Below are 249,869 nucleotides of genomic sequence, written 5' to 3' on the forward strand. Positions count from 1 at the left end.
TGATTGAACACTCCAAATTGTCCCTCGGTCTCAGTGTGAGCGCGGATGGTTGTTCGTCTCTGTGTGCCCTGCGATTGGCTGGCAACCGGTTCAGGGTGTCCCCCGCCTACTGCCCGAAGACGGCTGGGATAGGCTCCAGCACCCCCCGCGACCCTAGTGAGGATCAAGCGGTTCGGAAAATGGATGGATGGATGATATGACCTGCATGAAAATTGTGGTATTTTCTAAACATAATAATAAACACCAATCATGACACCAGGAACGTCCTATCCGGACGCAATACTTTCTGGTTGTTATGGTAACATTTACACTTGCCTTCAAAATAAGATACACCGCAAATACAAAGTGCATGAAATATACGACTCACCATCGCCGCATATTATGCAGAGTGGGCTTGCTGCATGGGAATCTCCCGTTGAGATCAATCCGTATTTTAAGTAGGACTCCTGATGCTGTCTATTAAATGTACCCTTCTCTCTCTTGAAAGTCGTAGCCTCCTCGTCTGTCTCCTAGCTGGGCTTTTTTTTCCCCCCTTCCCAAAGACGTTTGTTTTTTTTACTCCTTTTGCTAGCTCCTGGGTTTCATTTTAGCGGTAACCTATCACGCGACCGAGAAGCGCCCTTTGACCTGCATAAAGAGCAACTAACATACTGTATGGATGGATGTAAAAGAGAATTCGGTCATTTTTCAAAATAAAACGTCTTTCAGATTCCGAAATGAATAAAACGGAAGTAATAAAAGTTATTTATTGTTTCTGTGCGGCCCGGTACCGGTCCGCGGATCGGTTGGGACCGCTGGTGTCCAATATGGAGGAGAAATCAAAGTAAAAACTTTTGATCTCACAGTCCCACGCAATACAATACAATACATTCTAATTTATACAGTATAGCACTTTCACAACAGCTGCAGCTGTAACAAAGTGCATCACAAAACAGTTAACATCAAATCAAATAAACACAAAACATAATAGAAAACTCGTGAGGGCCTTTGAATGTTTTCTGTCAATTCCCTCTTGATTTTTGTGTCGATTTTTAGGGCCAAATTGGTCGGTCAGTGGTTTAAAATTCCAAAATCTCATACGAATATTTTCCCTCCTCCCAAGCGCACAAACGTCTTGATAAATCCAGCGACCGTCAGAAAAATAGCCGTGTGATAAATGTAAAAAGTCTGCATTTGATTTTCCTACTAAATCCTCACGAGAATACAGAAACATGTCACGGTTGCCACTTGGAAGCTTATTTAAATATTTTCCCTCCCTGTGTCAACTATCCGTCATCCATTTTTAATGTGTGTATCGCGGCATCACCTCCAGGGAGGCTTTACCTCGCGTCTAATACGTCACGATGCAGTTCATTATAACGTGGAGCGTACGTTCAAACATTAAAAAAAAAAAAACATCGGGGATTTTCTTTTTCTTTTACTTTGTACACATGTTAGCGAGTTGCCCGCTTTCCAAGGGTCGTCTTCATCAAAGATTGCATTCGTGGCATCAAAGCGCAATGATAAATAAATATAAATAAAACTATCTTCTGCATACAAGTTGTTTCTGCAAGCCTTCAAAAATGAGTCAAAGGGTCAAAATGGCTGCCACCGACTCACCCGATTTAAGAAGAAAAAAAAAACCACACACCGCAATTTTCACGCTTGATTGACACCGACCATTCGTAAACAAACCATAAACATTTCCATGACCTTTTTTTCTTTCAAAAGAAGCTTTACACTAAAACGTTTTGTCCTGTGTTAGCGACTGGCACCGGTTGCCATCGGAGGTCAAACAGGCAGCACCTCACCCGATATCACTATTCTCATCGTCATACCTGTTTTACAGTCAAGACAGAATAGCGCAAATGTTTCGTTCTGCCACCTCTGGCACTATGATTCACAAATTCCGCCCAGCATCAATTGACAACGGCAAACACGTTCTATGAAAAACAAAAATTAGAATCCGAGCATTTTGCTCCACTTCTAGGAAGCGAACAAATAGATTTCAGCCGTGGGGGTTTTACGGGGAACTTAATTTGTTTTGGTTTGGCAATTTACAACATTGTCATTGGTGGATAAATTTGCTGTAATATGTTGTTTTTTTATTTTTATTTTTTTGCTCTTATGCAGCCGACTTTTTTGTTTGTTTTGTTTGTTGCCCCGTGGTGTTATTTTTAAATCTCAAACCTCCATTGATGACAACCAGTTCTGCTCACATGAGTGTCCTGTACCGGTAAAATTCCTCCTGACTGGTCATCGGCAATTATGTGTAAGGCATGAACCGAGTTTTGTTGCCTTTTAAGTGCGAACGAAAATTCACTCTGGTTAATCAATTCCGACACTCGGTTTGAAGTGAGGCACTGAGTCGTTTAGATCAAATGACTCAGCGGGACTCGAATGCGGGCTAGCGTGTGGACCCCACCGGGTGATTTTCAGCACCCCAAAAGAAAGACTGGCGAGTGCGCACCTTTTGCCTGAGGGAGGCGTGACCTCTTGCTCCTTGACAGTGGAAATAAATATGGAAGATGATCGACTCGCATCCGCGGTCCAAATTAGCGAGACGAGGGGTGAGCTACGGGCCAGGGGAGGGGAGGGGAGGGGGGGGGGCGACCAAGCGCATTCCAGTGGACTAAATATAAACCTGTACGCGTGTCAAGAGGTCGAATTAATTCCTTCATTACAATACTTGAGCAAAGCTGATTTGGGGAAGGAGTGACACTTCCCCTCAAAAATATCCAGAAAATAAAAGCGAACCCTCGATCTAATGGTCTGGATTCAAATAAGCGCAAATGATGTTTGCACAGCACGCTAACGGCAGCCACCCACAGGAATTTTTTTTTTCATCCCGCCCAATCCAATTTGCACTTTTGTTCCTCAGCACTCTCCTTTTTTTTTTTTTTTTATATTATTTGATGCATGCTTCACCACCACCCCCACCCCCCTCCCTCCACACACCACCACCACCACCTCTCCCAAACTAAGACCCGCAATCCCCTCAGATCTCGAGAGGCTTAATCAGTGTCTGTGTCAGACTACTTCATGGCAGCCTTCGGCCGCGGCGGATATTATCCATCTTTTCCTGCTAACAAATCTGTCAATCCACTCGACAGGAAATGAAAGTTTTCCTTTTTGCAGACGAGCAAACTGTTTGCATCACGGCGAGAGATCAATCCCAGCATTGAAAATAGGCCTTGGCGACACGGGCCGAGTTTTGAGGTGAAGGCGAAAAGAGGTAACAACAACAACAAAAAGCAATATGAGGAATGAGCTATTCGAACATATGCAATATAAAAGTGGGGGGGGGGGGTCGCGCTTGCTTTGATTTGGCCCCATTTGCATAAACCCTCCCAACTATGCTTTTAATAAGTGATCCTCACCCAGGGAGTTGCTGGTCTATGGCTGATTAGCATATTCCACACAACACAGAGTGGCAAAGACAAGGGAAAGGGATGTGGGGGGGAAAAGTGGTACAAGGGCAAATTGGAAAAAGACGGCGAGGAAAAGGAGGAGATGCGCGCGCGTGTGTGTGTGTGTGTGTGTGTGTGTGTGTGTGTGTGAATGTGTGCACTAAACAGGCGCGTTTGTTTTCAATGTTGTTGAGACTCAAAATACAATCTTTTCTGCTGCGTTGCTTTATAGCGCCCCCTTGTGTATTTTATGATGTAGGAAGTGGTAGGCGAGGGAGAATGGGGGGGGGGGGGGGGGGGGCGGTGACAAAAAGCAGCAGAGCAAGAACCACACCACGGGAGGTTAATGATTCCTCAGGGCTCTGATGGACTCAGATGAAATGTGTGCCATAATCCAATATTGCTTCAAAAAATATATTTGATTCCTCATGATGGTTGGGTTATTTTCTCCGCCCCCCTCCCCCCAACTCCTCCTGGGTGCAAAATTTCAATAAAACCACCGAAAGCTGTCACATGAGAATGCATTGTAGACGTCGTCATATCTTCTCACGCTAGAGGGCGCTAAATCATTGTCTGAAGCCGATTCCATTCGCTCAGCACACACACACACACACACACGCACGCACACGCACGCACGCACACGCACGCACACACACAGAAAACAGGATTGACGGAATCAAACCCGCATCACCTTTCGAAGGTAGTACTCCAGAGAATGAAGTGACTCTGACTGTGTGACTGAATTAGTCCAACAAAAAAAAGATACAGTTCTGCAGGTCCACACCTTTTGGGGCCTGCGTGGCGTAAGGGGGTTGGGGGAAGGGCGGGGGGGGGGGGGGCAGCTAATTTGCCACTACCTTCATTTGCATGCATTTCAAAAGGCACTATGTAAAAAGGAAGAAACTAATTGCTGCTTCTCTGAGTGCGCGTGTGCACATGTGGAACGAAGGCAAGTGCCTGCTGAATATTGGCAGGAAAAGGAGCACAGGGTCTATTGTTTAATTGCCTTCAAGGGGAGAGTTGGGGGAGGGGGGGTGGAAAAAAATCTCATTAGTCAGAAGAGCAGAATTGGATTTCAGAGTAAAACACACCTGAAAATCAACACCTGAGTGACCATTTTCACATTTTGCCAGAAGGGATAAAAAAAAACATTGGGATTGTGAAGTTTCAGCGTCGCCCACACTAAACAACACCGCACGGCTCATTCTTAACACTTTCACAGCACCATCTTAGATGATCTTGGCTATTTGTCTCGTTTCTTCATCCTACTGCAGATTATTTTTCATGATACAGTCGAGCCACAAAGCTTTCAAGTCCCTGTTCAGCGAAAATAAATACATAGAAAATTTGACACACCCCAGAAAATTAAAAATGTCAAGTATATGAAATGAAGTGTTAAAAATCATAGGAAATCAAGCCCTTCTCTCTGCTCTCAAACATTGTGAGTCTGCAGAATGTGTTGAAAGCACACCTGTCAATCAAATACTACTCCTCCCACCGACAAAAATGGTTGCAAACGGCCCTGGAATTACAAAGCCCCTCGACACTTGCTGGTCATCACGTCTGATTATTCTTTTTTTTTTTCTTTTTTTTTACCTCACTCTTTTTTTCCCTCAGCGAAAAAAAATAAATTCATAACGTGTGCACACTCATAGCCGACAATGAGGCGCTCTAAAACCACAGTGCCAACAGAGTATACATAGATGACAGGAAGACGCATTTTCGAGGTGGCATAGCTAGTTTGCTAAGCACAATTGACTGGTTTATGATACTTGTATTGATTTATTTTCCACCCCGTTTTGAGCAATTTGTTCAACAGAAGAACCCGATTTGTTTGGAGTGAAACCCAACAAAATATGCTTGAGCTCGCGTCGAATCTTATTTCAATGTGCTTTCAACATTTGCCCTCTATTTTTCTCACGTATGTACGCAAGTACATGAGTGGCATTAAATACAATGAAATTCCTCTACAACAAAACCTACATGTGCGAAAATACCCCCTAGTGTGAAAACATCTTCATGCATTAAAACCGTTCCCTCTTTTCTGCTTCCCCCTCCAACGAAAAGCCCCCGTTGTGTAATACGAAATCCTTGTCTCCATCCTTGCCTCGCAATGAGGTTCACTACAATGAAAACAAGCCTTCCGCAAAAGTCTAATCCAACCTCAGCCTGACCAGGTTCATTTTTAACCAGCTATTCAAAGTTAGTTCAGGTCTACATTCATCATAAAAACAAAACGGGGGGGGGGGGGGGGGGGGTGATAAAAAACACATCCAAAGTAACCGAGGTCAACGTAAAATGTTCTTTCGCTTCATTCCCAAAACCCCGTGGGGTTGTTTCGCTGAATGTGGTGAAGTGAACACTGTTGATTTTCGATGACATCATGCGAAACATCCACACACATTGTTCCACTTTCGCCGTGTGTTTCCCCCTTTAACTGAGCGAGACATTGAATCTGTTGCAATGTACATTTGCAGTGATTCATATCTTTCCGCACACATCTTATCTTTTAAACTGGTCATATAAAGTACACGACATTCATTTTCTAAAATAAATAGATCGTCTGGGTGCAACTAGAAAGGGTCGCGCGGGATGTTGTTCAATCCGGTGCGCTCCACAGTCACGACGATGTCCGCCTTCGACACATCTGTCTTCACTCCAACCGTGAAAAAAAAAAAATGACTTCATCTTCACATGTAAACACACACTCGGATTAAATCAATTCAAATCAACAAGAGGCATGCGGTTAAAACCAAGTGACTGGCGGCAGAAGGGAACCTGGAGCAGATACAGCGAATTGTTTTTTCTTCTTGTTCCTCATAAATCACGCTAACAAGAATGCAGCTTAATCACCAGCAACGCAGATAAGGAAATGACGACGGTGTCACACTCTGTTGTCATGGAAACCGGCCCAGCAACCAAATGGAGTTGAAACCACCAAATCTGCCTTCTTTATTGGCTACTTTTACGGGCTGGATATTTACGTCTACACACAAGACAGCTGTTCATATGTAGTGTGTGTATGTATGCACATACAGTATACACCGTAGTTAACGTATATATACAGCATGAAGTACGCGGGGCAAATATTGTAGAAGGAGCCCGTCAGGAATCGGACTTGGTTGCTTAAGTGGATGTTAAAAAATGGACCAAACATCTGTTAGCTATGACAAACTACAGACATTGTTAAATAAATACAAACAAAAAATAATAATAATGCTAGTGCTCCATGCGTCACATCAAGTCGGATCTGTATTTCTATTTATGTTTTTATTTTGGTCCTGTAAAAGGTTCTCTCGGCAATGACAGCCCTCGGGGTTTTTTTTTCTTTACTGAATTTCTTGCACACTTTTTACCCAATAAATTTTCATTCATTGGATTTGGAAGGAATTTAAAAAAAAACGCACAATCGAGAAATGATGATTTCAATTAGTACCTTCTAAAGTGAAGGTGTCCAAACTACGGCCCGGGGCCATTTTGCGTCCTGTCATCCATTTTTCAGCGGACCACAACTTGGCAAAAAAAAAATTATTATTAAAATTATAATAAACAATATGAGTTAATAATGGAGAAGGTGGGCAAAGTCGGAAGGAAGGGTGCACCTTAGAACTTTTCTCTATATTTGAAGATACAAATAAACCACTTACAATTAAAAGAATAAGAATATTTATCTTCAAAAAACACTGTAGTGAACAACGATAATTTTAGAAGCAAATATTTTTCTTCCACTTTGTATGATATGGCTGATTTATGAAAACATTGCATTAAGGATCTTCAAGTAACTTAAAAATGGTCCCTTTAATGACTTTTTTCTTTTCTTGTTTCTGAATTTGAAGATGGAATTCGGCTGTTTTTAAGTGCAGGGCTGGATCTATTCTGTGACAGAGGGCTGTTGGCCACCCCCCCAAAAAAAAACCAAAACAACTATAGGCCTTAACACCTTTAACAGAAAGCTGATAAAATTAACGAGACAATACAAACAATATAGAATTGCTTTCTTGACGGACATTAGCGCGTTTCAAAAAGTGGAAGAAGTTTAACCCTTTCAGGGACGGCGGCTACGACAGTAGACAGCAAAAATTCCAACTTTTCCAAGCGGTTTGTTGACACACGAACAAAAACACACACAAACACACACACACACGTCACACACACTCAAGAAGGCCTCGCGGTGACAGTGACAGCTTATATATTTGGCCGGCTTTCGTACTCGCTCAGCCGAGCACGCGGGCGTTTTGATGGAGCATCTGTTTGACACAACCAATGGAAAAAGAAAGAAGAAAAGAATTGTGAACGAGACGCTCTGCACAGCCTCGTCCCAAATCGAACGGATAATGGATACGGCGCGTGGAAAAGGCCCGAGCGAGCCTGACTATCAACATTCATTCCACAGAAGCGCGTTTAACTAACAGTGATGTGCGTGCAGCAGGCGTCGTCGTCACAGTAGAAGCGGGCGAGGCAACAGGAGGATGCCGAGGAAACTCATTTGCGTCGGGCGGAAGCGAGCTGTCAGCCAGCTGTGTCACGGCTCGGCCTTCACCTTGCTGACAGCTCGCTATGACCGCCGCTCGCATCCGCCGACGCCACATCTGCTTCCGCGACACACCGATCGATACTCTGCAGCCGAGTGTCATTAATGCTGAATGTCACGAGGGAAGTATGACACTCGCTGGACAAAACATGTGGTACACCCGCACAATCCGAGGACAAAAAAAAAAACGGCAGGCGCCAGAGATGAGATTTTAACCCTTTCATGCACCCTGAAACCTGATAATATGCTGTTGTGACCGCTGTCCATCAAAGGGTTAAAGCTTCATGCACAAGAGTGATACAAAATGCTGTATGCATGTGAGGCCCACATATATTTTTTTTTTGTCCCCTTGAGGTTGTCATCCTCACGTTCTACTCTGTAGTATCCGTGACGTTGAATGTGTGCAGCTTTAAAAGGCGGAGCCCGGGTTGGTGAGTGACATGGGAGTCAATTGAAATGGCACTGCGGCGGGATTACAATTTGTCCTAGGCTACATGAAATTAGCAAACGATTGTTTTGTTTTTTTATCATAGACGAGCGGTTGCGCAAATCCAGTTTTGCAAAACCCAGCTAGAGCGAAAAATCTGCAATATAAAATTGGATCTTAATGAGTTCAAAGATCAGCAATACAGTGCAGTGACTTTCTTTAAACGCTCTTTTTTTTCTGTGGGGTTTTTTTGCGCCCGAACGTATTTAATCGAACCTGCAAATTTTTAAATGTACTACTCCATGTTTCAGTTGGCCACTTTTGGCACAACTTGCTGTTCTCCAACACAGACCCGAACGGCAAAATTTCACAACTATTTCTCGGTAGTGTATACAATTTGTAACTATTTTATTCTAAAAAAACAAAAAACAAACATGTTTGGATACATTTGCTGTTAAGAACCACTGCTCTAATAATATTAGAATTGATGTCATCTGTAATATCGCACGCGATGAAATCTTTCTTTTTGGGTCATGGTGACAGTTGCGAGGCCCAAGTGAGCAGCGTCTTTGTGTGACGGACGTTGTCATCAGCGTCTCCTCTGCTGCAGCAGTGGTCATTATCGAGATAGAGAGGGTGTGTCCCTCAACAATCGCTCCGAGGTCCTGTCGAGGCTCTTAATCAATGATGAAAAACATCCTGACCTTGACGTGTCCTTGCATGCTTGTAATAAACACAAGGACACCTCCCCTATACTTAACAATCAGTGAAGACAAAAATGGTCACATTTTTGTCTTCACTGATTGTCGGTCGGTGAAAAAGCTACACGTGCGTGACGTTGTCTAAACCAAATCATTTGATCTTGGTCTCATCAGACCACAGGCTATGGTTCAAATAATCTATGTCCCAATTCTGCTTTTTTTAAAAACTATTTTTGGGAGCTTTCCTATCAGTCATCTTCTATCCGGCAGGCTTTCGACATGTTTTGGATGTTTCCCTCCTCCAACACACTTGATTCAGTAGATAAGATCATCATCCGCGAGCTTTGCGGATATCTGATAACTATCCTGATTTGGACACACACCCCCCCCCCTTCCCCTGATGTAGAGCAAGCAAAATGAACTTCCAGTGAACAGTAAAGAGTGTGTTAACAACAGAATTAGCACACCTGGGCTCTTGTAACACGAACGAGTCACAATCGTGTAACACTGATGAGGCAAAATGGCTAATTGGGCCCAATTTGGATCGTGTTCACTTTTGTTGCCAGTGGTTGAACATTAGTTGCTGTGCGTTGAGTTGTTTTAACGGTAAATTATCCAAGTTGCAAACTAACTGCTTTACATTGTAGTTGAAGTGTCATTTTGTACAGTATTTACAAAAAATTTGAAAGGTATCCTCCATAATAAACCAGGATCTCTTGGATCGGATCATAACGTGTACCTAATGTTGTGACCCCAGTGAGGGGATATACAACGATAAATCTGCTGATCTTCGAAGGATACTTTCCAGGTGCATTTGCCAGTAGTTACACAGCGTACCAAAATTTACCGTTTGTATACTGAAATGTCTTGTAAACTTGTCGTTGTGGGGACTTTTTGGCCTTGTGGTTCTCGTGATTTGTGTTTGAGTGGAACGACGCCAATGAGGGATATGAAGTAACATCTAAGCACTGAGACTTTAGTTTAAAAAAAAATCACATAAAAATAAAACGATGGAAGACAGCAGTGAGAGAACAAATCATTTCCCGATAGGGAATTAAAAACCAATCAAGTCAGAGATGGCTCACAAAAGGAAAGGACGAACTGCGTGTGAAATAAGCAACGTGTCCAGCAGTATATCGTAATCGCGACGCGCTACGTTGATGAAGCGAGACAGGAAGCGTCTGTGTTGTCATCGCGTCCTAATAAATTTACGCCGAGCGCTTTAATTATGCATCTCAGCCGAGCTTAATGGCCGCGCTTAAACGGTTACTGACGATAAACGTCGCGTTTCATTATAAACACGCTTTGTCCGTGCTTTGTTTACGCCCTGCGCCGGCGCACATTCCGACTCGGTCTCGCCAGCGCGCTTCGCAGGCTCGAGGTTGCTCTAAACAGTTTAGAATAGCGCACTAACAATGGGTAAGACTGCAAACAGCTGTCCGACGCCGTAACGCGCCGCGCAAAAGTGTTGTCATGTTTGTGGTATGCACCATCGAAAGGTTTTGAGTCACTGTCATGGAATGCACTAGCGATTGGCATTTATGCCTGAGAGTTTAAAAAAAATCTGGATTTGAAGTTTAGCAAATTATTTGGTGGGGGGGAGTGGGGGGGGGGGGCAAAACTGACTCTAAATTCCACATAGGTGAACGTGAGTGTGAGTGGGGCGAGACACTGACGGCCGAAGTGGAAGGATTTTCGACCCCAAACATAAGCGCTAATCGGCAGTCGGTATGCTAATGACCTCAGTCATAGAATACGATACATTCATCGATCTATCGGTCCATTTTCTGTGGCCTTTGTCCTCATCGAGGGTCACGGACTCGACGTGTTTTTGTTGTTGTTGTTGTCTCGGACTCCTTGGCTTTAAGCTAGGGCTAAAATTAGCTCTACAAGGCACACTAGCAAGGCGGCTATTTTGTTTTTATCAATGTACCTATTTAAAGGGAAAATCTATATTTTGATCTCATGTTTTAAATCAGGGGTGTCAAACTCATTTTATGTCACAGGCCACTTTGAAGTCAAGTCTCCTCGCAGGGCCGTTACGACAGTGAAAGCAAATAAATGTTTGATCGTCTCATTGTCGCATTACTTCAACACAACAAATTGATGGCTAACAAGTCAAATATATCTTTTATTCAAGTCAGAGTAAACAGGGTAACAAAATTACCGCAAGATCTCAACATTATTTATCACATGTGACAGTTTGACATTTCGATAAAGATTTTAGCAAGCATCATGGAAGTTAACACGCATGATTTGCTTTCACGGGCCACATAAAAAGATGTGGCGGGCCGAATCTGCCCCGCGGGCCTTGAGTTTGACACTTGTGTTTTAAATAGACAGGGTGTGAAAAATCGTTCTTTTGATCGAAACACGGTGCAACATGACGACCCATGTCGCTTTTCCCTAAATGTGATCAAACAATTCAACCATTGCATCGGGAAAAACAACGGTGATATTTGTCGATTGCCTGCTGCTTTTCACACAGTACGCGCTTAATTGTTCTTATCCTTGCCAGGGTGCACACAAAAGAGTGACCTGTCTTGAAAGGCATGCTGTTCGAGCAGTGAGGTGTTACAGTTTCATTTCCTGAATGTTATAACATACAGACTTAAAAAACACACACACACACAAAAAACAACACAGTCATCATTTTTAAATTAAAGCACGAAGTGATGATCTTGGACTGTTTCGCACTTCCTGACAGTAAAATCAACGTCACCATTGAAACACGCGCCTCAAAAATACAATATTGTACAAATAAATATAATCTGGATGAAGATTTTTCAGTTCCTCTTATGGCACATGGAACATTCTCATAAATCAAAATGTCTTCCGCCCTTAAATTTCTGTCTAATTAAATCTCTGACCTCAAGTAACCCTTGACGTAAACATGTTAATCCTTCTGAGCAAACGTGAATCAAAAGTGAAACTGGTTGGGTATGATATCTTAATACACTGACAGGCTACACCACTGGTTGCAAGTCTCACATGGAGGCCCTGACAAAAAATATTTGGGATTGAATCGCCTTTTCTGGGAGCTTCACCACGCCTGAAAACTCAAATTTTGACAAATATGTATCCTGGTGAAAGTAGACTCATTAACACGTCAGCTTGCTGGTGCCACTCTTGTGCCCATACGGGGTCGGTGTCTTGCTGGGGCACCCTAGGTGAGGCTCCTCTGATGCTCATGTGTTGCTTTGTGACTTTTAAAGCAGCTCAGTGGTGTTTTTCCTTTTTTTTTTTTTTGGATGGGGTGGGGTTGGGGGGGACAATAAAATACAGAGCATACATACAGTACGTTATGGCCAGCTGTCGCGATTGGTGCCACATGAACCCCCCCCCAAATCATCTCCCAGCACAAGACAGCTGCTGCAGCGCCAGGCGCCCTTGCTAGAAATAATCCACAGTTGCGGCATGTTCAAATTTATGAGTGAGAGGTCGGAGGCTTGACAAATATGGAAATCGACTTGAAATATGAGCCTCGTGTCTGGAAAAGTAATTCCTGGAAATTATTGACACGCCCGGCGGGGTGGTGGTTTCATTTCACGATACCTGTTGTTGTAGAATTGGTGCCCATTCTGATACCCACCATACGGATTAGCTGCACATTTTTCAATTTTAGAGCTGCTTTGACGGCTTATTTTTAAAAAAGATTTGATTCTGGTATGCACGACTGTGTTACCGTCAGTGCTCATAGTGCCACCTGTGAAACTTGAAGTTTCTTGTCGAGCATGAAAAGGTTTTTAAATGTTAAACGCGAGTACTGTGACGCATTCGGGAAAACTTGGAAATTGGAACTTTTGACAAGATGGGGCTTTTGAGGTCCGACAGAAAAGGATTTTAGTCAACCACGCATGGCTAAATCTGAACTAGCAACCGCTGTCATTTTTTAAAAATTATTAAATAAGTCAATAAATGTCAGGATATAGGTGGGATTTTATTTTAGTTTTTCTGAGTGTAATCATGCCGCTTCAGAATGCATCGTCTTGTGTTTGAATTTGGGTGTAGGAACTTTTGCTGGTTCGGAATCGTTCAGGCAATTTTTTTTCTCTCAGTTACGGCATCATTTCCACTTGAGTCGGTCGTTTCAGTCATTTTAAGACGCGCTCGCTTGTAAATGGATCTTCCCGCCAGGCTCCACCTCCACTCGCACCTTTTATGCAAATGATGTATGCGGGGAGCATGTGTGCACTCCTCCTTGTGAGGCTCTTTAAGCTTTTTCAGTGTGCGTGTATGACGAGCGAGCAGACTTCACGCAGCAGTATCTCGAGCACGCGTCGTCCGCCCGCGTCGAAAAGACGGTCTCGCGCGTGGGTGGAATGAAGCATTCAAGGACGCGCGTTGGAAAGCCATTGTCGTGGATGCGCCGCTAAATTCCCAGTGGAGAGGACCGTGAACGCACCTTGCATCCAGCAGCAGCCATGGGGGGGCAAATCACCAGACACAATTGTAAGTCCAAAACATGAGACTTAAAAAAAAAAAAAATCCAATTTATTGCTATTTTATAAGTATTATTGTTCTTATCTGTCCCGTGGTGTCTTTGTGGCGAGTTTTAACCTCTTCTAGGTTACGTTGGAATATCACATGACGGTTGCTTTGCAAATAAAACTTTCCTGAAATGCAAGTTCGTGCATTTCCTCCAAAAGATCAACATTCCGAAATGGTTTCAGCATACACTTGTTTTTTTCTTCGCATGTCATGACTTTTGTTTTTATTGAAGGGAGTGCTTGTAAACTTGTCTTTGTTGTTTTACACTTAGTCAGATTTTTTATGTTTGCTTCTTGGCTTTCTATGAGGCTTTATAGTTGTTGTTAATGTGATGTAATCAAACAGGTTCGGCGTACTGGTTGTCGTGACCTACTAATTGCGATATCCTAAGCGACATGGTATTTTTTAAAGTGCTTAACGTCGCCCGTGCTGACTTTTTTAAGTTGAGATGTCGAAACATTACATAAACATTTTTTTCTTTCTTTTTCAATTTCAGTTACAAAAGAGATTATTTTTTTAAATAGCTTTTTCCCTTTCAAATAAGATTCTCATTTGTAATAACGACCTGGATGATGACAGCAGAGTGAAACGTAGCCAATAGAATAGACAACAAACGGCACAGCATGGCAGTGACATATTTACACTATACGAAATGCTGGTCAAACATCAGAGGGTTTTCTTAAAGGGGCATTCAAGCTCTCATGACAGGGTGGACAGCAGTTTCTGGGACCCATGAAAAGTTTTCAATATGATTACGAACATAGATGAGACATGATCACAATGAAGTGGTGGACCAAATGAACAGAAGTTAGCTTGATTAAGCTGCACTGTGAATCAGATCTGTGAGCAGACAAACAGACGGACTCCATCCTCGCCAAATGTCACCTCAAAGGCGTATTTGCGTTGACTTGCGATAAATGGTTCTGTGTTGGAAATTTGTGGCCGACCGACGGCGCCCTCTCGTCCCGCTGGAACCCGAAAACCGCACGTATCAGTAATCCCTCTCTGGTTTTTTTTGATCCTCTTGTCCCACTCTCGGGTTCATCAATCACTTTGGGTCCAACCTCACCGTGCGTGTTTGTCATTTTTAAGTCCACCGCCGGCTCAGTGTGATGTACACAAGGGGAGTGATTATGCGCCACTTGAAGGTGAACTGAAAAGTTACAGCTGATGTCATCACACTGGAAGGAAATGTCATTGGGTTCGCCGCCACTCTCTAATCACATGCAATACAAGTTTGTTTTTTTTAAAGCAGCAAATTTAAGTCCTGCTCAATTTTGATAAGTACGATCAAATTTGATATTTTAGCATCAGACTGATGGCTACAGCGCCAATTGAGCTCATAAGATTGGGTAGGTGGGTGGTGCTTTTTACTTCAATAGCTCCATAATCAAGATTTAATGATGTGCTTAACCAAGAGTGTCGCATAAAACCAAAACTAAATGATGGAAGACATTCTGAACAAAACAGTCTTTGGCTGTAATGGCACGTCGGCATCTTTCAAAGACTCCGCCCACTCAAACACACACCCGAATGGCAACCAGTCAGGCACTGTTCACGCTAGTTATTCGCTATCGTGGCCAACGGTGCCTTTGGGCTCACACGTTCCGGATTAAACTTTCTCACTACGAGTTTAACACCGGTCTGTGGAGTGTTGACACTTGATCTGACGTGAAATCACACTTGAATCACTTTTAACCACGTGGAAGTTGTGAATGAGGAAGTCTATGCACATGAGCATTTGCATAATCAATGTTTAAGCTGCACACACACACACACTAAAGAAATGCCGGCGGATGTGCTAAGCTAACCGTGACGCCTGCGTCAATATTTTTCACGGATGCCACTTTCCACTCAGGCTCAAACTAGAAGTGCAAAGAAGCGTGTTGGAGTGTTTAAAAAAAAAAAAAAGAATCGGCGGACCCGATCTGTATTTTACGATTTAATTTCAGTTTGTCTTCATTCTTTTGACTTCCACTCGACATGACGTACGACGGTGGAAGTATTCGTCGTGGCTATGACCAGGAACAATGGAGCCTTGTTCCTCAGAGAAGCAAAAAAAAAAAAAAAAAAGCGCAATAAGAGAGCTCCGAAATGCGCCGAAGATTGTGATTCTCGGCCGAAAAGTCTAACAGAGATGAAATGTTGACTCTTGAAAATGCACCGGCTAATCTGCCGCGTGACACTCTTGGAATAGAAACAGCGGCAACCAGGCGGCATTTACCGATCCCGGCTGTCTTGGGTTGATTGACAATTTCTCTCCAGGGGGGAAGGGGGGCGGGGGGGGGGGGGGGGGGGGCGAGACCTCTCGAAAAATAGCGTGCTCAAGTGCGGTCGTCAAAACGTTAGCTTGACGTAAAACATTTGCCGTCCTGCTTCGGGGTTCTCCTGAATGTGCGTTAGGCTAGCCGGTGATTGCTGCTGCTGATGATGATGATGATGATGTCAGCGTTGGCACGTTCATGAGAACTTGTGGCCATGTGACCATGTCAACAACACAAAAGAAACCGTAAAAGCGATGCGTCATCGTCATTGTAATTTTAAAGACCTGTGGCTCATCTCGGATAGTTCTACAGATTTGCTGACCAATGAAAAGCAAGTCAGGAATGTGCCCCCCCCCCCCACCCTCCCGGCGATTAAAGGGGGTCACCGTATCGCCAAGCAGATGTTGAAATAACAACAATTGTGTGTTCCAGATAACTTCCATGGTCCGGTTCCAATCGCGGCTCTTCCGTCCACCGTGCTTCACCGCAAGCATGCCCCTGACTGCGCGGTTCCCATCCTGGCTCTGTCATCCGCCTCGCAGCACCACCACCACCACCACCACCAGCAGCAGCAGCAGCACCACCACTACCGCCCCCACCACCAGCCGATAAACTGGCATCCCAGCAAGCACGTCCGGCCGACGGCCTCTCAGCCACCTCTGCTCTTCCACCCGACGGCCAGGGGCTCGCAGATCATCATCGATGAGTCGCAGAGGGCGGTCAGAAGGAAAGGCAGCTTCTGCAACGCCGTCGCTTTCAGCAACAGAAGCGTGGCGGTCAACGAGGTGGTCCGGCTGAAGGTGAGCCAGATTTTGCTTTGTGTTTCTATGGCGACGCACGTCCGCTAATCGGGTTTGCCGCGACGAGGAGCTTCGTCGTCTTTGGCCGGCGTCGTCCGTTTATGAGCCTGTCCGTTAACAGCCATCATCTCGGCATTTCTCCATCCATCCGTCATCAGTCCCTTTGGCTTTCCATCCATTTATAAGCAACCCGCCATCGTGTCCTATCGATGTATCCGCCATCCGACCATCTCTCCAGCGTCAACCACTTGCTCCTCCCATCATCCCTCCATTCTTCCATCCATCCGTCGTCGTCCATTCATCAGATCAACTCCCGCATTCCATCAATTGATTTGTCCATGTATCCGTCATCCTTCCATCCGTCACCCACTCTTGGCATTTTCCCCATCCATCAAGCATCTGTAGTCCATCCATCCATCCAATTGTTCCATCATCTTATGATCTCCCACTCGTCTTCTCACCTCTTTTCTCTCCTCTTGCGTTTTCTCACTTTTGTATTTGCGTTGGCCAAAGAGGCGGCTCGGCACGAGCTGTCAGGCCGGCGGCTCTGTCTCGAAAAGCCAGTTGAATGCTGTCACCTTGAACAGCAAACGCAGTACAATCGGAAAACATTTGTGCGGCGGCTGATTCGATGAAGGAGAAATTCCCGGCTTACGTTTGCTGAGAATTCATACGCCGAGTTGAGATTGAAGCGCATACATTAAAATTAGCTTAGCACACTAACTGACTTCATTTTAATTGTTGTTCCATTTCATCCTTTCTGACCGTCAAACTTTAATCTACACCCCCCCCCCCACCCCCTGAACTAGATCACAGAAAACTACCAGGACTGGCAGGGTGCTCTCCGCATCGGTTTTACTTCCCAAGACCCGTCCTGCATGGACCCCAAAAAATTACCCAGATATTCATGTCCGGATCTGGCTTCGAGGAGCGGATTCTGGGCGAAACCCTTGCCCGAGGAGCTTCTCATGAGAGACACCGTCATCTCGTTCTGGGTCACCAAAAAGGGCCGGGTGCACTACCGGATCAACGGAAGCACCCCTAGACGGCTATTCAAGAAGGTTAGCGCTTATCTGCCGTTGTGGGTTCTCGTCGACGTCTACGGAAAGACCAAAGGAGTCCAGTTTCTCGGTGAGTTACCTTGTTTTTTTGTCTCTCCACGAGAAACACATGTACGCCTGAATTTTGGTGGCTCGTAACAGCTGTTCCTACCTTCCTCGCGCCCACCAAAAATAGCTCTGTGGAAAAAGATGCTGGGGTTCGATTGTAAACGCCACCCTTGTGAGTCACAAGAAAATCTCCCCGAAGGGATTTTTTTTTTTTTCCAAACTTTAAAGGGGTTGCTGGATGAAAGAAAACCAGCGATCGGCTCATCTGCAGTCGGCATCTTCTCACCGATACACTTCTCGTAAGTTGGTTTTTAGAAGCGTTTATGAAGGAGCAGCTGTGTCCAATTTTTAAAAACGATGCCCCCCCCACCTTTAAAAAAAAAAACGAACAATGCAACTGTTGCATTGTCGAACTCTTCCAGTACGTATTTATAACCCTTTCCGAGAACATTTCTGCTTCTCATCTCAGAATTCGAGGCTGTCGCCACTGCATTTTAAAAATAGAAAGAGGCTGCTGTATGGTGGAGTTCAAACCATTTCACCTTATTTCTCGCCGCGCGCTTGAAAGCGAGTGGCACGTGCTATCTGGCGCCGGAGTGCGACTATCTTGAGGTTCACTGGCCCTTGCGGTGCTGCTCGGCTCGCAGCTCTTGTCCGAGAACAAGTCAAGTGTGTTGGTACTGCTGAGAGGACCGATGATGTCAGTCAGGTCTGCGAGGGTTTTTTTTTTTTTTTACCTTCAAAGACAATCCAGTCTGTGGAATGTCTCACTCTAGGGATCTAAATACGACTTCATGTAAGCGCCTCAGGTCTAATGCGAACGTGCAGCCACACGGTCAGTTTTGCAAACGGCGTCCGTGTCAATGATGTCGCTTTTACATCATACGCCGACTACGCTAGGATGCGTTTCAAGCTCGTCCCAAGAGCACCTTGAAGTCTCGGAGTTGGTGTGCATGAGAGTTGGTTTCTTGTTATTTCCAATTGAAAACAAACGGTTCAATTAACTCATTCAGTACCAACCAATTCTGGACCAAGTCTGAAAAGACGTTTAAAAACGTCTTTGGAAGTGAATGAGTTAAGAGAAGCTAAAGGGCCATTAAACTCGATCGAATCTATTGATGAACTTTATCTCCTCAGTGCTTGCTACATTTTTTTTTTTAAATGTACAAGACGGTTTTTAATTGAAATGAATAAGTAGGCGGGGGACACCCTGAACCGGTTGCCAGCCGATCGCAGGGCACACAAAAACGAACAACCATCAGCGCTCACACTACCACCTACGGGACAATTCAGAGAGTTCAATCAGCCTGCCGTGCATGTTTTTGGAATGTGGGAGGAAATATGTCGTACCCGGAGAAATCCCACGATGGCACGGGGGGAGAACATGCAAACTCCACACAGGGAGGCCGGAGCTGGAATCTAACCCGGTACCTCTGCACTGCGAGGTCGATGCGCTAACCACTCGGCCACCGGGCCGCCCCTCTTACATATACAATTCCTTAAACAAATCTAGGAGACCTGGATAAGGTCAGACGATTTAACACTCACAAGAACGACCATACAGCAAAAGCAGCGTCCACCTTAGCGTTTAAAGAAGTCACAGCCCAGCATCTTCACTAAACATGGACTACGCTCCATTGGACGATCATTGTTTTCTCCCAGCCCAGAAAGATGGTCTTGTCTGACTTTATCATCCTCTGATTTAATCAAACAGCACTTTCCTCCAATCGCAAACACACTCAACGGGACTCAGCAGTCATAAGTCAGTCATAGTCAAGTCGCAAATGCCAGACTTAACCCTTTTCATGCACCCTGTAACCTGATAACATGACAAGCTGTCCACTGTAGTGACTGCTGTCCCTGAAAGGGTTAACCCTTTCATCATTATGGTTGTATCCGTTTTCCATCAGCGTCTCCCAAAGACTGACTGACTATTGTCCTGGCAGCAAACAAGTAGCAGTTGCCAAAGGGTTCCAAACTTGCATGTGAGCAGGTTTTCTCCAGAAGTGCGGTGTCGCTTTTGGCGTCCACGCAAACGCTACACCAGCCGCGAGAACGGGCCCGCTTTTCCACCTGCTGCGGGCAACGCGATCTGACAATCGGCCCACGTCTGCGGCAGTTGTTTTCAGGGGGGGATACAAATGGAGCGCGGCCCTGTGAGTGAACTCTGCCGAGTACGGAGAATGGCCCTGCTTGGATGACCTTGGTTTTGCTTGAGATGGGAGATGAATGCGGCCGATTGTGGTGAATTAGTTTTGGGCGGGCTTCATGGACTGCGGCCATCAAGGAAAAAAACACACACACACACACACACACACAAAAGGAAAGCATTTGAAGTGTGTGTCATTAAAGGTGCAACAATTGGAGATGAAATAAGGTTGGGATCTAAATCTGTTGACTTAAGCACTGGGTTCGTGAGACAAACATAATTATTCACAAGTATGCTGAAAGTTTTCTTAAAAATGACAAGCAGATGTAAAGGTCAAACGTATCGTCGTGGTCGGGGGAAAAGCAAAGCATCTAAAAAAAAATTAAAAAATTTTTTAATTCCTTTATCTCAAAGGAACGTTGCGGTCCAATGATTTTTACAAAAGACGAATAAAATTAATTTTGCTGATTTAAAATAAAAACTTTACTGACATGATTTTTGGCAGCTACAAAAGTCAAATATATTGCGGTGGTTCAAAGAAAAGCAAATGTGTTTTTTTTTTAATCTATTAAAAAGATAAAAAAAGATTTAGCAATACATGCTTTTAATTGGACCAACATAATTGGATAGGCAAATCTTAATGAATCCGCGAACAGTTATGGCATAATAAAATTAATTCACCGTGTGTAATGTCCTTGCAGAATATTTTAGCAGCGTTATAATCACTTACACGCAGCAGTGACACATCTGTCTCATCAGTCAGCATTTACCATGAGGGAAAGCGTTTATTTGCACGTTAGCTATTATTGGTGAAAATGCATTTAGCGGGGCTAATGGCAAAATAATATGTCGTCTATCCCCCCGCCCCCCTTTACCCTATTTATGCTCTAATTAAGCTAGCAGACTACAGTGGTAGTGTTCAAGGAAAGCCGGGTGGCTGCTCCCACATGAGTCAAGAGTCAACCTGTGGGCTGGCCTGAAAGCGAATATGTCATTGCGTAATGAAGGAAGCCGAGGAGAATTCAAACTTGATCCTCGGGGAGATAGAAATCTCTTACATCATCACCTACTCGCTCATGTCAATTAATAGCGAGAATCCCTTGTATGCCTTTTGTGCAGAACCAACCGCCCCGTGCGAGCATCGAGGCGGAATCACAAAAGCGAACGCCAAAGCCTCCCTTTAAAGTATGCTCTTGGGCGCACTTCGGCAAAAATCCCTCGCCGCCATATTTAGTGAGTCGACTAGCGCAACGTTGTCGGGCCACCACTGCTTTTCCGCCACCATAAAAGTGCCCAGATTTTTCAGTTTGAGTCACCGTTTTAGCCACGTAAGCTAGCATGGTAGCCTAGCGGTTAGCACATACAGTATTTTCTGTACATTTCATGCTTGTTGAAATGTGTTTAAAGTGTCTGAGAGGGCTAAAACATATCAAAAAATATATATGAGCCCTGAATATTGTGGCTTTTCACCCAAAGCGTGTGGGTCTGGAACTTGTCCCCCGCAATGAGTGGGTTTTCACGATCTATTGAAAAACACTTTTGTTAGTTAGAGATTGCAAAGGTTCAGTAAATTAGGTCGCATTCTACTTTCAGTTTCATTCCCCTAAAGTGGCACACTTGTGGGAATGTTATACATTCCTGTTGTCACACAAAAAAAAATGTAATCCCTTTAAGTCGGGCTGCGAGTGTTTGTCTAGCGGTCCCGGAAGACCACAATGTTTCGTACACGCATGATGGATTCCTGCCAAGTTACGTAAGGCCCCAAAGTCAACCGCATCTTTTGATGGATGCAAGAAACTCCGCTGGGGGTTTGTTGACTCGAGGTGGATGAGTCACTTGATCACTGAGACAGTGCCCAGTGGTCCGCGAGGCTGAAATCAACTCGTCTCGCTTGAACTGCGGAGAAGAATGCAAATGTGTCTTTCTTAGCTCTCTGGTGATGACGGTGAAGGTGATGACATCTGTCAGTATATTGAAACTAGAGAGGAAATAACCTGCTGTGTGCTTTTATTTGCATTTATCGTACAGTAAACCTCCAATGGTTACTCAGTTTGCTACATTGCTATGAGCTAGCATAGCAATTGTTAGCATTTCCTGAATACAGGGCTTCGGTTTCTCAGGGTGCTGTTGTTAAGTTGGAATAGCAACTATTAGCATTTTAGGATTTAATCAATTCTCATTTGAAATGGTAATTGAAATAGTATTTACAGGGCACGGTGTAAAATCCTGATTGATCCGTTTTGATGTTTTCCATTGCTACTGTGAGTGTGTTAGCATTTTGTTGCTTTTTGTTTCAATGGGGCAAGATCTATGAACCCTATCAGGTGCTCGGAAAAGTGTCATTTCATGACGGATTTGTGTTGGGCACTCAGTTTTGCTATCTTGCTATAAGCATAGCATCTGTTAGCATGACAGCTGTTAGCAATTGTCATCGTATTCGTAGCTGCTGCATCTCCGATTCTACAGTGTACTGTAACATTTCAGATTTTGATTGACACTCTACGTGTGTACTCTGTTTCCCTTATTTAAGCCACACATGAGAGGGACAAACTGGACTAACCTGTAATTGTGATGCAGTGAAGGTCTCCAACCGCAACAATAAACGCATTGTTAAATTTATATCACTTTTAAATGTTTGATGGATGGAAGGGTTAATGCTGTTATAAAACTTTGTCCATAAATCTGTCCCGGTCTCCCATTATAATGGACAGGTCTAAACATACAAGTTTACGAGAGCAGCAAATCAGACGTTGCCCATGAAACACAACGCTTCATCCGAGCCCAGCTCCAATATTTTTGCGCATTCATTTATGTTAGCGTCGGTGTAACCTCGGAATTACAAGCCGGATCAAAGGGACAGATGAGAGTGATACATGACAGCTTTGCGTGGCACACAAACAGAAACAAGGTCAAACCAACAACATTGTGTTCTTGGATTCTATTTCCGTTCACTGGCGTCAGCTTGCTTATTGTTTCACGTGTCAATAAGGGATTACTTGGCATGTCACGTGTTTGTTTGGGGGGATAACAAGGTTTTACGTATAGAAAGGTCGAGTACAAGGTACTGAATACAACCTCGGGTCATTTTGTTGGCAGGTTAGGAGAATACTCTCGTCACTTGCAGACCACCGCCTCTCAATCCATCCACCCCTTCCATCCACTTTCATTACTGCTAGTCCTCATTAGGGTTGCTGGTGAACGGGAGAACCATCGCTGAGGCGGGGGACACCCACGGGCTGGTTGCCAAGCAATCGCGGGACACTTAGACAATCACCAGGATATGGGAAACAGAAACACTATAACGCAAACAGGTTTTTAATCGATCCAGACCTTTGTCTGCATTGAGAACTTTACTACCCTTGATTTCTCCGGCGCAGGCTCGCCTTGCTGTCAGATGTCAACCGGAAGCTTCTATTGCGCTCCTCTTTTTACTGTCAAGCCGCCTGGCTATTAGCTAATGACCAAAGCGAGCCACTCCTTTGCAAATGGCACTCCCGACATTTATTTCTAAGTGTCTTTAGGTCACTTGAAATGTGCCGTGTACAGTAAAGCTAAGTTTTATTGTCGTCAATGCAAAGTGTAACATTTTATTAATGCAAAGGGTCCTCTTTTTTTAGCAGGCCGTTGTTGAGTACAGAAAAATACTAAAATCTCTCCCATTTTGCTGCATCCCAAGCCTCCCAACAACAACAAAGCAAAGTGAACATCCCGCGACATGCCAAGTCATCGATCATGAGTGTGTTTCCAGCCAAAGGCTAACTACTATCGGCGAGACCGAAAGACAAAATATGGTGCAATCAGGAAGCCCTTCTCCTCAGATCTCATCCAATGATACAAAATAATGAAGCATTGTTCTTTTCTTCTGTCGTGTAAACATTCAGCGTCTGATCACGGCAATTACTCGTTGGAAGAAAGGGGGGCGGAAAATCTTTCTTTTCAAGGGAGTGGACATTTCAACCTGATTAGATCTGCCAGATTTTTTTTTAAATGAGCCTTTCCCGTGTTCTCCACTTAAGGAAATCACCGAAGCTTGTAAGCTCTCCTCGGGTCCGGAGAGGGCACTTACTGTCCACGTTGATAGCCTTTTTGGGTAAAAATCAGGCAAGGCTGGGCTAAACCTTCCTGGTTCTGACTCGATGCATTGTCTCCTAAGCTTACAGCAAGTTTTCCCACCACAACGTAGCTTTACACGCTAAACCCACTCTCAAAGAATTTCTCTCATAGCTTACCTACTGCTCCCACGTGTCTCTAATAGTGCACAGAGCATCAAATATTACATAATGATGTATGAAATGGTTAGATTAGAAGAGTTTGTTCAATCTGGAGCATTTTTTAGACCTTTGAAAAGACAACGATGTGTCTTGCAAAAATTGACTGAAAACTGAATATGCTGTAATAACGCCTGCCAGGCCAGTAGTTGGCGCTATCACTCTGCCTAGCCCGTTGTGGCGTGACTACAAACAGGGTGAAGTAGACTCGTTGGTGCGAAACACCTGGTCACGCGACTCCGAACATTTAGCTATTTCCCTCCAACCTCGTTGCAGCGTACCTCGAGGGACATAACGAATCTGTACGTTATAACGGTAGTTTGTCGTCACCATTTCCAATAAAATGGCCGCCAACGACAATGTATAAAACACTATGAGCATTTATAGATGTAAAAACATGAACCTGTAATACAGTATAAACGTGTCAAGTACAAATCCGTGTCGATGATGAAAAAAAATGTTTTTATAAGACATGAAACAAACAACCGTAGCGTTCCTACGTCAAGAGAGACGTTCCCTCAGAGTACAGAGTCGATCAGTAGCGTCGCTAAGCAATGGAAGGTAATCTTGCGCCGTACATTTTGTTCAAAAGCAAGGTTGCGGCGGCAGTTAGCTTCCCGCGGTTTGCTGAAACAAAGGCCTATTCACGATTTTGTGGGGGAAATCTGGTCGTGATACTGAAGTTTACGTTATAAAAATGTTCGTTGTAAGCAAAAATCGTCAAATGGAAAATGAATGACGTGAAACGTTATAGCGGTGAAATCGTCAACGGGGTACGTTGAAAATGTTAGCAACTGCGCTAGCATCGATGACCATGTTGCGTTCCGACTAAACGTTAGATTGCCAACATCGGAACAGAACTCCATCATAAACCACGGTTTCCAGCCCCGTATGTATTTACGAGACTTTTGTTTCAAGCGACGTCAGGCTTTGGCCTCGAGTCTCCGGAGCAAAATAAACGCTGCTGGTGACGCAGCTGCTCGGATTTGACGGGTCCTGGCGGCCTGTCGGTGAGCCGGCCTTGAAATTGTAATGAAGCTTGTCACTTTTGGATCGGAGGGGCTTTGCTGTCCAGGGAAGATGCTAATCACTTTCTCATGACCACAGACGATTGTGTTTACCGACTTCTGACCACAATATGTGGCACCACCCCACAACTCTACCGGAGGGACCACCGCACTTCAGTCCGTGTGCAATCATTTCCATCCTCAAAAGCTCATCGCATGTTTTTCCCCAGCGCCTCCTCTCGCTCTCTTCCATTATAAGCCCCCTTCCCTTTTTAGGCAACACCCCTCTGCTCCACCCTGCTCTGCTTTCTCATGACAGATGACATCACTCAAAATCTCAACGAGATGTTGTCCTGGATCGCCCCCCCCCCCCCCCCCCCCAAGCATGCATACTTAGCGCAAATCCCCACATGGACGCTGTTTAAAGGCAGACGGCCTTGGTGAGTTCTTCTCTCAACCGGCCCACCTACCGCTCTGTCCGTTGAGCTCCTAAATCCCGCGGCACCGGGCCAAAGAACAAAGTGTACCCGGACACATTTGGCGCTTCTCAAACTTTCCAAATCATATTTGGTATAAGAAGGTTGAAATTGGCTTGACAGGCCCCCCAACATTGGGCTCAAGTCGAAATCTTACAAACAGCGGTCAAATTGTGAGCGCATTATTACCTCCGCCAAGGAGACTGCAGCCGAGCCCATAAATGTTGGGACATTGACACAATTCATCTTTTTGGCTCTCAACACCAGCAGAATGGATTTGAAATGATACCAGCGAGATGCGCTTTAGCCGCGAGTGTATCTATAAGCTACAAACAACATTTGCATTTGCAATTTCAAATAAATTCATTTGGATGTTGCTCGATTTTTAAAAAACATAATTTTATGCTGTGTAGGCGCTTCTGCTCCCGTGCCGGTTTTTCGCATTGTCCCGACGGCACTTTGTCGTTTGGCTGCCTGCTTGGCATCTTTTACCTTCATTTTTTTTCCCTCCCCTTGAAACTGGTTCTTCCCGTTTGTGGTTGTTAACGTTCGGCAAGGGTGGAGCGAGTCACTCATTGTTTATTTATTTTTTGCCTTTTCCGTCAGATGAAAAGCTCAACGAAAGTGGAACGTTGACCTTGTCTGGTATGCATTCTCCTCCTTGAAACGAGCTTTTCTCACCAGATCGAGAAGCTCCAAGACCACTTTATCATCTTTGTTGCAGTCGTGCACTTCATCACCTATCCACCCCCCGCCCTCCTTTATCCGGTCAATAGCTTGAGGCGGCCTAGAATATAATTTGCCATTATGTTTCGTACTTGAACCTCTGAACAGGGCCGACAGTTAAGTGTTTCACCTGCCGTGGCTTTTTTTCTTTCCTTTCTTTTTTTTTTTAAATGCGTGGGGACCGCTCTTGAAGGCACAGCTGCTATGCCTTCATTCATGTGCCAACACTTCCCATTCAACTTCCTTTCAATGCGTCATGGGATCATGTTGTAGAATTAAGTGGACACTCAATGGAACTCTTTGTCGAAATACAAAAAGTGTTTTTACAAATAGAAAGCAGAATGTGTTTTTGCAGCGCTACGTTCCGGGTGCAGGTGTGCCTAATGAATGGGACCGTGACCTACCTCACCACAACTGAGCAGAACTATCGGTGTTCGGTTATCTTAGCGGACCGGAGGGACGGATTGTAGAGGTCCATCAATGACCTTCAATATTATACTCATCCGACTCATGTTTGCGCGTATCCTCAAAATTCAAATGGGGTTACACCTCTTCGGTGGCTGCGAGAGTTTTTCACTGGCGGGTGTGTCAGAAAACAAGAAAGGAGGAAAGAAATTGACTGAAGCACAAATGCACGTTAATCAAATTACAGTCGATGAATTGGATGACTCCCGACGTGCGGTCACGTCGGCAATTTTCGAAGTAACGGCGACAACTTGTCATCATGCGGCGAATCGAAAACAAATATCGTCCACAAAATATGATCTCGATCCGAAGCCTGTTTTGCAACCCTCGCTCATCTGGATCTGATCCAGATTATCCGTTTGACAGCGTGGAACATTCCATTCATTTTGACGAGGGCAAACTGTTGTGACGCTTCCAACGGCAATTTTCCCCAAATGTCAAGCAGGGGCGTCACTTTCGCCATGTGGCTCATCGGAATTTCGCGCCAGGTGAGCGTGAGGAAGAAAATTGCCGTGATTCATTTTGTGAATATTTATCTTCCGCTTCCCTGTTGACCGGCAGCTGCAGATTTGAGCGGGTGGACTCTTAATCGAAAGTCTGCGTGGGTCACATCAGAACGACGCATCGCGCACGCCGCCGCGCCGGTGTCGAAGACGCTAAATGCCACGCGGCCCGAAACATTTCACATTTCCTTTATTTGCTTTGCCTCTTTTGCGGGACTTAACAAGACGTAAAAATGCCCAAGTCTAATGGCGAGGATAGAAGTTATCTCGTTGCTGTCAAGATGATAAGCGTGCTAATAATAAAGACGCCCAGGCTTGGTTGTGGACACTCTTTGCGGAGGAAGTAATTGAGTTCAAGCAGTTTTATCAGCGGCTGGCCGGAGATGTGCTGCCTCTTTATGATAAAAGTGACGGGTGGGGGTCGGGTGGGGAGGGGGGGGGGGGGGTTGTATGGACAGGTTGAGTAGCCAAAAATTGTACTCAAGTCAAAGCACGGTTACTTCAGAACAGTGGTGTCAAACGTCGTGTGAACCCATAAAAATGTCGAATCACATCGACACGAGAAATTGAAATCTGAAGCCAGTAAATTATTATTCAACTGGTTTTTTATTTTAAAAGTGGGATTGGGAACAAAACATGCTCGCAATATCTTGGTTTTGCTAAAAGTGAAGAAAGTTTGTTTGAAACACAAACTTACCGCACGAGATTTGCCCTCATGGGTCACGTAAAATGATATTGCGGTTCAGATCTGGCCACCGGGCCTTGATTTTGACACAAGTGAAAGTAAAAAAAAAAAAAAAAAAAAAAGCCTGATTGGGGCCGAGAGCCGCCAACATGCCACTCATCTCTTGGCCTTAATATCCAATCGGGCTAATTTTAGTTTGAGGATTTTTTTTGGAATCGCACAACGTGTCGGCCCAGCATGCCAGCGCGCGCCTGCCCTCGCTTTTGGAGCGACGCTCTCGTGCAGTTGCTACTTTGAAGTGGTCACAATTAGACCGGGGGAATGTCTCTTCGTGAAGATGGATTCCCAAGCCAAATAGTCACACACAAAGAGGAACACACAAACCCCTGACGTGAAGTCGCGTTTGTTTTGTGAACACCAAGAGCACCAGCGACTCTTTCTAAGAGTGATTACACAACATCTGAAGGCTGAATGTAAACACCTTCGTTTAAACGAGGGATCCTTTTCATGGCCTCTTTCTGCTTTGGGCACCCACGTCCCCTGTTGCGGTTTTTGTCAAGTCAAGTCAAGTCAACAGTATTTATAGAGCACTTTCAAACAGCCATCGCTGCATACAAAGTGCTGTACATGGAGCAATTTAACATGCACAATAAACAGTAAGACAAATCGGTAATAAAGGCGGTAGAAAGCACCAAACAGTAAAACCAAGAACAAATCTAAGTCATGCTGAGTCGAATGCCAAAGAATACAAGTGAGTTTTGAGGAGGGTTTTGAAGATGGGCAGCGAGGAGGCTTGCCGAATGTTCAGTGGGAGGTCATTCCAGATTTGTGATTGAAGAGCACACTTTTGTTATTTTATTCTACTGTACATGTCATGTTTTTATTTTATATTAGAACAATATTTGAAGTACTCATAAATTAGTCACCCTAATAAATAATTATACATATATGTATATTTAATATCTTGATGTCGTACATAAGATTTAGACTGTCCATTGATGACTTGATGATAATTATTTTAATTTACACATAAAATTCCAAAATGAGTATTTGGTCATTATATCATATATAGTGTGGCTTTGATTTTAATTTGTACATATACTTTCATTATTTTAAATTATGTCAGTAATGTTTATTGAGGCACACAGCAGGTAATAAAGTAAGCATACAACAAAAAATTATGTACTTATCTTCATGCATCACAATGTAATCAATGGAAATAACAGTCATGAATTCATTATCTTAATACCTTCATCTTAACAATAATTTTATCAAGCATAATATTATCAATCATGACTTACATCCCAACCCATTGATCTTAGCATGATGTATTATCATTGTCATCATTATTTCTTGTAATGTTTTCAATGTCATCAAAATGATTTAAAATGTCGATTCATAGTCGAAACATGGTGAGAAACCACACAAGTGGAACCGAACAAAACAGGACTACACATCCCAGCGCTCAAACCCGAAAAGGACTACAAATCCCAGCGCTCAAACCCAGAAGCAAAACGCCGGCACGGCTCACTCGACCCGTAACGCAAAAATCATCATTCAAACTTTCCAATGCAGTCCGACAACCATGATATGACAACACTCCCAACAAAACACAACTAAGCATGCAATTTCAAGTCTTAACTTTATAACTTTTGCCACGTCGTTTAAACGCTCCTGCCTTGCGAACAGCAAGTAACGTTAATTAAGCGATGCAGCCAACATAAAGCCACGGACACAAAGCAAAGCAGACAAACAAAGCAAGCAAGCAAGCACGATTGAATATTCAAGATAATTCAAAGGATTTGACAAAGACAAGCGGACAAAACAAACGAAGCTTACCATTGGGGTTATGCTGGACGACATGAGTGATTTCCTGTTGAACGAAACTTTTTTTTTTTTTACGTCAAATGAATGGTCACCTGTCAGTGGTAGCCCCGCCCCTTTTAAAGCCCCAGGTATATCCAACAGAAATTCAATTAGGAGTCTTTTATTTTATTTACAATGTACGCTGGGTAAGAGAGTGTTTGGGGCAAATGGGCTCTGAAAATAGAAGCCAATCTGTTGCTGGTCAGAAAATGTGCCGCCAGCTCTAATCCATTGACAAGCCTTAAGACAACCACGCTGGAGACCGAGTGGGAGGCTCGTTCGCTGACTTTGTACATATTTTCTTTTCTCCCGCGTGTTACATAAACCCCTTCTGCATCTTTTTCTTTTCTTCTTCTTTTGCGTTGTTACGTAGCTGCTGACCCGAGGCTACCGAGGGCCCATTCGAATGGATTCGCTTCCTTGTACGCGGAGTTATGCTTCAAACTGTGTCATGATTCTCATTTCATATTTTTGCCTGATGAAAGTTGCAAAACATGTATAACACTAGAATCGGTCTGAAAAAAAAAGTGATATCAAGCATCCCGTCTTCCCAGAATGTTTCAAGCCCAAAGAAAAACACAATAGTAACGTACTTCTGTGTCCCCCGCAGACAGTGAGGCACTCACGCCGGAGGTCTCGAAGATCACTTCCAGCGACCCCCAAGTGAAGATCCAGAAAAAGAGTCGGCACCGCCAACTTCCCGTGAATATGTGGGATATGGATGAAGACGGCTCGGAGGAAGACGATCACGACGGGCACCGGCCCGTTGACCACATGCCCCAAAACTCTCATAACTTACGGTTGTCCGTAAGGGGGTCCGAGCTCCCAGAACCCCTGGACAACCAGCTTCGGGTTCACTATGTGCACGGCGAACACGTGGGCCTGAAAGACCCTCACACGGCGGTGATGCGGAAGCATCAGGGTCCGGACAGGACGCTGGTCTTCACCAGTCGGCCTCTGGATCACGGCGAAAGCGTCTTCGTGATGTTGCAGACAACGGGGTCGGCCGAGCTGAGTTACGGCGTGACGGCCTGCGATCCGGCCGCGCTGCGACCCCAGGACCTGCCGGCCGATCTGGTGCGGCTGCTGGACCGCTCGGAGTTCTGGGCCTTCGACGACTTGTCCACGCAGCTGTTGGACGAAGACATCCTTGGCTTCGAGGTGAACGCCGCCGGCGAGATCGTCGTGAACCGCAACGGCGTCAGCCTGGGGGCGCAACTGTGCGTGGACAACTCCACACCGCTGTGGATGTTCTTCGCGCCCCACAAAAACATTACGCAGCTCAAGATTTTCGGTACGTTTGCTACATCTTCGAGTTTCTATCCATCTATTTTCCGTGACGCTTTTCCGTGGTACGGTTGCAAAGTGGTGGAACATTCGGTAAGATTTCCGAAAACTGTAACAAATTATTTGACAGCTGCAGCCATTGTAATTTATAGCAAAAAAAAAAAAAAAAAGGATTTGAATTGCTAAAAGCGTTAGCATAAGCATTAGCATAGTACACTGTCGTAAAAAGACTCCTGGAGAGCGCAACGCATGTATTGCTTTTCCCTGAAGATTATTCAGCTACATCACAATAGCGTCTCCATGTGCAATATGCAGACAACATTGTGTAAGGGGGTGGGGGGGGGGGGGGGGGGGGGGGTTCTTGCTGTAGTCATTCATCAGCGTTTAGGAGGTAATTCCTGTCATCTCAGGCTCCCCCGCTGCCACCAGTGTTTTTTATCAGGAGGGGGTTAGCTCATAATAGCTCCTTACGATGCCCACCATATGCATTATTAAATGTAATTGCAACACGCTTGGTGATGCTGGGCGTCCACCCACCGAGCGTCCCCTCGGCGGGACGTCGCCTCCTCTCCACTTCCTCCGCCTTGGCTCGTCCGCCTCCGCTCTCTTCAGGCTCATCCCTGCGAGACGTTTTCCCACTCCGGCTGTGGGAAGGAGAGCGGCGGGTCGGTCGGGCGGGACGCGTCGCCACTCGCCCACACGCCGGGGGGAGCCTGGCAACCGGCGGTTGCCGTGGAAACGGGCCGCCAAACGAAGCGAGTGACAGTTATGTCATGGCCGGGTGTCGCCGAGTCTGTCAAAACGGAACAGATGGGACCCCGTCGGCTCCCACGCGCTCCATCTCGCCGCCATTGGGTCTGTTTTATGAGAGATATTTCTTCGCAGCTTGATATTTTTGGGATATTGTTGTCTGTCGCGCACATTCGCCATTCGGAAATGTATCATTTCAGTCTTCAGGCCGAAGCCATGTCTAATATAAAGGTGGTGCTTTGGTGCCGTCTGGTGGCATCTTAGTGCCAAGGAAGTATGCTGAGGTGAGGGGAGGAGTTTATTTTAGTCAGGCCATGCCCCGCCTCTTAAAGGTACATACACAACACACATTTTCTAAACATGTTATACTATCAATTTTTATTTTATTTTTATTTTTTTCTTCAAATATGTTGACCATTGTTGATCGCTAAAGCATACGGGAGGGATCTTCAGGCCGAAGCCATGTCTAATATAAAGGTAGTGCTTTGGTGCCGTCTGGTGGCATCTTAGTGCCAAGGAAGTATGCTGAGGTGAGGGGAGGAGTTTATTTTAGTCAGGCTATGCCCCGCCTCTTAAAGGTACATACACAACACACATTTTCTAAACATGTTATACTATCAATTTTTATTTTATTTTATTTTTTTCTTCAAATATGTTGACCATTGTTGATCGCTAAAGGATACGGGAGGCATCCAACTCCATTTCGCCTACCCTATTGTGATCCTCGCCCGTTGCTTGTTGTCAGGCTTGTCTTCGCACTCGGATGTCCAACCCCCTCGAAGATCACCGTTGTCCATGAACAACACCGCCGCATCCAACGCCAACATTCCGTCCAATGGACCCCCCAACTCCAGTCATTCGTCTTCCGCCACAGGTTTGTCCAAACCCTCCTGCACTTCTCTCCCTCCCATTTTCGGCAGCGCCACAGTCTCCCTCCACTTCAAGCAGTCATAATTACAGTCAATATTTATAGACGGAAATCACTTGCCGGCAATAAATATTCTATGAATGAGAGACAAAAGTACGGTGGTAACGGATAGCGCCTTCCCGCGCCACCCAATGACATTAACGCCGCCGCGCGAAATAGTTCCTTTGATGCGTCAATAGTGACAGTGTAGTCACTCTTTTAAAGAAAAAAAAATTCTTGAAAAGTCGCTCCGTGCACTGAATGGGCTAAAATCTTGTGAAATAGTGACCCAGTTTTCCACGTGACGATAATAGCGGCACGACCGGGCGGCCAGGCACAAACCAGACCCCCCGCCCGCCGACTTGTTTGCACATCAAGTCAAATATTTACCGAGCTCGTAGCAAGAAGTGATGTGATGTTGAGCTGGAGCACAAATAAGAGACGGCGAAGCCAAGTGTAAACATGAAACCTCATTGTCTGCTACGTTTGTTTGTGAGGGGGGTGGGGGGGGGTACTGCACTTCAGTTTCAGAAAGAGTCGATTTTGAATCAAGTGCCCGTGTGTCCCGATTTCTGTCGCTTCATGCATGATGACCATATATGGGCATAAGGACAATAGAAATGACAATGCCGGCAGTGAATCCAGCGCTGAAATAGAATGTTCCTCTTTGTATTTTTCTTCACGAGCACTTCCTGGTTTGCTAAGTATGACAGAAACCCAAGCGGCGACGTCAAAAACCAAAGCGATCAATCTTTTTTTTTTTTGATGGTGACTTTGACTTTGTTGTGATCCAAATGCCTGTTGTGCATCGTCAGGCTCATCCATCGCCACAAACCAACTAGTTCAGTTGATCCTGAGTCCACGCTCGCCCGCCCTCACCAAGCCTAACGTCGTTTTGCCGCCAACAAGGAACAACAAATTCAGTACTCCTCCTCTTACAGGTTTGGCGCATCAAATTCTACTGTCGATTTGAATTTAATCAATCGGTCAATGAACGCCATTTTTATCGTCTTCTCGTTCAGAAATGGAGCAGAGCGCCCCGCCGTCGAGCCCGATCTCCCCTGTGCTTCACGGCTACCCCGGCCCCCCGCAAGTCTTAGACGACTGCGCCATTTGCTGCGACGGCGCGGCGGACACGGCGCTGTACGACTGCGGCCACCTGTGTCTGTGCTACACGTGCGCCCTCAAGCTCAAGCAGGATCAAGCGTCCTGTCCCATGTGCAGGAAGCCCATCCGAGACATCATCAAGACCTACCGCAATTCGTAGGATCGCCGACCGTGTCGTCACGCCTTTGGATTATCATGATCAACTCAGGTTTTTCTTCCAAGCAGTTTGGACTTGTTTTTTGTGTAAGGACACGAGTTGCTTTTCGGAACAATTCAGTTCCCATCAAGACTGGACAAAATCCGCAATCTCACAGTAGAATATATCGCAGTTCATAATCAATATTTCTCTAATTATAATTTGATGTATCACGCTCACCAGAGATGTCCAGATGAGTTTTCTGGCGCTGGTCTTGTTCTGAGCGGCCAATCAGAGGTCGGAAGAGTGCCGATGTCACCGGTGCTCTGGCCCTGTGAGGGGGGAATTTCAAAATCGCATGAGTTATAAAAGAGCAATGCCATCGCTAACACGGTTGAAGTTACATCGGCCAGCAATGCCAATTCTGAAGGCCCTGGGCAGATTACATTAACGTGGTAACGCACTGAAGCTCAAATTTGATTGGACCAAAAAAAAATAAATCTAACATCCACATACACTTCCTGGTGGCCACAAGAAATGCTATGAATTGAAATGAATGGACAGTTGGGAACGTCCATCCATCCATTTTCTCATCCGCTTATCCTCACAAGAGTCACGGAGTGTGCTGGAGCCTATCCCGTCTCTGGCCACTAGGCGGGGGACACCCTGAACTGGTTGCCAGCCAATCGCAGGGCACACAGAGACGAACAAACATCCGCGCTCACACTCACACTGAGTGACAATTCGGACTGTTCCTTAACCTGCCATGCATGTTTGGAATGTGGGAGGAAACCAGAGTACCCGGAGAAAACCCACCCGGGCTCGGGAGAACATGCAAACCCAACACAGGAAGGCTGGGGCCGGAATCAAACCCCGTACCTTTGCACTGTGAGGCCGACGCGCTGACCAGTCGACCACCAGGCCTGCCCAGTTGGGAAAAAAAATTAATACAAATTCATACAAACACATTTTGGAATTTAGGTTGTAAATTCATGAAGAAATTCACAGGCAATAATCAAAGAGACAATCAACATATAGACAGCAGCAAGACTCAGAGAGTGGAATGCAAGTACAGCAAAGGGGCAAAGGAACGTTGGAGTTTTTGCTTCCTGTAGAAGTTTGAAATGTCAGTAATGCGGGTGTGTGTGTGTGTTAGTGTGAGGTTACATGGAGACTTCGATGTTCCTCGTCAAAATGTAGGTTCGTGTGTCCAATCGTGTTTAGGCCTACCACGCTCGCTGCTGCTGTTTGGCTAGCATCTAGCACCAAAAAAAAGGGGGGGGGGGGGGGAGATATTGCCACGTGCCAAAAAAGGGACGCCAAATGTCAAATGTCCTCTATTGTTCTTTGTTTACCGTGTTTAGTTCCAGTGCTTTCTTTGCGAGTGAAGCATTGCTCTGGAATGGACGCCATGTTATTAGCGTACCGTGGCTAGCTGAGCCAAATTTGGTGGTAAAATGTCCACCACGGGATTCGATTTTAGGCTGGGGTGTTTTGGGAGGTGGATGGGGTGTCTAATTTCGATGGCATGGGACCTCTAAAATTCAGTTTTAGAATTTGTAAAAATGTCAAAAATGATTTTAATGATTTGTTAAGGCTAACTATGAATTCTGTTGAACATTTTTGTCACTTTAGTTGAAACCGGCGCTGAATGACTTTTCTTTTTGTATTTTTAGAAAAAATATTAACTGCTCAGATAATGAATGCTGCCACTGCACTAATACGCAGTAAAAGGGTTAAAAAATGGTGTGAAGTATGTAGCTACCTGCTTTGTGTGCACTTGAGATGGTACGAGAAGGATGCTGTGGGCTCAAGGAGGATGCAAATGAGCCAGGAAGTGGAGGAAGGTCACCTTGCCGGCGTTTAAAAACAAGCTGTGAAAGCACGACATGTACGACTTTTTTTTTAATTGAGTCACAAAAATAAAGAATACCGTCTGGCTTTTGTTAAGTAGCTTTTAAAGACTGACAAGTGGACTTTTTCCCCTCACTGTCAAGAGGAGAAGGCGGGCAGACACAAAAAGTGGCAGGTGGCTTTGTTTTCGCCATTACATCGAGGATATTTGAAATTTGGGGCTGGGAAGGTGTCCAAGGACAGCTTTTTGAGATTTTCATTTTTGGGGGTTTTAGATTTGACTTAATACAGCTGAGTCCATTCAGAAATCCATGCATTTCTTTTTAAACACTCGGTGCACTCCTAAACTGGAATGAGACTGTGCAGATTTGTATTTTGCTTCATCCAAGAAATCAACAGAAAAAAAATAACAATTATGATATGTAAGATGTGTAGTAGTTTGAGGTTTATTTATTATTGTCAAAGCTTCTATGAAGAATTCCTATAATGTTGATATACGGCCACAAAACTGCTCCAAAAAGTATTACCTATCACGTATTAAAGCTGATTTGCTGGACAAAAATGGGGAAAATTGATTGAAAATGTTACATGCTAGGTTAGCTTCAAGCTAAGACAACATGTTTTTCACTAAATTTTTCACGTTTGGTTGACAAATAAATGTAAATGGCGACATTTGTGGGAAAATTGAAACTGCCACATGCTAGGTTAGCTACAAGCTAAGCTAAACCAGCATTTTGTTGTTCTTTTTTTCTTTTTTATTTAACATTTGGTGGCAAATAATTTAAATTGTTGCCATACTAAATGTAAATTATGACACTTTAGGGAAAATGGATTGAAAGTGAAAATGTTAAATGGCTAGGTTAGCTACAAACTAAGCTAAGCTAGCATATCGTCACTGTCCTGCAAAAAAATGTTTTGGACATCACATTAACGTAAATATTTTTTGAACTGACAAAAATGGACAGCAATTATATATTTCTGTTTTTCTTTTTAATTTGGTGAACACTTGCTTTCCAAATAAGTCAAATTGTTATCATATTTAATATCAGTGTAAAAAATAATGTCAAAAAATGTGTTTTAGCTTGGCAGCTTAGCTTAGTTAGCTTATTTTAAAATATGTGAAATGGCTACAGCTCTCTTTTTTGTTTATGTCACTTAATTTTTCCAGTCAAAATTACACTTGTAAAATAATTGAATTTGCATTTGTATTTTTATTATTTTGTTCATAAGCTGTTTGGCGTTGGGGGCTGTGGTTTTGCAATGTATGTGAGTGTAGTCTGTCAAATCAACCAATGACGTTTTATTATTTGTTGAATAAAGTTTACACAACCAAGCACATGTCTCACTTTTGGGTTTTTTTGTAATTGAATTGTGTTAAACTTCGAATATAACAATCTCATTCTATCTTTCTAATTTGCTGACTTTATTTTTCCTATTGATCTTATCGAACCTTTTTTTCTGATAAAAGTTCAAATGTGTTCTTTTTTTTTTTTACTTCACCCTCTTAAAAAGGATCATTTTTAAAAAACTTCTCAGATTAAAATGTAGGTGTTATTCTTGTGTTTTCTTTGTAATTGTTTGAATTTTACTTTATTGTTTTTTTTACACTTGATATATTTTTTTTCCTTGTATTCTCCTTCACAATAAGTTCCACTTCCTATTGTTCCTGTTGTACAGTATTTCCATTTAGCCATCACTTGTAAAGAAAAGCAGATAAAACTGAAAGAGTTTTGGGATCTTCAATTTCAAAAGTTCGTTGAAGGCAATAAAGCAGATAAGGCGGCACAATGGCAACCTGCACGCCGTATCTGCAGTACATCAAGCCCAATCACTCAGTATGAGGACTTGCGGAACGCCGAATTTGCGTACAGTATATCCGTAGAATGTGACTAAAAGAGACGGGGAGCAGCAGGGGGGAGCTCAGAGTAAACAGCTGTAATTCACAGAGCGACTGTTTATAGATTTGTCCGATGTATGTAGAGCAGGCCCTGCTTTGTTATTTACGAGCCTGCAGGCCACAAGAATGAAGCGACATGAATCAAGTGGCCGAGTGTCCTCTTAGGGTGACACAAACATGCTTTTGTGTGAAAATGGCAAAACTACTTTTTCACACACACACACACACACATACACGAAAACATATTGTGTGAGGACCCTTGGGTAAAGCTGACTATTGGACTCCGAATGACATCTGAGTGTTTGGATAATCTCTTCTTGACACGCAATTTAAGTTCCCATTGCTATTCCAAAAATAATGCACACAGGGTGTATTGATTTGGGAAACGACACTGACTTGAGATCTGAGAAAGAGGCTGCTATTTGTTGAAGCTTTTGAGCTTTCACCTGAGTAATATCCGACGGACTGAAAAGTAATTGTAATCAAACTTCACCTTTGAGTGCAAAATGCCAATCGCCTCTTGTCACTGTTAAGCTTTTTAATCACCGTCAGTGTTGAAGGAGCAGGGGGTTCATTCGGGGATGCTTTTCCGCTTTGAGCTCTGCTGCCCTCCAGTGGATAGAGAGTGTACTGGGGGGATAACCAACTGTGACTGGCACTTTTCGATTTATTATGGCTGTGCCAATTTAAAATTATATACAGTATATGCTCCAAAAAAATATTTCTAATATTAAACATTATTGCAAGAACTCTGTAACAAAACTATAGCAGCATATTGCATTCAGTTGAAAAAAAAATTCTGAGTAATATTGCAGGGCTTTGTTGTTTCTGGGTTGTTGTTTTTTTTGGTTTTGTTTTTATGGATTTTTTTCAAGTGTATGCAATCCCCATCCATAGTCACATTTCTTGTGATACTCGTACTAAACTTTTTGAATCACTGGACTGTATTTAACGCTAATGTTCAGGTATGCTACTTCCATCCATTGAGCATATAGGAACAAAATTTCAAAGTGAATGATGAGTTAAAAAAAAACAAAAAAAAAACAAAGAGCCGTTTAAAAAGTGCATTTATTTTCATTTTCTGGCACTTGAGTTATTGTTGCTTGTCACACCGTAAACAGTACAAAAAAAGAAAAACGAGCATCGTTAAGACTACAAGTAAAAATGTCAAATTTACTGCCCAGCAGAAATTTTTTTTCAACGTCAGGATGGATTGGAGCAGATGTGTGAAGTGGTTGTGAACAATTGTGTCAATCATCATGGAACCAAAAAAAAAAAAAAAAAAAAGAATAAATACAGATTTTGGTGGCCTCTGTTTTCTGATAAACCATCAAGGGATTCATTTATTATTACGAGCAAATGTTATTATTAACGATGCTCACAAAATGACATTTAAATGCTTAGAATATTTTACATAATGGTGACATACAGTACAACAAAATAAAGCTATAAAAACATGCAATGAAGCCAGCACCAAGATGTGACTAACATTTTAGCAGCAAAAAAAAAAAAAAAAAAAAAAAGTTACGTTTGAACAGCTCAAGGCTTTGTCAGTATAATGAAATCAAACATGCAGTAAGCTTTAAATGCTTAGAAAGTTTTACAAAAATGACGACAGTAATCCCTCGCATATTCACGGTTCACGAATTCACTTTGTAGTTACGTTTTTTTGGAGGAACTCTACCCCCAGCTATTCATGCTATTTTTAGGATTCCACAAGATGGCGCTAAATCCCTAAAATAGTACATTTGGTCTCAAGGAACTATGTTGTAGTAATACATCTCCACTGAGAGATTAACTTTATATGTTGGGGAGGAGCTATGTTTAGCCAGGGTCGTTAGCTGAAGTCACAAAGACTGTGCGCCAGGAGGGCAACAAAAGCACAAACATAATTAGCGCACTAAAGCGGAAGCTACCGTCTTCCACAGTCCTCCTGGGCAGTAGTTGGCGCTGTACTTTGTCAGATTAACATATCGGCGAATCATCATCTGCGATTTTTTTTACCATCGTGTAAATAGAATTTTAGATATTAAAAGTATTCGAAGTATCGGTGAATTCTCAAAGAGAGGATGAATACTCATACTGGTATTGGTAAAAAAAAAAAAAAAAAAAAAAAGGAATATTGTAACAGCCCTTGTTTGTTGTAGTAGTATCGCGATTGGTCATTATATTTAAAAAAAAAAAAAATCAGTTAGCGTACATTAGACATTTTATTTGGGGCACGGCTCAGTCTCTGTCCCGTGTGAATAGCGAGGGATTACTGTACCTCCGGTAGGTTGGACACTGATGAAGCATCAAGATCCTCTTTTAGGTTGTTCCTTGGCTTTGCTCCTCTTGCTTCATCACGAACTTCCTGGGCTTCTCGTACAAAATCAAATTGTCCGTGTAAGTAGTCTTTCCAAAATGCGGTCAGAGTTCCGCCAGCTCCGTGCGCGCTAAGGCTTCCTCTCGAGGTAATTGGAAGGAACCCACCCTTTTCGGGGCTTGCCACTGTCCAGCACCTTGCAGTACCACCAGCCGTTGGGGTTCCGTTCCAGAACCTCCAGACTGGTTCCCTCTGGGAAGCCCATCGTCTCCTCATCGCCATGGTAGTCGGCGATGGAGACGTAGACCTCTCTGAGGTTGTTGTGGATGATGTGGGGCTTGGGCCTCACGGTGGACACCGGGAGAGCATTCTTCTGGGGGCCGCCGCTCAGGAACTCCGAGCTGCTGGTGCCAGACGGATTCCGGTTGGGCAGGGCGATGTTGTTGGGCGCCAGACTGCGGGGCACGGTGCCGAATGAGGCGTTGCGACGCACCGTGGGGCTGACGCGAGGGTGGTTGCTGGAGTTGAGTGACTCGTTTCTCCTGAGGGAACCGACAGGGCTCACGTTATCCCTAATGGGGGCTGAGATGAAGACCGACTGGGGTCTGACTACCTGCTGCTGCTTGCCGCTGTTCTGCTTACGTGACCCGAACAAGCCGGTGGGTTTGGAGAGACCACCGGGGGGTTTGGAGGGGATCGGCGGCATGACCTTCTTTAGGTTCTGATTGAGGTTGTTCATGGCCTGCACCCTTTGCTCGTTCTTCTCCAGACTATTGGACTTGCTGAGGCTCCCGGGTTTGGATGGCGTTCCATCAGATTCCGAACCAGCTACGTCGTCCTGCTGCCGCGCGGGCTCCAAGAAGTATGTCGGGGCCCAGCCCTCGGAGTCGTTCCAGCGGACGTACCACCAGCCGCTCTCCTGTTTCTCCAGGACCAGCACCTCTACCCCGGCAGGAAAGCTCAGCTCCGACTCTTGGACTTTCTCGTAAGGGTCGGTGGTCCGATAGAGGACGCAGCCTTCCGCGTCCGAGTCACCGCGGCTGCCTTTGGAGTAGATGGAGGAGAACTCGGACGATGTGCTCTGAGACGAGAAGGAGTCTTCGGAGGAGATGACGGAGGCGGTTTCGGAGTCCTCGCCTTTGCTTTTGCTTCCGTTCTTCAGCTGCCCCGTGGGTCGCAGCTGTCTTCTCAATGTGCTGATGTCCATCTTTTCACCGCTGGATGCCTTAGACAGCTGTGGTTTAGGTCTCACCACCGGCTTAGGTTTGGAGGAGGACTTGGCGTTGGGGGATGCTTTGCTTTCCTCCTGGTCTTTCTTGGGTCTGGACATATCCGGAGTTGACTCGTTGGAGGCTGATTTAGATCCGGACCCTTCCTCTCTTTTGGCTGACGTTTGGCTTCCGTTCAAGTTGATCTTGAACTTGTTGGCTGCAGACCTCCATCCTCCTGATTTTGGGTTGGCGGTCTTGCCAGTTTCGGATGAAACGCTGGCCTTGGAGGAACTGGAGTCGCGGCTGCATTGCCTCTCCGGTGTTTCCTTGACAGGTCGGAAGCCGTCGTTCTCGTAGATGGACTCTTCCTCGCCCTCTGCCTCTTGACCGTCTTCAAATGACTCGCACATCCTAAAAGAGGCACTGTGGAGCGATGACGCCGGAGAGGGTTTGGAGGACCGCTGGGATCCCTTCTCGGAGGATGTCTCCTCATTCTTCGCATCCACTAAGGAAGCTTCGCCTCTCAGGAACTCAAACTCAGACTCCAGATCCAGGTCGCCAATGGCCGGGACGTCATATTCTGGCTCTTCGTACACGGGCTTTCCGGGAGACACAGGAGACTCTGGAGCCTCGCATCCGGGGCTGCTGGGTGGCGCCGTATCCGCCGAGTCCTGCTTCTTGACAGGCGGCGCTGGTGGAGGCACTTTGGGGCGGCACAGCGTGCTCGTTCTACGATTGAGGTTGGGTTTTTTGCGTTTGTCGATGTAGGAACACGGAGCCCAGCCCTCCCGCTCGCCGATCTGGACATACCACCAGCCTCCAGAATTTTTCTCAATCACCTAAAATGAAACATGTGACAAATGTTTTGTTACTGAAGAGAAACAATATGGAAGTCATATTGTGTATGACAGTTACCTCTGCTTTTTGGCCTCCGTTGAAACTGATCCCATCAGATATGCAAGACTGGAATTCGGCAATGGTGTAATACTCAGCTTCAACTGTAGGGGGCTCCGGTGGAGAGGGCAAAGGAAATCCCTGGGGATAAAGGAAATACAGTACTGTTTTAACGTAAAATACCTTTGGTCATTGATTGGGGAACAATAAATAATAAGACACCGGCACACATGATCCAAAATTATCTTACGTAGATATCCATCCATTTGCTACAGCATATCACAATTTTTTTTTTAAATCATATTTGATTTTATGTAGCATTTGTCCAACCATTGACAAACAACTATTCACATCAATGCTAGCAATATATTTTAGGATTATAATAATTTTGGATTATTTTCTTATAATTGTTTTTTATTTGGTTTGACTTTTGGATTTATATTCAGTTTTAATTCAGTTTAAGAGTAGGATTGTATCTGGATTTTCTTTTTTATTTTTCGAAAGTGCTTCTTTTTTCAGTTTTTTTCAATTACTATTAATATTAGATTTCATTTTTTAAATATATGGAGCAACTTTCAAGTGTGAGTGTTAAAAAAATGAAAAAAAAAACCAACAAAAACAGAAATACTAAAATAATTACATGTAAAATTAACCCCAAAAGTTTATGCAGGATTATAATTGACAAAACTAGGGACTTTTTTTTGCTCTAAATAAAGTCAGTTTTAGCTCGTTTCATACGGATGTAGATTCAGTTCATGACTTGTTTCTTTTCAAAGCACTCTTGTTTTTATTTTATTTCATTAACAAACATTTTCAGAGAATCTCATTTGTATTTTTCATGATCAGACTGTATCATACCAAATTCGCCGTGTTTATGAACACATAACTTTACTTTATGAATGAGTATTATGTTATAAAAGCACTCCCACCAGGGTTGCATCTCTTCGAGGAGGAGGTTTTTGCCTGAGAACCGGGGAACCTGTGAAAAAGAGAAAGAACAAATACTGTAAAAAGCACAGTATGAAAAAAAATACTGTATACAAATAGTGAATACATAAGTGCAATCCACAAAGCAGAATGGAATTAAACAACAGTTTGCAGTAATCACACTCCAACGGCATTTAGTTAACTATAAATTATATTGCGTGTAATTCCACTATCAATAGTGGTTAGTTGGTGACGGTGAAACGGAACATTTTGGGGGCTGATTATTGAGGTACAGTATATTGTCAGATGATAAATTTAATTTACTCAATTGGAGGGGCTGCGGGGGGAGACGAATTTGTTAACAGGAAACACAAAGGGATCGGTGCGGGGACGCTGTGTGTACAATTTTGTTGTGTTATCTATTTCTCTTACTCTCCCCCAATATGTAATATGTGTTTGAATGTGGTTCTCTGATTTTGAAAGTATGTTAAAAGACCTTTCAAAATCTGATCGCATAGGAAACAGGGTATTTGTCCATCACAGGCTGGTCGGGAATGAAACCCATGGAATGAAGAAAGGATTACTGTAGTATAAAATTGGCAAATACATTTCAGAATACTTTGGAAGGCTAAAAATGTTTACACACTTGAAATCTAAATGTATGAATGTCCCAGAGATAAACAGTTTCAAAATGAATGATTGCTGACCGATTTCCACCCGGTGAGGTGCAACGCGAGCCACGGCTGGCGAGGCCTGCTCCGTTCTGCCTTTGCCGTCCTGAGGCGTGCCAACGGGGCCCGAGTCCGAACACAGAACCGGTAAGCTGATCTCCGTGTGAGCCACATGGGGACTCTCCGTGACCTCATCGCCGCCGACGTCTTTGTCGCCCGGGGCCTTCTTGTTGAGCAGATTACTGATCTCCATGATATTTCCGATGATCTCCACCGGGCCGGTCACCGTCTTTTTTCTGGGGGAAAGGTCCTCCTTCATCTTCTTGAGATAGGAAGCTGGAGCCCAGCCCTCCTTATCTTGGTACCTGGTAGTCAATCACACACAAGTCCAACTCCACACGACATATTTTTTGTCTTTTCAGGCGTGTGAAGTGAGACTCACCTGATGAACCACCAACCTTCCAAGTTCTTCTGGATCACTTCCACAACTGCTCCTTTCTCAAAGGCTATTTCATCTTTGCCCTGACTGGTGTATGGCTGCACTGTGACGTACTTCTCCTCTGCCAAAGGCACAGCAAAACATTTTAGGGTTTTATATGGGGGGGGGGGGAAATGGTGGTCCAAAAATACTCAGATGTTTTATCTCCATCTTAAATTGCAAATTTGTGAAAGGTTGTTATAGTTACAGAAAACGAGGGAAATAACTAAATAGGGCAAAAAAAGTCAAATTTTTAAAATGTACAGTGGCCCTGCGGGGCACGGGGATCAGGCTAGCCTGCAACAGAAAATCCGTGTGTCATTGACCCCCATTGAAATGCATTGAAAAAAATATAATTTAACCCTAAAAATTCTTCAGAAAACGCTGATAAACATTCACATTGTGTTTTGCAAAGAAAACGGGGGGAATGGGCAAAAGAAATCTTCCCCTCCAATTTTTTTTATATTTCAGTCCGCCAACATGACTCCTTATTTCTGTATTGGATACTCCTGTAAAGTGCATTTTAAAGTCAGCGTGAACAGAGCAGTGCTCCTAAAGGGCCACACAGGATAACATTATGGGCAACACATCTTGAAAGTCGACTATTATGCAGCATGCAGAGCTATCCGAAAGATATAAACGTCGCACACAGGCTGCCATTCATTTGCTTTTGTTTACATGAAGTGCACCTTTGGCGAGCCGGCGTCCTATGAAGTGTCCTTGGCCTCTTACCTCAGCACATAATAGCCAGCCAGGAGGCTCAGTGCTGATTTACGTATTCCTGCAAGGCCAGCGGGCCGTTGCGAGACACCATTTCCTGTCATTAGGGTAATTCCTGACCGAATCTTGCCTGACAGAGTCCCAAAAGCGCACAGTGACAAAAGTTCGAAAAAGAAGATGAAGTAGCGTTTTGGGATGCGGTTTACAAATATTTTTCCCCCTTTCTCAAGGTTGTCTCATCGCACACAGGAAGTGGGAAAGTGATTCCCCTCACTGTTTAGATCTCGGATTTTTAGGCAATCGTATTTTAGTTTTTAATATTTTTATTTTTGATTTGAGAGCATATAAGATGAATTTAGAGTTGTCTTCAATGCAGTACCACATTCTGCCACAACATGCCTGGCAGCACTGAGGTCTACAGGAAGAGATGCAATGCAAGAAGAAGAGATAAAGCCGTTTTTTTATGTTGCCGCACTGTGTGATGTCGCAGTTGTTTGAAGAATTATTCTTGAGACACTGATGCTAATTTCCGTCAGGCTACGGGGGACGAGCTAACAACTGCAATGAGTATATTGCCCTATGGAAGGATGTATAAGCGCCTATATGCTTTTGGTCTTTCTCTCTGGTACCAAATGGCCCATGAACCAGTACCGGGGTGCAGACCAGTGGGGGGTTCACTGTAATTCCTGTGACCCTTTCCCAAGGTTGTCCAGGAGCAGACGGGAAGCGATATAGCAATCCCCCTTCTTTTCAATGCGAGACGAAGATCCAAAGAAAGAGGATATTTACGTATTTTTGACCTTGTGCACTGTTTATTGTATAAGCGGCCCAAAAAAACCTTTCCCATCTCAAACAATATCCAGCCGAGCTATGAGGGGAAATTCTGAATCAGATGTTTTGTTAACCACAACATGCCTCGCCTCCATCACTGTTCGAGATGATTCGAGTGGAGTCAGCAAAATCTTTCGAGTCCTCGGGTGGAAACAACGCTCTCGCTCGCCCTACTCCAGCGTGGTGCGCCAAGCTTAAATTTGGTCTGAACCCAAACGGCCTCACTGCTCCTCTAATTGTGACTGACCATCTTGGCCTTGCCTGTGATTGCCTTAAACGCCATTTTTGATGCGTCAAGATTGTTCGCAATTTGCGCCGGAGACGAGTCAATATCTGGCTCTAACTCGGCACTTAAATGCAGCGTCAGGCCGATCCCGCTGTGTGTTGTGCAACAGCTTCTCAGTGCGTGGGCGAGAGCTGTTTGGGGAAAATTTGGCAGGCTTGGAATACAACAAAAACACTTCAACAAAAAAAAACATTTTGTAACATCATTTCAGTTAATTGTTTGTTTGGCATAAAGCTCCTGAGTTCAATGCAGCTTCCCTGCAGACATAATTGCTAGAATAAACCTGAGCCGAGACCACAAAATAGCCGCATAGCACTGCTTTTGTTGAAATAAAACACCTCACTTCAACACAGTTCGGCACAATATAGTTCCTTTAATTTACAATATATTTTATCCGCCTGTCAAATAAACAGCTTGTTGCAAGCAAGTGTTGCCTCTTTTTTGAAGGGGGGAAAAAAAAACTTGTCCGCGATTGCCTTTTCATTGAGTCAAAGTGATGTTATATGATCCCATTTCTTGAGCAAGAGAGTGAAAACAGCCACAAAGGAATATTTTTTAAATGTGTCATTTAATATGTGTGGTTTTGTTTAAAGCATGTGGGAAGGATAAAATTAATTATGGTCCCTTTCTTTCGCAGATTTTCCTTTGGCTAAAGAGCAATATTGTCATTTTACTTTTTGTTAACAATAAAGGGCTATTTCATTTATTTTTATTTATTTTATTTAAGTTTATACATGTACTGTATGTCATGACAAACTAATGATTCTTCTTTTGGGTGTTTTTTTGGGGTGGGGGGGGTGGCTGGGACAGATGAATGGCATTCCAATGAATTTCAATAAGGGGACATGATTTGAAGAAGTTACTTTATCTCAACGGGTGGCTTATAAAGTGCTGATTTGAAGGTCAGTTAGTGGTTAGTCATGGTGGATTGACGTCAACACAGGATGCAGCATGAGACAAACAGCGACATCAGGAGCACACACACACACACAAACAAAGGCATTGAAGTTGCAGCATCTGTCTCACTTCACCTCGGCTCTGCTGCCGGCTGATGACACCCCCCAGCGTCCATCTCCGGTCCAGCCTCTTCAGGTGGGCCTTGTGGCGCTTAGTGACTGACGGACACAAATGTTGACCAGACAGCGGTGAACACGCACATACATGGAAAGCGAGTGCGAAGCGGCACGTGTTAAAAACACACAACACGCTATGAGCTGCACATGGAAGACGGTGGGTGGACGGTTAAGGGTGGAATGATGGGAGGGTTACGGAGGACGTGTTGAAAAAAAAAAAAAAGACATCTTCTCTGCAGCTTTTAATTAGGACGTTGTTAGCATGGTTTCTTCATCCTGTCATACTGCAGCATCTGGGCCACACATTGCTGCCCCCGGGAAATGCATCAGATTACTGGAACAGCTGACTACGCCTCATAAGCCTCAAAGAGCCCGAAGATTCCACTTGTAGGGCTCACTGTGCATTAAATGTACAGGTGTACCCAATGAAGTGGCCCGCTGGTTTATATTTCATAAAAGTCATATAAGTCCTTCTTGTGTATAGAGCAAATGTGAACCAAAGTCCAATCCAGTGTCACATTTTTGCACAGTAAGGCAATTGTGTGGCAAAAACATCTTTTGGCCACACTCTTACAAAATCTCCGTATGTGTTTGGAAGACTAATAATCATTTCCATACTCCTGTTTGTTGTTGGTTCCAACAAAACGCTGCGTAAGACTTTTTTGCAAATCTGCTGCAATTGCTTCACTTTCATTTCAAAAGAGTCCAAAAGGGAGAATTTTCCACTTATTATGTGGATGGAAGGCCACACGAGCGGCATTCTTGAGCGAGGCCATCCAAAGGTGTTTTTGGGCAAGACTGCTGCTACGTGGGCAAAAGTATTACAGCACCTGAAGCGTGTCTATGGGAATTTCGTGCCTTATTGTTGGGCCTGAGTGAGGCCTTACTCGCGGTTTTCCTTGCAGTTAGCAATATAGAAACACTCTATTGTGACCAATCGCAGAAGTGGCTTACATTGCCTTGTTTGGAATGCTAGCCCAACGCTAGATTGTTAGCACTGACATTTTTTAGAAGCTTGACAGTATTTTACTGTCAACTGTACTGTTTATCACAATGAACCACTTTCATTATGGGTGGGGGAGGGGGATTATTGAAGCGAGGATACATTCAAATCCTGCATTCAGTTTTAAAACAGCAACATTGCCTTGTTTGTAGTGCTAGGCTAATGCTAGCTTAGTATCGCTAGCGCTGGTATTTTGTAGAAACTGGACAGCATTCCGTGTCATTCCGTGACATTTTAAATATGGCCAGAGTTTGTTACGGAGTCACACCAAACGCTAATTTTTACACCGCCAGCCCCTCCGAAAAGGCAAAATGTGTGTTTTATGTAATAATTTTATGTCAATGAGCATTTGCGTTTGTAAATATTTCGCGTTGAAGGTGAACTATGTTTGCTCATTATCTGTATGTGTTGTGAAATATGTTTCAGCTCTTACGGTGATTAGGCCACGGTTATGGATATATATGATCAAAATAAATGGCATAAATCATCAGCAAAGTTTCGTCCTCGTTCGCTAGGGCATGCTACATGATATGGAAACGTACAGGAATTCGAGATGACTTCAGTCGTGATTCAGTGTTACCTGAAAATGGAAACACTCCCTATCATGTAAAGAGTGAGTAACATCCTGGTGTGTACAATGCACGACTGTACAGCTCATCAGTGGGCTGTGGTCTGCTCTCTCCTGGAACCCCTCCTCGCCACTGACGCAGACTTGAATCTGCGCTCTGTTCAAGCGTGCTTACGATGGCAAGTGGGCATGGAAAGCAGCCGTGAAGAGACGCCAGTGTCAGAGGCCCGGTTTTCTTGTCACCAATCAAAGGTGGAGAGGTTTGTGGCTATAAAGCGCCGAGTGTTCGCGTGTTCAGGTGGGCGTGCGTGCGGTGGCAATGACTTACCTTCCCCGCTTTTTGAGGCGGCGAGCTCCAAGTCATCTCGTGTGCCGCTGTGAGAGTTGAGATAGGTAGCGGGGACCCACCCTTGCTCCTCTGAGGTGCTGACAAACCACCAGCCTGTGAAAATAAATCAACGCAGCAGATGACTGACGTGGACAGACATTTACAATGTTTTTTTTTTTCCCCACCGGGTACCTTTGCGTACGATCTGGAGATCTGGAAAATACATTTCAATAAATTATTGCTGTTTTTGTGCATTTAATCAAAATAAGAGCAGCACTCTATAATACTGCACTTTATAAAAACATTGCCTGTTTTTTGTGTGCTCGCCTTGGCCACCGGGAGGCAGTATAACACAGTCAGAGTCACGCAGAAGAAGAGTACTGTACTACTGTAAGTGACTCAGTAAGATAGTATAATATTACAATGTTTAATATATATAACATTATGAATATATGCCTAAGAGTACTGTCAAAATGATCTGTTTACTGTACACGTCTTGCTCTGCAATTTTCAAAAATCCGTTGCCGCTAAAACACCAACTATGGATGTTAACTGTGAGCGGTTCATTGGCGTATTTTTTTTTAAAGCTAATCGGACTTTCCTGTGTGGATGTTTTGAATGCACAATGTACAATTCGTCTTTGTTTAATTTTTAGTCTGACAGTAAACTCGAAGTGGGAGTGGCAATAAACAGACTTCGGCCTTTATTTTATTTTGTTTATTTTTTTTTTAGATTAATTTCTCAATATTTGCCAAACAGCCGCTTATTGCGAAGTGCGTTGAATCGAGTTCACGGATACCACACAGCGCTTGTCCCTAAAATCCCCACATGCAACATTCCTAGCTCTCACATTCTTTTCTCGTGTAGAGTTATATAGGTGAAGCAAGGCGACTACAGCAAAGTATTTTGACCTCGGGTCAAAAGATTTTAACAAGTTGATAAATGACCGCTTTTGCAATGTACAAATGGTTCCAATGTCTTTGGCAATGGGAAAATGATTCCACTCATGTTGTCTGTTTCTTAACAGGAATGAAACTTAGCTGTCACTTTTTTTTTCCAGTCGTCACGGGAGCAGTCGGAAAAGTCGCTGAATATAGCAACCAAGTTGGCAACACTGGCTGCTTGTGTAAACAAACGGCTGGGTCAGTATTACTGTAAAGTGTCTTTCATGTCCTCAAAATCGCACTCAGCCATGCAAATGTAACAGCGTCATGAAAATCTTATTATTGACCAAACCTGACACACACCGGTATGAGTCTCTTCATTATACAGTATGTATGGGATTCTGTACTATATACTGGTAGTGTGTGTAAAAAGTGGCTAAAGGATAGTTAACCATTTTTTACATGGTCTTATCCCACAAATTATTATTTTATTTTCTTAATCATACTGAACATTTTGCACATGCCCCTAAAATTGCTCAGTTGCTAACTGAATCCTCTTGCTGAGTCAACTGTGTGCTCATTAATGACCAAATTAACAAGCTCATAACTTTTAATTTGAACAGCAAAACATCTATTTAAATCAATGAAACTCGATGGAAAATCTCAACTTTTTCTCGGGTGAAATGAGGAAGTCTTAAAAGCACCTTATGACAATATTGACTCTCCTCTCTGTTCACGGCAATCTTGTCAGTGTAAGAAGTGCACATCTGCCAGGGACGATTGATAAATATGCACATCAATTTGGTTAAGATTCTTTCCATTGCACAGCTAATAGCAATTACTGTATGCTTAATTGATGTTTGGTGTAGGGAAGGGTTGATGGAAAGAATTTCGCTGAACCCCAAAACTTTGCGACACCCTTTGCCACATGCGTGACCGCCCTCTGCATGAGCTCCCGCAGCTGGCACCAAAAGCATCCTATACCTATGCGGTAGGCCACCCCAGTCTCTTGTTTGTTGTGGTAACGGAGACACAACGCACCTGACAGCTGCTCGGAGAACCATAAAGAGAATAAGAAGCGCGCCATCACAGCTGGCCCAAACCTCTAGCGCACGTGTTCCTGACAAAATGTTGTGTTTCGAGGGCCTTTATTTCTACCATGGGAAGAATTGGGAAAACCCCCAATGTAACGGGTTGTTGCCATCTCTCTTATGCATGTGGATGTGATCAACGGACATGCACGCTACGCTAGCAGGAAAGCCGTTTGAGCATTTATTCCGTGTCATTGCTATCCATCTTAAGGGTCCATGCGCTAGTACGGGCTTTGTCCTAACTCATAGTAAGACAATTTAGTGCACTAGTAAAATGGCAAGTGTTCACTAGTCGAACAATTGTGTCTTACTAATGATGTTTTTTCCATGACGGTATGACATTTCTGCACACTAGTAGAATAACTGGCATACTCTTGACAACTCGTTATTCGGTTACCTATTTGGCAGACAAAATTTGTTAAACTCGGTAGCTGTGAGTCCCACTCTTCCCCTCTGTCTTACGGTGGTCCACAGGGTTCGTTTTTGGGGCCCCTGCTGTTTCTTTCTGTAACCTGAGGACAACATTTGTTGTCCTCTGGTTATATCTTAAGAAAAAAAACATTTTTTTCCCGACTGATATGTAAATGACAGTCAGATCTGTGTGCCGCTGACCAGTTTTTATTTATTTATTTATTTTCATTAAGGCCATGTTTGTCCTGTCTGGAGGTAAGAGACAGTTGTTCTACTTAATTGTCTTAATATTCAGGATAAAGCAAGCACTAGTACATGGAGTCCATCAATAAAAGTCAAAAGTGGCACTAGCAATGGAAAAATATTACTAGTAGACACTGGAATTGTACTGGTGCGCCCTAAGGTTCTTTCTACTTGTGCTCTGAATGGTGTCATAAGTGAGGGCAAAGAACATACTAGTCCATGGCCCTTATTGTAAATACAAAGGCTATTGAATAAATAGTCAAACAGCGTCATGGAAAGTCGTTACCAAACCTTATCATTAACATTAGAAGTAATTTTGGGAGTACATCCCAAAGTGTCATTCGCACAGACTTAAACTCGCGCACAATTTCCTTTCACTACTAACATGCAGTTGCCCTGTTAGTCTGCCAAAGTTGTCCGACTAGCAGCTGAAGAGCGTACTAGTACATTACCCTCAACGTGTATATGAAGGATATGGAAGATATACTCGGCAGGCTTTCCATGAGCTACAACTTCAAGGCACAGCTGACTCAACGTACATACAAATGAATCGCAGCAAGCTGTTGAGGGGTGCAGTAGCAAAGAAGCAGATCCATATGGCAAAAAAAAATTAAATAAAATTGCACTACACATGTGGGATGACGCACATGTCATCTTTGGCAAACGCACATGGACTGTTTTGCAAAAGATCACAACACAAGTCAATCACTAGTGGGCCCTCCTATATTTTTCGATGGGTGTTTTCCACTACCAGCCGCTCCCTGTGTTGCTAACAAGTTGGAGGGGGGGGGATAATAAATAATCTGAATGCAGCCAACTGCTGACCGGCACCAATCATTTCTGTGCAGTACGATAGCGCTTAAGTCAGCATGTTGAATGCATCAAAATACTTTGTATTGTTTTGGTAGAGCATGCGCCCTTCATCTGCACTTTTATAGGACCAGAATGTCTTTGAAGGAGAAGCCTGTCACAGCATTTTCTGCATTCACTGGAGTTATTTCTATTAAATGCATTGTAGCTATGAGAAAGAGGTCGTAAAAAGGATATTGACAAAGAACTCAACTCTATTTGTGTTCCATACGATTCCTGAAATCTGGAAACTCCACGCGAGCTTCATTTTCACTGTAATCCACACCAGATTGCCGCGACGGGGAAAAACAAATACACACAAATTGTTTTTTTTTCACCATAAAGGACTAGATGATATGTAAAAAGGAGACGGTGTTCCCAAACACAACTAATCAAGTGTGCCAACAGCGTAGAAATTGGACATGATGAGACCCGTAAGGAATGAAAACTTTCACGAGCAAATAACAATAAAACAAAGCTCAACACTTCTCACTGATTCAGCAACAAACCAAAGTTTTTCTGGACGTGGAATGATGAGGAATGCATCGGCGCAGCAGTCCTGCAAGATATCTGACACCACTGTCAAGTAGAGCAGCAGAGAACCTCATTCAGTTCCAGCTTCTGTATTTATTAACAGTAGATCCAGTATCCACACACAAGAGAGGGAGGTATCAACACACACGCACACACACTTTCAGTTTTCATAAAACACTGGGTTTCAATGACCTGGGCGCCTCTGGTCTACCGAAAAGTCGGCGGGGGGGGGGTTGCTGGAAAATGGCACAACAAGACTTTCAAGAACGAATGTTGACCTAAGAAGCTGCGTTCTCTCCCTCAAGAACCATGAAAGGTTCGCTTCATGGTCCGAAAACGAAGCGTCGCTTGTACCAGGGGGGGCCCCCGCCGATGTCAAGACACAGCAGCCCTTCAAGGTGTGAAGGAAATGTTGGTTTAACTGACCGGCCGGGCGCAGACTCGCCGTCTTGCTCCCTAATCTGTGAGAATTAAGACTACTTGCGCACCACTCTGACAACCCCGCGAGCAAAATGGATCTTAAAAGCAATACGACAGGAGCTTTCGAAAACACGGGATGAGGTTAATGCCTCACAATTGGTCCCCGAAGACTTCCGATGGAAATCTCAAGGAATGCGCAGGAAAGGAACGACAATGGGAGACTGATGCATCTTCCATCTGGAACTGCAGCTTTGAAAAAAAAAAAAAACACATGAAAATGTTGATTGTCTGTCATGGAGGTTCACAGCGAGATTTTAATCCCGCTGGAACAAAAAAAGAAACTGAAGCTCCAAAAACCAAGACTGAAAGCATGCGCATGAAAGACACAAGCAGCTTTTGGTGACATTTGCCAGTGTCTTGATTATCACTGACAAATTCTGCAATGCATGTGCTCGACCCGAGTCCACCGTCTTTCTGACAAGGTTGGAATTTGCGCCAGATAATTGAAAAGTGGGACGGTTCTTCCGTGCGACACAATGTGAAAGCCTCCAAGAGCACTGCACGTTCTTATCGTCATCCAAACCGTGTCTCAGTTCTGCCTGAAACAAAAGAGCGGACAGAAGAGAGACAACTCCTCGGAGGACGATGGCTATTCGGGCACATATCAATGGCGATCCATCAGAGCGGTGATAAATGGGTTGCGGGGGAGGGGGAGTCTTGGAACACATCTTTGAATGAATTAATCCCTGATCCTGACTGGCAAATTGTCCATTGTGTACCTGTTCTTCTTTATGTCAGAGGATGCATTGGACTTGTTACCCCTAAGCCATCGTGGACAGTTCAATGCTTCCGTCCTTATGGGAACAATTTAAACGAGGCCCTGGATGAGTTTGGAGGCAGGGAAGGAGGTGGGGGGTGAAAACCCTTACAGACCCTAAACCTCTTTAGACACACTTGGATCTGAACTCGAATGGCTTGCAAGCCAAGCCTCCTTTAGCCAGTGACCCTTAGGGATGCTCTCCTGGAAGAACGAACAGAGATTCCCATGCACAGACACTTCAAAATACGGCAGAAATTCATCCCAGAAGAGTGAACTGAAATATTTTCTTCCATTTCCAGTTCCTGTAGTAACGGTCAGGTAACCTAAAACCCGGACCCCATGGTTGCGCCAGTAAACTTGACTGACCATCCGCTGCTGGTGAAGCTAAGTGCGCGCTAATTTTCAGGGACAGGTTAAGAAACATAAGGAATACAGATGCTGCAAGGGAGGCCTTGAACTTTTCTTGCCTGGTCTTCGAAGGGATGTGCTTGCTCAACACCACCAACCATTGTCGCGATACCAAATAAGGGAATACAATCAACATCAACTCTCCCAAGTCAAGTTCCGGAGAATTTAGGCCAGGCTTCGTTGTAAAGCTTGAGGCGGCCCAAACACCTTCCAAACGCACTCCACTTGCATGCGCCTTTTCCTTTCACTGGACACCCCATCTGTACGTGCAAATGGTGTGGGATCGCAGAGGATAAATCAAAAGACTTTCCAAACATGCGCTTGTTGAGCCGAGCGTTAAAGCTCATCTTGCCCTCTGCCCGCAGACAGACGCCGGGAGACTACAGTAGGGATATATTTTTACCATGTGAGAGTAGAACAGACATCCAGCACATCCATCATGTCGTTTCAAGGGCCGACGCGGCTTAATCTTGCAGAATTTCCTGCAGGTTCACTCGGCGGTGAGCCAGCCAGTTGAACATCAAAAGCAGGTGAAGAAAGCCTTTTTACCTTCCAGGTTTTCTGCAGTTCCGATCTGCCAAAACCTTTGAGTGGGATGCAGAGGAACGTAAAGTCAAGGACTTCTGTCCTGAGTGACCTTTAGGTTCCTCATATGTTTTTACTTACGCTACTCCACCCTCTTTATTAAAGCGGGTGGGGAAGGCACAATGCATACAAAACAAGGGCGGTGCCAGCGGGTCTTGGGGCATTCCTTGAGTTGATTTGTAATTTATGAGGGCTGATCTAGACTTGGAATGGAGACAATTTAAACACCGGCTTGTCCAGAGAGAGAGATTTGCTCCACCGGACCGGGCACAGCACGCCTCGGGGTGCCCTTGAGGGCATTGTCAAACTGGCTGTAGTAAGTACAACATTTCCAGGAAGTTTTCAATAAAGCACTCCATGGTGAGCTTTTTTTAACTCGCCGACGAGGTTGGTAGCTTGGTTTTGTTGAACATCTCTCACGGAGTGTAAACTGAGGAGAGGCATCCTGGAGGATCCATTAAGCCACCATAATGAACCGACCTCTCTGAACCACTAACTTTGGCAGGAAACGACTTTTTCCATTTCTCGACGCGTTTCTCCTGCGCTACTCTCAACAAGCAACCCCCTAGCAGCCCCCAGCCCCATCCCCACCTCCACCAAACTCCCACCAACGAGACAAATAAAACAAAGTATGCGTAATCATGCGAAGGGAGTGAGGACAGAATTATTATAAAACACAGTTTTATAATGGCCCATAATGCCGCTGCGATAAAGCCTGTTCCTTTCTTTGCAAACAGGCACTGTGTTTTTATAAGGGGTTATCAGCCCTGATTTACGGGGTTTGGATTTTGGTATAACAATTTATCAAAAAAGGATTACAAAGCGCCCCAGTGGCCTAATGGATAAGGCACTGACCTCCTAAGCCAGGGATTGTGGGTTCGAGTCCCATCTGGGGTGGAAACTTGCTTTTTTTTTTTAATGAGGCGGCCTCCCAACAGTACCACCGACTCCAAACGCATCATTTCAAAATTGGATTTGTCTCCATCTTCAACACTGTCAGCACTGAAACAAGGGCTACGGAGCAAACTGCAGCATCCAGCCTTTCCAGCGGAAAATACCGCCTTGGCCGGCGAGAAGTGGAGAAAACTGGGCTCCCTTACAGCTCTGACCTAGATTCCCTGCCTCTCCAATGACATATATTATTTAATCCAAGGCGAGTGACGTGTGAACACCCAGTCAGCGACAGAATAATAAATAGCTTGGTGAACTCAACAGCAAGACCAAATTTGGCCCGGACGCATCGGAAAACACTGCAAATATCTACCGATCGGCAGATTCTTGGCTTGCATCTGGAATTAAGAGATCAATATGTCAGAAGACGTTAAATTATTTTTTTTTAACTTATCCCGCTTGGGGGAATCAACAAATAAATTAAATGAGCTCGAAATTCCTCTCCGCCACGTGCTTGTGTTAGTTTTGGCAAAACCATATGGAGTGATGTCACGTAGCCCAATGAAGCGGCGTCAGCCTTCTTCCATCGCAGGAGCTGTTGATATTTCACGAGCTGGAAATCAAATCTAGAGGCGAGGCATGAACCTGGGAGCTTGGCGAACATGTCCAATCAGTGAAATAAGATGGAAACGTACGGTGGGGCATTTTTGGAGCATCTGGTCCACACCATCAAAGGTTCTGGGTTTTGTTTGGATTGGTTTTCTCGAGGTACTTCATTTTCCTACCGCATTCCGATAAACGAAAGGTTAATTATAGATTCTAAGTTGCCTTTAGGTGTGAATGGGTCTTTATGGGGCCCTGCTATGGAACGACGACCATTCCAGGAAGTACCCCGCCTCAGCTGTAACGAGCCTCCTGCTCCATCGTGAACCTGAACAGGGTAAGTGCCGCAGACTGGATGAACAAATCTCAAAAGTTGGCAAATCATAAGGAGAGTTAAGTGCAGTCAGTCGTCCGTCACATTCGACATGGCTCATTGGCACACGGCGGTCAACTGAAAGGCACGGAATTTGACTTCCTCCGAGGCCCTGGATGAAAGGGCTTGTAGATGTTAGCGCATACGTCTCGCTGCGGCTCCCCCATCGGGCTCAGATCCTACCGGAGCAGCGAGTGAAAACAAATATGTGAACCTGAGGCTCCCACACGTGACACTTCAAAGCCATCCCAGGCCACGTTCTCCTCGCTTAAGGCCAGCGCGGCGCGGCGTTTCAATCACACCCGTGGTGAAACCCAAGTCCCGTTCCCTTCCCGGTCACTGTTTTCTTCCTCCATCTCTCTTTCCGTGGCATGCCTCTGAAGAACACATGAGTCCCATTAATGTTTTACTGTCTCAGCACACCATTAAAGCTCAGCGTCAAACCCTTGCGGGCCTAAACCTCCCGGGCTCATCTTGCCATTCACGCTTTAAAACCGCTTTAGTTGTAATTGAGAGCTTTGACTAAAAACATATGGTTGGGTACTGCTGGTGTTCATTACAAATAATCACCACTTGATGACATTTTTGCTATTCTGCTGTCTCGAAAGTCTTATTCTGTGATTGAATTTAATTTGCTGTAAGATCATCCTGGACAATGTTTGTGATTCTATCAAAAAGGAAAAAAAACTAACTCTTGGCCCTGTCCACTAACATTTTCCAAGGCATAAACTGCTGACTAAGGACTCGTTGCAGCTGGCATTTGTACATCAGGCATGTCTTGCTGGCTTTCCATTAAAGTGCGCCGGAATAATTAATACAAGTCTGGGAGAGATTCCTCTTGCCAGAGGCAGAATGCTGGCCTCTCGCCTGAACCAACAGTGGGACAAAAACAGAGCTGACTGCAGGCCAGAATGAGCCTCCAGATGGAGCTAAAACAGGGTGGACGTGGGACAAAAGGAGCCAGGAAGCTCGAGGATTGTGGAAGAGTGGAAATGTTTGAGGAAGCAGTGGAAAGAGTGCATCGCAAAAGCTGTCTTGAGTCTTGCTGAGCACAGCTAATATGTTGCGTGTTTGTCCGGATCACTCACCGCTCTCGCTCTTCTCGATGACGTCCACCACCTCACCCGCTTGGAGGCTGATTTCCGCAGGCTCCTGCTTCTCGTAACTGGCCACCACCACATACTGTTCCAGGACCATCGGGTCCGAGGCGTCCAGACCTGGAGTTGACGGGAAGAAACAGGCTGTCAGCCAGCTGCCAGCCATAGGTCCCCTGGAGCGACCGCTGGGCACCCGTTGTGCCATAGGCCACTTTGTCACTTGAGCTCAGCCAATCACAATATTCACAGGGCTCAGTGCATCTTCCTGAGAGTCTAGCCATAGAGGTGCATCCCCCTCCAGCCCAACATGAGGGGCAGCGGAGATGCTGAAACTCTAGACGGAGATCATCATCCCGAAAACGGGAACGCTCAGGCGGAAAAAAGTTGAGAATCCATTGTGTGTCGCAGAAACCGCCTCATCCACAGTGTCCAACAATGCTGAAACCGGGTCAGGAGACGCAGGTACAAATATGAACATAGTTGGAAGGGGAGCCCCGATCGGATGCCGCGCGAGTCATTGAAGTGTTTAAGGACCGGGACAGTTGAGAGAAGGAGAAAGAAATGGCTTCCCTCGAAAAATAAACCATCTGCTAAAAAGCCTCCTTCTCCTCAGTCGGGGTTGGAACTTGGAGGAAGAGTTGGGGGGGTGCGAGGGGGGGTTGTGTACGCCAATCATAAGAGTCGGCACCAGAAGCCTTAAATAGAACCAGATGAAGGGGCTGGAACAGCACTCAGAGGGATGGCCCTCTGTCTCCATGAAACACTAGACCTCGGCCTACGGCGTGCAACGCAGCCAATGGAAATGTTCCTTTCTCTACCTCGCCGAGTTAACCATGTCAACACCGGCGGTGACTTAGTTTGGGCTTGTTTTCATAACTTGAGCACATTCATCTCTTTGCCGGCACCAGGTTCACTCTGAGTATCGGAATGCCCACTTGTGAGGCAGACCGCAGATGGGTCTTATTTGCGAGGATGCGGCGGAAATGTGAGCCACGACCGCTGCCCATGAAGGGCTGCGCATGCGCTAGGAAACGAAGGCTTCATCGCGAAAAGTCTTGCAAATAGGTATAGTGGAACGAAATGATGCAGGGGTGAACAAGAGTCAAATGCCGCAATCACTTCAATCCAAAAACAAATGCTTCTGCTGAGCGCATTTTAATGTTTTTGACTTGACTTGAATGGGCTTTTAAAAATTTGTTTACACAGCAACAAAAGAAGTAGGTCTTTTCATAAAAGGGAGAGAAATACTGCAAGGCGTGTTAACTGACTGGGACCAGTAAACTTCAACTGCGAGTAGTATCAAACAACTTCAAGACTGTTTTTGAAGAATTCTTTACCATCTGCTAAACTGCTGCATATCTCAGTCATATCAATACAGTGTTCTCCTGCGATCCGCGTAGGACAGGGCCCAAGTCCTGTTGAAACGAATAAAAAAAACTCCTCCAAAGGTTTTTGAAAAAGCCTCTACTTTGTTTGAAATTAAGCTCTGCAACTCACCTGAACATAGTTCCTTGATACCACGATGCCACAAGATGGCGGTAAAGCACAATTATTATTTTTTTGTATGAATGAAACTCCTCAAATCAGTCCAACAGAGTTCTATGGCACCCAGATGCCACAAAATGATGCCAAACCTGCCAATACTTCAGATTGTTTTGGCATCGGCACCAAACGTTTTTCCAAGTCAGTTTCCCAAAAAATTTGCAGGGGAACTGGGGAGCAAATGAAGCATTTCTTTTTCAAGCGTGACAAAGTGTTCCCGGAAAGAGGAAGCCTGTTTCAGCATGAGGATGAAAAATAGAAACATATCAATCCAAATGAGGCTTAGCGGGAGAAGACAGGTTGGATTTTACTGCCATTTTTACCAAAGAAATCACAACAAGAGTGCTGAAACACACCGGAGAGTAATACTTCACTCTGGATGGGTTTTTTTCTTCCCCAGATTACAAATTGACATATAACCTAATCATTTCTGAAGGTCAGGTCAACACTATCCGTCTTTCAAATCCTAGCGGAGAGTCTGACGCAGGATTACTGCGGTATCACAAACGTCATGCTGTATTGTGTCGGACTTCTGCCGAAAACCACACTACTGGAGACAGAAACACGACTTCCATTTGAGGTATTGTCTCCAACTCTTCCAAGTATAATACGGCAGTGGTTATCATTCAGTGGACGCGAGTAAAAGCATCCATTTTGCTAGCAGTCCAGAAGTGTTTTTACAATTCACTGATGACTTATTACGGCGGCTCAATGAGGACGCCAACGTCACAATGCTTTTCACGGCTCATAAAACGAAACGCATTCATGCAAGTGTTGGCTTTCCTGTGGAACGACTCACTTAAAATGCAGTCGGTTCACATATATAGTTGCGTGCATTTGTGCAAAATAAAACGACAGCTGTTGAATATTTTTAGAATCGATTATTGTACCATTTGACTCATATTTGTGACATTTTTCTCGACTCATCGAGTAATCCGATAAAAATGGGTTTCGCGGTATTAAGTAGTAAAAAGTGCATATGAGGTAGAGGTATTGTTATTATTATTGTCTACATGGGGTCACCATTCTCATGTTCCACACGGTATTGTGACTGAGTGTGTATGGCTTTAAAAGGTAAGATAAGATAAGATAAGATAAGAAACCCTCTAGCCAATCAGACACTGTCGAGACAGTCGTGACCGCGGGAAATGTCAATTATTTGCTCATGCTCACCGGTGCCAAAAAGGCTAATGGAGAGACACAGGGCTCTGGCACGGGAAATTATTTCTTGGTTAATTAACTCGGGTTAGCAACAAAAGTTTGGAAATTGAGCTCTCTATTTCATGACAAGCGATATAAAAGTAGCGTTCGAGGTGAGGACGACTGCATATGGACAGCTGGACGTGGCTGCAACCACGGGCTACGACGAGGCTGCCCCCACTGGGTCAACCTGATCACTTCTCCTGTGTTTTAATTGATTGTACGTTGCAAAAAATAAATAAATAAATAAATAAGACAAACCGGTAACATTTCGTTTTTGGCAAGACTCCATCATGTGTGCGTTAGTGAGATGGGGCTGTTTCTTTGGCCAGAAATGTTGGGGCAGGATGGTTGGTTGGAAAGAAGTGAGGCTACATTGAGATCTTGCTAGCGCGCATTAGGTGAAATACATTTGAGGGAAGTCATTATTTAAGTACCATTACTTATTGCTAAAATGAGCTAAAAAAAATCACCCGACAACAACCGCGTGTTAAATATGCATGCCCTGTGAGTATTCTTTTAATAGGACTCGAAAAGAAAAGTATTTACTTCTTGGCTTGCATCAGATGGCTCGATTAACTTCTCGCTGTGTTTATGCCTCACTCGTTCCGCATGCTTCCTGCGCTCCACCCTCGCACTCCCAGACGACCAAACGCAATCCAACCCGTGCATGCTCACCCACAATCAACGCCGCAAAAAGACCGCTAAAAACTGCAATAATTACTCGCAGTACTTCACCAACGGAGCAACTTTTCTTTGCGAGGAGACAAATTTGGCAAGGCCTTTGTTTGGCTTATCAGCGGCAGATTAGCAAAGGTCGCCGCGCTGCTGTTCGGTGTAGCGCAGATAGATGTACTCATGTCACGGCATCACTATGTGGCCCTCGGTGGGGGAAAAGGTCAGACCCGCCAAGCACTGACATTTTCGAAGAACAATTCTTTAGTTAAGAACATCTTCACAAGATTGTAAATCGAGAGATTTGTTTTGTTCGATTAATCTGTAATTCGGTCATGTAACCTTTGATTTAAAAAAAAAAAAAAACTCAATAGTAAGAAAACTTTTACTGTTTCTCAATAAAACCAGTTGTACTAGAAGTCTCTATGGAGCTACTTATATCACTTAGCGCCAGTTAGCGGCAATGGACGGGGGCGGCGGGGTGGAGGAACAATACATTAACACCACTTTGTCAATAGCCCCTTTTGGAAAAGCCAGACTGTTTCCTGCCATTTTCCAAGTATTGTTGTTTGTATAAAGGCCTAACAAGCAATGAAAGGATGAAGCCGGCCTGCTATTTCCGCTTTTACAGTAATCCCCAGCAGTCGGAACTCCTCAATAAGCTGCAGTAATATTTGTTGTGTTTTTTTGTGGGGGAGCCAACAACTGTTTTTCATGGAAAATGCATATGTGATGTTTTGGAAGATTTAGTGGGTTGTTAATTTTTTTTTAATGCACTTCAGTGGGCATCAATTATACACAGGTATTTGCTATTCGTGTACTGACCCAGGACCTATCTACCATGAATAGTGGGAGTGCAATGTATTAGCAGTTTGACAGTCGACATGTGTTGCTCCACGTTTTGTGGCCAAATATATGTTGCCTCAAGACTTATAACACCGTAACACCGATTACCATTTGTTAGCCTGCCTATGGTGTTTTGCATGGTTTGTTAGCATTTGTTTGATACGCTGCCCACCATTGATTCATAGGGTGTAGAACGGCCAGCTCACTTAGCCGAATTACATATTAAACATTTAGGCTTCCTTTTTGATGGAACAGAGTACAGTACATTTAAATGGGAGGCATCGTTTATGCCTCAAGTTGCATGCGCACTGAACTTGAACCTGCTTTGACCCCTACAGTGGGTCGTTCTTGTTCTGTGAATCTCATCATTGTGTATGAAAAAGTTTTAAAAAGGGGTCGGGGGGTCTGTTTAAATGCACACTGCTCAATGGCTTTTCATTGAGAAAGAAACTGGCGAAACACTGCACTGTTGTCCTACCAGATTTGCCCTTAACGATTTCCTGCGCCAATTTCGAGTCATATCCATCTGCAAACACAAAACACCTCCTGACCGGCCCAACAGAGCACCCGTGCATCAGTTAACCCTTTTGCCCCCGCCTGAAACATGGCCCAAACACACACGTGTACACACATAAACACTGACAGAAGTGCAACTACACACACGCACACACACACACACACGCACACACACACAAACAGGCCACATAGCCCTCCGGGGGCCTGCAGCTCAAATAAAGACAGCAAGGCTGCACACATAAACACACTCCCTTAGGTTCAGGCGCAACAGTGAAATGGTTTCCACTTGCCACGTAAACCTCCCCTCCATCTGCTTTTCACATGCACTACACCCCCCCAGCCCTGCGCCGCTTTTTCTTCTCGTACTCATTTTGTGCTGTCTTCTGACTTCTCACTTTTTTAATATGCACCAAATGTGTCAAATGCTCCGAAAATATCAGAAACCGCTGATGCGGGATAATGTTCACAAAGGTGGCAAGGAAAACTGGGCGTTTGTGAAAAAAAATCTCACTTTTTCATTATTTGGGCAGTAGGCAGGGGACACCCTGAACCGGTTGCCAGCCAATCGCAGGGCACACAGAGACGAACAACCATCCGCGCTCACACTCACGCCTAGGGACATTTTTGAGTGTTCAATCAGCCTGCCATGCATGTTTTTTGGTTTTTTTTGGAATGTGGGAGGAAACCGGAGTACCCAGAGAAAACGCACGCAAGCCCGGGTAAAACACGCAAACTGCACACAGGAAGGCCAGAGCCGCGATCGAACCCACGACCTCTGCCCTGTGAGGTCGACGCGCTAACCACTCAACCACCGGGCCGCCCCTTTTCATTATAGTGGATCTAAAATGGACTATAAATTGGATTACTTTTTAAATTTGCAGGTATCAGTCGATTTTTCCTCCGAGAAAAAAAATGAAATGAAATAAATGCATGTACAGAATCAAACCTCAAAGGTTGACACAATGGTCCCCGTTTTGAAATAACACAATAAGAAAGTTCCTGGCGGATTATATGATCATTGCGTTAATTTACTTTGAGCATGGCTGACATAAAACGTCATCAACTGAAATCGAGATGGGGAATTGTAATCTTTTCTTCTTTTTTTTTAATGGGAATAGGCGGAGGATTGCATTGGCCACATCTGCTGTCATTGTCAAACTGGAGGAAGTAAAAAATAAATAAATAAAAATAAAAAAAACAACTATGGCCTGCAGATGGTAGCATGGGGGTGTTTTTTTGATGTGAGATCACTGTGTAGCAAAGGAATTTGGAACCACATGAACATGTTCGCTAGCTCCCTCTGCTAGACGCCATAGACAGGCTAACATCTAATAGTATTGCAGTTGACTAAGGAATTGTGAATTCAGAAGTCCCATTGCATTTCTATGCTATGGCGGTTGTGCGATTACGCGAGAAAAGTACCACGGTGCCATTTTGCAGCACCTTTTCTCTCTCATCTCAGAGGGATCGATTGTGCATTAACCGCAGATGTTTAGAATTCTCACGCTTGCCAGGTATGCACACACGTGTACACACACACACACACACACACGCACGCACGTACACACACATGCGCTCGTCCGCAACCTCCCAACCGCTCGCATTCTTTGCAAAGTCTAGTGGGATACTGGCACCATGTAATTATGGAAACCGTAAAAGATGCTAGCTCCAGCACAAAATTTCACCACAGTCTGGTAGAGGAGCGAGGTCAACCGTTTCATCTGCGCTAACCGCCAAAGTCCAGCGGAGATTTACAGATCAGTGAACGCATAAACACGTGGAGATCTTAGAAGCGGCAAAGCTCACTATACGCTAATTAGGACGAGATGATGAACTTTCCAGGGGCTGCCGCTTTGCTTAGAGTGAATATAGGTTATTTTTACACACACACACAAACACACACGCACACACACACAGTGCATTGATGTTTCCATTTTGCAATGGCGCTGGAATTCCTTGTTGCGCAAAGCATAATGCAATGGAACATATGATAAATTTAGGTTAGGAGAGTTGGTTTTTTTTCCCTTTTTGTTGGCAAATCTGGTTAAGCGGCGCAAATGTGCACGATTGCAAAAAGAAACGTCATTTAGCAAAGCGTGTGTCGGTATTGCTTGGCGACACACTCGTTACAATAAACTGACACAAATACACTCGCGCAGCTGCTAGCCAAAGGCTTTTGCATACTTTCATTGCTGCCTCCTACGCCTGTATCCCTATGGTCAGCTGAGTCACTCACACGTTCTTCCCTTGCACTCTCCTTTCTCTTTCTCACACGCACACACACGCACGCACGCACACACGCACACGCACACACCTCTCCCATTGCCAGCCTGGGCATAAAAAATATCGAGGCACAAACAGGTGGTCTATTCAGCGTCCACCCATCGTTAGCTTATAGAGGGTCAGTCGGTTAAAAAAGGAATCACTTAAGCAAAATACAGTGAAGCCTAAACTAGTCAAAGATCACGATTCACAAATTCCCACATTTTTTGTTCCTGTGAAAACCTATCCTCACCTATGGGCTGTAAAAGATTTTTGTGCTCTTCTTGGAATGGATGGTGTAAAATCTCGGGCTGGTAGGAAAGTAGTAAATAAACCTCAGGGTGTTTTTCTTCTTTTTTTTTTTGTTTTATTGGTGTTGCTTTATTTCCTTGCATTTTTTTCTGCATAGTATAATTGGAAGTGTCAAACTGTGGAAAAATATAACGGTGGAAATTTTCTTTTAGTGCAGCTGTGCTGGTACCCGTAAATAACTTCCAATAAATAAAGTTACGCAGTTTTTTTTTGTTTGTTTGTTTTTTTGCAAAAAAAGATAAGTAGTAATTGGTGTCAATAAAGTATGTTGAAGTGATACATCTCGATGAAGGGACCAAGATCTTTGTATGTGGGGTTGGAGTCAAGTTCAGTCTGGGATGTTCGCAGAATTGAAGGAGAGTGTGTACATGTTTGTTTTTTTGTGTTTTGCTGTTCTCTGGGGGGAAAAGTAAACCGCTGAAAAGTGCAAATAATGAACCACAATCTCGGGGAATATTGTTTTAGGATTGTCGTTTTTGGTAAATTTACGGTTTGAATGATTTATATCGAAGGCTATAAACTTTTTATCATCAATTTCACATGTCTAGTATTCAGAGAAGAGCTCAACTGTGGCCTCCCCCCCAAAATACCACGGTGAATAAATGATATAACATTTAAAAGAGGCGTACACTGTGAAATCCGAGACGATTGACTACACTGGTTGAATTTCTAAAAACAGATCCTTACCCGATTTGCGTCTGCCAGAGCCCCCGCAATCCCTGGGAAAAAAGCAACACAAGAGAGGCAAGGTCATTTTCAGGCTGGAGCTCTCAAAGTAACACCAAGCATTGACACAGCTTGATTAATCCAGTATGGGAATACGGTTCGATCTATTTGTGGGACGCTCCCAACGTGGTTGGCACAAGCACAGTGGACCAAACCCTCACTGGGAATGCATGTAGAACTTGTTGCGATATCAAAGGGGCTGGGGGCGACCACACAGTGCGTAGAGGGTCTCAACAGTCAACAAGGTGTCAAGAATCCTATTCTCTAATCCTAACAGGTCAGTGGAATATATTTTATGCTTTCATAAGATGTGAGTGTCTGTGTCAATGCACCGTCTGACCACTGTATGACTTTTGTCCCTCATGTTTATTTTTACCACGCAACCTGCAAAGTAGCAACCAAAATATGTTTTTCCTTTATATTTATTTTAAAGCCACATTCATATACAGTACAGTAACATCGAAATATATGCATGTGAGATGCAGGTAGTATTATGTCTGTCCACCTGGGGTCGCTACCCTCACAATCTACACCATGAGATCATGTAACGTTGAATATGAGTGTGGCGAAATGTTAGCCACTCTGGTGTTCAGTGATGTTATCAGTTGAGGCCATCGAAAGTCGGTTTAAGAATGTGCTAGTGTTGACTGTATTCCGTCACAATTAGTTCAGTAAAGCCATTGAAATGACACTAGTGGGTGTGTCTACTCAGGGATTCAAATTTGTTCTAACTAGCTGTGGGAGGCTATATTGTAATCCCATCGAAAATCGATGATGCAGTGAAGCCGCATAAAGTGAACCACGATAAAGCGCGGGACAACTATATTTTCATTGTGTATTTTGGGTCGCTTCAGGAAATGTCAGGCAATTTCAAGGTGTAAGAATGACATGTAGGGTATTTTATTTTGTTGTGAAATGTCAAAACATGTTATATTTGAACCGAATGGTACGGAAGGGGTTAGCTTTCAATACAAAACATAATGAACAGATTTAAGACTGAGAGGGGGTGGTGGAAATTGTCATGGTTCGATATGAGCAACACTTATTGTTTGAGTTACATCCAAACACGAACTGGATTCACGTGTTAGTTAAGATAAAGTCACTCTTGGCCGACTCCCGCTCTGGTTCTGGCCATGTAGACTAATCCCCGGAGAGACATTCCAAATGACGAGCATTAGATAATGGCCCAGTCCGGCTTCATTAAAAATAATTCTTGAATATTAGGACAGGACCGCAGCAAAATATTGAATTGGCTTGTGGGATAGAAATGTTTCCATTGGCTCGCTGCATAGATGAGAATTGGAAATGACGCATGAGAGGTGAAAACATGAAATGATGGACGTAGAGTAGATGACCTCTGAAGCGAGCAAGTGATCTCTAGCACAGAGCGGGGAGGATATTCTTCCCGAGAGAAGGACAAAAAAAATGCAAACTCTGGCTCGCCGCACGTCGTTGGAATCAACACTTTGATTTCATAAGCGTGCCAAATCATTAGCCATGTGGAGATTACACATGAAAAAAAGTTTTAGCTCAAAGCAACGTTGATTAGTCTCAGGTTGAGGTTGTTTGGAGTATCAGTCAATCAACTGTTGTTTCAACTTGTAGTGCAAATCAACAAGTCTGTCAAGCTATCATCTTTATGGCAGGAGGACTGTAACAGGATTAAACTGCACGAGGGGTTATCTCAGTTTTTGCTGGCATGTGATTTTACAGCAGAAAGCCATTAAACACTCTGAAACTTGCCGTTTGTTTAGTCAGGTAGGGAGGTAGCTGGCTAGCTAGCTAGCTAACTAGGTAGTTACGTAGGTAGGTCTAATGGTCGGTAGGTAGTTAGCTAGGTAGTTCGCTAGCTAGCTAGCAAGCAAGGTAGATGGGTCAATAGGTAGGTAGGTAGGTACCGTATTTTCACGACTATAAGGCGCCATTAAAAGTCTAAAATTTTCTCCAAAATGGACAGGACGCCTTATGATGCGGAGCGTCTTGTCTATGCGCTGAGTTCCAAAACCTGACTGACAGCCGACACGCTGTTTATATAGAGAAAAGGCGGAAGTGACTGTGGACAGGCATGCGGCAAAGAAGTCGGCCAATCAGTGAAGGGTGGGCGTGTATATATATATATACACATATGGAGAGCGAGAGAGAGAAAAGGCAGATGTGAGTGAGGACAGTCATGCGGGGAAGAAGTCCGCCAATGAGTGAAGGGTGGGCGTGTAAGTGGACGCTAAAGGTACGCCCCAAGCAGGTACCAACACCTGTATAGAGTGTGGCTATGTGCAATGTTGCAAGACAACTTCGGTTTTGGTTTCTAAGAACCCCCGAAAATAAATTCTACAAAGAGACACGCCTACGAAGCTCAGTTCAAACTTCAAGCCATCGGTTATGCTTTTGGCATGCGTGCCCATCTCACAGCAGCGGTGAAAAACCAAGTCAAGCAAATGAACTCTGAGCTTGCCGTTATTCCCGGAGGCTTGACTAAAGAACTCCAACCGCTGGACATCGGCATCAACCGGGCGTTCAAAGTAAAGTTGCGAGCGGCATGGGAACAATGAATGATCGATGGCAAACACAACTTTACAAAGAGTGAGAGGCAGTGCCGGGCGAGTTACGCCACAATTTGCGAATGGATTGTGGCTGCTTGGACGAACGTGTCTGCTTGCACTGTTGTTCGAGTTTTTGGCAAAGCCGGCATCATTTCTGTGGAGCCACATGGCAATGAGAGTGACTGACAACGAGAGGGAACAAGGCGTTTTTGATGGATTACCGGTACTTGCACAATTGTTCAATTCTGATACAGAGGATGAGGACTTTGATGGATTTCTGGGTGATGATTGATCGAAAAACGTGAGTACATTATACAATGGCTAAATAAAATACAACGGAACTCAGTTTTCCGTTGCCTTTTTAAAAACGTGTTTTTAGCTTGTATCTGTATGTCTTGGCATGTTACCGTATGCTACAAGCTAACGTGTTTTTAGCGTGCGCGCATGCATGCCGTATGTTTAAGCTGGCGTATGTTTTACCACTTTAAAATTGCGCCCAATAATACAGTGCGTTTTGTCTATGTGTAAAATACAGAAATAGCACCCATTAATGAGACTGCGCCCAACCATACGGTGCGTCGAATGGTCGTAAAAATACGGTAAGTAGGTAGGTAGGTAGGTAGGTAAGTCTGTTGGTTGCAGTTGATAGAAAGGTAGATGTCCGACAGGAGGTGTCTGACTGACTTGTGTTCGTGATTGCGGTTGGAGCTAAGAACACATTGCACAGAAGGAAGCTTTCAAGATTTTGGCTACCACGTAAGTGGCTGAAAAGGCGCACCGCTCAGTACCCACATCCATTATTAAATCATTCATCCGGCACTTGTATTAGGAAAACTAATCGAGCCTGCGCGTCATGTTTGGTGGGCCCACTAGAAATGGAATGCGTGGAATATCACTGCTGTGCGGCATGTATACATTGCACAGACATCGAGGTTGACCCGGGATTAACCTCAACTTGAGGGACTGGCAGCTCGGCCCTCGACCGCTCACATCACAAAGCAGGAAGTCATTATAAAGGGCAAGTTGATTGTTTAAAAGTCCCAGACAAATCCACAAACAAAGACAGCGGCACTGCGAACTCGTGGGGGGAATGATGTCTGTTTGACCAAACAGCAACCACTAATAACCTCCCATGTGGGGCAAGTTGAGTGTAAAGGGAAACATGAGTCTGTAAAAAGGAGATACTTTGGTGAACTCCAATCAAAAACTGTACAAGAAATGCAGAGAAAGGTTAGTGGTGGGATTTGTGTAGTGTTCTGAGGTGAAGTCTACAGCACGTCTCAGTGGGCTTGAGGTCACAAAGACATCTGCAGTCCAACCTGTTGCATTGCAAGCATATTATTCTTCCCAGAGGATAAAAACTGTATGAATATATCCCTTGCTCCAAAGGTTATAACACTGACACAGATGCTGTTTGTTATGTTATTTAATCAGTTTTGTATTGTGTGCATTAGGCTAAACAGACTCATCTGTAGCAAAGCTAAAGTCTTTTGAACGCGTCTTATAAAAATAAAAATAGCACCCAATAATATTGTGCGGTGTCAAGACAGATACCAATGACATAATTGAATAAAATGTGTGACTTGGCAACCTGGGGACAGTATAATACTGACATAAAGATACACATGAAGATGGTTACTCCTTTGTAAGCCACAATATTCCTCAGTTCTGTTGTTTCCATCCTAAACTCAAATAGAAACACAAATTTGCCAATACCTCGCCTCGAGCTTTAAATCATTTGGGATCGGATTAAAATCCCATGACCCAGTATGAAACATCAACGAATAGGTGGCTGGCGAACACCCTCTTGCCCTCACACATTCAGGAAATGAAATCAGACTTGATTAGGATCACTGCAGAATACAGGAAAGGCACTCCACAGGTTTAATGAACAAAGTCAATCAGCTTGACTTAAATTGTGGCACAAACATGAACTGCTAATATTTTAAATACTCAGTGGGCAGTGGTCTTCTCATTTTTTGCATGCTGAGTACATAGAATCCACGCTGGGGTTTCATATGCTCAAATCGGAGGGTCCAGATGTAAAGTGTAGCCCTCACACATACGAGCTGAAAGTCATTGCAAACTCCAGCTGCGATGAGAAGATTATTAGCGCCACTGAGTAGGCAAATGGTGTTTGAAATGGAGATACAGTATGCATGCGTTTAGCGGAATTATGCATACTTCCATCAGAGCTGGAACGAGTCCCGGAGTGTCTGGATGGATGTGCGCATGGTTCCTAAAATTATTCGGAAAGCTAAAATGCAGAGGGGAAAGAATCATCTCCATGGGGACTGAGGGAGTGTAATTTACTAGCAGTCATTAAATGTAGCGCATAGCAGTCACGACTACTGCTAGTCAAGGAAGTATGATTGTCGGTGAGAAGCATAACAGAGTGATTACGATATTATAGGCTAAAATGGCAAATTACACAACAACAACATTTTTAGGGCGCATAAATAACACTGCCATTTTGAGGAAATGTATTCTTACAGTATGTGGCTGATGCGAATCAATGTTAAAATGGCAATTTCACATTTCAAAATGACTGTGTATCATTGTCATTCGGAGTAGTAATGATGTTGGTAGTAGTTGTAGTAGTAGTTGCAGTGGTGTTATTAGAACACAGGAGTAGCAAAGGTGGTGGTAGGATTTCTGTGCTCATGCAGAGTAGCAACCACAGAGCTCAGGCTTGCTATTTGGCTCCCCCTATTGATATCTTGACCACACAGCATTTCATAATTTTTGGGACCAGTGTTTGCCACTAGATGGCAGGAGATGATGACTTTTTCCTAGACCCGCTTCAATGACACGGCACATCTAGTTAACTCAAGCCAACGATGTCATTCAAAACTAACAATATTAAATTTCTCATGAAAAACGTTTGATACTACTATTTCATTGGATCCAATAATACTATATAGATCAGATGCAGTGTAGATATCATAATCGCTGTTTTAAAGCATATGGTGAGTAAAGGCCTCATAAAACTTTTCTCCTCAGTCCTCAGCATTTGGGTGGCATGACTTTTGAGACCCCCGCCTCCATGTTTAAACTCTGCTGGACTGTTTCCCGGCTCTTACTTTGAAGTGGGATTAACACGAATGAGACTTCGGTCCCGCTGGTCACGGAACGATGACTCAAGGTTTTTCGCCTGGAGTGGGCCGAGCCGCTGTGGCATCAACATTCATGGTCTGGGGAGTTTAAATTCACGCCTGTGGACTACCTAAAACAAAGCTTAAATACTGTATGCATAAATATAAGGATAAGAATACCACTTCAAATAAGGTTGTCCAAACTTATGCCTATAAAAAGAATAATAAAAGGTTTTGGGGGCCAATTTTACCTTTTCAGCATGCTAAAACCAATCCGCCAAGCAATTATCCGCCAAGTATATTGTTTTTAAAAATATATTATAGTAAAGTTTTGTTTTTTTTAAGATAGTTAAGACAGCAATAAGTTTTGGGGATTTTGAAGTGGCTCTCAGAAGAACAATCTGTAGTAACCTGACAATCTTTAAATTACAAACCCATTTTAGGAGGAATTAATGATTTGCGGATTTTCAGGGTTCACTGTGGGCCGGTATGAATTGGACCGCAGTCCACAAAAGGCCCCCAGGTCATACTTTAGACACCTCAAACTTGACAATTGGGATCTAGCACCAATTCACCAGCGTGACTTCAAAGTGAGCATGACAAATGATGACACCGTACCAAGATGTGAACTTTGCCACGTTTCCATGACACTGCTGATCCAGAGTGCGTTTGTTCTGGGATCGAATGTCCCCCTGCCAGACGCTACATTTCATTTCTCACTCATCTGGATCCAACACACACATTACAACGAGAGCTCATGAGTCAGTGTATGGATCGCGCACGGTGATAGTTACTCACTCAGTGGGAGGGTTGAGGTCCTCTGACTTGGTCTCAAAGAACTTCAGAACCTCCTCACTTTGGGAAATGTGGGTGGGGAGCTTCATCAGAGCCTGCGGGAGGGAGAGAAAGCTTCTGTTTGGCACATATTGAGCAATCAAAGGTCGCACGTATTCCGAAGTAGGTTTGACAAGCAGTGAGTAAGAGTCAGTCAGATGAGAAGACCAGGTGGAGGGTGTGGAGGGGAAGGAAGAGGGGTTCTTAGCCCAGAGTCAAGCCCGCAGGAATGATATTGAATAACAATCGGCTGTCTCAGCCAGCTGCTCTGGAGCCATAAACAAAACCTTATCGAAACCATATTTGAAAGGGCATCTTGAGAAGGGCCCGTCTGTGATATTGACTTAACTTCATTAGGGCAGGACACTTAGGGAGCCAGAACACTGCCATTAGGTCAAAAACAACCAAAAAAAAGAAAGAAAGAAAGAAAATCGAATGGGGAAAATCAGGACGTTGAAACTGGAAAAATGCTGACTGGGAAAATATGAGATGCAGTGTCATTGTATAAGGTGGTCTTGAAGGGGAAATTCGAAGAGTGAAACCGAAAACCACATTTTATGATAGGTGAGGCTTTTTTTAAACTACATTTGATTTTCACAGTGGGATCTTGTTTTGGTGCTTTAATTATATACTTACAATGCCAAAAATGTCATTTCTGTGTCCAAACCACAGAGACGTCAGCCCATGAATGGAGTCAGTATGAGGTAGTGCACAAATCTGAACATTTTTATGTATTCCAGATATTATTGTATCCTAAATTACCCCTTTACTGGACACTATCCACCAATATTAGATCCATTAGGAAGGCGCATTACTGCCACCTATAGGACTGGAGTGGGACAGTACTTAACGGTTTAGCTCCCTCTCCGGAGTGCGACAGCAGTGGTGTCTGTGTCAAGGAAAATCATGAGCATATTTTGCTGGATCTCATTAAGATTGTGCCTTTTTGGCCACTGTAGTTTTCTGAATGAAAAGCAGTGACACACCTGCCCAGCACCCCCACCCCCCCCTGACTTAAGAATGAAGAGAAGGTCAGGTAACTGCGTGCTGTGTTGACTTGGCTGATTCATTTGTGCTTTCCTTCATGTATTCTGCTCCGAGTGAGTATGCCCCCACTTCCTTGGCTTCCTTTCAAGGCTGCCTATTTACACTGGCCACAGGAAATGAGCGGTGCAGATAGAGCGCTCGCTTTCCTGTCCAGGCCTGGGACAGGAAGATAAATGCCGAAAGGCTGCCCCCGAAAGACTTGCGGCACTTACGCACAACGAATAAAGCACTCAAAGAGATAACTTGTCCCCTGTCACCCTGACCAACACTGACACTGAAGAGACAGTCACTGTCTGACCTGGAATATAAAATTTGATGGCATTTACAGGCCATAAAATTACATCTACGGACATGTGTTACAAGGCAATTACAGCGCGGAGGAGGAGACGTTCAATCTTTGTCTTACTTTGCAGTAGTTATCCAAGTGCTTCAGCCTTTTGACGGCTACATCTCGGATGTGGCTTCGGCGAAACAGGACCTTACCTGCAAGACAAACACAACACAGTCAGTTTTGGTGTTTGGTTATAGATGAAAGCTTTTTAGTGATTAGGGTTTTTTTTTTTCATATTGCAAAGAGGCTTATGAAAAAATGTGCTGGGATGAAAATAAAACCCCTCTGAATCCTTAACTGCTGACCAAGTGCGAGTTTTTGTGGTGCTTGTTTGCTTCTTGATTTTCGAACATTTTAGCGAAGGCGTTTTCTATTGATATCGGTGGAACTTGAGTCAATGATGGCTAACAGAAGCCTAAAATAGAGCAGTCGAGCTTGCCTTACAAAGGATCTCTTCATTGCTCCCTTCTGCTTTGACTCAAAATACGGTGATCGGATTAGACCAATTTCGCCTTGCCAGCCTCCTGCCTTCATGGCCGACAACGCGTCGCTCGGGGTTTGGTGGAGTGAATGATCGTAAAAAGTAAAACAATGCAGAATGACTGCCCACTCTAGTGTACAATAAGCTGCAGTCGTTAAAAAAAAAAGGGCTGTACATCCTTCTTCTATTCATAGAAAATGACGTCCGTGTTAAATAGTGGGTCCAGTTCATGCCGTTCACAAGGAGGGACAAAATTTGAGCTTTCTTCATTGGACTTCTGTCCTTTGACTACTTCACACACACGCCTACTCCTTTGCTCCTTTCACAAAGCTGTTCTGAATAAACATTGCATTGGCTGAAACATCAAGAGATGTTCATATTTGTCATCGGGATTCCAACCCTAAACAGAGTATGTGTCACGGCAGTTAGTAGAACGTGTGTGTCGCAATCCGAAGAAAAGATGACGCCGTTTGAGGGGGGAGAACGGAGAGCGCCATGTAACGAAGATTGGACACAATAATCTCATAACAGCGTCATATTATGTTGTAGTCTCTAAATGTGTCAAATTTGTGTTGATTCATCACCTGGCAAAAACGGAATGATCCTCTTTTTGGGGTCCTTCTGTCCTGCTTCAATGGGAAATTGGTCAAGAATCCGCATCTGCAAACGAGAAGACAGACAATCACAAGTGCCTCAAAATCTGTCACACTTCAATGGGAGAATGAAAGACATCAACGGCAAGGCAAAAAGAGCCAAAAGTGGAGTCAGTCATTGGCAGTAATTTTCTGCAGATGAGCTCTGTCATGGTACATGAATCCCAGCTACTGTGTCATCCATCACACACAAGAGCCACTTTGATCTCTGGGGCAGCGGACAAGGTTACATCACACACACTTTTAACTAGCAAAAAAATAATAATAATACAAAACCACCCCTCTTCACCATGCACCACTTAAGTATCTTAAAAAGCCATCAGATAAAGACCAGAGAGGCCAGCATACCAAATTGAGCATTCCAGACGGCGCATCAACATATTTGCGTGAGTTTGTATAATGAACACAAATTTTCAGTTTCCTCTCTTAAATAAATCCGAGTGATACAATATCCAGAGAGACACATTTCCACATTTGTGCATTCTGCTTTGCCTTGTTCCAGATGTGCTTTGATAAGCAGAAAAGGCCCATGAGCGTCAAGCAAATTCAATAACAAGGAGTGTAGGGGAGAAACAGTCAAAAAGTACCAGGTGGACAAACAGAAAAAAAAAGTATGCACTATGGACTTAGAGTTGTTGGTAAGATTTCCGCGGTCTGATGTGGTTTTGGTTCCTGCGCCCTCGTCTGCTCCCTTTACAAAACCCCAATGACTTTTTATCCTCGGCTCAAACGCGGGTGGGTAGGAGATGTGGTTTCCTTTGTAGACGGTGACTATTGTCCTTGTGTTCAAAAGTGCAGAGTGAAATGCTGCGTCAGAAAAAACATCCTTGTTTGAATGGGCAAAAATCCATTCAAAGGTCCTTACGAGTAAACCCAAAACATCAGGTTCTTTGTCCGCACTGTTTTTCATTTTGGGATTCTACGTCTGTAAATTAATGACCGCTACCAAGGAGGTTCTGTTTTATATTGTGCTTTGTTTGTCACCCCATGAACAGATTTTTTTTTTTTTTATGTTTAGTTCCAGTGTTCCCATAAATACCCAAATCATCTTTACCCACTGGAATGAATGGGAAATTACACTTCATTTAATCCGTTTCAGCCCCCTCAAAAATGTAAACGCATATTTTAGTAAGCAAATGAGCACTCTTCCGTTTGTGTATCATTATTAATTTATTGTGGCTCCTTCTGTTGTGCATGACTTGGCCACCAGGGGCAGTATAATACAGTCATGATGACAAATAAACAGTTTCAATGTACTTTAAGTGACTCGGTAAGTTGCTTTTATATTACCGGTAATCATTCTTCCCCAGAGGATAAAGAATGGATTGCCGGTGAGTACCGCACCGTTTTTGTTCAAAATATCAATTGTTGAGAGCATTATAGCTGCCACATGCTATTCATTAGCATTTGATTTACCATTATGTGTTAGCATTAAGCTTGCAGCCTTTTCAATACACAATAGCTTATTCTCAATTTTGTTTTCGCTTAGTTTAATGGCAAACTGTATTTTGAAAAGGATGAGCAAATCTTTGGATGTTCTGAACTCCTGTTTCAATCTCCGTGTTAAAGTACAGGTCAATTACGCCATTACATTTACTTTGGACACGGCAATCCCTGTTGTTCATCCAGTGAAGGGGGGAAAGTGTTTGATTTGGAGCCTGTCACTTTGAGGAGCGTTCAGTTTAATCGGAACCATATTGCATTTGGCTGAAATTTTAATTTGACTCTGAAAATTCCATTTAACACATGGCAGAGTTTATCAGATGAGCTTGTGCTTTTATATGAAACAAGAACGATGGTGAAGTGCTTTTGGTTACGACGCTCATAAATTGCAGCCCTCATTGATTTTGAAGGCAACAACTTTGGTGGAGCTCTTCCGCAAAAAAAAAAAGAAATCTGTTTCTTCGTCAGACACGCGAAGCCTTCGACTCCCTCTGCGAAGGGAGTGCTCTCTCAACACCTTACGGGGAGATCCATAGGACGTGATGACATCATCCCATGGGACGTGGCTGGATACACTCACAGTCTCACCGCACAACGGGCGTGAAAGGTGCTTGGGTGGTAACAGCTGGCCAACCGGAAGCACGAACCACACGAGATCCACGGTGAACCCCAGATTTTGAGAAAATCATTGTTGGGTTGTTTTTTTCCTCCTTCTCTATTTCTCCAGCCCAGTACCAAGATGGACGAGTGTTTGGGGACCAGTGGCGCAACAACACCGCATGGGATTGGAGACAATGGAACTTTTTGGAGGAATCTTAGGCAGGAGGAATTTGGAGGAATGTTGATGTGGGCAGGGACTCCAACTCTGAGTTGTGTTTTGACATCTCCTAGACACTTGTTTACTACAGAGAGATTAGAGTGTAGTGACCTCTTCTTTCTCGGACATGATTCGTCTGCTTTTGCATAAATCTAGCGATATAATCTCACAATCAGAAGCTGTGTGAAGAATTGCCTTGTCAAACGCTAAGCAGGTCTGGGTTGTTGTTTTTTTCCCCGCACTAATCGCGCAGTCTGTTTTGCGTTAAATCCGACAGAATTCGAGCAGGGTACGGCCAATCGCGATTCAATTGCGCAATCCGATAACAACAGACTTTTCGGGGAGGTTTCGGTCCAAAAGGCAAAAGCAGGCCAGGTCGCACACTCCCAAATCCTTGTGTGGAATGCGGCAAAAACCCTTGTGCTCAATCCACTGAGGCTGCAGGGTGTGGAGTCTGAAAGCTCCCTTCTGCTTCTCTCAGAGGGTAAACTCTGCTTGACACACTGACCGCTCCAAGAAAACAGTAAAAAAAAAAGTTAAGGATCTGTACTCAGCACTATTCTGACATGAAAATAGGCTAATGTGCGTAAGTCTGCACATGTATTAGCGAAGGCAAACCACATTGAAGCTAAACAACAAGAAAGAAAACAAGGAAAGAGGCGGATAATATATGATGATTGTTACCCAAAGGGACTGTATGAGTTATGCTAAGTGCACCAGCGGAGAGATTTAAAACATTCACCACACAAATACATTTTTAGTTTTCCAGGCTGTTTTGACAGATTTTAAAGATTGCGTAGGCAACACTGCCTGCTCATAATTGTCCACTCTGTGACCTTTCTTTGTTTTCCACTGAAATGAGAGTTATTTGATGAGATCATGAACACATTTGTCGGGCCCGGGTCTCAACTGGCTCTTTATGTCGCCTCTGTCGGCTTCGGGAGAGCATAAAACAAGCAATTGTGCTCCAAAAACCGAGCCGGCATCTGGAGTTGCATGGTAGGTGTTAGTTAACAAAAGCTCACGTTCTGTTTTGAGGGAAGAGAAATGTTCTGATACATCAGTGGATGGAATGCAACATGATCGGTTCAAAACACTGGGACGGCCTCTTTCCGTCAGGACATCAGTTTTCGGAAGAATTAGTCCGTGTTATTCCTAACTACATCCCCCTTCTCTTGGTTTTAGTTTACTAATCCTCACCCAATTTGCTTTCCCGTTTCCTAAAGTGCACCTGCTCAATGCCGGTCAAAATATTGTCATCACCCCCCCCCCCCAGCCCCCGACCCTACCCCGTGTGTTTCACACGCTTTATTAAAATGCACTTTACCCACACACTTTGCGTGTACAGCTGTGGAGTGCTGATCCAGACAGATAAACCATTTTTTAATAAAAACACCTTAACAGTAGACAAATGTTGACAGAAACGTGGGAGAAAATCTTGTTTCCATCAATACAGAGACACGTTTCCTGGATATTAGCATGGGACCACAGAACAAAAGGGGTTTTCCTCCGCTGTACACCCAAAGGCTACCAAAAAGGTTGGTCCACCTTGAGGTACATATTCAACACAGGTGGGGGCTTTGATTCAGTAGTTTAAGACATGTAAAATAGTATACAATTGTGAATTTGTTAGCACAGGAAAGCTACACAAAGTGGCTAACGTGCGAATGCTAGCAAGGTTCAAGTTTTCATGTTCCAAAAAATATATTTATTAGTTGAGTGTGATGCTAGTTGATCATCTGGCCCACATAGAAGGGTAAAACTTGTCGTTTTGAAATATATCTTGTGGCAGCAGTCCGGGAACTCTTCTGACACACCTAAGTGTTGTGACTATAAGCGAGACTTGACTTATAGACTCACAAAGCCCAAGTACCGCGAAAAGGGGTTTTGGTTGAATTTACTGAATTTAATTTTGTCAGGTCGTTGCACAAAATATCATCTAGATCCAAATACATTTACTTTTTAAACATTTACCTGGATCCATTTTCAAAACCCTCATCAAGCTACGGTTTTCCACCTTAGTTCCTATTCACAGTTCAGTTTTAGCTTGAGAGTTCTGACCTCTAGATGGCCTAAATTGTGCTGACATAACCCAAAACCAGAAACAACTCAATTTTTTAAAGGTTTTACAGTTTTCACATTCCATTATCATTGTAAGACCGACCTCTCGGTCACCTTTGTGCGTCTACTCCAGATTCATGCTACAACTACTCTAGCCGATCAACGTAAATTTGCACCCCGCCAGAAAAGTGCCACATAGTGGAAAATTGTGGTTTGTCTATGGGCCGTTTTGTTTTTTTACAGTGGAAACCAACTCCGCTGAACTCAATTCTTCACTGGAAACTTGACTCTAATGTTTGTTTAGGCTGCTTAATCCTTCCTTAATCCTCTAAGCAGTAAACTTCAGTTCAGACAGGTACGGTATGCCTTTTATTTGGTTTCCATTTCTAAATCCAAATTAACCCATCCATTTGATCAATTATCCTCTGTTTGGATGCCAGTATCATCATTGGTGTGCCTCGGTACATTTGGAAAGGGTGAAGCTAGACCTACTGCTGACTTTTCTTCGTGATACAAGAAAGGAAGTGAATGGGAAAAAAAACAAAAAAACTGTGTGTGGATTAGAACAGAAGCGGGATGCAAAAGCATTGTTTCTTGTTTACAAGTGTGGTAAACCAGTGATGTAAATATCGGCCCGATTAGGATTTACCTGATTTAAACTGCACCGTGGCGAACTGAACTGAAATTCGGAGGCTTCAAAGATCTCATTTTTGTTTTCTTCTGGCCGTTTCGTCCCCATCAACCCAAGAGCCCCCACCCACCTTGCACCCTACATTCCATTTGACGTGTTTTGTTCCTCCCTCATCTCCCTTTACGCGAATGAATATGATACAGCTGTTGACTGCATTTCATCTAGAGGCTTATTTCCAAAGGGGGCGGGGGGTTCCATCAGTCTTTGCACATCATCCATCATCTGAACACAAAGTATTGATCTAAAGGTCGGACTGAAAACAAGCAAAGGTAAAGATGGCAACATAAATAATCCTCAAGATTAAAAAAAAAAAAAAAAAAGACTTATTGGTGAGTTGCGTCTATGACATACCTGTAGGTCAAAGAATTTGCTGTATCTCCTGTAGATGACATGAGACGTGGAGTCCGAGTAGGTCACGTTGATAAGGTACACCTAGTGAGAGAAGCGCAAACAAGACGGGCATTAAATCCCTTTTGTCAGTGACACCACAGCGGCACCGCTTGAGCTGTGCTTACTCGAGTGACCAAAAATAAATAAATAAATAAGCGCATTCCCTACAGTCTTAACTTGAAGAGTTCGACAAAGGTCAATTCAACTCATTAAAGATGGCGCGCTTCACTGACAGATTGGAAAGCCGCCAGGGTTAATGCCTGGTTCAATAGATTTCAGGTAATGCGGCATATGCCTGTAAATCATTTTGTTACGATTAAGATGCACGATCATGACTCTTGTGGATCCAAAACTCAAATTCTGAAGGGGGGGAAGAAAAAAAATTGCTCCAATTGCGTCAAAGCACTGACAGCAGTGAAGTGTTTACACATCCAGAAGCTACACTGGGAATAGCATTTGTGTAGCAGACATCAGTCACTAGCAGGACAAAACACAGATGCCAAACATTCTCCCGTTCTAATTTTTCTATTTGCATCAACAATAAAGGGCTAAAAGACATTTCTGAGCACTTTGAGGTTTTCAGAAACAGATGGCTTCACCGAATGTGTTTCAATCCGAGTGTGTGGTAGCGCGCCGAGAGTTTAGGCACGTAGCATTCATGCATATGGTGACAATCTGCAAGAACCAGTTGGAAAGTCTGTCTTCGATTCAGTTTATTGCGCAGGGTGTGCGGTGAGGAGGAACTGGCTTTCCAGTGGTTCACTAATTATATATGCGACGTGTGTAGATTATGCGTGTTTAATGTCGTAACATTTCATTCATAATAAGGAGGCCAAAATGGCAAGGTAACTTTGAAGGGACTTTTTCTCCCCCCGTATGTGCAATCAAGTATTCATTGCTAGAGACACTTTTGTACATAGGCAGCAAAGATACATTCATAAGGTTTCATGATGGTAACCGTATGACCCAAAACAAATTCAACTGTTACAATTTTTTTTTCCATCATGCTCAAGCAGAATCATAAACAAGGATGAGTTGCCATGGTCCTGTCAGGCCCTGGAAGGAAGTTACATTCGAACAGTGAGGAAGGACAAAAGACAAAGGGTTGCTTCTTTCCTCCCTCCAACCGGATAAGCATTTTCAGTTGCTTACCTCATTGATAATGAGATTTTTTTTTCTTCCTCTACTTCCCCAAAGGGGACTTCCCAAACCTCCATCTTCCTTCCCCGGGGACTGTCAGTCTGTGCCTTCAGCTTTTAGTAGCCTTGGGGAGATCCCCACTCAGCAGGAGATGGATGAGGCAATTGATCCCAACTCTCAGGTTAATTAATCCAATTTCATCCTTTGGACTAATTGACTTTTGGGGTCCCACTGAGACATGTGTTGTTACTTAAGTCGGTGAAATTATATCAAGGCCATGACATGCGGTCCAACACTGTCATAGCTGAGGCTCTGTGATGTGGGTTGTTCCTTTAGTATTTTCCATGGGTGGCTAACATGCTAACGTAAAGGCACACAACACCATTGACGAATCGCCAGTCAAATGTAAAGGAGACACTGAGTGGGAATTGAAGTCCGCTCTGTGCCCCACAACACTGCCAATGGCCTTTTGTGCTAATTATAGTTAGTGTAACTAGAGGTAGTGGTACGCATGTTTCTATTTAACAAATCAGCTGGTCTCATTTTGTGTTCCATATCATATATAGAAGCGTGCTGCAAGATGTGAGAAATTGTAGTAAAGCTCCTAAAAAAATGGGCATTTCTGTCTTTCATGTATGTCTTAATTGTATTTGGGGATTGTCCTGTTACCGGTTTGGTCAATATTTTCATTCGCTTGTAGCATCGAAACGGCCATATGCAATGATGTCAGTGTCATAAAGCAACACGAGTGTCATGATATTGGTGTGTGGCGTATCAAAAAACGTCTTTGACAAATAAATCTTTTGTTAGGGCAGCAGTTGTTGTCCGTGTTATTAGATTTAACATTTTGGCAACAAAGATGGAGGTCTACTTTGCGCCGCCGCCATCTTGTGGTCCTGCCAGTATAAAAATGTAAAGACAAGCAGCGTTTAGAATGAAAACTAGTGAGGCTAACCGCCATTCTCATGCACAACCATCTGCGCAGATATTTGAATTAGCCGGATATTTCGCTGCTCCACAATACCCATTGTCCAACGAAATTGGCCAATTGGAAAATGAGATGATAAAAAACACAGGATTAGCGTTTAGTCGACTCAAAAAGTTGAACGTCGATGCGGAGTAGTAAAGTCGACTAGTCGAATAATTGGTTCAAGCTCGAGCTCACATTTAATAAGTACATTTATGCATCAGTAACTTTGTACAGGAGGGTGGTGTTTCTCTTTGGTTAGGGTTTGTAGAGTTATGATTAGCTTATACAGAGTGATTGGCTTATAACATTAAGATGTATTGCCTTGAGACTAGTTCAAAGGTTATCCAAACTTCAACGTTACTCCTTCAAATGTCTGAAGTAAAAATATAATAACAAAAAATTTTAAATAACTCCTTGCTAAAATATACATTATGTTGAGGCAATATTTTCTGACCGTAGCACATGCTGCGGAAGTACTTGGCAAGTTGTTGTTTTTACAAATTTAGATGCAATCTGTAATGACCCCAAAAAAAGTGCATCCCATGATTCCCATCTTGTTTTTCTTGTGATTCCCAAGCTTGTTTACGGGCTACAGGCAAACTAAGCACATCTCTAATATTGGGAGTATTCATACAACTTACATAGTGTTTGGAGGGATTCCTCCTCTTCTGCACATCCACAACATTGACGTCAAGCACTGTCCTGAGTTGCATGTCGACAGAATTGAAGTTTCACCGCGAATTCAAAACACAACGTCTGCCCATGAAAGCCCGAAGAAGTTTTCACAACGACCGTCAACTGTTGTCTTTTATAAGTTAAGTAGAAGGAAAAGTCCTTGCAACCATGAGAAGAGGGTGCTTCTCGGTCGCTTCTTGGAGCTTCTGATACATGACAGCGCAATAAAAGTGGTGTTTCATCAACGGTCCTCCTCCCCCGACAGGAGGGGGATGGACCACCGAGGGAAAAAAAGGAGTCAGAGAAGGAAGGGTGAGTGCGCAGGGCGGTCCCACGCACCGACAATTTGCTTCAGCTGGCCCGAGAACAATGAATGTTGAATCTAGATCAAAAGATACACGAAACTCACTCGATGTAATGACTTTATAGAGGGACAAAAACTACGTGGAAGTAGTTTTCAAAGATAAAGAGAAATCAAACTCACAGCACGTGCTACGAAATGGTGGGGAGTTCGATGGTTTGTCGCATGGGGGAGCCAGAACACAATAAAGCATATTTTAGTGGGGTAGAAACATATGTATAGTATACTGAATACTTGGATATACTGTATATATTTTTAGAAGCAACCCCAGCAAACTATTGACAGTGAACTGCTTCACACTGACATTTGTTTTGAATATTGTCCCATAAGCAAAAACCCGTACAGTGAGCTAAAAAGAGGAGACGAGCCAGTTCGCTGGCTGATTTTGAGAGGAATAGTGGAATGTCTCTTGCTGTATTCTCCCTTCTTATGAAACATTATGAGAGAAGGTTTGTGGGGTTTTTTTTATTTTTAAGATTCTGTTTGATCTGAGCGCATTTGCCAGGTCCTACTGCAATTGACAAAGTCAGTTAAAAAGGTTTAAGACACTACAACGTCGCTTTCGTTATAGCTTCCATCGGCTACGACTGTTGCTACAAAAGTAATAAGGATGATAACTTTCTTCCTCTTGGTCAAAAGCGTGTTGGAGATGAGTGGGTTAGGTAGGAAACACATCCGCCTATTCATCAACATTCAACAACAAGGACACACCGTCCGAATGCAACAGTTGTGCCTTTATTGTGAATGCGCGAGACGGAAATGCAAATTCCAACGTAAACCGACTTGACGCTAGCTCTCCAAATTGAGTGTGCGGTCAGCTAGCTGAAGAAGAAGGAGAAGAAGAGGAAGAAAAAGAGGAAGGCGCGGGGCCGTGCCTTGGTGTGCCATTTCCGCAGTGACGTTCAATGAAGGCGCGTCGACACTTTCATGACTATGCTCGTCACCGGCGTGCTGCTCTCCTTCAAGCCATTTCAGACAAACAGCACCAAAGCGGAGGAGAACCTTCGCGCAACCGTCAACTCCTCCACCTCCGCCGCCTCCGCTCCCCTCGCCTCGGGCTTCTCCCTCTCCCCATGACCGAGACGACCCAAGATGCCCGGGAATGGAAGTTGGAATTGACAGTACCGCCGCAGTTTAAATGACATTCGCCCGCTTTGTAGCTTCACCGCGGCATCAATAACACCGTAGTAACACCCGCTCTCCTCCTACCCAGAAAAATGTCCTTTTTCAATTTTCGAAAGATCTTCAAGCTAGGGCCCGACAGGAAGAAGAAGCAGTACGAGCACGTCCACCGAGACGTCAACCCCGAGGAGATTTGGGACATAATCGGGGAACTCGGCGATGGAGCCTTCGGAAAAGTCTACAAGGTATTTTTTTGTTCGTACACCTTTACGACACGTTATTAGGTAACCGTCCTCCATGGCGACCCCATTGTGGTTCTGTTCTGTCGCACGCTTGTCAAGTGAGAACACGTGAAAATGACAGCAGCCATGACGACGTCCCCGCCGAGTAGTCAAAAAAATGGTACTCGAGTAAGAGTAACGTGACTTAAGAATAGTAAGACTCGAGTAACAACATTAAAACGTAGTCCTCCAAATTATTCCTTGAGTACAAGTAAATATACAGTGGAAAACAAGCATTTGGTGGCATTTTTTTGTGCCAAGGAAACAATCTAGAAGTGACTCAGGAGCTTCATTTAGACCAGGGGTCACCAACTCTGGTCCACGGGGGCCCCTATCCTCCATCCTTTATGTTTCCCTCTTCCAACACATTGATTCAAAAGATCATGATTATTATGAGGCTTGTGCAGAGCTTGCTGATGAGCTAATCATTTGAAGCAGATGTGTTGGAGGAGGGAACATACAAAATATGCAAGAATAGGGGCCCTTGAGGACCGGGGTTGGTGACCCACCATGCCAGTGTGTTGCAAAACACATAAACAGAAAGTCATTCACACTCATGTTCAGTGTTTCTCAATGGGGCTGTCGTGATCAAATATTTTAAAACTGATTGTTCAAATGATTGTTATTATTATCGAATCATTGAGTGATACTAATTTACTACTAAGCAACAAAACGCGGGGTGCAATTATTGTTCACTCGGGTCAGTGTGCTCAAGTTGCACACTGTAATATTTGTGACTTTGAATGTGTGTGGCTGAAAAAGGTGGCGCCCCGGTGAGTGACGTGGGAGTCAGCAAATGAGAGTGGAGAGTGACTTGTCAAATCGGGTTAGTGTGTCGGGCAAGTCCCTGGCCATCAGTTGTGGTCATGCATATGTTATTATGATTGTTATTATTATTATTATGATTCCAGTTTGTTCAATAAAGTGATTGAAGTGCACTGGCGAGTGTGCTGTTGTGTTACATTAATGACCGTAAAATCCTGTGAACATGCAACCGTGTATAATCCTTTTGGGAAAAAAAGAAAAGTGTTATTGTCGGGATTCTAACTTTTTCGTGTAATCGAATGAATCTAGTTATTCCAATTAATAGTTTCAGCCCTACACTGAAGCCGTATTCCCTGCATGGAAGTTAGCGAGTTAACCACTGTAGCATCAGTGAAAAGGCAATTTATCATTCGTCTCTTTATTATTTATTGCGTTATTGTAGTCTGATGTCGAGGGCTTTCTCCCTTGCGGCCCTTTCGGCGTCAACGCAGGAGTTCCTTCCTGCAACTGTCGTGATTAAATAATACAGCTAATTGTCCATGGATGTCCATTTGCCAGTTTGCAGTTCCTTATTAGCTGAGTAAATTGCTGCGATGAAAGCCAGGAGTCTGTCACGGGGCTCTATCCAAACTGAAGTTGATCTATTTGTACCTGGAGACACTCGGGACCAAATATTGATGTAGTGAAGTATTGTCGGGATAGGAATCGCACAATAATGGCAATATAAGAATGCAATACTAAATGATACACTGAAAAACTTTCAATCTATAATATCTCAGGAACTTATTTTCTGCGTTAGCCAACCGGCATTTTCATTGTTTGCCGTTTTGTAATGAATTGTTGATGTTATTCTTTCATATTGGCAACTTCATTAACAAAGAATCTAATAAACCCCGAACCGAATGCCAAAGTTTTCCCCAAGACCGACTCTCGTGCATCACGCATGAAAGGCTTTGAATTTGACATGCAGCACACGTCACGGACAGCGCATGTCGTTCACATTGGTGTGATTCACTTTGCATGAAATATGAGGGACAAAAATTGACACTGACGTCAGGCCGTGCTGACGGAAAGGGACAGGTTGGCACTCCGTAAACATAGGATCAGTTGTTCCAATCCGAACACTCCCTCCCTCCTCGTTTTTTCCTTTTACTCTCCGAATTTGGGTCTGAGTGCATCAGGACTCAAAGCCAGCCTTAAAACAACTCCCCTGCTACTGTTTTTCTACTCAATGAGTTGCAATTGATTTGGACATTTTCCCTAGACGTGTACAAAAATCCCAGCCCATATCCCAAATGTCACGCCTGATGGGAGGAAAAAAGCAGCGTGAGGAAGTGAGCCAAGTTCGTTGAGAGTAGGTCAGATAAGCTTTGCTGACAACAGTTTTGACGCGTTGACTCTGCGGGTCGTTTCTGCAGCAGCAATTGCCACACCCATGGCTGCATTCACACTGCGTGGCTCAAGTGTCGCAATTCAGATTTTTTTTTGCACTCGAGCGGCACAATTCGGTTCAGGGGTCAAAGCAGCATAAAGAGATCCAAACTTGTGGAACGAGATAACCTTTGACGATCAGAATCAGGCTTTTTCCAAATGTGGATGAAAATCCGATAGAAAAATACGAGATTGACATCATTTTAATCTAAACTACAGCAAGCACAGAGCCTGTCAAATTACTGTCAGTCATGCAAATAATCATCTTGTTTCTTGAACGCGCCCTGTTTTTTTTTTTCTTGGTTTCCGAAAACAAGTTTTTTAAAAAAAAGACTCGATAGTACTTTATGCTGTTCGGGTGACAACACGATATGCTTGCTACGTGAGAGGCATGTCCATTGTTCAAGAAACACAATAAATGTGGAGCAAAAATGGAGGTTAGAGTGGAGTGGAAGAGTCAGCCCAAGCTAACTCAGTGCTGTGTCACATTTTGTATCATTTCATTTACGTATTGGACATTTCATCAGCGTAAACACATCCATATCGAATATGTGTCTCTCGAAACGTGCTTGGAAATGGCCCAGATCAGATATAGGCATTAAATCGTAATTGGGCACTTGGGCTTGCAGTATAAATCCATCCCGCGTAATTAAGAAGTCTTTACGACATCTCCTGATGGAGATGTCATCTGAGAGGGAGATCGCTTGCAGCCTCGCTCAAGCACTAATGCAAACCATTGCACTATTTTCATGTGGCTTCTTTGTTGAGGATGTCTCGCCACGATAACCACCGCGTAGCCTCGCTAGAAATAACTGCACGGGCGTCGTTTTGTGGGACTTTTCGTGTCACACCCATAACAAAGCCGCATCGTTGCCCTCAGGCTCAGAACAAGCAGAACGGGACCCTCGCCGCCGCCAAAGTCATCGACACAAAGACGGAGGACGAACTGGAGGACTACATGGTCGAAATTGACATCCTGGCCTCCTGCGACCACCATCACATAGTCAAGCTGCTGGACGCCTTCTACTACGAGGGGAAACTCTGGGTAGGTAACGCGTTGTTTGTTTGTTGTTGACCCAAAGCCGAGGAGACGGAGGAAGCAGTCACATGCCAATTTAGCGCAAACCACTATTTTCCTCTCTTCTGCATTGCAGTTGAATATTTCTCCTTTAAAACACTTTTTTTTCACCTCTCCACTTTGACTCTACATTTTGTGGTGAAAAACACGTGACACCATTATGCTTTGCGTCTGCTTTGTAGTACCGTACTTCCTCCGCAGAGGAAGAAAAGGAAATCTGGAGCCACCAAAAGTGTGAGAGCAGAAGTCACAGAGAGTATCCCAAAAAAAATAAAAAATAGTCCCCGCCTTTCTTTTCCTGCACAGATAAGTCTTGCTGGGCAAAATGGGTGGGAGGTTCTGTTTCTGATCTTTGAAATCCTTTTAATGGCAGCGCTAATCACTTTGAAGCAACCTATGGAAAAGCTTTCTTGTATCTCGTGATCATTATGACAACTTAAAGAGTTTCTGTTTGAATGGCGAAGGGCAAGTAGTTTATTATTGTGCGTTCACCGCCATGTCGATTATTTAGATGTGTGTTTAGGTGTCAATTTTGTGCTAACTTAAATTAAACTTTATCTAACAGTTGTATTATTCTAAAAAGGAGTACATCATACGGGAAAAACATGTCATATGCATGCTGGGTGTTAAATATTGCAATCTTAAGCATATACCTAAAACGGCATCTTATGATTTCTTGAAAGAAATTGATTTTTTTTCCCAGCAGCAAAATAGGTGGGCTCCTTTTTTGAAAAATTGTTGCGCTTTTGTTTGTTTTTTTAGTTGCAGCTAAACCAGCTAGTTGCTTTTTTTTCCTCTTTAATATAGTTAGTAGCGGAATCAAAAAGTTGCTCAGTATAGCTCTCTGACTGCTAAGTTGGCAACATGCTTTTGTGAAGTAAGTGCTGTTTGTTCGCAACCATGTTACTGAAAGCAGTGGGTGTCACCGGGAATGCAGTTTTAACTACAAATTCTGCTGCAAAAAAAAAGAAAGAAATGGTCCCGATAAACTCAAATGAATCTATAATTCATCAAGCACTCAGCCCTAATAGATTGTAAAAATGTTGCTGAAATCATTGTGAGTACAGACTGTTAATGTTTGACAGAACGACCTTTCAGGAGCTCCTATTTTAAATTCAACTAATTGTGTTAGACTTGCAAACTTAACTAATATTTGTTGCATCGAGTGCTGAGTAGTGTCCCTGTGCCGTTTTTGTAAACACTCAGCGAATCTCACGCTGTGCGGCACAGGCCGAGAGGCCCCTGGGCAATTATGTCGTGGCGCTTGTTGTCATGTGACCCGTCTCTGGAGCACGGGCCACATCCCACCGCTGAGATAATGGAGCGCTTTTCGGACCTCGGAGAAAGTGCCTGTAAATAATTCAAAGCTACACTGCAGGTTGTCCCGAGACGGGCTCGGTCTTTAACCAGCTCGATGAATGTGTAGCCGCATGTGCGTTTGCGTGTGTTGTTGTACACGTTATTCTTACGCAATATGTCGGGGGCGCAATGGTGAGTTGACGTTCACGTGGGATTTAACCGTTTAGTCGATGTTCACGCCTGTAAGGCTCGAAGGGAAGTAGATTACAAGCAGAAGTCTCTTTATCGTGTCGAATGAGAACAAACACCTGGCTGTCTCGCTTTGTGTCCATCCCTGAATGGAGAGCAGTGTTTCGTAGTAGGTTGTATTGATTTTTATCTATCACCCGATACCACGCACACGCTTCCATAACGGACAGGCAAGAGCACAAAAGTCACACTGGCTGTTGGGTGCATTTCATCATGTGTACGGTACGAAACTTTAGTAGCATTGCTAGTAGGTGTTTTCTTTACGCTGATAGAAGTAAGAATGTTCAGAGAATGCAGGGTTGCTCTTTACTTACCGTTTCATCAGTGATGAAACGGTTGCCTCTGACATTTTGAATTGCAAGAAAGAGGAAGTCTGCAATTTGTACTGCAGCCTCTTGCCCAAAGTCAACCGGGGCTCCGGCTCACCCTTGACAAAAAGTGCTCCTGGAATTCGATGAGGGATTTAACAAAGTACATGATGAAATCTGTCAGATGCGAGGCATTTCATTCGCAGCACACTTCCTCGCTACGCTCTGAGGAACGGTTGCATTCAAATAACTCCCTGTGTTAGAGATGATATAACGATTCTTCTAAAACGACTGTTGATAATTCTTTCCGATTGATTGGCTCCTCGGGACGAGGTCTAATGGATGATGTCTTTCCTTTCAAAGTTCATTCTGTCCATCGCGTAATAAAGACCTCATTTCAAAAGGCATCGTTTTCAGCGTGTCCCACAAGACGTTTGATTGTTCTCCTCTGCGCAGATCCTGATTGAGTTCTGCGCGGGGGGCGCGGTGGACGCCATCATGCTAGGTAAGTCTGAAGTTCTGTTCGACTCTTTTTAGTCCATCCAGAATGCACCCTACCTCCCTCTGGTTAAAGAGGCCATTTCATGCCACCGCCTAATTATTGTAGCTCCGGTTTCAAGGAGTGGTGCTAATGCCAATAGTTTCACCCTCTCATTTTCAAGCTTGAATAAAAGCATCTCTGCTCTGTGGGAATGAGTTTTTCCGAATGGAAAACAACCATGAATGCTCCTCTGCCGTCGATTGTGTCGCCACTCAAGACTGCACTAAACTTTTCCTCCCATACAAGCGAGTTTTGTTCCCTCCCGTTGCCGTGGGTTACCATCTCAGCTGATGTTGACTTACGCATTTGCCAAACTGCACGCCGTGACATAACCACAACGTAATGTGGAAGAAAATGACTCACCGATGGCCATCCGCGTTCTTTGGCAGAGCTGGAGAGGCCGCTGACTGAGCCTCAGATCCGTGTGGTGTGCAAGCAGACCCTGGAGGCTTTGGTCTACCTGCACGAGAACAGGATCATCCACAGAGACCTGAAGGCTGGCAACATTCTCCTTTCCCTGGAGGGAGAAGTAAAACTTGGTAATCTGAAATTTCTTAAATTTAAATCATAAATCTGCTATCGTGCAAATGGAATTGACACAGCAAGGTGGCAAAGGATGAACCATAGACAACTATTCATACCCTTACTCAAACCTATGGACAATTTAGAGCCTTCGGTGTATCTAACATGCATGTTCTGGCGGATGTGGGAGGAAGTCGGAGTTCAATAAGAAAACCCACGCAAGCACTGGAGAACGTGCAAGCTCCACACAGATTCAAACTCAGATCTCTTGACCGTGAGGCAGACCTGCGACACCCTTTCCACAGTGTGCCTCTACTCCACCGTAAATGTTCCTTGCGGTGGGTGTGCATGTGTCACCAAACGGGAAGGATTATTCATCCTGGAAAGGACGGCTCCTCTTCCCACAAAGCTCGAGTCTTAAGATGCCGCAGCGGAGAACAAAAGCAGATTAATTGTTGTCTTTTCCGCCTCGCGTCCCGGGTGGCCACTTAGTAGCCTCCTACCGAGCCACTTAAAGGCTTCAGGGGATAATTAGTTAAGTCAATTTTGGGACTCCCCGTCAACGCCGCTGCGCCCAGCTGAGCCTTGTGATTTTGACAGACGCACGCTGCAGAGAGCTTGTGTTTGCACAAGCGGATTGACTCATTCATGCGCTGCTTTATCTTTCCTCAAAAAGAATAAGTCGCAGCCACTGATATTTACATTCAAAAGGTGGCAATAATTAGGGTTGCAAGACTTACAGATATTTCCAGGCAGACACTAATTTGAATGAAGGTGGAGTCGGCATTGACTAGTCGCCTGTTGTCAGATATTTTGTCAGCACTGCATTATAATTTTAAACAGTAACAGGAGGAGTGAAGGCTTTGTTATTATACGCCTCTAGCAGGTCAAAAACGTGATTCGAGAATAGTTGACCTCACGCTCTCAACATTGGAGTAGTAACGTCGACTAGTCAACTATTCTGTTCTGTGCAATTACTACAGCGCATCAGATTGTTTGCATAATATTCCGAATGTATTCATGTTTTTCCTATTGCACCCTTCCTGCATGAGTCACGCGGTGGCAAATGGAGTCTGGCAAGTACTAATTATCAAGCAGCCTCAAGGGGCTTAATGATATACGTTTGCTTCCTTGCAATGTTTACATGTGAGGCGAGGAAAACTGTAGTATCAAGTGACGAATGAAGCTTTGAGCATCCCTTCTCGATGATTAACGGCCGCTGTGTTAGGGATTTTCAAAACATGTCACTTGAGTCACCGATAAACTCAAAAGCTTCGACATTGCGCTGTGGCTGAGTGAATGGAGAAAAGATTCATGAATTCATTTCCTCCTTTTCAGCGGATTTTGGAGTTTCTGCTAAAAATACAAAGACGTTACAGAGAAGAGATTCTTTCATCGGAACGCCGTACTGGTGAGTCACTGAGCCCAAATACAAAAAGGGTATTCGCCCCTTTTTGTCTGATCATTGTTGAAGCGGCTTGACAGCATCAACATGCTATCGCTAAAGTTGTTGGAAAATAAAGGCTGAAGGAATACCGTGAGTAAACGTCAGTGTTGGATGACATCGCTTTTAAATACAGGCTGGTGTTAAATTCCCAGACACGTGCCAAGTCATTTTCCCTATAAAAATAATTTCCGTATCATCATACCATGCTCCTGAATCTTTTTTATTTGGTTAGAACTACAGTTTTGCCCATTAATAGAGCAATAATCCGGTTTCATATTATTGATTAGCGTAATTCGAATTGCCACTCATTTGTCACTGTGCAGGATGGCGCCAGAAGTGGTGATGTGCGAGACGTCCAAGGACCGCCCGTACGACTACAAGGCGGACATCTGGTCCCTCGGGGTGACCCTGATCGAGCTGGCGCAGATCGAGCCGCCCAATCATGAGATGAATCCCATGAGAGTGCTGCTGAAAATAGCCAAGTCTGAGCCACCCACCCTCATGCAACCCTCCCGCTGGTGAGATGACGTGCCGGTGTTGACAGATCGCGTGTCTGTGTCACGGGGGGGAGCCCGGTACAGTGAACCCAGTGGCTTTCCAGACCCAGCCATGATGGGTGAAAATCTGATATTGAGAGATTATATATCTATAAAAATAAAGTAACCCCCACACATAATATTAGACTTATAAAGGTATTCCCTGTTATCGTATAACATCACTCTTAGGAAACAAAAATGGAAGACTTGCTCACATTTTTTCCAAATAAGAGGTCCAACATGCTTGCTTCTATTTGTCACTGAGTTTTTTTAGGGGGGAGTAATTTATTTTTGAAATGTTTTCCTTTTTTTTCCAGTTTCTGTTTTTTTAAATATTTTTCTGTCTTTTACATTTTTTTTGTATATTTTTTAGTTTTGTGGAATATTTTCTCATATTCTGAATATTTTTTGGGGAAAATTTGATGGAATGGAATAAATTATTCAGAAAAATAGGGGAAAATATTCAGGGAACAAAATAACCAAAAAAGCAGAAAAAATAATTTAAAAAATGAAAAATATACCACCCATTACACAAAAAAATACTCAGAAAAAGGGAAAAAAATAACTAAAAAGAAAAACTTTTTCTAACGTCCTCCCTAACTGTATTGCAGGACACCAGAATTCAACGACTTCCTCCGCAGAGCGCTTGACAAGAATGTGGACAACCGATGGGGGCCGCTGCAGCTTCTACAAGTGAGCCGCCCTTCTTGGGTCACGGCTTTCAGCATGCCGTTATCCCTGTACTTCTATTTAGCTGATAGCGGTGGGCGGATCTGCTCACGGGTCAGCTAAACGGCTTTGTAATTACATTCCTTGTGTCTCTGCCTCCATCCTGGCAGCATCCATTTGTCGCCACTGTTGTAGACAGCAAACCTCTGCGAGAGCTCATCGCAGAAGCCAAGGCTGAAGTCACAGAGGAGATCGAAGACAGCAAAGAAGAGGAAGAGGAGGAAGAACCTGAGACGCCCGTGGTACTAACTACCGGTTTGCATGACTCGACAGCGAAAGATTTTAATGTTTTGTGTGTTTTTTCTTTTAAATTCAGGCCGCTCCTGGACACAAGCGAGCACGGTCTGACGCGAGTATGGCAAGCTCCGAGGAAGACAAAGTTCCACCGACACCATCCGCACTGCAGTCCGTCACTGAAAAGACGGAAGCTGAGCCGGCTGAGGACGGGTCCAGTGATATGCTCTCCGATGAAGGTCTTGGAACAAGCGAGCCTGACAAGACGGAGGAGGAGAAACTTAACGGGGTGCCCGAGGGCGCTAATGAAGACACGGCTTCCGGGCTGATGGAAGAGTCCGTCCCACCGGAGCCGCCGGAGCCTGAGGGCCAAGCTGATGAGATTCCTGCTGAGCCAACTGCTTTGGAGGAACACGTTCTAGATGAAGCGCAGACAGCGGAGACGCGGGAAGGAAAAATAAATGAGTCTCCACACGTAATAGAAATTGAAAAAGAGCCCGAAGAGGTGACCAAAGAAGATGAGTCAAATCAGCAGATTGTCAGATCTGCAGAATCAGACGAGGCACTTGAGGATGCGCGTGCCAAACCGGAGTCTGTATCAGAGCTGCAGGTCGAACAAGTGAGCAAGCCGGATGACATGCTTCAGCACGAACTGGCCGATATGGCTCATGACACCGATGTTATGATTGAAGATGGCGGTGACGTAGCGGCACGCATAGTGGGAGACGCCGAAACTCAATTGCGTAAGGATGAGTCTGTTCTGAAAAAGCCCGAGGAAAAAATTTCTGAGTTCCCAGATCAAGACTTGGAGATCATCGACAAGATCAGACCTTCAAATGGAATCTGCGATGACGGCATCAACACATCTGAACAGGCAGGGCTCCCGAGCAAGGATGACAAAGAAGCAACGTTGGCAGAAGAGATCACGAGCCCTCGTGAACCCGACTCAGAGGTCAAGACGGAGCAAGAAAGTCCGGCCGGGAGGCGGCAGGATGCGGAGAAGGACTCGGACTCCGGAAGCAGCTCGGCCGCCGACGGCAGCAGCATGGACCTCAATCTGTCCATCTCCAGCTTTTTATCCAAAAGCAAAGAAGGCGGCTCAGTGTCTGTACAGGTAGCTTTATCTTTCTTTTTTTTTTTGTACATCACTTGTCAATTATAAGCACTTAATAATCATCCATCCATTTTCTATACTGCTTATCCTGTTCAAAATCAGGGGGAACCTGGAGGCTATTTACAGCTGATTTAGGGCAAGAAGAGAGCCGATCACAAAAGACTCACTCACATATACTGTTCACCTATTGGCCGAGAGTCTTCAGTTAACACAAATATATATTTTGGATCATGCAAAGAAGTCAGATTACCCCCAGGAAACCAGTGCAAGCACAGGGAGAACAGGAAAAAAATAATCAACAGAGAAATAATAAAGAGCACCGACCAGAGATTCAAACTCAAAACTTCCTCCTTCTGCGAGGCAGCACCGTGCTGCTACTTAACAGCGTGAAAATGTTTTTTTTACTTCACAGGAGTCCAAACGGCAGAAGAAGACACTGAAAAAGACGCGCAAGTTCATGGTGGATGGTGTGGAGGTCAGCGTGACCACATCGAAGATCGTGACAGACGACGACGCCAAGAATGAGGAGATGAGGTTCCTCAGGTATGTGCCTGACACTAATCCCCACCGCTCGACTGATGGTCCTAAATCAGGAACGCGACCTATTTAGCATGCATGCCTTGAAATAGTTCACGTACTCCAGATGGGTTTATGCAACACTTTTTTTAAACTACATACACCATGACAGGGCTCGAAAATGTGACCATTTTGCTCACAAATGATTCCAGATTTTTATTTTCGATGACCGCCCCTTAAAAATTACATCTGGTCACACAGCGCGAGTGCCTCCGACCGGTACAAACGGCGAAGGCGCTCCAACTCTGCCACACAGAAGACTTCCTGAACAAATTAAATAAATGAATAACCAAGTCGGGATGTGTACTTCGGCAAATTAATGGCCGTCTAACCAAATGAGCTATTTGCTTTATAAAGGGCCTCTTCCAATTCAGATCGCTCAAAGTTGTTTAGCCGTCAGCTATATGTTGTTTTTTTTTTACTGATGTTTTAAGTTGTCGTCCGCTGCTTGTCGTACCAAAAGTTAGCGTCGAGCCCTGCATGATGACACCAGTACGTGAGCAGCGGGTGACAACGTTTCCGCTAACGGTCGAGTAGTTTTCGAGAGTTGACTTTGCGGCCCTCTGACGACACGTCCGCATGCTGCGGTTTCCTCAGGCGGCAGGAGCTGCGAGAGCTGCGACTGCTGCAGAAGGAGGAGCAGAGAGCTCAGCAGGAGCTCGGCAACAAGCTGCAGCAGCAGAGAGAGCAGATTTTGCGGCGTTTTGAACAGGAAACGACAGTGAGTCACTTCCGCCACAACCGTTTGTCCCCCCGCGCCCGCCTCCCGCAACGCGACCAACCTCTGCCAAGTGAGATGCTTTGTTTCATAGTTGAGCTTCATCAAATGGAGGGAGCTACATGAAAGTTTTGCCACACTGCTTTTAAATTCAAATGCACTGTTTAAATCATCGATCTAAAAATCTTTACTGTCATACAAATGTAAAAAAAAAAAAAAGTTAACCAACATTGAAAACATCGACCATAAATGTTGCAAAGACTAAGCCACCTCCCATCAATGCCCCCGACTTTACAGTGTGCAGTCCATTTTGTTGTATTATTTTCAATTCACTGTTGACTTTTGGTGCCGAGCACTTCCGGAGCTGCACTTGCGGCTATGTCGCAATAAGTTCCATATCCGGTTCTGTGGTTGTCGTCATCCCGCAAAAGAAAGAATATGCCCAGTATTTACACTAGAGAAAAAGTTTCCTTCTTTCAATGGCCTTTTATTATCTTCTCATTGTTTTTATTCAGTGCAGTGCTATTTTTAAACCTGAATTTTTTTTTTTTAATGGGGAGCTGGAATGCCAATTGAGTTCAAGGAACTGAATCGGTGTTGGGCCCTTAGATATATACGAATATGGTTGATTTAATATTTGTTCACAAATTGATACTGTTGGTCTGTCCTGATGTTGGCTACTATTTTTACACATAATTAACCCGGTTAAAGTGAACAAATCTATGAATACGCTTGAACTGATTGAGAAGTGAAATTCCGTCTCCTCCCTCACTGCGGGAGCCGTGCTGCATCACACGCTGGCTCAAGATTGCAAGTCTGGATGTGGGGGGGAAATGAAATGAGTGATGAAATATAATGTTGGGGTGGCATGTTGTTTGTGTGCAGCGATATAATATATCAATATAAGGTGCCGTGTATTTTACCAACTTTGAGTGTTTGGTAAATTGTAAGGGTTTTTTTCTCAGCAACAATATGAGTAAAAGTCATGGGGTTGCTAGCTCGGTCACGGAAAGAATAGTCCAAGTACCATGTGGTATCTATTCACAATGACAACTGGTCCTCGCGATATTGTGTGACTCATTGCATCTCGATCCGCCCGCATTCAGGCGAAGAAGCGCCAATACGACCAGGAAGTGGAGGGCCTGGAGAAGAAGCAGAAGCAGACCATCGAGCGCCTGGAGCAGGATCACACCAGCCGGCTGCGCGATGAAGCCAAACGCATTAAAGGGGATCAGGACAAAGAGCTGTCCAAGTTCCAGAACATGCTAAAGAACAAGAAGAAAGAGGTACGCCACGCCACGCGCAAGCCTTGCTTGGCCAACGGTGCTGGCTGACTTGGCGCATGTCGTGAATGCGAGCCTTGGAATGGTGCATGGCGGCTTCTTAGCTTGGGCCGAGTCATTTCGAGCCTCTGGGAGCGGTGCGGCATGACCGGCGCATGTTGCTGTACAGCCGTTAGCCGCGGCATGTTTTTCTATCCATTATTAACCCCCGCCCCCACCCCAAGAGCAGTTGAAAGAGCTCAATCCAGGTGAGGCGTGCACGACATCTTTGTCTACCTCCTCCTCCTCGCCATCATCAGCGCACTCTGGCTTTCGGCTGTTTTATTACGGCATTGTGCTTTGTGTTGCCATGGTGATGGTGCTATTTGCCGTGGCTTTGTTGCGGTTGTTTGCTTCCGCTTGCCGCAGCAATATTACACTGTAGACTATTATGCCTTATCAACAGTTTTTTTTTGTTTTATGTAATCTTGAACTGTACTATATTGACCTAACCATGTTTTTGGAATGAGTGTGTGAGGTGGCTTTTGGTCATGGGATGGGTGATTTTGATTTGGTGGCACTTTTTTCCTCTTTGGTGGGGGGGGGGGGGGGGGTGATCACACGGGAATAAGAAGCAAATGAGACGGCGGGCTCAGCTTGAATAGATTCTTTTCATTTTCAGTCAGCATTGTGAGCTTCTGTGTGATGATATCAGCTTAGTTAGTGGCTTGGCTTTTTTGTTTTCATTTGATACGACGCAATAACACTTATGGCTGACACCGGCAATTGTAGAGTAACCAATCTCGACGGGTGAGGTGAAATGCGGTGGCGGGATCTTATCGCTTATCCTTTGCATGTCTTCTACTCTTGAGGGACAACCCTCTTCGAATTTCTTTTTTTTTTTTTCCGTCCGTCAACTTGAAATCAACAAGCAGTTTCTGGACAAGTGCAATACTTTCTAGGCCATGCAGGAAGTTGGGCAGTCACCTAAACATATGCGAAAAGAGCTCATGAAGCGCTTAAAGGAGGACCTCACGCTTCTTAAGACGGCTGAGGTAAAATCCGATGTCTTCTCTCCCCAAAATCTTTCCCTCTTCTTCTCCCGACTCGGTCTCGACTTGAAAGTCTACACTCATTCCCACCACGCTGCTGGAATTCTTTTTCTTGAATCGAAATGACTGTGAGGCCGTTTGAGCCACTTAGACGGACGTGGGTCAGTTATTAAGTTGAATATGTCAGGACTACGCCAGGGAGATGAACAACAAAAAAGTTGTGTGGTTTGCGAAGGCCTTTCGTAACACTTTGACTCATGCAGTTGTAAGAAAAAAAATTAAAAATTCACGCTTTGAAGGCATGTAACGTACATCAGGGAAACTGAAGTCAACATCATGCATTGCACATTTAATTGTTAATTCGTTTAAAAAAAGGGAGGGCGGGGCACCAACGTGTACTCACCCTTAACTGATCGCCGTAAGTTGCTTTTCAGTTGGCTGGTTATCATTGCACGTTTCCTCTTGTCATCACTGGTACCTTTTTTATCTGGTCATTACAACAAAAACAAAATGTCACTCATATAGTTGATCCTTAAGATTTTGCACATCAGCAGTTTAGCCTGTGACTTGAGTCCTTTCCAAGAGCATCGTGATGGTTTGATCCCATTTTAACCAATGCGGTCTTGCTGGTCATTGGGAAGCAATGAAGCGACTGAATTCAGACAGTTGTTGAACGTCTGCTAAGCTTTTCCTTTTCCTTTTCCAAAAATTGATGAAGAAATAACCCTCGGTTGACTAGAAGCATGGATCTTGTTAACAGAACTCCTTTCTTTTGTTGTTGTTTTTTTCCAAGCTGGATTGATGTTGTGCGCCCTTACTATGAAAAAGCATGACAGGACAAGCAGAGCATTAATAAATGATATGGACTAACATTTATTCACCGCTGCGCTGCGTGCTGCAAATGCAACGATATTCCCAAAATGGGGAGAGGGAGAGAGCCCCTTCAACAATGATTGGACGTGTGCGTGTGTGTGTGTGTGTGTGTGTGTGTGTGTGTGTGTGTGTGTGTGTGTGTGTGTGCGCGCGAGATGGTCAGCCTGCTCCTTGTCGCTGACGAGGGCGAGTGTGCGCCGTGTGCTCTCCTCCGCAGGCAGTCGCCCAGGTTATGATACAGTCTTTTCAGTTGTCCTCATGCGCACTCTTCAATGCTCAGATGCAGGATGTAAGTCCCCCCACGCGCCCGAACCCCCCCCCACCACTCTCTCCACTCTCTCTTTCCAGCCCATACTTAGATATGTGTAAAATGACAGCGCGGCTTTTTATCAAGTCAAGTCACGTGTAAGCATGGGCTCTGGTGTGTTTTGGAGTGACGTCGTCGCTGTTTTTTGTGCGCGTGTGTGTGTGTGTGTAGTGGTTCCTTCCTCTCCACCACCAGTGTGTCTGTTTTAGTCCCATTAGGATTGTATGTGGTATGGTCGTTTGGAGTTGTTGAGTTTTGGTAGTTGAATAAATATTAGGTTAAAAAAAAAATCAACAAATAATCATTTTAGTAACCCATCTCAATCAAAATAATCGTGATTATTGGGAGGGGGGAGTTCTCTCTTTAACTTAGTACAGTTGGCAAGTCTAGCCACTCTTTGAGGAAATAAGGTAGCCTTCTTCTTCGTGTGACGAGCAAATTAATTTTCAGGATCTTCAACAACATGCCTGAAAACTCTGGGGGGGGGGTTTGTTTTTGTAAGGGCCGCTTCCCTGGTGAAAAAGTATTTGAGGGGTCTGGCAAGCAACAGCCATCCAAAAGTCAAAGTTTCACTGCTTCATATAAAATTGAGTGGACATGGCTGTCAAAATAGGACAGACGATAAAATGTCAAGGACAGGAACTTGTCCATTTTGGTTTAAAACTGCCATTTGGGGGCTAATTCAAACCTGTAAGCGGGACTTTGAGCTCTAAACAGAAGTTGGTATAGCCGACAGATGGGAGATGCTAAATTGCAATGCTTTTTTTTTTCCTCGCCCCTACGTCAGAAAGATCAGGCAAGCGCATTGTCTCTTAATGTTTAATCATTTTGAAGGATTTGCCTTGAAAAAGGGTTTTGCGCGAGGGCCCATTCATCACTACTTGCAGTTTTGAGTATTGCAGTAGGTGTCGTTAATATTCATTTTGAGACAACATACAGTAAATGCTTTTTTAAAAAAAAAGACAGTATCAGGAAATTATGGACAACATGACCTTACCCCTCAAAGATTGCAAAAACGCGATTTTGAAAGCGATTGAGAAAACCGCAAAGAACCTTCAAAGAACTGATCCCTGGTTTTTGTTTGTTGAACGGAAGACAAAATGGACGCCGCGGGCCTCACTTACACAGTCGAACTGAGTGATTGTTTACCAGGTTAGCACAGCAAACACAATTAAAAATCTGTCAAGTAAAATTTCTCAATGAGATCGTCTTACTTTCGCCAGCGTCAATTCTTTCCAAGTAACGAAACGAACAATCGTGAAGTCATGCGAGTGCAAACAAATGATGCATCGGGTTAACCTGTGAAATGTCATTGTCGATGTCGTCTTACATGAACTGAGCTTTTCTCTTTCCTCCATCGTGGCTCATGCGTGCTCTCTTTTGAGTGTGTCTCCTCTGCCGCTCCCACTCGATGATTTCTGTGGATATAATCCGACGCCATCATTCACCCGACAGCAAGACGTGCCTTTTTCTCTTTTCAACGCTCACCTGTCTCTCATGGCGTCGTTAGGCGCTACTTTTTTAACCTTTTCCCCCCCCCTCTCTCGCTTTGGCATACGTTTGGTGATCCGCTCAGGAGCAGGAGTTCCTCCAGAAGCAGCAGCAGGAGCTGGACGGGGAGCTGAAGAAGATCATCCAACAACATAAAGTGGAGATCGCCACCATCGAGAGGGATTGCCTCAACCACAAGCAGCAGCTGATGAGAGGTGTTGTGTAACGTCACTCCACTTGAGAAGATTTTTCTTTTTTCAGCTCTCTTGTCTCTTCTTAAATTTGGAAGCCCATACTTGTACTTGGCACTGCTTCTTGTGCCAAAATGGGCCACTAAAATGAAGGGTGTGTGTCCACAGCACGGGAGGCGGCCATGTGGGAGCTGGAGGAGCGCCACCTGCAGGAGAAGCATCAGCAGCTCAAGCAGCAGCTCAAGGACCAGTATTTCCTCCAAAGGCACCAGCTGCTCAAGAGGCACGAGAAAGTAAGAACAATTGTTTGATTAATCGATAATGAATAGTTTTTTCTCAATGGGTTCATTTAAACTTTTGTTTAAAAACTAAAATGTTAATTGACAGGGTAGAAAATGCACAACTGTAATGTCATTGTGATTCAGGTTCCGGTTTGGTCCGTAATGTGTCATCAAATCGACCAAAATGCTGACTGTTGTTTTTCCAAAGTAACAGCAGAGGTTTGCAAATGTCTTATTTTGAAGGGAAAAAAATTAAGTAACAATTCTGCTTCTGTGGAGGACTACAGAAATCGCAGATTTACTGTCGAGAGGCTGAAATTCGAAGGGTTTGGAATTTTCTAATTCAGGTCACTAAACAATTAATCGATTATCAAAATAACGACCAAATAATTTGATCATCAATCGTTGCCGATTAATTAGTTCATCGTTGTACTTGTACAACCAATACAAAATAGTTGCATGTTATATTTATTTGGACCGGTTCAAACACAACTCATGAGTTTTTCAAACAGCATAAAAATGACAAAAACAGCAAGACAACTCCCCCCCTAAACCCCCCATATTTAAGAAGCATTAAAACACACCTCAAAAGGTTGTGGACATTGGATTCACTGTACACTTAGACTTTGTTCGTTGCCATTTGCTCCATATGCTTGCAAATATTGTAGAAAATTAAATACCTGAGTTCTACAATAACAAAAGCTGCAATTTTTTTCCCCCTTGCTGCAGGAGATGGAGCAAATGCAGCGCTACAACCAGCGGCTGGTGGAGGAGATGAAGAACAAGCAGAACCAAGAGAGGGTCCGCCTGCCCAAGATCCAGCGCAGCGACGGCAAAACGCGGATGGCCATGTTCAAGAAGAGCCTCCGCATCGCCGCCTCGGCCGTCATCACCCCCGAGCAGGAGCGAGACCGCATTAAGCAGGTAGAAGGACCCCCCCCCCCCCCGAAGTATGAGAACACACTGGATGCATTATAAAATTTGAAGATCTACGAAATTTTGAGGGTGAATTAAAATTGGGCTAAATACTACACTGATGCTCTACAAAATACCGCTAATATTACTGCAGTTTAGTTGCAGCGGTCTTCTTCGTGTTTCATCATACAGGCTACATCCATTATGAATGTATTCTACTTCCCCCTGGTGGCCATCAACTGTAATACATGTTAAAATTGCTGAATTTTACAAAATGACCAAATCAGAATTCTTGTAGTTGGGTGAAAGTAGGCTAGCCTGTTTACTATTTCCAAGATGCGTTGTGGGATACATCGAGGGCTCCCCAAACTCAATGCACATTTGAACCGCGCTATAAAATAGCGACTATCTACTGACTTGGGGGGGGGGGGGGGGCGATTCCCAGCATAGCCACTGCTAACCAGAGAAGTCATTCATCTCGTGTGCGGTCCAGTTTGCTTTTCAGGAAGAGAAGCGGCAGAAGAACGAGCGTCTCCACCAGCACCAAAAACATGAAAACCAGATGAGAGACCTTCAGCTGCAGTGTGACTCCAATATCAGAGAGCTGCAGCAGCTCCAGGTGAGGTGACCTGCATGCTTTCGTGCTGGGAGTGTCGTGGCTCACGTAGCTGACCTGACCCGCTCAGTCTGCCATTCAAAATGAACCTGCCGTTAAAGTAGGTCGTATTCTCCATTGAGCTTGGTGTGGCTTCCGTTTTGTTTACAGAATGAGAAATGCCACCTCCTGATTGAGCACGAGACGCAAAAGCTGAAGGAGCTGGATGATGAGCACAGTCAGGAGATCAAGGAGTGGCGAGAGAACCTCAGACCCAGGAAGAAGGTCTCATTTTACAATTGGGAAAACAGAGAGACCTTAGAAAAACAGTTCTACAGTTTCATTAAAACTTTTTTTTTTAAATAATCCTTAGCACGTTTCTTAGTCACTCTCGAGTTGCCAAAAAATGGGAGTCAATCGTGCCAAATCATTTTGGGGAAACAAAAAACTGTACTTACTAAAAGCACAGTACTCCAAATAAGTATGGTCACTTCAAGCGGTTTTTGTCACTCATTGTGGAAGTTTACTGTAAAACTGACACGTAAAAGAATTAAGACAATGTATATTCCAACACCGAAACATTGAGCCAAACCGTAATATTTATCAATGAACAAAATCACGATAGCATTATGCTAATAATCAACAAGAATTAGCATGGGTGTTGCAGTAGTTCCAACTCTTTTAACACCCATTACTTCAACAACAGCAACACAGACGGAGTGTATTTATTGTCCAACAATAAAGAATTAAACAGCAATACATTTAAACATCAAAATTTTAAACGAACTTATTTTATGTAGTACTGTACATTCAAGCTGTGTATTTAACTCTCCAGTTGAAGTTGACTGTAAACCTGACACAGAAAAGAGAAAAAAAGCACTATATTTAAACCAAACCGAATTTTTTCTTCTAATGACAGTCTAAATCACTTTGACAAGAATTTTCAACCTAATTTTAAGCAGTGAAGCACGACACAATTGTGAATTAGGACTTACCTGTTGTCCGTTCTTCTTCCTTTCCGATGCCTGACTCTCCTGTGCTGCCCCCTACAGGCGCTGGAGGAAGAGTTCACGCGGAAGCTGCAGGAGCAGGAGGTCTTCTTCAAGATGAGCGGCGAGTCGGAATGCCTTAACCCCACCGCTCAGAGCCGTGTGTCCAAATTTTACCCCATCCCGCACGTGCACAGCTCTGGATCGTAGCCGCCTGCTGAAAACGGCTATGATATTGCGCTAAATTAATTGGGAGCAAACTGTTTTGAGGTTTGTTTTTTTTTTTGGTTTCTTTCTTTAGCATGTTTTAGTTTGAAAAGATCATAAATGTTGCAAATGAGTGCCTCCTAATTTCTTTTTCAGTTGCTTTTTTAAAATGTTCATTATAGCCCCTCGCCTCCTCCCACCACTGTCTTGCTCACTATCACTGAACAAATGCTTTCATTAAGTGGTTGCCCCGTTACGACTTTCTTACATTCATTTCAACACGTGGGTGCTGACTACTTCCTGGAGCCCAGCGAAAGAGTGAACGCTGTCAAATGTATATCAAAGGAATGTAAACTTGCTGTCAATTTTGCACAAATGTTTTTTTTGCCACATTATATGAAAGAATATCCAGCACGAATCATTGGAATTTTATTACATGCTTTTATTATTTTATGACCACTGCGTTTCTGCTACACTGATGCTCTAATAACCCACTTTAAAAAAGTCCTGAAAACACATTAAATCCATACCGCTTCTAATGAACAATCATTTGTTCAGCTTATTTTTCGGGCTTTATATGAACTGAAATATGGAAAAAGGAAGCTTTAATTGATTTTTTTTTTTTTTTTTATTTTGCTGAATGAAATTGCTGTAATAATCATCCGCTGTTCTTAAAACGGCCTAAACTTGATTAATTTATACCATGTCATTTCCGCACTGCTCGAGTTCTCATGCTAGTAACAAATGCTGGATTTTTATTTCGGTTTCACACCAAACAGATATTGATATATTTTTTACAAATTTTAACGTGCTGCATTTTAATTGTCTCCACCTCCCCCAAAAAAAAAAAAAAGTATATATGCAGTTCTATTGTCAGATCAAATGTATTGGAAATGTCAATGGACATATTTGTTGTAAATAAAAAGTATTCATGTTTGGTTTTTGTGTGTGTGTTTTTAAATAACAAGTCTGTCAGCAATTTATAATTTAATGGTTTCCAAAAACAAATGTGACGGTAGAAAGTCAATAAATCAGTCAGTGTTCTCTTATACAAAAATATACAATCTAATCAGTTTTTCCTTCAGCTTCATTTGCAGACCGAAAGCGGAATATTGCTTTGTTTGCATAGTATTCTTCAAAATCTTTCTTCAAGTACAGTAAAAATCAGTGCTGAATACAGCAAGCGATGATGTAACTTGGCTGGGTGAATGCTAATGCTACAATTGTAACATTAATAGGTTACATTAGGAAAATGTCAATAATTTGTATGCATCCTGGAAGCAAATCGCCAAAAACAATATGGAAATTTTCATAAAACAGCAATTAACGCGTTGACCTCAATACAGTAGAATACTCAAAAACATTAAAACTTTAGTCACTCAATCTTAATTCTAAAATAATATTTTCATCTAAAAGCAAATATTATCATCCACATCTGAACAATGGAAAAATGTGTCCAAAACCTAAACACCGGCCAGCAGCAAAGCTAGAGAGCTAATCGCTAAAGCAGTTTTTTTGTTTTGTTTTGTTTTTGTTTTTTTAGTTCTACTTGCATTGCTTCTGTTGAGAACAGAGACAAAAAAAGCAGTAGCCACGCTTCAGCCGCCGTCTGCTGGACCTTTCTGCTGCTCCCGCTTGATTGCGTTGCCTCCTTTAACAACAAAACAAAAATGTTCATCACATTAAAATATATATATAAAAACATTTTTTTGATGTCTCCTTTCAAGAAAAAGGCTCCGGAAATGGGAAGTTTTGGAGTACCTGTGTCCCGCCTCTGTACGCGATGTGGTATTTGGATCGTGTACGTCCCTGGAATTCCAGGTAAACCCGGACGCCCGGCATCACCTGGAAATAAATACAAGTTAAAAAAAATAAATCAATCAAAGTTTGTGGATGACATCATCCACCAGCCCCCGCAGCCGACCTAGCTAGTCGAAATTACTCTAAAATGTCCCACTTAAACCAAAACGGTGGACTTTTTGTATCTTTCCACGCATGGGTACTTGGACATTTTCTTTTACGTCTACTCAGGATAAACACCCAATCCATACATCCATGCAGCCAAGTAAAACTGGCTCTGACCTTTGACAGGACATGTCCAAAACAACCCGAAAATGGCCACCTAAACCAAAATGGGCATGTTTTTCTAGGCATTTTTTTTGTGAGTCTACTTCTAATAGCAAAAAATACCACATTTTATATTGCTCAGTGAAACTGGTCCTGACCTTCTGGAGCTGTGTTAGAATTTCACAGGAAATGGCCAAAATGCCCACTTTGAATTTGTACATTTACGCCTACCAAATTTTTGAAGTGAAAAGTACTTCATCTGGACTATACCCTTATCTCCCTTGGGTCCCGGGTAGCCTCTGTCTCCTCTTGGTCCGGCGATTCCCGGAGGACCGGGGACGGTACCGTGAGCTGTACCAATAGAAGAAGAATCAGTCAAAAAGCTCAGGTTATTTTGAAACTTTCCATGATCCGAGCACTCACTTCTGAAGAAGTCCATGAGGTCAGCCGTGACGTTGCCATAGGCTGCAATCACACGGCTGTAACCGGGCACTCCGGGGGGTCCCGGTGGGCCAGGAGGACCTTGGACAGCTCTTATGTGAGTCCTCCAAGGACCCTCCACCAGGTACTCCTGCAGCAGTCCTTGGTCTGTTTGAGAATAGGAATGCGGTGCTATTTATTGCTGACTTTTAGTTGGAAGTAGTCTCATTTTTTTTGGGAGCACCTGGTTACTTCTCACACCCGATTTGTTCAAAATGTTAAACTGATAAGTGCCAAGTAATACAGCACACATGTTTAATTCCGCCTAGTCACGACGTTGCTACTAAAAACGCCGAGTCATCGGCTCACTCTTTATGTAGTCAGAGACTTTGATGGCCACGCTGCTGTAGTCCATGGTTTCGCTCAGCTTGCTAACGTCGATTTCATGCTGCTGCGAGGCAAAGCGGGAGTCGCTTTGAGAAGAGCTTTGACTCTGGCTGCTTTGTCTTTGGACGTAACCCGTCTCTCCACGATCTCCTTTTTGGCCTCTCGGTCCCGGAGGGCCCGGCGGTCCGGTAAGGGCGCGTCGGACACTGTCAGCTGATGGAAAAAAAACAGTTGTGATGTTAGTGACGCAGTGATAATCGCGAACAGGGCAGCGTATTGGAAGGTGGAAGCTTACTGGTCAGGTAGCCGTGAACTTCAGAACGGATGGTCTCCCGAGGGAAAGTTCCGGTGTAAGTAACGGTGCCGCTGGAACTACCGGGTGGTCCTTGTGGGCCTGGAGGTCCGGGAGGGCCTGGAAGACCTCTGAAGCTAGAGCCTGTCAAACATTCAAGGTTGGCATTTGAACTCTCCATCACGAGAGACTTTAGTCAAGATGCACATATCAATCTCATCGTCATAAGTTTGTTAGTTTCCAGAGGGTGGCTAAAGTGAGACGTAGTTTCACTTCCAGCCCCTTACGGTCAGTGCCCCCGATATGTGGTAAGAGTTACGTTGCTGTCCGTACTCACCCTGCAGGTAACGTTGAAGCTCCTCCAAGCTGTATCCGCGACCGCCCGTCCCCACCACGGTGGAAGTCGAGACCCCTGATGGCCCCTGAGGACCGGGAGGTCCAGGTTGGCCAGGAGTACCAGGAGGACCGGGGGGACCTTGGTGCATGGCGGAACCGATCCATGCACGGAAATCTGGATCTGTGCGGGGAGGGAAAACATGGAGTCACGAATGTGACTGATCCACGGACGATGAAGTGGATTCTGGAATCTGATTTACTTCTAACTAGCGCCGTGTAATCGATTGAAACTGTTGAGTAGCCTGCGCCACCCGAGCTGCCTGCTCCTGGAGGCCCGGGGAGTCCTGGTGGGCCAGGCGGTCCTCTTGCAATTCCTCTCTCTGTTGATCGACAGGAACTCAACATACGTGGCGGCACCAGTGTCATGGTTTTTGATTCTGGACTTACCATTCATGATGTTGAAGATATATGTCGCTACCTCCTCTATACTGTAAACGCTAGAAATTCCTCCTGTGCCGCCTGGTGGTCCAGGTGGTCCTTGAGGACCCGGCGGGCCTGACAGGTATCTCCTCACGTCTTCTCCTAGAGATTATTGAGAGATGTTTTAGCCACTACCCGAGTTGGTACCATAAAGTGAAAAATTGGATAATTTGTCATACTGACTTTGCAGCATGGCAATGAGACCACTGACAGTCAGGGCCCCTCCAGGTCCAGGGGGTCCAGGTGGCCCTGGTAGACCCTGAACACCAATGCTGATGCCCGAGCTGGAGCCAGAACCTGCAAATGGATAACCTCATTAGGCAAACACGCATCTCAATGTTAAAAACAAAAAGAATTACCAAAGACTCACGTTGCAAGTAGGCGACCATACGAGCGGAGATCTCCTCGATGGAACCGGTGTAGCTTCCGGGTTGTCCTGGAGGTCCGGGTGGACCTGGAGGTCCCGGAACACCAGACTGTCTGCTTCTACCTGTGAAGTGATACATTTGGTTGTCATACAAATCGCTTTCGTAGGCCGCCTTTGAGCTTCGGAGAGAAATTTACTTAGGTAGTCTGTCAAGTACTGGCGCATCTCGACGGATGAGGTGAAGGAGCCGGGCTGCCCGGGAGGTCCTTGAGGTCCTGGAGGACCAGGAGGCCCTGCGGTCGCTGAGACTGAGCCTGAAGAAAGAAATATGAGGATGTTGGTGTGGCCAACTGTGCTGTTACTCGGCTTGCCATCCAAAATACAGCACATCAGTTTCATTGACCTCATGCAAGGGTACTAGAGAACCTGAATTATTAAATATTCACTTCACTTGAGAAGGTTTCAGAGGAACTTATCTACCTCGAGAAGATCCTGGAATTCCAGGTGCTCCAGTGTCACCTTGGAAGCAGAGACAACAAATGTTCGTTGGACATATTGTTTAAAGCAGATTTTTTAGCTCCTTGCTAGGTATACCTTTGATTCCCTGTGGCCCTGGCAGTCCAGGAGGCCCCGGTGGTCCTGGGGGACCTTGAACTGTGTGTTCTCCGGTATAGGTGGACACTGCACAGGAGAGCAAAAAGCTTACTAGTATACCAGACTGACGCCATTTTAAATGTGTGTTCTTTTGTCATTTTCCTAAGCTGACCTCTCTCCAAGCTTCCAGGTCTTCCTGGCAAGCCGGGTTGTCCTGGTTCACCTGGAGCAGCATAGTGAATGAATTAGGCATAAACATTGATAAATATTGGCAGATTTCTATTTATGAATTATTTGCATTTTTCTTTATTTTTTTAACCTATCCTCCATTAGGCCAAAGCTCTGTCTGATATTGCTTTGGCGCCATCTTGTGGCAACTCGGTAGAAGGAAATATCTTGAAGGAAGGGGAGGAGCTTCAATGAGGAAGTCCATACCACTGTGTCTAATAGAAAAGTAGTGATTTGCCCCATCTTGTGGAATCGATAGCCAAGTGTTAAATATTTTGGGCCGATTTTCGGGATCCGCAGCAGTGAGTGCTGCCCATCCCCCACGAATAGAAGGGGATCATCAAATTCACCTTGGTAGCCTCTCGGTCCAGGAGAACCTAAAGATGGACGGAAAAGTTATAGAAATATAATCAATCCAAGATGAAAGATCACTTAGCGTTGGTCAAACCTGTGGATCCTTTCTGTCCAGCGGGCCCAGGTGGTCCTGGTGGTCCAGTGTAATAAGTTCCTGAGTGTCAAAATTATAGCATTTTCGTATGGAGTCTTTAAATGTGTTCAATCTCATATGTACATACCAGAACTGGTTGTAACACCAGAATCTCCTTTGTCGCCTTTAGGTCCTGGTCTTCCATAACCTGGAGACGTGCAGATGATTACACAGTGAAGTCTATGGACTTCATCAGAACCATCAGGTTATACGTACCTGGCTGCCCTGGCGGTCCAGGTGGCCCAGGTGGACCCGGTGGGCCGGGTCGAGATGCCACACCACCGGAAGCAAACTGCCCTAAATCATGAATTAAAGATCAAAGTTCAAGATTCAAAGAGGAATTTGTTGTTGCAAAATTATGCTCTGAATTCTTTATGAAATTAAATATTGGAACATATGTTCACTTGTTTTTTTTAGGGGGGTGGGGGTAGTCAAATACATATTTTCTATCCGCCATATGTCTCCTGGCCAGAGCCCACATTAAACAAACGGACCTTGTCCTCAACCTTCATTTCCTGTCTGTCTCTCATGCATCCTGCTTCATTAACTCTCACTTACCGCATTCCTCGAGTTAATAAGTGTTAGATAGAATTACATTCAGGATAACAGTTGGATTTTTTTTTCTGTTGTCAATCCAAACAGGACAACGATACTCACTCTCAGCTACACTTGAGCTGAAACTCTCAGACGTCCTCACTGTTGAGCCGGATTCTCCTCGGTCACCTTTAGGACCTGCCAGGACCAAAAACATGCGCCATGTCAGTGATATATAATATATCTAAAAATACTTGTGAATATGGGGAAATTATTTACCTGCAGGGCCAGCTGGACCTAAGGCGGTATGTCACCATATAAAAAGATACAATTTTATAAATATGAGTGTTATTATCATGCTATTATCATGTTATTAAAAGGTTGAAAGAAGTTGGCAGACCTGACACTCCCTGAGGTCCACGAGGCCCAGGTGGTCCAGGGATGTGTACAGTGGCAACACCGGCTGGAAAATGAGTGACAGATAAGATTCCTCGCAATGATCACAGCAAGTGCAATGGTACCTCGACTTACGATTTTGATTAATTTTAATCCACTCTAGCGCCCCCATCCTCTCCAGCAAAAAATAAATAAATCCTCAAAGATAATAATAAGCCTCACATAACTGTGCCATTAAGAAGTTCAAGGTGATCATCTTCTCCAGGCTCCTTGCAAATGTTTTTATTTTGGATTTGTGTATTTGACTGTCGCTGTATTTATTTTTATTTTTTGTTCAATCACTCAGAATTCAACATTTTGGTTCACAACACAAAGCAAAATCTTTGAACAAGTGATGACTTGTAACGAAAAATAAAACTTGTAAGTGGGGTACTTGGAAGTCAAGGTAACGCTGTATATGGTTTCGACATGGTTCACCACATGATGCATGCTATTAAGTTCGTTACCTGCGTTAATAATTCTTCCTGCATCACCAGTATCACCTGAAAACAGACACAATAATTATTGCAGTGATGTGGAAAGCCTGTTGTGTTTGTGCTAGTTCCGCACCTTTAGGACCTGCTTGACCTGGATTGCCTGGTAGTCCTGCGATAAAGAGAAAAATGCGGTTTCAATGCACAGCCTTTTTTTTTTTTTTTTGGAATGTACTAACATGTTTGTAAAGATTTCAAAGAAAAAAAGAGAAACTAAGCACCTGGAGGTCCAGCATCTCCTGGCGGCCCAGCTGGACCTCGAAGTCCAGGGTGACCAGGACTGCCAAGGTCACCTGTGGGCACATATTAAAAAAAAAACAAAGCACTGACTGTCTTGTGAATGCTAAAACATAAACCCAACCTCGAACCCAAATTATGAGCATGAGAATCGCTCAGCTTTACCTCTTGAGCCTTTTGAACCATCTTGTCCTGATGTTGGGCGACAAGACACAAACGCTCACAATGAATCGTATTATCGATGTGGTCAACCGGCAGACCCGTCTCTCACCTGTCGATCCCTTGGATCCTTTCTCTCCAGCTGCTCCGGGCAGACCAGGTAAACCACGATCACCTGACCACGGAGATGAGTCACTTTTAGTTTATTTTGCTTTAATGCATCGCGTTATTACTGACGTTTTTTTTTTGTTTGTTTGTTTTTTCCAATTCTACAGATGCTACCTTTAAGCCCAGGTGATCCTGCTTCTCCCCGGAAACCCTGAGGACCTAATAGAACAAATACATCATGTTGATCAGGTCAACTTTTCAAAGTGGGAATCGCAAGAGAGGCGAAGAGCAGAAGAGAGGTAAGATGAAGCGGGTTGTGGAAAGTATCAGTGCTGATCTGTGAAAGAACAGCGCCCCCTAAAGTCAAAGGAGAGGTTTCAAGGACGGTAGTGCAACCAGCATTGTTAAATGGTTTGGAGAGGGTACCAAAGACCTGAAGAAAGGAATCAGAAGTGGAAGTGTCTTTCTTTGGAAGAGAACAGGATCCGAAGTTAAGGTTTGGAGACAAAAGCTACGGTAGAAAGATCCCGGAAATGTTGCCGGAATAAAGACGAAGACCAAAGAAGAGATTGACAGTTAATGTGAGTGAAGACTTGCAGATACGTGGAGTTAGAGCAGAAGATGCAAAGGACAGGGAGAGGTGGGAGAGAAAGATTCACTAAGGTGACACCTCAATTGGGGTTAAGTCCAACGGGAAAGAAGATAAAGAATCTTGATTGAACAAAAGAGAGCAGGAAGATGCTCACCTGGTGCTCCGAGGAGCCCGGAAGCGCCTAGAATGAATCATCAGTGTAGAGTTAAACTAAATACTGTACTGGGTCACTTGATTCCGATTAAAAATTGGTAGGGGTGGTCTCACCTTTTTGACCAGGGAGTCCAGGTTCCCCGGAATTACCTTCCGGAACAAAAACAATGAAATGCTGAAGATTGACAAGGTTTCCTGGTGATTTTTTTTCCCACTCTCACCGGTAACACTGCTTAGCTCACTATCACTGTCCTGTCCTGTCCAATCTTTCTTCCTCACGGATTGTAGGACTGTTTTCCCAGTCCACATACCGATACAATCCCACTCCGTGTGTGCTTCCCCTGTCGCTACTTGTCACGCCTCATCCGATATGTTATTTCAATGTCTTTCCAATCCACGTATGAACGCAATGTCTCTTGTCTCACCATTTCTGTCCTATCTTGTCCTGTTCAGTCTCATTGCATCTCCTCCTCAAAGGGCTTAACATTGCCTTCCCACATCCACATATCGGTACAATCCAACTACAGGCTTACTACCCCTATCCTGTCCTGTCCCAGCCTGTCTTATTCACTATTTGTCACACTGCATCCTCACATGGTGTCTCACTGCCTTTTGACTGCACATAATCAGTACAATGTCAACTCTCGGCTCACTCCTTCTGTCCTATCCTGTCCTGTCCTATCCTATTTGATGCTGGTCGTTTCACTTCCTCAAAGGGTAGAGGATTGCCTTTCCAAGTCCACATTTAGATACAACCTAAAACCAGGCTCACGCCCCCTGTGCTGTCCTGTATCAACCTGTCGTATTAGATGACTGTCACGCTGCATCCTCACATGGTGCCTCACTGCCTTTTCAGTCCACATATCAACACAATGTAACTCTGGGCTCACTACTTCTTTCTTGTCCTCTCCTGTCCTGTGCTGTCATGTTCTGTTTCCTCCTTGTCGTGGTGATCCCTTCCTCACAGGTTGTAGCAATGCTTTCCCACTCCATATGTAGATACAATCCAGGGAGCACTAGTGCCGGCTTGTCTCATCCTGTTCCGTTGCCTACTCGCTGCGTCTACGTCAGATTATTATCGGCATAAACGGTTGGGATGTTGTTATTGTTTTTGTTCTTTTCTCATAAATATCCATCTCAATACAAACAACAAAAGCACACATCTCCAACATCCTTCATAACTCGGCGACCCAATAGGACAGGTACAAATGGTTTTGTTTTATGTACCTTTGTCACCTTTAGAGCCAAATCCTGGTTCACCTCTGGGTCCAGCAACTCCTTCTCGCCCTCTCAAACCAGGAGGACCCTCCAATCCCTGTTCACCTGCAGACACACGCCAACACTTTGAAAACCATTTTAAAACAGTCCAAACAGTGAACTTGGATTGGAGCCCTAGCCATACCATGGCTTCCTTTTTGGCCCTTTGGACCCTGAGGACCCTCGTGACCAATTGGACCGGGAGCACCTGAGGTCAAAAAGGTTTGATATTAACCAACAGACAATGTGTGGAAAAAAACTGATAAGGGGGGTGCAAAAAAAAAATTGATGCCTCAATGCTGCATTCAAGAAAGCTGTGAAGTTTGTCGAAATCCCAATCATGACTTTAAACATTTTTGATAGGCTTGATCTTGTGGAAGATCAAACGCATTTTACAGAACTGACACCTTTCTTCATCAGAGGTTGGAAATTTATCATTTCCCAGTTTTCTGGAATGCAGCATTAATCTCCAAACGCTGTGATGCCATTTGAGTCCCCGTCGCTCCTTACCTGGGAATCCGGGTTGACCAGTGTCGCCTACGATGAGGAAAAACACACAATTGGTTTGTGTTAATGGGATTTTGCTGATAAGAAAGCAACAAGAACAGAAATAGATACTATTACAAAAATACAGAGGAAGTCACAGACAATCTGTTCCAGGATTCACAGATGGAAAAGTAGTCCTCTGGCCCCATTTTGTGGCATCTAGGTGCCAAGGAACTATGTTGAGTGAGGAGAGGCTCCTACAGTATTAGACAGGGCAGAGCTCTGACTCATAGAAAAGTAGCGCAATGGCGCTATCTAGTGGCACTGATAGTTCATTAAAAAATGTTTAGGGGGCGGGGACATAATAATATCATTTTACTAATGTAACTAAGCCGAACATTGGCAAACAACACACTGTAGCGTTTATGCGTGGACATGTGCCTTCAAAGCGCATGGCCGAGTTAAGTGTTGTTAGGAGATGCAGTCGGTTTGGCCCAAAGTTAATGAATAAAATAAACGTTACCTTTAGGTCCAGGCAGTCCTCTTTCACCTTGCATTGTAGCCGTGATGAAAGCTGGAAAATATGTTTCAGAGAATATTACCTGCGATGAATGTAGACGTGGGCATCCGAAATCATGACATGAACAGGGTCGAAATAGTTTTAGATTTTTCATGACAGTTTGTTGATATTTCATTTCGATTGTTGTTTTTTGTAAATTCAGTTACTGGTGTGTTAATAATTTGTTGGAGGTTTTTTTGAAAATGGTTTGTTTAAGTTTAGTTTTTATTAGTTTTCGTATTCGTTTTTTAAATACATGGAGTAGTTGTTTGAGTCCAAGATTAAAAAATAATAAGAAAAATACGAGTTATAAAGTACACATTTTCATCCAAGTGTTTGACTGTCATTTTGCTGGACGAATTACGGAAACAAATATATTTAAAATGAACGGCAAAGTTTGATATTAATTGGGAATTTCTCCATTGCGAGACTAATAAAGGTTTTCTTATCTTAAATACGAAAACAAATGACCTTTTTGCTGTAATTTGAGTATTTTAAATTTGTTTTATTTTTTTAAAAGCATTTTCATTTTATTTCATTGACCTTTTTTTTTTTTCAATGTTACTTTTAGGTTATTTGGCTAGCTTTTGTTAACTCATTCACTCCCAAAGACGTTTTTAAACGTCTTTTCAGACTTGGTCCAGAATTGGCTGGTACTGAATGAGTTAAAGATATTAGCCTCGGTCACAAGTTACCTTGGAATGCCTGCGACTGCATTTCCCCTCTCACCATGCGCTGGATGGCCATGTGAAGGGCGGCGGCGTCCACATAACCGCCGGTGCCACTGGTCCAGAAGCCATTGGCGAACGTTTGACCATCCCTGTGACTCACGCTGGTGCTGGAGAAGGTGTTAGTGTGGCTCGAGGTGTGGCTAGAGGAGGAGTCGCCGCCGATACCGCCGGTGCCTGCCCCGCCGCCCAAGCTGGTGCCACTGGTGCCTGCGCCGCCACTGGTGCCTGCGCCGCCACTAGAGACGGCTCCACCGGCACCAGCCCCAGTTCCGCCACTGGTGTGGGTACTGCCAGTAATGATGGTAGTACCTCTGGAACTAGAGCCGCCACCTAAGCTCGTGCCTGCGCCACCACTTGAGCCGGTCCCAGTGGCTCCACCCCCGCCAACACTGGCTCCACTCGCCCCGGCTGCAGCGCTACCCACACTGGTTCCACTCGCCCCAGCGCCACCCACACTGGTTCCACTAGCCCCAGCGCCACCCATACCGGTACCACTAGCTCCAGAGCCACCCGTGCTGGTACCACTGGTGTCACCAGCACCTCCAGCTCCGGCTCCGGCTCCGGCACTGACACCTCCACCCCCAGCGCCCACAGCAACTCCGATTTGCGTTCCAGAACTAGAGTCTGAGCCTCCTGCCCCTCCGCCTGGTCCGAACACGAATATATCCGTCTTGGATGAGCTGCCACCACCGTCCACGAAGGTGTTGCCACCGAGCCCCACCAGACGACTGGTGCGAGCAGATATGATTGCCGACTCGCTCTCCAGGGTGGCCACCCGATTCTTCAGCTTTCTCACGTCCTCGGCTAGAAATGACAATGGGGTCGTACGTCTAAATTGTGTTGAGTAAGACTTTTTAAAAAACAATCGGCATTCCCGATGAAAACATGCCCCTAAGAGGCTACAAAAACTCAATCAGAATGTTCTGTGATCATCTGATGATGATATGACATTCATGGTTGAACTTCTGTTGTTGTTGTTCTTATTGTTACGGAACAATGACAACATCATTCTGTCAATTCGCAAAAAAATAGTTTGCTGTTTAGATAATTTATTAAAATGTAGCAACAGGTTGACTGGTTTAATTAATATACTGGTAATTGTAAATACAAGTTGATCATCATGTTGAACATGTATATGCATATATATTAATTTACAAAAAAATTGATGCAGTGGGTCTGTGAATTGGATACTAATAATTGCTTTCTGCCAGTTAACAAGAAATTAATTGGTAATGTGTCCCTATGTGCATTTTTAATACATTATAATTAGGTCGCATTGTACTATTATGCACTATTATTATTACATTGTAATAACTATGTTCCACAAACAGCACATTTGACAATAAAGTTGTACTTGATACTTGAACTAGTTTATTATAATGGTAACGGCACTCACCTAGCGCAATAAGGCCAAAAAGGAGTCCGAGCAGAAGCAGGAAAAGGAGGAGGAACCCCAGGAGCCACTTCCACCACGAGCAACAGGCGTCAAAGCAGCAACACCAGCCGCCTCCGCAGACGCCGCCCTTCTTGCGAAGCTCTGCGGACGACGCCCACGGTTAATTGAAATAAAGCTCGAAAACCTCTCAAATCAAGATACGACTGCATAGGCAGAAAAGAGAACCAAATGACATACGTGCGTGCGTGCCTTTGTCTTTCATTAAAACTCCAGATGATCCGTCTGGTGGATTCACACATTTTTAGCTTTAGGAAACGAATGTAGAAATATTGTTGTGGGTTTAGACTCACAGTAAGCATTTCCTGTCCCTGCCTTGAGCTGAGCTCCTTCACCGTAGGTTGTGATGAGCTTCTCCTTCTGGATGGAGTCGCCCGAGAGGGAACCTGAAACATCACAGCCCGTCGCTTGCCGACAGTTTGTTTCCACCAACATTTGACGGTGCAAAGGTGCCCCTCACCTCCTCCTGTAGTCAGAGTGAACTGCTTGCCGCTGTCTTTTGCCAAAATCAGTGTTTCTGTGTCCCTGGCATTGTCCTTGTCTGAATTAACAAACATATAGTCCTTGTACGCATCGCCATTTTGGGATCGAGTGGCTGGAGAGCACATAAACGATGTCACAGATTGCAGTGTGGAATCCCTCCAATGGGAGGCCTCTGATGAGAATTCCCACTTTGACAGAAAATGAACTAGATCCTTGAAGCAAATTCATGTCGCATTTTTGCTTTGTAGATTTTAGGATTTCAATTCATGTGTATTTTATGACAATATAATTACACAGTAATATAATTCGGCATTATGCGGCTTTACAGTAAGATGAATATGTTTGGACGGTTGAAATATTTGAATCCACTCGGAGGCAGCAGAGTAGCTTACTTGAAGAGACACCAGCTCCAACTACACCACCGCCAACACCAACACCAGCCACATTTTTCTGCATTCCATAAGCTGTCAAATAAGAAACATGGAAGGGTTAAATCTCACGGCACACATTACATTAATTACATTTTATGTTATGACTTGAAAGTGCATACTTGTCATGCTGGCATTTGCGCCGTTTGTGGTGGTTGCACCGCCAGATGTGGGCGCCAAATTATTCTGAAAGCCATATACTGGGAGGGGGGGTGGGGGGGCCATGAGTGTAAATAAAGTGTTTATTAAAGGCAATAATTGAAAAATGAATTTAAAAAGAAGCACATGGAGCAGTTGTCCTTTTATTTATTTTTTTTATATATTGTTCTATTTATTTATATAGCAATAATACTAGATGTGACTACTGTACGATTTTTGTAAAATACAATATCAATAATATCGGGAGAAATATTTAACAAATAATGTGAATACAAAATGGACAACATTTGATAAAATGCAATTTCCTGTATAAGTAACAAAGACTTGCATCTGGCACTTTCTACCAAGCTCACCTGACAGGGAGGGTGCAGCCAGACCGATAGGTGTCGCTCCCCCCGACATGTTGTTGGCGCCGGCCTGGTACGAGTAGCTGCTGCCGGCCCCCGCCGCCGCCGCCGCCGCGGTGGTGCCGGCGGCGGAGGGCAAGGTGGCGCTGGACCACGGGAAACCCGGAAGCGCCGCGTCCGAGTCGTACTGGGCCGACCTCACGCCGGAGTCGTGGATGCCCGATTTCTGACTGATACTGTACTGGGAGGACCTCACACCAGTGTCGTAATGGCCGGACCTCAAACTACCGCCATACTGGGATGAGATGGCGCCAGTATCGTACTGGCCTGACCTCAAACTGCCGTTATACTGAGCAGATACGGCACCGGTATTCTGCGTCAAGGATCTGACGCCGGTATCGTACTGCCCTGCTTTGACGCCGCCGTTATAATGTCCCGTCCACACACCGGTGTCATACGACATCGATCTCACACCGGGACCGTATTGGGCCGATCTCCCGCCTGCATCGTACGTGACTGACCTCACGCCGATGTCTGACCTCCCCGCGTCACTATAGTGGCCCGATTTGAGGCTGCCTTCATAATGGCCGGCTTTGCCGGCTGGAATAAAGTGGCCGGCCGGCAGGCCCGTTTCGAGCAAGCCGGATGAGTCCACGGTGTGGAAGCCATCCGATCTGCCGCCAGGACCAAAGGTCAACACTGTGGAAGAGACAGAGGCAACACAAGACTAGTCGTTAGAAAAGATAGCTCAGAAAAGTCAGCACATCCGTCACAAAAATATACTGTACATTTAATTTTTTTTTTTTTTTTAAGTATCTGAAGAAATCCAATTTTGCAACAATTTAAAGTCGGCGGTGTAAATTGACCGCCCACTCAAAACAACCCACAGCCATTAATATATAAAACAGTGGCAACAAAAGTGTGACCACCCCGATGTGAAAATGTCAAAACCGGACCCAAGGTTTCAAAATGATTGAGAAGCAAACATTTTTGTAAATATTTTATGATGTCTTTTCATCGCAACAATGTTAAGTAGCCGGTGTAAATGTGCCGTGCCCTCAAAATAACTTCATACATTCCTGTATAAACAGCTGGCAACAAAAGTGAGTCCACCCCAAAGTGAAAACGTTCCAATTTCCGAATTAAGTGTCAAAATGATTCTTTCAACAACTAAAAACTTCACCATGGCCTCCCAAACTCACCAATTTTTCAAAGTGTATGAATCTGGGTGGAATTCCGATTTTGGAATGCCAAAACATTTTTGTAAATATTTCACGATCGCTATTCATAGGACAACACTGAAGAAATCACAATTAGCTACGATATACTGTAGTCAGAGGACCGCTGGCAACAAAAGTGAGCACACCCCCTCAGTGAGAATGCCAAAATTGGGCCATTAGTGTCAATCGTTGGCATTTGAATGAATACAAATGAGAAATGTATATTCACTTGTGCGTTCAAGGCTTTTAAATCTGTCATTTGTGCTGATGTTTTTTCCATTGCGCACGTGTACTGTACCTAATGAAGAGTCCAGTGTGGTTCATGTGACACATGCGCATGCTGAGACTACATTCAGTCCATTGTCTTTTTATGGGCTGAGCTCGCAATGTATTGAAGGGAGAATGAATCAGGGAACCTCCAGTGCACATTTTCATTCAACTAAAGATGAGAAAGTCTTGGCGTGTATGAAATGTCAGTCTTCCCCCTGGAGTCACTTTCTCAGGAAAGCAGATGTCATGTGTTACTAATCCGCTGTAATACTAAACCCAAAGTGGGCGGGAGACAAAGTGTCTGGGCATGTGCGTGGGAGTTGGGAGGTGGAGGGGCGCGGGGGTGCGGGGTCACATACCCGACTGCGAGGCCCGAGAGGTCACCGAGATGGTCTGAGTCTCCACGCTGGCCTTCTTGGGGCCGCTCATGATGGCCGAGGTGCTGGCGGCGCGGACGGGACTGGAGCTGCTGGAGCGAACCTTCAGCAGCTTTTTCACGTCATCTAACTCCGCCCCTTGAGCAAGGCACAGTAATGTTGGTCAGTCTTCGCAGAGGATAAAGAATATATGCACCGAGCCGTTATACTGTCTGTTTACATGCGTTGCTCCAGCAGTCGTGTTCAAAAATCTCCTGCTTAAGCGGTGATAACTTAGCTATTTGTTAGCCCGTCTATGGCATTCTGCAGAATTTGTCTGCTCTCTTCATTGTTATAAGTGCCAAAGGACCAAAAAAATAAGTGGTTTTATTTGTTATATATATATTTTTTTTATTAGTCGACCGCTTTATCATTTATTGGAGTTTTAGTCTGCCAAATATTGGAATTGGCATCAGCCCGAAAAAAAAAATCATATCAAATATTGCTGAAGTACTTTGAAAAAAAAAAATGTCATTGCAAATTGTGTTAAGTCGCAGTGGAGGGCTGCTGGAGAGCGTGCAAGGCATTTTCCCCCTTGAAGTTTAAGAACAGAACACTCCTCCCTAACAAATAGGAAGCAGCTGGGAAATTGGACACCCGGCCCATGTGGGGCGAAGTCTGCTAAAACCGCACGGACTGCCTCTCCTGCGTGTCTGCCTTGGCCAGGAATAGGCGGAGTTTGCCGTTTTTATCCTGAATTTAAGTTGCGGTGCTTTACCCTGGGGTTCCGAGTGCCTCTCACGCGAAAAAAGTCTCTCGCATCCTGAGCTGAATGTAGAGTTGTGAAAACTTCCAGCTTGTATGGTGGAAAAATGGACTATTTCACGACGTGAATGCAAATTATTTGGTCTCTGGAGTCACCGAGCGTGAAATGAAAAAAAGTTCTGCACTGGTTTACAACTTAACCGAGTTTCTAGGGTGGGTGAAGATCAAGAGCCACTTTCAAGCAAGGACACAGTAAGGCTCTTGGACGACACTGTCTGAGACACGATCGAGCAGAAAAACCCAGCGACAAAGAGCTTGAAGCAAGCACGCTTGACCTCTTATTTGTTGGCTTGTGCAAGAGAGAGACAGTCGTCTTCTTTTCGTGTTCTCAAAAGTGATGTTATACGACACCGTTGTTTCACGATACTGCGCCATTTCTTGACAGGGCGCCCACAGGAAAACTTTGAAAACTGTGTCTTAATCAGTGTTTAATTTTAATAGGTTCTCTTTGCTTTGCTTTTAATGTATGAAATGTGCAGTCCATAAGCTTTGCTTTAAAAAAAAATGCAAAGAAGAGAGAGAAAAAACAACATATGGATGGAATGGCTGCAGTTCTGGACTTCGATGCAGCAGGGGGCGTGATCACTGAGCAGGAGCATGTGGGAAACAGTGAGTCACTTGAACCACCGCTGTTGCCAAATCTGCACCCGAAGCAGCACATTGCAAAGAAAACCCGCAATCAAGCCCACCCGAACGCCAGACTGGATATTATGCTGAAGGATGCAGCCACGTGTTCTCCATCTCGATATAAACACGCACGTGAGAAATGCAGGAATGTCGTTTGCGGGTCCTCGACTCCACCCCCCCCCCCTTCAAAAAAAATGTGATTCCAAAATAGCTTGTCTAGCATCCACGAGATCCCTTCAGCCAAATAAAAGATGCTTTGTTACTTTATGATACGTTACGTAACAAACAAAAGCGGAGCCCACTCACATCTGCCGGCCGTGGGAGAGGCGCTTTGCAGCCGGGCCCGGATTTCGCTTTCTGGGCAGCGACAACGGAACAAAGAAGATCCAGATTACAATAAAAAAAAATATATATGAGAATTTCAACATGCAGGTGTTGAGGAAAATGGGTGCGTACCTCTGCTCTCGCTTCTCCCTCTGGAGCTGCCGGAGCCTGGAAAGTCCCCAAAACAAAAGCCAAGTGATGATGCATACACTATTTTGATTGAATTACCATCACTGATGGTGATTACGTAGGTTTTGACATCCGGTAATTATATTAGCTTCTCTCGTAATCTGTGTGACCAAAACCACCACAACAAAATGGCTCCAAATATTGTGACGAATATCAAACACACCAGTTGATTTTTTTTTTCTGCCATTATAGCCATACCAGCTGAAGCTGCACGGGTATTTTTTGGACCATGGGATGTTGTGCTGCAACACGATTTTCATCAACATATGTTTTTATTCATTTTGCTAAATCGTCCATGTGATTTATAATGGATTGAAAAAAAAAAAGTCAACAAATGTGATCCGGATTTTCTTGAATAAAAAAAATAATACATTTAAAAAGTATGGCCAACCAACAGGCTTGTAATTTTCATGTCATTACCGTATGTTAGCAATTTCTCCTGTAAAATTAGTTGAAATGTATTTTTAGATTTACGTTTTCTTTTTTTTTTTAGTGCATACAATTAATTTACATATACTGTATATATATATATATATATATATATATATACACTCACACACACACACACGATTAGACCCTGGAAAGGATTACAATGGAATTTATTTGCAACTCAGAAATTTACATATTCTGAGATTTTTTTTTTTTTTTAAACCTATCGTGCATAATTTGCTTTTTTGTGCTTTTTGTGAAGCAAAATGGTAGCATAGACCTGTCTAATGGTAAAGTCTTGGTGCCATCTTGGTGCCAAGAAACTATGTTGAAGTAACAGTAGGAGCTCCTAGACAGACAAGCCTTGTCTTACAGAAAAGTAGTGCCTTGGTACCACCTTGTGCTATCTACGGTCAACTGTAAAGCTTTTAACGGGAAAAAAAAAATCACTTACAATAGATTCCATAGTCTTTGCGGGAAAATTCCGGCGAAGAATTAGCACTGGAACTCCCTGGAGGAAACACAATAGGGCAAGACTTGCATAAACAATGTCCTTATGTGGACCAGCGGCTTCCTTCACTACCACCGTGCCACTCACCCTCGTAACCTCCAGAGCGGCTGGACCCCGCGTGCTTCCTGTCTGAGGAGGCGGCGGAGGTGGCCTGCGTTCTCTTGCCGCCGCCCGTAGAGCTGACCTTGGTCACCGAGCTAACGAGGTAGCTGCTTCCCGCTCCTCCTCCTCCTCCTCCGCCGCCGCCGCCGCCTCCGCCACTGCCGTAGCCCTCGCCGTCCAGGTAGCTACCCGCGCCGTTGCCTACTCCGATGGCGTCTCCTCCCAGGTAAACCCCCGAGGAGGAGCTGTAGCTACTGCCGCTCACGCCCACTGAGGCTGCAGGGACAAATTTTAAATATTTGATTCTATCTTTTCATGGGATAACAGGGAAGAGATGACACTTGGCTATGAACTAACTATTCATCTGTAAACCACTGGCAACAAAAGCGAGTAGACCCCTAAGTGCGAATGTCCAAAATGGAGCCTCAGGTGTCAATAGTTTGTGTTTTAATGAGTCACGTGGCTCGCGCTCAAATGTAAATGGGGACCTGGTGTGTTAAATTTGCTGTTGTCACTCCCACTGTTGTCACTTTAATGGTCGGAGCAATGTGAAAATGCCAACTCTGGTTAGAATTGCCACTTCACCCCGAGTAAAACTGACCACGAATTTGAAAATGTGATGATGGGTTTTGGAGATCTCTGGAAAACATTTTTGGGTGAGAACACTGAAAATCCCAGAAAATATGGTTTAAAAAAAACAACAACAAAAAAAAACTCTTTGATAATTATTATTTCTCAACCCCCGTTTCATCTGCAACTCGGGGAACCCCTTTTCCGATTGGCCGATATCCACCAATCACACGGGCCGAAATTCCAACGTTTGACCACTCAGAGCAGGTTTCTCCATGGTCAACCGAATTTTTTTTTTTTTTTTTTTTAATGGAGTCCTGTGATGTTCTATTCCTTGGACTCCGAATGGACACCAGAGCGAGTAGCTGAACTTCTCGTTCCCCCATTTAACTCTCATTGGTGCAATGAAAACTCACAAGAAGTGAAGTAAGTCGTGCTGCTCTTCTGCGTTAAGATGTTCTTGTCCAAGGCTCCTCCTCCAACTCCACCGCTCGAGCTGGCCATGTTCCTGTGACTCGATGCGCCGGTTCCCTCTAGCAACCAGAAGACACACGGCAAAACACGCGAGTTGCCATTACTCATCGGCCACTTCCCTCCGAGCTGCACGCTTGTAATTACTGCGTTCGCCCTTGGCTTCAACGTCAACAATTAAAGCGAGCGCAACCGTGGGACGGAGACACTCACTTGGCGGGAGGGACGTCAGTCTGCCGGTGGATGTCAGGGACTCCGTGACAACTGATAGCACAAAAGGAAAAATGATTTGTTTGTGAATAATCCAGGGGGTCTTTGTACAAAGCAGCGTCTGTTTACTTTAACATCGACGCTAACCGCTGCTTGAGCAACTGTCGACTGAGCAGGTGCCTGATGATTATTCCCAAAATCCATTAGTGAGTGTACTGGTGACATGCTGGAATGCAGTTTTAGTCCTTTTAATTGGGTGCAAGCTATTAAAGGTGACTTTTTGTTTTGCTTCGACCCAGCGTTTGAGTTTACAGGTTAAGTGAAAGTGATTTTTACACTCCTCCGAAGGCCCCTTAAATGGAACTGTAAAATTGAAGTGCACAAAGATTAGACATAAACAGTTTGGTTGCTGTTCAATGGAAAACATGAATCTTCTTTTTTTTTTTGGGAGTGTCTCTAAGTTTATCTTGTAAAACGGAACATTTGGTTTCAGGAGACAAAAAAAAGGAAGCTTTTTTTCTTTTCAAGTCACATTTTGGAGTTACAATACATGCTTTTTATTAGAAAGCAAATAAACAATCCTGGTCGCTGTCAAAAAAAAAACGGATTAATCTCACCCAAAAACAGCATTTAACTCAACTTTTTTTTGTATATTTACAGTATTACTAAATTACCATTTCCTCAACCAGCCGTTGACGAAAAATGTGCCTGATGATGACTTGCAAATCCATTCCAGTGAGTGTACTGGTGACATGCTGGAATATCTTTATTATTTACTGTTAAAAACTATTTTTTTTATTTTAGGCCACTGCAAACTTCAATCAGAATAACATTGAGTCTCTCATATCGCTAACAATTGTAACCAAATTATTAGAAACCACTCAGTATGATGCAGCTCAACTACAATAATAAATATATTCTTCAGCTAAAACCACGGTGTCTAAAAAAACACCCCCAGCCCCACGCCCCATAAAAAAAAAAAAGGTAGCTTTGTAAAGCAGCATTTTTGATACATCTCTTGTCTTGGATCTCATTCGACAGTGTGGTTACCAGCTTCAGATTTTTGGTGGGTAGTACAATGGGGAACATTGGGGAGAATTTTCTGTTTTGAAACCTCATTGCGTCTGTCCAATAAATCATGAATACATTCCCCCAAAATATCAGGGGAGGAATGTAAGCCTGCACTTTTTTAAGTCATGTGCATTTTTCCTTTTCTATTCATCTGCGTCTGCCTAGCTACCATTCCCCAGCTTCTATCTATTTTCCTAGCTAGCTAGCTACCTATCTACCACCGCTACCTACAGTAGCTACCATCTACATACGTAGCTAGCGAACTGGCTAACAACCTACACATCTATTCATTTAGCTACGCATCCATCCATCTACCCATCTAAAAATCTATCTGTCTATCTATGGCTCTACCTATTTGTCTAAATACTTAGTACATCACTAGCTATCTACCAAGCAATCTATCTGCCACATACACATCTTTCTGTCTACCACTTTATCAGTCCATCTCCCCATCTATACGCTTTATACAAATACGGCATTATTTTCTTTTGTGTGTTCAGTGTTCAGTGTCCAGTAAGTGTATATGAGCGTATTTACTTCTTGGATGTGATCGTTAATAATGATAATGATCATACCAAGGAAAGGCTTGACTTGTTTGAAATGTCATCCTATCTCCCTGTTTCTTGACCCCCACCTTCCTTGTCTTCCCCCTCTTGCAGACTTTTATGGACTTCGACGTTTGGCCATCAGGCCTGGAAACTAACGGCGAACATACTTTAGCCGTGAACCACTTTGGCACGGCTGCCAACAAGCCTTCCAGACGCCAACCCCAGTGTCCATTTGTTAACTCTGCTTAGGGTTTGGCTTCCTCACACCTTTTGTAAGTGTTTTTTTTTGTTTGTTTGTTGTTGTTTTTCCCCTTTCCCTTTTAAGCACTTTGCCTCTAACTGAGCTTAACCGACTGGAGGCGATTATATTTCGATGTTATATTTAGAAACGTATGATCTGACGTTCTATGCCCACTTGTAGTTTATCACCAGACGGGACTTGACCTCATCGTATGTTGATTATCAAAGCTACTGCTATGAGCAAAGATGGCCAGGAGGGTTTAAATGTGAGACGAGGGGGCGGTGGAAGGTGGGGAAATTTGAAAGGTGAGACTTGAGAGAAGTAGAAAGCATAAAAAAGTGACAGTCTGCCCAAGACAAAAGCGCCCAAGAAAAGGTGCCAGCGGTGTGGAAAGTTAACTCTAACCTGCCTGGAGCAGCTGTGGAGTGTTAGTTGGGCTCTTTGAATGCAACATAACATCAGTTGAAAGGATCAAGTGGCTGCTGTTGAGCATTTCATAATTGGATTTTACACGTGACATTCATGTCAAATCAAGTGAGGAGACAGTGGAAGCTCTAAAGCTCAATGTTAAGGAATTAACTCGTATCTGTGTAAGAGAAACTAAGGATTTAAAGTCATGTGAGATCAAACTGTTCTTGCTGAAACCATGCCCTGCTCAACCATCAAATCAAACACAATATGTTTCGTATCTTTGTTGTAGCTACTCGTTTGACCCGTAAAACATATCTACTTAAAGCCTTTGATGAATGCAATATCCACCAAGTCATCGTTGGGATTTCCAGAAGTGTTAGCCACCAGTTAGCTCGCAAGCTAAAAGACTTCCAGGGTTCATCTCGGCTGACGGAAAGATGGCGTACTCATCTTCGGCATCAAGTCCTCACTTGGGAATTTAAGTAGTGATACCATACCGTTCTGTAATTGTGGCATTGGAGGAGGCGTGGATAGCTAGCTTACTACAGACTGTAGGAGTAGAAACAGGCCTAGTAATAATAAGTAACTCGCAATTGTGTCGGATAATCATTGATGCGGACAAAGGTTCTCGAGTTCTTACATAGTGTGGGACAGGCGACTCATGCCGGGACCCCAAGTACGTCACTGGGCCCCGTTTTAGCCTTGCCCGCTAAGATCAGGAACACTGAGATGGCGAAAACCATTTTAACATTTTATCTCCACAGTTTAGTACTACATATAATTTATCGCGGAGGGACACTAAATTACATACTGTATTTCCTCTACATACTTTGCCTGGCCACATTTTGGAGCGGATTATTTTTTAATTTCCATTATCTCCTCAGGGGAAAAAAAGTGTTTTCCAAATGTAAACAAATTTGCCGTTGTCCTCAGAGGTTCCACTGTATCTTATTACACCGTGAACACTTCAGAAACCTCACCCCGTTCGTCTGCCAAGTCTCCCGAGAAGTCTGCCAGTCGCGTTAGCTCGTCCATCCCATTTTATCTGCTGACAGGATGACAGCACAACGATGACCCCGCTCAGGTTACTGTGCCTGCGCAACAACCGTTGTTATGCATCTTAACGCGGTTAAATGGCAACCGGGCTATAAAAACGATAATCCAATGAGAAGGGGGTGGGGGGAGCACAAGAATATCACAAGATTCACTTGAGTTTCTAGGGTGTTTCATTGGAAATTTCATGCCACTGAAATCATATTGCTATATAGCAAGTTTTGCTTGTTTCAAACATGTGGGGAAGTCAAGTTCTATCCATTTTGGCGTGAGAAAGGAACTACTATCCCTCAAGGAAAAGGTTTATAGCTTTTTAGTGCTGAAAAAAGGCATTCGCCTCTGCTGCAAAAGCCAAACCTCAAGTCTATTCTAAAAGATGGACTTTGGTGGACCACAAGGATCAACTCTAAGTACGTTTTGTTTGTAATTTGTGTTTTAATGACACTTACAACTTTCATGTGAAAACATTTTCATTTGATTTATGTTTCTTTTTTCTGTTCTGTTTCTGAATGTTGAAACTGTTAATCAGACAGTGGCTTACAAAAATATTCTATCTACTTTCTGCTGTGGTTCTGCAAATTTAATCTTGGTTACGATGGTGACAACTTGGAGAGCAGAAATATTTTTCTTAAAGTAGTCCTGCTAAAAAATTGGAGAACCAAAGGCGTAGAAAGTAAAAGTCTGCGAGAATACATTAGGACTGGGCCTCCAGGGTAACTGTTTATACTTTTCGGGGAGGGGGGGGGGGGGGGCAAAGAAGTCACATGCCAAGCTGTAAACGCCAAATGTCAAGGGTATAAAAGCAACATCTTTGAAGGTACAAGCCATTGTTCCATACAAATATTAATCATGTCCATGTTTGTCCTTCAATACAACACATATTAGCTTCCCAGACATGTTTCACTGTAAATCCATCTGAATAGCTGATTGAACACACAAAACGGAGCGAGAAAGGCTCTAAAGCCACATTATTGTGCCCAACAAAGGCTCAAAAGGCCAGATGCGAGCAACTAACCACACCCTGAGGATATTTAATATATCCAACACTTTTCCCATTTCCTCAATCTGCCATAAACACGTGCTTGTTACTGGGGGTGTTTTTTTCCACCTCCAATGCTGACCAGACTCTTCTCGCATTTAAAGAATCCGCATCCAAAATTCCTTTAAGTCACCTAGTAGCCTGTTTAACTTCACCTCATAACCTGGAAATATAAATAACATAAAGAGGGGTTGCTGTCATCGTAAGTATAGTCTAAGCGGTGAGAGGTCAAGTCCTGGAATATATTTAGAAGAAATGCAAATAGCTCTGTAAAGAGCATGTAAAGCTATCCCCGGTGGTAGCAGATTAATTTTAACATGAGCAAAAAAGACAACAACAACAAAAAAAAAAAAGAAGGCATCCAAAATGATTTTTATGCAATTCCAGTGCGAAGCGCAGGCAGTGAAAACGCTTGAAAACTTCGAGAGTGAAGTGATTGCTATTAACGCGCGTTCAGTCATCGAAAAACAGCAGCAAAAACGCGCTTTTAAAAACTATTTCCAGTGTTTGTGTTCATACCTCCAGCCAACGGAGTCAATCAAGTCCCCCCGTCCGCGTGTGGAGCTCCTTCGGGGAGGGGGGCAGCGTGCGCGAATAAACCCGGGGATGTTCCTAAAAAAGAAAAGCACTCCCCGCTCCTTGTTGTGACTTTTTTTTTGTGTTGTTGCCCAAGTAAAGTCGCAAAAGAGATTTGCGGGCAGCGGTCCCGGCCGCGCCCCTCAGCGTCGCTTGGCAGGGCAGGTGTCGAGCAGTCCGTAACTCCAAAGTCCCACAGCCGGAATGGACACTTGAATGCGTCCGTCTGCAAACTTGAAAACAGTGAGTGAAAACTCCTCCTGCGACTCTTGTGGCCACAACTGCTTCCCAAATGTTTTTTTTTTCCCCCTTGGAGGAGTGGGTGGGAACCTTTTTTCTTCTTTTCTTTTATTAGTGTGGAGGGCGATTGTGTGGAGAAAGAAAACTCATCCCGTTGCAGCTGGGTCGCATCTGCTGCACACGTTGCATGGACAATAATTGGCATGCAGTTTGTGGTTTGCAGCCACTGCTATTACAGTGCTTTACTGTGCTGCACTTTTTTCACGTACAGTAGAGACACAGTATTTTGAAGAAGACACTGAAGCATGTGAACTTAATTTTTTTTGCACAAAGCCTTGCTTGTGACAATTTTACGATATAATTTCAAGTGACACCCCATGCTTAGTTAGCTTCATGGTCCGATGCAAACCAAAAAAGAAGACACTTATATCCTACATTGCAGATAATAAAAGGTGCTATACGGTGGATATAAAAAGTCAAAACACCGCATTCAAATTCCAGGTTTTTGTGACATTGAAAAAAAAATGAGGTCAAGAAAATTCATTTTTAAACTTTTGTTACCACACCAAGTTCAGCTGTTCTTGTAGGATTTGTTTCCCCCTGACGTTTTTTGCCAAAATCTTTGTGCCAACATGCTGACATTGACACCGAGGCCCCAGTTTATCATGTCGCCCACTCCCATCCAAGACTTCAGAATAAAAGAGAAGATTGTTGGATTAAACAAGCGCTACTTGCCGGAAAATCCTGCAGCTGTTCGGTGCTGCTGTCAACCTCTTGACAGCTTCCTTGACCAGCTTTCTTCTCATCAATTTTGGAAGGGCCTCCAGTTTTTGGTCATCACTGTTGCGCAATATTTTCTCCGCTTGATCATGACTGCCTTCCTTCTGTTCCATTTAATATATGATTTTTTTTAACCCATTCGCTTAACTGAAAATATTAAATTAAAAGATCCGACTGATCGTGGCTCATGCTGCTACAAAAATGTTGGGAAAATCTTACTAGAACATCTGAACTTTATTTGAGATTATTCAGAGGCCCTTTAAATGGTGGGAGCTGCAGCATCGGTGAAGACGGGTCTACTGTACGGATTTTCAAAAAGTTACTTCTACATATAAAGAATATGTTTACAAGGCAAGTAGCGCTTGTTTAATCCAACAGATCCCCCTTCAAGTAAAGAAAGGGTTTACCTTTTATCGCCACTTAGTGAATAAAAAAATCCTTTTTGTAAGGCTTCCGACCATTGACATTTGTGCAACTTGGAACGAACGGCCATTTTTTATCCCTCCAGTGAGGAGCCATTAGAGCCGGTGGGATCCCTGATCCACCACGCCCATTCGGCACTGACCTCCACCCACCCGCATGACTCACGGCGAGCGTGACTCGGTTCTGCTCCACTGACAGAAAACAAATGGCCCCGAGGACAGTGAGCGGTAAGGGAAGGAGGGAAGTGGGGGGGGGGCGGATTGGGAGGGAGGGGGGGTCCACTCACATCTATGTGCAAGCTTGTACAGTAAAGCCAAAGCTAATAGGAAAGGGAATCGTTTGAAAAAAAAAATGAAGGATTCCATGACGATGGAAAAAAAAGTTAGGAATGTTGAATGTTTGTTTTTTTTTGCCCAGCAGACAGTTTGGATCCAACATGTTTGTGCTCGGCAGAAGTGATAAAACACAACAAGCAGATTAATTTTGTGTCAACAAATTCAGGTTCAAAAGTCCAATGTGAGGCAATGATTACTTCATTACTGCAGATCTCACACTAGCAATCGAATCTGTAAACACTGATTATGCACCGCGGGAGTACTTTCAATGCACCAGAAGGTCGCGTTCACTCGCACAGTTAAGGCCCAGGAATATTTGGACAATGACGAGCATTTTAAAAAGTTGACCTTTATACACCACCAAGCTTGTTTGGAGCGTAAATGAAGATTTTCATTGGTGATTTAAAAATGGCAGTCATTATTGACCACTCGCCCCCCTTTTTTTTTCTTGCTCAAACCCCTAAAAGTCAATCCAAGCACCCCCCAACTTGAGAGAGTTTGAGATTTTTTTTAATTGCATATCCTTTTTTTTTTTTAACAAACTAGAGAATTGTGATCCATATGGACAGTAACGCAAGCAAAGTTGGCCGCGCACTCTCTGCTCCAGTTTATGCACGACGACAACAACAAGACTGACACAAGAGTCTTCATTATCTTAATGAGGAACGGGAATCTCTCCAGCAACTAGTCCAAACCGAGAAGTGACCCACACATGGCGCCACCGCTGCCCCCACCAAAGCAGACATTATCACTCACTCATCACCGTGATTTAAAATTAGAACCGATCCCATCCCTCATCGTAACTGTGGCTTATTTTCACACGTCCGCACTCTCACAGAGTCTGTTGAAAAACGCAAGCAATGTCATTTCCATGCCATATTTTGGAAACAACACCAAATAATGTTGGACTATATGTTGTTGTTGTTTTTCTGGGGCAGCTTGTTTCACACTTTGCAGAAAATCAAAGTGAGAAATTGCCCAACCAGAAGAAAACAAGAGCTTCTCTGTGCGCGGCCGAGGCCGTGCCCTTGCTGGATTCGGACTGAATCTCAGCATCATGCTCAATCACATGAGAGAACATTGAAAATATCATAAAAGTGACAAATGGTTTTTTTATCCCCAACATTCAAAAGATGCTTTGGATGCCTGTGCAGACTTGATACAAATTTATGGGTGCTCATGACACTCTCACCTGTGTTGGATGAAAAGCTGGCACCCTCACTCACATCTCACATGCGTTCGAGATTCTTGATAGCCACCGGTGCCTCGCTTTGGCTGAAAAACTCCCAACCAGTGCCTGAAAGTAAAAGTTTCACATGTTGACTCAGTGGTGAGAATTAACTCGAACGCTTAATCATGAACTATGTGAAATTACACACGTGTATCTAGGCAGGATGATGTTACAGAACAAAATGTAGGAGACTGGTGAAGTAACTCTGAGAATGGAGGTGAATCAGCTGGGGAATGGGAAGGGTTGAATCACCTCATGACTCCCCCATAGAGACTATAGGGTAACTAAGAAATAGTCTGACAACATTGGGCCTGTTATCTAAAACCAAACTAATTTCATTTTTACTTCGATTGCAATGTCAAACGTACCACCGTTGATCGAAATATATCACGGACACTGTTTGAACAGAGGGAAACATCACCTGAACGCAACTTTTGTTTCCAAACTGTTTTTAACGGGTCTCTCGTGAGAAATACGAATTAACTCTAATTCCCAGAATCCTCCACGAATAAACGTCATCGGCGTCCCACCAATCATGAGGTTTGGAGGGATTCTGAACTCCAAAACAAGGAAATGCAGAAAACTTCGCTGATCCGTCAATATGTAGAGGGACAAAAAGGAACAACTCCTCACAGTAAATGTACTGCTTAGCTTACTTTTTTGGATCAGAGCTAGTTTTTAACCCGTCGCTATTCAGATTAAATACAGGCGTTGCTTTTGAAACGTTTTGAGCAGCGACGAAGTGCGGTTCGCGGCATGGAGGCAACACCGAAGAATGTCTCATCTCAGTCGGTATATTGTTCACCGTCGAGCCCGTGTGGGTCCAGTGAGACGGTAAATTAAATGCATTTCACGTATTATTGTGCGCTATTAAAAAAATTAATGAATGACGCCATTTGATCATTGATTTAATTTCTATGTCGTTTTAGATTGTTAATATTTTATTTATTCATTTTTACCTACCTTTTTGTAGTCTATGTACCTTCGAAAAGCCTTCTGTGGAAAAATGTTTGAAAAATTACAACATTGTTTTTGTGATGCCCACATCCTTCCACTGAATTACAGTAATACAAAATGCTGGTAGCCTAAATCAGTGTCATAACTACGCTGCATTCTACTAAGAGTTGTTTTTTTTTCACATTTTGGAAAATCTAAACAAACTACAGCATACTGGATTAATTATTACGAAATATCTCTAAAGGCTACGTTTCGGAAAAAGCTCATTTCTTGGATGTCATTAGATGAGCAATGATTGTCAACATAGAAGCGCTGGCTCCGCCGCGTTTCATTTGACCGCACACTCTGCCATCTGCTTCTCCGCAGCCTCAGCAGAAGCTGAGCTCCTCTCTGAAGGCGCGTCTGAAGAGAACGCGGCGCTCCTTCACTTCGCCCTCCTCCGTGGCCAAGCGCCTCTGTGTGGACGAGGAGGACGGCCAACAAGTTCCGACACATTCCCGGATGGCGGATGATGATGATGATAAAAATCCCCCACTTATCAGCCTGTCTGTTGACGCCAACTACCAGGAAGCCAGACCTGGGAGTGAAAAGTTTTCCAGGAGGATTCCTGGACCAGCGCACTCTCACCTTGAAGATCTTGCGCAACGACGGGAGAGGCTCAGCAAGGAGGTGAAGGTCAAGACGGAGACGTTACGCCGATTGAGAATGGTGAAGATGTACAGGAGCAAGGTGGGTCACTCGATGCGGTGGGAAGAGGGCGTGATCTTTTTTTTTTTTTTTTTTGCTTCAATTTTGCTGCAAATTTCCCCAGTGTGGGATGAATAAAGGTTATCTTATCTTAACGTTTGTCCTTCTTCTACAGAACAACCTGGCGCAGCTTCAAATCCTGATCGACAAGTGGCGGAGTTGCGCTCAGAACGCGTTGCGTGAGCTTCAGTCGGACGTCCGTGTGGAGGGACGTGAGCCCAGCCTGTCTGAAGTCATCGACCTCTTTGGTCTGGATGAGAAAATGCTGCACTTTAACCGCACAGAGGAGGACTTTGCATCCTGAATGTGCTTTCAAACATATTCAGGTGCATCCCAATGAATTAGAATATCCGGGAAGCCTTCATTGACGTCACTTGGATGATTATACTGAAAACGCTAAATTTACTTTTAAATTAGACCGTGACAATCAAAATTAATTTCATTTCAAATCAGGTAGGAATTGGCCTTTTAAATATTCTTTTCCGATGTCTTCAATTTCATCCATAGCATGCACAACTTTAACTTTTTGAACAAATGCACTTTTCTACACTTTTCGATGGGCCAACTCGATATAAGCCATCGAGAAAAAATAAATAAAAATTGGGCAAATAATGGCAATCCAGAAAAAATGATTTCTGGGGTGAAAGGGTAACGTACGGCAGGGCTTTACAAAGGCTGTACTTAGCTTTTTTTGGGGGGGGGGGTTGATATTTATGTCTTACAACTAACTGTCTATCCAGTCCATTATTTACTAGAAAGACTTTTCTACTGTTTAAGTTTGTCATGGGGCTGGTCCTTCTGTCAAAGTACCCCCTGCACCCCAAAAAAAGGTCAACTATATCTTCAATAATACACCGTGATTCTCACTAAACAGAGCTTGTTTCATTTTTTTTCCCCTCCCAAAACCTTGATCAAATTCCGAACCGTACAACCCGAGAGGTGTTTTGACTTTGCACCGTACACTCCCAATTCCGAAAAATACTCGAGGGGCAAATGTTGAATCATACGGAGTTGTTTATTTGCGGCTGCTATGATATTGTCTCGTACCGCTCGATTTGTAGCTGGCGTCTATTTAAGATGAGTGTGACTAAAAACCTGGTTGCCCGCGCGGGGCTCAGTTGTATTTGATCTGCACCAGCGAAGGGACGTTCCTCATCCTCAAATGCTGCGCCTCGGCGCTGAGGAAGGCCAGCTTCTCCATCTGGAACCTGGCCGTGTCCTTCAGCCGCTGCACCAGCAGGACCTCCTGGTAGCGCTGCTCCGTGTTCAGCGCCTCGTTTTCTTCCGTAGCTTTAAAAGACAAAAAAAAAATAATAATAATTCCGGAAGTTGAGGAGAAGTCCGAAATGTGTGACATGAATTTTTTTTACCCGAGGCCTCGTAGATGTTTCGCATTTGCGACACAGTCACGTGCATGTCCTGGACCTGCTTGTCCAAAGCGGCGTTCTTCCGTTCCTTGATGGTCGTCTGAGCTTGGAGGTGTCTGATTTTTTGTTTGCGATACTTCACGTCCTTTTGAAAATTCTTTAAAAGGAAGGGGAAGAGGTGGGGGTGCAGGGGGAGCAGCATTGAAAAAGGCCTCATTGCTGTTTTAAAGGCAATGTCGCATCGCAGGAACGTGGCTCATGGTAGCACTGTCCCAAAAAGATGTATTAAGTTCATGTCAATGTTTTAGGCTAAGCTTAAACTCCTTAGATCAGGTCCCCGTTTTTTTTTTTTTGTGAGCAGGCCTTTGGTTACCTTCGTCTGCAGGGCCTGAGTCTCCTTCATAGAAATGGCCTGCTTGCATACACGGCTGTCGCTGTCTGACTTGAGATACTAAAAAATAAAAAAGGTGTACAGAGAGCACACTGTCAAACATCCCGTCGCCATGTCAGTGTCAAAACAGCAGCGCGATAAATATTACGACCGCACTTGATAGCTTTGTTTGTATTCCAACATTTGAATTGTCAACGTTCCAGAAGCCTTGGAACAATGGCAGGAAGCCACGCCGCTCGCCGCGGGAGAACCACCTGAACGCTGTGCCAAAGAAAATGGGCATCGGGGGGCCCGGAACGCCGATTCTCATGCGCAGTCACGGCCGTGTTAAAAATAAGAGCAAGCCGTGTGACTCATCCGATCTTTATGGGGCCTGTTTATTCTCCGAGCAACTCACTCCCCTGTGGCCTGGACATGTCTTACGGGTGTTTTAAGGGGTGGGAGTATCTCCCTGTCGGGTCATGTGTTGACTCAGGATTGCTTTTTTGCACGTGTTGAAATGGCGACAAAGAAGCAGCGGCATTTGCATGAAGACGCCGTGCTGATAAAAGGTCTTTACTCCGTTATCTGCTGATAAATACTTTGATGGCTGCCGTAAACCGCGTGATGACCGATATGAATAAATCTGGATGGCCTTGGTTTGTCAAAAAAAAAAAAAAAGGTGTTGAGGTTTGCCGAGGCTAGAAGAGACGAACGAGCAGCATACCTCTTTATGGTCCTCTGTGAGCCGCAGCTTCTGGATGTCCCGTTCTTTGTTCTTGAGATCCTCGATCTGCATCCTCCTCATGGTGTTGTCCCACTCGACCTGGATGATGCCCTTACGGAAGTCTTTGGTTTGCACCATGGTGGCTATCTTCTGCTCGCCGAGAGTCTGATTCGGACAAAAACGGCGGCAATGGTCGCACAAACGAGTCGAACTTGTGCGAGGCGAGTGAGTGCGCGCGTGCCACTGACCAGGATGGTGTGGTTGAGTTCTTCCACCTTGCCCCTGTGGAGGAGAATCGACTCGCTGTAGTCCGGGATGAGATCCGTGTTGGTCACCTCCACCTGACCCTGTTTAAGGAGGAACTGGACCGTGATGTCCGTCAGGAAGTTGTTCTTCTCCTCGCGCAGGCTTGAAAGGGTCGACACACAAAAAAAGGGAAGGATAGTCAGCTCATTAGGTACACCTGTGGAATCAAATGGAATTGATCCAAAGACTTTTCATGCAGCAGATGTGGCCAATTAGGCCAATTTGACAATGAGACCTTTATTTTGGTCAAACAGGTGTCTCACTAAACGTGTTCTTGCTTGTCTAACTTCAAGACTTGATGGGTGTCAAGAACGGAGTGCGCTTGAGACCCAACAAATTGTACACAAGCCATGCTAAAAGTCTTGTTTTTCCACAATATGGATTCAAATGAAGCGTCCCACACACACTTTTCAAGTTCTGTTGCGAGACATTCCATGTCCTGCTTGGCGGCCTCGTCCGCTTCTCGCCTCTTGAGAAGAGTCGCTTGCATCTCAGCCAGAGTGGCTGCCGTGGCTTTGATCTGCAAAGTAAGTGCCATGCGTTTTATTGTTTTTAGGATGACAAAAATAGGAAGATAAACGATGGGAAAAGTGACTATATAAGTATACGCCTCAGGTAAGGTGAGGCTTATGTTTAAGACTGAGTCATGACTAATCAGACAGTTAAGTATGTTTTTGGTTGGAGGGATAGTTCCTGCTTGATTAAATCAGAAGAACACAAAGTCAGTAATCGATGTTGTCAAACAGAGCAGTGATTCCCAAAACGTGGTACAAATACTAATCATGGTACGCGGTAGACAAAAGAACCATGACAGATCCTAGCTCCTGCTTGGTCGGGAGGATTTTTTTGAGTTCGCCAGAGTTGTTTCGAGTCCCACTCTGCACTACTGTCGTATGGTGTTCCGCAGGGTTCAATTTTGGGGCCCCTGTTGCTTTCATTGTATTATCCTTCCCTGTGTTCCAGTTTAAGAAAGCAAACCATATTTAGGGAAGATAATGAGTGTGACTAACCCAAGACCTAAAGTGTGAACTACTGAGTCAGCTGCTTTTGTGATCTGGCTGTTGGTTCTTATATGATGAATATCAAACCGTCTTGAAGATTAACCGGATCTCCCAAGATATTGTTTCAGCAATTTTAACTTGAACAGAAAGTCAAAGTGCCCTTGTCATACCTTATGCTCTGTGTCTATTTTTGTTCTGCGGATTTGACAAAACTTCTCCCACACCGGCTGGTTCAGTCCCTCTGGCATGTTCCTGTGAGCGTCCAACTCCTCCATGGCATTCTTCTTTTGAGCTCTGCGCAGAAAGATTTTTTTTTTTACTGTACTCCCAAGTCAGCGCGACTATTTTGAAACGAAACGGTCATGACGACCAACCTGGGCCTTCGCTTGAACAGTTTATACAGCTGATCAACATGAGCTTTGTGCAGATTGGCAAACTCCTTCCTGAAGTCTTTGTCCTGAGCCTTGAGACACATGAGAATATACGTTCACTGGCAAGAGGATGTTCGCACGACGGCAGCAAACTTACTTTGTCGTCTGCCAGAATGTTCTCATAGCTCTCCTGGAACAGTTCGACGTCTTTCTCAAACTTCTGCAGGTCTTCGGCCATTCTCTTCTGTAAGATGAAGGGGGGAAGCGGACAGGACAGGTTGAAAATGGAAGTCGTGGGGAAAGACAAGAAGAAAATGAAACTTCAAGACCAATGCAAATGTGAAGAAATGGGAGGTGTCATTTTACCCTCTGTGCAGACATTTCTTCAAGTTTTTGTGCCTGCTCCATTTCTTCGTTCTTCATCACCTCTTCCATGAGCACCGAGTAATTAAGCGCTTTAATCTTCAGTTCCTCCTGTGAAATGCACATTTTTGTGCCAAAGAGTCTTGAAATACAATGCAATGAAGGTCCGAAAGACACCATTTAACACATCACTATACGATGACATGCGTTAATTTTTTTAACCTTTTCATGCACCCTGTAACCTGATAACATGATACACTGTCCACTGTAGTGACCGCTGTCCCTGAAAGGGTTAAATGACCCTTTTTCGGGGAAATTGCCTGTGAATGCTAAAAATCCGAAGCTAAACTGAAACATTCTGAAATGAAATGTAAGAAATGTGGAGCGAGGCAAGAAACACATGCAAATGTCGGAATTTGGGAAATTCCTTTGTGAGAATTTGGGGAGTGGGCATAGGATCGACGTAAAAGTCAATTAGACAGTCAAATAAATAAATGTGGCCATAAATTAAGCCGTGATTGAATAAACAATTGAATGTGATTTTTTTTTAAAATCCTCTGACAAAATTGACAAGAAAATTGTTGTACAAAATATTTTGGAAGTCAAAATAAGTCTCGAAATTAAGGAGCATGGCAAATTATTTCCGATGGGAATATATTTCACATTTTAATATGAATTTGTAATCTTATTCTACTGATCTGTTACGTTGTCTCCAAAAACCTCTCGTGTTACGTTGTGCCCTGGAGCAGAGCATCTTTTTTTCCCCCTCTGATGAGGGTTTTAAAACATATTTTAAAAATCTGTGTGTGTGTGTGTGCGTGCTGTTCACCTGACATATGGCCATGTCTGACTTAATTTTCATCTCAAACAGCTTTTTCAAACCTTCATCAAAGCGGTCCGTGGCCTCTTTGGTGGTTTTCTGAAGGCTTTTGATTTCGTTTTCCAGTGACTACAAATCAAAGTGATCAGAAACAGCAAGAGTTGGCAAGTCGCTATTTCTCAAAATCTCCAAGCGGGTTGCGAGGGAAAGTGTGGACTACCTTTCTGTATTTATCCTTCTCTGTGTTCAGCTCTTTGACTTTCTTTTCATATTCTTTAAATTGCTTTTTCTCCTCTTCACTCCACTGGTTGTTCGGTTTGGCCAGAACAAACTCGGGCTGGGGTACTTCCTGTGGAGCACATTCAATAGGCACTTCCCGTCCTTTCGTTTTTCTTTTTTTTTGGGGGGGCCCATTTGTTGAATTCAGACCGTGCAGGAAAAAAAAAAAAGCTTGCGACCGAAACGGCTCGGCCGAGTGTGATGTCATGTCGCGAGCGCGAGCGCACCCACCGATTTCAACAGACTGTCTTTTTTCGCTTCAAGAACGCCGTCCATCATGTCATCGAGAGCCCTTTCTCGGACGTCGTCGCTCTGAAACAGACGAGACATTTTCACCAATTCAGTTTTTTTACACGTCGCACAAAACACCAGTTTACGAATCATTGTCAAATATTCCTTTTTTTTTTTTCTCCATTAACCCTTTCAGAGACAGCGGTCACTACGGTGGGCAACTTATCATGTTATCAGGTTACAGGGTATATGAAAGGGTTAATGTGAAAAATGGGTCAATGGTTGGAAGGCCTCGCCTCTTAAGTACTCACTGAAATAATTACTTGATTATATACTAATGATACTAATGACAAAAAGGGCTCAAACACTGAGTAGCTTCTGATGAATAATTTTTTCAAACAAGTTAAATGGGCAAAGAAATATTTTTTCAACATCACTTAAAAAAAAAAACAAAAGAAAAAAAAAAAGGTCCGCCATTGTTTCTGCATCGCTTTAATTAAATGAGTCGCTCACGTGTGGGGCCGCGAGCGTCATGTGGCTGTCGTCGCTGTTGGGTTACGTTGGATTTGTGAAACGGGTCATGAGAGAGCGCACGAGGCAGAAGTTTCCCAGACAAACCAAAACAAGCAACAAAACGCCAGTCACAATCGATAGATTAAAACAAATGTAGCGAGTGGAATGGAGCTCCATGTAATGCAATAAAAGTTGCATTCCTTCTTCGGACGAGTACAATTCTGTTCAAACGGTGACAGACTCAAAATTGCCAATAGGGGTAAAATCGAGTGTGAATATTTGTTTTTTTATATTGCTGCCTTCAGACCAGAACCGCCTATGTCACTTTTTTTTAATGTCGTTTTTTTTCCCCCCATCAATTTAAACTTTTGGACCGTCGACTGTTGGTGTTATTTTTATTATGATATTAAAAGAAAACCACACAAATTATTGATTAATTTAAAGAGTTGAAAATGGCTTGCTCAGATTTTGGAGATAGGAGGATTCCGCCCGGCAATAGGCGCCTTGAGATTGGTCGGCAACCAGTCCGGGCTGACCCCGCTCTCTCCTCCAAAGTCATCCGGGGATCGGTTTAAAGCTCACGCGCAATCCCTCATGAAGACAATCGCTGTCAAACGGACGGCTGGACACTCCTCAACTTGACTTCGTTCTTTCACGTTTTGGCTCCATCGCTTTCAAGTCCTCCTTTTTTTTTAAAAGTGTAATTTACTGCTGCGACCAGTTTGCATGCAAACCTACACAAGCACACCGGTTGGTCCGGTCTCCAAGCCAAGAAGAATTTGGACGCAACCACAAACGGGAGTTTTCAAAAACAAAGCCGCGTTTGTTTTGGCAAGCGTACCTTGGCCGCCAAGCGCTTTTGCTCCTCCAGCCTCTTCCGTTCCTCTTCCTTCTCCTGTTCTGGGGTGAGGTACTTTTCGGCCGTTATCTAGTAAGTCACGGGAAGATTTCCCTTTTACCGACAAACAAAAGTGACACGTTGATCAAACGGTACGCGGGATGAAAAGAGTCGGTTGGGTCACCTCGGAGTCCTTCACGACAAACACCCTCTCGGGCACCTCCCTGTCGTTCAGGACGGGCACCCACAGCTCCTCGTCGACCTCCAGTTCATCCAGGAGCTCCTTCACTTGCTTGTTCCTCTCTTTCACGCGGGCGATCTCCTGCACCTTTTGCTTGTACACCTTGTCAAAGTGGGCGTTGAGGGCCACCTTGATTTGGAAGATCACATCCTGCATATTGGGATAGAGAGAAATTTGGGAGGAGAAAAAAAAAGAAGTGACAGCTGTCACTTTGCATCACCCTCATAGGTGGTTGTGCTTGTATTATTATATATTTTTTTAACTTGTATTCGAGTCTATATTACCATTTGCTTGGAATGTTATGATAGCATACGTGAGTTGAGCGGCAGGCCTACCAGTGAAACCAGCAAGTCAGGCATACTTTATTTTTGTTGTTCGCGGGCTCCCTCTACTGGAGAGAAGTGTAACTTACCCTTAGGCCAATGTCAATGCGTTTCGGTACATGCTGACGTCATCCTGATAATGAATCGGGTTGAGCCACAACCTTTCACGGCAGGGACTTAAATCCAACTCTTAATGCCACACGATCGCATCGCAATTTTTATATGCTGGAGCAATTCTCACCTGGAGCAAAACAATCTGGTTCAGCTTCTGCTCGGTGGTGTGCAGGCTGAACTGGTCGTAGAGGTCAGGGTGTGACAGTCCCAGCTCAGCCGAGTAGCTGCTCGCGACTCCGCTCTGGGCCTCCGACAAGTCCTCCGTCTCTTCTTCTGCAGCCTTTTCTTGGGCCCTCTGCTTCGAAAAGGTGGGAGTAGCGCAGTGGTTCACAAGCATTAGACAACCCACTACCGCCTCATAAAACTCTCAGCTCTCCAAGACATTCAAAAAACAGTAGCGCAATAGACCTCGGTGTTCATAAAAAAACAGGTAGAGCTTTCATTCCTAAAATATATATGCATATACTGTATATATAAATTTTTGATATACTATTGGCAAAAAGTCAGTTTAAAATCTTGAATACAACTTGAATTTAAGAGTTACAACCTTGTGAAGAGTGTCAGAAAAAAAAAAAAGAAAAAATAAGAGTCAGCCAAATATTCTATCACGAGAATGTAAACTACGAGGACAAAGTTGTGCTTACGGCCTGTTCCGCCTTCCTTTTATTTTCAACTCTCTTCAGGGCATCCAACTCGGCTTGTGGCCGCTCTTTGAGTGGGTAGTTTGTCACCTCGTGCTCAGTGTGAAAGGCCTGGAATTGACAAGCGCGTATTAGTCATACCCCTCACGTCATTTGGAGGTGGCTTGAAAAGGCCTTTCATACCTTTACCGCTCTGTCTTTAACTTTTAGAGAATCCCAGCAATCCCTCTTGATGAGATCACGCTTGTAGCATCGCTCTAAAATCTCCATCTCAATCCTCTCTCTCACCTGCGCTCAAGACTTATATCAGAAAAGGCGTCGGAGAAAAGAAAAACGCGCACTGCCCGCGTTACCCTGGAAACTTCCTCGTCCAACGCGGCATCGTGCATACTCTGCCTCTCGTCATCCACGTTGAACTCCTTCAGCTCCAGTCGCTCGATTTCGGGAACGCTCTCATTTTCCAGAATCATCTCTTGGATCTGCTGACATGGATCGATCCGGTCAAACATGTATTTTTGCGTTTCGTTTCAATGTACTAGCATTCATGCGGATGCCACGTTCCACTCACGGCGCTGCGGATTTCCTCCATCCTGGCCAGCAGACTTTCCCTTGTGTCTGAATAATTCAGATCATCTTCGCTTAGATACTGTGAAATAAACAGGACAAAAATAAGCCCTGTAACACTTGAGGAGTAAAAAATAAAATAAAATAAAAACTGGAAAGAATCTCTGAGGTGATGCACAGATAATAATTGCCACGCGGTGTACAAAAAATACAAAATGGAATACACTTTACCTCACTTTCTGGTTGCGTTTCAGTGTCAGTTCCAGTAGACTCCGTATTGGCATCCATGGTGGGTTGAGCTGTTTTACCACATCAGGCATTCATGACTTTAGTTCTGTGCAAGCCGCAAACATACTGGACACTCTCAATATCATAAACATTGAGGTATTAGTTTGCTCCAAAAACATAAACTATTACGAAGACACCAATGTACACCATTTCCTCAAACACACATTTTCCTGAGGAATACACTGCATATAATATTATTAAGTATGTATTATATAACTACATTTACACACTCCGTGAATCAGTATACACAAAACAATGCATTGATTTTTTTTGCTGTCTCCTTTTTCGCCACAAGATGCCACTAAAACGAAGCTCTGAATGATAAGTCAACCCATTTTCGATCAAATTGAGCCATTGGTTCCTTGCTTTGCATCTAACCTGAACATATTTACCGTACACGCAATATATACTATAATATACTAAACGCTTTCACGTGGTTTTACATCAGTCCCGAATCTTCTCGCTAAAACTTGGGAACGGGTGATGACGTAATAACGGGACATACATTGATTAATAAGAGTCATAAACGTTTGTTTCCTTACCGTCTACCGCTAACAAAACTAACTTTTTGTTGCTCTTAGTAGGAGGATGAGGAATAATATTATCACATCACGTGTTACCATTAACACACTATTTATATTATCACTGGCGAAATAATATAAACGGAAAATAAACGGAGAACGTTCAGTGTTTGTGTCGCGGTGTAATTACGTCATTTCATTTTTGACAGTATCGCCAAGTTAACCAAAATACACACGTTTAAAGTCATTTGCTCCCACGCCATGTCGTGATAACACGATTGAATAATGAATACTTGCTAACAAAACTACTTGGTATATGTCAGAAGTTATTTCCTGCCACCAAATTAGGAAATAGGCACATTGAGGACATTTAGCATTGTCGGTCACAAAACCAAAACTTACCTTAACCTGGAATATGTCGAGAATGAGTGTCCAAGACGAAATAATAGTTGTTGCTGGATGTAATACTTTTTCTCAATCGATGAAACCAACCAGTATTTTCCGCTGTCGTGCAGCAAGAATAACATGGATACTCCGTTTTGCAACAATTCTAATACCTCACTCGTAAATTTAAAAATCGAATACCTCACTCGTAAATTTAATGAGATAAACTAATTTGCACAATTCTTCCAGCCGCGGATTTAACGAGCTCGAGCGTATCCTAGGCAACCAAAAATACGAGCTCGAACGCCCCGCCCCACCCCCTTCTTCAACTCTCATTGGGTGATACGTTTTCCCGGAAGTCAGGGTAAAATATACACACATTTTCACCCCTCATCATTTTTACTCATCTCTGCAAGTCGTTTGTGTAGAAAATCTTCCCGTGAGCCGACCCTTCCAACTGTAAAATGGCAAGTGCCAAGTGCGTCGCTAAAGGTAAGACATTTAATATGGGTTCATATATTTCGCAAAACGTCGCTTACGTAACCGCGATTCAGCTACGATTCTGCAAAACTATACATATTTATTTCTGTAGCGCTTACGCAACAACTGCAGCTGGAACAAAACGCTTTACAGAACCCTTTTCTTGACACATGCATGTGACTACACAATTTCATGACCTTTGTGTCACATTTTTATAGAGACTCAAATAGAGAGTGCACTATTTAACTTGGATACACTCACGGTATGCTCTATTTGTCATACTGGTATTAAATCTCCACGGAATAAACAATTAAGTAAGGCAAAGAGATTCCGACGAGCCATTATTACGTATATAGGTAGCAGTTAAAAAGTTTCGCCTTCTGGGCGCGTGACTCAACATTTATTCAAGTGTGTTGCGCAACTTAACAATTGCGGCGATTTCATTATTTCTTCACTAAGCTTTGCTTTGACTTGGCATGAGACTGGCATATCATACAACTTTTCTAACGGTCCTGCTTTTCAGGCTTGAGAAAAAGAATGGTACTCGGATGTGCTTTGAAATATGCTTTTGATAACGTGCCGAAAAATGTGTCTGACACAAATGCGAATCAACATGCAGCGTTTATAATGTGAATATTTTCCAAGGGTGTGCTGCGCCCGGACCCGTTCCAGCCGGCTCCATTAGACTATATAGCATGAGGTTCTGTCCTTTTGCTCAGAGGACCCTACTGGTGCTGAATGTAAAAGGGATCAAGTAAGTTATTCACCCATCACCCAATCGGTGCGATTTAAAACCAAACGTGACGTGACGTGTTTTTTTTTCTTTCCGTTTTGTACATTAGGCACGATATTGTCAACATCAACCTGAGAGACAAACCCGATTGGTTCCTGGAGAAAAATCCTTTGGGCCAAGTGCCCACCCTGGAGACGTCGGCGGGGGAGGTCATTTACGAGTCTCCCATCACCTGCGAGTACCTGGACGAGATGTATCCTGAGAAGAGGCTGCTTCCCGACAAACCGTTTGGAAAAGCCGAGCACAAAATGTTGCTGGAGAAGTTTTCCAAGGTTCCCGAGCTTGGTCATGGAACAAACTAAACACAAAAACTCAATTTATCACTGTGTGACGACTGCAATCTGAATTTTGTTACAGTTAATACCACTAACCTACAAGATTCCAATGGGCAGACTGAAAGGCGAGGATGTCTCCGGACTTCATACGGAACTGACGCAGAAGTTCCGAGAATTAAACGAGGTCTGTTCACCTATTTCTCTTTGTGCTTTGATTATCAAGAAGTTGTCTTTCGGAGCCGTGACAACAGCTCGGCATATCTTCCAGCACCTGGCAAAGAAGAAGACAAAGTTCTTTGGCGGAGATTCCATTAAGATGACCGATTACATGATATGGCCGTGGTTTGAGAGGCTGGAGCCCCTCGAGTTGAAGGAGTGAGTAATCCCCTCCCAACGTAAATGGAAGATACAAATAATGATTCCAATTTTGTCTTATGTGACCGCACCATGAAAAGGTGGAATCGAGGAGAATAATGACAATGCTTCTTACCCTTCGACCTTCCAGCTGCTTGAACGATGCGCCTGAGCTGAGAAACTGGGTGAAGCTCATGTCCGAAGACCCCGTCGTCAAAGTTAGCGGGCACAGTGTGGACGTCTACAAGGCCTTCTACAAGACCTACCTGGAGGGCAAACCCAACTTTGACTACGGCCTGTAGAGTTGAGACAACGCTGAACCGCGCCTTGATCTGTCCTGTTTTTATAAATACATTTTGGTTATAATTCAAGTGCTAAGTCACACACATTGCCGAATAAAACCTGTTCGACTCTCTCGGTTGTTTGGGCAGCATTTTTCCAGTTATGCAAACATTTTAACACATTTATAATGTTTTTTTAAAAATCAAGAGAACGCTCGCAGTGACATTGTGCTTGAGTGTTCCTTTTATTTCTTTATGTATGGATTTTTTTTTTTTTAGCAATTTATAAAAATCTGGGAAAAAAAGTTGCGTTCACAGTCTGAGAGGGGAAGTGATTTTATTGTTTAAGGGTGAATAAGAATTTGACACGGAACTGCAGTAGCTGCCATCAAAACGAGGTAGTTTGCATTCTTCTCCCCATTTGTTTCCAAATTGGTGTTCATTGCGATAACTTTTTTTTATTTTTTGCAAAAGTGATAGAATACCCGCAGCATCACGAGGACACCGTGCAAATAATTCCTCTATACAGTGGAGTAAACAATACACCCCTCGACACCCCCATATTTTAAGATGCACCCGCTCTTACAGATTAGAATCGTTTACTGAATTGTACACTATATGAACAAAAGAATTGGGACACTTGGCCATGAAAAAAGTGAAAACGGAAGAAAACTCGCGGCTTCTTAATGCCTGCCAAGGGCGTTGCCCAGAGGGTCTCCTGGCTCACCATTTCTGTTCTAGTTCAGCCCACAGGTGTTTGGTGGGCTTCATCCACGCCAAACTCATCCGAGCATCCCTTCATGGACCTTATTTTTTGCACGGGATAAGAAAAGCGCTTTGCCCAAAAGGTTCCCACTGAATTGCAGGCATAGAATTGTTCAAGAATTCAAATTCAGGGGGGAGCGAACGTGACTACGCAAACCCCCGGATTGATTTCTCAACCCTCAAATGATTCAAATTTTAAGAGCCGCGTCAAAAGGCTTTGGTCCATATAGTGTAGCAACAGCACAACACGTCGATATATGCGTATGATTTTAAAAAAAATGTATTTTCCGCAATGTAAGATGCACCTAAAAGCATTTTTTTTCAAAAGCTGACAGCGCGCCCTATAATGCAATATTCAGATTTCTTGGACATAGTACTGTAAAGCGCTTTATTACAGCTGCAGCGGTTGTGAAAGCGCGATATAAATAAAGCTGTATTATGTTGTATTCCTTTAGCGTGGCTCCATCTAGTGGATGCATAACGAAACTGCAACCACTATTGTAACTCCTATGCGCCGTATAATGCGGTGCACTTTATATATGAAAACGGTTTTGAAATAGGCCATTCATTGAAGGTGCGCCTTATAGTGCGGAAAATACGGAAAGTGCTTTACGTCTACCATCTTTCTAGTAATCCAAGCCTCCGCCAGACATCGAGAGTGGCGTGTACTCTTGTAAAAGCGCGGCAGCGTTCCTCAACATCTCTTGTAAGTGGCGCACCGTGGCCGCGTAAAGGTCCCTCTTCAACACCAAACCTCGAAAGAGATTGACCGGCTCGGCTTCGCGGATCGTCGCGGGAAAGCGGATCTCTCGCGGCACTCTGCCGTTTCCGATGAGGACGTGATGGAGTCTCTTCTCCCGCAGGCTCCCGCGCATGAAGCCGAACATGTCTCGCAGTCTGGACTCGGTTTTGTCGGCGCTCCACGCCGACGGTTTGTGGCGCAGCAACAGATGCAAGAGGACCGTCTTCCAGTGGTAATCGGTCAAAGCGTTCCCCCCCGTGAGGGTCGTCTGCTTTGCGTGCAGGAAGGTGACCGCCTGAAGGCAGTGCAGATGGCAGGAATGTCGAGGTAGGAATTTGGCCAAGTGTTTCAGGAGATTCCTCTCGTAGACGCCCAGCGAGAGAAGCCAGAACGGATCCGGAGGACCGTCGCCGTCCGAGGGGAAGTGTGAGACCAGATAAGCGTCGGTGTCCACCATCTGGATGGCCGGTATGAGGTTCACCACGATGGCTTTCCCCGAAGGGAATCGGACCTTGAGGGCGCCCGTCGCGTCCAGTCGGCGAAACGTGACCTCAAAGTCATACTTGTGGGAGATGCGCCCCCACGCTTTGGTGAGGGACACCTGAAACCACTTCATGACTTGATCCTTAGCCAAGAGCGACGTTCGTTTGGGGCAGAGCGGCGCGTCGAGATCACGGTCTACGACGTGCACCGTGTCGGTTTTCCCGTGCAGTAAGCACAGCATGTCCTCTCCCAGGTTGGCAGAACCGCACAGGCAACCCCCCTTGAGGTCCCCGAACCTGCTCACCTGGACGGTGCCGCAGCCTTGCCTGTCGGGGGGCATGTCGCTTGACGGTTCACACCAAAGGTTGACCCGGAAGTCGAGCGCATCCGGAGGTGATAAAGGCACCACGAGGTCACACGTCGGAGTCTTCCGCACTTGCCAAGACTCGAACATGCTTCCGATTCCGACAAAGTCCCCGACCTCCATATCGGCATCTCGATCGGAAACGCTCCTGAGGGACTCCAGGAGGTCGTCGGTAAAACCCTCCACGAACTCCCTCATCCTTCCGGTGTCGTGGGACGAGATGTAAGTCCATCGGTCGTAGAAGTGGCTCAGGATGTCCTTGTCTAGTTCCAGCGCGCGAGTGGGAAGCGCCTCGTCGTCATCATCGAGCGCCCCCGTGTCCGACTCGAACGTGTCCATCCTGCCCATCTCAATGGCCAAGAACACCACGAAGGACACCGTGCCCCAGAAGTACCAGCTGTAACCGTCCTCCCAGCCGCCGCCCTCGTCCTCCTTCGCAACCGCCCGCGAGAGCTCCACCTCCAACTTGGACCGTTCCCTTTCCAGCCTCTCGGCGTGCTCCCGCATGCGCACCATCAGCTCTTCGTCCTGCGCTGCGATGGTGGCGTTTTCTTGCGGAATAAGCGAGGGGTGGTTCAAAATGGCGGCGGCGACGACCATACACAACCTCGCGATGGCTCCCTGCATCTTTGGCTTTGGTTCCGGTCACCGCATCTAAGCGTCTCGCAGGCGACCGTGCAGCTGCAGCTCACTTCCTGGAACACGCAACAAAAATGGCTTTACTAAAATACAAATCTGAGACACATTTGTGAAGACTTTTTCGGAGAGATCCCACAGAATTTCTGGATCGGAAGACCCAAGCGTTTACAGTTGACGCAGAAATAACAATAACATCAAAATATCGTCGAAACACTCGTGCAGCACCTCCTCTAGGTCTTTGGACCAAAGTGTCACAGTTCTTCAACTACCTTTCTGTTCCACTCGCGGCCTGATTCGTGGTCTCGAGGTGTAGGAACAAAGAACAGCGAACCAGAAAGGTGGAAAAATGTCAGCTCTTAACCACATCGAGGCAAATCTCAAATAACAGGCAGCGGTCGGATATAACATTTCATTTAACACAACGACAGAATCTTTCTTTCTGACACAGATGATGATTCGCCGATATATCAGACTGACGCAGTATAGCGCCAACTACTGCCAAGGGCGACTTATTTGACAGCAAGAATTAAGTAAGTGGCGTCACTGTTCCAATACTTTCTGAGGGGAAGGTATTTTGTCCAACGGTCCCAAATCCCAACAACCACAACCAAGCACAGTGACAAAACACAAATGTATGATATTTGTGGACGCGTGCTTAATAAAGTGGTCGCCATTTTGACAGGAAGACGATCCAGCTGTGTGTATAAAGCACTCCACCCATTGGAGGGAAGCAGACGAACTACAGCAGCGGCGGGCCGAGTGACGCACGAGCACAAGAGAGGAAGGAAGCGTGAACATCATTTTTTTTTGTTGTTGAATGATAACCTTTTATTGTTCACAGCAAACGTGCAAAGAACCCCGGCCCCCCCCAAAAAACAATAATAATAATAATTAGGGGTGAAGCCACCTGAAGTTTATTCATCATGAACCATGAGACTCAGGAAAGAATATGATTAACATTGCAAGAGGAAGTTACATAAAGGCCTTGCATAGTTTTGCTGCATTTCACTCAACTCTGGCGAAACACGACAGGGTGGCATACGATAACGCAATTATCAACATGAAGGAACGCTCCTCACATGAAAATAGCCATATGGCCATTGGGTATGCGCAGGGATGAGACAAAGTTGTCGTTTTGTTTTGTTTTTTGTGCTGAAATGAAAACAGTAAGGATGAGCAAACTTAGCCTTTGGCGTATATACAAAATGGACGCCTTCCAACACTGTCTTGGCTTAGTTACACACAAGTTGATACTGCAAACGTCACATGACCAAACCCAGAACACAGGTGAGCCGTCATTTTCAGTTGAAAAAGCAAACAAGGCAAAATGCTAGTCCCCGGAGACGATACTCGTACAATACAAATAGCACATGACATATTTATTGATATAGCGCTTTCAAAATAGCTGCAACTGTAACCAAGCGCTTTCCAGAACCTTTAGCATAAAATGGCAAAAATACAACATAATACATAAACAACACTACAATCGTAACAACTATTTGCACACGATTTCTGACAGATTAAAATTGGTGGATTTCTTTTTAAAATTCCTCTTCCACAGAAACAATATTAACCAGGATACAGAGTTTAGGCAAGTGGGAGTGCATTATTGTAAATATATATTTTAAATTTAGCCTCCCGCTTTACTGAGCGTTCTTTAATAATCCAAGTGTTTCTATGAATCACGAATATACTTTTGGGAATCCAAACCCTTGCCTCCTTTTTGAAAAAAAAATGAACAAGACCTCATTCCTGCATTTTAATGTTGGCCGTGATGGCGTCACTTTGCGACCGATGAAGTTTTTGAGGTGGTACATGGGGTAAAAAGTGAGACAACCGCTGTCTTAAGTCATGGGGAAACTTGAGCGAGTCTGACCTTTTTCTGTTATTAAACGTCTTAAGTACAATCATGAGCTCAGGCTGGGGGAAAAAACGACGAAAACTCCTCCAACTTGATGCGAGTGTGCCAAGCGGGACTCCTCCTCTGTTGTCAGGGCAACAAAATAGGAACACGCGGGCACACTTACTACAACGTGTTTCCAGACACGAGTCACGTTGCAGTCTGGTGCTGCTACAACAACAACAACAAACGGGTTGTGATGACTATTCTTCATGTAAGGGGTTACTTACAAAAGAAAAGTCATGTTAAAAAGGGAAGTAGTATCGTATCGCATCGATCATTTTAGCAGTTCTCAGCTTCCCGCCTTACGCAAAGTTGAGCGGAAGTTTCATACCCTCACGTAGCTGAAATAGTCACTGCGGTGGCCGAGACATATCAGAACAATAAGGTCGGGGTTTACCTTTCACGCAATATCTTCTTGGTTTCATGGTGGGGTTCTTTATGTCGTCGTCAGTCAGGCTCTGTGTATTTTGGGGGAATCACGGGGGAGTGCAAGGCTCCTTTTCGCTGACATTTCCTGTTCGAGCGCTCCACCCAGAAACGGAAGTCACGCCCAAGAGGAAGAATCACCATATTTGGCCAACAAGCTGTACTGCGCATGCGTAAATATTGGACGGCCTGACGAAACCTCAATTTCAGGGGTAACGAACCCATTTTTGTCAAGGGCCACATTTCAATTACCGTTTCCACTTTGAGGGCCGTTATGACTGAAACCAAATAAAGAAGTCAAGAATAACAGTTTATTCAACAATTGTTTAAGTTACTGTCGTGAGGTGTTTGGTAACAAGAAAATGCTTACAAAATACAAGTTTGCATCTACTGTTTAATTTTACATCAACATTTTAAACAGCATTTTTACTACAATACACAGAAAATAATACAGCATGTTTTTTTCCCTCCAAACTATTCTTTGTGCATACATTCTAGTCTTTATGGTAAAGACTTGTCCCCAGTGTGGGACAAATAAAGGATATCTTAATCTTAATCTTAAAGTAAATTCATTCTCATCTGTTGTTTGAATATGTTTGAATATAGAACAATTTTTAAAACCAAGATTAAAATATATTTTGTCAGTCTATATTCTCTTGCACGACATACAAACACAGCCATAGGTCTCCAAAGCAGACAAGGCTTAAATCATCCTTTTTGAGACTATTCACAAAAAGGGATTTTCGTTTTTTGGGTGACATTTTCGGATGAACTTTATATGCACAGAGTGTCACCACTCAGCAGGTTGCAACAGAAATAGGGAGACTGGTAGAGTCACAGAAAAGCCTAAAAATATTGACATTTTCATGGGTCCAACTGTTGTTGTAAACTTTGCTGTTCACCTCCTTGGAAAGAACAGCAAATTGTGCAAAATGTACTAAGAGATTAACGGGTGGACATGCGCATGAAAAGTTGAGACAAGGGCAAATTAAGTTCACCTCTGTAGGTTATATAAAAACCCCTCATCTATCACAATAGCAGGCGCAATTTTTGTCTGCAGTTAACAGTCCTCGTGGACAAAATGAAGCATGCAAAATCCAGGACTACAGCAAAAAAAAATAAAATAAAATTCAAACCAACTAAAAATCCGTGATAAAACATTAGATATGGACAATTTAAAAGTCTGTGACACAGAGAGAGCGCAAAAAGTGAACCTTGATGAAAAAGGGACAGACAACTTTACAGCTTTTTTTAGAGTCATTTTGTGAGTAGTTTACTTTTGTTCCAAGCTTAACTGCTGGAAGAGATGTAAACACTTTGGTATAAACACACACACACACACAACACAAATTCTGATGTAAACAATTCGACCCATATTGTTCAAATTAATTCATGCCGATTGCACATATAAGATATTAGCACAAAAGTTCGCTCACTGAAAATCAAGCATACAAGAGAGCAGTGGCATAAAAATATTCTCCTTGGAAATCCTATCATCTGTCACGGTTGTTCTTTCAAGTAAAAGTGCATATAATGTCAAATTTGGAATACAATGGACTTCACCTTTTGCGCTTTGTAATTCTGCCTGATGTCGTACAGGATTTGGATCAAGTTTTTCATAGCGTCCATGCCTTGACACTCGGTCCACTTCCTCAGTAGCTGCAGCGTGCGCTCCTCACTGTCATGCGGGTGGTCGAGTTTGCAGCTGTCAATTGTGACCAGGTTTATCCCACTCCGCGTTGCCACGTTGACCATAGTCTTCCACCCGAGCTCTTCTGCGATCGCGGGCAGGTGCCGCGAAGGGTCTGTATATGGTCCTAAAGTCAAAGATGACAAAAATGACAATGGTCGAGGTTCATGGCAAAGTCGGTGGATAGACTGGAGCACAGATAACGTAACTTACTGTTAATTGGCTCCATCTCCTGGGACAGAAAAGTACAAAAGAAAGTCAACTTCATGCTCCATTTTGACGGAATGAAATATGAAAACGGTTACAAGCATGCTGACGAGCACAATGACGGTTCGAGACAGCTGACCAACCTGTGCCTCCTACAAAATGGGGATCTCGCAGCAGTAACACAGACAAATCAGAACAACACATGAACGCCGCACGTGGTTGTTTTCATTCAAGTCATCCATGTTGCATTCAACTGACATCGGTTGTCATTTTTACCAAATAACTTGCTACAGCGAACAAAGCATTTGCTTGACAGGCCAAAGAGATCATTATTTTTTTTTATCATTGCATTACCTCCAAGCTCATGAAAATGCAAATGGGATATGCCGGAGTTCCCCTGGGATGCGTTTTAGAGCCACCACTACTGTCTTCACACGCATCACAAATATGCATACACGACTTATAGTTGAAATACTTACCAACCCCATCGTCACTGGATTGTTCGAGCTCTGTTGGTTGTTCCTTCCTGATCAGTCAAATCATCCAAAAACGAGGTATTCCATTATTAAGATGAGCAAACACAAACCGTACCGCACTCGCTGTACACTACTAGGAATACTCACGCTGTTTGCGGCTCCTTCGAAAGCACACAGCAATCACAATTATTGTGACAGCTGCACAAGCTACAGCGACTGCTATCCAGACACGAGTTCTCACTAAAGCAAAAGCATTAAAAAGATGATCATCTACCACATCAACCCGCAAATTCATGACAATAAAAATGTTTCAAACCATACCTTCTAATTTGTCATTGCATACAGTGTCATTGGTGGCTGTACAGGCTACTTTAACGCCTTCCAGGCCGCACCTGCGCCCCGGCCCAAAAAACAAATCTCGGACAGGGGATACAAACGTTCTGACATACTGTCGTGACGATCAACTTACTCTGTACAAGAACTGCAGAGTTTACAGTCTTGATCATTGGCGCTAATGCAATAGTGGTGCGCTTTGCACCGGCACTTGGTGTCGCGTGCTCGGGTACAAGCCGACTCCACGTCCAGATTGGCTACATGGGAAGGATGTTGACATGAATTAAAGTAATGTCTTTTAATAAGTCATAAAAGAAACAGACGTACCATTTTGATGTGAGCAGGAGGTGCAGCGCTTGCAGTTGCTGTCCTGGTTTGGGTGGCTGTTGTACAAGCCCGGTTCACATGGCTCACATTGCGTATCTTGTGGACTGGCAGCAGTGCAGTGCTTCTTCAGTCGCTGACCTGCCAGGAGAAACCATTTGATGGAGTGATAAGTGATCTTTTACAATAAGTAAAAATAATTCAAGTTGTCAGTGTTGACCAGTAATCTGTCGCGCCCTTTGCAGTAACATTAAATGTTTGTTTTTTAAATTGTGGTTATAGTTCGTAATGCTATAGAACCGCATTGCAGTGTACCAAGGGCTATTTGTAATTCATATTATTTGTTGTATTACTCATGATACAATTTTTAATCATTTAAAACAGACCTAATAAATGGATACAAAGCAAAAACATCGCACTTAACATATATTTGCCATATGGGTTGACATTGTTCAGCTACTTAGTTGCCAACTTGGACTTTGTTTCCGTCAACCAAAAAATGATAAACGATTTCGTATAATCTTTGCATGGATGTTCTCCGTTTAAAATGGTAAAGTTTGTGATGTTCATGTGGTTGCTCACCAATGGCACACAGGCAACAGGTTATTGAGTCATGCTGGTACAGTCCATCCGCACACAGGACTTCTCTTTTCTTTTGTAGCCGCGATGACGCGTCGACGCCCCTGTCGTGCGGTAAGATTCAAAAGTGAAAGTGGGAAACGTGCATTTAATTTGATAAATAGAATTTGACACGCGAAGGCGTGCTTCTTCAAACAGCATTCGCAGCACCCTCCCCACGAATGTCACCCAGTGAAGTTTGATCAGGTTAATCGGACAGATGCGTTTTCAAGTAAACTAGCAATAACCACAACACGTAATTTTTGGTACATACAACCAGTAAAATAACATATTAAACTTTTACTTACAGTGACAAATGGGAGCCGAACAAAACAAGGATGGAAAAACGAGTAAGCGACGAAGAGAAAAAGGAATAAGACGTCTTCATGTTTACTGGACTGAAAGTGAAACTCCAACGAGTATTCTGCGCATGCGTGCAACCCCGACGAGTTGACGGCGTGACTTTAGTTACTTTTAAGAAAATATTACGTATGATTGTGTAGTTTCGGATACAAATAATACAAAGAAATAATAGTAAACTTGGAGGGAAAGCATTTATATGCCAAATAAATAATCATGTACAAATAGAACCCAACCCAAATACGTGAAATAAATGAGAAACAACCTTTAAAATACACGAAAACAAATAAGCATATTTCTGAAGTAATGTGGGATTGTGTTAATTCTTTTTCGATGACATTCACAGGTGTCTACAGTAATCTCCATTTCTTCAAAAAATGTTGTAATTTGGATTTGCATGCTATTGCTATTCCGCATTTATACACTAGAGGGGGTCATTGTACTGTGTAAGAAGCCCAAGAAGACGTCCGAGAGTATGTCACAAAAAGTATATTTTTAACCCGTCTTTCAAATAAATATTACTGATAATGTGTCTAGATTTTCCTCAAGATGTGAACGGAAATACCTTTACAGATGATATAGCCAATAGTAAATGAATTGCATGACAATAAAATGGTGTTATCGTGATATTGTTTTTAGAAGACGTTAAGGACAACCCATTTGTTTCCCATAGCGCTTGACCTTGAACTGTACTCTATTATTCCAGAAGACTTTGAGCGAGAGGTGGCTGACACTTTGGACTCGTTGCCAACTTATGGCAGCAAACATACAGGTACATGCAACCAACCAACCACATTTACAAATTAGGCTGTAGGCTACAGACGCTAATAAGGATAAGCGATACAGAAAATGGATGGAGGATTATTGTAAACCATGAATCGGTACTAAAAAAGTTAAATACAACTGAAGTATACTGAGGGAATTGTTTTTTTGTCTACCACTAGAGGGAGCACAACATATCCACAAGCATTCTGAGAACTCACAAAGTTTACATAAAGGCCTGAGCCAAGATTCAAACGCAGATGCTCGGCTGTCAGGCAGATGTGCGAACCACTTCTCTGTGAAAAGGTTATTATGGTTTAAGTTAAATAAATAAATCAGAAAGAAATGGCAGGCTAATTTCGAAAAAAAAACCTTTTGCAAAACAAACTGAAACAAAGTCTTTAAGAACAATAGCTAACAGACAGAAACTTTCTTTTTTGATTTACACTCAACTAATACGCTATATGCATATGAAAAAAAATGAAACCCAATCCTGAAACTAATAAAAGATTAATTGAAACAAAGGATATTCATACATGCCCCACTTTGTAAACTAATTAAAATGAGCTTTCCAGCTCTTCTGTTGAGCACGTTTGCAATGTTAGAAGCTCAAATGTTGCAGTGCTGCTCATCCTGCGAAGGCAAAATTTGGACTGAGGCTCCGGCGCACGCACAGAACAGGAAGTCAAGAGTCGGGCCGCTCCTTGCGCTACAGGAAATAACCTCAGCGCTCATGACGCGGGTCTCTCAAGGGAAGCTCACAAACTTCCACTGATCCAATGTGGGTTTTGTGTTCACTGCGGTCAAAGGCACTCTTATGTCCATGCTTGTACACATTCGGTAAATCTGTAAAGCTGCCACTAGGCCACGTGTATGGGAAGCTGTTTGAGCATTTTTTTTTTCATGTCAGAGCTTAAGGTCCAGTAGTTTGTCCCTCTGATGTAAGACAACTCAGTGCAAAAGTAGAATGGCTAGTTCACTCTTTGTCTTCACTACGACCACAACTTTGGCATACTAGTACGACCACATGGTACTAGTGTGGCAAAATTCTGCACAAGTTGACAAAATGTGTGCTACACGTGTAACATATTGTTGTCCTATAATATGTCAAAACTGTCCTACTGGTGTGCAAAAATGTCAAAAAGTAATGAAGTGGGTAAAATATTACTAGTAAGACACGGTTATTCTACTAATGCACCCCAATAGTCATACAAGGGTGCACGATACTACAGGCAACCTAAACACACTTTAAACGGTAATGATGAATGATCCAATGACAGAAAAAAGTTCAGCATTGCATTCTGCAATACATCCTGGGCCGAAAAGAACAACAATATACATTCAACAGCTATTTTGGTCTTCACAAGAACCGTTGACAGTTCGTTTGAAGTGCCCATCCCTGGTCTCGATTACTACTACCCACACTGTTTATTTCCTCGCAGCGCTTGTTTGTACGTTTGCATGGAGAAAAAAAAATATAGAGACATGGTAGCTTTGCCAGCTTGGACCATTCATGAACCTTTTCTAAACCGTGAATGGCACTTATTTGCCCCGAGGGGGTTCAATTGTGAACCCTTGTGGGGTACAAAAGAAAAAAGTTACAACTTATACAACAAAAAAACGGACCCCTTTGTTTCTGCAGTGCATAGAGCTTAAAATGGAAATCAAGGATATGGAAGAAGTGCTGCAGCGGCTTTCCATATGTGTGAGAGATCCCCCCCCCCCACCCACCCACCCCCACCCCCCAACAGCAACACGTCCAGCGGTTTACTTAATTAGAGCTTAGTGTATCTTCGGCCCGTGTACGCAAATGGGATTTGAGGATGGCGGAGGGGGCATCCATTGGCAAAACAATGGAGAGGAGCGCCCATTGGCTCGAGGAAAGACAAGAATAAGGCCGTCTGGAAGATCCCGTCGTGATGGATCTGTCGGGAGTATTGATATTGCAGCGAGGAAATCCCGAGCGGGGACTTAAGAGGCTAAGCCGAGCCTGTAGGCTGGGCCACGCTCGCTTAAACCCCGCTTGTCCCGTCCTTTACCTCTCCTCTGAGTGGCTCACTTCATTAGGTACACATACCCATTGTGCACGATGACTGCACCATGCGGAGGCTGAGTCTTAATGTTTTTGGTCCAAAGAGAGAGAAACTTACTTAATATAATAGCGTAGACTGTGAAAGAAAGAAAAAAAAGGATGAATTAAACATTTCAAAATGGCCTTTCCAGCAGTTCACAACAAAGACACAAGATGACAGAACCCCAACTTGCAAACTCATGATTGCCGCAAATATCAATAATTGATATTTCATAAGTTTTTCCAACAGAATTTACTGTTTGAGGCCAACAGTCGACTATAGTTTTGTTGCCTAAATACTGTTCATTTAATGTTACCTAATCAATTTTAAAAAAGTGCTTTTTTCTTGTTTTCCGAAAATGTTCAAATATGATTTAGGCCACTATGCTATTAGATTTACAATATTGCTAAATCATGTTTATGTGGAGAATGAAAATTTGGATTTACATCGTTATTTTTTAAATAAATATATGATTCATATTTTTTTATCTATTGATAGCTTGGATGATCAATAATAAAACAATGATGTCTAATATCATTAATTTTGCATTATTAAGAAATATATGGCATTATGGCATGATATTAATTTACATTTCACTTTGGTTAAAAAAAAAAAGATTTCGAATTTTTGAACAGAATGGGAGCTTTGCTGCTAATTAAGACAAAAAAACAGAATTACGAGAAATCGTAGTAAACTCATTCATTTACAATGATTTTTGTGAATTACATCATTTTTAAAAAATCTAGTAATTGACGAGTCATGAGTGAAATTTTTCTTACTCGTAATTTTTAAAAATGCATCCATTTTTTTCAGATATGAAAACTACTGTAATTAATGTACTTATATTTATATATGAATTATGCAAACCCAATTCTACCAGATGACTCGAACGAATTTGAAATACAATATTTACATCTTACGTTTTTTTTCCTTGAAACATTCTTTAATATATGATACAAACAAATCAATAATCTGCCTTTTATCATGGCAACAGTTTATGTGAAAAGCTCCCTATTCTTCCACACATATACCGTTTGTCCCCACCTCCCCTCTCTCTTTTTTTTTTCTTTTTTAATACAATCAAAACACACGCATGCACGCACGCACACACACCACTCACACGCATGAACACACACACAGTGCTGTCACCTCCCACCCACCAGCCTGGAAAATATTAACCTCATGTCACCTTTTCATCTAACTTCATGCATCATCATACTTGCAGGGTTCCGCACGCACGCCACATGTGCCCGCCCGCAACACCATCCCCCTACCCCAAAAACACACTTTTTTGGGGAGGAGGGGTGGGGGGGGGGGGATACTGGCCATCCTGGTTCACACACAAACCAGCTCCTCAAGAGAGTCACAAGGGACATCTCCGTCGGAGGAAGGCCAGAGAATTCTGGGAGTGGAGGAGGAGGCCGTTTGGTTGGAGAGGACCAAACGGCAGGAAATGAGAACGCTCCCCCGTGACTGGGTTGCATGTGTAATCGGAGGCCCAGATCAGTCGGAGGATTAAAAGGAGGGGGGGGGGGCAGAAAAAAAAAACGAGAAAGTTACCAGTTAGGTTGAGTAGGAAATGTTTGAGCGGACTATAAATAGACGATTCATGTCGGCGATGATTGCGAGAGGCATGCAGGCATTCATTATTCAGCCTCGTTCTGCCGATTGCGTGGAAAAAAAAAAGCAGATTTCATGACACCGACTAAACAGCTACTATGTCAAAGGCGTGACAACCCAAACTATAGCGCGTTTTGAGCCATTGTTATTTGGTGCTTTTACAGTAAACAGGTCAGTTTAAATGTGGAGGTACGCGCCTCTGGTGTAGTACCACTTTGTGCCACAATATCTCAGGCATCACTGAGGGGCTACTGGGAAAAAAAAGCAGCAGACGAGAGCAAGAAGAAGGAAGAGGCAACCACAGGCTTCAATAGTCGCTCCCGAAGAGCGGAAATCATATTGTATTTTTCGGGCTATGGATGAGTCACTCCAGAGTGTAAATCAAACCAGGAATAAAATTGATCATGAAGTCACACGTTAGTTGCTACGACTTCTTCTTGGCGCTTGGCAAATACTTTTGGTGCATTACTGACACTCTGTGGATGCTGCATGCTAAAGGAGGTGTCGGTAATGCACCAAATGTATTTGCCAAATGCCAAAAACAAAGAAGAAATGGAAGACGTAGTTATGGCAACCATTATGTGGAAAATCGCTTGTTTAGCATGCGGCTTCCTTCCGCCGCAACAATGATTTACGACAGCGCCAAAAGGCACAATAACTGACCAGGATTCTACCTTTGGCCGCATTGTTTGTTGTCGTATTCTCTGCTTGTGTTAAACTGCTACTTTAACACCCATGTGGGTTAAAGTAACACTGTTTGAAGGTCATGCTAGTATCCGTCTATGGTGTTTCATGTTAGCATTAAGCTAGCCAACTTTTGTTAGTAAGGATTACTTTAAAAGTGCATTTAAATGTGTTTGAAGCATGTGAGTGGGGTCAAAGAATGTCTTTTAATATATTTTTTTAAATATGGTCCTTTATTATCATGAATTTTGATCATGATGGAACTGATTACAATAAACCCCGGTTTACCATCACATGATGAATTTAAAATCTGTGATATAGAGACCATACTGTACACAAGAACACTGTTGGTTTTACTCACTCAAACATCTTAAACACGTGTAAACAAAAGAGAATTCAACATTTAAACGCGTATCTATCCAACAAAATCGCATAATGTACATCTGCAACACTAACATAATGCAAAATGCTAAGCTAATGTAAATTCGCATCAATATTTAATATTTTTCAGTTATAAACGTTCCAAAATCTGCTATTTATTATATATGAAGGAGCAACACTTCTTCCTGTATTACGCTGGATCTCTTACCGGAGACCTCGGTACTGCTTGGCATGTTGTGGCAGAATATGGTACTACACTGATGGTGATGTAAAATAAGATACAATATACTGTTAAAAACCCATAAAAACCATGACCCTGGGGGGTCGTGAATGATGTACTGCCATATAGCTCCAAACCGAAATTTTAGACCAGCGTCACCGAACAAAGTGGGTTCGACCTCGGAGGTAGCGCTGTATTAACTGACCACAAAGCACTTTGAAGCTGCCTCGGTGGTCTGGAGATGCAGCGGTAATTGTCTTCCACGCACACCCAAGAGCCATCTGCTTTGTTTGAGCATGTCTACAGACACAAAGGGGATTTAAGCAGACCCCTCCAATAAGCCTCAAAGATGTTTTCGGAGCAAGGCGTGAGACTACTGCCGCCATCGCCCTTCCTACGAGTACGACGAGGAGGAGGAGGAGGACGGTTTTTACATTGAGGGAGGTGCAGGAGGCCTCATTCATAATTCAGAGGCGTCGTCGCAGCAATACGAGAGAGCAGGATGCATCTGTCTGCATTATGCCAGCGTTGCCTTGTCGTTGCATCACCCAGCCGGCTCGTTCCCTTTTTTTTTGAAAGGGAGTTTTAATGCACCGCCTATCAGCGTCGCCCCGGCTGCGGTCTAATTTCGGCCTGGGATAAGAGCCTTTATTTGTCACACCGCCCCCCCCCCCTTTTTTTTGGGCCAGTTCCTGAGCTTGGCTCGCCAAAACATGGACTGTATACGAGTGAGCGGTAAAGAACACATCGAGTCCATGAAATAATGGGACTCATCATCTAATAGATGGAGGAGTGTATTCCATATGCATATTATGAGCCCTAACTGGAAGCCCCCCCCCCCCACTTCTCTATGCACACACGTATAGCCGTTTCCCCACACAAAGAGAGGCGCGTGTGCCTTATTAGACACACACATGCACGCACATAGCTGGCTGCTGGTCCGTCTGACCTAGTTTATTTCTGCAGGCCGCTCTTAACGGAGAGCCCCGTGTATTATTGCGCGACTACGTTACCATTTGCATTTCTGCCCCGTCACGGACAGATGGCACCAGAGGTCGAGCTGCTCCGAGTCCCTCATGAACACAGCAACACATCTACACACACACACACACACACACACACACGCACGCACACACACACAGCCTACCTGCTTGCTTCGCCACTCAAGGAGATGTAAGGCGTGTGTTGGAAGCGGCGACATAAGACCGGAGGCACTCGTTTCAAGTGGCAACCACATCCATTCGGCATTGTTCGTAATCATATTTTCAATGGATACGGTGGACTTAAAATGTTGACACTGCAAACAAAGCGGCAGATTTATATACACAGTAAGCGTGTTAGGAAAAGCCTACTAGAACAGCTGAATTGGGTTTGGGGTTAAAGACAGGCCAGTTAAATGGTGATAGTGGTCTGCTGACTCCCACTTAACCAATTATATTCCAACATATGTTGATTCAGAACCCAGACATATCCCCAGTTATAAAAGGGTGTGCACACTTATCCAACCGTGTTCAATTTTTAATTGCTGCCTCGAAAAAGATAGATTTTCTTTTCCATAATTGAGTTGTCCAGGTTGTAGATCGCTACGGTGGAAAGAGTTTTGAAAAGATTTCTCGGGCTCTCTTGTGCGAAATTCATCATTTATTTACTCAAATGCAGAGGGTACGCGGGCGCCGATTAAGAGTAGGGTGTTTAAAAATACATTGGACATTTTTGTGACATGAAATATCACCTATATTTTGGGGACGGCGTTAAAATATTGAGCTGCTTTTTATCCGAACTGCACACAACAGCACTTGCTCTAAACGCTACAGTAAACTTCAGCTTTACAGATGCCACGTTGACTCTGGAAAGACGGCCATCAAACAGCCTTAAAAAAATAAATTGCAGCAGAAGAAGCCACACGGTGAACTCAAATTAGTGAACCGGATTCATCATTTCCTTCCTATTGTGCAGGAAAAGCGCAGCAAGCACAGCAGCAAAATCGACTTGCGAAATCTTAACCCTTTTTATTCTTACCGCCTTGACTGGCGACCAGTCACTTGGCACAGACTCCAGCAATATGTGAAAATGGCTGGCAATGAAGGACCTTAAGATCCGTTTTGTTTGAGCACATTGATTTAAAAAGTAGCTAAAATTGTTCATTTTTACGCGCACTAAATTTAAATTTGACGCATTTTAAAATTTTGTGGGATTTAATGAAGCACGGTGTTAATGTTCGTAAATTAAAATCCTGTCACGTTTTTGATGAAGTTCAGACTGCTATGCCAACTGCATTCAAATTTTGGTCATGGTGGTTGTGCTTGAAAAGTCAAGAATTTTATTTTGGGGAGTTTTAATTAGTTAATATATATATATATATATATATATACATACAGTATATATATATATTTTTTTTTAATCAAGAACCACTCAAATCCAACGCGTACATGATGGAGTCTGAGTGCATGTCACTTAGTGTCCAACCTCTCATTTGGAGCCTGCCACTCAAAGCAGCCCTCGGGGATCGTTTTTTATTTTTTTATTTTTGGGTCTGATTTGACATTATATACGTAGCAGGAGGATTGAGGGCGCGGGGGGCGTTAGGATTAGGATTAGCAGCTGTTTCCCCCTCAAACGGCGGCGACGATACGCCGGCGCTGATGGCAAATTAATAGATGAATAGAACATGCGGCAGTCGTCTCAGATAATGTGCTCAAGATCCCGCTTTCAGAAATAGCGAGGAAAGTGTCCTTTTCGTGAACTCGCCACGGTGTGTGTGCGTGTGACAGGAGATCCACACACACACACACACGGTGTGAGGAGTGGCAGAGCAGCAATGGGAGGCATATTGTGGCCGTGAGAACGGTTCAAAACATGATGACTTTAATCTGGCCAGCACAAAGCTAGCTCCAGATTACGCCCGCTGCCTCTCAAGCGACTCTGCCGCAGATCCGGTTTAGATGACCCCCGCTTGCTAACACCCCGTGCGAGACAGGGGGGTAGCTTTCCACCCCAAAACAAACATCCAGAAAAGACGTAAAAATATCAGTGGTGGGAAGTAACCAAGTGGAATGAGACTATTTTCTTCACTGTATTTAAGGGTGTAAATTGGTGACAGTTTTTTTTATATTAATAGCCCACAAATGCAGATGTTTGCAGGACAATACCATTTTAGAAGATCAAAGACATTGTTTCGAATAAGGCGAAGCTTGAGATTCATTGCCACCCAGTTTGTAAGGACACACCCTAAACATTCATTAATGAGACACTCGAAGTCCTTCGCTCCACAAGAAATGGAGCTTTCGTGCAGCGCGATTCCATTTTGTCAGCGTATAGTTATTCATTTTGCCTGCGGGGGGACCTGGCTAACAACTGACATCATTGTCTTGTGAAAGACGAAATAATGCAAACAAGCTTCCTCTTGCTAAACACTGATGAAATCACGGCGCCCAACCCACTTAAAGTACATAACTCAAATATTTAAAATGAAGGTTAAAAAAAATATATAATTTTTAAAAAATGTAATCAAACTTATTTTTGTCCCAAGTGGACAGGCAACGAGGCCAAGAAATGGAGAGGTGTGGTTCCACACAAAAAGAGAATAATAAACACCTTTCTATTATTTCTTGCAGAATGGGAAATTACAAAATGAATGAAAAACATCAACAGTGATCCTTCACAAAAACAATTAGCACAGTATCTGTATCCTTTTCATTTAATTGCTAGGCTAACATTATTCAGGGAAATTCCTCAAGCGAGAGAGTCATGTCAGAGTAATGCTGTCCGTCGCACCATGACGTCATGCCATTAAAAAAAGCGTCAAGTCATTTGATGCGGTGCTGTCCTTTCCTATGTTGGAAAGGAAGCACCTTTTCATCTCTTCCTGACCTGATGACATCATCCAACAAAGTAGGAAAGGTGGCATAAAGGTTCGGAGATATGACGTTCTGAAGAGGCCTGAGGTTTCGTTTCAATTTGGACATCGTACTTTCCCTGAAGAAAGTGAAGCAGGACTCAATTATAAGTGAATGTTACTTACGTTACAGAAATATTGATGGCTAGATGGTTGAGAAGATAGACGGTCACTTTCTGTAGGCATATGAAGCAGGATTGAAGAGGACTAGACATTCAATTATCTTCAGCAAAAATTTGCCTGAAATAAACATGCTTCCTGTTGTCACTCTTCCTTCACATGTCCACAATGTTAAACAAAACAGTGTGCCGCCATTTAGTAACCAATAATGGAACTCCAGCCAAAATAGAACACAGGACGAATTAAATTTGCAAAATAGCAGCAAATTCCCTCCCCCGATTTTATCAATCCATACAGTATGAGTATCAGTTAGCGGCGTCGGGATTAGGCAGTGTCATCGTCATCATAGGACTGATTCCCATTTGCACATCTCCCATATTTGGTCTATGTATCAAATATGACACGTAAATCTCTGTATTCAGCAGCAACACATGCCATGTCATCAAACATGGCGCTAATGTCCTTAAGTGCAACGTCATTGCACTGGGCTGTAAAACGAAGCAGTGCTGCATGGCAAGCTCCGTCCGTGTGGTCCATCTGTCCCTTGTGTGAGCGTGAGTGTACGTACAGTGACATGTATGTACAATACAGTACTATATGTACAAACCTCGCAGGAGGAGGACTTTCCATTGCTCTGGGTTCCAGCCACTGAAAGCCAAGCTAAACACAATGCAAGTTCCTGTTGGGGAGTGTGCATGCGCGCGTGAGTCGTATGGTAATGTTCTTTTGCTTCCGGCTATGCATCTAGCACAATGGATTCTATATATATGCAACACATTGATCAAACAGAACATATATGTATGTGTGTGTGTGTGAGACAGAGAGACAGAGAGAGAGAGTGTGTGCGTGTCTGTACGTGTGCGCCGAGAAAGGGGAAGGGTCAGTGGCATTGACAACAAAAAGTGTTTCCATGTGTTTCCGACACTCGCACGTAAACGATGAGAAAATACACACTTGAACACATGAGCGCTTTGACGCGCACGCGCGCACACAGAGTGAATCATAAGGTGAGTGAGGCTTTGACAGTCAAGATGAAGCACTTACAGTATATCCATCAACAATCAGTCCAGCTTGTAAAACCGCAAACGAGCCGTTGCTGCCCAAATGTGTTTGAATTCACATAGTTTTTTTTTTACTATTATAGCGTTCCCCGGTCATATTGAAGATTTCGAAATTCTGTTTTTCCATGATACAGGCAAGTCCAAATTTAGAGTCGCGCACCTTCAGTGTAGTATCACGTTCTGCCACAGCGCACCACTGAGCTCTACTGAGAATGATGCAGTCTAATTATTATGATAATCATCATCCTTCAAATAACATCCAGAGCATACAACAAAAGATGAACATAATTCAGCTATCGTGATGCTAACCTAATAGAAAACAATTTAGTCAAGCTAATCGAAATCAGCAAAGACTTTGTGAAAAGTAAACCAGAGCATAATGCTAATGTAATGCAAAATGCCATAGTCGGGCTAATGGAAATTAGCACCAACATACAGAAGCATAATGCTAACATAATACGAAACGCCATAGACGGGCTAACAGAAGATAGCATAGATTTTTTTTCAGTATTAATATCATGAGCATGAATTTTACGTTAGGACTTTTTGCTTTGCATGCTTAATGTCTTCCTCCCTCCTCCTCCGCAGACCACCGTGAAGAAGAGGAGGAGGAATGCATGCACACACGCGCGCGCACACGCACACACACGCCATATGTGTGAGCACCAGTGTGGGCACACTGCACTGATCCAATATTACGCCTGTGGTTCTTGCTGGCTTTATGGGGAGACAGTGGGAGGCTGGCTAGGACTTTGTACATTCTCGAGCATATTTATTATGTGTGTGCGTGTGTGGGTGTGTACTTTCCACAGGCCCCCTTTTGCTGCACGGAGGGCCTGCGTGAGTGTGCGCGGCACTCCATGTGTGTTTAAGCTTTTTTGTTTAATTTCGACTTCCTGTTTTATTCTCGGCCTAATCCAAACGCAACACAGCTGTGCGTGGAGAGAAAACGAGGGATGGGGAGATGTAGATAGAGGGGAATGGTTGGGGGGAGGGGGTTGGGGGTGTGGTTGCCAGGTCCTAGCGAGTATGGCCGTGCGGCTGACAGATGGAAGGGAAATGGGGTTACCGGCTTGGGTTTATCGTCTTTGTAGGCCAGACTACAACAGACATCGTCTACCCACCCCCTCCTTTTGGTCATAATACGATGTGTAAATCTGCATATTTGGATGCCCCCCCCCCCTCCATCACCACGCCACCCCAAAATTGTGTCCCCATGACCCACAAGATTCCTGGGTCCGGAGGATACATTTTCATGTTCAGCCCCCCGCCCCCAATAATCTGAACATCCACTGGCGCACTGAGAAATGAGAGTGGGGCAACTCCACTTTTTAAGTTCAAAATGGCCGATCGATTGAAATCAACAATTTGTTCCAATTTTGACTTGTAGGGGGCAGTCCGTTATTGCATTCAGCAGTTGTACTGTTTCGTCAAGAGGAACAGTGGACGGACTCCTTTTTCCAAGAAGGCAATGCCCTTAGAATTAGACTTCCTCTTGCGCAAAAATATCCTAGAAAGAATTGCAAGCACTAGTGCTTTAGCGCCAGTGCAGCTGCGCTAGCCAATGTTTTTCATGAAGTATTGATCGATTTTACAATTGGGCGGCACTCAGAAAACTTTCCATCACTCTATTGGAAAAAAATGACAAACCAAAGATCTGCTTTTTTTTCTTTTCTCGGCAGTCTCAAATCCTTCTGGAACACTTATCTTTTAATTAAATACATTTGTGATGTTTTGAAGCACCATTGCTCTACAATGTGATTAGCAGCCATTAGGTGGCCGTCAAAACTTGAAATCGAATCCTTTCAGAGTGGTCAGGTGAGTGTTAAGTCATCTTTTTAACTAAAATGTTGTAGATTTGTGGAGTTTAGTCTAAGTCCCAACCCTTCCCTGTTCATTACATTACAATAACTGTAATTTTTTTTATTTAAAAATCAACTTTGTGTTCTAGTAGGCTTTCCTGGCATTTTGTTGCTTTCTAGCAGAAGCCTGAAAGTGTTCATGCTGACACGGACTGACGTAATTTAATCGCCTTATTGCACACCCCGGTTTGAAAATCACAAGGGTGAAGGCTGTGTCATCTGACCTGAACTTGACCCAAATAAGAGGTCTCGCTCAGCATGGCATTTGCTACATGACCTCCTTTAACAGGTGGGCTTTCTTAAAACCACCCCCCACCTATCCGTTAATCTCCCACATAATTTAAAACAGGGCTTCCCGAACTTTTGCAGCACCGCTGGAAATCAGAAACCATCCCTGTGACCAGAGGGTACTCAAATAAATCATTTAAATAATCTAGCAGAAGCCAAAAGCTTTTGTGCCAACGCTGACTGCTATTTCAATGATTCCCTCCCAATAGATTTATTACCATTGGTGGGGACCAGCCAGGAGATCGCAAACGCTAGCATCAGCGCTAAACTACGAGTTGTGTGTAACGCACATATCCCATGAGCTAAAAAAATAATAGCATTTTAAGAAGTCGAAAAGAAAATTAAAAGCTTCTACCTGAGCCTGACTGTTTGCTTTCTCTGCGGTCCAGCCTGGTGCGCTGCATCACATTTGCCCCATTCTAAATGTGACCGAGTCTGGCCGTCGCACTGGTGAGCTTTGATGTCTCCATCAAGCGCGTTGGGAGTCGGGGGAAATGTCTTAATAGAGCAGGGGGGGGGGGGGGGGGGGGATTATGTGGATATATATATGTTCATATAATCAGAAATTCATAGGTTATTATCAGGAGAATGGAGGGGGGGGGGCCTTTCATCGAGGTCTCGCCACTCTCTGCTATCACAAGAGACACGGACGCTAATCCTGTTACTCTTTCATTGGGGAAGACTCCAAAGTGGAGCAGGCCTCTTCCTCCTCCTCATCCTCCCATTTCATATGGACCATGGAAAGCATAAAGTCAACATCCTTGATCGCCAGCTTAAGGTCAACGTGCACACTCTTGTCCTCACTTGTCGGTCAATTTTGGTAATCTGGTCTGAAAATTATGTTAATTGTGAAGCATTCGGGCATTTATTCGCTGTCCAGTTTAAGCCGCACTAGTAGGGCCAAAGTGGCACTAGCAGCTGAATTACGCAGCTAGCGTAAAACAGTCATTCTACGAGTGTGCTGCAATGTATTACGTCAATTTTCTAATGGCTATGTGTTACATGCAAGCTCACCCCCACCACCCCACAAAAAATTATCAAACCACAAATGTATACGTACAATACTTTATACTTTACCAGAAATTACCATGTGTGAAGGAAATGTAAACTTACCTGAAATTCAGATAATTTTATCCCCTTGGGAGAATTAATAGTAAGCATGTGTCAAGCATATGCAAACGTCAGAAATTAGCATGTGTCAAAATGTCAGACATGTAAACTTCAAAGACATTTCACGGATAGCTTTAGCACGACAGGACAATCAGTTAAAGACCATGTGTCAAAAAATTACGAGGGTACTCGAAATAAGCATATTAAAAAAATATATATATATATATATTCTACTTTACCAGAAATTACGATGTTTTAAACTTAACCATGTGCGGAAAACAAAAAAATCCAACTATCAGAAGCTGGTATGTGTCCAAAATGTAAACTTAGCCAAAACGGAGATTCTGATACGGTTTTATCCCTGTGGAACAATTTATTAAAGACCACTATTCCAAAAGCAGCGATTAAAAATGACCATGTGTCAAACAGATGCAACCTTACCGGGAATGACCACATGATGGCTGACTTTCTGCTTCAATGCGGAGAACCAGGCATTCGCTCTATTGCTATACATGAAATGGAGCCATTGTTTTTATGCCGTTTCCATTCATTTCCATTGCGTGCAATAGACTTTGCGACAATTATTTGGATTGGCACGCATTGTATGTCTGTGGGGATTACCATGATACGCTGCGGTATCTCAATTCGCGTTTGTAGTCGCAATTTGACAAATAATAAAACTTCCGTTTCCCCTCCGCCCACCTTTTGTTGCGTGACCTTTAAGCGCAGGAAGCTACATTCGAGCTGCAACTACCCGCTCGGCTGTACTTTTAAGAGGGGAGCTCTGCACTCGGGTAGCTTTCACACACACACACACACACACACGCACACACACACACACACACACGCACACCACAAATACAAAATCGGGATACAAAACGTCTTCTACGGTTATCCTGTGAGACTTTTTCACAACACTGAACACCATTTGACTTGTAGTTAATAAGTCGAGAATTTTTTTAATATATATACTGTATATATATATTTTTAAGTTGGTGCAAATTCCAAAATTGGCAGAGTAGAATTCCATTAACTGATCGCCTATTTCGAATTATACAATGAATAACATTATTTTTGAGTCCCTAAAAACCAATTGTTGAACAATATTTTGTCCTTTAGTATTTAACTTAAGAGAGAAAAAAAATCTGCAAAAATTGGCCATTGTTGAGGGCAGTGAATTGTCATATTGTTGTCTTATGTTGCAAAGTGTTAATGTCTTAAGAAAAAAAGTATTGATTTTAAAAGAGCAAATACTGAATGTACGATGCGGTTTCTAAATTTTGATGGCCACCATCTGACTGTCAAACCACCTAAAATTCACTGATGCAGGCCCGATACGGCCACCTGTACAATTCCTTTGAAATAAATGAAAAAAAAAACATGATTACTTTTTCAATCTCTAATATTCAATTATATAGACATGAATTAACCAAGCATTTGTGCTCATTTTTACCCCCGCTTTGCTCTTTGGATCGTCCGCATTCACCGACGCATTGTGTACTACGTACGACTCTGTAATTTGGCCACCGAGTCAATACACTTCACTATTTCATCCACAGGGAGGCCTAAATATATAATTATAAATTTGGTTAAGTATTGTTTTAAATCGGGGCCAGTGCCAGTTCTGGCAAGGCCACCACAACTTGACTCATGGTGGTCCACACAAAAAAAGCTCAATGTAGGAACTGGTTACAGTCAACCCGAAGAGTATGCAAGTGTTAAACGGTCGTGCGGACATGATTGCAAACACTCATCTCCTCGGTGGGATTTTTTTTTTTTTTGTGTATTATATTTTTATTATCTTAGGATAAAAAAACATTAACAATTACATGGGATGCCTTGTTCTGCATAATTTAAACGTATACACAGTGGGAACAGGAATGGCAATGCTTTTAGACATCATCACAGCCTCTTCATAAACCCTGCCCCCCCCACCCACCCCATCCCACCCTCCCTTGCCCGCCCCGCACCCCTTAACCCGTGGCCCGCATGCAGTTTGCACTGCACAAAGGCCAAAAAAAAAAAGTCACGAGAGACAGCCTGCAAAGAGCACAAGAAGCATTCACAGTAAAGGAAGAGGAGGAGGAGGAGGAGTAAAAGATGAGGAGGAGGAGGAAGAAGAGGGAGTGAAACAAAGTGACTGCAGCACTGGCCTTGGTTTGGACAGGAGAAGGAGCAGCATTGTCCCGAGTAGATCGTCCTTGACTTCAACTCCCGTCTCTCCTGATTGTGGTACTCTCTCTTTCTTTCCATTGTCTTTGACACACACACACACAAAAAATCCTTTATATATTGAATGTGTATATATATGTATATACATATAGGTATGTATATAGATATAAACACATTTGTTGTTGTTGTTTTATAGCTACAGCACCTTTTCCCCGTCGGACAACAGTGTCAATACCTTGCACGTGGTTGATGGCTGTGCCAAAAGGGGGAAAAAATAAAAAAAATAAAATAAAGAACAAAAAAACAATATATTGGTCAGGATATTCATCTTTTTCCCCTAAAATTGGCATTTGACATGATGATATTCTATTGCCATCTGGGTTGGGGGGGGGGGGTAAGGGACAAAAAGGTTCTTCTTTTAAAGTTCATATTCAAGTTTTCTCCTTTTTTTCTCTCTGCTGTATAATTTTCTTCTCTTGGTTTTTTTTCTTTTTTTAAATTTTCTTATTTAAAAAGAGTTCAGACTTTTGTGATTTGCGTGTGCTGCTCTTCGTCAAAAGGTTCATTTTCCGGATCAGAGTCAGTGGTGTCAGAGTATCTATAATGGTCTGGCTCATTGTCGCTGACGTCCGGCGTGACGGATGTCGAAGTGCTCGCCTCAGAATTCGAAGGCTCCTCCACGGTTTTAGTGAAATACAACTTCACCTGTGGGGGTAGGAGGGGAAGACACATCAGTAACTGGGAGCTATTGTGTCGCACATAGAACACATTTGACAAAGTTGACTTGACTTGTGGAAAACATACTTGCAAGTGACTGAGTATTAATATATGCTGCATCTCCACCCGGTGCTGCAGTTGGTTCGTAATAAGTGCAACATATCTGCAGATTCCTATTAGCGAAAGGCTAATGTGAAAGGCCATTACATTAGTCTATGGCCTTTCACATTAAACGTGACCATTAAGCTTTCTTTCACGGCATGGTTTGGATAAACATGTTGGTGTTTTAGTATACACCGTTTCAGTTTTGCAGTGAATTTCAACTGGCAGTGGCCAGCTTGAAGCAAGCACACTTGAACCCTTATTTGAATAAGTGTCTATTTCTTCAAAGTGATGTTACAGTTGTTTACCTTGAAGTTTGGCGAGAAGTAGCGGTTGGCTTTGTCCTTATTCGCCTTGTCCAGGTCGTTTTTGGTGAGCGTCAGGATGAGGTAGTCCCTGTCGCCGCCGTCCCTGCCGCCGCCGACGCTTCCATCCCTGCACTCTGCGCTGCTCGGCGGCTGCAGCTGTTGTTGGACCTGGCCGCCGCTCCCGCCGCCCTGCTGGCTGTCGGCGTTGTTCACCGCGCCGTTCTCCAGCTTCTCCGCTCCTTCCTCCGGGCCAGGGATGAAGAAGGTGTTCACCCAGAAGTGAAACATTTTGTCCTGGGATGGACAAGAGAAACTGAGTCAATAAAGCAGAGATGACATCTTACTCAAGACTTCCCATGCATCTGATTTTTGACATTTAAAAATCCACCACATCAAAAAAAAAAAAAAAAGATAATAATAATCATTATTATTAAATAATTTAAAATTTTAAAATACACCACCTAAAAAAATATTTTAAATGTCAAACAGTTAGATGTTTAATTTATAATAATATCTTTGTTGTAAGTGTAAATTGTAAGGTAGACATCTACATTTTAAATTAATCGGTAATCGGAATTTGATTCTGCCAAATATCAGAATTTGCCTCACAAAATCTGCATCGGTCCGGCCCTCGTTTTTAAGCGGCTGAAGGAAATAATGCAAGAGTGTCAACTGACACGATGAGCTACAGCTTGCGGGTTCAACGCCTTGCTCAAGGGCACCCGTTAATCATGGCAAAGAGAGCAGCCAAGCATCCACTGACCTTCTTCATCATCTTGTTCTGCTTGTGGAAGAACTCCACCTTGATGTCGCCGCACACCGGCAGCGGCTGCGGGAACTCGAAGAACATGTGCTTGTCCTCACGCCGGGTGTGGGTGGGGTTGGACGTGTGGATCTTCACTTTGAGCTGGTACACGACGAACTGGGGATCTGCAAAGAGGCGGCGGTGAGGACGCCACACATATGAAGGCGCGATCGTGAGGAAGGAGTTTTGGTTTTTTTTGCGCCCAAGACGGGCGACGATGCCAATGTGTTATTACGTGAGTGGATGCATGCAAATGCACCGACAATCAAGAGAGAAAGCAACATGCTACACATGAAAAGACCCAAAACCAGAGATGCAGGACCCTATTCTGATAGCTTGGTTTTATCCTGCCAGGCTAAAGACTGAACCTGCCTACGGATGCTGGATCTCTGGGGCCTGGTCAAAGAAAATGAATGGAATGGAAAAATGAATGAAAGGCTCATTTACCCCAATGCCAATTCCCTTTCTTGAAGCCCTGAGGGGTTGGCTCGCTCCTGTTTTTAACGGTACTGTCTCCTTAAGAGAGGAGAAGGGGGAAAAAAAAGGGACATGGTGGTCACAAACGGCACCCAACAGCAAGGGGGGGCGGGCGGGGCTCTCTCGAGAGAGAGCACGACAGGCACAAACACAAGAGAGGTGAACACAAATATTTACAGATATATTTACATGGGGCAGGGGAACTCGCTTTCGGCCAAAACACTTAAGCCAGGGGTGGGGGAAACTGCGTGACAGTACACAAAACTTCAAAAGGAACTGTTACAAAAAGAAAAATCATAAATGTCATAATGGTTTGTTTGGCACTAAAGAGTAAAAAAAAAATAAAAAATCTAATAAAATCGAAATCAGATTCTTTGATCTCTGTTGACTTAGAACCTGGGTTGTGGATGTCACTCAGAATAGGTCCACTCTTTTTAAAAAAGCATGAAAAAGGAAGGATTAGAAATCAAAAGGCGGAATCCATCCAGTTAAGAGTAAGGAAGCCACAGAAAATTGGACCACAGCAGTCACATACAAGACAAAATTGTGTGAGTTACACGTGTACAAGTTAATACAAAAAGGTTACTTGATTCCTTTTGCCACCATAAACAGAGCAGACATACATGTCAAATTTGTGAAATGAAATGGCAAATGTGTTTTGTTAACATAAATGCCTGCGATGTTTATGTTTCATCACTTGTGTCATTCCCGGGCAGTAGACATCCCTTCAGCAAACGTGCAACTTTAATTCAACATTCAGCACACGTATGGACAAACTTTGAGCTTAACTGGACAGACTGCACATGAAAGACACAGCAGGAACATTGTTGATTAAACAAAGAACAAAAAAAAAAAAAAAATCAAAAGGAATTCAACTTCAGTCGACCGATTTCAAGAAACCATAAGAACTAAATTAAGAGTGAAGAAAAAGTCGGGTTTTCAAGACTGTATCCGTGTCACATCACATTTATATGAACGTAAACCAGTGCGTTACCTTACCCGAAGGTATGTTATAAATTTCGTCCTACAATTTTTTAAAAGAAGTCCTCTAGATTGGCCATGATTAATATTACAGGTATAGCTACGATTTGGGAGCTTCTTGCGCGAGGGCTAATAATATCTAAAAAGCATCATTATTTCAAGGACAATTTGACCTTGAAGAGGAGTAAAAGCGGATGGATGGAGGGCCTCATCAATAAGAAGCAGGCCGCGAGTACGGCGCTCCAGTTTGCTTCCAAATAGGACGACAAGCTCCACTCCGGACCCACAGTGTCCTGCGGCGGTAAAACGCAGCGTGGGTGAACCTTACTATGCGAGTTGTGTGTGTGTGTGTGTGTATGCGTTTCCCTAGGACCAAATATGCGGCTCCCAAAAGTCGAACATGAGCATGTGCGCGCGCGTAACTCACTGCAGGTGCCCCCACTGAACATGGGCAGAGTCTCGAACACCATTTTGTGGAAGAGCAGCGCCACCGGCTTGTACTCCAGCTGGTTCTTCAGTAGGTAGCTGTAGTAGTAGACGTAGCGGCGCTGGCTGGGGATGGTCACTCCCTGGCGCAAAAAAGAAAAAAAGAAAAGCACCGCGGTGACAGGTTAAGAGATGACAAACATGCCAGGCACCTGTCGGCCACTTCGGGCTGTTACTCCAGGAGACTAATTGACATGTGCCTTTAATGTGTTTGTGCACCAGTCTTTCTTGCAACTTAATTAAACATATTGAATGACTGTTGATCCCGGGTGATGTTTCAGACTCGGCCAAAACTGTTAATTTTATTCGCATCGACATGGGATGCAATTAAAAAGAAAACAACAACAAAAAACTTCTTGGAACAATGTAACACTACATTTTAGTTGCCTGTGCCAAAAATGTCCTTGCAGAAACACAAAAAGCACATCAAGGAGTGTGTTGTAATGTTTTTTTTCCCCCGCGAAAAATTTTAGAGCGTGCATTGTTGTTTGGGAAATGACGACATATGCAACTGTTGATAGAGAACGTACTGTACCTTGTTACCCGGTGTGTCTTTTGTAGGATTGATTCATTTTAACTCATTCACTCCCAAAGACGTTTTAAAACGTCTTTTCAGACTTGATCTAGAATTGGCTGGTACTGAATGAGTTAAAAAGGCGTGCCTAATGGCCCATAAGGTACGGTGATTCTTGACGTGAAAGTTTTGAGAGATGGCCTACTGTGGTCAAGCCACGTTCCTGAATGTGGACCTCACCTTCTTGTCCCTTGTCCTGACCTCGCCGTAAAAGTCGAGCGCCTCCTGGGCCTCCAGGAACTTGCCGCGGTGGAGGAGATAGGCGCAGATCATCACCCCCGTGCGGCCCTTGCCGGCCTTACAGTGGATGGCCGCTACATGATTGTCGTCTTCACTGAGCCACTGGTCCAGGTCTTCGCAGAACGGCTTGATCAGCTCCAGCTGTGGGGGATTGTGGTCTTCGAAGGGGTACTGTGCAACTGAGGGAGGGCGGGCAGACATTTTGGTGAGATTTTAACAAGCCTATGAGTCATAAAATTGCAAAGGGGTGGAAAAATTGAGGACAATTTCCAATGGGGGAGGGGGGGGGGGGGGGTTAAGATGGGGAGTTTTGGCGAGATTCAGAATTGGAAGCTTTCCATTGGGATTAACTGGGAATTGAGGGTAATTTGATAGAAAACCTATCACATTCAAAAGTATTCCTGTGACCCAATCAGCAGAACATCGCTGTCCAAAGAATCCACCTGTCATGAAGAACCCAAATTGTCATGAATTAACTTTACCTGATGAGACTGTTGTGCGGTTTCACATCTGTCGACATTTTGTACTAGCCGTTGAATTTCCTTGGTTTATTTTACAAAGTGATATTTTTGGGGAACATTTAAATTAGCAGATTCCTGCTGCTACGCCTCCACTTTTTTGTTTATTTGACAACTACGTGAAGTTACTGAGCATTTACTCAATACTTCAGTAGTTCTCCGGATGCTCTCGTAATATTCGGAGGACAACTTTTTACTTGAATGATCTCCCAAAGTGTGCTTGAGAAGTTCAGAAGCGTAAATTCAACGGTACTGCATGCAATCGAGTTTCACAATGCGAAAAGTTGAAACATTTTCCACAACGCTACTCACGTTTTTTATTAAGAGCCACCCTTTCATTTTGGCTTGGTCTCATAAATTCCTGTTAAATCGCATGGAAGTGTTTCCTCCTTTAAAAATTTCCGTAATTTTCCAATTTAGTTAGTCATGAGTTGTTATGGAAAAGTGTGTGCGTCTTGGGCCAAGGAGGAAAAAGTGGCCTACCTCTGCAGTTAAACTTGGCGGCGTCGTAGTGTCTTTCTGCGCAGCTGAAACGCGAACATCCGGTCAGAAATCAGGAATGAGTAAACTCAGAAAGTGGAAATAAACTGTGAGGAACACTTACAGGTTGTAGATTTTGTAATGGTTTTTATGCTTTGAATCCAAAAACCTGTTTACAGGAGAGAGACGAAAAGGAATACAAAAGTTAGGAAACGAGAGAGAGAGCGAGCAAACATTTTTCAGCGGGAGTGCAGCAACTCACCGTACTACGTCGTCTATATTGTTTCTGTACACGCCTTCGAGTCGCTCTGCTGGAAAGCCCATGGCAATGATGTTTGGGTAGATATCTGCTCAGGAGGGGCGGGGTCAAGGAACGCTGCGTCGTCTGTGGGCGCGGAGCCTTTTGAACGGCGCTTTCGGCCGGCGACGTTAACACAATGAATTACTTGTTTTGCTATTTAACGAGACATCGCCGTCGCTAGGAATTAGAGCACACAAGTCCATGAACGCAGGCATGGGCAGCAGACCGTGACAAAGTTTCGAGTCGGCGTCAATAGCGCCGTATCATTACAGGCGCGGCTTAGATGGGAGCGCGGGAGCGATGCTGATCTGTGCGTGTTGGCATGTTGTGACAGATGGCCTTGACGGTGAGGAGAAAGGACACGAAGAACTGCGCTCCTGCCCGAGCTTGGGCCAGGACCACATGTGGGCGCATGAGAGGAGAGTCTCCGCTCCGTGACCTGCGTGTATTTTTAGAGCGCAAACGTTATATCGGCACGGCTGCAACACGGCGTATCTCTTGCCGGAGTGCAGTTCGCACGCGTTCCCAGACGCTTTAGTCGCTGCGCCGGGTTCCCCGGGGCAAATATCACATGGTAGACAGTTGAAGCAGTTAAGGAATGGTCAAGGCGAGCCACTCGAAGTTCTAACAGAGTGCAAGAAGGCGGATGACAGGTGACTGTGACTTTCTCTGCTCCGTATTTTACAAGAGACAAAAACGGAAGCAAACGAAAATGCGGCGACACAAACCGTGGGGTTTGGCGCATGGGCGAGTAAAATGGCGCTTAACACCCCCACAAGAAATTTAAAATAAATGAAAATAATTTAAAAAAGATAGTATTATCACTATTTCTGCTGCAAAGTCAACCATTCTACCTGGTATCTGGTCTGTTGATTCTTTAACTCCATCAGAACCAAGAGTGGCGCGTCAAACACCCCCGTATACCGAGTAGTGAGTATCAAAGTCAAATTAAAGGAGAAGGAGATGGTTTATCAAGAAAACTGCATCCAAACAATTTTATTTTGCGACAATGGTTGTATTAAAGCAAGCTTGTGGAACCTTTTTGTCGGGATGCGATGACAGCTAATGTGCAGCCGTACTTGCGTACAAGAGGCGGAGCCGTGACATTGCGGTGCTCAAAGCCGGTTTGGTCCGACCGTCTCCACAATTCAACGTGGCATTTTCTTGGGCACGTTCCGACAAATCTGAGTCATTCTCGCAATTTTCCAGAGTCAATCCTGACGCAAGGTCCATGAATACGGATTCATGGACCTTGCGGACGACGCCTGTTTTGCCTGCTCTTTGTCAGACGGGTCGGTACTGCAGTGCATAATAAATGATCGTCCGCCGCATGCAAAACCGGAAGCCCGTCTGTGATGCGGGTCAGGTTACATCATTTCCGTTTAAAGAATTAGATATATAAACAAGCAAACAAATATCAGAGTCTGGATGTCACGTTCACGGCCATATAAACGGCCAGGTGGATGTCACCCTGTTGGATGGCTCGCTGACTGCCTGGCAGTGGAGGTTTTTTTCCTCCCCCTTCTACAGTGGATTATTAGTGTTTACCTTGTGAGGGACACCAAAAAAAAAAAAAAAAAAAAAAAAAAAAAAAACCCGAAAAGACAAATTTATATCCATATATGTAAGCTGATGAAACGGCCCAGTCAACAATGATGTCAAATCCGCTCCTGAATTGGTGCCATGTATGAAAATTACCCACGGGGGGTCACTGTGGCAAATATGAGACTACACACGAAAAATGGGACTTCTTCTCTCAAACTTTACAATGTTGCTCCCTTTCCTATCATAACCTCGAAATGGTCAACAGGAGGTACACTTTAAAAGAAAATCTTGAAAGAGCTCGTCCTTGGTTTATTTGATTCCCTTCCGGAAAATGGCCACGTAACCCTAATTTGTATGCAGGACAGAATGTGCCGTAGTCTCTCACTAACCTGCCCCAATGCGGTCATAAAGTCATAAATACACATTTTATTTATATTAAAAACACTTCTAGGACAGAAATGTAGAACAATCAAAGAGTAGCCGTAACTACAACAGTAAGCGAGCTTTTGGAACATGGCAGTGAGTCTCCAGTCACCAGATGCAAATCCAATAAAAGATGCTGCAGTAATGGGACACTGGTATTATGGACGCACATTCAGCAAATATATATATCAAACAACTGTCCAAAGCGATCATATCCACATCCATGAAAATCTCATCTGACAGCAAGAAAAAAAAAAAAAGGGGGGGGGGGCCCAATCTTGTGCCAACAAGGTGTACCTAATGGAATGGCCAGTGAACGAGCAGGCATACGAAAGATGAAGAAAGGGGCACTGCCTATTGTGCATCTCGACTGCCGTTTTCCGACTGGAATGATGTCATCGAACAGGGCTGCAGCACAGGGATTTAAAAAAAAGGAAAAAAAAAAGGACGACTGGAAGCGTCAGGGCCAATTATACAGTGACACACATACGCTCTTAAAAAGAGAAGCGCATCAGTGTCAGGTTGCCGTGAAGAGAGAATAATCCGAGTTGGCGCAAGCAACCGCCGCCGCCTACCTGAAAGCGAAGTCTGCGCTCCGTCATAAAGCCGAGGGATTTCACACTTTTAACCAGTGACTAAAGGGCAACCTTTTCTCACACTTCCTGTGTCCAAAATAGGGAAGCTCAGTGTTTCTAATTAGATACATCGTTTTGATGTTGAGCTTCTTGTTTTTTTCTCTCCTCCGTATAGCTGTTGAGCCATGTTCGTGAATGTCAAGTCAAACCCCTTGCTGAGAAAGTAAAGCTGGAAACGCACACTTCAATCTTTGCAATTTGTGCCCGCAAAGACAAACTGGCTTTTGCTTTCCATTCGTAGACTGAAAACATGGGAATGCTAGTGAAGGGCATCCTAATGGAGTCGGCGATGGGGGTGGAGTTCGAATAACGCCGATTTGCAAGGAAGAAGCCCAGGCGGTGCCGTTAGCTGCTGGCGTTAGCCAACAGCTGGCTAGGAGCAACCTGCTTGGCTACTATGATTGATTCGATTCCCTTCAAAGCCACTTTTCGACTCGCGAGTGCCAGGAAACCTTACAGACGCCTGGGCTAGAACCGGAAATTGGGGAGGCGGGGGAATTTTTCCAGGTGGTCATTTTTTTGCCATTTCAAAAGTAATTTTACGACGCTGCCAAGTGAAGTCGAGTGCCAAGAAATCTTTCACACCACAATGAGGGGACAAACATTCGGTCCCGCAAACAGCAGAAACCACTCAAAAATGAATTTGGGTACAACTTTTTTTTAACTTGTAAAATAGCAACAAAAAAAATTATATATATATATATATATATATATATATACATATATTTAAAAATAAAATAAATTAAATGTTACTTATAAGCGTGACCACACTGTTGAAAAAAGTTTTGAAATGGAGAAACTGCCCTGTTTCTGTTTCGAGCAGCTACGGTGAGCCACAAGTGGACGCCTCCCTTAACAGTAGCCACCGTGCATACAGAAGGCAGCATTAATCCAAGCCATATATCAATTTATTAAACCGTGGGTTTTGCAGCTGGGAGGAAATGCACATGCGAGAACCCCTGACGGAAGCTCAGAGTAGGGGAAAAAAAAAAATCTGCCATTTCAGGAACGCCTTCTTTTTAAAGCCAGCCCTTGCCTGGGTTCTATGCATACGCCAAATCTACAACTGAGCAAGAGAGAGTGCGAGCGGGGGTGGGGGTGGTGGGGGCTCTGGAGGGACAGGAAAGGAGGAGAGCTGAGGAAAGGGGCAAGAGGGGAGGGAGAATTAGAGTGGGAGTAGTCAAGAAAAAGAGCAAAGGGGAGTGAGGTGGTGGGCCGAAACAAGATCACTGCTTAACTCCACTTTAAGTGTGTATTACATAACTGCATATTGTTTCAGACGCCGCGCCAAAAAGCGATAACAGGGGCGGCATTGTAACAACCACAAACTGAGAAGCATCCCCGCCCCCCCCCCCAACACCACCCACCCACACACACGAACTTTTTGAGGGACATGCCTCCTTCACCACAAGCGCTGTACGGGCAACAATCACTTCAAACCATGGAGTCGTGACATTTCATCAGCTAACATCTGACACTGAACGTTGCAAGGTACACAGTTCCGCAACGAAAACCACAGCCAACACATCAGATCGACTTTGGTTGTTCTTAAAATCATGTGAGCATACGACTGATGCTTTGCAAGGCAAGGAAATAGATAACAGCAGATAGAGCCCAACCGCTTTAGCCGCGGGGATTGGCCGTTTTAAAATGGGCAAAAATCTGCCCCCCTTTTTTTTGGTTTTGTGTTTGTTTTTACACGTTGCAACAAAAGACGAAGATTTTCAAACATCACCTCACCTGCCACCCCAGACGAAAAAAAGGCCTTTTTTTTTTTACAGATTTCTCGCTCTGTTGCCAATATAATCATAAAATATTAAATATTAAAGGACAAAGCATTGTCAAATTAAGAAATGTTCAGCTTGCAATTCAGATCATAATAGTTTGTAAGCGCTACACAACCAAAATGTTATTTTATTCATCATAGATTATTTTAAAATCAATTAGTTGATTAATCCACTGTCGGAATTTTAGGCAAATATTAGAATTGGCAAAAATATAGATACATCAGACACACACACACACACACAGAAAGAGAGAGAGAGAGAGGGAGAGAGAGAGAGAGTGAGAGATCTCAGTAGCAAGGCTGCATATATCTCAAAGTTTGCAAACTGAATATTCACTTTAGCAGTCCATTGATAAATCCAGCAATAGGATAACAATCAATCAAATTCAATCATCAATTTTGTATTTATGATGACAATGCAAGTGAGGTGAGGGTATTTTCTCACCTGCGTTCAAGCTTTTAAAAGTGAGGCCTGTGCTGGTAAGTGATGTGGGCGTCGGCGGACAAGCGTATCGAATTGGCTGGCTGTTAACTGGCTAACCTGTTAGCCAGTTCGTGTTAACAGACTGTGAGAGCTCATGTATGATTTACATGATTCTCTTCTTATCCTCGGTTTGTTAGTAGAACACGTCTGCGATTGTAGACGGTGCTTTTATGATACATTAGTTTGTTATCTTCTTCCCACACTTTGAACATTGTCTTTTAGGCACTCCTTCCTTATGGCCGTGGCGCCAATATGTTTCTACTCGGGAGACTGCAGTCACATCAGCTCGTTTGGAGAAATTATCACTGCAAAGCTTTGAGGAAGAGATTTTGCGCCGAGATTTCAACGGATCAGTTTCGTTCTTCAAATAATCATTTCAGCCCTCAAATCAGAAGCACATTGTTAACTTTGTCCAACAATGGCATGGGCATTCGACCACATTTCTTGGGGGGAAAATACGGTTTATTTTTTTTGGTGTGTGTTCAGAGGATGCCCCCGAATGTTCTGAACTCCTGCTTAATATCACTGTCCTCTAAAACTGTCCTACAGGAGTTATGCCATAGCCTGGATACAGCTCATGTCATGTTGAACTTTAGTTTGTTGTCTCAGTTCCTAGTAGTCCAATCCAAACCGCACAAGTCAACAGCGATCAATCAAACATATCAATTAATCGATTGATACGCCTATTCCGAGTTCAGGCAACTATCCAAAAGCGCATATTCAATGCAAGGTGTACTCCTAAGTATGTGTAATAATGTGTACTGTTGTCCAAAAGGCCCAGTGATACTGCATCAAGTCACTTACAAACTGTGTGCTAAGGCAGAGGGCAGGCACTGAGTTCTTTTTAGGGACAAACGCACCAATAGCACAAACAAGACTTTCAATACGATTTTAGGGCTACTTGAAGGGATTTAAGATGAAACAGTAAAAACACACACACTACAAATATCTGGAAAATCTATTTTTCCAACACAACTGTTAAGGAGAACCAAGGCCTTGATGGAGGGAAAACCAAATCAAGCAAATCATTTCAAGCGTAAGCCCCCTCAACCCCCCCCTAAAAAAAAATCTTTCCCACTTGGTGTACAATGTCTACAAAGCAACACATGCACGTAAAATGATCCAGCGCTTCACAGCCAAAATTAGCAAGACTCAACAATGCTAATGCTAGGGGCAGCATCAACCAATTAATTTCTATATATTGACAAGAAATACAGTATGTGTACAAATAACCATAACTGTTACCGACTTACAAACGAGTGAGACTTAAAAAAAAAAAAAAAAACCTTGAAAGGTAGAAGCAACAGCACTAGCCGGTTGCATTAAAAAATGCTAATCAAAGTCAAAAATTAGCCAGCCAAAACAAGGTATCTTCAGACTTTGGGTAGCCCAATTAAAGACTTTAGGACCAGAAAGATTTAAGCTCTTACTTATTAGCATGACACACAAAAAAAGTGAGCACATTATAAATAACTGCTGAATGTGTCCTTTCACAATGCAACGGAATGCGTTCAAAACTTGTAAATGACAAGTAGTCACATTTGTGACAAAGATTACATGTCAAGTTTTGAGTCTAAGGCCGTTTTGAGACCTCTGGATGTTGGGAGTTAAGGACGGTTGAGGATAATTAATATCTCAATGATGAAATCCACTCATTTACCTACTTGGGTACACAATACATGTACAGCTCGGATGTGGTTCTCACACAGGACTAAAAATGTGAGACTGCAAAATTCTCAAGCAAGAAGTGGCACCAGCTACTTGCAGAAAAATGTGCTCATGATGGAGAAATGACCGGAAGGTCAAAACAGGTGCTCCAATTTAAGACTTACTAAGAACCACTTATATGAATTTCAGATCTTACCTTAACTGTGAAGGGACCCGAATACAAACATCTCAATATTATGGATAGTTCCACTGAATCAAATCAAATGTAAATTACAAATTCACATTTTCACCAAAAAACTGTTGGCATCTTTTGGTATTTTTAAGGCCATTTTAGTCAAGCTAGTTTATGTAAACGACATTGTTACTTGTGGTTTCAACGAAATTCCACTCATTTTAAGGAAGAACCTGCAAATATTAGGCGGACATGCTTCTCATATGGAACTAAAATGACAAACTTCTAAAGCGAGAAGAACCAGCCACTCAGACAAAAATGTGCCCAAAATAAATAAAATAAATCACCATAATGCAAATACTTCTTTCATCACATAATTGAATCATTATGGATGGTACCACCGATTCTCAGAAAATGTAAATGATGAATTCCTACTTGAGAGAGAAATCATGGCCAGTTCTTAGTGTGATCGTGATTTTAACAGCCACGATTACATTAACCAGATTCGCTGCATTATCTACATTTAAAATCTGGCTCTGCTGGCTATCGAATCAAGCATTTCCTCCTGCAGAGGTCATCCAACCACCAGGGGGCGAACAAGAGGTTATGGTTTCTTCTGCCAAATAAGCAAAAAAAGGAGATTTTTTTTTCTGACTCACAGCAAGTGACGAACAAGAAATATGCGGCCGATTACGAATGACCCAGTTTACAAACAATTGGATTTTTGAACATTTTCTAAAATGAAAAATTAACTGGTTACACACTTTGTTCGGTTTGTGAACATTCCTGTCATGGCCATGGAAGGCTCTGAACTTTGTACTTTTCCTCATGCTGCGAAAACATAATTGGCACCATGCTTCAGGTATTCTTGTATTGGGGTAACAACAAAAAATCTGAAAATAACGTGTTGCATTGTGGGAAGTAGTGGCCATCAGGGCTCGCAGTAGACATGAGCTAAAAATTTAAGACGACACTTTACACTATCAGGATTTTGGAACTGATCACTGAAAAGTGAATTTATAAAATAAAAAAAAAAAAGAAAAGAAAAAAAAGGATAACCGAACCGATTAGTAGATGGACCAATCCATTTAAAATTTTTATTATTTATTTACGGCAACGTCACCCCCCACTATTCGTGGGGGATTGGGCCCGGCCTGGCTCACGAACAGCTAAAATTTGCATAATTGACAATGGAATGCATTGGTGAAATATAATAATTAAACCTTAAAAATTCTCCCACAAATGCTGATAGCCATTCAATAAGCTGAAAACATAAAATTAATTAAAACAAATTCTCATTTTTAATCTATCTGTATATGCCTTGCATTATTAACAATGGCAGCACACAACATCCCTAGCGTGAACGAGATTTTGTTTGTGGTAAATGTCTTATTTTGATGATGTCATTGATCAATCAGCAAATTGACAATACAAAAAACCAATCACCGATTTAGCATTAAATGCTAAATATATGCCGATCCGATCCAGCTGATAAAATCGGTGCCAACTGTAGTCGGGTCCAAGACACTGCAGTGATTCGCTCGTAAACACGTTATTTTATCATCATAAACTGTGTTCGCATCTAATTCAATATTGCACAGAATGTAATTTTTAACCACTCGATCAAAATGAATCGCATTTCCATCCATTGCAATGGGACACATTACCTTGGTTTGCGAACGGGCTCGCAGTACACACATTTAGCCCAAGGTAAATGTGAAATTCTTGCATAAATTTGCTTTTACTTTAATCATCATGTATACAAAAATTATGACGCATTTGATTTGAAGTTTCAGATTGCATTTGAAGCGGTTCTTTGGTTGAGAAGAAGTGCAATGAAATAATACATTTTTCACCACCATGATGAATAAATGTGACTAAATAATCATCGTGGTTATAACTTTGCCCAAAATCGTGCAGCCCTAACCTAAATCCAACAAATCATATAAATCCACGAAAACTACAATCAATTGCCGCTCGTTTAATCTTGTCTGTCAGGAATCGCATGCATGCGTTTCCGATACGTTAGGAATAAAACTAGTGAGCCTCCAAAATGCTCAGGCTCGAAGCAGCACCAGTTACCTCGCATTTTGTTAAGCACACACACTCATGCGATGTCCAGTAGGACGGGAATTTCCTGCTGAGATACGACGGTGACATGAGTGCACGCCGCTTTGACAGATCCACCATCTTTCAAACACGCTTGATGACAGCCCCAGCTAGCCCCCTGCTAGCCCCCCGTTAGCTCCCCCCCCCCCTCACGTTTCTCATTGTAAGATTCATAATAAGCACCGATGCGGCGTTATGGATCAGTAAAATAACCCACTGGAGGAAAGGATACATGTTAAATCCAGGTCGAAGCCGTCCTCCTGGTATCTCCTTTTGTTCCGGCTGACAATTTCTTTAATAATGGCAGTCATTGCAGCGGTTGACAGGAGTCTATTATAGGGAACGGATGAAAGCAGGCTTTTAGCTGGTTCGGTGGTACACGGCGGTTCCGTTCGGTGGGTCGCGGTAAGGGGAGAAGGGGAGGGGGGGTCCTCCTCGGGGCTAGCCAGCCGAGCTCGTTGGGATTAGACAGGCTTCCTCTGGAACATAAAGACGGGCCTTGCTCGGCTTCTCCTCGGCGAAGGCCCGACTTTTCCAATCCCGCGGTCGCTCTTCCAAATACTCCCCAGCGAAATACATGCAGTTGTCCACAAAATAAGACCCGGGTTCGGTCCGAAGCGAGAAGAAAAGTCACTAGTTACCCCCGAAGGAAGGGGGAGAAAAAAAAGCCCGTATCCAGTCACTCGGACGGGGTGAGGGGTGGAGGGGGGTTGGAGCTAGGCTAGCTCGCTACGATCCAAAAAAACCTCCTTAGCGATTCAACATTGTCACCGAGCACTCGTCGAGAACATCGCGGGGAAGGGAAAAAGTGACAGGCTCCACCTCAGATGTATGCAGACAAGAGAAAAATCAGCAATATGCACAGATTGCTTTGACAGCTCCGTCCCGTGGAATCATCTTTCCTTTTTACTCGCTCCAGCTGAACTCAGGCTCCCATCATGGCCTCCACCGAGGAAAAAAGAAGGTAGAGCAGGCTGGGCTTTTAGTACACGTATCCCGCCGCCTTTGCTGTGTAGTCCCTCCATTTGATTAAAACGGACAGCTACACGATTACTTAACCAAAACTAAATATTATAAATGATTATTTGAAGTCAAATGAGATATTAGGAAGACATTGAAGAGGAAAGAGGCACGCAATCTGTTACTATTTGTTCGCGGCGGAAGGATACAAAAGATATGCACGCGTCGGCTCTCTTCTGTCAAAGTGATCACGTGTGACTATAATTAGCGAAGTTTCTCACACAAAATGTCACGTTTTCGCGCTTTTTTTCTTGCTCACAACTGAATCGGCTTATATATTGGAATGTGGAAAATTAATAATGATGTAAGAAATCATTAGCATTTTCAATTATAATTAAATGTATTGTTTATGTGGTTTGGGTACACGGCGTGGGTCTGGCAAGCAGATTCAACATTATAAATTTGAACATCCGTGATTATAATATTTTTCAAGTCGTAATGTAGATTTTGAAAAGTTAGAGTTTAAATTCAATTTAATATTTGCGACTAGCCTAAACGACAGACCAAGCACTCCAACGTCACGTTGCCGAGAGGTACAGTAGTTTGCAGGATTAGTCATTTCTGCTTTGTATTCGTTTTCACTCACCATTTTAGGTGGTTAGCATTCGACTGTCTGCATTTGATTGCATATCATGCTTTTCGGTTGCTCTTAAAATGGTGCACTCATGCTCCATCATCCGGTCACATAATAAGGCCAAGAGAGGAAAAAGATCAATGTTTCTTTCAGATTCCGAAGATAATGATGCACAAGGGTCAGTCAGAAGAAATGAGACAGAAGAAATTTCTAAAACAGGTTGAGCCAAGTGGCTGAGTAACATTTCCCATGCAGACCTCCATGGCCAATCCATAGTTTGGGCTTGTGTGAGCAGCGATCAGTTTGTCAGTTAATTCATAGCAGATGCATGTTGGCTCACTGCAATAGACCTTCAATATTCATCTGAAAGATATGCCTTTTCTCCATTCATTTTTGCATTAATCTTAAAAATGACAAAAAATGAGCAAACCAAATTAGCTGGCAGCCAATCCAGGGTGTACCCCAACTCTCACCAAACTCAGCTGGAATTGACAATAAATTAATTAAACTATTCATTGGGAGAAATTAATACAAAAATGAATACATCCATTTATTTTACAGTTGGTTGTACATGGCCATACCTTAACTACCCCCGACTTAAATCCACCAAAAAAATCTGTTACTAAATTATACCGTGATAAAACATTTTTAAACTCACCTTATTGATGCCATCTTGTCCAATTAAGTACAGATAAGTTTGAGTATTTTTATAGTGTCTGTCTAAGTGTTGCTGCATCATTTGTATGAATTTATAGTGCTCAGAAGTTCAAAGAATTTCATGGTAGGCTGGATCGAATGCTCAAATTTCCCATCCTCAATCAAACCAAAGAAGTATTTGATGATGTTCAATAAGAAACTCATGTAAAATCCATGATCACTGTGGTGCAATGACCAATCACATCTGGGTGACACAGCTTGCATCTGGAACCATGAAAGCATCACAGTACACACACCATTTTTTTTTTACTGTCATTATGGCTTATTTAATAGTTATTGTGATCATCAACATTCATGTTGAACAACTACAATGTGGATTGAATTAGGTTACACACTCCAGAATCCTAGCCCCAGGAAGTGTGCGCCACATTTGGAGAGATTTACTCCAACAGCTGTCCTTGTCGTTCCTTTGTAACAAGACATGTCGGCTCCGCCGTAGTTGGGAGATTTTATTAAGTCCCAGGCAGTGCTGCTCAGCAGATTTGAAAATTGGGTTACCTGGAACATCACAGATTAAATGATCTGATCCCTTGTAAGGCTAATTAAAAATCTGCTTCTTGCAGGAGAAGATGGTTGTGCTCATCAGGAGAATGCTCATCCCGCATTAAACCCGGCACAAAGCTTAATGACTGGCTCAATTAATCGTCAGTCATGCAAACGTATCCAAACACCTCCTAAGTATCACTTGAAAGTAGCTCTTTAAACTATTAGGATGGCAGGATCTGTTAGGAAGCATCATCATAGGTTTTAATCCTCAAGAATATTTTTTTGTTCTATCGCAAGGCACCGTAACGTTATGCAGTTTGAACATTTGCGATTAAACCGAGGAAAAAAATATATGACATTAATTACTTCATTGGGATTGCAACTGTATTTTAAAAGAAAAAATGCGTACATAGTTTTATCAAAACACATGTTGAAATTAAAAGTTAAATACAGCTGAATGATACTTGAGATTCTTTCGCATACCAGAAGAGAGAGCACTCTGAGAACTACTGCTTCTAGGTCAACATATGTGAAGCAGTATAAATCTCAGCTCGGCGTTGCTGCTGTAAAAGCAAATAGTCGTAAGTATGAGAGTGCTATTTAAATAAATACTGCATCTTGAAAATTTTGGAAACGATAATCCTTTACTGATTCGAAGAGAGAAAATTCAGGTGTTACGGTAGTACTGGTTAAAGCAGCAAACACCATATTGTTGAAAAAATAAAAACGACAATCATTTTTAAAAATGAAAATGTGATATCTTGTGACATTCAACTTCGTGAACACTTAAAAATATTGTGTGACACATCTTCCACGTGTGACAAAAATATTTTTTACGAGAGCGGACAACCGGACGTTAAGTAGGAGCGCGACGTGGTCTATTACTAGTCATACTTAGAGCAAATATTTGGATTTATAAAGTAAAAATATTTAACACATACCATTAACAGTGCCGTAATTGACGTATGACAACATTTTCTTCTGCCACGCGAAATGACATCGTAAACCGAGGACCCTCAGGAGTCTCAATTTATGAGCATTTTTAGTGCCCGAAGCAGTTTAGGCCAACAGAGGGCGGCGTTGTGCTTCTAACTTTTTCTGCACTAAAATCCAATTCACATCTAATAACAACGTTCAAATCCGGGACGTTTAAATGTGAGGAAACGCAATATAATATAGGTTTGAAAGAATGATTCATAATACCAATTAGGTTGATTTATTACTGCATTTTACATTCACATCTTCTTCCTCCTCATCTGGCAAACATTTGAATGCCCACTTTTACAGCAACACATACATCCCCGAAGACATTCTGAGTACCAGGGGAGACTTTTTCACAATGTTGGTAAACAATAGGTGCCTCGGGGGTACTTCTGGGTGGCAGAGGAGCGAGTGACCACCAGTGACTTCAATCGAAACAATGACACAATTTAGTTGGGTTTTTGGGGGGTTGTTGCACCACCAGATGTCAAGAATCTATAATAAATTGTTATACAGAGAAGATTGTAAGACTGCCTATGTGTTGACATCATTGTGAAAAGGTCTATACGCATCAAGTTGAGGGAAAAGGCACTTTGAAGTTGTACGTACGCTGTATTGTACTGAGACAGGACACATTAGCGCTAATTTAATATAAACTTAGGCACTTTAGCTGGTGAAGATGACATTTCATTCAATGATTACAAATAAACTTAAAATGTGTTACATGAAGTTTCCCCACGTAGCCTTCGGATAGGAAATAAAATATAGTAGGGTTCAAAGTTAAAAATAGATTAGGTTCTTATGTTACTTCTGTATAAAAATACATGGCATATATGGATTCGTGACCACTCGCCATTTTATTAGGGTAGACTAAATAATCTTCCATATGTACTGAGCAAGTTCCAAATATTTTATCTTGAAAGAGTTGGACTCCAGCCGACTAAATTGGCAAGAGAGTTCAATTGCACAATGGAATGATGAATTGGAGAAAGTTTAAAAGGAATCCACATCAGTTATTGAAAAAGTACTTTGATTTGGCAAAGAGTTTCCCAACACCCACACGAGTTACAAAGTCTCTTTACTTCTTGTACTGGTCCTTAAAATTCAACACACCATCTGAGAATGACCGTCATTGTCTTGCAGTAGTAGAGTCGTGTCGTGCTGGTTTACTGGTCCTTTTGCAGCGAGTTGTAGTACTCCACCAGCACCTTCCAGGCCTTGGGGGCCATGAAGCCGTCCGGTGGGTTCTCTCCGCTGCGTGCTAAGTTTCTCATCTTGGTTCCGGAGATGAACTCAAAGTCGGCGTGACTAATAGGAAGAGAAATACGGAGGGGGTGGGGGGAGACAGAGGCAAGGTCAGGTTACGGTGAGATCGGAGAGGAGATATGATGGTTATAAGTGGGAGTACGTCGGCAAAAATAACATGTGCTACATAAGCAAAGTTGATCTATGTGCAGATCACATGTCTGCTGGCGGGCTAAGAAAAATAATTGCTGGAATTGAGGACACATGTATGATTCTGGTCCACAAAAATAAAATAAAAACATTGAGTCAACAGGAGATAACAGTATATACAACGTTATAGCCAAAGAGTTGGCCCTACAGTGTGTGGATACCAAAACACAAAAGCACAATAAAACAGCACACTGTACCTCATCTGGTAGGGTTCACAATCAATATTGGTCTAATAACATGACAAAAACATCAAAGACATCATTCTCACCAGAGATGCGGATTATTAAATACATTGATCGCTACAGATGTGTTTTGCTAGTCCGAGTTCGGAGTAAGAATCATTGGTTTGAGCAACCAATCAGAAGTGGAAGATGTTAGCTGGCTCTGTGAGGCGAATGTGAACTCTGACGGGTTAAAGAAATTGTCACATTACTAATAGTTTATTTTTATCTTCCAGCACTACGAATTCTGAAGGCCGCAGGAAGATTAGATTCACATGGCAACACATGGAGGCTGATATATGAAAAAAAAAAGAAAAAAACCCCCACCATCCACCTACGCATATCGGAAGTAAAGCAGTCAAGAGAAATATGACAAAATGAAGAGCATAAACTGTACTAGGACGACTAGTGACGTGCTAGATGTTAACTAGTATATTTTTTTTAAAATGATACTAGCTAGGGACTAGTCGACTTGAGTAGTCGACAATGATATTAAGCTTGGGACAGAATTCCCTGTTTGGCTGTGCTGTGTCAAAGTTATATACCAGTAACTGTCTTCAGCATTCCCTCCTCCCGTATTTTATTTATTTTTTAATTCAGCCGCTGCATTTAAAAATTCCAGTAACATAACAGTTGACTAGTTAACGTCAACTTGACTTTAGTCACATTTGCGTCGACTTAAAAAATATGAAGTTAAGGAACCTCAAGTCACTGGTAGTACAAGTAGCATGCCGTTGACAACTACTGCACAACTTGGCATCACTAGTAACTTGTAGTTATCCAACTACAGTAGTATGCCAAAGTTGTCGTACTAGTGAGGACAAAGCACGCACTGGTACATTGACATTAATCTGGATTTGATGTTCCCGACCAGCTTTCCATCCTCAACAGGTCATTTCTTGGCTCACCGCTCTGGGTCGAAAAAGTCCATGGCTTTCTTGGACTTGTTGTAGGCAGCCACCCTGAAGGGGATGATCTCAACCGAGGTGAGGCCCGGCGCCATGGTGAGCACTTTGCCACCGTGCGTGGGTTCATAAAGGTCCTTCTTGGTCTCTGGGTGGGGTATCCCCGCAGGGTCTCGGCCGACGATGTAGAAGTTGGCTCCTGCGATCATGCGGGCCCTGCAGTGCCACTGCACCTAAAGGAGGCGTTAATATTCAGTCATATTTACAGACTCGGAATAGGCGATATGGCATTACGTAAAATTGTAGATATTTTTTCACAAAATGCAAGTTTTATAGATTTGTTTTCCTTCCTTCGCTAATAGAAAAAACTAATGAGGTTGAGGTGGCCGCTCACAGCGCCGCTTTCCCAGGTATCATTGTCGAGCGTCCTGCTGGCTGCTTGAAGCAAGTGGCCGTGTATTGACTACGAAAAAAAAATTGAAAGAGGGAAACTCCAGCCGGCGAGGAGAGGCCGCCTTCATCGGATACACAAGCTCGCACGGAAGTGGAAAAATTTCAGAGCAGCGGAGCTCCAGCCCGGGAGGCTGATGCCTTGGCCGAGGTGACCGCTCATCGCACCTCTTTCATGGATACTGCTTCCTGGGCATCCCACTAGCTATTCGGGAAAGTGTGTGTGTGTGTGTGTGTGTGTGTTTGGTCTGTAGAGGCAGGAAGGTGACGGCTGCTCACTTTACAATGGAGAAAAGAGAGGACCCAGTCGTTTTCTTCGACTGGGAGTGGCTGATGCTTAGAGAGCAGGAATGGGTGAATGGAGGAAAACGGCACTTTGGAGGTGGAGTTATTTTGTGATTAATAAGCATTTTAACAAGGCCAAAAGCTCCTAAAAGTTGATTTTGCATGATATGGCCCCTTTAATTGTTCGACAATTTAACATCACTCACGCTACTTTGTCGAAACAGACCCCATCAGGTCACAGGTATCCAACATTGATAAATCTCAGCTTTTGCAACAAACTATAAATAGATACGGTTTTTTAAAAAAGTTCAGCGCAACTGACTGCGATTTCCTTCCACTTTTCTTTTTTTGTTATGCGGAAAACACAGTGAAAATGATTCCACTCCTTCATTTCAGTTTCTGAAGAGGAATTAAAACTTGGAAGTCACTTTTTTGAAAATAGTCACTAAAGGGCTTGGAAAAGTTGCTCCGGCAACATAATCACTAAATTGGCAATAGTTGCTGTCAGAATTAAATCTTTTTAGAAACGGTTTTATTTCATGGAATATTGCAGATGGATTTACACCCGCCAACACAAGAGGGTGCTAACAGACTGCGAAAGGGTTACGAGTACGGTACTTGTATTGGAGCACACTGGAGGTTCCATTTCCTGTTTGGATGCTGTGACATCGTGCCTGCGGACCTTTGGTGCAAACATTTTGTGTCCACCTAATTTTGTGGTCAACTCATCCGACTGAGTCAATTGCTTTTTCCAAGCCCTAGATTGTAATAGTGACTGCTTTTGTAAACCAGCTTCTCTCTGTTCGCAGCCATGTTGTTGGTGTAAGCAGTGAAAGTTAGCCGGAATGAACTTCAACTTGTCCCCCCCACCCTCCATGTTCTCAGAATTTACACAAGTATCTGTACTAAGACATAAGCACAGAGTGCGAGTACTCTGCAAGTTAACTATTCCTTGCCTCGGTAGGTCCGGCGTACATCATGGGCGAAGGGAAGATGGCCACAATGGTGCTGGCCGGGTCCAGGACGCCCTCCTCCAATACGGCGGCGTGCTGCTTCATGCGCCAGGGTAGGGGCACGTCGTCATCTTTGGTCCAGCCGCCGAGCGGGTGCAGCAGGAGGACGGGGTTTTTGTAGCCGCGCTCCAGCAGACGCCGCTTGGTGTCCTGCATCAGCAGAGCGTGGCCGTTGTGGACCGGGTTGCGCAGTTGGAATGCAAATACCGCGTCTGAGGGAAGACAAAACACCACGAAGTTGGCGATTGAGGTTTAGGTTACGCCGTCAAGAGTGGAAAGCACTTTGAGATCCTTGAAATCCATTTTAAGATACTAGCAAAACAACTACATGCTACTAGTGGGCATTTTAGTGCCCCCAGGAGGCTACTAATGCGAGACACAAATCTACTATAAGTGTTACTAGTGCAGCAGAGTAGTTTGCTTGGAAGGTTTAATGGCATACTAGTAGGTCAAAATTGATATTAGTAGTGGAAAAAACAAAACAGTATCACCTACATGGGCCTTAGGATGCATGTCAACGATATTGCATCAATGCTCAAACCACCTTCATCATGGTATGAAATTAGTGAATGGACCTTAAGATGGATTTCAAGGGGATGGAATCAATTCTGAAACAGCTAAAAGTCCTCCTAGTATTTATCCGATATCCTAACAGTGCACTGAGTTTTCTTACGAGTGAGGGGGAAAAGCATACTAGTACACGGGACCTTAAGCTGGTTATGAAGGATATTGAGCAGATGCTCAAATGGCTTTCCATACTGTGCTCATGCGTGGATTTGACTTTTACCAATCATGCTTACACCGCAAACATCATACGCAGTCCAAAGTGTGCGATCACTCGATAGAACAAACATCACCATGCTCTCACAATTTACCAATTTATATTCGCGCCTGCTCCTTGCTATCTTTCTTCTGAAAGAAAAAAAAAAAGGCACATTCTAAAATGCCTCAGAGGTGACTTCTTCAGTGACAACAAGACACGTGTTTGTATTTTCGCACCTGCTTTCATGTCTTTGAACTTCTGCTTGAGCTCCCGCGGAGTAAAGCGGTACTGGTCCAGGCCGTCGTTCCATTTGATGGGTTCGAGCAGCTCCAGGTCACCACCGGCCAGCCAGTCACCTCCCTCCATAACCATCTGCACGCAAGTTGGACGTGTCAGTTGGCTATAAGTACCCCCCCAAGGCCCTCCTCATCTTTACGTCCGGTTTTTGGACACAAACGTCTTTAAAATCAACACGCCGATAATGTACATCAATGGCTTTATGTACAACTAATGAAGCAGTCAAGAAAGGAAGGAGACGGTAACTGTCAATTTTGTTGATGTTGAAGATTTGGCAAAAACGTGGAACAGTTAGAACTAACTAGCTGAGAAATCAGGAAGGAGGAGGTAAATACAGGATGACATTTTTTTTTTCATGGAAAATGTGGAATTGTGGGAAGGGAAGAGACACCTTGATATAAGGGTGTTGCGGACACGTGGTTCCCCACTGTCGGGCGCAGCGTTCCTCCTTGCGATGTTCATAAAACTCCGGGTTCCGCAAAATGGCCACCCGGGATCCCCCGTATTCCAGTGCGACGGCCGCGCAGCCGTCCAGCTCCTGCTTGGTCTCGGTGCTGACTGGCAGGACGATGGGGACGGACATGTTGATGGCGCCGCCTGAGATGGAAGCAGACTAAGTGATGTCAGTCAATGAAGTAAAGTGTGAGGAAATGTAAGTCAATTATGTTCCGAATTGAGGGAAGTGTGGAACGCCGATTGCGAATGTATTCGATTTCTTTGATAGCTAGTGTGTAGAAATGTGACAGGAGTGGAAAGAAGCAGTGGAGAAAAACGCATTGAGTGTATTTGTACGTCGACCTTAAGCTATCGGATATCAAGGCTATGGAATAAATACTTGGACTTTTTGCCACAGGTAATGTCGCGGCAGGATACGAATAAAGATGACATGACAGTGGAGACTCTCACCGTCCAAGAGGCTACCAAAGTGCAAGACCTGAAGGAACTCTCGTTCTCTCATGAAACCTTTTAAAGGACTGGCCCAGCCCTCGGCCAAAACCTGCACCCATTGCAAGTCCAACTGTCATAAGAAAAAACAAAACAAAAACATGATAAAGATGAGTAGAAATACAGGAGAAACCATACTCATCGTATTATTACATAATTGCCCCATCATCTGAATGTCATCATTTTTGTAACTGACACAGTGGTGCGAAACAATGGAGCCAGATCATGTGAGAGAGTAGCTTCAAAGCTGCCCGGCGTCCACGTTTTATCCGCAGAAAGCCTTGACTGAGCGTGCGAAACTCCGTCAGAACGTGACTGTCTGGAAGCGAATGTACTGGCATCCAAATTTAGTGTAAACGTAGCCTTAGTTTGAATGTCACCGACATAACCAGGGGCGAATACTTCAGGGATTCTCAAAACATCTCCGCCATCTGCTGTGCGGCTTGATAAATGAGGCCAAAATGGGCAGCGGAGAGACGGGTTACCTTGGTGATGCTTATGGTAGGCAACGTGCTCGCATTGGCCACGGCGTGATCCACAAAGTTTTCCGGTACAAATAGTTCGTTGGCGTCCTCCATGATCTCACCCGGCACGATGTTCTACATGAAAAGACAGGAATAAAGTGAGATATTGAATGGCGTGGGGTGATCGTATTTGCTTTTCAAAACGTAAACACTCGTTTTTTGGGGAGGAAAAAAAACACATCCATTCAGAGAGCTCTCTCTTTGGAGCCGAGTTCACCACCGTGGCTACTTAGGCTGCCGACAGAACCAGTCTCCTGGCCTTATTTTTTAATGTAGCCTGAAATCCGCTTTGAGGTTGAACCGAAAATGCCCTTTCACCTTTACAGGCGACTTTAATTTGATCTTCTCTAACATGCGGCTGAGTGGCAAAAGTGTTCGATGCATAAATCGGCTATAACATTTTCCTGGGTCAATTACAATTGCCATTTGAGTCTTCTTCATCACCATGTCCACATTTTGAAGCTAAGCTGTCATCCGCAGGTTGCAATAGAGACAGAGTGACTGGAAGAGGTACCGAAAGGCATATAAGTGAACCTCCTTAAAAACTTTTTCTTGAATTTTTCTGTTCAGCTCTTTCTTAGAGAAGATCAAACAAAATACCTATCAAGGTTATATTGTAGTGCATGTTAGGTCATGTCCAAAAGACAAATATCCCTAAAAATTTGTGAGTAATATATTTTAAGACAATAAATGTACCGTACCATAATATGTATTCTTGAGGACACACCATGATAAAAGATAACGTCAAAACACGATTCTTCAAATGACCAGCAGGTGTCTCTCTAACTGATTGTTTTTTCTTTTTTTGCACCATGAAACAATTTAAGCAACTTGTATAAATACTACTGTGCAAGGCAGTTTTATTTACAGCTTTTTTGTTTTTATCTATTTCCATTAGAGCTGTTAATTAACTAAACACGTTGACAAACTGTCTTTTAAATGATAACGGCGACTTCACAAAATTCCGGCCTAAAAGTATATCACAAGTCAGATACAACAATAACGTAAAAAATAGGGTTTGGCGTTATCTCTAGAACTTTTCTTGTTTCATGAAACTGATAAGCACTGCAAACATGTCGATTGCACTGAACCTATCCAGAAAATACATTAAAAAATAAATAATTATACATAATACTGGACATTAAAAAAAAAAAAAAAAAAAAAAAAAGCATGCCGACCAGCTGAAATTAAGCAGAAGAGGTGGCAGGCTTTTCAATTTGAAAATTGCTCTTTATGTGATGCCGATTTGAGTTTGATGAATTGCTGAGCCCTCCTTCCAAGTCATGAGTTAAAATCCAGATGCCCCACTGCAGGTTACAAAGGCAACATTTGTTTTTCATGACTACAACTTCAAATTTCAAACCGAAAGAAAAATCTCCACACGGATAAAATCACACGTGACCTGATGATTTACAGTGATGATGTATGCAGTCATTTCAGTTAGCCACAAAGTCACATCAGATATGTGGCAACAACATCTTGGAAACTGTCCTGTGACGCACGCCGGCTGACATATTCCTGGAGATTTATTTAGCAATGCACCCATGTGTCTGTTGCTTCGTCTTTCGCGATGTGTGCGTTTATCACAATTAGGCCCAGGATATTTGCACACGCAGTTGTACATGACGCAAATTCAACCTTGTGCATATTTGTCAAACCACCCTTCCCGTTGTCCCATTCCTAAGTCAAACAGGCGAAAACTGATCCGTCCTTGTAAACGTGCCTGTGACAAACGACGCAACGTGACGACTTGTCACACTCACCTGCTCGCGGAGCATCTCCAGCACATGTTCCAGGCACTCATTCACGGAAAGCTCTCCGGTTTTCAGCAGCAACTCCGGCGCCTCGGGGCGCTCGTAGTCCGAGTCGATTCCTGTGAAACCTGCCAATGAAATAGCGGAAAATAAATGCTGTGACAACACTGGAAGCGCTACATTATTCGTCTTGCATGATGATTGAGGAGGGCAGGGTGGGGACATGTGCGTTGCAAGTAGTTAAACAGCGTGAAACGCAACCTTTAATCTCGCCAGCCCGGGCCTTTTTGTAGAGTCCTTTTACATCTCTGCTCTCGCACACCTCTAAGGGAGCGTGGATAAACACCTCAAAAAATGGTAGCCCGGCGCTCGCGTGGATTTTCCTGGCCTCGTTACGATCCTGTGGGGACAATAATAACGCGTATGCTCAGCAAAACGTTTACGTCCGCTTTACAGATACCACATCTGCTCCACACACAGCGGGCCTTGCAAAAGAGAAACACGGTGGCATCGGATGTCGTGGTAAAAGTGATTTATTAAAGGCATGGGGGTGGGGGGTGTAACAATGGAATCTAAATTAGATCATTGATATGTCTTTCTGATTTTCCTAAATAGTCTTTTCAACTCAGCAACTGTTGCAGTATAAAAAAAGTCAACGATGAAAGGGCTTTAGATTTCAGTAATCAATGCAACAAATAACTGTTTTCAGTTCTTTGCGATGTGTAAAATGTTTTGAAACTGTGGGCGTAATATATATTTTATTGTTAAAAAAAATGCTATTAATATTTGGACGCTTGTTCAAACACATTCAAATTATATTCAAATAGTTCAAAAATTATTCTGACAGTCACTTCAATCGGCTAATTTGTGAAATAATTTGGGAATGCAATGTAGTTAAGGCGTGGTGGGCTTATTTAGTCAAGTGAGCCATTATTACAGCAGGAAGAAAAAAGTATTTGTGGAAATGGCATTTGACGTCACTGAGAGTTGTTTGAAGTATTAAAACACTGAGCTGCAGAAACTACCAGCCCTTTATTTGGACATATGCGTTTTTGAAACAACGTTGACGAATATTTATTTAATTTTGGGATTGGATTATGAACTGCACAAATAAATACAGTCTTGATATTGTATTTTTACTATCACATCCTGTCTCTGTGATTTTGACACTTGTTGCAGACTTGCAAGAAGTCATGCGTGCCGTGATCATGACGCCCTCTGAACCACTGGCGAAAGGAGACTTTGATTCGCTCGACTTCATCTACAATAATAATAATAATAATAATAATGAACCGCTTCAAACAACAAGGCGTACGTAGGAATAGTTGTTTCGATTGCATTCCTCTCCATGTTATGTGTTCTGTTGGATTATTGTTACGTTATGTTAAATGTTCTCGAAAGTGCTTCGTTACGGCTGCAGCTGTAGTGAAAGCGCTACATAAGTCAAGATGTATACGTAATAAATTTACAGTAATATTTAATTATAGGTCTCACATCAATAATAATAATTACATGATGTGAAAAACAATTGTAAATAGCACTGCGATTTATCCTTTTTGTATTTATATTGCACTTAATTGAACGGTGTCTGTTTGTTTTTCTTCTTTCTACCCACATTCTTGCTGCTGGAGGCTGTAAATTTCCCCAGTGTGGGACAAATAAAGGATATCTTATCTTATCTTATATTGTAAGACTAGCACACAGGCTGTGTAGTTTTTTAAAAAATTATTAGTTGCGTGGTTTTTGCCCCAGAATATTCTCACTGGACTGTAAACTCCACTGTAAATGTCAGCTTTGCAGATACCACGTCTGTCCTTTGGGTGTGTTGCGGTACAGACGTTTACCAGATACATTCACAGTAGCGCAGTGATTCCGAGACAGCGTCCGAAAATCACTCTCTTGCCAAGAATGATACATCTTCTGAGATGAGGTATTATTTTATTCAAGTTGACCTCACACACTGACCTTGGTAAAGGGGGAGATGAAACTGGTGATGCAAACAAGTCCGGCGTCCGCAAACAGTCGAGCCACCTCAGCGATGCGACGGATATTCTCCTCGCGGTCCGTGGCTGAGAAGCCCAGATTCTTGTTCAGGCCGTGACGAATGTTGTCGCCGTCCAGGGAGTAGCAAGGGATGGCATGGGATACCAGGAACTCTTCCAGGGCAAAACTGATGGTAGTTTTTCCAGCCCCAGACAAACCTGGTAGGAAGAGGAAGGAATGCCAAATAATAGTTCCAAGTCCTATGGTCTTGAATATTATAGATGAGACTTATTCCTACACGCTCACATTTGGTTAAACCACAACTAGTACGCAGCTCATCTCTTGCCCGCATCTGGATTTTAGCCTGTTTTACTGCCGCTTCTCTTTTTCCTCTCTGTCTGCTCATCCGTTACGTAAGGGAAATTAATCCCAAGTGAGACACTGGCTGTAACTGGCACATGACGTGGCTAGCCATTCTGTTTTGCTAAATTATTTAACAGAATGCAACAATACATTTTGCACATACATGAGGGTTTTCCACAACCCCAATGATGGAGATTTGGCTCCCAGTAAAGTGCAACCTTTGTATCTGCCGGTGCTACCCCAAACACAACAAGCTATTTTCATCGTTCGTCATCAACCAGTATGCCGTTGTTTACAAGCGTTATTAAAAAAATAAAAACGATATGAGGATAAGCCGTTCTGATAATGGATGATGTGATTTACCTGTGAGCCAAATGGTGCACCCTCGGAACCCTCCCCTGGTTCCCACAACCTGTCCCCTCTTGCTGCGACTGACATGGTGGGCCTGGTAGACCACATTGGTAGACCTGTTGAGGTTCTGTGACAGAGGACAAGAAAACAGAAGCGTCGCCTCGAGCTGTTCACTTCTCGTTGAAGACAGAATTGCACAATTTGACTGAGGCATCTTATGTATCTTGATAATTTGATAACATGTCACCTTCTGTCTAAAAAGCTCAGTTATTCAATGCGATGACATTGACACATGGGCAGACAAATTTGACAAAAAAATGACTATGCAAACTATCGTGTCCTGCTCCACCTTCTTTACCTAGTCTTAATTCTGTTGACACAACATGTGGCTGGACATTGATTGATGAACATTTTTAGGTGTCTTTTGTTTGTCTAGTGTACACAGATGTTCAATGCATACAGTAGCAGAGCAGGCCATTCAAATACAGTACCACAGGGCAGATGTCATAAACATGTCTGTGTAGCTTGACTTTACAACGCAGGTGGGGAAGCTTTTTTTTATATTTAGAGTCCTCCAAAGCCCATTATAAAATTGTGAAATAAAACATGACGCAACAATGCTGAGCATTTTTGGGCTGACGGTTTTGATAAGCTCATCTGACGCTTTGTTTATTCTGAGTGAATTGATCATTTGATTTCTCCCCAGACACTCCTTAATGTTTGGAGCCGGAGTAGTCGCTCGTGGCTGTTGCATCATTTCATTTTTTTTTTCCCCCTCAAGAAAAGGATGTGACTCAAACATGTCATTCCCAAGACATGATGGAAAATGTTTGCTCTTCTCGAATACTTGGAGAAAACAACCAATCAAAGTCTCGGACGGGAGTTAATTTGAACTCTAACTCAAGAAATATCTTCCCCTTTTGGATATCCAGTCACAAACTCATCATCGTCAAATTGATACTTTGCTTTGGCCCTCTCTCTACACTGATTATGTGGATTGGGCCACATCCCAATACTGTGTTGCGCTGCCTGTCCAATGTGGTTGTAAAATTCTAACCCTTTCTCCACTTTCCAGCTGCTTTGAAAAAGGCACCACTCTTGGTCTCCCCCCCAGTTGAGATGACAGTGAGTCAAAGTAGTACGCTCAAGGTCCCAAGTGCCGACATGGACCAGGATGTTTTATGAAAGGGGCTGTATTGACTTGCTGAGGGGAGGTGGCGAGGGTGAGAGGCATGGAAGGAATGGCGGTGGTGGCGGAGGTGAGTAGCCTGACTGTACAATGTGTCCTGTGTGCTGCCTGCAAGGCCAGAGCTGATGTGGCAGCAATGGGGTTCACAAGTCGCCACCTTGTATCGAGTCTTACCTCCACCTGCAGGGATTCTGCAAATGTGCACTACTGTACTGAATGAAGCCTTGACTGTGGTGCCCCTTTGTAGCTTCCCAAGCCGCTCTGTCATTCCTTCATTTAAGCATTACCGTGTGCTTTACTGGATCCTTGAAAGCAGAATTTTATCTTCATGTTGAGGTACACGAGTGAACTTTTCTCTTCCGGTGTGCTCTTAACAAAAAACGTGGATCGAATAAACTTGTAAGGATAATTATAACTGCATTGTACCTAGCGGTCCAGATGTTTACTGCTGTACATAAAAAAAGGAAAAAAAGACGTGTATAGACGTGTTTAATATTTCTTTTACATCTTTAAGTTCTTTAGATACTATTGGATTTTAATATTTTTCATATCTTTATTAATAAATTGGAATGCCTACTTTGACTCGTCTTGTTATTGTGAATAAAGTATTTAAAATTGGGGAACTAAACAGCTATTTTTTTTGCCTGTGTTGACATTTTACATACAGTATCCGACTACATATTTGCAGTCAATATTTATATGAAACAAACCTTGAGGTCATATAAGTCAAACAAATGAAAACCAAATACAGTTGTGTGGTACAATTCGTAAACTTGTTTGGCTGTAAAATTATTAAAGGACCATAATTACCATTTTTTGTGCCCTCGCTAAGACATTAAGTACTGCTGCAGAATACACAAAATGCTAACATTCCATATAAATCTGTCCGGTATGGACACCTACGGCCATAATTTTAGTCGACTCTAAGGAATGGCTGGGGGGTAGCTATAGACTCGTCAAAAATGTGTGTTGCTCCACCGTCCAGCATTTTATTTGATATTCTAAATGCAAAGAAAAGGATATTCATAAATTATTTTCTCAGTCATCTTTTAGAAAAAAAAAATCATTGAGCCATGCCTTTTGACCCTCCTTGTACATGTCACAAAAAACTTTTTTTTTCCACTGCAACTCATCTTAGGTGATCGCCACCGTGTTCGCCAAAGCTGTCTTGAGCAGCATCTGATGCCCGAGTGTGTTCAACTCAACAGTGGCCTCTTTCTCATCCCACCTTATGAATAGGGCATACTGACATGAATTCATGGCAACAACAACAAGACCCCCATTCACAGTCAACATAAGCACTCAACATAACATCCAATAGTACAGAGGATCTACGGTGTTCAATAAAATATTTTAATCCATTTAAATCAAAGTAAAATACACTTTTTGGAGGTAACAATATCTTTAGTTGGAAATTTACACTGACTAAGTCCCACAGACTAGGTATACTTGGCAAATGTAATGCCAGCCTATACAAGGGCTGTATATTCATATTTGGTCTTGCGGCTCATTTGTGATTAAATATTATGCTCCTTTTGTGGTTGTTTTCGTCAGTGGGGAAGAACCCTGAATCAAGCAGACGAACAGACTGTTATATTTATACATCTTGAATTAAGCCATCGTCAAAAGCAGACTCTTGTATTGGATCGCGTTTGCTTCTGCAGGTGTACCTAATGAAGTGGTGGTAAATCGACGACAAACTTCAAAGTTATACCGCTGAAAAATAAAATTGATGTGATTTGACAGACCTCCTCCGTGAGTTTCATGACAACTTGCGGGTGACTCGCTCTGGCTCTTACCGTACGAGGCTTCTTCACTCCGGACATTTCCGACGAGGGAGAAGCCGCTGGACACCGGACTCGCTGCGCTTGACTCACGGGGCCCGGGATGGTGCTGCAATCGGTCGTCGTTAACTTTTTTTTTTTGGCTCCGGTCACCAAAGGCGACGAGGGGGGCTTTAAAAAGGGCCTCCAAGACACGTAGCATTCCACTGGCTGGCCCAGCCTCCCGCCTGCCTTCCTCCTCCCTCTCCTCCGCCCGCATCCACACAAAATTCACCCAACTAGTTGGTCATGCCGGAGCGTCACGACACGACTGTGTTGGCCGAGCCCCCTCTAACCCGGCAGAATGAAAGCTGGACATTACGGTGTCCAAAAAGTTGGAGTATAGCATTTGTATACGCCTTTTTTTTTCACCACCAGAGATGGTGTAACGTCTCTTGTCACGGTACTTCGACCCTCTCCCGAGAGAAAAATTTAAAACGAGCATTTTTAGTAATTCGCTGCCGCCGGCGATAACATTTACCTATATACTATCTGGGTTAGCTTGACTATTAGCATCAAGGGCTAGCTAACGTTGGTCTCGAAATCCTGCTAGACAATACGATATCGTTAGAACGCCGTTCACACGAGGTGTTGATCTTTACTTGTGTTCATTAGACACAACAAGCAGTGGTGGTTCAAGGGTAGAGAACCTACCTCAGCCACATAACAGACACCTCGTACAAATGTGCACTCATTTTAATAGCTCACATATCATTTGAGCCATTTGCTTTATCTGTGTTACAGTAGTCAACTCTCAAGACTGTTGATTGAGTTCAAGTGGGGCAACAACAGTAAGGCTGATTTCAAGTAGGAACACCGGGATTTTCCTAAATTCATATGAAAAGCTCTTTTCGAAAATGCACTAAGTCCTTATGGATTTTTTTTATCCAGACTTGCAGATTTGAACGTTATCATGTTTGAGCAAATCCTTGGTTAAATCTGAATATGATCAACCTTTTTTTAATTGATTCTGCATACATGGCTAGGTTGATCCTTGTGGTTCGGCTTTTATCCCGTTTCGAAAACTAGCCCTTATATTTACTCTTACTAAACTAACTATGGTGCCTTAACATACAAGTGATCTCACTGAAGAGATTTTGTTGACAATTCAAGTCATCATTTGGCCGATTTTTTTTTTGACTTGCCAGTGGAAAGTGAGGTAACTTACTATTCGCAGCTGTTTTGGAAATATTAAATACCTAATCAAAGTTCAGGCGCATTACCGTTGCCTACTGGTAAGGAGTGTGAACCAGGTTTGCCGCGATAATCTATTACAGTACCCTGAAAACACACGCGCACACACACTCAAGGCACAACTGTAGTGCGAGAGGTAATAAAATGTGCACATTTGTGATGTAAACAATGTGATTCTGTTAGGGAGGGGCCTGCCAGGCAGCCTCCTCAGCCAGGGTGCTCTGCACCTCACAACTGAGACTCGTCAGCTCATCACCCACCTGTTGCCTATCTGCTCGTTTGGACTGGTACAAATCGACTCACAGACCATTCCTCAGTGCAAGTTCGTGCCGTCACCACGCCGGTGGACTCTGTTGCCATCTCCTGCAGCTTCTTGTTCCTTGTGTGGACATTTCCTTGTGGACTCCTCGTGCTTCCCCCTGAGTGACTTTGCGAAGACTCTTCAATAAACTACGCCAAGTGTTGGCTTCAACGATACCTGCCTGTTGTCGTGCTATTGGGGTCACATCCAAACCCTAACAGATTGCTATTACCGTTTATTCCAATTAATTGATTGTATGTTATTTTAAAATTACCCTGACCCAGTTGTATCAAAAAAGTGTTTTGTTTGTGTTACACACTTTTGATGTTAAAATTTTACATTCTTTTCTTGTATCTGTATTCTCTTTTATTTCCACACGTGTTGCAATCTTGTATAGTGGCCGTTAATTCTACAAGGCCTCTTTAATTAAAACTTGATCAAGTCTACTGAACAGTTCACACTCCGCCTCAAAGTCACACCCTTGGATCAGTTCCTTGTAGTGTTTTTTGACGTCTTCATACAGCGGCATGGGTGCCTGCTGACTCTCAGTCAAACCTGGGAAGCTCACTGGTTTCTCATTAATCAGTGGCTGCAACCTCAAGTTTCCTTCTCCGCAGTCATACAGCGCGAGTAGCAGGTTCGCCGCATACGGTAGCACGAGGCTGGGGCGGAAAGAGCGTTGGTGTTGCGATGCGTAGTTTGACGATGTCAGGGGTTCGTCATCCTTGAAGAAGCCCATGAGGGTGTACAGCGGAAGGAGGGTCTCTCCGTGGCCTACTTGGATCGTCACTGCTTCGGTCACCTGCTGGCCGGACCTAAATTGTAATGGAAGAAGATCCATTTATGAATAGAGTCAAAAATATGATGTGATTTGTGGAAAACAGTTTTGACCCAATCCCCTGCTTACTTGTGGTTTTTTTTTCTGACACTTAAATTTTTTTTATGGCAATTATTCGGTCACATTAATTATTCACAGCTATTCGCATTCGGACTCAGTTTCTATACCCCACCAACAGTGGGGTAGTGGGAGTTCGGTTCACTGTAAAAGAGCCTTGACTCTTGTAAGTCAAGGCACCGTCTGCATTGAGTGACATTGTACTCACGTGTTTTCATTGGCCGCTTTGTCCAGACGACTGAAGACATCATGGAAAAGAATACAGCTGGACTTTCCGTTAATATCGTGACCGTAGCCTCTCTTCCAGAATTGCCTCAGGTCATTCGCATACTCCACTATCTGTTGACCCAAAAAAATATCTGAGGCCAGGTGGTATTCACGCTACTCTCATTACGGGCTACCTGAGCTAAAGGTCGGATCGGACATAAAACGTCTTTTGTGATGTGAATAACGGCGGCGTGTTTGTCAAGGACTAACCACGGTGACGAAGCTGATGATGAAACGCACTGTGGCTTGAGCGGGCTCATGACTTAACTGTTTACAGTCAAATGGCCAATAGGTCGTGAAACAGGAAGTTCAAACTTACAGGGCCTCATTTTTCCCCTCACAGCTGAAGAATGAAAACTACTTTGTCTTAGCATCATTTTTATGTCGACAAATCTTAACATGTTTTAGCAGTGAAAATACAGTATATCCACATACAGGTATAGCCCATCAGAGCGAGGCCTGTTAGCCCCCAGTGAGCTTGCAAGCAAACACGCTATGGGGGTCGTTTTTTCTGGTGGACGGGACAGACTCCGAGCTGTTCAGCCATTTGTGGCATTTTGGGGAGATTATTTTTCTGGTTGTAGGTGTCGCTAGCTAGCTACTTGCAGACTGCAGTGGTAGAAATGGGTCTAGGAATAACAGCAAAGTAACTTGTAATTGCGCAAGTAATGCAAATGAAGAGGCTCAAGTGAGGCAGGGGGAGGTCCTGTCAGATGCCCAAGTGTGTCACTGGACTGCATTTTAGCCATGCCCCCCTCCAAAATCAGGAAAACTGACATGGTGAAAAGGGGTAGCGCCATAGCTCCACAACTGAGTGCTATATAGTTAGCATTTTTTTCCCAGCAATTATGTCGACCGTGTATAATACATTTAGAAACCTATGTCCTAATTACCTTGACAGGGTATTAAAAAGAACAAGAAAATGTTGAAAGATGACTTACGAATGGTTAACTGAATGTTAAAAACCTACTCCAGTAATCACTTGTACAGTTAATGTTTTATTCTGATGACTGTTTGGCCATGGACTGGATTATTTATTTACATTAGTTCCTAAAGAAAAAATGGTTCAACCTTGTATTATAAGGACCCCTCCCTCAAACCTCCAAAAGTTCACCCAGTCAACACTTTCTTGCATCAAATTGCACACATTTTGAGCACATCGGTAAGTGTTGAAGACGAATAGTGACATAACATACAAAACGTTTTGCTAGTTATCGGTTTCCCTGAAGACTTACCAAAGATACACGTACTAATTGCAAATATAAGATAAGATAACCTTTATTAGTACCACACTGGGGAAATTTGCAGTCTACAGCAGCAAGATAGGAGGGGGGGGGGGGATAAAGTGTTTCATTGCACAAAATATGTAAACTGATTTTAAGATATCCTTTATTTGTCCCACACTGGGGAAATTTACAATTACAAAAATTTTGAATTACTTTGTGATATAAAACCCACCGAGTGTGGCCCCGTACCTTAGCGTCAACCTCATCCAAGCTCTGACACCAGGGAGAGTTGACAGTCTTGATGGCCAACTCGTAGGCGCACAAGTTCATTGCAGCGTCAGCCATGTCTGCGGAGAAATGAGACAAGCGCGCAGAAAACATTTGGAGAAATGCCAGGATTGGTTTGTAAAAATTCTGAGGCAGCGGCTGCTCAGTCAACACATTTTATGACATCATAGTGATCACTGTTTTGAATACAAACATGAGAATCTGAGAACTCGGATCATCTTGTCAATAAAATCAAACCACTGACCAGCTGTGATGTTCTTGTAGGGGACTCGGAGTTGGTTGGCAATCTTCTCCTGGACTGACCTCATCTCCGGTCCCTCTTTGAATTTGTCAACTTGTGACAGGGCTGAGGGGTTCCCGATAACATCCTCCACAAACTTGGTGCAGTGGACAAAATACTTCATGAGTGCGTCGTTCACCTCGTAGTCAAATGTCTGATCTAGGTTGGCGACAGGGAGGTACACAGTCATGTTTAAAAAAAAAAAATCATAAAAGCTGAAAAGTCATGACAGTACTTTTTTCTTTGGTTTTTACATTTCAACATTTACAACACCTTATTTATGGTTTTGTTAAAAGAGTTGATTTCCATTATGTCCTATGGGGGAAAACCGAGGTTATAAATATTAATAATTCTGTCTTTTATGATCTTGTTTCTGTGTATCTTTATTCTGTATTTTTGGTGCTTGTAGTTATACGTCCCTGAATATACGACAACTCGAATGTGTATATACATCGGAAATGCTTATGTAGGTGTAGCATCACAAACCGATGATAATGCAGTAGTTAAGTCATAATTACAGTCAATATTTGGATGGAAAACACTTCTAGGGCATACATTTGTAATAAATGAAAATCCTAATGTGTACATTTCCACCCTTTTAAATAAAAAAAAAAGTGTTTATTTTGCATTGTCTAAAATGAAATAGAACTTACAACGGTGTGCCCGTGGTTACAACGTTAAGAGAAAAGCCAGCACTGATCCTCTTAATCCCTGATATGCTCGCGTTGTTTGCAGATATTAATTGTGCTCATCGATTGGGAGCTGCACACACCTCTCACCACACTGTTTCAATTGTGAGTGCACCAACGAATTTGTAGATGAGGGGACTCGTAATCTCTTCTACTACAGTCTTACTTTTTTTTTTTTACCGGTAAAAAAAAAATTGTAATCAGCATAAATATCTAACTCAACAGATGTTTTTTTTAATCACTCCGAATATATTATTTACTTTATTGTGCTTTATGTGCACCTTTTTTTTTTTTTTTTTTTTTTTTACAGCGGCGGCTGTTGCTTAAGTGCTTTCGAAATGGAGCTGCGTCGAGAGGTGACTACCTTGAATACCCCACTGCTCTGTCAGTCCCGCCATGAAGGACAAAGTGCTGTTGAGGCACCTGTGCTTAGAGCTGCTTATAAACTTCACAAGTCCTCCTCGAAGATTCTCCTCAGAAAGCAGCGTGGGGAACAGCTTGGACAGCCTGACCGCCAGATGTTTGTGATCATCCACGCCTTTCCGGGCTAACCGACCGTCCATGTCATCAGTATACCACATCTTCCACTGGGTCTGGATCTCGCATACCCAGTTCTCTTTGTCAGGCGTGGCACTTTTTACCACTTTGTACATGTCTTGCATATGCTTGAAGACCGCTCTCGTCGGGTATCTCGTGCCGTGTCTTATGATGGCAGTCAGATGAATGGGACGGCATTGTGGAAATGGAGGCTGCAGGATGGATGTGTTGACGGCCAGGATGTCCTCTAAAAGATGAGGGTTTACGTCTTCATACCGACCTTTGGTACCAAAGTATTTGGCAATCCTTGGAATACTGGCTTTGTTACGAAAACAGCTGGAGCAACAAAGTGTGCCTACCAAGTAAACAAGGAGGATCATCCGAATGTTGATCTGCATGATTCAGCCTAGTCCAAAAACCGTGCCGTCCTGTTCGAGAGTTGTTGTTTTTTAAAAAGCCGAAAAAATTAGCTGCTCTGTGGAGTTTCACAATAACCTGAACTTTGGATAGCTGATAGGTCACGCCCAGTGACTGAGGCCTTATCTGCGGTGCAAGTACTCTGTCAGGTGACGTGCTTTGGTAGTCAATTCAACATGTTTAATCTGGAAAGGAAAACATAATATTTTAAGTTGTGGTACAAGATATTTAAAATGTGATCACCAAGATCAGCTGACTGGACAAGAATGCCGTTCGACTTGCAGTAAATATCATACCAGTGGCCTACTTTCCCCTCCACATCCTGCGGGTAACCAATGTAAAGTTGATGTGGATGGCATATCGCAACATCTCTTTTGGAGCATGTGCGTGCAGTTGAGAATGCGAAACATAACTTTTTGGTCGATGTTCTAGACTGGACTGACCTGACTGGTTCCAATTCCCCTGTGTAGCAAGAAGCGCATGGTAGATGATGGTCCAGCATGCAGCAAACTGTTTGTTTGTTTTCCTGTTTGTGATATTGCATTTTATTTGGGGAAATCCTGCGTTGTCCTTTTCCCCCACTCTGTAAAATTATCTGTTTTTCTAATGATACATCTTTATATGGGATACAATTACATGAAACAGATGCGATTGAATAGCCCAAATTTGTATTAAATAGTTTTTGATCACACAGAAGATAAATTAGGTTCTAATTTCAAGTTGTCGTTAAAATATGTGAGTGTTTGTTGAATACGGATTTCATTGAATTAGAGATCTTGACAAATCCATAATTTTTGCTCGATAACGTACATTTTTTTTTAAATTTCTTCAAGCTAAAACATTTTTTGGGAGTCTAATTATTAGTAAAACAAATGACTTAACATAGTGGGGAAAATAATCACACATAATTTACCTCAAGAAAGTGCAATAAATCCAGATTTACATTTTTAATTCTACAATGGGAAGTTAAATTAGAATTTGAAGTTGTCATTGAAATGTATGCTTTTTAAAAAGTAGTTTTAATATGGAATCATTATATTAAAGTTCTCCACAAATAAATAATTTCTGCTAGATAACGTACATTTTTTTTTGTCTTTTTTTTTTTTTTTTTTTAGTTTAAATGTAAGCTACATTTCTGGCCAACAGATGGCTGCAAGAACCCTCGAAGCTGATCCAACTCCAGCTCTGCTGTTCACTTACATCTCACTCGATACGACATGAGAGTACTCCACCGCATTATGCTTCGTGGCGCTGCCATTTAAAAAAATTAAAAAACACAAAATTCTATTATTGTTATTATTGTTGAAGTCAGTCTTGTTAAGAACCCTTGAAATACCAGGGAATACGATGTTTTTCCTCTCGGGGCGTGTTTTGGGTTACTACAATCTCCGAGAGCACGCGAATGCGGCATGCGTGACGTCACGCAAGGACTCCCTACTTCTCTGTACTGTTGTTAAACGCCTGGTCAGGAGTACGCCAGTCGGATTTAACGGAGTGACGTGTGGCGCAACACGATCACTGCCTCGGCACTTGGAAGAGAACTAGTTCAAAGACTCCACGGTAAGATAACCACACGATTTTTAAATGTTGAATTACAACGTTTTCAAGCGTCGAAAGCAGTTGCGGTGAAATCGTGTCACCCATGTGTGAAACTCGTCGTTGGGCCAATGTTGAATGTGGCTCCGGTGTCACTGTTTCCCGACGCAGACTCTTGGAAAATCTGCGCCGCTGTCGCTCATGTGTCATCCACACGTTCGCCTCGCGGGATGCTCCAAATGCGGCGAACTTGGGTTGCTATCTGGCCTCGTGAAGGAACCTAACATTTTTGTTGTCGCGTCGCACCGTGTACTTACGACGACGCCGATTTTGAGTGACCGTTGTGCCGTATTTCGTGTTGTCGTTCAATAGTGGAGACCTCGCTGGTTAGTGTTTGAGATGGTAGTTTAGCACTTTGGCTAATGTAGTCTGGTGTGGGGTCGAGCCAGCTAACGGTTCCGAGCCGAACGTCTCGTGTGTTTTTAGCTAATCCAGCGAGCTAGCTAAAACAGCCAAGCTTTTACTCGTCTATTTTAGGTTTTCCAGCCTCTAAGCCCTTAAGTACCACAAAACACCATCGCAGTCGGCCCTCACCCTTTGTGCACACGCGGGCTGTGTGTCTTTTTTAGCATGTTTAAATTAACCTACCGTGTGGACAAATGTCTATGTCACAGGTGTGTCGGCTAGCGTTTCACGGCGGGGGCAGCGAATCGCCCCGACGGAGGTTCGGTTCTTGGTAAAATATTAACTTCAAGTAGTAATGGTAGCAAGTCCGCGTTACACTGTGACTGAGGGTTGTTACTTTTTCGGCTAAAACTAGTACAGAACCGCTGGGCGGGACCAAGTGGAACGTTTCCTCCCCATTGACTTGTATTGATGTTTCATCGCTTTGAAAATAAATGGTTAAACGTGATTCCGAACAATGGACTGACAATGTGCAGATTGCGTGTATAAAATCAGTATGCATCTGTTCAAATAAAATTGAAATTCAAAGTAATTCAGGTTCAACTGTTTATGACACTTTGAAGTTGGCAATTAGTGAGACTGTATAATACTCGCAAGTAAAAGCTCTGTTGCCTGTACTGTGTTCAGCAGGAAAAATAGAACATATTAATGTACTGAATACAAACCTATTTTTCTCAGTCGATGAAAGCAGGTAAATGTATAAACACATTTTTATACATGAAATACTGTAATGGAGAAAGTCATCGTATCACCCATATTACCAGGGCATCACTAGTAGTGCCCTCTCAACCTAAATATAGATCTCATAAACATACAGAAACTTTAATTTTCAGATTAATAGCCACGTAAGAGGATGGATACGGACTAAATTCAAAAGAAGAAAACGCTATCAGCCATGCTGAAATTGAGATCACAAATAAACAGGAACATTCTGTTAAAAACACTTAACAATGCACTCCAAGCATTTATATAAACACACATAAAGAAACCCCATCTCAATGAGAGTATCGGTAGATGGACGTGGATGCAGTTCAATTATAAAAACGTTCAGTCAGTCATTGGCATCAGCCACCGTCGCGGGTACTGATAACTTAATAAAGCTGGTATTATCACCTGCCTTGACTCATGTGAACTCAGGTGACATCCCAGTACTAATCCGCTGGGGTTAATGTGACATTGAGACACGGTTTGCAGCTGCAAGGTGTGTCATAAAAGTTCCGGGACTAGTGTCACAAACGATATTTCAATGATGGATTTTCCCCTTCAGTGTGTGCAAGACGATCAACCAGCACGTCTACAAAGAGATCCCCCAGCTGCTTACTTCATTCAGTGTGTGAGAAGACAACTGAGAATTGTGGCAGCCCTGCACTCAATGCTGTGAGCATCTCACAGTTCCTGGCTGAGAAGGTTGCGCTCTCGAGCTGTTCTTATTCAACCCTTAATGTGTTTCTATCGCAGAATTACACTAAATCTTGGCCACTTAGTTCGGTTGAGCGGAACTCTTAATGCCTTATTTTATCAAGTTATTTGGACAATTCAATGCTCCCAATTGTGTGAAAACAGTTTGAGCATTTCTCCTCTCTTATTGTCCGACACGAGCATGTGATCTCACAAATGCGCAACTGGAAGAATGGTCAAAATAAATCTCTTGAGCACACTCTTAAACCTTTTGGAAATCCTTGCCAGAATTTGAGCTGTGAAAAGGTTGGATTGATAACATTAAATGGATTAAAACTGGGGTGTCACATATTTTCTCAGGCGCAGCGTTAATGCCCCATAGTCAGTGTGAAGTTCGGAGGCAAAATGTAGCAGTCGAGTCAAAGGGGTTTATTGTTGCCAGGATGTGTCACTGCCAAAGCAACGACTATCTGACTGTCCACAAGCGGGGAAGACTCACAGTTTCTTCCTCTCACTGGTGGAAACAATGACTTTTCTGTCGGGATGTATGTGTGGTGTCCTGTGTTGGTCGTCTTGAGTACACGGCACACTATGCAGTCAATTTTCCCTCACATTAAAAAAAAAATGGTATAACCCTCTCATGCACCCTGTAACCCGATAACATAAGATGTCCAGTGTAGTAACCGCTGTCCCTCAAAGGGTTAAGATGTTAAAAATCGGTGGGTGTGCATTATGGGTTGAGCAACTGAAGTCTTTTTTAAAATATTTTTTTTAAGTCAACTACAGTGAAACTCCTCTACAACAAAATCATGTTTGCAGCAAGAAACTTTTCACAACAGGGGACTTCACTGTAGCAAATTTGATCTCAGACGTAAACACGAACACACACACACAAAACGTATACGTGTACTTTTTATTTTTATTCCAATAGTGCATAAGTATGAGCATACACTTATTTGACACTTCATATAGCCAGTGTAGAAAGAAAAACAGGGAAAGAAATTGTGAAATTTACGATCAGCATTTACTTTTACTTTCATAAATTGCTTGCATAATGTCTTTTGTTTTGCTTCCTCTGTCTTTCATTTTTATTACCTTTATCCTGTCTTCAAGCATTAAAGCTTTTCTTAACTCCTTGGTATGCAAAGGTCCGTTTTGTCACCAATTTAGCAATGCAACGTTCGTGCTGCAAATACTTCCTGTACTACTAGGCATGTGTAAACCAGTGTGGTGGTGACTGTTGTCATTTCCGAACGAATCAGTAGAGGTCGCTGTGGCATGCTGAGGTTGGATTAGACTTTTGCGGAAAGCTTGTTTTCGTTGTAGTGAATCTCGTTGCGAGGCAAGAGCAGAGAAAAAGATTTCATATAATGGAACACGGGGACTTTTCGTTCTAGGGGGAGCAGAAAAGTGGGAATGGCTTTCATGCATGGATCCCCCCCTCCCCCCAACTAGGGGGTGTTTTTGCCCATGTAGGTTTCATTGTAGAGGAGTTTCACTGTATAATGTGATAACAGTGATTAATGTAGAACAGTGACGTCGCCGCAGTCTTCGGGCAGTAGGCGAGGAACACCCTGAACTGGTTGCCAGCCAATTACAGGGCATCATTGGAGATAAGCGATTGATAAGTTGGGCCCACATCCGAAAGTCGAAATTGTGTCACTCCAAGTGTGTTTGTGAAGTTTTTGTTACTGTAATCGTGGCTTGCGTTTATTATCTTGAATTTGAATGCATGCAAATCCGTCCTGTTTTCCTTCATAAATTGGATCATCTCTCAGAAGAGAAAAAAAGTCTTCTAATCATATTGCAATGAAAGTTCATGTGATGCGGAGAGTAAAATAGTAAATGAAATATTGCTATTGACTCGAATTTCTGAACAAAATTCAAATTGTGAGTGTGGTTGACTTCTGATTTGTTTGTTTTCATCGAAAATAGTGTTTTGTTTGTCTTTCTGCTCTTTTCCTGACCGTGGGGCTTTTGACTTTGTGTGCTACTTGCTAATCCAATTTGCCAATAATTCAGGTTACTTTTTTTTTTTTATATGCTCGTCGATCATGAGGATTACAGTGTTGGCTATTTCAAGTGTTTTGACAGTGGCGTAAAACTCGACCATGAATAGCCCTTGCTTATCTCAGTGGGGGCGTCCTTTTCCTTTTTGCGGGTTATTGTTTATCTTCTGACTGACAGCTTTAGAAACACAAAACAGCAGCCAAGTTAACAACACCACAACTCGTGTGCAAATGCAGGTAAAAAAAAACAAGTTGTCAGGAATAATAGGAGGCCTCCGCGTACGTGGCTCATTGAGCCATTCCGCAATATTTTTTTTCAAGTCGCATATTTGAATACGCAATGGAAAAAAAAGTGCAAAAACATCCCCGCCTTGACTCTGAAATACATTTTGCACTTCCGTCTTTTATACTCCGGCACGTTGTTGCCGCAAAACACCCAACTGCGGCCTGTGCCAAATGCTGTTAACAAGTTAGTGTTTTGCCATTCTTTGGTTACACTAACTTGTACTACTTGGAGCTTGCCATCAGAGATCATTTAAATAATTTTGTTTCTATCATAGTTCCCCTTTGCCCCCAACCAAAGAACCACAAAACAAACTCGCTTTCGTTTTTGTTGTGCTGTAATTAGAAACACATGAAGTTTTACTCCCACTCACATGATGTCCCAATTTTCTGTGGCCTACAACGGCATTTTGGAATTCTGGGTTAGCGCTGCTGGCTTGAGCCTACTTTTCTGTACTTGAGGAAAAACACAAGGAAACAATGGAAAGAGGCCAGCGTTTTTGCCGAGGACTAACAAATTGACGGCGGCAAGGCAGCCGAATGGATTTCATGATTGGAATTGTAAGCAACACCGCTTTCCTGAGCTGAGGGGTCCTCCTGTTGCGACTTGCAGTCTTTTGTTTTACGATCGTAGTCTTTATTCCCACATCTGCCACCTCTGCACTCCTCTGTCTCAAAGTTTGTTTGATTTCTGCTCAAATATTGTCAGGCTGCAATTTGCTTAAACCCCAAAAAGCTCTGACTGCTCCAATTTCTCGCATTGTCCTCCATCCAAAAATTGAACACAATCCAAAATGTGAGTAGATGAAAATCATATTGGTGTTCCACATGCTGTACAGATCTGTTACTTGTTGGCCCAAGAACAACTTGATGCTAGTTGTTTTATACCTTTTACACACACACACACACACACTTCATTGGCACTTTATAAAATCAGGGTCGGACCATTTGTCGGCCATCCATAAAATGTGATCCGGTTTCATTTTCTGAGTTACCTTAAAGTATCCTAGTTTTCCGTTAAGTGCTGTTGGCTTATCAGGCTGAGTCTCAACTACAAATCTGGTTTCTCCACGGGACCTAAACTTGTACATGTATGGTCATTTCATCAAGGACCTTGGTCCTCTGAAGCCATTGTTGTGGCGGCTGACTTGACTTTGAATTGAGGCTGGCTCGGCCTATTTTTTTGTGCGAAACCTGGAGCACGACATTGCGCACCCCTGTTTAACATAACGCACCAATTGATGATCAATAAAACAACTGAATGCATAGTCGACTCAACCCAAACTTTGTGAAAGTGTTCCATAGGCCTTCGAAGCTCAGCAGTGATAATTGTTCGACATGGACTGTTACTGCCGTCACGCAGAGCTCAGCGTGGAAAAGCGTGAGGCGCGATGGTGATTCGATTTCAACATAAAACATGAGAAGGTCGGCCTTTTCCGATGTTCATTACATGAAAATCTATCAGCATTTTCATTCCTATGTTCCTGTTAATAATTCAATAGTGTAAAGTGTTGATAAGTATAATTGCCTACTTTTAAGCAGCCGCACAGACATCCCCGTGTAAACACAAAGATGGGCTAAATGCACTCTAATGGCTTCCTGTTGAAAACAAGCCCCGCAGTGTGGTATGTGCTGGACATGCAATCCAACAGAGACAATCTGCAATTTGTGCTGTCCCCCGCCCCCACCCCCCCAAGGCCATACGGGCCTGACATCCTAATCAAGGGCGTATAAAACCACAGGAGGCTTTCTCATTAGCAGACAGCAACTAGCACTGGTTACTCTCCGCACCCGAAAGGCATCCGCAGGAGTCGCTGACGCTTTATGGCCTTTTCATTCAAGTGGTTGCTGTCCCAGTACGGTTGCTAAGCTCTGGAGAATGACGTGTATTTGCTTTTTCTCAGGGATGATTGCACAAATGTTCAACGGCAGCAATTTTAGCCTCCCGTTTATAGCTGGTCGTCATTGTAAATAGTGATAGGATATGCGTCGAATCCCAGTGTACGGCGGGGTTCCGGGTCCGCTTGTGACTTTTACACCTCCCACACGCTTCGAACACGTTCAAACTTATTTACGAACACGCACTTTTTAAAGTATTCCATGAGCACCTGTTCTCACTCTCTTGCTGTCAAGAAGTGGGTGACTTTGAGCAAACAAACAGACTTGCTAACGCAGTTGTCCAAATAAGTTGTCCAGCGTGCTCGCTTCAAGCTGTTTATTTGTCACACACGGTTGAAAGTTTATTCAAAATATTTAAAACTGACGCTGAACAAAAGATGATTACACCCTGCATATTCAAACACCCAAATGACAGCAGTATTAGAATGAACGTGCGCTCAACCTTGTTTTTGCAGCATTCAAAAAAAGAAAAAGAATAAGCACTTCCAAACCCCTTTAAAATCCTCTGTATCAAATGGACAGAAAATCAATGGTGTTGAATGACCCATTGTAGGATCCCGCACTGCTCTTCCGAATGATGTCCCATTAGTGCTCTTTACATTGAATTTTTAGAGCAAGTGTCACCGTTTGAAAAGTCACAATCATTTTGACACGTTGACTTGAAGCCCTGGGCGTTTTGGCCCATATGAGTTTATTGGTGGACATTTTTTTTTTTCCTTGAAACGTGTCAGCCAATCGGAGAAAGGGTTCCTCAAGAAGCAGATGACATGAAATGGTCCGAGAGATATGCCGAGTAAAAATAATGAAGCTGTACTGCTTTAGCTCATTTTTAGCTATTTTTTTGACTTGATGTTTTACAGGCGATACCACACACACACCAAAAAATATTTTTAGACACAAAATACAGACTTTCTCCTGAATCCATTGTTCGATTTTCAAAATTCTTGATGCGCCGTACTCATCGTGCAATGGCCATTCATTTTGACGGCAGTTCGGAACTTTTTTTCCCATTGCTTTTCAAACGACTGCTACTATACACACGGAGCAGTAACACATACAAGAAAAGCGTACGGCACAAGGCATACATTCTCTATTTTCTCTGGCAATATCGGTTCTCGCGGCACCTTAGTTGGGCTACCTTCTGACTCTTTCATCTTTGAACAAAATGATACCACAGTGAATGCATGCAATTAAAATTCTGGCTTGCCTTTGTACTGTAAAATAGCCATTAAACAGACAAGAGTGCAGGGCTTCACTACAAGGGAAACATTGAAGGTGGTTTTAGGTTGCTGCTTTTATTAACAAATGATGTTGCCATGTCCAAAAACGTGCATGGCAGGGTGATTGAACTCTCTAAAATTGTCCCTAGCTGTGAATGTGAGCGTGGATGGTTGTTTGTCTCTGTGTGCCCTGCGATTGGCTGGCAACCGATTCAGGGTGTCCCCCGCCTACTGCCCGAAGACAGCTGGGATAGGCTCCAGCACCCCCCGCGACCCTAGTGAGGATCAAGCGGTTCGGAAAATGGATGGATGGATGGATGTTGCCATGTTGGACTGAACTTCTCATAAGTCACGCCCCGAGACATTGATCTGGTCATCATGAGGAAAGGACATTGCAACATATGCTGCTGTTGTTTAGAATTCCTACAACGGGATACACGACTCTTCACCCCAAGCGCTTTAAGATTTCGGAGGACTTTAATCGAGTGGCAATGATCGCTTGTTTTCTTTATTGGGTTGGAGCAGTCTTTTGCCCGCAAGGATCAATAAGAAGGACCTCGTGTGGATAAATATAGCATCCTGGAGAGCACCTTGTCCTCCTTTTTTTTTTTTTTTTTTTTAAGAGCAGGGTTGGGGGGCAATGATGTCAGCAAAATCCCATTAGCTACTAAATCTCTGCCCATTTTTTGTGTCACACTTTTTCTTTTTTTAATGCCATGCTTCAAATGCAAGCGATTTTGTCTAATTTTACAATCAACCTGATGCCATTACTCGAAATAAGATAAGTTCAGAAGAGGTTTATTCGGCAAACGGAAACAATTTGTTGATCTTGTCGCTTTCTGTTAAATTCTTGGAGACTTTGATTATGAGTGTATAAAGTGGAAGTTGACAACAACTTTTCATCATGTTTCTTGCTAATAACGCAAACTGAAAACTGTGAAGGGAAGTTTAAAAGGGGAATGCTAAACTATTGAGTTTCTCGGTTCCTTAACAGCTCAACATTGAAATCTCTGACAGTTAAGACACACACACGGATACTTTTTACCAAGTGCGGCTGCGTTTGTGAGATATTTGAACCAGTCGAGTATTTGTGTGCCAAGTGTAAAGGGATACAGGTGAGAGTATGAAGTCAACCTTTATCCCACAAAGTAAATAGCCTGTAACAGGATGCCATTGTTTGGGGTGGGGGGGAAGGTCCCAATCAAAAATCCACACCCTCTGGAATAACAAAACACTCCCTTTGAAAATGGGCTCAGGACCAAATATATATATATTGCTATTTTTTTTCCAGCAAGTTACAGTGTTTGCCATAAATGCTTTTCAAAACTTTTCGATACGCATTCAGAGATTTTTAGGTCAGGAAAAGTAATTTCGGTGACATACTTAACTCTCCTCTTGAAGCACCATATCCTAACGTTTGGACACCGTTAAGCTGTCAAAGCCAATTTGTTCAAATCTGGTGTGTTTTTTTTTCTTGACTAACTCCCATATCATAAACTACAATTTTTATAGTTATTTTTATTTTTTTGAGGACAGGAAGAAAACCAAAACGGACGACAACGTGCGAAGGGAGACGGGAAGCAACAGTCGAGCTCCAGGGTGGGAGCGCGAGCGGCGACAGGCATCGGCGGCTGGCTCCTGATCACACGAGCTCGGAGGAGGGGGCAGAAGGAAAAGGGTGGAGAAAAAAAAGGCAAGAAAAACACTGACAAACGTGTGACACAGTTGTCAAGTTCTGTGAGGCCAATCAATCCCCTTGAGCTGTCGAGGGCAGAAAGGGTGAAGGCCGCCGTTTTCAAAACACGGGTCACGTCGAACGCTTGCCCGTACGCGGATGTTTTGTTCACTTCTCAGAACAATTCTCCCATAGGAAATAATGGAAGTTATCTAAACTGGATTCCGATGAAGTTGGGCGGTTGTGTTACACCGCGATCAAAACAGAATACAATGATTTGCAAATCACGTCCCAACCGAGCAAAGCACGGAAGATGCTCAATGTGGATTTCGACTGCCGTATTTCAGTTCCATGACACACAAGGCAATCTCGAGTCTCCTCTCCCATGCCAAGAGCTTTTCAAAGCGCCCCCCCCCTCACCCCCTTCCCCAAATGACTCATTTGCTTCCACTCCGGGCTTCATAAAGACGAGCCGCGGATGGCGTGTTTATGTTTGTGTCAGCCTGACGTATTGTCCTCCTGGGTGGGATCTTTTTCTGGTCGCGTCACGTGCACTGCCCTGTGATTCCCCTGCCATCCTTTCTCTCTCTCTCTCTCTCTCTCTCTCTCTCTCTCTCTCTCTCTCTCTCTCTCTCTCTCTCTCTCTCTCTCTCTCTCTCCTTGGCCCCGCTGATTTTTCATAGTGGAAAAATGTAACACACGCGGGGCAAGTGCTGTTTTTTGGGGGGGGGGCGGGGGTCGCAGATGTTTAGCAAATACCTGCACCAGAGTTGCTATTTGCTACATCCTTGCCAGTGTTTTGTGGAGAAAAAAAAAACTGATTCCGTGTTTAATCTGAGCAGTGCAGACATCCATCCATTTTCTGACCAGCTTTATCCTCAAAAGGGTCGCCGGGTGTGCTGGCGCCCCTCCCAGCTGTCTTTGGGCAGTAGACGGGAGACACCCTGAACCGGTTGCCAACCACTTGCAGGGCACACAGAGATGAACAACCATCCATGCTCACGCTCACAGCGAGGGACAATTTGGAGTGTTCAATCAGCCTGCCATGCATGTTTTTGGAATGTGGGAGGAAACCGGAGTACCCGGAGAAAACCCACGCAGACACGGGGAGAACACGCAAACTCCACACAGGGAGGCCGGAGCTGGAATTGAACCCGGTACCTCTGCACTGTGTGGTCGACGCGCTAACCACTGGAGTACCGGGCCGCCCCCAGTGCAGACATGTCGATTAATAAATTAGTCAATATTCTGAAATGTTATAAAACCCTTTGGTTCGAGAAAAGGGATCTTCAAGTAAAAAAAAAACTAACAAAAAAACATGCCAATGCCAGATGGAAGCAAAAGTAGAGTTATGAAAACAAATTCATCCAGGATAAAATAAAACATGATGAAAACGTCTGATTAAATGTAGAATTAGCAAATCAAGAGCAGGTAAACCTTGTCAAGCTATGTATAAGTTTTCCTTTTATCATCTCCAGTCGCTGATAACAATGTGCTGCTCCGTGAATGCTCTTACAACTCAAAGTTCACCTTGTTGCAACTGTTGCAACTTTAAAACACCGATTGTCACCGGTTCAGCGCTTTGTGGACAGAAGTAGTAGTATTAATCATAAAAATGCAAAAAAAAAGACATAAAATTTCCCCCAGTCACTTTTCATTTCAGGTGACTGAATTTTGTTCATGCCTGGTGAGTTGTTTGCCTTGAGTAAATCCATCACTGCATGAATAATACGAATGGAACTTCCTGGTTAGTAAAGGCACACAAGAGTCATATTTACAAATCATCTCAAGGAAAATTATTTATTCATGTGGTGGGCGACCTGACCTTCAATGTTCAAGCGACCGTTTAAAGTTTGTTTTGTGCTGAACATTTCCCGGTCTTTGGTTGTTCTTTGCAATCAAAGGATATTTTGATTTGGTGTCTCGGTTCCTACTGTCAAGATTTTTATCAGAATCGGAGTGTCGCTGACATTATTTTAGCTATCGATGCAGTGACAACACTTTAAAAACAAATGTTTTGAGACCAAGTACAAGTAGTACGTCTGAGAACTCACGATACATAGTACCGCTTCTCCATAATGCACCGACATCTTAAACCATTTAGCTCGATTATATTTTTAATCGCTATTTTTGAGTTTTACTCGCATCCAAAATTCAACACACAACTTCATGATGATCTCACACAGTTCACTTCAATGTAGCCCGTCACACAAGATATTTCAGTTGCGTGGTTTCTCAGTCCGCGAACACAAGAGAGCAAGTGATTGTATTCGCAAGAGACAAAGGAAAAACTAAAAGACAAAAATGGATGTCTCATCTGGTGCCAAGGGTTAGGAAACTCCGGTTCCTCGAGAGCCATATCCTGCCGGTTTTAGATCCCTCCCTTCTCCCAACACACCCGATTCAATTGTTCATGATCGTTTCAGGCCTCCACAGAGCTCGCTGACGAGCTGGTCATTTGAATCAGGTGTGTTGGGGTAGGGAGGGATCTAAAACGGGCAGGATCTGGTGGATGGATATAAACAAGTACCGGTAGATATATGGATGCCATTATACTTCTGCGTTTTCGACTATAAAATGGAGAGAGTCAAATGATATATCACAGCACGAAGCCGAGCGGGCAGCGGGACTCGTTACTTGCCGGATTGTTTAAGTACCTTGGCGCGGCTGACGTAGTTCCTTCCCCGGAAGGTGAATGTCAGACTGGTTCAGTGGCATTTGTGCTTTTTGATTTTTTTTTTAAAACCAGTACTAGTACTGTCCAGGCATCCCTCGCGTTAGTGTTTTGTTTTTGAGTCTACCTATTGATAGATCCCATGCTTTAGGTTAAGGTACTTGTTGGGCTTTTAGGAAGCTTGCGACATGGCACAGTCCTGGAATTCAGTACCCTGAAGCCGATCGTGAGGTGACTCTACTAATGGTCAACCCCCCCCCCTCTTTTTTTTTGAGGGGGGGGGGACAGTCCAAATCATCATCAAACATTTGTGTTCTACGTGTTCAGGTTCTGCAACTAATGAAAACGACTGCACTATCACAGTTATGCTTGATGTGACTGCACAAACATGTTCCAGATTTCTGGACCATACTACCCCCCCCCCCCCCCCCCCGCCCCCCGCCCCCCTTTTGGGATTATTGTGCATTTCCTGTGGCCAGTACAGTGGAGGTGAGTTTATTTCCTCAGCTCGCGAGCTGTAAGCCGATTCACAGACCAAAGGTCCTTGGCACACCGCTGAGTCATTGACAGCTAATCTCAGATTGGTTTTAGTGCTCTTTGTCTCATGCTCTTTATCGCCGCCAAGTAATGTTCTCACACCGCTGCTACACAGCTGGCTTGTCACATGGCCAGACCGTTTGTGTGCTGTTCATATGTTTGTTTTTAGACCTTGCCTCCCTTCGATTGTTTCAACACACGTCCGAGTCAGACTCTTATTAGTTGTTTTCTATATCTCGGTTAGAGTAAGTGTAATGACAGGTGGCTCCTTCCACCTGTCGTTTGTTCAACTCCGCAGCCACAGAGGTTGTGTCGGGCCGCACCGCGCCCCCGCCATGAGGCGCTGATCCCGCTGTAGCCACTGTCCTCTCCGAGCTGAGCTCAAGCAGCCTTTCTAGGGGTGGGGCTGCCTCGCCGTCGACCTTCTCTTTGATTTATGGGTTCCTCCCTCTTCCCCCTCCCCCACCTCATTTCCCTCCTGTCTGACCAACCTCCAACTCAACCTCTCGCTCCCTCCCCGGCATCTAGCAGAACCACCCTGTGTCCATCACGGAAATCACTCTTTGTAAACAAATGCTCAGTATCGTGAAAAAGCAAAAACGATGCATGTCGAGGTTACATTCTTTGCGGTACGCTCCGTTGCCCATGGTATTTTATTATCAGATGTACAATGGGGGAAAAAAGTCATTTAAAATGTTTTTTTTCTGGCAGTTTGGAAATACTCAAGTGACGTGTTCTTGCCTGCCGTTGCATGTTTAATTAATTAATTTATTTATTTTTTGTGGACAATGGACTTTATTTTTTGCACACAATAATCTCTGGAAATAGACAGCAAAAGGCATAATGTAATTCATATGAGTCATGTCTCACTTGTGTGATGCCACGTTTTTCTACATATAAGTAAGTGATGGTGCGCTCCCTGGACAGGACAAACAATGGAGAAACTTGATGCATAAGAATAATTTCCATGAACCTTTTGTTTAACATACTAGGATTCACCAAAAGTCTCTTGAAGCAATGCTCTGAATTGAAGAAGAAGTTTAGGTTGGCTCGATGGATGTGTTTATTAATAATAATTACCACAACTTGGGTTTGGTAACAAGGGATGTCACACATGGAGTACACTTATATTGCATTGCCGATTTACTTGATTAATCAATGGGATAATGCATATTGCATTGTAAATCCATTGCTGAGTAAAAAAAAAAGAAAAAGCAGACCATGTGGAATTACTTCCATGATGCTGTTTACTCGAAGTGTTTGTCTGACTTTAGCGACATAATTTCCCCTAAATTGTGCCCCTCCACTGTACGTATTTTCCTGTTCCCATCATAACATCTCTGGCCTGAAGTTAACCTCTCATCAGCTGACAATTCTTCACTTTAATACAATATGTCCATTGCTGTGGATATTTGTTTGTTTTCGTCATGGTTACACTTGGTCGCGTGGTTATGCATGAAAAAAAAAAAACGCCCCAAAGTTTTGTAATGCATGTCAAAAAAGGGTCAAATAGCAGAACTTGGCATTACAGGGTTCAGTGAGTAATACACGATGTGTTGGAGACTTAGAAATGTGCTCTTTTCGCAACGATTGTCGATTTGTGATCCGGAGTTATTTAAAAGGCCACCTTTTTGTGAATGACGTGACCGATTTAAAAGTGGTCGCGTGCCAGTGATCAAAGGAATAGATTAAAAAGGATATGCAAGCACTGCTTTTATTTAAAAAAAAAAAAAAACTACTTTGAGGCATGAATGCTTTCGCTACTGTTAGGATCCAAGTGCTTTGTGTGCTGTGTGATGTAGTGATAGCATGTATTTGCTTCGACAGGTGTGCGGCGACCAAAAACAACCTGGACTTCTACCTGGGGTCCCTGCGGGTGCCCCCCCTCACCACCACCTCCGATTCGATGCTCCATAAACACCATGCACCGGAGCTGGTGTGGATTTAACCCTGCCCTTTAAAAGCGCCGAACCACCCGCGTCCTTTCACCTGCCACCCGAGGACACGCCCGCCGGCCGAGATGACGAGGGTAGCGGCGTGGTCCGCCAAGGACGTCGCGGACTGGCTGAGCAAAGAGGGCATGACGGAGTATATCGACGCCCTCCGCCAGACGGACGGCGCCGCCTTGCTGCAGCTCACGCAGGCCGACTTTCACCGACCGCCGCTCCTGCTGGTGTCGTCGGACGGCGGGCAGCAGCTGCTAGAGCGTCTGGAGACACTGCGGATCGAGACCCACATCGAGGCGCACAAGAACGGCCACGCGAACGGCCACGCCGGCGGCCTGCCCAACGGGACGGTTAAACCCCAACGGAACGGGACGTTGCGGATGGCTGAGATGGTGCGCATTCCCATCCCTCCGATGGAGGCCTCGCGCACCTCCTTACCGCCCGAGTGGGGCAAGACAGGCGTGGCGTTCGTCTACGCGGTGGTGTGCTTCGTCACCACCACCGTCGTGATCTCGGTGGTCCACGAAAGGGTGCCGTCAAAAGAGCACACCCCGCCGCTGCCCGACAAATTTTTTGACCTGTTCAACAGAGTTGAATGGGCCTTCTCCATCTGCGAGATTAATGGCATGCTGCTGGTGGCGCTGTGGCTCTTACAGTGGGCTGTCCTAAAGCACAGGTACGAGTTTTATGAGGGGATAGCGACGCAGCCATTCCGAGTCCCAGAAAAAAGTGTGATCCACAGAGCAACCCTCTTATACCCAAATTAATCACCCATCATCTACTTAAGACAAACACCTCCTTCAAACAGGCGCCTCCCAAAATGGCCAGTAATAGAATATCTGTTCAGTTGAATTCCATTGCTAACCAAAACAGCAGCACCAAAGCAAGTAAGCACAAGTTACTATTTTTGAAATTTAAATGGATTGTCAATTGCTTAGCTTAACCTCTAGCTCAGAAGCTAAGTCACACTGTGTTTGTCTACAGAACTGGTGTGAGGCAGTTGCAATCTTAATCCTTGACCTAATTTGTGATATGATTGCCCCTGCGTTTGATTACCGTATTAAATTTTTTTCCAAGTAAACATTTTGGTAGGTTTGGCCAAGTAACACTTGTTGTGTATGGCAGCGGTTCTCTCGTCACAGAATTTCAGAAAATCACTGAATTGAATGTTCAAATTTAGCGTCATTTTAAAATTTTTTATCCAGTATAGTGCATTTGTTATATCCAATTTGGTTAGATTTAAATTGAATGTATTTGCATAGAATTTTTCAAATCTCCCGAAGGGCAGTTACCGCCACACCCATGACTCGAGGTTCATTTTTTTTCTTTCCTGAAGCACCGTATTAATGTTCAAAGTAACCATAATGCTACTGTGGATAATAATATTCACTAAACCATTCCTAATAAAACCTCTGCCTTGTTTTTGCTAAACACGAAGCCACGTACTGCAATATTGATCCTCATGGTGTTACTTGGATAGCTAATAATGTTTATACGTAGTACTTTCTTTAAGATGCTTGAGAATCATATACATTATTTATTTATTTATTTATTTATAATGAACTAACTTTGTTGTTCTTTTTCCAGGTCAATCATAGGCAGGCGCTTCTTTTTCATTGTGGGTACACTGTATTTGTATCGGTGTATTACCATGTACATCACCACTCTGCCTGTCCCCGGGATGCACTTCAAATGCTCTCCGAAGGTACTATACACACTGCATCGTTAATTTGACTCCAAGGGGATTAATAAAACCTGTCAGGCTGTCTGCAACATCATGCGTAAACATCTGTTGTTATGATTAATTGTGTTTGTGTGTACATGCACCTGTGCTGCTTTCAGCTTCTGGGCGACTGGGAAGCACAGATGAGGAGAGTGATGAAGATGATTGCCGGCGGCGGCCTCTCCATCACGGGCTCCCACACCATGTGCGGAGATTACCTGTACAGCGGCCACACGGTCATGCTAACGCTGACATACCTCTTCATCAAGGAGTGTAAGTCAAGACGCTCAAGCGAAAAAATGTCACGTTATGAAATGCGTGACCGAAAGTTCACAAACGAACACTTCTCTAAAGTGCGTCATGAAATGGAGTCACACAGGAAACTGACTGCACATATTTGACTAACCACTAGCAAAGCCACAGGTTGCAGGTTTCATATTAAAACTGCACGGTTTGCGTGACACTGTTTTGTGTTCTTCAAGCAAGCTAGGCCCTTTTGGACTTGGAATGGTACAGTCAGCGGGCATTTTGAGAGTAACAAGGTCGACTTGTGCAAATTTTTATCTTCCTGGCCGGTTTGCCTGGTTGATGCAATAGTGACCTCTCGTGGAGAAATTAACTGGATTTTTTTTTAAAGGAGATATACACAGCTGCCTTGACTTGCAAAAAAAAAGAAGCTATTAATTCAGTTTACTTGCGCCGCAAATCACGTGTCTCCATTTGAAATGAAGTGAAATACCATTCCAAAAACCACCACGATTTTTCAAATGCTTGGTTTTTAATTAGTAAAAGCGCAGCAACAGCAGCAACTTGCTCTCCATCTTCGCCCACCCTCGCTGATTATGTCGTAAGTGGGGAAACTTTGTTTGCGTGCAGTTACTTTGTAAATTAGCGGGTTGTTTTTTCTTACGAGGGGCGGAAGTGCCAAACGGCTCATTCAGACACATTTTTCGGAACTAGGGAGCTAATAAAAGGTTTAATTTCACACTACTCCAGAGACCCAACTATTTCTATGCAAGCCAATACATATATGTTTAATTTGGATTTTATTTTATTTTTTTAAAAAATATTTCCCCTTAAAGTGTTATGACCAATATGTTTGTCGTGTAGATTCCCCCAGAAGGTTCTGGTGGTACCACTGGTTCTGCTGGACCTTGAGCGCCGTGGGAGTCTTCTGCATCCTTCTGGCGCATGACCACTACACTGTGGATGTGGTGGTGGCCTACTTTATTACGACACGCCTCTTTTGGTGGTACCACACGATGGCCAACCAGCAGGTTAGTATGCACACCCGTGCCCCTTGTGAGGCTAACTGTGTTGTGACATTTACATACCATTCCATCTCTACCTGTACGCTAACTCCCAACATGTCCATACGTGTTTTGTGGTCGCCAGTCGCTGAAAGAGACATCGCAGAGTAACCTTTTCTCGCGGGTGTGGTGGTACCAGCTCTTCCTGTACTTGGAGGAGAACGTCAGCGGCATCGTTCCCCGCTCCTACCAGCTGCCGCCGTGGGTGCGAACTGTGCAGTGGAACCGCGGCGTCATGTACAGCCGGCTTGATGTCCAGTGACGCTCACCGCGACGTCACGGCAGGCAGGACTGTGAATTCCAAAAGTGCTGTTTTAAAAAAAATTTTTTTTTTTAGGCGGAACGTACCGTTTCGATGTAGCGCACTCCTTCCCCTCCTCCCTCCGAAAGCAGGTGATGCCTCTGTTATCTCTCCTGTCCCCTCTTTTTTTTTTTGTATTTTTGTTCTCTGCAGGTAGCATCTAATATTTCTTTTTATTTGTTTTGGTATATCATCCTTTGTGTCACTTAGCAGTTTCAAACATTTAAAAAAATATATCCTCAGTAATATTAATGTATCTAACGAGTAGTTTTTCCCCACTTGCACTTAGCGCAAAATCAACTAAATGTTTTTGTGCTTTTTATTTTATTTTTTTACTCTCCCAGGTGTAGTTGTCTCATAAAAAACGTCCTTTTTTAAAAAAATCCCCAATACACTTATTTTGTTTTAGATTAATACATTTGGTGATATTTTTTGTTGGACAGCGACAACATTTTAAGTTAAAAATGTCACTTGCGTTTTTTTAAAAAATCAAAGTACCGTAATTCACGTTTTTGTAATGTAAACTTACTCAAATGAGTCAAAGGTGCAAATAACTATTTTTTCTAACCATGTTTATTTTTCAAGAGAAAAAAAAAACTCCGCCAAAAGATGTTTTTTTTTTTAAAGACTTACCTTTTTCAAGAAATTATAAGGATCTATAAAGAAATATCACAGTGCCTTTTCTTGCTTGATTGTGAAGCAACTTCAAGTACCATATGTCTTGCATCCCTTGAGCTACAGTGGAGTCACAAGGGGTCTGGTTTTGTGTCCATGAATGTAAAGACCCCTCTCCCCCCCCAAAAAAAAGCATTACTGCAAGGATTGGTCTTCCTAAATGAGTGTGACACATGTCCCATCTGTGTATTTCTTGATGCTTTGTAATGACCTTTTACGCTTGGATAACAGGAAATATGACTGTTATATATATATTTTTAAGAATGTCTGTATCATTTCATTAAGTTTTGAAGCAACACCAGTGCTAAAGCGGGGTACACGCTTACCGCTTTTGAACATCTGGGTGAGAGACCCTCACGTGGTAAGAAAGAGTGCTTTTACAGCTCTTGTCACCCATCGTCCACTAGTTACGCTGCGATTCAAAATTTGCATCGGCATCCAAATACTCATTTTCGAACAGAAGTGTGATTCAGATGGCTATTGCGAAACCGTACCAATAAAGTATGGTGGACCTATGGATGTGAAAGTGAAGCGTAGTGAGTCTCTGAGTAAACTCAAGGAATGATTCAGTGTATCCACACTCTTAGACCTTGCCGGTTTCCTTTCTTGCTATTACCGTAGCTACAGCAGCAAGTGTACAGTCGCGTCATGCTGCTTGGGTTTCAGTGTGGGGCGGGGCAGCACAGGACACTTTTTGTGCTGCCTCAAAATAATATTTTCCGATAAGAACATAGACTGGCCAATTGTATTTCCTTAGCGATTGTCCAGTTTGGTCTTTTGGTTACATCGCTCAGTGTCTGACGGGCATGACGAATAACCAGTCCAATTTTAAAATGTCACCAGTAGCACGTCTACTCGTACATTATGCCTCATGAATAACACGTACTGTAGTTGACATCCAAGTGAGGCCAAAGAGCGTAGGGGTAAAGGACCTCAAGTTGGATATCCGAAATATTGGATAAATGTCCAAAGGTTGTAGTAGTAGGCCGAAGCGGCACTAGTCGTGAACAATTTCATGAGTAAGACATTTATTATCCTCAACATGTTGTATTGTCTTAATAGGACGGACAAAGAGTGTACTAGTGTGTGTGGACCTGAACATGTTCCAATGGCTTTCAATCGGTTAATGTTTACCAGAGTCAGCCCCTCGACAGTTGATCAGAGATGGGGGAAAAAAAAATCACTTGCAACACCCCAGACAGGATAATCTTTCAGAGACTGTTGTTGATTTAGGTGACCATGCTGTAATTCGGCCTAAAAATTTGGTCTGCGTGTACCCCTTCTTAAGCATTACTTCATGCTGAGAGAATGTTCACTGAAGGTTCTAGTCAAGTGTTCAAGTTAGTTGAAGGCGTGAAACGGTAACTGAAAGCATGACTGAAATGGTTCTGAATGTGCTTCATCCACCGTACGGGGCTGGGGAATCTACCTCTCTTAGAAAACACCTTCCCCCAAATTTTTGTTACTCACCAAAAAAAAAGGGGGCGGGGGGATCTTGGGCTTTTATGTTCATCATGAAATTTTATCCAACAGACAAGATATCCCAGAATTTTGTGAGTAGAGTATTATTATTTTTTTAATTGTATTTTTTTTAATCAATTAAAGGTTCCCCATTCTTGTTCTTTGCATTTCAATTTGGAGACGGTGTATATTTACTCCGCCGGTCTTCCAAATATACTGAGAAAACAATCCGGCGTGAGAGGTCTCCAAAGGGGCAACAAGATGGTGGTGTGAAGTGATTGTGGCGTCATTTTCCTTGAATGTGAACAGTGTCCTGCTTTAATGATCCCTAGACAGTCACAGGCTGAAAACCTAACAAAATAATTTTCAGTTCAAAACCCTTGTTTTGGGTTACAGCTAAACTACCCCTTTTTTTTCTTCTTCTGTCGAGTATGTCAAAGGGAGAAGGCTAGGGACTATTTTTTTTTTTTTGTGACTTTGCACACCGTTCAAAAAGCTTCGCAGCGTTCATACAGACGTTGTCCAATCATCTCTTTGTTTTCCACAAGAGCACAACATGTTCCTCATGTGCACCCATGTCGTGATTAGGTTGAACTAATTGTCCAAATTGGACTGTAATAATGGCTGTTGAAAGGCAGAGAAGACATTTGTGTCTTTGGTTTGCCAATCAAGCCGTTGTTGTTTTTTCTTTTTGTTTTTAATTATCCTGTATGTATGTATGTATGTATATTCATCTGTTCAAGCAGTTTATCCCATTTTGTGCATATACCACCAGTTTGTAAGATATGATAAAGGAATCTACATGGGACGCCCTTGAATAAAAAGGTTTTACTATACTGTATAGTGTTGGATTCCAAGCGGTGTCATTCTGGTTTTAGAGCTAATAGAATGACGTCAAGGCAGTTCCACAACTAGCCAGCAGGTGGACACATGGAGTTGCATCACGTCAGGTGAAGTGCATTTTGGTTTCTCGCTTGATTTCTAGTTATCCAAATTGTACGCTTCAGATGTTGCTCTGGTAATTCAGATGACGAACCCTCCCGCCCCCACACCCACAATATTTGTTGTTGTGTTTTTAAATTAAGAAGTCGTTGATAAAATAGAAAGTGTGGGTGTGGGCCAAAGACAGTGTCTTAGCAACAGGAGCCAATAACATCGACGACTTGATGACACGTGTAACTGATCGTGTGATTTCACTCATTTTACATTTTTGTTCTAGGTGGATGGCATGTGCTGGTGTTCCTAATGAAGCGGGTGGTGTACAGCCATCAAGCAGCAGATTGGCTGCAACCACTGCATATTATGGTGAATATTTATTCTTTTTTTTGGCAGGGGGTGGTGTGGCGGGGACACAGAACCACACACTTCCTAATCAGATGTTTGACAAAATAACCGTTAAATATGGACAAAATATGTTCATACGTCCATAATACATGCTTAAAATTGGTTTCAGTCTACTTTTCTCCCGTGCATGTATAAAAGATCCACCCTCTTAACCCACCAACAAAGGCTTTGAGGCAAACAACGAACTGTGATTAATTTTTTTGTTTTCTTCCCCATTGCAAGGGCTCTCTTGCATAAAAATTAGCATTCCAGGACGGCACAAAACTGCTGAACAGCAAATCAACATTCGGTTCAACAGCTCATTCTCTGCATTTTTTTTCTCCCCACAAAAATCAAGTCACTCAACATTTTAATATTTTTCAGATACTATGTTTCTCCTGTTTTTCATTACGAATCTGCCCCCACCCCCCAAATATATATATATATATATATATATATATATATATAAATCAGGCCAACTCATGTTGCAATGGAAGGCAAAATATTCCAAATAATTTCTCTTGTGGTTGTCATCAGCTCACGGTTGAGCTGGAATCCCTGCCGAGGTGCAACCCTGACTGGTTGCCAGCCAATCGCAGTGCGCATAACAAACATTTACCCTCGAAGTCACGCCCATGGACAATTTAGTCTTCATGGGCCTCACATGCAGGAGAAAAGCCAAGCTAGCGCAGGGGGGGACATGCAAACCACACAGGACGGCCTGAGCCGAGAACCTCAGCTGCCCTCATTTCTAAAGTAATCTTTCATCAAACTAAATGTTCAACATCGTTATAAAACCTCATCCGTCATCACCTACTCTGGATTATTCCCACAGAGGCCCCTCGAAAGAGGCAAGAATGATTCGACCAAGACGAAATTCGCTCATGACCTCAGCTGTTGATAAATGGACGCTTCCCTGAATGGCTGCTGAAAGCACTGAAAAGAGATTTTTTTTTTTTCGGGGGTGATGTTATTTATGCAGCGCTGCTTCGTTTTTGCCTTTTGCCCCGCCGGAGAATTTGCTGCTCCCTCCCCAAAGAGCCCGAGTGCTGCACCTCCCACACATAGAAGGGCCTCCTTGTTGTCCTTCCTCCTCTTCCTTGACTTTTGGAGCTGACTTCATCACATAATGCTGAAGGATGCTCTCATTTCCCAGCTTGTCTGCTTCTATTATGAAGCTTTGGCAGGCTTCATTTGGCAAAGGGGGTGATACAGCTCTTCCTGTTTGTCATTCCAAACTCCAGCCAACTAACGGTGTTGTTTATTGTCATGCGTGTGGTGAAAAGCGCGCCAGTAAATACTTACTTGTCCAAAGAATCTTTTTCCTGCTCACTAGCTTGACTCTAGCGAAAATTAGCATTCGACACTGGTCAACAGCAAATTTTATTCAGAGATGGCTTTGTGTCCTCCAATGTATTTTTTAGGCAGAAAACCCCCCCACTTTTTTTCTTAAACATCAGATTGTTGAGATATTTTCATATTTTTTGTTTTTAAGCTTGACTCATAACAGCTTGCGCAATGTTGATTATATCACACGTAATTTAAAGCTGACGTTTTCGAAACCCCCCCCCCCAAAACTATTCCACCTGTTGGTGAACCTAAACCTTAATTCATAGATATTACCGAGTACATTATTATTGTGACAAAAACCTAAAAACGAGAGCATTTTCAGAATCGGCGCAAAAAAAAAACATTCTAGAAGTTTTCTTGATTCTCTGATTAATGAAAAAATGTGTCATGTAATAAATTAAACTGTCATGTCAATAATATTACACGTGCACACAATTTCGCAGTCTCCAATAATTTGACGATGAACACGCTTTTTTTTTCTCACCACAGTGCCATCTGGTGGATCTAGTGAAGTACTGCCCCTCAAGCCCAACAACCACTGAGGTACCGCCACAAATGACTTCGCATGTCTCACACATGTCCACACAGGTCTCGTTCTATGTCTGTCGGTCCCTGTCAGCTACGTATACAAAGAACCTGAGACACTTTCTTTTCCACACCAACACACTTGCACAAATACAGTATGCCTCAACCTCTTGCCCCCCACCCCTCCTCAAGGATGCCGGGCCAAGACAAACAGCAGACTTGATTCATGGGTTCACAAGCAAATTCTATTCTCAACGGCACCGTGGCCTCTCGATGTAATACCATACTTAGTCCGTGGAGATAATATTGTTGTTGCAGAGCAAATGGGACTTGTCTTTTAATGGATGGGTCAGGAAAAAGAGGGCGGGGGGCGGGCAGTGATTTGGCAATAAAACAGCCACATTGTATACAAGCACACACAGTGCCATTTATGCCTCTGCATTTATTTGACGTCAATGCATTTACGCTGCTGCACTCTTACTCCCTTTGCTTGGATTTATATGCGATAGTGAGAAAAAAGCAGATGGAAAGAAATACCAGTGATTGATCCCTCAATTGTTCTTTTTTTTCCCCCTATCATCGCTCATCACATTGCTGTTGTAACGTAGAACCATATCTAAGACTTAATGTGACCTCAGATGTTACTTTCTAGTCGGTGAGGAGTTATGACTTGTCGAATGTGGAAAAGCACCTCTGACCGATGTGGCGGCATTGGGGCCCAAATCTGACGGGGTGCCAATGTCATCAAATCATGTTTATTTTATTTATTTGATTTTGGGGGGCGCTGAATACTTTCCATACTTTTTTTTTTTGTACCTGCAATGGAGCATGTGTTTTTGAATATTCTCTCTCGATACTCCCAAAGTGATCCAAATATAATAACAACATTCAGTACTCCCCATACACTATTCAGTCTAATGAGGTCCAAAAATTAACAGTATCAATATTTCTTGCCTCTATGATAGTGATAATGTGTCGAATAATACAGTAAAAATGTCTTCATTATTATTATTATCAAATATTTATATTTTATCTTCGTCGTAAAGTAGTGCTTTGGCACCATCGTCCGGCATGACTCGTCTGCTTAGTCTACTTTGCGGTTTCAATTGACATATATTATTTTGTGAAGATTCCAAAAGTGACAGTAGGTGCACTGACTTCTACCATTTATCTGAAGTGCTTGTGCACATATTTGTTGGCCCATGAGTGAAGTTAGTTTGTGCTAGCATGTTATTTAGGCTGGTATGCTAACTAATACTATTGATGAACCTCGTGTGAAGGTGGTTTGTTTCTTTTGTAACCACCGAATAGTGTCATTTATGTGCCATGGGTTTTTGTTGATGTACATGTGATGTGTGGTGTTGATGCTTTATGATCCTCTTCGTTTGAAATGCTTTTCCGCCATCTTGCGACGTCCAAACGCGACTACAACCCCTTTTTAATTGGAGGTGTCAATTGTGGAGGTACGATACGTGTTTGCCACCTTTTTTCAAAACATCTAATTTCAATTTAGGTGTGTTAAAATTTATTTAAATTTTTTTTTTTTTTTTTTTTTTTTTTTAATGGTTGATCACAGTCACAATAGCGCACCGAGGCAAACCATAACTGAAATGTGGCCTGTGATGAATTTTAGAAGAGTTTGTTACCCTTGCAATCACCTTTTTAACGATTCTAAAAATGCACAGTACGGGCAATCAAACACTTAAATGTATAATTTTCCAACATGAAAAGTCATTGCGAAGCTCTGCTGTTTTGTGACGGGGTCAGGTCACGTACATTCGGGGATTTCATTGCGAGTGTCTGGAGATGACCTCTCGTGCAATCAAAGTGTCGAACTGCCGCTGAAGATGGCGGCGGTGGAATGATGACACTCATGCATGCATTTTGGGGGGAAAATGTGTTCCGCCCTCAGTTCACACACGCGCACGTGCGCGTCTCAAGAGGCCATGAAATGAATTGCCCATGCACGCCAACTCGCTCGACTTCATCCTCCTCGCTGGTTCAACACTTGCCTGCAGCCTCTCTGACCGCTTGCAATGAGAGTGTCGTTCGGGTGTATTTGGCGCCGCTGCTGAGGTGCCTCACTCATCGGCTGTCAATAGCCAAGGTGACACTGCGGCCCCTTTCTCGCCAGAGTAAAAGATGGTGAGGAGTGACGCTCACGAGGATAGGACGCACGTGGCGTCCGTTTATTGTGAATACCGAAGCCAGCGACGCCTTCTCTGCCGCCTTTAGAACTAATTGGCTCGGTGATGAAGTGCTGCATTCATGAGGGAAAATGGAATCAATGCTTTCACTCTTGGTGAGAGATGAGTTGATTTTTAGTCTCTGTGTCTCAACAAGTTAAAGCGCGCTAGTCGTCAGGGCAACAAAAGCCGTTAGCAGACCCCCGTAGATGGGGCGGGGTGAGCAGGGGCTACTATGTTACAAGTGAGGAGAAATTGTGTGCTCATTGACAATTGTGCTATTAATGAAGTTATAAAGTTGGACTAGGAAATATGTAGTGGAAGGATGTCAACTAGTGCACAGTTATGCCTCACTGGCAACATATTTGTCCTAGTTGCGAGGGCATAGGGTGTACTCGTACATTAACCCTTTCAGGTCCACAGTGGACAGCTTATCATGTTATCAGGTTACAATGTGCATGAAACGGTTAAGCTGGAGCCAAGTATGCAAATAAATGTTCAAATAGCTTGATGGGAAGTAATCTATTCGATATCTGTGATGGCTACTAGTGCATGACACATACCTCCAAGATGGGACCAGTTACCGGCGCAGCACAGTAGTTAACTTGATTTTCATGTCAATGGCACTCAGTTAAGTACCGTATTTTCCGCACTAAAAGGCGCACCTAAAAGCCTTCCATTTTCTTCAAAGCTCAGAGCGCCCCTTAAAATCTGATGCGCCTTGTGAATGGTCATTACGGTAATATGTCAACCCCAAAATAGCTCCTTGCTAGAGACATATTTACAACGCAGAGTTCAAACTTAAGGCGACAGTTGAACGCGGAAATAGCGCAGCGGCAAGGGAGTTCAACGTTAACGAGTCAATGTTATAACTTTGTTATAACTCTGTTGGTTAAATGAACTGTGTCGCTGCTTTATTAAGTTTTACTGAAATCTGATCGGCGCTATATAAATCAGGGTGTAGAGTAGTGTTCTGTTGGCATTTCCTTGAGCTTAGCTCCATCTAGTGGATGCATTATATATTGCGTCTTATTGTGTGGTGCATCCAATGTATGAAAAAAATTACAAAATAGGCCATTCATTGAAGGTGCGCCTCATAATCCAGTGTGCCTTTTGGTGTGGAAAATACTGTTTTTTTTTCTTTCATAAATTTAAGCACAGTGTTGATGTTCAAAAACCACAAGATGTTTCAGTGGCTTCCAATAACATCGATTTTTCAGGAATGTTTTTTTTTTAATGAACACTACTATACTACTGAAAATAGTGGTCAGGATGGTACTACATGGAGAACTTTTTTTTTTTTTTTTGGAAGCGATTCAACCGTGCTGGATCACAAACAACATCTGCTATCTTGACCTTCCCCTGATGAAAGTACGCACGGAAGCTAGTCCCCCACCATCACCCCCTCCCTCATACATTCCCTTGTTTCACCGTCTTCATTGTTTATGTCTTGTGACCTGTTGTAACTGTCATATGCTTGTGCAGGAGTTTTTTGCCTCACTCAAATTATCCTCAAATGAGGGTAGTTCGAGCGTGGTTTTTTTTTTTCTCCCCCTCTCCCTCCCTTGTTTCTTTCTGACTTTCGGGTTGAGTGAACGCTGGCGCGTTTTGGCTGCCGCTGCTCAACCCGTATTGTTTTGTGTTTTTTGTTATTGTAAAGTATCCTTGGGTGTCTTGAAAGGCGCTTATAAATAAAATCTATTATTATTATTATTATTATTATTCCAGAGTATCCAAGTGTGCAATGTTGTTGGCCTGTGCATGTACAGTATCTTCATATTCATATACGCTACAGTCAAGGAATGGCCAGAGGACAGTTTAGATCTTCTGGAATCATACAGCAAGCGTTGTTGGCCACCAAGCATGCATAACAGCACCCCCCAGCCTCACACGATGCCTCTCTGTGAAGACTGCACAGACAGACAAAACGCCAAACTCGCAAAGCTAATTTCTCCCGACTAATTCTACAAAAGCTGCGACGTGATTGCTTGTTGTCAAAGAAGGGTCAGAGTGTTCTCCTTAATGGATCCCCGCACGGCTGATTTAGTGCGCCACAAGCCAAATGAAGAGCGATCACGCCGCCAGCACGCAACACTCGCTGGACTGTTTCCCAGCAGCCGTGCCGGACTTTGCTTCCAAATCTCTGCGAGCGTTCCCCGAGGCTGATTCATGCGCCACTTGGACAGTTTTATCATGTACGGTCTCGACACAGTGCTGTATACCCGTCCATGCAGAAAGTATGTTTCCAGTGTTGCGATCAAAGCCGTGGCTAAATGCGGGCAATGTATTTAACGTGGCATGAATGAGTGTTTTGCAGTATTTATTTTCCTTTTTAACGTTTTTTTGTTTTTTTTCTCCATTGTGCAAGTTGTACCTTGCACAGCAGATTTAGTGTGGATGTAATATTAAAGTCTCTCACGCTCCATCGTGAAGACCACGTCAGTGTTATTACATCAGTGAACTCTTGCCCTCTGGAGTGTACGGTCTTATTCCCGCCGAGCCCCCTCCGGTGGATTAGAAGCAAAGAAAGCGTCTGTCGGCTACCAGGCAACTGCATCCTGTGTATAAGATAGCGAACGGCGATGATGCCAATCCACAATATCGGCCCGGCGTCGTCTTTGTCATGCAAATGTGGAAAATTGCATTTGAGTGTCACGAACTCCTTGGCTGAAGGGTGCGTTACTTGAATGAAACATCAAAATCGCACCGACACTTGTGGGGGGACAAAACTCTTAATGGCGTATGCTCAAGGCGAGGAAATGGAAATAAGAATAACAGTGGAACAGGCGTGTGAACGTGAGGCTGATATGGACTTTGTTTTTTAAGACCGATTCCGATAATTTTATGCCAACCGATTAATTGGCTGATTATTTAAAAACATCAACTAATAAATAAAATAACTTTTTTTTTTGTCCCTTAACGCTTACAATAATAAAACTATGAATTGCAGGTAGCTGTTTTCCAATGCTTTGTACTTTGGTATATGAAAAAAAATAAAAGATGGCCACTTTTTTTTTGTGGGTAGAGTGGGATGATTGAATGTCTTAATCTTAACCTTGTTTAAAAAAATAAATAAAATAAAAACAATTTAATGAGACGAAAATGAGACTTTAGGTTCTTAAATGTAGGTCAGTGCTAGCTGGGACCCCGATGGCCCAATACTGACAAGTTCAGACTTGACAGCTAAGACAAGATGCAACACAATCCCCCCCCCCGCGGTTTGGAGGACACCCCACCATCAATAAATGTCAGTCAAAGATGGCCGCCTTCCACTGTGTCATCGGTTTCTTTTTCGAAGTGACAAAACGCTCATTTGGAGTTGTCAACCCATCATGCCTTCTTTCATTTGAACACAAAACCGTCGTGACGCTTCGTGCATTTTTTTTTTGGTGGTCTTTTCAAACCAAGGGGACAGACTTTGTAATGTACCGTAGTTGGTCTCTTTCGGGGATTATACCTCTTAAAATAAAATAGCTTTGGAACCATGCAAAAGTAAGTGCACACATTTTGGGATTATTATTATTATGCTACTCAAACATTTCGTGATGGCACTCGGTTAAGATGCTGCCTTCAGGCATGAGTCATTTTTACCTGTTTGCACGAATAGATTAAATGAAAGACTTCCTTTTTCTTTGCTTTCAGAAGACTGACATTTTTTTTCTCGGCACTTCCAGGAATTTACATGTAAACAAGTCTCCATTTTATTTATGAATTTTTATTTTCGGGACATTACCAGTAGACCGACAGACTGCCAATGTTATCTGAGCCGTGTTGGCCGGGTGTGCTTAAGCTCAGGACACGTTGATCCGTGTGACGCGTTCTGGCTTTATCTGCGGCCGTCCAGTAGTTAAGTCTTCTTCTGGGGCACTTTTTACAAGCACTTCCCGCCGGAGTGACGGGAATTGGTTTCACACGGAGCGGGGGTTGAGCATGTGGTGGGGGGTTTATAGTGTCGACTGTGCGGAGTAGTGGTCTGCGCCAGTTGACATGCTGCAGGTGGCGGCCTGTTGTACGTTCAACTCTGGCAGGAATGTGACAAGTCCCTTTGGGGGCGCTTGTATTTTTAGCAAAGATAACCAAAAAATGTGCGGTCATTGTTTGGCAACAAATAGCCTCGTTTTTATAATGAGAGGGGGCCGGGTTGCGTTCCAGGTGGAAGATCGGCTAAATGACAGCGGGTCAGGGCTTTCTAGTCGGGACCTCGGGGGGGGGGGGGGGGGGGGGGGTTCCTCCCGGCGATTTATGGCCGTCCCTCGCGCGCCGCCCGTGTCTATCTTTAGCCGCGACGGCTTTTTATGTGCCGCTTGAAGCCAGGCCCGTGCTGTGCCCCTGGAGTCAGAGCCGGCTGCCTACAGTCGGGCCTTCCACTCGACTCTGCCGGCTCACTGCATGCTCACCTGCTGAGATAGGTATGCCTCAAAGTAATTCAAGGTCCTGTTTTTTTTTGTTTTTAAGCCAACAGCAGCTGCCACAACAGACAACCCAAACAATGCAGTTAGCTCATGATGCAATGATTAGATCACTTGTCATAAAAAACTATTTGAGGATTCTCTCTCACAGATTAGTCGGGTGGCTGTGAAAGGTTTCCAGACCTTAAAAACACACTTAAAAGCATTTAATCTATTCTTTCAAAACTAACAAACTGAATTTATCATCTCACAATCTACATCAAATTTAATTGATTGTCTTCGATTATAAGATCGTAATGATCGCGAGAAGCCAAAATCGAAATCACGATGACATTTGATTAATTGCCCACCCCTTTATGAAATGAAACTGCAGCCGTTTCTTTCTGTCGGCATAAAACTCAGGATGGGAGAGGATTGAGAAATTCATTAATTCCTTTCTAATCTCTTCAGGAAAAATGAGGCCGATCTCGAAATGCTTCCTGTTTTCTCTCGTCTTTCAAATTTATACAGTATCCAACCATCCACTGTCGTCATTATCTTTATAAAAGTGAAATTTATAAAGCACTTTTCGTGAATGTATTTGGAGTTTCTTTCACAGGCCATTAGAATTCAAATGAAGTGCAAATTTCAAGCAAAAAGTGCACATAGTCAGCGCCGAGAGCTCACCAATCACCCGATGATGGACCGCAAGTGTTCAATTCAAATTCCTTCCACAATTATTCTGCATTGAATCAAATGGAACGTGCTTTATTGTGCTCGTTTGTAGTCGCCCACAAACTCCAGCGGCCTTCTCTTTTGTTTACCTTTTGCATACTTTCCCTTCTCATAACAGTCATCCCCAAGCTGAATCGCGTCTCGTAAAAGCTGAACTGCCACTTTTTGGAAAGCGCCCCTGTTTGGGGAGTTAGCCAGTGCACCCCACGTTTCCTGCCACCATAGTACTGAAATGCTTGTGCATGGCCTCCAGATGGTACGCTTTACGTTGTCGAGAGGGGGGGGGGGATAACAAAGAGGGGAAGGCTGCGCCGTATAGGCACAACTGGCCACCCGCTTCACCCACTTCCCGTCTCGACGCGCACGTGTGCTTACGTCGTGCTCGCCAGGACTTGACATGTTTTTGGCATAGATGTCACCCACCCAAGAGCCCCGGGGGGACACACACCCACTCACGCACTCTCACTCTTAAATACTCTCACACACTTCCTCATTCACGCGTACAGAGACTCGCACACTTTAACACAAAGTCTCACTCACACGCTCACACACGCACTTCCACTCTCACATTCTCACTTTGAACTCACACATACGCTCACGCACAATCAATCTCACACCGGCTCACACTTTTTGCACTCTAACACACAATCTCACATGTACGCTCGCACACACTAGAAACACTCTTTCGCGTTCACTCCGACTCTTGCGCTCGCTCACCCAAACACCCTCCTCTCACATATACATGTGCAAGGACACACGCACACCCGCTCACACAGTGTCTCAAATGGCACTCATTCAAAAATGCTCTCACACAGACTTGCAGGTGGCGATGGCCCACATGCCCCGTCACACACTGTAACGCTCACTCTCATAAACATATTCACACTCACCCTCTCTTACATGCTCTCACACGCACTCCCTTCATTTGAAAACAAGTTACCAGTTTTCACTACTCACTTTGGCCAAATAGCGTCTGCAATTGAGAGTAAACATTCTGTTTTTGTACCTACTAAAACAAAAACAACCCCCCCCCCCATTAATTAACTGCACATCTACTTTGTATAAATCTGCACCGCAGATGTGTGTACGCAATCGGTAACACGGCCTCTGATGTCTGTTTTGGCTCCTCACAATGTGACGAACATCATCATGGCACTCGCTTTGGTTTAACATAAACAAGAGCCCGCACGCCCCCCCACCCAAAAAAACAAACTTAAAAAAACAACAACGTGGTCAGCAGTAAATTCTTGTGTCATGAGAACATCACTCAACTGTTTGTTTCGCTCTTTGGATAGACGAGATGAGAAACGTGCTCTCTTGACTCCCGGGATGATATCATTTGTCTCCATTTTCACACCCAGAACCAGACGATATGGATGCAATTAAATTTATATATATATATTTTTCAGGGTTTTCTGGTTGTATAGACCTTGTCAGAGTACTAGAGTATTCCGCAATATTTTCAAAATAAATATTTCCAATACTCCTATGTCTCAGGTTTTTTCCCCAGCCATATTTTAACATTTTTCATCATATTTCAACTTTTTCCCCTTTCATAATTTTGAGAAATTGAAAGCCCTCGAGCGGATGGCTGTTTATGGCACCCCTCGCCCCTCGCTGATGGCTTTTTCCAAAGGGCTGTTTAAAACTTAAAAAGGCCCCGCAGCGTCGTCACGGCGTTAAGAACCGAGTCGTGCACAGAAAGTCGGCCGGCTCGCTTCCTTGGGCGCATGCTGTCTGAGGTGAATGTCAATATCAGATGTTCACACCCACTTGTCCTCAGACAGTTGCGAGCCATGGGCCTCCGGTGGGGACTTCGTAATGCTGCCAGAAGCACACCGCAAATATCGAAACCAACAGTACTGTGATACAGAAAGGGACTTTGCACACAACTGTTGAATAATATCACATTTTTTTCTGTATATCTTATCAATGAAATGTTAAGAAATGAAGAGAAGAGGCTGTTGTTAATATTCATTCATTCATGTTCCGAAGTGCTTTATCCTCACAAGGGTGCTGGAGCCTATCCCAGCTGTCTTGGGGCAGTAGGCGGGAGACACCCTGAACCGGTTGCCAGCCAATCGCAGGCCACACAGAGACGAACAACCATCCACACTCACACTCATACCCAGAGACAATTTTTGAGTGTTCAATCAGCCTGCCATGCATGTTTTTGGAATGTGGGAGGAAACCGGAGTACCCGGAGAAAAGCCACACAGGCCCGGGGAGAGCATGCAAACTCAACACGGGGAGACCAGAGCCGGAATCGAACCCACGACCTCTGCACTATGAGGTCGACGCGCTAACCGCCCCGTTGGAAATAATTTTATATAATTTCATGACAAAAATCTTACAATTCACGTTGTCAATGTTGCTTCTGATCGTGTTTTGGCACCTCCCAGCTAGCCCACCCTCACACCTGGAATCTGATGGGAACACCGCATTCCAGATGCTGAACTTTGACCTTTTCACTTCATCTGACGCATGATGTTCCTCCGGTGATGTTTCGGGACGATTTAAAAACAAACAAACAAAAAAAAATATTATCTGAGGGCGGCGGGGGGGGGGGGGGGGGAAGCAAAGTCTGCGACAGCCATGCAAGCCACGCAGGAAGGAAGTATCATTACTGCATTTGCTAAGTCAATTTCCTGCGCTCTGCTTCAATTCGTCTCCAGTGCCACGCAGCCGATCAATCAGCAGGCCGCACGATGTCATATCATGTTACGGCGTGAGACACACTTCACCCCCCCCCAATCACTCTACCCACTCCTTCGACTTGGAAACTCAAAAAGATCCGTGGCGGAAAAGAAGTTCCCAACAGCTCCCTAAAGATGTCTCACCTCTCCTGGGATGGCAGGTCCAGACAGGCAGACAGCTGGTGCGGTCTCAGCGGGACCAGCAGGGAACAGTGAAATAGACACGCCATATGTATCGGCACACATGGACGTGGAAATGGAAGAACATAACAGAGTACTTATAAAGCGAGAACTTTTCAAACATTTTTTTTTTTTTAACCTTGGTAATCTCGAGATTTCATTTCATCCCGTGCGGATTCAAGACACACTTTGCCAGATGGAGCAAAGCAGCCCCAGAACATAATGGAGAGACGGGGGGGGGGGGGCTCCTCCATGTTTCACAGTTGGGACAGTGTTCTTTTCTTGGTATACTTCAGTTTTGTAAGATAAGATATCCTTTATTTGTCCCGCAATGGGGAAATTACAATCAGAATTCAGAAAGGAAAAACGCTGGGTAGGGAGGGGGAAAAAAAACCCACGCTCGAACTATCCTCTTCCGAGGATAATTTAAGTCCAGGATAAAAAAGACCCTAGCACATGAATAAGCATTAGACAGTTACAACAAGTCACGAGACATAACATGTATAAGGGGGGGGGGGTGAATGGGATGGGGGGAGGGGGTAGGGTAACCGCGACGCGGCCGAAAATGACCAGCTGCACGGTCACCGTTGCGCTCCGCATTATCGAACCACGTCACGGGGGGAAAAAGAATCGGAGCGATGAAGACGGTGATAACAAGGATGTTGTGACTCACCGATTGTAAGTGTTGCTTCAACGGGTCCTGGGTTTGAATCCCGGATGGGGACCGGCTACTCTGGTTTCAGCTACCATTTATTTAGAATAATAATAAAAATAATTTTAAAAAGTCTGTTCGATTAATTCATTCGACCCAAGTCCTCGCTCACTGCTCCTCAGAGATGCGTGAAACACAAAAACACTTTAAAATATCTAAAACATGCCATGCATGTTTTGTATTGCAAAATGAATAGTACTCAATACACAATCTTAATTCTTATTTTCTTTTGTAATCATTCCTTTTTGCATTATTAAAACACCAAAATAAAAGGGAACAGTACGCTGTGATTTCTAGATTTTTTTTTCATTGTACTTTGCGGTTAAAAAAATAAAATATACATTTTTCAATTAATATTAAAAGGAATAGTGCAAATCTAACTAATACTGAATTTTGAGTGATTCAAAGTAAAAAATGGAAATAGAATTCAGGTGTTCCCAGAATTCAATGTATATATTTTTGTCCGGATTATACATGCAAAAAAAATGTAAACAAGCTTCATTTACATATTTTTAAATGCATGATACAAATAAAATAAGAATTACCTCTTAAATAACGGATATTCTTCGGATATTGCGATGACCCCCTCCCCCTCCCCATCGCACTCTCCCCTCCCACCTTGTGTCTTTACAGGAAAACGGTGACTTCATGTCTGCCCTCTCGCCATCCGTAAGATGATCCCACCGCCCCTCATCCCTTCTCCCTCCCTTGAGGACGACGCGAGTGCAGGGCGCACCGGCCTTGGGCGTGACCTCTCACTGCCACTGGCGGGTGCGGCGAGAGCGAATCAGGTCAACTCCCTCTTCGATGTTTGTGACCCGCGTCCTGCTCAAACTGGTGGCGCAAGCATTTCTGGCCCCGTGCGCACATGCAAATAAACTCACTTGAGTTTATTTGTTTGACTCACTGTGGTCGGTCACGCCGCATCAAAGATCCAACTTGTGTTTTTGTCCCCCATGTATGAATGAACGGCCTTTTCTTGAATACGATGGTGGCTTCTTAAGACCCCCCCCCCCCACCCCCTCCAGGCCCCCACCCATGCTCGCAAACCCTGTGGTGGATACACTCGAGGGGTCAAGCAAGGTGACTCATAATTTACCACCGTCATTAGGAGCAGCGATGCATGCATGATTAATCGATTACTTCTTTTTCTGGCCATTGAATTGCGGCGGTCACCAGGAGACGCGGAAGACTCTGATTGCGTGATAACTCTCTTGGCGATATCTGCAAAGCTCGTCATAAGCAATATCAGAGACAGAGAAAAGGGTGATGCGGTTCATATCATCCCGGCTGTGTAGAATTACTTCTCAGATCACTTAATAGTTAAAGAAGGCGTTTGTACTTTTTGAAATAATCACTTGGTAACATGTTGAAATGACATGTTCTATTGACCTGACAGTGGGGGTGGGGGGGGGGATCTGCCCTTTCTGGCCCCATCTTGTGCTCCTAACTCGATTTACAAGAAACCGCCGTGCCCACTAACCTGTTACTTTGGGCTTCAGGAGTTTTGCTGAAACTTGGCGGAATATCCAGAATGAAAATGGTCATCTCTCATTTGCAAATGAAGACTATTTTTTTGTTTGTTTGGACACCCAACAATTTATTTTGTTTAGTTTGGTCACAAATTTGCCTTGAGTGTCAGAATGAGTGTGTCCTACTTTACCAAGTTCTTTTCCTTGTCGTGTGTGTGTGTGTGTGGGGGGGGGGGGTCTCTCACATTTTAAAATATCAGTGAGGATGTTAATAACCATTTTGCGTGTACCCTTGTTTCAGCTAAGCACTGTGAGGCCTGCAGAGGCCGAAACAAAAAAAAGATAAGAAGGCAGAGAGTGCGGGGGGAGGGTTGAAGGGGGCGAGTGGCAAACGCCAGGGCGAGACACGATGAATTACAGCAGCTAACAGGAAAATGTGCATTCTATATTTAACCCTGAATCCAAATGAACACCCCACTCCCCTCCATTTCCACACCCTCCTTCATCACCCCTCAAACAGATTTAGACAGTGAAGTAGGACCCCCCCGAAGCCCAGAAATGACTCTTTCTGGCTGTGGAGATTAATCAGCGCCAGTGAGACGAGTGAGACGTGGCAGGTAGCGGACTCTGCGCACTGATGCGAGTGATGCTTTGGCAAACTATATAATTACTGCTTATGCTAATCAGCCAGATAAAACAGTGCAACTCTGTTGGCTCATTAGCGCGGTGCTCTGGTGGATGACACTGAATCATACATTTTACCATGTGTGCATTGACATTACACAGTATGTACAGCACGCCACATGGTCCCTTATGTCAGATGGTTCTTATTTTTTTTCAGTTGTTACTCTATTTTATTTTTTTGGAGTACTGCTTGTAGAAAATGTTTATTTTATCCAGTGCTCTTGCGCACTCTTAGTATATTACATATACATACAGTTTGTGTGTTTGTTTGTGTGTCTGTGTGTGTGTATGGCTTCGAGCGGAATCGTTGTACATTCAAACCTCGGTTTTTGAACGTCTCTGTTATCGACCAAATCGAATTTCTACCAGAAAATTCGAAAATTTTACCCCTTGGATTACGACTGAAAACCGGTTTTCGACCAAACTGAGCAA

General features: G+C 43.5%; 13 protein-coding genes and 1 non-coding gene across 27 annotated transcripts; 6 read left to right on the forward strand and 8 right to left on the reverse strand.

Annotated features, from left to right (window-relative positions):
• The first annotated feature begins 13,239 nt into the window (after window positions 1–13,239).
• Window positions 13,240–37,231, forward strand: LOC147198942 (E3 ubiquitin-protein ligase NEURL1-like). The gene is made up of 7 exons (XM_086122030.1): window positions 13,240–13,500; window positions 16,236–16,603; window positions 17,413–17,734; window positions 30,468–31,151; window positions 32,640–32,768; window positions 33,617–33,742; window positions 33,824–37,231. Exons 1-7 carry the CDS (start codon window positions 13,473–13,475, stop codon window positions 34,066–34,068), a joined length of 1,902 nt encoding a protein of 633 aa, XP_085978156.1. The 5' UTR covers window positions 13,240–13,472; the 3' UTR covers window positions 34,069–37,231.
• Window positions 37,232–38,845: 1,614 nt separating this feature from the next.
• On the reverse strand, window positions 38,846–83,735 carry LOC147198943 (SH3 and PX domain-containing protein 2A-like). Of its 2 annotated transcripts, XM_086122420.1 has the most exons (14): window positions 83,513–83,735; window positions 80,723–80,803; window positions 75,291–75,366; window positions 74,301–74,377; window positions 72,812–72,903; window positions 66,340–66,371; window positions 58,291–58,419; window positions 49,091–49,204; window positions 47,150–47,233; window positions 44,246–44,363; window positions 43,840–44,168; window positions 43,135–43,184; window positions 42,227–42,346; window positions 38,846–42,150 (listed from the first exon to the last, which is right to left on the reverse strand). In XM_086122420.1, exons 1-14 carry the CDS (start codon window positions 83,582–83,584, stop codon window positions 40,231–40,233), a joined length of 3,294 nt encoding a protein of 1,097 aa, XP_085978546.1. In that variant the 5' UTR covers window positions 83,585–83,735; the 3' UTR covers window positions 38,846–40,230. The 2 variants fall into 2 exon arrangements, with proteins under 2 accessions (XP_085978546.1, XP_085978547.1); XM_086122421.1 differs by lacking the exon at window positions 47,150–47,233.
• Window positions 56,160–56,232, forward strand: trnar-ccu (transfer RNA arginine (anticodon CCU)). The gene has a single exon. It is a non-coding gene; the product is annotated as a tRNA-Arg (tRNA).
• Window positions 83,736–84,700: 965 nt separating the features above from the next.
• Window positions 84,701–105,958, forward strand: slka (STE20-like kinase a). Of its 4 annotated transcripts, XM_086121369.1 has the most exons (20): window positions 84,701–85,274; window positions 88,387–88,551; window positions 90,897–90,945; window positions 91,371–91,520; window positions 92,842–92,914; window positions 93,274–93,468; window positions 94,098–94,179; window positions 94,326–94,457; window positions 94,532–95,563; window positions 95,976–96,106; window positions 96,737–96,860; window positions 97,964–98,143; window positions 99,082–99,174; window positions 100,262–100,333; window positions 101,928–102,057; window positions 102,202–102,326; window positions 103,044–103,238; window positions 103,723–103,848; window positions 103,996–104,109; window positions 104,877–105,958. In XM_086121369.1, exons 1-20 carry the CDS (start codon window positions 85,125–85,127, stop codon window positions 105,021–105,023), a joined length of 3,465 nt encoding a protein of 1,154 aa, XP_085977495.1. In that variant the 5' UTR covers window positions 84,701–85,124; the 3' UTR covers window positions 105,024–105,958. The 4 variants fall into 4 exon arrangements, with proteins under 4 accessions (XP_085977495.1, XP_085977492.1, XP_085977493.1 ...); XM_086121366.1 differs by lacking the exon at window positions 100,262–100,333; XM_086121367.1 differs by lacking the exon at window positions 99,082–99,174.
• Window positions 105,959–105,994: 36 nt separating this feature from the next.
• Window positions 105,995–130,747, reverse strand: col17a1b (collagen, type XVII, alpha 1b). 6 transcript variants are annotated; one of them, XM_086121361.1, is made up of 51 exons: window positions 130,280–130,746; window positions 128,649–128,713; window positions 125,401–125,451; window positions 125,133–125,249; window positions 124,132–124,422; window positions 123,988–124,044; window positions 123,048–123,083; window positions 122,898–122,948; window positions 121,143–121,298; window positions 119,300–119,992; window positions 118,910–118,987; window positions 118,752–118,823; window positions 118,337–118,471; window positions 118,170–118,262; window positions 118,057–118,101; window positions 117,820–117,960; window positions 116,388–117,227; window positions 115,657–115,707; window positions 115,158–115,184; window positions 114,793–114,855; window positions 114,618–114,713; window positions 113,505–113,540; window positions 113,392–113,418; window positions 112,820–112,864; window positions 112,650–112,712; window positions 112,544–112,570; window positions 112,363–112,434; window positions 112,218–112,253; window positions 112,115–112,150; window positions 111,613–111,675; window positions 111,492–111,509; window positions 111,336–111,410; window positions 110,895–110,975; window positions 110,767–110,826; window positions 110,640–110,699; window positions 110,542–110,568; window positions 110,136–110,186; window positions 109,964–110,050; window positions 109,850–109,888; window positions 109,567–109,683; window positions 109,373–109,492; window positions 109,186–109,299; window positions 108,970–109,104; window positions 108,783–108,902; window positions 108,524–108,703; window positions 108,190–108,330; window positions 107,877–108,107; window positions 107,511–107,675; window positions 107,358–107,438; window positions 106,782–106,865; window positions 105,995–106,671 (listed from the first exon to the last, which is right to left on the reverse strand). In XM_086121361.1, exons 2-51 carry the CDS (start codon window positions 128,701–128,703, stop codon window positions 106,619–106,621), a joined length of 5,592 nt encoding a protein of 1,863 aa, XP_085977487.1. In that variant the 5' UTR covers window positions 128,704–128,713; window positions 130,280–130,746; the 3' UTR covers window positions 105,995–106,618. The 6 variants fall into 6 exon arrangements, with proteins under 6 accessions (XP_085977487.1, XP_085977489.1, XP_085977486.1 ...); XM_086121363.1 differs by having other exon boundaries at window positions 118,337–118,417; window positions 128,649–128,716; XM_086121360.1 differs by having other exon boundaries at window positions 128,649–128,716.
• Window positions 130,748–133,927: 3,180 nt separating this feature from the next.
• On the forward strand, window positions 133,928–135,914 carry sfr1 (SWI5-dependent homologous recombination repair protein 1). Its single transcript, XM_086122289.1, has 3 exons — window positions 133,928–134,179; window positions 134,669–135,031; window positions 135,165–135,914. Exons 1-3 carry the CDS (start codon window positions 134,102–134,104, stop codon window positions 135,351–135,353), a joined length of 630 nt encoding a protein of 209 aa, XP_085978415.1. The 5' UTR covers window positions 133,928–134,101; the 3' UTR covers window positions 135,354–135,914.
• A 151-nt stretch (window positions 135,915–136,065) lies between these two features.
• Window positions 136,066–145,649, reverse strand: cfap43 (cilia and flagella associated protein 43). Its single transcript, XM_086122016.1, has 22 exons — window positions 145,330–145,649; window positions 144,350–144,417; window positions 144,123–144,200; window positions 143,908–144,033; window positions 143,738–143,842; window positions 143,558–143,665; window positions 143,041–143,208; window positions 142,420–142,626; window positions 142,239–142,325; window positions 140,885–140,965; window positions 140,595–140,723; window positions 140,384–140,503; window positions 139,558–139,665; window positions 139,349–139,435; window positions 139,195–139,283; window positions 138,991–139,114; window positions 138,227–138,339; window positions 137,762–137,921; window positions 137,514–137,678; window positions 136,790–136,867; window positions 136,420–136,573; window positions 136,066–136,339 (listed from the first exon to the last, which is right to left on the reverse strand). The coding sequence occupies exons 2-22, from the start codon at window positions 144,404–144,406 to the stop codon at window positions 136,164–136,166; spliced, it is 2,520 nt and encodes an 839-aa protein (XP_085978142.1). The 5' UTR covers window positions 144,407–144,417; window positions 145,330–145,649; the 3' UTR covers window positions 136,066–136,163.
• Window positions 145,649–147,628, forward strand: LOC147198949 (glutathione S-transferase omega-1-like). The gene is made up of 6 exons (XM_086122018.1): window positions 145,649–145,803; window positions 146,437–146,545; window positions 146,634–146,856; window positions 146,942–147,043; window positions 147,128–147,234; window positions 147,365–147,628. Exons 1-6 carry the CDS (start codon window positions 145,776–145,778, stop codon window positions 147,513–147,515), a joined length of 720 nt encoding a protein of 239 aa, XP_085978144.1. The 5' UTR covers window positions 145,649–145,775; the 3' UTR covers window positions 147,516–147,628.
• Window positions 147,629–147,814: 186 nt separating this feature from the next.
• Window positions 147,815–150,475, reverse strand: itprip (inositol 1,4,5-trisphosphate receptor interacting protein). Its single transcript, XM_086122017.1, has one exon. It carries the CDS (start codon window positions 150,473–150,475, stop codon window positions 148,886–148,888), a length of 1,590 nt encoding a protein of 529 aa, XP_085978143.1. The 3' UTR covers window positions 147,815–148,885.
• A 2,717-nt stretch (window positions 150,476–153,192) lies between these two features.
• Window positions 153,193–156,876, reverse strand: fas (Fas cell surface death receptor). Its single transcript, XM_086122774.1, has 9 exons — window positions 156,773–156,876; window positions 156,429–156,529; window positions 155,850–155,987; window positions 155,659–155,779; window positions 155,511–155,581; window positions 155,337–155,429; window positions 155,193–155,239; window positions 154,720–154,738; window positions 153,193–154,633 (listed from the first exon to the last, which is right to left on the reverse strand). The coding sequence occupies exons 1-9, from the start codon at window positions 156,850–156,852 to the stop codon at window positions 154,353–154,355; spliced, it is 951 nt and encodes a 316-aa protein (XP_085978900.1). The 5' UTR covers window positions 156,853–156,876; the 3' UTR covers window positions 153,193–154,352.
• Window positions 156,877–172,664: 15,788 nt separating this feature from the next.
• ptena (phosphatase and tensin homolog A) lies at window positions 172,665–188,839 on the reverse strand. 3 transcript variants are annotated; one of them, XR_015102077.1, is made up of 11 exons: window positions 188,115–188,839; window positions 179,022–179,106; window positions 178,884–178,928; window positions 178,763–178,806; window positions 177,702–177,940; window positions 176,889–177,030; window positions 175,451–175,519; window positions 174,962–175,128; window positions 174,199–174,492; window positions 173,307–173,776; window positions 172,665–173,155 (listed from the first exon to the last, which is right to left on the reverse strand). XR_015102077.1 is itself a non-coding variant. In XM_086122274.1 (10 exons), exons 1-10 carry the CDS (start codon window positions 188,191–188,193, stop codon window positions 173,591–173,593), a joined length of 1,350 nt encoding a protein of 449 aa, XP_085978400.1. In that variant the 5' UTR covers window positions 188,194–188,839; the 3' UTR covers window positions 172,665–173,590. The 3 variants fall into 3 exon arrangements, 2 of the variants coding, with proteins under 2 accessions (XP_085978400.1, XP_085978401.1); XM_086122274.1 differs by having other exon boundaries at window positions 172,665–173,776; XM_086122275.1 differs by lacking the exon at window positions 175,451–175,519 and having other exon boundaries at window positions 172,665–173,776.
• Window positions 188,840–191,879: 3,040 nt separating this feature from the next.
• LOC147198953 (bifunctional 3'-phosphoadenosine 5'-phosphosulfate synthase 2-like) lies at window positions 191,880–206,172 on the reverse strand. The gene is made up of 12 exons (XM_086121632.1): window positions 205,958–206,172; window positions 202,982–203,096; window positions 202,238–202,473; window positions 200,534–200,672; window positions 200,282–200,400; window positions 198,480–198,593; window positions 197,956–198,067; window positions 197,441–197,646; window positions 196,989–197,124; window positions 195,933–196,201; window positions 194,245–194,474; window positions 191,880–192,968 (listed from the first exon to the last, which is right to left on the reverse strand). The coding sequence occupies exons 1-12, from the start codon at window positions 205,982–205,984 to the stop codon at window positions 192,827–192,829; spliced, it is 1,845 nt and encodes a 614-aa protein (XP_085977758.1). The 5' UTR covers window positions 205,985–206,172; the 3' UTR covers window positions 191,880–192,826.
• A 1,526-nt stretch (window positions 206,173–207,698) lies between these two features.
• LOC147198954 (multiple inositol polyphosphate phosphatase 1-like) lies at window positions 207,699–214,407 on the reverse strand. Its single transcript, XM_086121633.1, has 6 exons — window positions 214,260–214,407; window positions 211,486–212,260; window positions 210,397–210,591; window positions 210,114–210,211; window positions 208,580–208,710; window positions 207,699–208,291 (listed from the first exon to the last, which is right to left on the reverse strand). The coding sequence occupies exons 2-6, from the start codon at window positions 212,054–212,056 to the stop codon at window positions 207,886–207,888; spliced, it is 1,401 nt and encodes a 466-aa protein (XP_085977759.1). The 5' UTR covers window positions 212,057–212,260; window positions 214,260–214,407; the 3' UTR covers window positions 207,699–207,885.
• sgms1a (sphingomyelin synthase 1a) lies at window positions 213,413–234,022 on the forward strand. Of its 3 annotated transcripts, none has more exons than XM_086121636.1 (8): window positions 213,413–213,635; window positions 215,344–215,483; window positions 222,421–222,577; window positions 227,598–228,392; window positions 229,304–229,421; window positions 229,559–229,712; window positions 230,550–230,716; window positions 230,835–234,022. In XM_086121636.1, exons 4-8 carry the CDS (start codon window positions 227,791–227,793, stop codon window positions 231,009–231,011), a joined length of 1,218 nt encoding a protein of 405 aa, XP_085977762.1. In that variant the 5' UTR covers window positions 213,413–213,635; window positions 215,344–215,483; window positions 222,421–222,577; window positions 227,598–227,790; the 3' UTR covers window positions 231,012–234,022. The 3 variants fall into 3 exon arrangements, with proteins under 3 accessions (XP_085977762.1, XP_085977763.1, XP_085977761.1); XM_086121637.1 differs by having other exon boundaries at window positions 215,344–215,453; XM_086121635.1 differs by lacking the exon at window positions 215,344–215,483.
• The last annotated feature ends 15,847 nt before the right edge of the window (window positions 234,023–249,869 follow it).

The sequence above is a fragment of the Hippocampus guttulatus genome, chromosome 10, assembly GCF_054856545.1.
Source record: "Hippocampus guttulatus isolate MCC_2025c chromosome 10, RoL_Hgut_1.0, whole genome shotgun sequence".
In the NCBI taxonomy this organism is placed as follows: Eukaryota; Metazoa; Chordata; class Actinopteri; order Syngnathiformes; family Syngnathidae; genus Hippocampus; species Hippocampus guttulatus.

Coding starts and splice junctions, on each gene's coding strand:
- LOC147198949 (XM_086122018.1), top strand. CDS start 145,776: ATGGCAAGTGCCAAGTGCGTCGCTAAAG. Junction 146,857..146,941: donor TGCTGGAGAAGTTTTCCAAG/GTTCCCGAGCTT, acceptor ATTTTGTTACAG/TTAATACCACTAACCTACAA. Junction 147,044..147,127: donor AGTTCCGAGAATTAAACGAG/GTCTGTTCACCT, acceptor CATATCTTCCAG/CACCTGGCAAAGAAGAAGAC.
- col17a1b (XM_086121361.1), bottom strand. CDS start 128,703: ATGGACGAGCTAACGCGACTGGCAGACTTCTCGGGAGACTTGGCAGAC. Junction 115,185..115,656: donor AGGACTGCCTGGACCTAAAG/GTAACGTTTATT, acceptor TCCTCATCGTAG/GCGACACTGGTCAACCCGGA. Junction 106,672..106,781: donor CGTACAGAGGCGGGACACAG/GTACTCCAAAAC, acceptor TTGTTGTTAAAG/GAGGCAACGCAATCAAGCGG.
- fas (XM_086122774.1), bottom strand. CDS start 156,852: ATGAAGACGTCTTATTCCTTTTTCTCTTCGTCGCTTACTCGTTTTTCC. Junction 155,988..156,428: donor CTGTTGCCTGTGTGCCATTG/GTGAGCAACCAC, acceptor TTCTCCTGGCAG/GTCAGCGACTGAAGAAGCAC. Junction 155,582..155,658: donor CTCTGCAGTTCTTGTACAGA/GTAAGTTGATCG, acceptor GCCGGGGCGCAG/GTGCGGCCTGGAAGGCGTTA.
- LOC147198943 (XM_086122420.1), bottom strand. CDS start 83,584: ATGCAACTCAGGACAGTGCTTGACGTCAATGTTGTGGATGTGCAGAAG. Junction 49,205..58,290: donor CATCGAGAAGAGCGAGAGCG/GTGAGTGATCCG, acceptor TTATTTTCACAG/GCTGGTGGTTTGTCAGCACC. Junction 44,364..47,149: donor CAGCCGGCAGCAGAGCCGAG/GTGAAGTGAGAC, acceptor TGCCTTTGGCAG/AGGAGAAGTACGTCACAGTG.
- cfap43 (XM_086122016.1), bottom strand. CDS start 144,406: ATGGATGCCAATACGGAGTCTACTGGAACTGACACTGAAACGCAACCA. Junction 142,326..142,419: donor TTGTCGTGAAGGACTCCGAG/GTGACCCAACCG, acceptor GTGACTTACTAG/ATAACGGCCGAAAAGTACCT. Junction 137,679..137,761: donor AACTCAACCACACCATCCTG/GTCAGTGGCACG, acceptor TGTCCGAATCAG/ACTCTCGGCGAGCAGAAGAT.
- LOC147198954 (XM_086121633.1), bottom strand. CDS start 212,056: ATGCAGATCAACATTCGGATGATCCTCCTTGTTTACTTGGTAGGCACA. Junction 210,592..211,485: donor AGAGCAGTGGGGTATTCAAG/GTAGTCACCTCT, acceptor TCGCCAACCTAG/ATCAGACATTTGACTACGAG. Junction 208,711..210,113: donor TGGATGAGGTTGACGCTAAG/GTACGGGGCCAC, acceptor TTGGGTCAACAG/ATAGTGGAGTATGCGAATGA.
- ptena (XM_086122274.1), bottom strand. CDS start 188,193: ATGACTGCCATTATTAAAGAAATTGTCAGCCGGAACAAAAGGAGATAC. Junction 177,031..177,701: donor TCAGGACAAGGGACAAGAAG/GTGAGGTCCACA, acceptor TTTTTGCGCCAG/GGAGTGACCATCCCCAGCCA. Junction 173,777..174,198: donor ACTTCTCGCCAAACTTCAAG/GTAAACAACTGT, acceptor CTACCCCCACAG/GTGAAGTTGTATTTCACTAA.
- LOC147198953 (XM_086121632.1), bottom strand. CDS start 205,984: ATGTCCGGAGTGAAGAAGCCTCGTACG. Junction 198,068..198,479: donor CTACCATAAGCATCACCAAG/GTAACCCGTCTC, acceptor TTCTTATGACAG/TTGGACTTGCAATGGGTGCA. Junction 196,202..196,988: donor GTTCAAAGACATGAAAGCAG/GTGCGAAAATAC, acceptor GTCTTCCCTCAG/ACGCGGTATTTGCATTCCAA.
- slka (XM_086121369.1), top strand. CDS start 85,125: ATGTCCTTTTTCAATTTTCGAAAGATCTTCAAGCTAGGGCCCGACAGG. Junction 102,058..102,201: donor CAAGCAGCAGCTGATGAGAG/GTGTTGTGTAAC, acceptor GTGTGTCCACAG/CACGGGAGGCGGCCATGTGG. Junction 103,239..103,722: donor AGCGAGACCGCATTAAGCAG/GTAGAAGGACCC, acceptor TGTGCGGTCCAG/TTTGCTTTTCAGGAAGAGAA.
- itprip (XM_086122017.1), bottom strand. CDS start 150,475: ATGCAGGGAGCCATCGCGAGGTTGTGTATGGTCGTCGCCGCCGCCATT.
- sfr1 (XM_086122289.1), top strand. CDS start 134,102: ATGGAGGCAACACCGAAGAATGTCTCATCTCAGTCGGTATATTGTTCA. Junction 134,180..134,668: donor CGTGTGGGTCCAGTGAGACG/GTAAATTAAATG, acceptor GCTTCTCCGCAG/CCTCAGCAGAAGCTGAGCTC. Junction 135,032..135,164: donor TGAAGATGTACAGGAGCAAG/GTGGGTCACTCG, acceptor CTTCTTCTACAG/AACAACCTGGCGCAGCTTCA.
- LOC147198942 (XM_086122030.1), top strand. CDS start 13,473: ATGGGGGGGCAAATCACCAGACACAATT. Junction 16,604..17,412: donor ACGAGGTGGTCCGGCTGAAG/GTGAGCCAGATT, acceptor CCCCTGAACTAG/ATCACAGAAAACTACCAGGA. Junction 33,743..33,823: donor CAGTACTCCTCCTCTTACAG/GTTTGGCGCATC, acceptor CTTCTCGTTCAG/AAATGGAGCAGAGCGCCCCG.
- sgms1a (XM_086121636.1), top strand. CDS start 227,791: ATGACGAGGGTAGCGGCGTGGTCCGCCAAGGACGTCGCGGACTGGCTG. Junction 229,422..229,558: donor ACTTCAAATGCTCTCCGAAG/GTACTATACACA, acceptor TGCTGCTTTCAG/CTTCTGGGCGACTGGGAAGC. Junction 230,717..230,834: donor ACACGATGGCCAACCAGCAG/GTTAGTATGCAC, acceptor TGTGGTCGCCAG/TCGCTGAAAGAGACATCGCA.